Raw genomic sequence first — 288,358 nt, 5'->3', positions numbered from 1 at the left:
AAAGTTCCTTATCTCTTTGTGAAAAAAAGGGGGCTAGGAAAGTTAGAAATCTTAAAATCCATATGCCAATGCCCAGCTAATTCCATGACATCAGGTTGAGCCTGCTATATATTTTCTTTGATGTTTGATATGCACCTAGGATATTAGTCCATTTCTAAGTATCTATTAATCTTATAGCAACCCTCTTTGTGGCAACATGGAAGGTGTCGTTACTTCTATAGTGAAGATGGGGAAACGGAAACCCCAGTGCATTAACTGGTTTACCTAAAATCAGTTATTCTGTGAGAGCAGATAGGAACTTTCAGTTTTATTCACCCTTTTTATTTACTTACTCTACTGCAAAGATTCTCTGAGAGAGTCAAAGTGGGAAGAGAAACTACCAGTGTACATCTTGGAAGATCAAATCTAGATATAAAGGAAAAGGGGAATTATGTAAACTAAAAGCTGGCTTAAAACTCAGTATTCAAAAAACTAATATCATGGCATCTTGGTCCCATCATTTCATGGCAAATGGATGAGGAAAAAATGGAAATAGTGGAAGATTTTATTTTCACGGGCTCCAAAATCACTGCTGATGGTGACTGCATCCATGAAATTAAAAGATGCTTACTCCTTGGGAGAAAAGTTATGACCAACCTAGACAGCATATTAAAAAGCAGAGACATTATTTTGCCAACAAAGGTCCATATAGTCAAAACTATGGTTTGTCCATTAGTCATGTCCAAATGCGAAAGTCGGACCATAAAGAAGGCTGAACACTGAAGAATTGATGCTGTCAAACTGAGTCCCTTTGACTGCAAGGAGATCAAATGAGTCAATCCTAATCAACCCTGAATATTCATTGGATGGACTGATGCTCAAGCTCCAATGCTTTGGCCACCTGATGCAAATAGCCAGCTCATTAGAAAAAAACCCTGATGCTGGGGAAGATGGAAGGTTGGAGGACAAGGGGAAGACAGAGGACTATATGGTTGGATAGCATCACCAACTCAATGGACATGAGTTTGAGCAAACTCCAGGAGATGGTGAAGGACAGGAAAGCCTGGTGTGCTGCAGTCCCTGGGGTTGCAAAAAGTTGGACAGGACTGAGTGACTGAAGAGCAACAAAATGAAAATTATGGTGATAATTTGACCATAAAGGATTTCCTGCTTTTTCTGTACCATAACATTCCTACCTATAGATTTTCATTTCAATATTCCCGGTGCTTCAAAAATTTAGCCATATACTTGCAAGACAAATAGTGAGTTCTTAAATAAATAAGTCAAGTTAAATTCATTCAGTTGTGTCCGACTCTTTGCAACCCCATGAACTGCAGCACACGAGACCTCCCAGTCCATCATCAACTCCCGAAGTCCACCCAAAGCCATGTCCATTGAGTTGGTGATGCCATCCAACCAACTCATCCTCTGTCATCCCCTTCTGCTCCTGCCCTCAATCTTTCCCAGCATCAGGGTCTTTTCAAATGAGTCAGCTCTTCATATCCGGTGGCCAAAGTATTGGATTTTCAGCTTCAGCATCAGTCCTTCCAATGAACACCCAGCATTGATCTCCTTTAGGATGGACTGGTTGGATCTCCTTGCAGTCCAAGGGACTCTCAAGAGTCTTCTCCAACACCACAGATTGTGATAAAAGATAAACATGATTACAATAAGGCTATTCCTAGCATGCTTGGGTTGTGCATACATTAACTCAATTCATTTTTAACCATAATTTTATGTATCTGTTACCTATATATTTTTTGACTGACAGCATAGTAAATACTCAAAATATATGACTGACTTTTAGTAATTTTAAATAATAAAATATTACACTACCATCATGGATTATTAAATAGTTCTAGAAATTCTATTTCTGAGTTTTGATATTATTTGCAATGCTTATTTCTTCTATGCTCTATAGCTATCTTCCACTATATTAAATTCATTTTAACGAGAGAATATTTGTTAACCTTATTGTTTTTGCTTGAAACTATATTTGGTTATGATCCTCAAACAAAAACCATTTCAGACTAATCACTTTCTCTCTCTTTTTCAAAAACAAACTTGTCATAGTTTATTTAGAAGGTAGGTGTCATTAAAATTTAGAATGAAATTATGTAATTGCAATTTTTAAAAAAATTTTGAATGTGAATCTAACAATAAGTATAATTTAGACTATAGTTCATTCAATCGGTCTATTTCTCTATCTTTCTTTGTACTTAATTTCTTACTGAAGTGAAGTTAGAACATCTTAGATGTGATCCATATGGTAAAAGAGAAAGGATTTAAAGATGTGACTAGGTGGGAGGGGGGGTTCAGGATGGGGAACACGTGTACACTCGTGGTGGATGCATGTTGATGTATGGCAAAACCAATACAATATTGTAAAGTAAAAAAAATAATAAATAAAAAATAAATTAATAACAAATAATTTTAAAAATAAAATAAAGATATGATTATAACATATTTAATAGTTTGGGTTCTAGTTTTTAAATTTTATTTCTTTCTATATAGATATAGATCTATGAGAGAAGGGGCTGTAAGTGTGACCTTTGGGCACTTTTGCCACATCCTCTTATGAAAATAAGCAATTAATAGGTTAGTAATTTAAGCGAATGTAATAATCTAACAGTATCTTTAAAGTTGACAATGAAATTCACAAATTACTGTTTTTTTACTTGCATTGCTGAAATCACTCCATTTCTCTGAACTTAAATATTTTCTCTGAAAAATGGAGAAACAATATTGACTGTACTCACTGTTAACTAATAAAAATGATTGCTATGTTCTTAATAGATGCAAAGTGCTAGCCAAATATAAATGTTAAATGAAGCAATAAGTCTTATGGAATGTTTCTCAGCTCTGTTAAAAAGCTTGGATATTACATCTCTGTAAAAATTAGAGATGTTCTATCAATGAAACCATGGTACAGTGTGCTGATTTTTGAATGTAAAGGCTGAGTAATTCTGTGTTTAGCTACCATGTTTGAGAGACATCTATAATAGAAGTCTATTTAAAAATGCATGTCCTGAGAATGAGAGGTAAAATATTGAGCAGGTCACTTGACCAAAGAACAAATTTTGTTTTAAAAAATAATGCTTTGTATTTCTAATTCCTAAATCACCTAATACTATGAATAAAAACTTTCTCACTATATACATAGCACCTAGTGCTCCTTGGAAAATTTACCTGGTAAGAGACAGAAAAAATGTAAAAATGATTCAGTTAGTTTACCTACCCTCTGATGGTGCAAGCTTATTTAAAATAATCTAAGAATTTATAAATAAAATAGACATAATAATACATTCAATTTTAAGTGCCTAATGGAGACCAATAAACCTCACAAGGGCATCACAATGGAGTATGTATCATGATAACCATTTTACAGATGAGAAAACAAAGGCTTAGGAATGTGATTCTGCAAAGTCACATTCCTCTGGGTGAGTGACTAAAATTTCATTCTATACCTATATAACTTGCAAACCTCTTTATTTTTATGTTATCGTAACATGAATAAAGACAATGAAAGCTTATAAATAATTGAAGTTTTTTATCATGTATAACTTTCAAATAGCAGCAAATTATCATAAAGAACAGATTTAGATTTGTGATCATTAAGTTGAAGGTTGAAGTAGATTCATACACAAAAGTTTGAAAAAGTGAAAGTGTTAGTCACTCAGTTGTGTCTCACTCTTTGCAACTCCATGGACTGTAACCCACCAGGCTCCTTTATCCCTGGAATTCTCCAGGCAAGAATACTGGAGTTGGTAGCCATTCCCTTCTCAAGGGGATCATCACAACCCAGGGATTGAACCCGAGTCTCCTGCACTGCAGGTGAATTCTTTACCATCTCAGCCACAAAGGAAGCCTGTTTAGTTCAACTTGTATTTGTTGAGCAAATATTGTGCTTGGCACAGTGCTTAATGTAAATATACACACATATATAAAATTTATATTAATTAATTATATTTACTAATTTAATTCTTACAAACCTACCCTGTAAGTTATGTGTAATATAAATAAATTATGCAAATATACAAATATATATATTATGTTTCTGGGTTTTTTTTGGAGAACCTTAAAATAGGAAATATCTTTGACAAAGGAAGCAAGAATATACAACGGATTAAAGACAATCTCTTTAACAAGTGGTGCTGGGAAAACTGGTCAACCACTTGTAAAAGAATGAAACTAGAACACTTTCTAACACCATACACAAAAATAAACTCAAAATGGATTAAAGATCTCAACATAAGACCAGAAACTATAAAACTCCTAGAGGAGAACATAGGCAAAACACTCTCCGACATACATCACAGCAGGATCCTCTATGACCCACCTCCCAGAATATTGGAAATAAAAGCAAAAATAAACAAATGGGACCTAATTAAACTTAAAAGCTTCTGCACAACAAAGGAAACTATTAGCAAGGTGAAAATGCAGCCTTCAGAATGGGAGAAAATAATAGCAAATGAAGCAACTGACAAACAACTAATCTCAAAAATATACAAGCAACTCCTACAGCTCAACTCCAGAAAAATAAATGACCCAATCAAGAAATGGACCAAAGAACTAAATAGACATTTCTCCAAAGAAGACATACAGATGGCTAACAAACACATGAAAAGATGCTCAACATCACTCATTATCAGAGAAATGCAAATCAAAACCACTATGAGGTACCATTTCACGCCAATCAGAATGGCTGCGATCCAAAAGTCTACAAGCAATAAATGCTGGAGAGGGTGTGGAGAAAAGGGAACTCTCTTACACTGTTGGTGGGAATGCAAACTAGTACAGCCACTATGGAGAACAGTGTGGAGATTCCTTAAAAAACTGGAAATAGAACTGCCTTATGACACAGCAATCCCACTGCTGGGCATACACACTGAGGAACCCAGAATGGAAAGAGACACGTGTACCCCAATGTTCATCGCAGCACTGTTTATAATAGCCAGGACATGGAAGCAACCTAGATGTCCATCAGCAGATGAATGGATAAGAAAGCCGTGGTACATATACACAATGGAGTATTACTCAGCCATTAAAAAGAATACATTTGAATCAGTTCTAATGAGATGGATGAAACTGGAACCTATTATACAGAGTGAAGTAAGCCAGAAAGAAAAACACCAATACAGTATACTAATGCATATATATGGAATTTAGAAAGATGGTAACAATAACCCTGTATATGAGACAGCAAAAGAGACACTGATGTATAGATCAGTCTTATGGACTCTGTGGGAGAGGGAGAGGGTGGGGAGATTTGGGAGAATGGCATTGAAACATGTATAACATTATGTATGAAACGAGTCACCAGTCCAGGTTCAATGCATGATACTGGATGCTTGGGGCTGGTGCACTGGGACGACCCAGAGGGAGGGTGTGGGGAGGGAGGAGGGAGGAGGGTTCAGGATGGGGAACACAGGTATACCTGTGGTGGATTCATTTTGATATTTGGCAAAACTAATACAACATTGTAAAGTTTAAAAATAAAATAAAATAAATAGGAAATATAAAATGGAAATATATAAACAAATGTGTATGTATATATATATATTATATTATATTTCTGTTTCCTTTGGAGGACCTTAAATTAGGGGAAAAAAAGTTTGCTGTTATAATCAGTTCAGTTCAGTTCAGTTCAGTGTTCAGTCACTTCCAACTCTTTATAACCCCATGGACTCCTGCAGGCCAGGCCTCCCTGTCCATCACCAACTCCAACTCAACTCATGTTGAGCCTACTCAAACTCATGTCCATCACGTCAGTGATGCCATCCAACCATCTCATCCTCTGTCATCCCCTTCTCCTCCCACCTTCAATCTTTCCCAGCATCAGGGTCTTTTCAAATGAGTAGGTTCTTCACATCAGGTGGCCAAAGTATTGTAGTTTCAGCTTCGGCATCAGTCCTTCCAAAAAATATTCAGGACTGATTTCCTTTAAGATGCACTGGTTGGATCTCCTTGCTGCCCAAGGGACTCTCAAGAGTCTTCTTCAACACCGCAGTTGTAAAGCATCAATTCTTCGGTGCTCAGCTTTATTTATAGTTCAACTCTCACATCTATACATGACAACTGGAAAAACCATAACTTTGACTAGATGGGCCTTTGTTGATAAAGCAATGTTTCTGCTTTTTAATATGCTGTCTATGTTGGTCATAGCTTTTCTTCCAAGGAGTAAGAGTCTTTTAATTTCCAGCCAAGATGAATGAGTCATGGAGATTTCTGACAAAATGTGGTCCACTGGAGAAGGGAAAGGCAATCCACTTCAGTATTCTTGCCTTGAGAACCTCATGAACAGTATGAAAAGGCAAAAACGTATGACACTGACAGATGAACTCCCCAGGTCAGTAGGTGCCCAATGTGGTACTGGAGAAGAGTGGAGAAATAACTCCAGAGAGAATGAAGAGCCAAAGCAAAAACAACACCAGTTATGGACGTGACGGGTGATGGAAGTAAAGTCCGATGCTGTAAAGAGATTGCATAGGAACCTGGAATGTTAGGTCCATGAACAAAGGCAAATTGGAAGTGGCCAAACAGGAGATGGCAAGAGTGAACATTGACATTTTGGGAATCAGTGAACTAAAATGGATTGGAATGGATGAATTTAACTCAGATGACCATTATATCTACTACTGTGGGCAAGAATCCCTTAAAAGAAATGGAATAGCCATCATAGTCAATAAAAGAGTCCAAAATGCAGTACTTGGATGCAATCTCAAAAATGACAGAATGATCTCTGTTCGTTTCCAAGCCAAACCATTCAATATCACAGTAATCCAAGTCTATGCCCCAACCAGTAATGTTGAAGAAGCTGAAGTTGAACCGTTCTATGAAGGCCTTCAAGAACTTCTAGAACTAACACCGCAAAAGGGTGTCCTTTCTATTATAGGGGACTGGAATGCAAAAGTAGGATGTCAAGAGATACCTGGAGTAACAGGCAAATTTGGCCTTTGTAGTACAAAACAAAGCAGGTCAAACTCTAACAGAGTTTTGCCAAGAGAATGCACTGGTCATAGCAAACACCCTCTTCCAACAACACAAGAGAAGACTCTACACATGGACATCACCAGATGGTCAATACTGAAATCAGATTGATTATATTCTTTGCTGCTATAATAGTTGTATATAATTGATTGATATTGCCCATTAATTTAAAAACCAAATTAATTCATACTGACTTTTGAATTTTAGCTATTTTTTGTCTTTCTAGTTTTTATTTTAGCAAAAAGATAACCCAAGACTAAGACCTGGCTACCAAGAGTCTAAACTTAACCTAAAAGTTATACCCTATATTTCTTCAAAATATTATTCTACATTTTATTTCAGTATTAGAATTAAGGCTAGTTTCTAGACAAGGCTATGGTTTTTCCAGTAGTCATGTATGGATGTGAGAGTTGGACTATAAAGAAAGCTGAGCACCAAAGAACTGATGCTTTTGAACTGTGGTGTTGGAGAAGACTCTTGAGAGTCCCTTGGGCAGCAAGGAGGTCCAGCCAGTCCATTCTGAAGGAGATCAGTCCTAAATATTCATTGAAGGACTGATGCTGAAGCTGACCAATACTTTGGCCACCTGATGTGAAGAACTGACTGCTTGCAAAAGACCCTGATGCTGGGAAAGATTGAAGGTGGGAGGAGAAGGGGATGACAGAGGATGAGATGATTGGATGGCATCACTGACTCAATGAACATGAGTTTGAGCAAGATCTGGGAGTTGGTGATGAATAGGGAGATCTGGTGTGCTGTGGTCCATGGGGTCACAAAGAGTCGGACAGGACTGAGCAACTGATCTGAACTTAACTGAATTGATGTAGAATGAAAAATGACTATAAAATTCTTCCTAAAACTTGTTTTAAAAATAAATTATATAAGATCAACAGTGATATAATTTTTTTGTGATGCCACGGAAATTGTTAGATCTTATTCAAAGGACTTGAACACTATCCATTAAGAGGAAAGTTTTGTTTATAAATTATTTGAAAATCTTGTTTCTGGATCCCAGCTTAATGAAAATCAAAACCCTCGTAGTTCATCCATTTTACCGCCTATTTATTAACATTTTTTGCTTCCAGAATTACCAAAAGGAAAATTTACTTCCAATTTACTCAGTGATTGCATTTAACTCAATTCTTACTAGAACTACTTGCCAGACACTTGCCCCTTCATTGTTCTATGGTCATGCTATGAGCATATAAGCCATATACATCCTTCACAAACAGAGTTTCTTCTCTTTTAAGATACAATGGCTACTTTATTCACATTTTTCACTAGGTGACTTATCTTTGTTTGCAAATCTGTAGAACTTCTCAATTTTAACTAAACTTGTAGGAGAATACATTGACTTCTCCTATTATGAACACTGCAGAATAAAGGAGAGGGTGAGAGCTCTAGGGCAGAGGAAAAAGGTAGGGACAAAAGGGAATGACTGAACCAAGGAGACCTTGAGACCATCCACCCAGTTCTTGGTTTATTTCAATGGATCTCAGTAAGACTCAACTAAAGCTTGCTTCAAATTAAGATTTCCAGACTTCATTCCTAACAATTCAGATTCATTAGATCCCAAGGGGACCCTGAATTTTGAACTTGCAACTTGCTCCAAAGGTGAGTCAAGAACCATTCAAGAGAAAAAACTAGTCTAGTAATTCAGGTCTTTAGGTTTCCAAAGTTTTCACTTAGCTCAGTAGATTTTTTATTCATTTTACCCAGAAAATAGAGACCACAAATATTCAGTATATTTTTCCTCCAACATCTCTATTTATTTCATGTATTTCTATTTCTAACTATTTAGAGATTATTTATTAGGTTCATTGATATCAGGTATCTTATATTTTCTCAGTTTTATTTTTATCCTTGTTCTACCAGAGTTAGTTTCACTCAAATGTGACTCTTACTGCTACTGCTGCTGCAAAGTCGCTTCAGTCGTGTCCAACTCTGTGCGACCCCAGAGACGGCAACCCACCAGGCTCCCCCGTCCATGGGATTCTCCAGGCAAGAACACTGGAGTGGGTTGCCATTTCCTTCTCCAATGCATGAAAGTGAAAAGTGAAAGTGAAGTCGCTCAGTCGTGTCTGACTCAGCAACCCCATGGACTGCAGCCTACCAGGTTCCCCCATCCATGGGATTCTCCAGGCAAGAGTACTGGAGTGGGGTGCCATCTAACCAGCACATAATTTCCATGAAACCAGTTCTGCTATAATGTCACATACAAAATTCTGATATCTTTCTCATGTTCCTCTAAGCATGACCTTATTTGGGGCCTACCCTGGCTCTGGAAGCCCATTGTGGCTTCACATTCTTAGGCAGCTAACATTTATTATACGAGAGAGACCATCAGCTGTAAACAGATGAAGACTAATGGTGGCTAACTTCAGGGTCTGGATATATATGTCATGTTATTTGGTAGCTGATGATCCTCTTTCTCACAAATCTGTAAGGACAGTGTGCATTCTGTGTGACTACATAAGATAGAGGACTGGAAATTTTCATTCCCCAAGGCTGCACATTTGCCCCTTCACCTGAGACAATGGAGCTTTTAGCGTCTTGGCATCCATTCACTCAATGCATATGACATTTCCTTTGTCATCTGTTTTAATGGATGTACAGTAACCTTATGGGAGTGGAAAAGGACAACTCAAAAGGCACTCCAGCGTTGCCACTATTTCTAGTACTTTCAGAAGATGACATGATTGATGAATCAGACCTAAATGGAGCCATAGGCACTGTCAGTTACAAATACGCGGTGCATACAGTGCTCTGGTTCATATGTCAGGAGCATGGTGTATTTTTTTTTTTTCCCTTCAGAGAATAACTTAATGTTACCTTCAAAAATTTCTCCTAATGAAACAAAATAAGATTAATACTATCATAAAATTGCAATCCAAAATTACTATTGATGTTTTTGTTTCAGAGAGCCTAGAAGATTTTTTGATAGACTTCAGTAACTGTTTGAGGCACAGATAACAGAATGCATACATTTCTCAGGGATCTCTGAGACCCTTTAGGGCTGCCTAGATACTTGATTTATTCATATAAAGAAAAAGAGCCTTTTTAGAGCAGAATTAGAGCAAAAATTGATACTGTGCAAAGTTGCACTCAAATGCTGACAATGACATTGCATATCAACTTGAGATATACAATAAATACTGATTAATTAATAAAGTAATTTTAATAATTACATTAATATGATAGGTAATATACAATAATTACACCACGCCTGATGTGTATAATGTTGTTAGGCAAACTTTCAGTGCCCAATAGATTAAAAACCAAAATATATAGAAAAATTAACTAGAAAATGAGCAAGATGAAACAGGAAGAAGACCCTGAGTTCACCTCCTCCCACAGGCACACCAAAATTACAACTATTTACACAGCAACTATTGATGAAAAAAGTGGAAAACTACAGAAAAGACCATGTACAACTAAGATATAAAGAAGGGAGTGGCCACTGAAAAGAATTAAATAATGCCATTTGCAGCAACATGAATGGACCTGGGGATTGTCCCAATGAGTGAAGTAAATCAGAGGATAAAAATCACATGACATCCCTTTTATGTGGAATCTATTAAAGAAAAAAAAAAAAAAACCAAATGAACTTATTTACAAAACAAAGAGACTCACAGACTTAGAGAATGAACTTATGGTTGCCAGGGGAAACAAGAATGGGGAAGGGATAGCTAGGAAGTTTGGGATGGCCATGTACACACTGCTATATTTAAAATGGATAACCAACAAGGACCTATTGTATAGCACATGGAACTTTGCTCAATGTTATGTGGCAGTCTGGATGGATGGCAAGTTTGCGGGAGAATGGATGCATGTATATGTATGACTGAGTCCCTTTGCTGTTTACCTAAAACTATCACAACACTGTTAATTGGCTATACCTCAATACAAAAGAAGAAGTTTAAAACATAGCAACAACAAAAACATACACACACAGAAGAAACTGATGGGAAATCCTTTGCCCACAGTAACAATGGGCAAATGACAGAACCAAGACTGAAATCCAGATCTAGTGCTCTTTATCTCTTCTTAAATTAAAAGACATGAAAATGTGTCTGAATTAATCTGAGACCTTATAAACATAGATCTGGCCAAAAGAAAACAAAAGAGGAACTAAAGACAGGACAAGTAGGAGGTTAGAGACACAGTATAGTCAAGACCCATACTACTAGTGGATAACTCACAAATGACAGGATAATTATAATTGTAGAGGTCCTTCCCAGGGAGCTAGTGGCCTGAGCCCCACATTGGGCTTTGCATCCCCAGTGTAATGTACAGCACAGTAAATACTAACTCTGCTATAGGTTATTTATGAATGTTACTAAGAGAAGAAACTCTGAGTCCTCATCACAAGAAAAAAAAATTTCTGTTTCTTTAATTTTGTATCAGTATGAGAAACTTGGGCTTCCCAGGCGGTGCTAGTGGTGAAGAACCTGCCTGCCAATAGAGGAGACATGAGACGCAGGTTCCATCCCAGGGTTGGGAAGTTCCCATGGAGGAGGACATGGCAACCCACTCCAGTATTCTTGCCTGGAGAATTCCACGGAAAGAGGAGCCTGGCAGGCTATGGTCCATGGGGGTCACAAAGAGTCGACACAGCTGAAGCGACTTAGCACGCAAGCATGAGAAACTTACTGTGATAATCATTTTGTGAAATACATAAGACAAATCATTATACTATACACCTTAACTTTATACAATCCTGTATGTAAATTATATCTCAATAAAACTAGAAGAATAAAAAATAGATTTTTGCATTTCTGAAAAAAAAGTAGCTAGAGAAAATGAAAGTTATAAAAAACTCTATAGATACTCAAGAACAGAATTAAAAGATAATTTTGTTCTTAGAATTTAGAAATATATATATACATATAAATTCTCAATACAAAATATTCCTTAATATTTAGTAGAAAGAGTTCAGAATTCATGATTTTGTGAATTGGTGGTATCATTTTGGAAATAACATGAGCCATAAGTATATTCATATTTTTGACATGATAATCTCAAACATAAATAAATATAAAAAACACACTAGTAGATATCAAAATAGATATAAATATAGATATGAAGTACCTATTTATTTAAAAGACTATTTCAAATAGATTGCCTGTCACATTTTAGGAGTATAGATAGAAAAAGGAGAATATGTTTATAAGAGGAAATGCAGAAAATAAAATCTAAAACATTGTTATTTTTACAACTACTTAAGTATTAATAAGAAAACGTCTAGATGGAAAAATTATAAAAAGGGTTGTTTCATTTGACACTTTAATTTTACTTTTCAATTTACTTTTTCAAATGTTTTAATGATCATAGTATGGAGAAACAGTAAACTGGGTTTTCCCTTACCTTCTGTATGACCTTCGATTATGTCATTTAACATCTCTGAATTTCAGGTTACACATTTGCAAATTGCAGATAATGAAATCTTATTAAGGAATACTTGAAATCACAGTGGTAAATTTCCTGGACTATCGCTTCTGCCACTTCAGGAATAATCAGGAAATAGTTTACATGCATTCCTCTTTCAACCCTACTATGTTCGCTTATCCCGAATGTGAAGGAAGTAGACTGGACTGGATGCTCTCCAAAGTGTCTCCATCTATAGTTACAGGTTTTATTTCAGTGTTTTTTCTAATACGTCGAACATAATGTCCTTAAAAAGCAGAGTGTTCATGTTTTCTCTAGGATCTCTACAGTACTAAGAAATAATCTCTCAACTGTATTCCAAGGGGACTGTGAGATTTTTCTTCATAAAGTGCCAGAAATAGAAGTGATTGAAAATCCAGCTCTGCTATTTGAGGAAAGAAAGAAGAACTGGTGATTTAAATAGTTATTCATAATAAATACCATCCTCTCAAAATAACATTAAGATAATTAAATCACAAAACAGTAAAAAATAATTTCATTCATATAATAAGATAAATCAAAGAATTAATTTATTCATTTAAACAACTTCTGTAAGTTAAACACCAAGCTCATGACAAAATCAAAGATTTTCCTGAATTCAAAAGTAATGTAAATTTACAGCTCCTCAAGTGCAAATAGACTTCTGGCTTCTGAATGTCTTCACACTCTCTGCCATTCCTGCAAAGTTGTGTTCTCTCTTGCATGCTGCTGCTGCTAAGTCACTTGAGTCGTGTCCAACTCTGTGCGACCCCATAGACAGCAGCTCACCAGGCTCCACCGTCCCTGGGATTCTCCAGGCAAGAACACTGGAGTGGGTTGCAGTTTAGTGGGTGAAAGCGACAGCTCTGTTAGGACAAAGGATTCTCCCTGCCAAGCCACAGTGCTGCTTGATGATCTTTAGGAGAATGCAATTGTGAGATTATCATTCCTATGAAAAAGTGAGTGCATTTCTCATTATGGATCACTTCTGAATAATGAAATGCTAATATCACACTTTTATTCTGGTTCATCTTGTAAAAGGTGTGATGACTATCCATTTAAAGTTAATTTTGGCTATTTTTCTTAGCACTTATTTCTCCCCTCAGCCTCGGGAAACGATATATATTCCATTGGTTAATAAATTTGCAGATGACATAAATTTCCCCATGACCTGGCTGCACCACATTTTTAACAATATATAAATATGGTGAAAATATATGTAAATAAAAATGAAACTTGTCAATATTTATAAGTTTTAATACAGATTGTACTGTGAGATCTTCAGAAGAACATATCTTATAACTCTCTCTGCTCATCCACACAAAAGATTCTGTTGAAGTTATAACTTAATTGACAATTATTTTGGTATATTATGTGTCCCGTTTCTTCTTCCATACCAACCACATTAGAATTCCCGTGTATTAATTTTCTAGGCCTGACATAGCAAAATACCACAAGCTGAATGACTTGAAAAGACAGAAATTGATTTTCTCACAGCTCTGGAGGCTAGAAGTGAGAAATCAAGGTGTCAGCAGAGTTCATCCTTCTGAAAGATCTGAGTGAGAGAGTCAATTCCTACGCAGATTGATAAGAAGTCTGGGGTCCCAAAGAAGGAGAAAGGGGTCTGGGGCTCTCAAAGTGGAGGTAGGGGTCTGGAATTCTCAAGGACAAAGAAAGGACAAACTTTTTTTTTTTTTTTCTGTCTACATTCCTTAGTCGTAGTCACATAAAAATTTTTTTGTTTGTTTTTTGTTTTCTTTAAGCCCTGAACTGATGATTATACAACTCAGTTTAAACTCTGTACTAGGGATTATACAACAACAATGTATCCTGCTTGAGGACAGTTTTTCCTTCCTGAAAACCTTCCAACTAATCCTATTATCTTGGAATGTATATTATGGGAGTGTGTCTGGTAGGATCTTTCTATTGTTAAATTCTAATCCTGTTATCCTAAAATGTAAATTGTGGCAGGGGATCTGGTAAAATTTTCACAAACTTGAGACATTCTTTTGATTTATTGTAATAAATAATAAAAAAGTATATATCTCCCTTGCTAACACCAGCAAGGGGGCACTTTCTGTCCCCCTTCTGATGTCTCTGTCAGAAGCTTTCTCTGTTCCTTTTCTCACTTTAATAAAACTCTGCTTTTATTAAAAGCTTTTTAATAAAAGCTCTTGAGTGATCAAGCCTGGTCCCTGGTCCCAAAGCAATCTTCAGAGGTCACGAATCTGACATTGTTCACTGTAAGCTATCATGAACAAGGGTTGGCTCCATGCTCCTCTACTAACTTCTGGTGATAGCTGGCAATCCTTGGTGTTCTTGACTTGGACGTGCATCACTTCAATCTCTGCCGCTGTCTTCATGTGGCCTTCTCCCCTTGTGTCTTTACACCTTCTTCCTCCTGTGTGCTTCTATGTCTTCACATAGCACCTTCCTCTTTTATAGGGACTCCAGCAATGGTGGTTCAGTTGGTAAAGAATCCACCTGCAATGTGGGAGACCTGGGTTCGATCCCTGGGTCGGAAAGATGCCCTGGCGGAAGGCATGGCAACCCACTCCAGTATTCTTGTCTGGAGAATCCCAATGGACAGAGGTGCCTGGCAGGCTACAGTCCACAGGGTCGCAAAGAGTAGGACATGCCTGAGCAACTGAGCAGGGCAGGGCCATATTGGATCAAGGGCCCATTCTATTACAGTCATCTTAACTGTATTCACTTCAGTTCAGTCGCTCAGTCGTGTCTGACTCTTTGCGACCCCATGAATTGCAGCACACCAGGCCTCCCTGTCTATCACCAATTCCTGGAGTTCACTCAAACTCACGTCCATCAAGTCGGTGATGCCATCAAACCATCTCATCCTCTGTCATCCCCTTCTCCTCCTGCTCCCAATCCCTCCCAGCATCAGGGTCTTTTCCAATGAGTCTACTCTTCCAATGAGGTGGCCAAAGTACTGGAGTTCCAGCTTTAGCATCATTCCTTCAAAAGAACACCCAGGGCTGATCTCCTTCAGAATGGACTGGTTGGATCTTCTTGCAGTCCAAGGGACTTTCAAGAGTCTTCTCCAACATCAAAGTTCAAAAGCATCAATTCCTCGGCACTCAGCTTTCATCACAGTCCAACTCTCACATCCATACATGACCACTGGAAAAACCATAGCCTTGACTAGACGGACCTTTGTTGGCAAAGTAATGTCTCTGCTTTGGAATATGCTATCTAGGTTAGTCATAACTTTTCTTCCAAGGAGTAAGCGTCTTTTAATTTCATGGCTGCAGTCACCATCTGCAATGATTTTGGAGCCCCAAAAAATAAAGTCTGACACTGTTTCCACTGTTTCCCCATCTATTTTCCATGAAGTGATGGGACGAGATACCATGATCTTGGTTTTCTGAATGTTGAGCTTTAAGCCAACTTTTTCACTCTCCTATTTCACTTTCAAGAGGCTTTTGAGTTCCTCTTCACTTTCTGCCATAAGGGTGGTGTCATCTGCATATCTGAGGTTATTGATATTTCTCCCAGCAATCTTGATTCCAGCTTGTGCTTCTTCCAGCCCAGGGTTTCTCATGATGTACTCTGAATATAAGTTAAATAAGCAGGGTGACAATATACAGCCTTGACGAACTCCTTTTCCTATTTGGAACCAGTCTGTTGTTCCATGTCCAGTTCTAACTGTTGCTTCCTGACCTGCATACAGGTTTCTCAAGAGGCAGGTCAGGTGATCTGGTATTCCCATCTCTTTCAGAATTTTCCACAGTTTATTGTGATCCACACAGTCAAAGGCTTTGGCATAGTCAATAAAACAGAAACAGATGTTTTTTCTGGAACTCTCTTGCTTTTTCCAAGATCCAGAGGATGTTGGCAATTTGATCTCTGGTTCCTCTGCCTTTTCTAAAACCAGCTTGAACATCTGGAAGTTCACAGTTCATGTATTGCTGAAGCCTAGCTTGGAGAATTTTGAGCACTACTTTACTAGTGTGTGAGATGAGTGCAATTGTGTGGTAGTTTGAGCATTCTTTGGCATTGCCTTTCTTTGGAATTGGAATGAAAACTGACCTTTTCCAGTCCTATGACCACTGCTGAGTTTTCCAAATTTGCTGGCATATTGAGTGCATCACTTTCACAGCATCATCTTTCAGGATTTGAAATAGCTCAACTGGAAATCCATCACCTCCATTAGCTTTTTTCGTAGTGATGCTTTCTAAGTCCCACTTGACTTCACATTCCAGGATGTCTGGCTCTAGGTCAGTGATCACACCATCGTGATTATCTTGATAGTGAAGATATTTTTTTGTACATTTCTTCTGTGTATTCTTGCCACCTCTTCTTAATATCTTCTGCTTCTCTTAGGTCCATACCATTTCTGTCCTTTATGGAGCCCATCTTTGCATGAAATGTTCCCTTGGTATCTCTAATTTTCTTGAAGAGATCTTTAGTCTTTCCCATTCTGCTTTTTCCTCTATTTCTTTGCATTAATCGCTGAGGAAGGCTTTCTTATCTCTTCTTGCTATTCTTTGGAACTCTGCATTCAGATGCTTATAGATTTCCTTTTCTCCTTTGTTTTTCACTTCTCTTCTTTTTCACAGCTATTTGTAAGCCTCCCCAGACAGCCTTTTTGCTTTTGCATTTCTTTTCAATGGGGATGATCTTGATCCCTGTCTCCTGTACAATGTCACACACCTCCATCCATAGTTCATCAGGCACTCTATCTATCAGATCTAGTCCCTTAAATCTATTTCTCACTTCCAGTGTATAATCATAAGGGGTTTGATTTAGGTCATACCTGAATGGTCTAGTGGTTTTCCCTACTTTCTTCAATTTCAGTCTGAATTTGGCAATAAGGAGTTCATGATCTGAGCCACAGTCAGCTCCCGGTCTTGTTTTTGCTGACTGTATGGAACTTCTCCATCTTTGACTGCAAAGAATATAATCAATCTGATTTCAGTGTTGACCATCTGGTGATGTCCATGTGTAGAGTCTTCTCTTGTGTTGTTGGAAGAGGGTGTTTGCTATGACCAGTGCGTTCTCTTGGCAAAACTCTATTAGCCTTTGCCCTGCTTCATTCCATATTCCCAGGCCAAATTTGCCGGTTACTCCAGGTGTTTCTTGACTTCCTACTTTTGCATTCCAGTCCCTTATAATGAAAAGGACATCTTTTTTGGGTCTTAGTTCTAAAAGGTCTTGTAGGTCTTCATAGGACCGTTCAACTTCAGCTTCTTCAGCTGTACTGGTTGGGGCATGCTATGCTATGCTATGCTAAGTCACTTCAGTCGTGTCCGACTCTGTGCGACCCTGTAGATGGCAGCCCACCAGGCTTCCCCGTCCCTGGGATTCTCCAGGCAAGAACACTGGAGTGGGTTGCCATTTCCTTCTCCAATGCGTGAAAGTGAAAAGTGAAAGTGAAGTCGCTCAGTCGTGTACGACTCTTAGCGACACCATGGATTGCAGCCTAACAGGCTCCTCCATCCACGGGATTTTCCAAGCAAGAGTACTGGAGTGGGGTGCCATTGCCTTCTCCGGTTGGGGCATATACTTGGATTACTGTAATATTGAATGGTTTGACTTGGAAACGAACAGATACCATTCTGTCATTTTTGAGACTGCATCCAAGTACTGCATTTTGGACTCTTCTGTTGACCATGATGGCTACTCCATTTCTTTTAAGGGATTCCTGCCCACTGTAGTAGATATAATGGTCATCTGAGTTAAATTCACCCATTCCAGTCCATTTTAGTTCGCTGATTCCTAGAATGTCGACATTCACTCTTGTCATCTCCTGTTTGACCACTTCCAATTTGCCTTGATTCATGGACCTAACATTCCAGGTTCCTATGCAATATTGCTCTTTACAGCATCAAACCTTGCTTCTGTCACCAGTCACATCCACAACTGGGCATTGTTTTTGCTTTGGCTCCATCCCTTCATTCTTTTTGAAGTTATTTCTCCACTGATCTCCAGTAGCATATTGGGCACCAATGACCTGGGGAGTTCCTCTTTCAGTATCCTATCATTTTGCTTTTTCATACTGTTCATGGGGTTCTCAAGGCAAGAATACTGAAGTGGTTTGCCATTCCCCTCTCCAGTGGACCACATTCTGTCAGACCTCTCCACCATGACCCACCCATCTTGGGTGGCCCCACAGAGCATGGCTTAGTTTCACTGAGTTAGATAAGGCTGTGGTCCTAGTGTGATTAGATTGACTAGTTTTCTGTGATTATGGTTTCAGTGTGTCTGCCCTCTGATGCCCTCTTGCAACACCTACCATCTTACTTGGGTTTCTCTTATCTTGGAAGTGGGGTATCCTTTCACAGCTGCTCCAGCAAAGTGCAGCCACTGCTCCTAACCTTGGATGAGGGGTATCTCCTCACTGTCTCCCCTCCTACCTTGAACGTGGAGTAGCTCCTCTCCGCCCTCCTGTGCCGGCGCAGCCACCACCCCCTGGACGTGGGGTTACTCCTCTCAGCCGCCGCCCCTGGCCTCAGGCGAAGGGTAGCTCCTCCCGGCTGCCGCCCCTGACCTCCAACGTGGGGTAGCTCCTTTCGGCCACGCTTCTATGAGGTCCATCCGTAATTAACTGTATTAATTACATATCAAATGGACTTATTTCCAATTAAGGTCAGACTCTCATGTTCTGATGGTCAGACTTTAACGTATACTGGGGGAGGCACAACTCAACCACTAACTCTCTGTTAATACTACTAACAACATTTTAAAAGTGCTAAGTCATTTCGGTCGTGTCAGACTCTTTGTGACCCTATGGACCCTAGCCTCACAGGCTCCTCTGTGCATGGTATTCTCCAGACAAGAATACTGGAGTGGGTTGTCATTTCCTTTTCCAGGGAATCTTCCCCACCCAGGAATCAAACCTGTATCTCGAAAGTATTCTGCATTGGCAGGCAGGTTCTTTACCATGAAAGCCCCCGAGGAAACTCAGTTAAGAAACCTCCCTAAATGGCTCCTCTGAACAATGAACTAGCACCTGTCTCTTCTCAGGCTAATCACAAACCACACAGCATTACCAGTCATGTGACTGCCATTCTGAAGACTTCAAAGTCACAATATTATTACTGCTTTGTGGCATTCATTACATAGAAAATAGTTTAAACTGTTGGGTTTATTCTAATAGACCCAAGCACCATATTACCTCACATATTGATTTTATTTCCCATGTGATCAAAGACATTGCATACAGAGAGAGACTCCTAATATTTTACAAAATCATCCATCACACATCAGACTGACATCTTCTCAAATGACTAAGGGAGGCTATGAAGGTCTAATCCCTGACTAATGCCCCTATTTTAAAAATCCCCTGTAGACATCCATTAGCCAATATTTTGAGAGAAACAAGCCAGAGGAGACAGCTCTATCAGTATCAAAGGGACTGCTTTTAAAAGTGACCTTGCCTATTGAATATCCAGCATGGTAAGAGAGTAGCATTTTTATACACATATAGACTCATTCACTTCCATACACGTCCTCTGGAAAATGCTGTGCAGAAAAGAAAGCTCTAGAGAATGATAACACGTCTGTTAGCAGAAATGAAACTTGTTAAAATGCGACCTAGGACAACCTGCAATCAAATCAGTGGAGCAAAATCCTCTGTGAGCCAACAGAAAGCATAGCACCAACATCTACAAGACATCACCTGGTTATATGCCTCTGTGTGTATTTTTTATAATCCATGCTTAGAATTCTATACATTTACAGACCTCTGGTGAGAAACTTCCAACTTGATTAAGAGCTGAAAAATCTAGAATGTTAATGTAAAGCATACTGATTCCCCCTACCCCCAAAATTGATTTAATTAAAAGATAAGAATTATGTTGACAGTTAAGTAAAAGAAATAACTTCATATTGTTTCAAAATCAAATCATTTTACCAACTTAATCCTTTTAGTGTACTAAGTTTTCATGAAGTTAAAGTATGTTTTCCCAGTAGTTGTATATGGATGTGAGAGTTGGACTATAAAGAAAGCTGAGCCCTGAAGAATTGATGCTTTTGAACTATAGTGCTGGAGAAGACTCTTGAGAGTCCCTTGGACCGCAAGGACATCCAAGCAGTCCATCCTAAAGGAATTAGTCCTGAATATTCATTGGAAGGATCAACGCTGAAGCTGAAACTGCAATACTTTGGCCACCAGATGTGAAGAACTGACTCCTTGGAAAACACCCTGATGCTGGGAAAGATTGAAGGCAGGAGGAGAAGGGGACGACAGAGGATAAGATGGTTGGATGGCCTCACCGACTCGATGGACATGAGTTTGAGTAAACTCTGGGAGTTGTTGATGGACAGGGAGGCCTTGTGTGCTGCAGTCCATGGGGTCCCAAAGAGTTGGACAGGACTGAGTGACTGAACTGAACTGAACTGAAAGCATGTTTGAGAAAGTAATTACGTAAATCCTACATGAATTTGTTATCTGTGCTTAGACAATTTCATTCTGCCCATATACTGCTTGGATGAACTATTTGTAATCCGGCTGATATGGAATAATTGCTTTTTCACATTTTCAATGGATCAAAAGAACCAGTATGATCCAGTAATGAAATGCATGTAGTCTACACATTAGTTCACATAATCCATGCACATTTATGTTTACTAGCCTTGCCAACAATTCAGTTCAACCATTTTTGAACAGGGGTATATGAGACATATTCATATAACCCAGTGTCTTCTATCTATTTTATGTCTATTTATTTAGTATCTATTATGTACATAATAGTGAAGGCTATTTATTTTCCAAGATATTCTCCCTTTCAATGGAGCAACTTAACATCCTCTTTGATTTTGGGCAATTTCAAGAAAGATTGTGTTTGGGTGAATAAAGCATCAAACGTCAAAAGAATTTTAAAAATTTTTATAGATCTTCCTAATTTCTGGCTTTATAGAAAAATGCTGGATTCTTTTATCTGATCAGCATTTAATATAGAACAAAATGTTGTCGCTGTTGAAGTGTATCAAAACAAATGAAGATTCACATAGATAAATACTTTGAAAATAAAGGAACATTTACACAGAATTTTTAATAATTGTGAATATTCTTCTTTGATACTGTATCAAGATTGTACAACAATATTTTCTTAAAGTTACTTGCAGTGTAAAATCTGAAACCATGTTTAAAAAAGTTTCATACTATGTGACATGAAAATCCATTGATTTATCTTCAGCTTAAAATGGATATTTTACTCATGCATGAATTTATAACATCACTCATTTGTCACTGACATATAGATTTTCTAAAAGAAGACATTTTATTACACAATGCAAAAATTATTCATGTCATCATTAACCTCACCAGAAAAGTCTCTACATGTTGGGAAGTTGTCAAGTTCAGATAGTTAAATACAACTTTTCAAAATTGCAATTCTTGCTTCAAATTTTAAATTTTTATCAATGGCAACTGTGAGATTTTATATATATATATATATATACACACACATATACATATATATGGATCTCTACTCCTGATTCCTGACACAGATTTCCTAAAATCCTAGAAAATAGAATGTTAGAAGAATCCTTCATTCTAACATTTAATTTTTGACCTTAGTTCCAGGCATAGAGCTATAAAAACCCTTGTGATTTCCTAAGTGATAAGAGTACTAGAAGCATATTTTTTTTCCTAAATTTAATTTTTAACCCAGGTTCCTTACACAGGCCTCCTAAGTCCCTTGGAATTTCCTGAATGGTAGGAGAGTCTTTTGTTCTAACAAGGTGACTCTTGAGTGGTCACCAGAAAGACCAAACCAAGATTAGAACCTTGAAAGTGTCAACTCCACCCCTCACACATCAGAGACAGAGGAAGGGCTGGAAATATAGTTAGTAATTGATCATGAGTACATGATGATGCCTCCATAAAACTCTTAGCAGTGTGGGGTTTGGAGAGTTCCCAGGTTGGTAAACGCATATGTGTACCTACCAAGAGGGTGATGTCCCCTAAATCCGTAGGGACAGAAACTCCAGGACTCAAGATGTTCCCAGCATTTGACCATTGTATCTCATCACCTAGCTATTTTTTTATATCCTTTATTATGTAATATTATTAAATAATTATTATTAATCCTTTAATAATGATAATTAATAATAAATAATTATGATTAAATAATATTATTAAACATGTTTCCCTGAGTTCTAACACACATAAATGTGTCAGAACTGAATCCAAGGGAGGTGGTGTCATGGGAACCTCTGATAGTCAAGTTGGACAAAAATTATTAGTAACCTGGGGACCTACCCCTTTGCTACTAGTATTGTGGGTGGGGGGCATTGTTGTGGAACTAAGCTCTCAAGCTGTGGAATCTTTTGCTAACCCCAGATAGTGCCAAAATTGAGTTAAATTATAAGGGCCCAGGTGGAGTGACAGAAAACTGTTTGGTGTGGTTTAAAAACCCACATATCTGGTATCAGAGGTGTTCTGAATGTGGGAAAGTGTGAGAGTAAACGGGAAACATAGGGAAACTGAGTTTTCCCTTCTCAGCAATGAATATTGTTAGTCTTTTTCTTGAAGTAACAGGCTCATTGTGTTTGTTTACAACACTGGGGTTTGGGGTAGGCAAGCTGGAATCAAGATTGCCAGGAGAAATATCAATACCTCACATATGCAGATGACACCATCCTTATGGCAGAAAGTGAAGAGGAACTAAAAAGCCTCTTGATGAAAGTGAAAGTGGAGAGTGAAAAAGTTGGCTTAAAGCTCAACATTCAGAAAACCAAGATCATGGCATCTGGTCCCATCACTTCATGGAAAATAGATGGGGAAACAGTGGAAACAGTGTCAGACTTTATTTTGGGGGGCTCCAAAATCACTGCAGATGGTGATTACAGCCATGAAATTAAAAGATGCTTATTCCTTGGAAGGAAAGTTATGACCAACCTAGAGAGCATATTCAAAAGCAGAGACATTACTTTGCCAACAAAGGTCCGTCTAGTCAAGGCTATGGTTTTTCCTGTGGTCATGTATGGATGTGAGAGTTGGACTGTGAAGAAAGCTGAGCGCTGAAGAATTGATGCTTTTGAACTGTGGTGTTGGATAAGACTCTTGAGTCCCTTGGACTTCAAGGAGATCCAACCAGTCCATTCTGAAGGAGATCAGCCCTGGGTGTTCTTTGGAAGGACTGATGCTAAAGCTGAAAGTCCAGTACTTTGGCCACCTGATGCGAAGAGTTGACTCATTGGAAAAGACTCTGATGCTGGGAGGGATTGGGGGCAGGAGGAGAAGGGGACGACAGAAGATGAGATGGCTGGATGGCATCACTGACTTGATGGACGTTAGTCTGAGTGAACTCCAGGAGTTGGTGATGGACAGGGAGGCTTAGCGTGCTGCAATACATGGGGTTGCAAAGAGTCAGACACGACTGAGTGACTGAACTGAACTAAAGACAATTCATAAGTGAAACCAGTGTCAGTGTGTCTGCATGTATATGTGTGATTGTGTGGGTTTCTGTTTGTGCTTTGTCTGCCAGGATGCATTTTTGAAAGAATATAGCAGTAAATAGAATAGTGACTACTAGTGGATTTTAGTGCCACTGCTTTAGCATGAGCTAAGGAAACAAGTCTTATCTACTAATTGCCTGTGTACTGTTAGGGACAATATAAACATACAGATAAAGGAAAATAGCATTAGTGCAATTATCAGAATAGTTTTGATGTCATCTTGTATATCCTTTAAAGGGGCCTCAGAAGTCCCTAGAGGTCCATGGATCATACTTTGAGAATCACTGATAGGCCAGGACTCCTTAGAGAAGATAAAAGCCACATCTCTTACTTATATTTATATATTTGTAGTATTAGACTATGATGGTGTACTGTGCTGTGCTTAGTAGCTCAGTTATGTCCAACTCTTTGCAATCCCATGGACTGTAGCCCACCAGGCTCCTCTGTCCATGGGGATTCTCTAGGCAAGAATACTGGAGTGGGTTGCCATGCCCTCCTTCCCAGGGATCAAACTCAGGTCTCCCACATTTCAGGCAGATTCTTTACTATGTGAGCCACCAGGGAAGCACAAGAACATTGGAGTGGGTAGCCTATCCCTTGTCCAGAGGATCTTCCCACCCCGGGACTCAAACTGGAGTTTCCTGCATTTTTGGTGGATTCTTTACAAGTTAACAGGAAAGCCCAATATTAAACCATACTTTATATTAACTCATAATTACTATTTGTGAAATACATGTCTTGTTTAAATATATTACTTTTTGTTTCAGATAACTTTAACTGAATTATTTCCCCCATTCAATGTTTTCCAAATTCAAATAAGAAAAGGCAGAAATTAAAAATGTTTCCTAGACATTCCATGATATAAAACACTTAGAGAGTCTTTTACTTGACAAGATTCAGTTTTGTATATTCTTCTTTGCCCATTATAATGATCACTATGTACTGCTGACAATTTAAAACTTCAGCTTTTTACTCTTGGCCTTATTAACTGCAGAAATTCTCATTATGATTTTAACCCATGGAAGATCAGACACAAATTTTTCTTGACAGCTTGAACATTAATTTAAAAAAATGTATGGCCATTTTATGACCTGAATTGTCAGAAGTCTTCTTTCCAAAAATTTAAATTAAATTGAAATTTCAAGTAGATACAACCTTAGTCTTTAATGAATATTATTTCAGGAGCAAATGTAGGCACACAAAAAAGTTGATTTGTCTCCAAGAATTGAATAAATTTGAAGATAATCTTAGAAAACTATTCTTAGATGATCGTGTCAAATTATATTCACAAAAAAATTTATTTACAAAATACAAGGAATATGTACATGTAAGCATACTTATGTATGTGTATTTTATTTTTACACATATACTGCTGCTACTGCTAAGTCACTTCAGTCGTGTCTGACTCTGTGCGACCCCGTAGACGGCAGCCCACCAGGCTCCCCCATCCCTGGGATTCTCCAGGCAAGAACACTGGAGTGGGTTGCCATTTCCTTCTCCAATGCATGAAAGTGAAAAGTGAAAGTGAAGTGGCTCAGTCGTGTCTGACTTTTAATGACCCCATGGACTGCAGCCAACCAGGTTCCTTTGTCCATGGGATTTTCCAGGCAAGAGTACTGGAGTGGGGTGCCATTGCCTTCTCTGACACACACATATATATATATATATATATATATATATATATATACACACATGTATACCTGTTTATCTGCCTATATCTATATCTATCTGTCTGTCTATACTCATTCTTTATTGGCTATTCCATCCATTTCATCATTAAGGTCTGTCTTTCATTTGGCATAAACTCGTTTCTGGAACCAATTTTTAAATTAGTGTCAGTTGTAGTAAAATTTAACATCATCATAAGTTAGATTTGTATCCTTTGATTAACTCTAATTTTAGTATACTTATTAGATAAAAAATTTTATAATGATATTGTACAAACTAATAAAGTTCTGTAATTAATTCATTCAGATATGTATTTCAGACACTGTTTTTCACACTTGGAAGAAAGTATTATGATGACTGACATGGTTCCTTTCTTTCCCATCTTCCATTAAGTTAAGGGAGAAAGCAAAAGTTAGTAACTATGTAAACCCATGAACAACATATAATTTCAGAAGTATAAGTATTTTCAAGAAAATAGAACTGAGGGCTGGAAAATAAAACTGAAAGCTGAGTGAATCTAATTTAAATGGTCAAAAAAAGCATCTTGTCAATATTACAAACTGAAACTGTAATGATAAGAAGCTATCTTTATAGAGATCAAGAAGGGAGAGTTTGGGGCTGCAGTTTTTGTGATTCTTAGTAAAACCACAACAGAGAAGTGGTCATTTCATAGAACAACGTGGTCATTTTTACTCTGATGTAAGATGAATAAGCAAAATGAAAGGGCTCAGATTCCACTTAAGAAGGCTTTAGTGGAAGATCAAGTTACAAGGCTTGAGAGAAAATACAAAATCCTTTCAAGTTTACATGGGAATGGATGTAGAGAAATACGGAGCAAACTGGAGAATGTGGTATCAAAAAACTTAAGATAATTATGGTAGAGCATGTTTTATGCTTATAAGAGTTGTGGTAGACTGAAAATAGCTCCCCAAAGATGTCTACATCTGTGATGGTCAACTTTATGTGTACCTAACTGGACCGTGGGGTCCTCAGGTATTTGTTTAAATATTATTCTGGGTGTATCTGTGAGTGTATTTCTGGATGACATTAACAAGTAAAGCAGATTGCCCTCCCCATTTTGGGAGAGCCTTATCCTACTTGGTGAAGGCCAGAAGACGATGAAAGACTGATTAAGGGAAGATTCCCTCTCCCTGCCTTACTGCCTTTGAGTTGGGACACTGTTCTTCTCCTGCTTTGAGATTCATATTCAGACTGGACCTTTTATCATCTGCTGGCCTGGTTTTAGGCCTTCAGACACTGAAACTATACCATTGACTTTCCTTAGGCTCCAGCTTGCTAGACCTTGGGACTTCTCAGTCTCGATAATTCCATGAGCCAGCTCCTTTTATGTGTTGTTTTGTTCTGTCACTAAGTCCAGCCGGACTCTTTGCAACCCCTGGACTATAGCCCACCAGGCTCTTCTGTTCCTGGAATTCTCCAGGCAAGAATACTAGAGTGGGTTGTCATTTCCTCCTCCATGGGCTCTTTCCAACCCAAGGATAGAATCCATGTCTCTTATGTCTCCTGAACTGGCAGGTGAGATTTTTACCACTAGCACCACCTGTGAAGCCCAATACAACACCCTTGTTCTTGCTCAGTCCCTCAGTCATGTCCCACTCTGCAACCCCATGGACTGCAGCATGCCCAGATTTCCCTGTCCTTCACTATCACCTGGAGTTTGCTCAAACTCATATCCATTGAGTCAGTGATGCTATCCAACCATCTCATCCTCTGTCACCCACTTCTCCTCCTGCCTTCAATCTTTCCCAGCATCAGGGTCTTATTTCCAATGAGTAAGCTCTTTGCATCAGGTGGCCAAAGTATTGGAGTTTCAATTTCAGCATCTGTCCTTCCAATGAATATTCAGGGTTGATTTTCTTTAGGACTGACTCGTTTGATCTCCTTGCTGTCCAAAGGACTCTCAAGAGTCTTCTCCAGGATCACAGTTCTAAAGTATCCTTTCTTTGGTGCTCAACCTTCTTTACGGTCCATGAAACTGGAAAAACCATAGCTTTGACTATACAGACTTTTGTCAGCAATGTGATGTCTCTGCTTTCTAATATGCTGCCTAGATTTGTCATAGCTTTTCTCCCAAGGAACAAGTGTCTTTTAATTTCATGGCTGCAGTCACCGTGCTGCTGCTGCTGCTGTTAAGTCGCTTCAGTCATGTCCAACTCTGTGCGACCCCATAGACAGCAGCCCACCAGCATCCCCTGTCCCTGGGATTCTCCAGGCAAGAACACTGGAGTGGGTTGCCATTTCCTTCTCCAATGCATGAAAGTGAAAAGTGAAAAGTGAAAGTGAAGTCGCTTAGTCATGTCCGACTCCTAGGGACCCCATGGACTACAGCCTACCAGGCTTCTCTGTCCATGGGATTTTCCAGGCAAGAGTACTGGAGTGGGGTGCCATTGCCTTCTCCGGCAGTCACCCTAGAACCCTGTAAATGTGTTACTTAAATGACAAAAAGGACTTTGCCACAGTGATTAAATTACAGTTCTTGGGAGATAAATCTGGATTATCTTTGTGGGCCCAATATAATCACAGGGATCCTTGTAAGAGGGAAGGAGTCAGTACTACAGACTGAATGTGCTTCTCCACAGATTCATATATCTTGCATATATTACACTCAAATGGAGAAGGAAAATCAAGAATAGTTTACTAAACTTATGGAAAGGAGATGCTTTACAGAATAGATTTGAATCTCTGCAGTGTCTGGAAGGATAAGAAAGAAAGGAGCTAAAAAGGCCTGAAATAAGAAATTTCCATATAATTACTATCTTTATATGACTATTCTAATGTTTGTATTATAGGATTCCAGGACTACTAATCCTACAAGTCATATTCACCATTTAGTTTTTTTAAAAATATTATAGTTTGGCTTTTTTTCTAGGCATTTTCAAAACAGTTTTAGCCTTAAAGACATAATTTTATTCTTGATTTTCCTAATTTACTAGTTGAAGTAAACTTCTTTCTCCAAACTTCTTTCTAAAATAATTTGAAGCTTTATTTCATTTAGTAATTTCACATTAACTTATTGAGTGTTCACTTTGTTCCACCAGGATAAAGAGAAAAATATGAGAAAATTTAAGAGTTGAGTTATAATTCATTGTATTTATAATTTACCCTTTTGATTTGTAGCATTTTCTAATCTATAAAGGGTATCCTACTTCATAATGAAATTGCCTTGGGTCAAAAATTCAAAACCAAAGCTATTCACAATAAAGCACACAGAAATGTAGTAATTAAAATGGCATAGTAATAAAGTATCATATTGTGATGACTTCTTTTAAAGTAAAAAGACCACACATTATATTTCATCACTAATTTTACATGAAAAGATTAATAAATCCTTTCTCTTTTCTGTATGCCTGCATGTTAGAAAATAACTTGTGCCTGAATAGATATAATTCATTCAACAGCAATTTCTTTTGTTGCTATTGTTGAGGGTTTAAAAAAATGTAGTTTTTTAATTAGAAAAAGAAAACATTTGTAACAACTCATGGAATATAACTATTTATGTTATATCAGTACTCTTACCTTCTCCTCTCCTTTTCTCTCCCTCTCCATTGAAGTATGCTAAGCAATGTTAGCAGTTTGCTTTTCCCCTTTTAAACATTTTTTTAACCTTATAGAGAGACAGAGATATACGTGTTAAGCTGCTTCCATTGTGTCTGACTCTGTGACCTCTATGGACTGTAGCCCACCACACTCCTCTGCCCCTAGGATTCTCCAGGTAAGAATACTGGAATGGATTTCCATGCCCTCCTCCAGATCTTCCCCGTAGAGATACACACATATGGTTTATTTTCCTTTTTAAATATGTTTATATTTTTCAAAAACAGATTTACATGGGTGTTCAGTCACTTCAGTTGTGTCTGATTCTTTGTGACCCTATGGACTGTAGCTCACCAGGCTCCCCTGTCCATGAGGTTCTTCAGGCAAGAATACTGGAGTGGGTTGCATGTGCTCCTCCAGGGGACCTTCCCAGCTCAGGGATGGAATCTGTATCTCATGTCTCCTGCATTGGCAGGTGGGTTCTTTACCACTAGTGCCACCTGGGAAGCTCCAAATACAGAATTATTCACTGCTAAATAATGTGTTATAGATGTATTTCTAGGTCAATGTATAAATAATAAGCTAACTTATTTAACTGCTTCATTTTCTAGTTGCAAATATAGCATACCTTAATTAACAATTCTGTGTCATTTGATATTCGGGTTATTTCCACTTAGATAACATTCCTCAGTCAATATCATTATCTATCCATGTTATTGTTTGTTTTGTAGCAAGATTTACTCCTATTGAGTACTGCAATATTCTTTTCCTCAAAATTTGATCCAAAATATACTTCTACCAACAGTGCATAACTGTGTTCTTCCCTCACAAACTTAAAAGAAGTGAATGCTACCAATGTTTAAAATAGTCACTAATACAAGAGGTTTAAGGAAAAATGTAGTTTTTGCTGTTATAAATTTTCATTTCTCTAATAGCAAGGGCTTTTGACTTGCTTTCTAATATAATTTTTTGAATATTTTAAAATTTTTTGTGAGTTAACTACCAGTTTGTAAACTGTTTTGTTTTTTTTTAATTGGTATCTGTATTTTTTATAAATTTTTTAAAAATTTTCTTTATGCTTGTGAATTTAACTCCTGGCTTATTATACCTATACTTCACTTTGTTTTGTATATGAATAATTTAATTTATATAATTTTATATGACTATTTACCTTGATGTTTTCTAATATTTTATTTTCATAACTCAAGAATATACCATTTTTCTTATTTTTCTGTTTACATATAAATTTTCCCAACACTGGCTATTAAAAAAATTGTACGTCTTAAATTTAAAAATGATAATACAATGATTCCTTTTTATACAAAAGGCCTACATATATTAACTGTTAATATTTTCTGTTTTAATCTATGCATCTCTATTATATTTGCTGAGCCATTTAAAAATGTCACATAATTCTTGATACTTTATGCTGAAATACTTTACATGCATCTCCTAAAAATTAGAAAAACAGGTGGTTTCATTCAGTCAGTTCTTCCATTTCACAAAAGACATCAACATTTTTCCCCTAATGCTGTTTACTATAAATTTATATTAAATTTTCTCCTTTTACTCTGGAAATTCATAGTTAACTGCCCATCCCCTCCGCTTCTCCCCACTGAAGCATAATTCACCTGTTGGTGAAGTCAAATTTGATCACTTTATTTTTGAGAAAATTGCAATCAGACCTTTTTAAGGGAAAACCTACTTATTTTTCCCCTTTGTAATTCTCAGGTAATCTACAGAGTGGCTTTGGCACTGTTTTAATTTGTATACTCTGAAACACTTTAATTGTTGGCTTTAGCATCCATTTCTCTTCCTGTCTTTCATACTCCCTCTTACATACACACATACCACACAAAGGACTCACGGGTTTTTGTTTGTTTACTATCAATCACAGAAATGATAGTAACAAATTAGTAATGTTGTTATTTAAATATGCCAGATTGAGCCCATAAACCCATAGGATGCACTTTAGGCTTGACTTTGCTTTTTGGCATATCTTCTTTGTTAGTTTTTGAATTCTTTGTTTTCTGATTTAAGACATCCCAATGTTACCTAACACTTCTCCTTTCCTGGTCTAGGAAGTAGTCATTTCTCCAAGGAGCTCTGATTCTTTTTAGTGAGGAATGATTCTTGAAAACGAAGATATCCATCCTTCTGGTTCATTCATATTATCCTACTTCTGTTGCTGATTTTTTTCCCCCTTCACCACTAGTTCTCTAAGGGATATTTCATGTTACCAAGTGCCTTTCTTTATTCTTGTAGTGGAGCTTTTCCAACATAGCCACAACTGGTCCTTGCACTTTTCAAGTCTCTTTCTTTCAGATTTCTAGAGTCTAGGAGCCTAATTCAATGGCATTGTAAATATTTTCAGTATTTCCTACTTTGACTGATACTTTTCTTTCCTTTTGTAACTAACCCAATTTGCTGCTGGTTCTATGTGGGCACTGGAGTTAACATGGCTGGTCTCAGAAGGTCCACTTACATGAAAGATAACTTATTGAGAAATTATTATCTCCAAATTATCTGCTGTTGTGTGTTATTTGATTTTGCTTGCTCTCCTTGCCAATCTGTTGCTACTTTCATTAATTTTGATTTTATAGCTTTTTAAATTAAAAAAATTTTTATGAAATTATTTAAGGTTCTTAATTTTCCTCCAAATGAAGTTTTGGCTCTGTTGTATTCTTTTGGCTGATATCATCCTTTGTTAAATTCAAAATAGCATGTGATTTTCATTTCCATTTATTTTTTTTTAATCCAGGTTAAAATTTTAAGTGTTACTTTTATATATTTGCATATGGTTATAATATGTGGTCTATACAATCTTAAAAGAAGTTTTCAAGACTCTTTGACCATATTATTAAAAATATCTTCTTTTTAAGATATATTTAGCTTTCTTGAAATGTCAAGCCTAAAATAGATTAATTAAACTCCTCCACTCTAATTGAGATTTTAATGGTATCATTGTATTATTAGGTGTTTAAAATATATACAACGTATAGCACTGTGAACCAACATTCTCTTCTTACCTATCTAATATGTCGTTCCTATGGGTAAATATTATTTTTAAAAAAGCTTTAAGATGAGGAAACAATAGAAAATTAAAATTATGGGGCATTACAAAATAATTGTTTATTATCCTTCAAAATGTCAAGGTTGAATTTTTCAGAGAAAGTCTGAGGAACTGGTGCAGATGAAAGGAGACTAAAAACAGATGACAACTGAATGTACTGTAAGACCCTGAATTAAACCTTGGACAATGATAAGCAAAAGGTATAAAGGGCATTATTGACATCGCTGGCTTCCCTGGTGGCTCAGGGGTAAAGAATATGTGTGCCAATGCAAGAAATGCTGGTTCAATGCCTGGGTCAAGAAGGTTGCCTGGAGAAATAAAATGGCAACCCACTCCGGTATTCTTGCTCGAAAATTCCATAGACAGAGGAGCCTGGTGGCTAGAGTCCATGGGGTTGCAAAAGATTTGTCAAGACTTAGCTACTAAACAACAACAATTGGCATAGCTGCTGCTGCTGCTAAGTCGCTTCAGTTGTGGCCAACTCTGTGTGACCCCATAAAAGGCAGCCCACCAGGCTCCTCTGTCTCTGGGATTCTCCAGTCAAGAATACTGGAATGGATTGCCATTTCCTTCTCCAATGCATGCATGCATGCTAAGTCACTTCACTCGTGTCCGACTCTGTGGGACCCTATAGACAGCAGCCCACCAGAATCCTCTGACCACAGGATTCTCCAGGCAAGAATACTGGAGTGGGTTGCCATTTCCTTCTCCTTGGCATAGGTAAAGAACTTTGAATATAAATATATTGAGAGAGAGAATAATGAAGCAAAACAATGCGAAAGAAAAATGTGAACAATGATCAAATTTGGGTGGAGAATTCCTTTTACTATTTTTGCATCTTTGGTATAAATTTTGAATTACATCAAAATTAAAAATTGAAAGAATTCTTAAAAGAAAAGGTGTCAGGAAAGAATCACAAATAAATCAGGGCTTCCCTGTTAGCTCAGCTGGTAAAGAATCCACCTGCAATGCAGGATACACGGTTCAATTCTTGATTTGGGAAGGTCCCCTGGAGAACCAATAGGCTAGCCACTCCAGTATTCTTGGATTTCTTTGGTGGCTCAGACAATAGTCTGCCTGCAATGCGAGAGACCTGGGTTTGATCTCTGGGTTGAGGAGATCCCCTGGAGCAGGTCATGGCAACCCATTCCAGTATTCTTACCTGGAGAATCCCCATGGACAGAGGAGCCTGGGGAGCTACAGTTCATGGGGTCGCAAAGAGTCGGACATGACAGAGCAACTAAGTACAGCACAAATAAATCAACCATTTACATTGATGAAATTACTCATGGAGTACTCATAACAAGTAGCAAACACATCAAAGCAAAGAAATTAAAAGCAAATTTTTATTAAATGTAAATAAGATTATGATTACATACCTGATTCTATAGATTGAACCTATATAAATGAAAGATGTGTTAATCTATGTGTGCATCTTTGTCTTTAGGTATTACAAGAAGCCTTCCAGAACCAGCTGCGACCAAAAAGTCTCTTGTTCAGTAAGAAAAAATAAGATAGAAAGACAGATTGAGAGCTATAGAGACATACAAGAAAAAACAGAGATAGAACTCTCCTCACTTAAATTGTTAAGCTTGTTCTTTCCATCTGATTTGATCATTTTAGATCACATGCCTATCTCAGGATATGTCATGCATTGCTCTCCCACCTATTTAAAAAAGAAAACTATAATTCGAAAGAATAAAGAATCATTTTTGGATGAAAAATATGAAGCAGTTTTATGTGTTTAATATCATTTGCACTATAGTCACATGTAAGAAAATAATGACTCTAACAAGTATAAAAAAATTGCAAATGGAATTATGGATATAGCCAGATTGTGTTTGTGTGTGTTTGGATTTTTTATTTTTGATACAATTAAATCCAACAAGATGAAAGAGCAAGGAAATAGATCAATTGTAACTGTTGAAGGAAATTTTGATAGCATTGTAAGAAGACAAAGTATCATGTGAAGTATAAATGGAGGCTATTTTTGATTCATGAGCTGAAGGATTACATGATCTTCATGTTAGACACAGAAGATCTCTTTGTCCCATTATCTCTTTCATTTAAATAAGCCAAATTCTAAAAAGAGAACATCTGCCCCTTTCAAACTGCCAAAATTATATTCCTGAGATAATTTCCTTATGAATAAATTAGCATAAATTTTTGCTAAAGATTAAATTACTATTAAAAGCCAAATTTCTATCTATGTGAAAACATTTTCTAATTGTGGAAACCAGTGAAAAATTAGACAAATTATACCCTATATGATTCAGCAGAGTAAAGTTATCAATTCTCCCCAAATTGGCCTATACATTTAATGCAACTCCTATCAAAGTAGCAGCAAAGTTTTGTTAAGACACAGACAAGTTCATTCTAAAATTTATATGAAATTGTATAGAGCCTAGAATAGATAACACAATCTTGAAAGAGGAGAATAAAATGGGAGTAATCATCCTAAGAATTAAGTCCTACTACATAGCTAATCAAGACAAGGTAGTATTAGCAGAAGAGACCTATACATTTATAAATGGAGAAGAATGGAGAACTCCAAAATAGATCCATACAACATGCTCTGCTGATTTTTGACATAGTTACAAAAGAAATTTAATGGAGAAAGCATAGTATTTTTTAAAAAGGATGATGGAGAAATCAAATATCCATTAGGAAAACAAAATGATATAAATCTAACCTCAAGTATCATGCAAAAATTAACTTCAAATTGATCACAGCCTTAAACATAAGGCTACTGCATTTTTGGCAAATTACATAGGAGAAAATTGTCAGAATCTGGAATTGAGCAAATAGTTCTTAAACTTGTCATCAAGTGCATGATCCATGAAAAGGAAACTTTGATAAATTGGACTTTATCAAAATGAAATTAATTTGCTCTACAAAAGATCCTGATAAGAGTATTAAAAATAAAGTTAAAGACTAGGATAGTAATACTTGAAAACCACATTTCCAACAAAGGATCAGGATCTGGAATCAAGACAGTATGGTACTGGCACAAAGACAGAAATATAGATCAATGGAACGAAATAGAAAGTCCAGAGATAAATCCACGCACATATGGACACCTTATCTTTGACAAAGGAGGCAAGAATATACAATGGATTAAAGACAATTTCTTTAACAAGTGGTGCTGAGAAAACTGGTCAACCACTTGTAAAAGAATGAAACTAGAACACTTTCTAACACTATACACAAAAATAAACTCAAAATGGATTAAAGATCTAAACGTAAGACCAGAAACTATAAAACTCCTAGAGGAGAGCATAGGCAAAACACTCTCCGACATACATCACAGCAGGATCTTCTATGACCCACCTCCCAGAATACTGGAAATAAAAGCAAAAATAAACAAATGGGACCTAATTAAAATTAAAAGCTTCTGCACAACAAAGGAAACTATAAGCAAGGTGAAAAGACAGCCTTCAGAATGGGAGAAAATAATAGCAAATGAAGCAACTGACAAACAACCAATCTCAAAAATATACAAGCAACTCCTACAGCTCAATTCCAGAAAAATAAATGACCCAATCAAAAAATGGGCCAAAGTACTAAATAGACATTTCTCCAAAGAAGACATACAGATGGCTAACAAACACATGAAAAGATGCTCAACATCACTCATTATCAGAGAAATGCAAATCAAAACCACAGTGAGGTACCATTTCACGCCAGTCAGAATGGCTGTGATCCAAAAGTCTACAAGCAATAAATGCTGGAGAGGGTGTAGAGAAAAGGGAAGCCTCTTACACTGTTGGTGGGAATGCAAACTAGTACAGCCACTATGGAGAACAGTGTGGAGATTCCTTAAAAAACTGAAAATAGAACTGCCTTATGACCCAGCAATCCCACTGCTAGGCATACACACTGAGGAAACCAGAACTGAAAGAGACACGTGTACCCCAGTGTTCATTGCAGCACTGTTTATAATAGCCAGGACATGGAAGCAACCTAGATGTCCATCAGCAGATGAATGGATAAGAAAGCCGTGGTACATATACACAATGGAGTATTACTCAGCCATTAAAAAGAATACATTTGAATCAGTTCTAATGAGGTGGATGAAACTGAAGCCTATTATACAGAATGAAGTAAGCCAGAAAGAAAAACACCAATACAGTATACTAACGCATATATATGGAGTTTAGAAAGATGGCAATAATAACCCTGTATGTGAGACAGCAAAAGAGACACTGATGTATAGAACAGTCTTTTGGACTCTGTAGGAGAGGGAGAGGGTGGGGAGATTTGGGAGAATGGCATTGAAACATGTATAATATCATGTATGAAATGAGTCGCCAGTCCAGGTTGGATGCACGATACTGGATGCTTGGGGCTGGTGCACTGGGACGACCCAGAGGGATGGTATGGGGAGGGAGGAAGGAGGAGGGTTCAGGATGGGGAACATGTGTATACCTGTGGCAGATTCATGTTGATATATGGCAAAACCAATACAATATTGTAAAGTTAAAAAATAAAATAATAAAAAAAAGGATCTGGAATATATATTTTTAAACACTCAAAATTCAACCATAGAAAAATAAATCAGCATAATTAGAAAATGGGTCACAGACATACACTGAAATTTTGCTGAAGAGAATAAACATACAACAGATAAATACATGAAAAAATGTTCAGTATCATAAGCTATAATGGAAACATAAATTATAAGACAATGAGATATCACTACATATCTAGTAGAATGAATGGAAAAAAAAAAGCAGTGAGAACATCAAATACTGATGATGTAGAGAAATTTCATTACTTACCAATGTTGGTATGAATATAATATTATACAGCCACTCTGAAAAAAAGTCTAGCTGTTTCTTATAATATTAAACCTGCAATTACCACACCATCTAGAAATTGCAATCTTGAGCATTCATGCCAGAATAATGAAAAATTAGGTTTACTTAAACACTCACAGCATCTTTATTTCAAATAGCCACAATCTGGAAGCAATATAAAGTTCACTTGATAGGTGATTGGCTAAACAAAGTAAGGTATGTCCATTTCATAGAATATTACTCAACAATTATAAGTAATGAATTATTGATATACAAATAACATAGGTAAATCTCAAGGAGACTATGTTCAGTGAAAATGACAAAACCAACAGTGATATTTCTGAAAATGGCAGAGTAGAGAATTCCACAAAGCAACAAATAAGCTGAGCTGAGAACGTTCATGGTCAAATCAATAAAGCAAATATATCTATATCCACCTAAGGTTAAGAAAAGCAGTTAGAGCAAACAGTAAATTAAAAATCTTGGGAAAAAAAAGAATGAGCAGGAGATATTTGGAAGGATATGCAGGAAGTGCAAGATAAGACAGAACTGTAAACTGCTTGGATGAGGTGTGAATTAGTATCCCAGCCTAGAGACCATCTACACAGACTGGGAAAAACTTGTTATTTTGTTTTTGGCTTATTATTTTGGTTTACGTTATTTTGTTTTTTGCATCAGTTGCTTAAAGAAATCTTTGGCAAATCACTGGATGATTACCAGTGTAATAGGATATGGAAATCAACAATCACATATGACAGAGAATATAGCTTTCACAAGATAATAGCTAAAAAATTAAACTCAGCCCAGTTTTTCTTGTTCCGATCTTCCCCTTGGGAACTTCAATTTAACATGTATTAATACACATGACGTTGTTCCTCAATTTATTCTCTATTTTTTAAGTCTCTTTACTCTTTGTTTTGGATAATTTCTATTGTTATATTTTTAAGTTCAAAGCTCCTGATCATCTCATCCAAACAATACAATTTTTTAAATTCAGGCATTTTCCTCTCTAGAAGTTCAGTTTGTTTTTGGATTTGTTTTCATCTTTCTACTTAACATGTTTAATCTTTGCTCTTTTTCCTTGATATGTGGCTTCAAGTTATAATTAATGTTTCAATATGCTTTCCTGCTAACTCTATCATATATTTAATTTCTGGGTATATTTCTATTCATTTGTTTTTCTCCTTATTATGGCTTATATTTTTCTGTTTTATTATATGCCTGTTTATTATTGATATTTACAAACATCATGAATTTTACTACATTAGTAACAGGATACTTTTGTATTCTCACTCATTCATTGAGTTTTGCTCTATTGTGCACTTAGAACATATTTGAACAGTTACTTAGTGTGTTTGATCATTTTGAGATTTGCTTTTAAACTTTTAAGTATGACCAGAACAAAGTTTAGTTCTTGGGCTGATTTTATCACACTACTGAGGTAATACTCTTTTAACAATTCTACTCAATGGCCCATGAATTTATGACATTTTCAACCCTGGCTAATAGTAACATCAATTATTTTCAGCCCTAAGCAAGCTCCAGGATTATATCTGCTGCTCCATTTTCCATGGCATTGGGTAGTTAGCTTCTTTTCACACATGCACTGATAGGTACTAAGTTAAAGACCTGAAGTGGACTCTACAGATTTTTTTTTTTTTTCTTTGCAGCTGTCTCTGGTAAATTATACCTGTCTTGCCTTCCCTAGACTTCCATATGCAAATCCTCAGCACAGGGAACCTCTCAGCCTCTAACTCCATTCTTCTCTGGTCCAATGCCAGAAACATCTCTCCAATTAGCAAGTTGAGGCAATTCTAGGGGTTGCCTCATTTCTTCCTCATGTCTAAGTTGTCACTATTCTACACTGTCTTAATAGACAAACAAAAAACATTCTATTTTATATGAAGAATTGGTATTGTTTCAGGCAGGAGGTAAATTTTGTCCTTGTTGCATGAATTTTCCTGAGAGCAGAGGCCACTTGCAAAAGTCATGTTGCAGTGTTGTAATGAAGATTTGAGAGAATAAACTTCAACTAGGAAAACTGTTCAGTTAGATTTGAAATTTATATGTTAAAGGAAATAAAAAATAGTGTGACTGGAGAATATTAATAATGGATGAGAAGAGAATGGGATAAAATTAAGCAGACACTGTACAAAAAATATGGTAAGTAATGTGGGCCAGTGTATAATTAAAATTATGTTGTAGATTTCCTATGAGTAAACTCTAGAGCACTTATGACTGTCCAAAGAGAGGGTAGAGTGATTAGTTTATGGATTTTCCGGTTTGTTATTTTCAAGAATGTGCTATAATATCTTCTATCTGTAGTCTACTTGATAATGTGCCAAATGTAATTATAAATGTACCATCAATAGTTTTAATAGAAATTATGGACACATAATTTATCAGAATTTCTGTTATCATAGAGCATACACTTCTAGAAATGCTATGAAAATGTATATTTCTCATATATGCAAAAATCTTGATAGATAATTTGATGACAATTTGAAATATTTTCATGACAATATCAATTGCTATGGGCTGAATTTTGTGCCCCAAAATTCATACACTGTAGTTTAACCCTCAATGTGACTGTATTTGAACATAGGACCTTTAAAAGAAAATTGAGATTAAATGAGTTCATAAGGGTGGGCTGGTAATTCAATAGGACAGATTTTTTAATAAGAAAAGGAAGAGACACCAGAAATGTGTGCACACAGAGAAAATGCCACATGAGGACACAGCAAGAAGGCAGTCTTCTGTAAAGCAGGGAGAATCCTCCGGAGAAACCAATAACTGTATCGTGGACTTCCTTGATTCCAAAACTGTGAGAAGATAAATTTCTGTTGTTTCAGCCACCCTGTCTGGAGTATTTTGTATGACTGAACTATCAGACTAATATACTAATAGTGGGTTGTGAAGCTCAAAAATCTTCTGCAAAATCTTTTTAAAAAGACAAATATGGTCAACCTAGATAATGGAAAGACTGAATACATTTTCTATGATGGTTATAAAAAATGATAATATAAAATCTTTGTAATGTGCCTATGAAGTCAAAAAATATAGAAAAAAGTTGTTGTGGAGGTATATGAGACTGTTATTTAATTAAAATTTTATTTTTTCTGTATTTTGTAATGCTTATTATGTTTTCACAGCTTATTAAAATATGCACATTTTGCTTTTTGTTCTTATTCCAAAATATTCTCAAAATTATTATCATTTTAAATTTTGATTTATTTTTCTTAATGTTGTAAGGTTCATATTTCATATAAGCTGAATCTACCTCTGGCTTTGAAGTCAGAGTGACCTGAATCTGAATATTCAGCATTCTCTGTGTCATCAATTTTTATTCTGAATCAGCCTAGCCTGAGACAGAAATTAACCCTATCCTCTCACAAACACCTCTTCTCATATGACATCTTCCCTGATCAAAAGTCCACCTCATATACATACAGTATTAGGTAGAACTATTTAGGTCAAATTCCTATTATACAGAACTATGAGAAATGAAAAATAAGTTTCCAACCCGTGTCTTTGCTTATTTGTTTTCTCATTAAACAGAAAGTCAATTCAGTTTCTTATCTCTTATTTATGTGAAGACAGTTTGAAACACAATTTAGTTTTCTAGAATTTAATGGCAAATCTATAGCAACTTTACCACGCAATTGCTGTTACAAACTCTCTACTATGTTATTTTCCCCAATTTCACTCTATTTCTTTTACTTCTAAGAGCATTTGTAGGTCTAAAATTTTTTCTAAACTCGTTGTTTCTTGTATTTCAATCTTTTTGATGCTTCTGTCCACTTTAGGTTTTTTCTCCTTTTTTTCCCCTTCGTGGGTTCACTTTCAGTTGGCATCATTTCTCATGTTCTCTCTTTATATGTAGTTTTAGATGAATTGGAAAGTAGCAAAGGTGTAAAAGAAAATGGCATAAAAATGATTGGAAAACTAGAGAAGATAATGGAAGGAGACATTTTAAAATTAAATGCAAACAGTGGTTCAGAGAGTACAAACAAAAGCAGGTGGTAAGAGAACATTCTCCAACAACTAAAACCAGAAGGGATACTAAAAGGTCAATGCATGGAGTGTACAACCAGGCTAGCAAACATCCCTCTCTCCCTCCATCAGAGAAGTAAATAGAAAAGTCACAGGAGACTTGATCAATAAAGGAACACTAAATAAAATTGCTACTGGGAAGCCAAAAACCCAAGGTTTCCACCAAAAAATAATTTTAAGTTGAAAAATTTCTTGAAGGCACCTGAAGCTATATCCTCTAAAATTTTTGAAGAAATAAATGCTCACATTGGTCCAAGATATCACTAAGAAATCAAGCTCTCTGTCACAATATATATACATTTAACTTTTTAAAATGTTCTTTACTAGCTGTGTATGTAACCTGTTAAATTTAATTAACCTCTCTTGGCCTGTTTTCCATTAATCAGTAACAAAATATCTCTCACTAGTTCATCATACAAATTAACTACATGGAGATTGCTAAGACAAGTGAACATAGCAATGTCTTAACAAGTTGCAATTTGCATCTGATGAATCTGGATATTCAAATTGAGTCTGTTTTCATTTTTGATAAGCAAGAAGAAAGCATAATCTGAACACAGGTTTTAATTTTTATTTGCAAAGTGTGTATAATTATAGATGGACTGTCTACTGGAAACCTACATTCTTTGGTTCTTACAAGATTCAGGATTTCAAATGGGCAAAACTGAATTAGAGAAATGAACAAGTTCTGGGTAAAATCCAATCACCTGTTCATTTTGGGTGCTTCAGAATAAGAAAAGGATGGACCTGAAATATTGTTATTTTTCCTAGGGTAATTACATTCAGTCAACTCCAGTGGGCAAGAGGAATAACTCTAATTAATGAAAGAGGAAATCTGATTAATGATTAACTCTGACCAATTGCTTAGTCAGGACCTTTAGTTTTTATCAAACACTTACAGCTCATCCTCCATCAAACCTTTTATCAGAGCTTATACTAAACTGCTACATTCCAATACATCAAATTTATTTTGTCTCCTCTCTTTTGTATACTTGCCGTATAATAACAAGAGAGAGAATAGGGGTTCCTGGCTTAGATAATCTTAAATGGGACATGATGTCTCTGGATAAATGGGAGTCTTCTCTGGTTCATGGAACTTAGAGGTCTTCACATTGACATTCAGCATCATCCAGAGAGCAGAGCTCTATCCAGGTCAGACTGCAGAAAAGTTGTCTGCAAAACCAGCCTTAGATAGTACATATGTCAAGTCATTAACTTTTCTTTCACTAAACACTTAGTGAATATTTCTTTAGCAGCACCCTATTAGGTCATGAAGGATATAAAAGACATACATGATATATCACTCAAGGGATTTATGGCATCTTTGTATAGATAAGGATAACAGGAATAGAGCAAATGGAAATTACTTGAAGCTTATATTGAGAAGAATTGTGAGTGAATTGACAAAAAAAAAAAAATAGAGAAATCACATATAGGAAATTTAGTATCCAAATCAGTCCTGTAGACCAGTGGTTGTCAAACTTAAGTGTGCATCAGAATCATCTGGAAGGGTTGGTAGATGTCTGATTCTGATAATTCTAACATTTTTTGCCATATTTAGGTATGCTTTTGATGTTTGCTTTGTCTCTTCAAACTTTTTTGCTGTTTAGTATACTTTGTGATTTTTCTTTTAAAGTTGGACGAGCGCTAGTTAAAAAGAAATTTCTCAACAAGACCCTTAGTAATGGGATGGTAAGAGGGGATGGGGGAGAGTATTCTGCAGTCCCATGATTAGGTCTCAGTATTTTAGTGTGATTGTAGTCTCTGAACTGTGAACTTCACATGGGCTTCTCAATTTTCCACCACCACCAACGCCCGTAACTGGGACAGGATGGCTCGGTAAGTTGGAATTTGATAAAACATGTTACATCCTTATATCCTTACCCCACTTTTGTACATCTCTGTCTAACTTCTTACAAACCAGCCTCACACAAATAATGTAAATTACCTAAACTCATGCTGTACTTCTAGCACTTTGGCTTTTCTTGTTTCCAGCTGGATCAGTTCCAATGGGTCAAGTTAGAAGAGAGTGGAGTGAATACTAATCACTGAAATTCAGGTTTATGTAGTTCAATTCAGTTCAGTCGCTCAGTCGTGTCTGACTCTTTGTGACCCCATGCATGGCAGCACGCCAGGCCTCCCTGTCCATCACCAACTCCCGGAGTTCACTCAGACTCACGTCCATCGAGTCCGTGATACCTTCCAGCCATCTCATCCTCTGTCGTCCCCTTCTCTTCCTGCCCCCAATCCCTCCCAGCATCAGAGTCTTTTCCAATGAGTCAACTCTTCACAGGAGGTGGCCAAAGTACTGGACTTTCAGCTTTAGCATCAGTCTTTCCAAAGAACACTCAGGGCTGATCTCCTTCAGAATGGACTGGTTGGAGCTCCTTGCAGTCCAAGGGACTCTCAAGAGTCTTCTCCAACACCACAGTTCAAAAGCATCAGTTCTTCGGCACTCAGACTTCTTCACAGTCCAACTCTCCCATCCATACATGACCGCTGGAAAAACCATAGCCTTGACTAGACAGACCTTTGTTGGCAAAGTAATGTCTCTGCTTTTGAATATGCTATCTAGGTTAGTCATAACTTTCCTTTCAAGGAGTAAGCGTCTTTTAATTTCATGGCTGCAGTCACCATCTGCAGTGACTTTGGAGCCCAGAAAAATAAAGTCTGACACTGTTTCCCCATCTATTTCCCATGAAGTGATGGGACCAGATGCCATGATCTTAGTTTTCTAAATGTTGAGCTTTAAGCCAACTTTTTCACTCTCCACTTTCACCTTCATCAAGAGGCTTTTGAGTTCTTCTTCACTTTCTGCCATAAGGGTGGTGTCCTCTGCATGTCTGAGGTTATTGATATTTCTCCCGGCAATCTTGATTCCAGCTTGTGCTTCTTTCAGTCCAGCGTTTCTCATGATGTACTCTGCATATAAGTTAAATAAGCAGGGTGACAATATACAGCCTTGACGAACTCCTTTTCCTATTTGGAACCAGTCTGTTGTTCCATGTCCAGTTCTAACTGTTGCTTCCTGACCTGCACACAAATTTCTCAAGAGGCAGATCAGGTGGTCTGGTATTCCCATCTCTTTCAGAATTTTCCACAGTTTATTGTGATCCACACAGTCAAAGGCTTTGGCATAGTCAATAAAGCAGAAATAGATGTTTTTCTGGAACTCTCTTGCTTTTTCCATGATCCACTGGATCATGGAAATTTGGCAATTTGATTTCTGGTTCCTCTGCCTTTTCTAAAACCAGCTTGAACATCAGGACGTTCATGGTTCACATATTGCTGAAGCCTGGCTTGGAGAATTTTGAGCATTACTTTACTAGCGTGTGAGATGAGTGCAATTGTGCGGTAGTTAGGCTTATGTAAAGACATATGCAAAGAGAAATGAGAAAGATCCTGAGATTAAAACACCAGGTTATATTAAAAATGAGAAAGCAGAAAAGATAATTGTAAACATTTTTGAAATATTATAAACATTGAATATGTGTTCTGGTGGGGAGTTAGTGAATATTAACTCATTTATTTTTCAGATGCGGAAACTGAATTTTGGAGAGCCTACACAGATTTAATGAACATCAAAGTCTAATTAGAAATAAAATTAAGGGCAAAACATTTCTTTTTATTTTTTGTCTATCATGCACTCCTCTATATCACTCACCCTTGACATGTACAGCTAAAGTAGCTTTCCATATTTTGGACGATGTTTTAATGATTAAAAGAGAAAAATAATGGCAATAAAAGAATGAAATCCTGTCTAAACCTGTGAATGATAATAACAATTATTTCCCATATGGTATATTTCTCATGATACCTATGGCTCATGGCTACTTATCCTCCAAGGTTTACCTGAAAGATCCTCCATAAAAGTTTTCTAATCAATGCAAAAGTACGCATTTTTCCTTTCAAAATTCTGTACTTCTGCTGTTATAGCACTTAAAATTTTCTGCTATATTGTCTCTTGATTATTGTCTAACTACTACAATGTACAAAGTGGTATTTACCAAATAGTTGTAATGATTCGGGGTACCACTTTAAGACAAAATGTGCTGATTTTGGAAATGCATACATCTATGACTTTGAATGATATTAATCCAAGGGAGCTATGGAGAATAACTGGACTTGAGTTTGTTAGCTGAATTAGGCATTGCCTCTAAGATTTCCTTACTAAATATTGGATATAGCAGGCTTTAGTTTAAAGCCAAAATAAGAAAATGGGAAATTAAATATAATTCTGGATTTCTGTCTTTATATAATCCATTTGAGAGATCATTCAAGTAAAACATCATCTTTAATGTGTGGTGGGATAAAGATGTATATACAGCAAAATATAAACCCTTATAATGTCTACCATTTGTGGAATTTAAGCATATAAAACCCTAATGATGAATGTAAAATAAGATTCAACGTATACTACTCTGTGTAATACAGACTTCAAAAACTGATATAAATATTCAGAGTTAAATGGTTCGTTAAAATTTGGAGTGGTCAGAGATGAAATATATCTTACTCTAGATAGGTGGTAACATTTTAACAAGATTTTATCAATCATTCTCAACTTTCAGGCAAGGAATAATAGATTTAAGTTGTATTGAAAATAATTAATTTTTTTTCAAGGATGACAGAATCTAGAACACTCAAGTAAATAGTCTGTTGGAGTCTTTCAAAAAGTTAAAAATGAATTGTTTAGTATTTGAGGCTATTGATGTTTTTATCTATCTGGAGGAAGTTAGACCAGACTTAATACATTCCCGTAATATTCTATGATTCTGTGAATAAATTTGTATATAATTAATTAAAATTGTATGAATAATATAACTCTATATGTTAGAATGGAAGACATTACTGTGACTTCCTGCTAAAAAAAAAAAAAAAAAAAAGTATAAAGGATCTAGACAATTAGCAGGTTTTTTTTTTTTTTTTATTTTATTTTATTTTATTTTTAAACTTTACATAATTGTATTAGTTTTGCCAAATATCAAAATGAATCCATCACAGGTATACATGTGCTCCCCATCCTGAACCCTCCTCCCTCCTCCCTCCCCATACCATCCCTCTGGGTCGTCCCAGTGCACTAGCCCCAAGCATCCAGTATCGTGCATTGAACCTGGGTTAGCAGGTATTTTTTACCTTACAGAGAGCAACTGCAAAGCATGAGGCAGTAAGTACAGAATTACATTAAGTCCCAAATCCACTACTTAGAAGCCAGAAATGTTTGTAAATTTACTTAAGTCCTTGGAGTTTTATTACTTCACATATAACATGGAAATAATGATAATAACTGTTTATACTTTTTCATGGATCATAAAAAGGATCAATTATATAATGTTTTTAAAAGCATTTCATAAGTCATAGAAACATTTACATTAGCAAATTTTTATTGTTAAATGAAAATTAATTTCAATAAATCTTAAAGAACCATTTATATTTTGCTTATTGCTATATACTTAGCTTCTTTCACTCAGCCAGATATATAGTAGACTCTAGATAAAAATATAAGTAAGTTGGAAATCTTATCTGATTACATTTCTCTAAAGAAACTTGTGATGAGTAGTTTAAATTAGTGATAAAATCTGAAGAATATATTTCATGAAACTCCATTAGTGAGCTGTACTTCAGTCAAAACAAAATTATCATTTTTCCTGAAAATCCTATTTTCTGCTAGAATTTCATCTCTTTTTTAAACCTTAGTCATTGTTTGATCTCTGTATTTGAAACACAATATGCACCCACATACATGCTTAGCACAAATAGAATCAGCTTTTTTTGATTTCTCCAAATATGAAAATAATAAGGCATAACAATTAACCGTGCTATTGCTACTTCTATTAATCATTTTAAATTTACTACTTTGTTTTTAAGAGTTTGCTTTTACCTCATGTAGAAATTGTTGATCTATATGTACTTTTATTCATCTTTGTTGTAGGACAAGTCTCAATTTAGGATTTTAGGTACAGTGCTAGACAATTTGTTTTGTGATTGATCAAGGAGATACTATAATTCGCTACATGAGAAACATATCATCCTACTTTCTTAGACCATGTAAACAATGCAAAAGACCCTTCCTTATCTGAATATCAATTTTCCTCCAAAGTATTTTGGGACAGAAAGCAGTGTAGAAGAATACTTTTGAAATGCTTCTCCTATGACAATGGTGTGAACGGTAGCCAATTATGTAGCACCAGAAGTATCAGCAATAGTAATATATTATCTTACTTTTATTGATTCTGTCATTAGCACTTAGTCTATTGCCTTAGTAAGGAGCTATACATAGAAGATATTACATCATTTATTTTATGCAATTCTGAAAATTTCTTTTCAATATACATATTCATTTAATTTTTGCTTAAACCGATTTATTTTCCATATGTTCTCAATAGTTTTTCATAAAAAACTGCAAATGCAATTATCAAAGGAGATAAAATATGGATTATTTATAGTGATATTTTAAACTTGAAGGTATGAAATTCATATCAAGAATAAATATGTGTGAGGTCAGTGGGTGGCCGTGTTGCAGTGGCTTTTGTTGCATGAAGAGAATTAAACATTTAACTGAAAAAATGATATAATGGTTAAGATTTCTGAAAGGTTTCTGTCTGAGTTAGACATTCCATTCATTCCCCAGAAGTGATATGTCATTTATCTTCACAAATCTGCATCTTTCCAAAGAGCTAAAGTTCCAGCTGTAGAGGGTGAACCCACCCTGCATGTGTCACTTGACCATCATTGAAATGTTGAATGAGTTAGCCCCGTCCGTATTTAGAATCCTTATTCCTGGTACTCAGACATGATAATTTTTCTTTCCCAATGAGATAGTGTCTGGCCTTTTGACTCAACCCAGTATGATGCCAAGTCAGACTGATGCAGGACTTTTAAAGTCCAAGCGGTTAGGCCTCTTAGATTTGAGGCAAATAATCTACTGTCAGATTTATAGAAAGGGAGATCTTTAAGGCTATGTAACAAAGAGAGCACTCCCTGAAAAGTTAAAAAAATGAAACCCTTAAGTCACCTTTGTCATTCTTGTTTGAATCACAATGCAGTTCTTTGAGTCTCACAAAAATGCAGAAAAATTGCATTTATTTGAAATCTCAGATCTCAGCTTCACAAACCTCTATGATAGAATGGAGGTTGTTCCAAAAAGTCAGTATTAAATGGATTATCTATACAAAATATCTAATATAATTCCAAGTACTTTAAATTTTTCAAATTAACCATGTCTATTCAACGTGGAGATGAAGATATGTGTGTGTATGCATATATGTGCTTATGTAAATCCAAAAATCTAATAGCATATTATCAAAAAAAATTGATTACACTTAAAAAAATATAGTAGGATTCACCTTATAAAATCTCTAGTACAAAAAGAGCAAATCTACTATCCAAAAATGTGGAAGGCAAGAAAAAGAAACAAAATAGAAATGGAAAAAAGGGTTTAGATCACTGCTATTTTCTTATATTTTCTAATGATAGGAATATTGAAAGTATTCAGCAGACTTTGCCCGTGTTTCCTTATCTTGGGTGTGTATATGTATTTTCCTTTTCTCAGTTTTAAGTCACCAAGGAAAATATCTACTTAATATAAATCATAAAATACAGAAAAGGAACTATGTCAGTAAACTATTTCTATAGTCTGTCTGACCAGGAAAATTTCTGTGTGTGTGTGTGAGAGTGTGTGTGTGTGTGTGTGCACGTGCACACACACGCTTTCATGTGCACACGTAATTTGTGTACTTACATTCTGCTTAGTTTAATTCACCATTTTTGGTCAAAGAGGCTGTTAGCATATTTAATCTTTATTATCATTATTTTGCCATGAAGACCTTGTTTAATTGCTTGCTTGTTTGACACCTCTCCCTAAAACAGAAAGAGGTAAGCTGAGTCCCCAGTGTCTTCTCCAGAGCAGACTGTGCTTCAGTGCTGAGCCTCACTACTGAACGCAGAAACTGCAGATTCGTGATAGGACCAAAGTACATTTGGTAAAATGATCCTTTCTCTCCTTAGTCTACATTCAAATGCCAAGAGTTGCTGAGAGTTAAAGGGGCAATGTTAACTCAGCCAATAACAGAAAACCAGGAGGCTTTCTAGCACAGTATTCAGAAACAGTTCACTTTGCTGCAAATGAGCTAGATGCGTTATTCTCCAACATGAATACTCTGATATCCAAACTCAGATGAAGTCAGGGTGACAGGCTGAAGCTCTCTTCTAGTCAGGAATGACCACGGGAGTTGGTGTGAGGTGCGCATCCCAGGTGTCATTAGAGGTAAAGAACCTGACTGCTAATGCAGGAGACTTAAGAGAAGCAGAATCAATCCCTGGGTCAGGAAGATCTCCTGGAGGAGAGTATGGCAACCCACTCCAATATTCTTGCCTGGAGAATCCCATGGACAGAGAAGCCTGGTGGGCTACAGCCCATAGGGTCGCAAACAGTTGGACATGACTGAGGCAACCTGGCATACACATACCTGTCCTGGGTTACACACTTTTCCTGACTAGGTCCGTGTGTTGGTTTTCTTATATAAATGATCCAGAAATTTAGCAGAATTGTCTGTTATGAGGATGATGAACAGAATCTTTGAGAAAGGGAAATATAGAAGGCCATAGTCCTTCTTCCTCAACTACTCTTATTTGAACTCTTTCAAGCTTTCCTAAAATGCCTGGCCCCTATGCACACATCCAGGTCGGTCCCCTTCATATGAGAACTTTCTTAAAGTAAATTATAACCTCCACTATGGAAAATCTTTCCTTTGCGCCTTCATTCTCCTTGTAACTCAGAGCCTGCTTGTACATCACGCACTGCAGTCCGGGATCATTATGAAAAACAGAAAACACTGGTTTTCTCTATTTTCTACCCAGAGACCATCTCAATTTACTACAGTTACAAAGGAAATCTTGTAAATGCAGCTGGGGAAATAAATGAACAAAACATAATGTAATCAACCATTCTCTACTTATTGATTAAACATGTAATCAGTTCCTTGTTTTTCAAAGACCATCATTACTTTTGATTCTCAAAATTTCTCTACAAAAGAAAAAAAGATCACACAATTCCTTTGCTTTCACCTGTATAATTAAAAGATCATCAATATATGAATACAATACACAAGTTTTCTTCTCATACTTCTTGATCTGCTTATTTAATCATAATATGGATTTGTACTATTTTAAAGGCTAGGTTTAAAAACTGAAAAAAAAATCATTCTAAATTTAATTATTTTAGTAAATAGTTTAGTTTTGAAATCATAAGAAACATCTTTAAAATATTAGAGCAAATAGCTTTCAGAAAACATTGTTTTCACTACAGCCAGAAATCACTCTATACATTACAGATATTACTTAATATTGTCCTTGCTGAGCAGCAGCTAAGAGTCTCTAATCACTATTATGCTATCTATTCCAGTATGGGGTTTATAAAATAGTAAGATAGTAATAAAATTAGATGTAATTTTAATATGATCCTATCTGGTTCACATATATTCCTGGTAGTGTTACTTTCAATTACAGAAATGGCCCCTTTAAAGGCAAGAAAAGGAGGGGGAAATATATGTGTGTGTGCGTGTGTGTGTGTGTGTGTATACATATATATGTGTGTGTGTAATATATATTATATACACATAATCCATTTCAGTGTATCTTTTTCTCTACCACTGACAAAAATATATACTTAAGCAAACACATATGGCCAGATTCACTATTTTTCTTTTCTTGTTAGCTTCCCATCAGAATGTCTTTTACCTGTAAACTTAGAAAAACCTTTACATTTAGAAAAAAATAATTTTAAAGTTGCTGAAAATAAATAGGAATATAGACATATGATTCTGTCATCATTAAAAATATTTAAAAAACAATGAAAACATGTTTTAATGATTATATACATTTTTATTATTACAAACATTTAAGTTATTTTTGTAAATTTTTTTAAATGTTGTACTCTGCTCTCCATGCTGTGTCTAAGAGAATGTTAGGCTTATAAAAAGCATTCAGCAACTATTTATTGGACAAATAAATTATGAAAGATGGAAGAATAACCAAACAATGCAAGATGTGGTTAATTCTAGGGAGAAAGGGAGTGAGGTAATAATATGATGAAAAGGTACCCAGCTGACCTTTCCTCCTGTATCTATCGGTTTTATTTTAATACACACAGATTTATATTATATAATCCAAAACAATAATATTAGATGACTGGTTGTATAGTAATTTTTTATGTTTCAAATATTTATTTTAAATTTAAAAATAATTTATAATAAAATAAAATTATGCAAGTAAACAAATATTTAAAGAATAAAAAGAAATTAAAAGAGAAAACAGATTTCACTATTCTATAAAAACCTAGAACATGTTATAAATTGAAGAGGGTTGGCTTAAGAAGTAGTGAAGTTTTTATGTTTTTTAAACAGAGACTTTAATTAAAAGAGCCTGTTTGGTACCATGTAGGGAATTCCCATAAGGATAACAGCTGATCTCTCAATAGAAACTCTTCAAGCCAGGAGGGAATGGCAAGACATACTTAAAATGATGAAAGAAAATAACCTACAGCCCAGATTATTGTATCCAGCAAGGATTTCATTCAAGTATGAAGGAGAAATCAAAAGCTTCTCAGATAAGCAAAAGCTGAGAGAATTCTGCACCACCAAACCAGCTCTCCAACAAATACTAAAGGATATTCTCTAGACAGGAAACACAAAAAGGGTGTATAAATTCGAACCCCAAACAATAAAGTAAATGGCAACGGGATCATACTTATCAGTAATTACCTTAAACGTAAATGGGTTGAATGCCCCAACCAAAAGACAAAGACTGGCTGAATGGATACAAAAACAAGACCCCTACATATGTTGTCTACAGGAGACCCACCTCAAAACAGGGGACACATACAGACTGAAAGTGAAGGGCTGGAAAAAGATTTTCCATGCAAATAGGGACCAAAAGAAAGCAGGAGTAGCAATACTCATATCAGATAAAATAGACTTTAAAACAAAGGCTGTGAAAAGAGACAAAGAAGGTCACTACATAATGATCAAAGGATCAATCCAAGAAGAAGATATAACAATTATAAATATATATGCACCCAACACGGGAGCACCGCAGTATATAAGACAAATGCTAACAAGTATGAAAGGAGAAATTAACAATAACACAATAATAGTGGGAGACTTTAATACCCCACTCACACCTATGGATAGATCAACTAAACAGAAAATTAACAAGGAAACACAAACTTTAAACGATACAATAGACCAGTTAGACCTAATTGATATCTATAGGACATTTCATCCCAAAACAATGAATTTCACCTTTTTCTCAAGCACACATGGAACCTTCTCCAGGATAGATCACATCCTGGGCCATAAAAAACTAGCCTTGGTAAATTCAAAAAAATAGAAATCATTCCAAGCATCTTTTCTGACCACAATGCAGTAAGATTAGATCTCAATTACAGGAGAAAAACTATTAAAAATTCCAACATATGGAGGATGAACAACACCCTGCTGAATAACCAACAAATCACAGAAGAAATCAAAAAGAAATCAAAATTTGCATAGAAACGAATGAAAATGAAAACACAACAACCCAAAACCTGTGGGACACAGTAAAAGCAGTCCTAAGGGGAAAGTTCATAGCAATACAGGCACACCTCAAGAAACAAGAAAAAAGTCAAATAAATAACCTAACTCTACACCTAAAGCAACTAGAAAAGGAAGAAATGAAGAACCCCAGGGTTAGTAGAAGGAAAGAAATCTTAAAAATTAGAGCAGAAATAAATGCAAAAGAAACAAAAGAGACCATAGCAAAAATCAACAAAGCCAAAAGCTGGTTCTTTGAAAGGATAAATAAAATTGATAAACCATTAAAAAAAATAAATAAATAAAAGAGCCTGTTTGGTACCATGTAGGGCTTATTTGCCAGGTGATAGATGAAGGAACATATACCTATATCTTTTGCCAAGTGCATAATTCAATGAGTTTTTTCAAATCCATTTAATGTATTTTTCTGTGTGCCATTCTCCTAGAAAATGGTATAATGAGAGTTAATTAATAGGAACCAACCCCTTTGCTTAGATTTTTTTCTATACAAGAAAAATAATTCCATCATACAAAAGAAAATATTCAAATTCAAATGTCTCTAACATATACCTCTGTCTGCGTGTGTGTGTGTGTGTTCTCTCTCTTAAAAATCTTTCCTAAAACTGAGAATCCAGCCAGTGTAGACTTAGTTCATCCAACAATTTTTCTTTAGTCTAAAGCAGAATCATAGTAGTGCTCTTTTGGTAATAAAATATACTCAACTTCCTTAAGTGTCATTTAAAAATCTCCAGCAACAATAAAAACAGTTTAAAATGTTTTGTGGCATATTCTACTTCAGAGTAAAACCTTTTCTTATTTACAGCATACTTAATTTTACACAGCAACAACTTTCTTCTTAATTTTTAGATATAGTCATATTATGTATTTTTCTATTAGCTTATAATTTAGATTATGAAAAATAAGTGGGTTTGTTTGCATCTCAGAGCAAATTGGAATCAAAACAAATTACATGATCTGAGATTTCTTTTTTTAATTTTTAATTAATGTCACTGAAGTACTTGATCCTGACATTTAAGTACTTCATTTAGCTAATGATTCACTCAACATATTAACAGTAAAGACTGGAAGCACAGAATACAAGTAGAGATTTGTATTTGTTTATACATATAAAAAGCCAATAAGTAAATCAATTATTAATCTAAAAGTTCATTCAGAATTCAAAATAAAAAATCTGGTTTAATAAATAGATTGGTTTAAGAATAAAGTCATAAAATACCATGGCTAAAAGCATTTTAAAAGAGGAAACATTAGATTGCCCACTTATCTCTAGGACACTTTTGGAGTTTAGGTGTTTATATTATTTATATTTAATGTCTTTGAAGTTCTATAAAAATATCATTTATCCATACTACATCCAAGGAGGATGGGGGAAATAGCTGTTTAGTTAATTACAGGATGAATTCACAGTTTATTTCTCTCAACACTGATGAGCATCTGTTGACCATCAGATCATGTGCCAGATGCTAGAGAGACAATGAAAAAAAAAAAAAAATCTTACTCATTGGTCTTTGGTGGAACTTGATAAGACATAAAAGATAGACATTTAGAAAAATTATTTCAATGCAACATGGCAGAAGCTGTGAGAATTTATGCACATAATGCTATAAAAGTGAAGAAAAGTGTGCTTTAGACAGGGAACGTTGGATCTCAGTATGGTAATCCTTCCTGCCTAGGTGTTAACAAGAGCTTGGGTTGAAAATGAATGTGTGGTTTTGTCAGATTTCTACTCAGTTCCCACCACACAGTCAGCCAAAGCCTTAGGCAGAAGTTCACTCTTCTATTATGTATAACTTCACTGCTTATTGGTTTCTCTCTGCTAAAGAGAAAATCTTTTTATACATAAGTTCTTCATATCTCATTTGTTGTCCTGACACACTGCTCTGTTCCTATTCTTTCCTCTCTTAGAGGCCTTTTCCTCTCTTAGAGGCCTCTTCACCCCAGTGATTCATGAGTAAACTATTCCTCTGCCCCTTAACATTTCTATGGCCTTCATTAAAACGTGCACCATTTTCACTAATCTATAATGTTTCTAATCACCCTGAGCAGGAAATCGTTTTTTAACCCATTTCACCTTCTGTGCCATGAAGATATAGTCAGATATCTCAGAAATTACATTTTTGAGACATAAGTTATAATTTTATTGGTGCTTAATGTGTGACTTAGAATAAATACAATGACAAAACAGCTTTTGGAATGCTAGATCATCCACATATTTGCATGGTAATAACTACACTACACATTGCTGTCTTTCCCCCCTGTGGTTTATGGCATTTTTAATTTTGATATGTGAAAATTTAACATTATAAATGTAATCTCCTGTCATTATGAGACAATTCTTCTTTGGCACTCAGCTTTCTTTACAGTCCAACTCTCACATCTATACATGACTACTGGAAAAAACATAGCTTTGACTAGACGGACTTTGTTAGCAAAGTAATGTCTTTGCTTTTTAGTATACTGTCTAGGTAGATCATAACTTTTCTTCCAAGGAGTAAGGGTATTTTGATTTAATGACTGCAGTCACCAACTGCAGTGATTTTGGAACCCCTAAAAATAAAGTCTGTCTCTGTTTCCACTGTTTCCCCATCTATCTGCCATGAAGTGATGGGACCAGATGCCATGATCTTAGTTTTCTGAATGTTGAGTTTTAAGCAAAATTTTCACTCTCCTCTTTCACTTTCATCAATAGGCTTTTTAGTTCTTCACTTTCTGCCATAAGGGTAGTGTCATCTGCATATCTGAGGTTATTGATATTTCTCCCAGCAATCTTGATTCTAGCTTGTGTTTCATCCAGTCCAGCATTTCTCACGATGTACTCTGCATATAAATTAAATAAGCAGAGTGACAATATACAACCTTGACACACTCTTTTCCTGATTTGGAACCAGTCTGTCATTCCATGTCCAGTTCTAACTGTTGCTTCTTAACCTGTATACAGATTTCTCAGGAGGCAGGTCAAGTGGTCTGGTATTCCCATCTCTTTAAGAATTTTCCACAGTTTATTGTGATCCACACAGTCAAAGGCTTTGTCATAGTCAATAAATCAGAAGCAGATGTTTTTCTGGAACTCTCTATTGAGGTGCCTAGAAAGCCAATAAATTAGGTTGGGAGAGAGAGAGAGAGAGAGAAGTTTTAAATCCACAGGAAAATAACTGAGGAGAAGATATAGAAGAATTGATGCTTTTGAACTGTGATGTTGGAGAAAATTCCAACAGCAAAGAGATCCAAATAGTCCATCCTAAAGGAAATCTATCCTGAATATTCATTGGAAGGACTGATGCTGAAGCTGAAACTCCAATACTTTGGCCACCTGATGTGAAGAACTGACTCATTGGAAAAGACCCTGATGCTGGGAAAGATTGAAGGCAAGAGAAGAAGGGGACGACAGAGGATGAGACAATTGGATGGCATCACCAACTCAATGGACAGGAATTTGAGTAAGCTCTGGGAGTTGGTTATGGACAGGGAAGCCTGGCATGCTGCAGTCCATGGGTCACAAAGTGTCAGACATGACTGAGGTACTGAACTGAACTGAACTGAGGTCCCTCACTGGTAAAGAACTGCCTGCCAAAATAAGCAGGTTCAATCCCTGGGTCAGGAATATCCCCCCTAGAGAAGGAAATGACAACTCACTCCAGTATTCTTGCCTGGGAAATTCTAGGAACAGAGGAAGGAACTGGTTATAGTCCACTGGGTTACAAAGAATCAGACTCAGTTTAGCAACTTAACAGCATGTTTATGTTGTTGTTTAGTCACTAAGTTCATACATAGATTAGGTTGGTATATATATATCAACCTAATTTATTAATTCAGAAATGTATTAATCCAGAAATTTATTTATTCATCCAGAGTGGCACATTTGTTACAATTGATTAGCTGACATTGGTATATCATAGTCACTCCAAGTTCATAGTTTACCGTAGGGTCCCATTGCTTTTCCACTTTGCCATAATATTAATTTTCAAGTGTATGCAAAGCAAAGCCATGCAGACCTACTGTACCTTACACAGAAATTTATCTTCACTTCAATATGCTCTCAATTTTTCTAAGTCTAGACACAAATATTCAGAATGTATGTGGAGTTTAAAAACTAACACTTACCATTTAGTTTATTTTAAGCACATTATGCAAGCATAAGTATTATTGATGGATTAGTAAACTCCTAATTGTCATTTTTATGGTGTTTAGCCATAATGAATTTTCCATTACTCAATATTTCATTAACATGTCTAATTTAAATGATCTACAGACTCTAATTAGGTTCCAGGAAGACAACCATCATGCTGTTCCTAGCAACAACAAAGTAGAGTGGAATGGGTAAAAAGCCGGAGTGCATGTTAAGGAAGCTATAACGATTCATTTTAACTGAGAAGGAGGATATTACTATACTCAGGCTGCTGTAACAAAGTACAAAAGACTTAGTGGCTTCGGCAAGAGAAACTATTTTTTTCTGGAGGCTGGAAATCCAAAATCATGGTCCTTGCAGAATTGGTGTCCAGTGAGACCCCTGTCCTTGGATTGTAGATGACTGCCTTCTTGCTGTGATCTCATATGGCCTTCCTCTGTGCTTGTGTGGAGAGAAAGAGATGTCTGGTGTCTCTTCCTCCTTTTAAGGATACTGCTGCTGCTAAGTCACTTCAGTCGTGTCTGACTCTGTGCGACCCCATAGACAGAAGCCCACTAGGCTCCCCTTCCCTGGGATTCTCCAGGCAAGAACACTGGAGTGGGTTGCCATTGCCTTCTCCAATGCATGAAAGTGAAAAGTGAAAGTGAAGTCACTCAGTCTAGTTCAATTCAATTAGGGTTCCATCCTTATGACTTTATTTACCCTTAGTTACCTATCTAAAGGCACTATCATCAAAGATCATATTGGGGTTATAGGTTCAACTTACAAATATTGGAGACAGGCATAGTTTGTTCCATAACAGTGAAGCTTGGATCTCATGAGGTAATCTTGAATATTAAAGTTTTAGAAACATTTGCATTATAATTTAAAGCACAAACTTAAAAATACATTACAGATTGCACTAGACACAACTCGTCTACACATTAATGTGCTGTTAATATACCTACCTTACTATTTATAATGTATTCACTGATGCAATAATCTAATAACAAGAAACCATTGCTCTTCTATTGTCCTTTAAAGGGTTGCAACCATGATCCCTATTTAGAGGAGCCACGATTAAAGTCTATAGATTAGATGGTGAATATAATTGGAAAATGACTGAACCTCTTTAAATAACCTACTTTTATATATGTCTGCTTAAGATAATGTTGCACTATGGTGGACTCTACAAATTACAAATCTAATTACAATGTATGGGGCACTGTAATGGATAAGTAACTCATTTATTCAGTACTCCTTTTATTCAAGGAGCCATATGTCTTCCAGTCAACAGAATTCCTGTTCATTCAATGGGAATGATGTCAGCCTATTCCTTTCCTATTTCTTGCATAACCTCCTTGGCATTAACATGACCCAGATGTGGACCATCTCCATTACACTTATTTTCCATTATAAGTCACTTGTTCATGTATCAGTACCCATTCATTCCATTGCCTTCTTGAAATTCAAGTAATGATGTCAGCTGGGCTTGCTTATGTATCTGTGTTTAGCTGATTATTGTACAATCTAGTGTGACACATTTACAGGTATGCTGGCAGACTGTCACTTGAGGTCACAGGAACAATTGGGTCACCACAGCCTCTTGTTATCCAGCAGGTTAGTCAAGGCTTGTTTACATGGAAGCACAGGGCAAATCCTGAAATGCAAATACTTTCTAAGTCTCTGTATCATATTGTCTCTTGCTCATTAGCCAAATCAAATAATATGGTGCACCCTGAGTCACCATAGGAAGGGACTACCAAGATGTGGACAAAAAGAAGTATGAACAACATGGGACATTATGGCAGTAATACACCACAGCAGAGAAAATGTCAGGATCATTTTGGAGGCTTTGGTCAAAATAGAGGATACATGTTTGAGGAAGCTTAGAAAGTGGATTAAGAAATGTAAGGATTTTTATCTGATATCAACTGCAAGTTAGGGGGTTTCCACGACCACCCTGAGACTCATTAATCTGCTAGAATGATTCATAGAACTCACTGAAAGCTGTTATACCCATGGTTATAGTTTATTACTCCTAACAGACACAAATTTATATTCACCAAGGGAAGAACTGCATACAGCATAGTCCAGGAAAATTCCAGCTATGAAACATCAAGTCTCTCCCTGTGGAGCTGAGCACAGTATTACTTTCCTTTTAAGGATGGGTGTGCTGCAGGAGAAGACAGTGTATTAAAAAGCAGAGACATCACTTTGCCAACAAAGGTCAGTATAGTCAAACTATGGTCTTTCCATAGTTATGTATGAATGTGAGAGTTGGACCATAAAGCTGAGCATCAAAGTATTGATGCTTTTGAAATGTGGTTCTGGAGAAAACTCTTGAGAGTCCCTTTGACTGCAAGGAGATCAAACCACTCAATACTAAAGGAATATTCATTGCAAGTACTGGTACTGAAGCTGAAGCTCCAATACTTTAGCCACTTGATGTGAAGAGCCAACTCATTAGAAAAGACCCTGATGCTGGGAAAGATTGAAGGCAGGAAGAGAAGGAGGGAGCAGAGGATAAGATGGTTGGATGGCATCACTGATTCAATGAACATGAATTTGGACTTCATTGCATAAGCATGGTTGACTGATCACATGACTGATCTCAGATTCTAGCCCCTCAAGACTTCAAGGAGATATCACATTACCCAAAATCCCCACACTAAATCACTCTTACATTCTTATTCTCTTATCCCCAGGCAAACAGAGACACTCCACCAATTGATGTGCATTGGCTTTATTCTCTGTAGAACCCTAAATAATACAGTAACTGTAATAATTTTAAGAAGATCATTTTGGAAATAAAGTGGAGATTATTATATTAAGGTAGGCAGGATAATGGGACCCCAAAGATATTCCTGTCCTAATCTCACAAACCCATAAATATGGCAAAAAGAACTCTTCAGATATCATAAAGTTTAGGAACCTTTAAGTGAGGAGATTACCCTCGATACCTGGGTGAACCCAGTCTAGTCATATTAGATCATATTAATCTCTATTTAAAAGTAGAGAATCTTGCCTGACTGAGGAAGTAATTCAAAGTGAGTGAGATCTGATCCTTTATCACTGGCTTAGAAAACAGACAAAGAAGGACTTGAATCTGAGAATGTGGCAGCCTCTGGTATTTGGAAACAACTCGTAGTTTACAGCCAGCAAGAAAATAGGGACATTAGTCGTATAACCACAAGGAACTAGATTCTGCTAACGACCCAAATGGACAGAAAATAGATTCTTCCTTAGTCTCCAAAAAAGAAGCACAGCCCTACTAACAGTTTATTTTAGACTTTTTATACACATGTTCTACTTCTATAGACATGTTTTCTTTCTTTCTTTCTTTTAATAACATGTTGTTTTAAGTGACTAAGCTTTTGGCTATTTATTATGGAAACAATTGAAAACTTAATGAAGGAGTCAATATCCACTTTCATCTTAGAAGTCAATTTCTAAAATTAAATGTAAGTATTTTAGGCATAATAAATAAAAGAAAGGTCTTTTTTTTTTTTTTTTTTTTTACCATTTTTTGGCCCAGAGTAACTAAAACCTTTTGAATTTCCTGACAGATAGGATCATCTTTTGTTATTCATAAGAATGCTTTTCTGAACACACCTAAATTTACACTAATGAGCTAATCTATGTAGGGGTGCCTAAATTGCTTCAGGATCGGGTGGGTCTCCAGAATGACCAAGTGATTAGATGGTTGGAAATTTCAGCCCCATCAAAGGCTCTGGGAAGGAGAGGTATGGCTATAAATTAAGACTCATGAAAACTCTTGAACAAGGAGTTTGATGAACTACCATACTGGTAAATGTATCCACATGCTGGGGGCGGGGCGGGGTGCGGGTGTGCATCCAAGTTCTGTTTACTTCTCCCTATGTATAATACCTCTTTATCTTGTTATCATCTGTATTCTTCATAATACTGTTTGTTCAGTTCAGTCCCTCAGTCGTGTCCGACTCTTTGCGACCCCATGAATCGCAGCATGCCGGCCTCCCTGTCTATCACCAATTTTCGGAGTTCACTCAAACTCACATCCATCGAGTCGGTGGTGCCATCCAGCCATCTCATCCCCTGTCGTCCCCTTCTCCTCCTGACCCAATCCCTCCCAGCATCAGAGTCTTTTCCAATGAGTCAACTCTTCACAGGAGGTGGCCAAAGTACTGGAGTTTCAGCTTTAACATCAGTCCTTCCAATTCTTTCCAGGGCTGATCTCCTTCAGAATGGACTGGTTGGATCTCCTTGCAGTTCAAGGGACTCTCAAGAGTCATCTCCAACACCACAGTTGAAAAGCATCAATTCTTTGGCACTCAGCCTTCTTCACAGTCCAACTCTCACATCCATACATGACCACTGGATAAACCATAGCCTTGACTAGACGGACCTTTGTTGGCGAAGTAATGTCCCTGCTTTTCAATATGCTATCTAGGTTGGATGTAACTTTCCTTCCAAGGAGTAAGCATCTTTTAATTTCATGGCTGCAGTCACCATCTGCAGTGATTTTGGAGCTCAAAAAAATAAAGTCTGACACTGTTTCCACTGTTTCACCATCTATTTCCCATAAAGTGATGGGAACAGATGCCATGATATTCATTTTCTGAATGTTGAGCTTTAAGCCAACTTTTTCACTCTCCTCTTTCACTTTCATCAAGAGGATTTTTAGTTCTTCTTCACTTTCTGCCATAAAGGTGGTGTCATCTGCATATCTGAGGTTATTGATATTTCTCCCAGCAATCTTGATTCCAGCTTGTGCTTCTTCCAGCCCAGGATTTCTCATGATGTACTCTGCATATAAGTTAAATAAGTAGGGTGACAGTATAGAGCCTTGACAGACTCCTTTTCCTATTTGGAACCAGTCTGTTGTTCCATGTCCCGTTCTTACTATTGCTTCCTGACCTGCATATAGGTTTCTGAAGAGGCAGGTCAGGTGGTCTGGTATTCCCATCTCTTTCAGAATTTTCCACAGTTTATTGTGATCCACACAGTCAAAGGCTTTGGCATAGTCAATAAAGCAGAAATAGATGTTTTTCTGGAACTCTCTTGCTTTTTCCATGATCCAGCAGATGTTGGCAATTTGATCTCTGGTTCCTCTGCCTTTTCTAAAACCAGCTTGAACATCAGGAAGTTCACGGTTCACATATCGCTGAAGCCTGGCTTGGAGAATTTTCAGCATTACTTTACTAGCATGTGAGATGAGTGCAATTGTGCGGTAGTTTGGCAATTAATTGGCATTGCCTTTCTTTGGGATTGGAATGAAAACTGACCTTTTCCAGTCCTGTGACCACTGCTGAGTTTTCCAAATGTGCTTGCATATTGAATGCAGCACTTTCACAACATCATCTTTCAGTGTTTGAAATAGCTCAGCTGGAATTCCATCACCTCCACTAGCTTTGTTTGTAGTGATGCTTTCTAAGGCCCACTTGACTTCACATTCCAGGATGTCTGGCTATAGGTGAGTGATCACACCATCGTTATTATCTTAGTCGTGAAGATCTTTTTTGTACAGTTCTTCTGTGTATTCCTGCCACCTCTTCTTAATATCTTCTGCTTCTGTTAGATCCATACCATTTCTGTCCTTAATTGAGGCAATCTTTGCATGAAATGTTCCCTTGGTATCTCTAATTTTCTTGAAGAGATCTCTAGTCTTTCCCATTATGTTGTTTTTCTCTATTTCTTTGCATTGATCACTGAGGAAGGCTTTCTTATTTCTTCTTGCTATTCTTTGCAACTCTGCATTCAGATGTTTATATCTTTCCTTTTCTCCTTTCCTTTTCACTTCTCTTCTTTTCACAGCTATTTGTAAGGCCTCCCCAGATAGCCATTTTGCTTTTTTGCATTTCTTTTCCATGGGGATGGTCTTGATCCCTGTCTCCTGTACAATGTGACAAACCTCAGTCCATAGTTAAACAGGCACTCTATCAGGTCTAGTCCCTTAAATCTATTTCTCACTTCCACTGTATAATCATAAGGGATTTGACTTAGGTTAAATGGCAACCCACTCCAGTGTTCTTGCCTGGAGAATCCCAGGGACGGGGGAGCCTGGTGGGCTGCCATCTATGGGGTCGCACAGAGTCAGACACGACTGAAGCAACTTAGCAGCAGCAGCAGCATACCTGAACGGTCTAGTGGTTTTCCCTACTTTCTTCAACTTAAGTCTGAATTTGGCAATAAAAAGCTCATGATCTGAGCCACAGTCAGCTCCTGGTCTTGTTTTTGCTGACTGTATAGAGCTTCTCCATCTTTGGCTGCAAAGAATATAATCAATCTGATTTCAGTGTTTGCCATCTGGTGATGTCCATGTGTAGAGTCTTCTCTTGTGTTGTTGGAAGAGGGTGTTTGCTATGACCAGTGTGTTCTCTTGGCAAAACTCTATTAGCCTTTGCCCTGCTTCATTCCATATTCCCAGGCCAAATTTGCCTGTTACTCCAGGTGTTTCTTGACTTCCTACTTTTGCATTCCAGTCCCCTATAATGAAAAGGACATCTTTTTTGGGTGTTAGTTCTAAAAGGTCTTGTAGGTCTTCATAGAACCATTCAACTTCAGCTTTTTCATCGTTAATGGTTGGGCATAGACTTGGATTACTGTGATATTGAATGTTTTGCCTTGGAAAGCATATACTCTTTGTATAAACAGGTAAATGTAAGTAGTGTTTCTCTGAGTTCTAATTGCACCCAAGAAGGGATCACAGAGATTTCTGATTTATAGCCAGTTGTTCAGAAGCGTATATGACACTATGGACTTGTGATTGATGACACAAATAGTGAGTGGGATTGGAGTAATCTTTGGGGTTGTGCCCTTAATCTGTGGGCTCTGATGATAACTCTTGGATAGATAGTGTCAGAATTGAGTTCGCTTATAGTATGCATTATCTCCTGAGATTGGATAATTGCTTAGAGTGTGTTGAAAAACACATCGGAATATTGAATTTCATAGATATTTATAAGTGGCACACCTGGAGACCTTCTCTGGGGGCTGAGACATCCACTCTCCCCCAATAATCTCCATTCACTCAGATTGCATCTTACTCCACATCCTACTCTAGAGCCAAATGCTGATGCATCTTCTAATCCAGCTGCATAAACCCATTCATTTGTCCCTGTGATTGTTTCAGGGATGGCACAAACCTAGAATTAATCTAATCTCTCTGTGCATTTCTCCATCTAAAGGGGTTGGTTCCCAGGTGGATCCAACTTGGAACATTAATCTTGATGTCCAGGCTTTATATCTGATCGTTCAAGTAAGATAAGCTCTTTGTTCCTCTAGACAGTTTGTTGTACAAATGTGTTGATTGGAGCAGGTGAAATCATTTTACTGCCCCAGGAAAAACTACCTGAGTCTGAAACATTTATATTAAAAAAAGGCAGCAGAGAGGACACAGAGTACAGAGAGAACTAAACAAAGCAATGCATAAACAAAAATTCTTAAGAATGCATGATAGTCTGAAATTGCTTCCTTTTATTATTCAAGCTGGTTTCATTGAGTTTTCAATTATTCCTAACAGCCAACAATTAAACTTTCTTATTAGCTACTTCACAAAACTTTAAGATTACTATTTAAGAGCTGGATTTAACACATTAGAAATTTACAAATGACAAGAATTCATTGTAAAATGGTAGTCATATAAATAATTAGGAAAATGATAGAGTTAATTCTAGTAATTAAAAGTCTACCCATTTTGTATTCTATGCTTTTCCTCAAGTACCATCTCATCCAGGAAACTGTTTCTGACTTTTTAGGCTACACTGGAGTCTCGTCCTGCACTTTCTTAGTAACCTGTGTGTATTTACATCATGTAATGTAAAGTAAATTGGAAATCTCTTTTGATATAGCAACCTCTTGCTTTTGAATAAGCTGAACTACATTAAGATATCAAGCACCTATTAGTGTCTAACACGTAGAAGGTATTTAACAAATATTGGTTGAACTGAACTAGTACAAAAAGGTGAGTATAATCCATTTTCTACTTGTTGTATTAAGCTAATGATCTCATATATAGATCTATAGAACCAAATCTATAAGGCATTCTGCCAAGTCCCTGCAGCTTGCCTTGGCTCTCCTGAGTTGGAAAGACCCTAAGATATTTATCTATGGGTCTGTTAAGGTTTATTTTAAGAGACTGTTAATGTGGCTGCTTTCACATTGAGAATTTTACCACTATTCAAGATTCTTTTAATTCAGCCAGATTATTTATAGCGTGTCATCAAGAGACCTCAAAGGCATCATTGCCCAACATACTTACAGATACTTTCCACTTGGAAGAGAAACTCTAATTCCACTTCAGTTCTATTTTACTTATTCAAAAAAGGCCACAGCTACAATGGTTTTTTATTAAAGAAGAATTAGATAAAAGGACAAGGAAATTGTGTATCAAGTGACCTAAATCTAGACAATAGAATGGCTTTTTCTTAGAGTTCATTTTGCTTTTATTCTATTATCACTATCACTTCATCTTTTATTTCAAACAAATTAGCAAACTGACAAGTGAAAAGTCCAGATTATTAGTGAAAGGAGGACCATTCAAATAGAGAAAGGGAGAGTTATATTTAATACTTATTTCAGCCTAAAATGTCAGGCATTCCAAGTTTGCAGTTCAAATGAGATATAATAGTTCTCTACAGCAAAACATTAACAGCTAATATCTTAGTTTGTTAAAATGACATTATCACTTAAGGCTATGCTAAACTAGTAAGGAGATGTAGAAAACCTGAATAATACAGAGCTAGGATTTCAGAATTTTGTAATCAAACTAAGACTTCAGAAGTCCAGAACAAGATAGAAAATGGAAATGGTTAGAAATCCAGTTTATATTTAATAAAATTTATAAAATACATTTTGAAATTTTTCCAAAAAAACCCCTCTTAGATTACGTACATATTATTAGTGCGTTTTATTCTTCTTTGTATACTTTTTGTTGTTTAGTCTCTAAGTTGTGTCTAACACTTTGTGACCCATGAACTGCAGCATGACAGTCTTTCCTGTCCTTTATCATCTCCTGGAGTTTGCTCAAACTCATTGAGTTGTTGCCATCCAACCATCTCATTCTCTGTCTTCCCATGTTTTAGTTTTTATAACTTCTTGGGGGTTTTTTGTAATAGGAGAATGAACTATTATATCCTGTTTTGTTTATATTGAGGAATTATATTTGCATTGGGTTTATTTATATATTTTATAAAATTCAATAACCTATCTGGCTAATACATAATGGGTTATTTCCATTCATATATAAAACTATTTTTAATTGTGAAAGTAAAACTTAAAAGCAAAATAAAATACAGTCACCAAGTTAAATATTTTGAGTTCAAGCATGAAAAAGAAAGAAAGAACATCCCTAAACAAATTCATTTAGCTCTATTTACCTTAATTATGCCTCTATAACTATTTTAATATTTCCTGTTTTCTGAAGTAAATTTCCTCATGTTTAAACAAAGGCTTACATTTCCCAAAGGCAGCTTTCTCTCTCCTTTCTGCTATCTGTAAAAATGTAATGCCAAAGGGATGATATATAATGTACAATATGAAACATGCCAGTGATAAAGCTGGAAGTTAGACACAAAGGTCTGACATAGAGAGTAAGATTTTAAATGGCATGAAATGGCATGGAGTAACTCAATGCATCTTTATCAAATCTTGATTAAAATCACTACAATAAATGTTGAGCCAAAATATTGCAACCAACATTTAATTTTAAAAAATTACCTTCATTTTTATTTTTGTACTTTAGCATCTTTAATGGAATATAAATCCAGCACTATTTGTTAATGAGCAAATCTGTGTTAATTAAATTTGTTTACTTTGTCACAAGGGTATACATAAAACTACTTTTTAGGAAAACTGTTTTCCAAATTAAGCAAAAACAATACCCAGCTGTGGATGTGACTGGTGATAGAAGCAAGGTCCGATGCTGTAAAGAGCAATACTGCATAGGAACCTGGAATGTCAGGTCCATGAATCACGGCAAATTGGAAGTGGTCAAACAAGAGATGGCAAGAGTAAATGTCGACATTCTAGGAGTCAGTGAACTAAAATGGACTGGAATGGGTGAATTTAACTCAGATGACAATTATATCTACTACTGCAGGCAGGAATCCCTCAGAAGAAATGGAGTAGCCATCATGGTCAACAAAAGAGTCCGTAATACAGTACTTGGATGCAATCTAAAAAATGACAGAATGATCTCTGTTTGTTTCCAAGGCAAATCATTCGTTATCACAGTAATCCAAGTCTATGCCCCAACCAGTAATGCTGATGAAGCTGAAGTTGAACGGTTCTATGAAAACCTATAAGACCGTTTAGAACTAGCAACCAAAAAAGATGTCCTTTTCATTATAAGGGACTGGAACGCAAAAGTAGGAAGTCAAGAAACACCTGGAGTAACAGACAAATTTGGCCTTGGAATACGGAATGAAGCAGGGCAAAGACTAATAAAGTTTTGCCAAGAAAATGCACTGGTCATAGCAAACACCCTCTTCCAACAACACAAGAGAAGACTCTACACATGGACATCACCAGATGGTCAACACTGAAATCAGAATGATTATGTTCTTTGCAGCCAAAGATGGAGAAGCTCTATACAGTCAACAAAAACAAGACCAGGAGCTGACTGTGGCTCAGATCATGAACTCCTTATTACCAAATTCAGACTTAAATTGAAGAAAGTAGGGAAAATCACTAGACCATTCAAGTATATGAGCTAAATCAAATCCCTTATGACTATACAGTGGAAGTGAGAAATAGATTTAAGGACCTAGATCTGATAGATAGAGTGCCTGATGAACTATGGAATGAGGTTTGTGACATTGTACAGTAGACAGGGATCAAGATCATCCCCATGGAAAAGAAATGCAAAAAAGCAAAATGGCTGTCTGGGGAGGTCTTACAAATAGCTGTGAAAAGAAGAGAAGCGAAAAGCAAAGGAGAAAAGGAAAGACATAAGCATCTGAATACAGAGTTCCAAGAATAGCAAGAAGAGGTAAGAAAGACTTCCTCAGCAATCAATGCAAAGAAATAGAGGAAAACAACAGAATGGGAAAGACTAGAGATCTCTTCAAGAAAATTAGAGATACCAAGGGAACATTTCATGGAAAGATGAGCTCGATAAAGGACAGAAATGGTATGGACCTAACAGAAGCACAAGATATTAAGAAGAGGTGGCCAGAATACACAGAAGACCTGTACAAAAAAGATCTTCACGACCCAGATAATCACAATGGTGTGATCACTCACCTATAGCCAGACATCCTGGAATGTGAAGTCAAGTGGGCCTTAGAAAGCATCACTACAAACAAAGCTAGTGGAGGTGATGGAATTCCAGTTGAGCTATTTCAAATCCTGAAACTGATGTTGTGAAAGTGCTGCATTCAATATGCAAGCACATTTGGAAAACTCAGCAGTGGTCACAGGACTGGAAAAGGTCAGTTTTCATTCCAATCCCAAAGAAAGGCAATGCCAAAGAATGCTCGAACTACCGCACAATTGCACTCATCTCACACGCTAGTAAAGTAATGCTCAAAATTCTCCAAGCCAGGCTTCAGCAATACGTGAACCGTGAACTTCCTGATGTTCAAGCTGGTTTTAGAAAAGGTAGAGGAACCAGAGATCAAATTGCCAACATCTGCTGGATCATGGATAAAGCAAGAGAGTTCCAGAAAAACATCTATTTCTGCTTTATTGACTATGCCAAAGCCTTTGACTGTGTGGATCACAATAAACTGTGGAAAATTCTGAAAGAGATGGGAATACCAGAACACCTGATCTGCCTCTTGAGAAATCTGTATGCAGGTCAGGAAGCAACAGTTAGAATTGGACATGGAACAACAGACTGGTTCCAAATAGGAAAAGGAGTACATCAAGGCTGTATATTGTCACCCTGCTTATTTAACTTATATGCAGAGCACATCATGAGAAATGCTGGACTGGAAGAAACACAAGCTGGAATGAAGATTGCTGGGAGAAATATCAATAACCTCAGATATGCAGATGACACCACCCTTTTGACAGAAAGTGAAGAGGAACTAAAAGCCTCTTGATGTAAGTGAAAGTGGAGAGTGAAAAAGTTGGCTTAAAGCTCAACATTCAGAAAACTAAGATCATGGCATCCGGTCCCATCACTTCATGGGAAATAGATGGGGAAACAGTGGAAACAGTGTCAGACTTTACTTTTTGGGGCTCCAAAATCACTGCAGATGGTGACCTCAGCCATGAAATTAAAAGATGCTTACTCCTTGGAAGGAAAGTTATGACCAACCTAGATAACATATTCCAAAGCAGAGACATTACTTTGCCAACAAAGGTTCATCTAGTCAAGGCTATGGTTTTTCCTGTGGTCATGTATGGATGTGAGAGTTGGACTGTGAAGAAGGCTGAGTGCCGAAGAATTGATGCTTTTGAACTTTGATGTTGGAGAAGACTCTTGAGAGTCCCTTGAACTGCAAGGAGATCCAACCAGTCCATTCTGAAGGAGATCAGCCCTGGGATTTCTCTGGAAGGAATGATGCTGAAGTTGAAACTCCAGTACTTTGGCCATCTTATGCGAAGAGCTGACTCATTGGAAAAGACTCTGATGCTGGGAGGGATTGAGGGCAGGAGGAGAAGGGGACGACAGAGGATGAGATGGCTGGATGGCATCACTGACTCGATGGACGTGAGTCTGAGTGAACTCCGGGAGTTGATGATGGACAGGGAGGCCTGGCGTGCTGTGATTCATGGGGTTGCAAAGAGTCAGACAAGACTAAGCGACTGAACTGAACTGAACTGATACTCACTATTGGATCAATCAGATTCTACTATAAGTTTTTAAAATTATTTCACTCCTTTGCTTGTATCTGACCTGACCAATCTAAACAAAATATCCTCTAACTTAACTTGGCCAAATTTTAGTCAGTCTTTTTTTCTCCCAATAGGTCCTTAGACCTTGGCTCATCCTTGAATTTAAGAAAGTACTGCAATTGGAAACAGTTCCTCCTTAAAGGGGGTCTCCTGAGAACTGACTGCCCTCAGGGAAAAACATTATTGGGTCAACAGTCAGATCCTGTCATCTGTTCATCCCTCTCTCCAACACCCATTTCTTTCAAGCCTAATTTACTCCTCTCTGGACAAGAGTCCTTTCTGCCTAGCCTTTGAGACAAAGGTAGATAGACCTTAGCCTCAGAGTGTTCTCCCTGTTGCGAAACTCTATTTGAGTAAAATCTCTCTTTACCCACATCCAGATTTCTTTTTCACTTGAGTCTCCAAGGTATTTCTTCATCAGTTCCGTGTCACAGTCCAGAAATGAGGCATTGGCTTCCTGGAATAACAAATGAACATGTCAGCATCTTTTTTTTTTTTTTTTAAAGAGTACTTTGTGCCATATTCTTAAACATAAACTGTTTAATAGGATTATCTTAGCTTTAAGATGTATCCGTCTTTATTAGCCCTTTTTTATACATGAGAAAACTGATGAGTTTAGCATTCAGTTAGATGGGAGTTCTAACATCTTGTGCTTAGCCATTACACCATACTTTCTCATGATTTTCCCCCAAATAATCTATTCATTCTTTCTCTTGCTTCCAGCTGTGCTATGCAGAAGAGAAATACTGTCATGTTATCCCTCAAAACACTATTACACTTCTTCTAAAATTCTGTTTTAATTTTGGATTTGAAAATTGAACTTTTAATTCAGTTTTTAAAGTAATAGCATTTTAGTTTACCTTATATACTTGATGTTAAACTGCTTTAAAATAGTTTGCAAATCAAGCAAATCTATATGTATATTCATGCAAAATAAAATGCAAATATGTCTACCCAGTGTTTTCATAAAAATCTGGTAGCTTTAAGATAGAAATGATGATATTAACATCCTGCTCATTTATTATGGTTTATGTGTGGGTCTAATGTTGAGAAACATTAACCTAATAATATTAAGTTTGAAGTTATCAATATAATTTTTCCTTCTCCTATAAAATTTTCTTAGATTAAAAAAAAAAGTCAATAAAGTAACTAAATAATATAACAATTTAGATACCAGATGATAATATTAGAATTACTAACATATATTTTTAGTAGTTCAGACTTTTATTCAAATGAACTTATTTATTAATACAAAAAAAGTATAGTTACAAATATATAAAGCAAACTTATGGTTATGGGGAAATAGGAGAGAAGAGATAAATCAGGAGAATTGGAATTGACACATACACACTGTCTCTGCATGGTCAGTTGCTCAGTGGTGTCCAACTCTTTGCAACACTGTGGACTGTAGCATGCCAGACTCCTTTGTCCATGCAATTATCCCAGCAAGAATACTGGAATGTATTTCCAGTATTTCCAATACATTCCACTGGAATGTATTTCCAGTGATTTCCTCCTCCAGGGCACATTTCGGGCTCAGAGACTAAACCCTCATCCTGTACTGACAGGTAAATTCTTTACCACTGAGTCACCTGGGAATAGATAACTAATAATGACCTATAGAGTAGCACAGGGAATTCTACCCAATATCTGTAATGGCCTATATGGGGAAAGAATCTAAAAAAGGGTTAGATACTTGTATATGTATAACTGATTTACTTTGCTGTACACCTGAAACTCATACAACACTGTAATGAGTGTTGTAAATCAACTATACTCCAATGAAAATTTTAAAAAAAATGTTCATATATTTTTAAAAAATAGAATGTTATAGGTAAATGAGAGGTCTTCGTTTCTCTCCTCAGCCCACTTCCCCTTCATCCAGACTGAGTTTATTTTCATAAAATTCGTTTTTCTAATCAATTAAAAAAAAAAAGACTTTATGCATGTCATTTTTTGTACACTTGGAAAATTATATCTAAGCTCTCTTACTGTAACTTGCCTTTTTCCACTCAACATTGTGTTTTGGCAATTTGCCTTGAAACATAAACTTGATAATATTGAATGCTGTGTGTATGGTGCAAATAGCTTGAGAACCCCATGAACAGTATGAAAAGGCAAAAAGATATAACGCTGAAAGATGAACTCTCCAGGCCGGTAGGTGTCCAATATGCTACTAGAGAAGAGTGGAGAAATAACTCCAGAAAGAATGAAAGGTGGAGCCAAAGAGAAAAACAATGCTCAGTTGTGGTTGTGACTGGTGATAGAAGTAAAGTCTATAAGGAGCAATATTGTATAGGAACCTGGAATGTTAGGTCCATGAATCAAGGTAAATTGGAAGTGGTCAAACAGGAGATGGTAAGAGTGAACATCAACGTTTTAGGAATCAGTGAACTAAAATGGACTGGAATGGGTGAATTTAATTCAGATGAACATTATATCTACTACTGTGGGCAAGAATCCCTTCAAAGAAATGGAGTAGTCCTCATAGTCAACAAAAGAGTCCAAAATGCAGTACTTGGGTGCAATCTCAAAAATGACAGAATGATCTCTGATCATTTCCAAGGAAACCCATTCAATATCACAGTAATCCAAGACTATGCCCCAATGAGTAATGCTGAAAAAGCTGAAATTGAATGGCTCTTTGAAGAACTACAAGACCTTCTAGAACTAACATGAAAAAAGGATATCCTTTTCATCATAGGGGACTGGAATGCAAAAGTAGGAAGTCAAGAAATACCTGGAGCAACAGGCAAATTTGGCCTTGTTGTACAAAATTAAGCAGGGCAAAGGCTAACAGAGTTGTGCCAAGAGAACTCAATGGGCATAGCAAACACCTTCTTCCAACAACACAAGAGAAGACTTTACACATGGACATCATCAGATGGTCGATACTGAAATCAGATTGATTATATTCTTTACAACTGAAGATGGAGAAGCTCTATACAGTCAGCAAAAACAAACTGCAAGCTGACTGTTGCTCATATCATGATCCCCTTATTGCCAAATTCAGACTTAAAGTAAAGAAAGTAGGAAAAACCACTAGAACATTCAGGTATGACCTAAGTCAAATCCCTTACTATTTTACAGTAGAAGTGACACACAGATTCAAGGGATTAAGTCTGATAGACAGACTGCCTGAAGAACTATGGACAGAAGTTCATGACATTGTACAGGAAGCAGTGATCAATACCGCCCCCAAGAAAAAGAAATGTAAAAAGGCAAAATGGTTGTCTGAGGAGGCCTTACAAATAGTTGAGAAAAAAGAAGCTAAAGGCAAAGGAGAAAAGGAAAGATATACCCATTTGAATGAAGAGTCTCAAATAATAGCAAGGAGAGATAAAGAAAGACTTACTCAGTGATCAGTGCAAAGAAACAGAGGAAAACAATGGAATGGAAATGACTAGAGATCTCTTCAAGAGTATTAGAGGCACCAAGGGAACATTTCATGCAATGATGGGCACAATAAAGGACAGAAATGGTATGGACTTAATAGAAGCAGAAGATATTAAGAAGAGGTGCCAAGAATACACAAAAAAAGTATATAAAAAAGATCTTCATGACCTAGATAACCATTATGGTGTGATCACTCACCTAGAGCCAGACATCCAAGAATGTGAAGTCAAGTGGGCCTTAGGAAGCATCACTATGAACAAAGCTAGTGGAGGCGATGGGATTCCAGTTGAGCTATTTCAAATCTTAAAAGATGATGCTATGAAAGTGTTGTACTCAATATGCCAGCAAATCTGGAAAACTCAGCAGTGGCCATAGGACTGGAAAAAGTCAGTTTTCACTTCAATCCCAAAGAAGGGCAATGACAAAGAATGTTCAAACTACCACAGGATTGATCTCATCTCACACGGCAGCAAAGTAATGCTCAAATTTCTCCAAGCTAGGCTTCAACAATACGTGAACCATGAACTTCCAGATGCTCAAGCTGGTTTTAGAAAAGGCAGAGAATCCAGAGATCAAATTGCCAATACCCGTTGGATCATCGAAAAAGCAAGAGAGTTCCAGAAAAACGTCTACTTCTGCTGTATTGACTACACTAAAGCCATTGACTGTGTCAATCGCAACGAACTGTGGAAAAATTCTTTAAGAGATGGGAATACCAGAACTCCTTACCTGCCTCCTGAGAAATCTATATGCAGGTCAAGAAGCAACAGTTAGAACTGGATGTGGAAAAACAGACAGCTTCCAAATTGGGAAAGGAGTACTTCAAGATTGTCTATTATCACCCTGCTTATTTAACTTATAACCATAGTACATCATGCAAAATGCTGGTCTGTATGAAGCACAAGCTATAATCAAAATTGCCTGGTGAAATATCAATAACCTCAGAAACGCAGATGACACCACTCTTGTGGCAGAAAGTGAAGAGGAACTAAAGAGCCTCTTGATGAAAGTGAAAGAGGAGAACGAAAAAGTTGGCTTAAATCTCAACATTCAAAAATTGAAGATCATGGCATCTGGTCCCATCACTCCATGGCAAATAGATGGAGGAACGAAGGAAACAGTGACAGACTTTATTTTCTTAGGACTCCAAAATCACTGCAGATGGTGATTACAGCCATGAAAAAAAAAAAAGAAACTGGTCCTTGGAAGAAAATCTATGACTAGCCTAGACAGCATATTAAAACGCCGAGACATTACTTCGCTGACAAAGGTCCATCTAGTCAAAGCTATGGTTTTTCCGGTGGTCATATATGGCTGTGAGATTTGGACTATAAAGCAAACTGAGTGCTGAAGAATTGATGCTTTTCAACTGTGGTGTTGGAGAAGACTCTTGAGAGTCCCTTGGACTTCAAGGAGATCTAACCAGTCAGTCCTAAAGGAAATCAATCCTGAATATTCATTGGAAGGACTGATGCTGAAGCAGAAGCTCCAATACTTTGAGCACCTGATACGAAAAACTGACTCATCTGAAGACCCTGATGCTGGGAAAGATTGAAGGTAGGAGAAGAAGGGGATTACAGAGGATGAGGTGGTTGAATGGCATCACTGATTTGATGGATATGAGTTTGAGCAAGCTCTGGGGGTTGGTGATGCACAGGGAAGTCTGGTGTGCTGCAGTCCATGAGATCGCAGAGTCAGACATGACTGAGTGAGTGAAACTGAAATACCTATTACCATATTGGTGAATATTTTCCCTCAATAGTTTGCTATTGAAAGCAATGTAGTAATGAATTCCATTAAACCTATATTCTGTTAAAATTATGCAAAGCTTTTTCTAGTATATTCCTAAGATAAAATTTCCATTATAGGGTATTAATGGGTTTAATAGTGTCCCTCTAATATTCTATGTTTACTTCCAAAATCCAAGTGTACCTTTGAATGTGATCTTATTTGGATACTGCATCTTCAGAGGGAAATAAAATTAAGAGAAGGTCATTAGTGTACACTCTAATCCAAAATAACTGATGTTCTTATGAAAAGGGGAAATCTAGATATAGATACAGACACATGCATACAAGTATTGACTGCATGCAAAGATGAAAGCAGAGATAGGGTTGAGGCTTCTATAAGTGAACTTGCTACTTGTTAGTCGCTCAGTTGTGTCTGACTCTTTGGGATCCCATGGACTGTAGCCCACCAGGCTCCTATGTCCATGGAATTCTCCAGGCAAGAATACTGGAGAGGGCCATTCCCTTCCCCAGGAGAACTTTCCAACCCAGGGACTGAATCTGGCTCTCTGACTTTGCAAGCAGATTCTTTACCACCTGAGCCACCAGGAATACCCCCAAATTGTCAGCAAACCACTAGAAGCTAGGTAAGAGGCATGGAACAGAGAACAAAGAGCCAGTAAATTTCTATTTAAGCCACCCGGTTTGCAGTGCTTAATTATGGCAGCCTTAACTAATAGACAAGGTATGTGGTTTTTTTCAACTTTATTTAGACACTGGTGTTGGAGAAGACTCTTGAGAGTCCCTTGGACTGCAAGGAGATCCAACCAGTCCATTCTGAAGGAGATCAGCCCTGGGATTTCTTTGGAAGGAATGATGCTAAAGCTGAAACTCCAGTACTTTGGCCACCTCATGCGAAGAGTTGACTTATTGGAAAAGACTCTGATGCTGGGAGGGATTGGGGGCAGGAGGAGAAGGGGACAACAGAGGATGAGATGGCTGGATGGCATCACTGACTCGATGGATGTGAGTCTCAGTGAACTCCGGGAGTTGATGATGGACAGGGAGGCCTGGCGTGCTGCAATTCATGGGGTCGCAAAGGGTCGGACAGGACTGAGCGACTGATCTGATCTGAAATATCCTTTAAATTGATTTTTACTTCTGCAAGAAGTGTTCTCTTTTTTCAATATAGATTTGGGACAACTTAAAAAAATAAAGAAATCACTAGACCTAGAAAATCTCACCTAATAGATAATTTTAAATAATAAATTTGGTAATGAATGGGTGTTTTTTTTTTTTTTTTCCCGTTCTCTTTAGTACTGTATATATCAAGCAGATGGAAGAATCATTATTTTATCCCTTATTCCAGTCACTGTCTTCCTTTCCTCTGAGCAAGGATTCTGGTGACATTTTCCTTTCTTGCACGTGTGCGTGCTAAGGTTCTTCAGTCATGTCCGGTTCTGCAACCCTATGGACTGCAGCATGCCAGGCTCCTCTGCCCAAGGGTTTCCAGGCAAGAATACTGGAGTGGGTTGCTGCGCCGTCCTCCAGGGGATCTTCTAGACCCAGGAATCAAACCTGCATCTCTTAGGTCTCCTGCATTGGCAGGCAGGTTCTTCACCACTAAGACCACTTGGGAAGTCCCATACATGATCTTAAGTTTGGAGGCATGCCTTGTCAGACAAGGCTGTCCATATCCTAATCTCCAGAACATATGAATATGTTAGGTTACTATGCAAGTGATGAATTAACACTACAATTGGTATTAGGTATACTAATCATTTGACCCTCAAATAGATTAGTTTGGATTATTTTGGCCCATTGTAATCACAAGATTTTTAAAAGTGAAAGAGGGAGGCAGAAGAAAAGTCAGTGGGAGATGTGACCATAGAAGAAAGTCACAGAAAGATGGAATGCTGCTGATTTTTGAAGATAGAGGAAAGAGGGCACAAATGAAGGAATGAGTATGTCCTCCAGGAATTGGAAAAGATAAGGGAATATATTCTTCCTTAGAGCATCCAAAAGAGAACATAGCCTTGTTGGACCCTGATTTTAGCGAAGTGAGAACTTTGTCAGACTTCTGACCATCAGAACTGTTAACATAATAAATTTGTGTTGCTTTATACTACTTTCAGAGAAGGCAATGGTGCCCCACTCCAGTACTTTTGCCTGGAAAATCCCATGGACGGAGGAGCCTGGTAGGCTGCAGTCCATGGGGTCGCTAGAGTCGGACACGACTGAGCAACTTCATTTTCACTTTTCACTTTCATGCATTGGAGAAGGAAATGGCAACCCACTCCAGTGTTCTTGCCTGGAGAATCCCAGGGATGGGGAAGCCTGGTGGGCTGCTGTCTATGGAGTCGCACAGAGTCAAACATGACTGAAGTGACTTAGAAGCAGCAGCAGCAGCAGCATACTACTTTTGGAAGCAAAGCTATGACAAATCTAGACAGAGTATTAAAAAGCAGAGACACCACTTTGCCAGCAAAGGTCTGTATAATTCAACGCTATGGTTTTTCCAGTAGTCATGTATGGATGTGAGACTTGGACCAAAAAGAAGGCTGAGCACTGAAGTATTGATGCTTTTGAATTGTGGTGGTGGAGAAGACTCTTGAGAGTTTGTTGGACTGCAAGGAGATCAAATTAGTCAATCCTAAAGGAAATCAACTCTGAATATTCATTGGAAGGACTGATGCTGAAACTCCAAATCTTTGGCCACCTGATGGGAAAAGCCAACTCACTGAAAAAGACCCTGATGCTGGGAAAGATTGAAGGCAAGAGGAGAGGGGGGTGGGATGAGATGGTTAGATAGTATTCCTGATTCAGTTCACACAAATGAGCAAACTCCTGGAGATAGTGGAGAACAGAGGAGCCTGGAGTGCTGCGGTACATAGTGTCACAAATAGTTGGACACAACTAAGTGACTGAAAAACAGCAACAACATGCCACTATTTGCAATAATTTACTTCAAACTTAATAAATTGAAAATACAGTACTCAACACTATTTCTTTTCATTTGTAAATGACAGAAATACATTTCTGCCTAGCTTAAGTGAAAAATAATTTATTACCCCACATCAAGTTTAGAAAAGTGTTTGTGGCATAGCTGGACGGTAGACCAAAATGCCTTAGGCTCTCTCCATCTCTGTCTTGTTTCTCTGTGTATCAGCTTCCTTTTCTTCCCCCACATACATTTAAGCAGATTCAGGTGGCGCTAGTGGTAAAGAATCTGCCTGCCAACGCAGGAGATTCAAGAGCCTTGGGTTCTCTTCCTGAATCAGGAAGACCCTCTGGAGTCAGAAATGGCAACCCAATCCAGTATTCTTGTCTGGGAAATACCCTGGACACAGGAGGCTGGCAGGCTACAGTCCATGGGGATGCAAAGACTTGGACATGATTGAGTGACTGAGCACCAGTGCACCACTCCATAACCCAGCGAACAAGGTCAGAGGCATAAGGTGTTGGACTGGCTGACATTTGTTACATAGCCATCTGTCTTAAAGCAAACAAGGGCAAAAGGGCTAGGTGGTGCTAACATCTTGACTCTTTGGGAAACCATGTACATTAATTAAAGAAAGCTATAATATGCAGTTTGAAAGATTTTTAACGTGTTTCTCTATTAAAGTGTTTTTTGCAATTACATACTTTCAGACTGAGATTCACAGAAAATGCCCATTCTTCTTTGGCATAAAAAGACTAATGTAGATTTAAAATGGTAAAAGGAATTATATGAGCATAGAGATAGGTTCCACAAGACTCTTGAATTTTCATGCTGAAGTAACCTCTGAGAAAAGGATAATTGCCAACCAAAAGAATGCAGACTCCCCTAGAGCAAAGAAAACTCACTTCCTAGCCAAAATCTGATGTAATCCACAGAGAAAAAGAGTGCCATGGAGAAAATGGGATGCTTTTTTAGGAAATAAACAATTGTCCTACTTTGTCATTTTCAATAAATGAATAGATCAAATCTGTTTAAACATAATGTGGTTCCAGTCTTCTAGACAATAGCATACGGAACATTTAATAATAAGATGATATAAATAAGGCAAAGTGCTTCTCAGTTGGCCATATGGTTTTGTTTTCTGTGAAAGCATAATTTTTCTCAGAGCTATGTTATTCCTTTTAGATTTCATTAAACTTTATTTCATTTGTTAATGCTATTTAACACTTCTCCAGAATATTTATATAATTGGAAAGGCATTCCAATGATTTTATTAAAACATTCTGATAATAAATATATCAATGGGAATTAAGAAGATGTCAAGAGACTGAAAACATGTGGGTGTGTTTATTCAAAGTTCCTGTGAAGCTGAGTTAATGTAAGTGAAGAGTAGCTACATAAGAAAGATGATCATTGCAGATGCCTGAAAGTTGTACAAAGGAGACACACACAGCTTGCCAGTTCATTCTGAGTCAAAAGATGGTCTCTTCCCTCTCCACCCCCTGAAAATGTTCAAAGTCTGTTCAAAGGATACACAAGTGTGTAGAAAAAAGGCCTTTAATCAGTGTTTTCAGCAATGGTTTTATGGACTCCAATATAAAAACTGAGATATAACTGACATATCACACTGTATAAGTTTAAGCTGTATAATGTGCTGATTTGATATGTTTCAACCCTCATCCCAGTGATAATAAGGGCCACCTGCTCTTTGACATTAATGTATTTATTTTTGACTGCGCTGGGTCTTTGCTGTTTTGCATGGGCTTTCTCTAGTTGCAGCAAGCAGGGGCTGCTCTTCCTTGTGGTGCCCAGACTTCTCATTACAGTGGCTTCTCTTGTCATGGAGCGTGAGCTCTAGTGAGCGCAGGCTTCAGTAGTCTCAGCACACAGGCTCAGCAGTTGTGCCACACAGGCTTAGTTGATCCACAGCATGTGAGCTGTTTCCAGAACAGGGATTGAACCCATGTCCCCTATATCGGCAGGCAGATTCTTCTCCACTATGCCACCAGAGGAGTCTGCTCTTTGATATTTTTCACTTTCAAGTGATACATACTCTTTACTAGGGTGGTAAATGTGCTATTTTTACTAGGTGCCTATGAAAGGATTTACTTTAAAGAAAATCATTGGCACATGGGGTTGAAAGAAAAGAATGACTTTCTTTTCTGGAAAGCGAATAATTTTCAATCTTGTGGTGACATTAAATTCTCATTCAATAGATTCAGAAGTTATGAAAAATGGAAATATGGGAAAAAACCTCGATAAGTTATTAATTTTAAAAAATCAATGTTGTACAGAAAATGCTATTAATTGTGCAGGAAAAAATAAAAGCTTCTAAAAGTAAGGAAATTTATGGAAGCTTACATAATAATTTGTGTCACTCAGGGTCCAAACAAGAAACAGATGGCATACTCAAATTAAGGTAATTTGAAGAAGGTTTATTTACAAAGAAATTAATTACAAGCAAGTGGATGGTTACAGAAAGCTGAAAGAAAAGGACTCCATGGCACTCTTCTCTGTGGATTACATCAGATTTTGGCTAGGAAGTGAGTTTTCTTTGCTCTAGGGGAGTCTGCATTCTTTTCGTTGACTGTTTGCCACAGGAATGTTATCATCTCCAGGTTGAAGGGATAAGGGGAAAAAGAGGCTTCCAAATGCCAAAATGAGGAAGAATCTTCTAGAACATGCTGCCTTTTTAAGGACATAGGCAATCTAAGTTGTTCTCACTGAGAGATAGCAAGTTGAATAAGGACCTTGGCTTCACTCTTTTTTATCCCTTCTCCAACAGGGCCCAACACACCTACCCCAACAAAACCAGTCCTTAAAGCCTGAGAGGAAGGAGGAGGTAGAAAGCGGGTCTGGAGAAACATGGAAGAAATCTACTACAGGACTACCAACTTTGCTTCACTAATTGTCTCATAGCGTGAATAGCTTTTCCCTCTACCATTGTATTTCTTGGTCACTTACTAAAACTTGCCCATAACAAATGTTTGCCTATAAAGAATTACCCGCACCAACAGAGTAAACAATTTCTTTTAGAAAGCACTTCAGTTTGTCTTCCTTGAAATTAGTTTTTCATTAATGAGAAGTCTGGAATTGCAGCAAATAGCACATTTTAATTTTCTGAGGATATACATGTTCAAAATGATTTAAAAGTATTGACACATTCACATTATCTTCAGGGAAAGCAGAGTAATTGCTCTTGTTAAGAAAATCAAACTGGCTTGCCAATCTATTGCATTTGTGGCAACGGTTCCCTTAGAAGTAGTCAATATAGTGGTTATCTAATTGGTTATCCCCAGTTATAGAAAAATGCTTCTTGTGTGCTAAATTGTCAAAGCAGAATCTCAACCTAGTTCTGCGGATAATACCAGACTATCAAGATATTTAAAAGAGGTACATTTGATTTCAAATCTCACCTCTGTCACTTTAATTTTGGCAAGTCACTTAACAACTCTAAACCTAATTTTAAAAATAGAGATTACAATTAAACTGCTGCTGCTGCTAAGTCACTTCAGTCGTGTCCGACTCTGTGCGACCCCATAGACCGCAGCCCACCAGGCTCCCCCGTCCCTGGGATTCTCCAGGCAAGAACACTGGAGTAGGTTGACATTTCCTTCTCTAATGCATGAAAGTGAAAAGTGAAGTTGCTCAGTCATGTCCCACTCTTTGCGACCCTATGGACTGCAGCCCACCAGGCTCCTCCACCCATGGGATTTTTCAGGCAAGAGTACTGGAGTGGGTTGCCATTGCCTTCTCCAATTAAACTACTTTCTCACAAAGGTTTAAGTGAAAATACAGTAGTATAGTATCTGAGAAAGTAAGCGATGGGAGTACATCTTATTTCATGAGAAATGCAGTTTTAGTTCCTGTCCATCTGTCTGTCTGTCTTTCTCAAATACACATAGACCTGTGTGAATTTTCACAGCCTAATCTTACAGTTGTTGTTTGGTATATTTTACCTTCTGCCAGAGTAGAAACTGACTCTACTGGTCTTCCTTATGAAGCACAGAAAGTGCAATGCTTTGTGAGGCATTGCAGCCTGCAGTAGTTTTGTTCGTTGAATTGGACTTCTGAAAATATTTCAGCAATTGCCACGAAAAATTTGGAAATCAAATACTTTGTTTCCTTGAATAATGTCTGAGACATCATTTTTTCCTCTTTCTCATTGTAATGTTTCCTTGCCTTTCTTCTGTTCTGCAGAAAATAGGGCTCTGAGCTGCCTTTTTTTTTTTTTTTTTTGGTGGTGGAGGCGTGGCTGGGGAGGAGGAGTGCTGCTAGGCACTCAGCTTTCCAGGTGGCACTATTGGTAAAGAACCCCACTTGTCACTGCAGGAGTGTAAGGGATGCGGGTTCCATCCCTGGGTCAAGAAGATCCCTTGGAGAAGAACATGGCAATCCACTCCAGTATTCTTGCCTAGAGAATCCCATGGACAGAGGAGCCTGGTGCCCTACAGTCCACAGGGTTGCAAAAAGTAGGACATGACTGAAGCTACTTAGCACACATGCACTCTAGGCACATGGGATCTTAGTTCCTTAACCAGGAATAGAGCTCATGCACCCTGCAGTGGAAGTGAGCCAGGGAAGTCCCAAGCTGCCTTTTCTTAAGAGGCATTTCTGGCAGGAAGGAAAAGCAGTGGTCTGCATGACATTCGTCTTACTTGGTATTTGTTTCCTAAAACCAAAGTCCACTGAAGCGATCAGTCTAGGTTCCCTAGAGGAAGAAGACATAAAGAATCATGAACAGAAAGAAAGGATTTCTTTCAGGATAAAGGCAAAATCAGGAGGTTAGAGAAAGCCAGTTAGGTTGTAGTTCTATGGTGAGGATCAATGAGGACCCTTAACCTGATGTATAGAGATTTTCCAAGAAAATATCAAGAATTCCTAGTGGAAAAGTGGTGCAGTTCGAGCCTGGGCAAAGGTGTATGAGTTAGAGAAGCAGTGGGAAATCTTGTGAAATGAACCTGCAGTTTTTTTAGAGGGAAGCAGTGTGCTCTGATGGCCAAGAAGTACAGGAGATATCCCAGGATTTTTTTTGCTGCTGCCTATGTCCAAATTCTCCTCTTCCACTTTCATCAAGAGGCTCTTTATTTCTTCTTCACTTTCTGCCATAAGGGTGGTGTCATCTGCATATCTGAGGTTATTGATATTTCTCCCTGCAATCTGGATTCTAGCTTGTGCTTCTTCCAGCCCAGCGTTTCTCATGATGTACTCTGAATATAAGTTAAACAAGCAGGGTGACAATATACAGCTTTGATGTACTCCTTTTCCTATTTGGAACCAGATTTTTGTTTCATGTCCAGTTCTAACTGTTGCTTCTTGAGCTGCATATAGATTTCTGAAGAGACAGGTCAGGTGGTCTGGTACTCCCATCTCTTCCAGAATTTTCCACAGTTTATTGTGATCCACACAGTCAAAGGCTTTGGCATAGCCAATAAAACAGAAATAGATACTTTTCTGGAACTCTCTTGCTTTTTCCATGATCCAGCGGATGTTGGCAATTTGATCTCTGGTTCCTCTGCCTTTTCTAAAACCAGCTTCAACATCTGGAAGTTCATGGTTCACGTATTGTTGAAGCCTGGCTTGGAGAATTTTGAGCATTACTTTACTAGTGTGTGAGATGAGTGCAATTGTGTGGTAGTTTGAACATTCTTTGGCATTGCCTTTCTTTGGGATTGGAATGAAAACTGACCTTTTCCAGTCCTGTGGCCACTGCTGAGTTTTCCAAATTTGCTGGCATGTTGAGTGCAGCACTTTCACAGCATCATCTTTCAGGATTTGAAATAGCTCAACTGGAATTCTATCACCTCCACTAGTTTTGTTCGTAGTGATGCTTCTTAAGGTCCACCTGACTTCACATTCCAGGATGACTTGATGAAAGTGAAACAGGAGAGTGAAAAAGTTGAGTTAAAGCTCAACATTCAGAAAATTAAGATCATGGCACCCAGTCCCATCACTTTATGGCAAACAGATGGGAAAACAGTGGAAACAGTGGCTGACTTTATTTTCTTGGGCTCCAAAATCACTGCAGATGGTGACTGCAGCCATGAAATTAAAAGACACTCCTTGGAAGGAAAGTTATGACCAACCTAGATAGCATATTCAAAAGCAGAGACATTACTTTGCCAACAAAGGTCCATCTAGTCAAGGCTATGGTTTTTCCAGTGGTAATGTATGGATGTGAGAGTTGGACTATAAAGAAAGCTGAGTGCCAGAGAATTGATGCTTTAGTACTGTGGTGTTGGAGAAGACTCTTGAGAGTCCCTTGAACTGCAAGGAGATCCAACCAGTCCATCCTAGAGGAGATCGGTGCTCGGTGTTCATTGGAAAGACTGATTTTGAAGCTGAAACTCCAATACTCTGGCCACCTGATGTGAAGAGCTGACTCATTGGAAAAGACCCTGATGCTGGGAAAGATTGAGGGCAGGAGGAGAAGGGGATGACAAAGGATGAGATGGTTGGATGGCATCACCGAGACACTGGACATGAGTTTGGGTGGACTGCAGGAGTTGGTGATGGACAGGGAGGTCTGGCATGCTGTGGTTCATGGGGTCACAAAGAGTCAGACACGACTGAGCAAATTAACTGAACTGAACTGATACCATTTTCCATAGGGGCTGTGTCAATCTACATTCCCACCAACAGTTCAATAGCATTCCCTTTCTCTATGCCCTCTCCATCATTTATTATGTCTAGAATTTTTGATGATGGCCATTCTGACTGGTATGAGTTGATATCTCATTGTAGTTTTGATTTGTATTTCTCTAATGAGCTATGCTGAGCATCTTTTCATGCATTTGTTAGCCATCTGTATGTCTTCTATGGAGAAATGTCTGTTTATGTCTTTTTTACACTTTTTGGTAGGTTTTTTTTTTTTTTTCTGGCATTGAGTTTTATGAGCTGCTTGTATATTTTGGAAGTTAATCCTTTGTCGGTTGTTTTAATTGCTATTATTTGCTCCCATTCTGAGGTTGTCTTTTCACCTTGCTTGTAGTTTCCTTTGCTGTGCTAAAGCTTTTAAGTTTAATCAGGTCCTACTTGTTTACTTTTGTTTTTATTTCCATTATTCTAGGAGTTGGGTCACAGAGGACCTTGCTTTGTATTATGTCATCATGTTTTCTGCCTATGTTTCCCTCTAGAAGTTTAATAGTTTCCAGTCTTACATTTAGGTATTTAATCCATTTTAAGAGTATCTTTGTGTATGGTGTTAGAAAGTGTTATAATTTCATTCTTTTACATGTAGCTGTCCAGTTTTCCAAGAACCATTTGTTGAAGAGGCTGTCTTTGCCCCATTGTATATTCTTGCCTCTTTTGTTAAAACTACAGTACCCATAGGTGCAGAGTTTATTTCTGGGCTTTCTATCTTGTTTCATTCGTCTGTATTTCTGATTTTGTGCCAGTATCATACTGTCTTGATGATTGTAGCTTTGCAGTATAATCTGAAGTCAGGAAGGTTGATTCCCCCAGGTCCATTCTTCTTTCTCAAGACAGCATTTGTTATCCTGGGTCTTTTGTGTTTCCTTATGAATCATGAATTTTTTTGTTCTAGTTCTGTGAAAAATGCCATTGGTAATTTAATAGGTGTCACATTTAATCTGTAAATTGCATTTGGTAGTGTAGTCATTTTCACAACATTGACTCTTCCTGACCAGAAACATGGAATATCTCTCCATCTCTTTATATCATCTTTGATTTCTTTCATTAGTGTCTTATAATTATCTATGTACAGTTCTTTTGTCTCCTTTTCAGTTCAGTCACTCAGTCATGTCCAATTCTTTGTGACCCCATGAAGCACAGAACATCAGTCCTCCCTGTCCATCACCAACACCTAGAGTCCACCCAAACCCATGTCCATTGAGTCGGTTATGCCATCCAACAGTCTCATCCTCTGTCATCCCCTTCTCCTCCTACCCTCAATCTTTCGCAGCATCAGGGTCTTTTCCAGTGAGTCAGCTCTTCACATCAGGTGGCCAAAGTATTGGAGTTTCAGCTTCAACATCAGTCTTTTCAATGAACACCCACTGATCTCCTTTAGGATGGACTGGTTGGATCTCCTTGCAGTTCAAAGGACTCTCAAGAGTCTTCTCCAACACCACAGTTCAAAAGCATCAGTTCTTCAGTGCTCAGCTTTCCTTATAGTTCAGTTCTCACATCCATACATGACTACTGGAAAAACCATAGCCTTGACTAGATGGACCTTTGTTGGCAAAGTAATGTCTCTGCTTTTGAATATGCTATCTAGGTTGGTCAAAACTTTCCTTCCAAGAAGTAAGCATCTTTTAATTTCATGGCTGCAGTCACCATCTGCAGTGATTTTGGATCCCCCCAAAAATAAAGTCTGACACTGTTTTCCACTGTTTCCCCATTTATTTGCCAGGAAGTAATGGGACTGGATGCCTTGATCTCAGGTTTCTGAATGTTGAGTTTTAAGCCAACTTTTTCACTCTCCTCTTTCATTTTCATCAAGAGACCCTTTAGTTCTTCTTCACTTTCTGTCATAAGGGTGGTGTCATCTGCATATCTGAGGTTATTGATATTTCTCCCAACAATCTTGATTCCAGCATGTGCTTCCCCCAGCCCAGCGTTTTTCATGATGTACTCTGCATATAAGTTAAATAAGCTGGGTGACAGTATATAGCCTCGACATACTCCTTTTCCTATTTGGAACCAGTCTCTTGTTTGTCTCTTTAGGTAAGTTTATTCCTAGATATTTAATTGTTTTTGTTTCCATCGTGAATGGAATTGATTCCTTAATTTCTCTTTCTTATTTTTCATTGTTACTATATAGAAATGGAAGTGATTTCTGTGTATTGATTTCATATCCTGAAATTTTGCTAAATTCACTGATTAGCTCTAGTAATTTTCTCATACTATCTTTAGGATTTTCTATGTACAGTATCATGTCATCTGCAAACAGTGAGAGCTTTACTTCTTCTTTTCTGATCTGGATTCCTTTTATTTTGTTTCCTTCTCTGGTTGCTATAGCTAGGACTTCCAGAACTATGTTGAATGAAAATGGTGAAAATGGACACCCTTGTCTTGCTCCTGATCTTAGGGGAAATGCTTCCAGTTTTTCACCATTGAGAATAATGTTTGCAGTATGCCTATCATATATGGGCTTCATTATGTTAAGGTAGGTTTCTTCTATGTTTTGAAGAGTTTTAATCATAAATGGGTGCTAAATTTTGTCAAAGGCTTTTTCTACATCTATTGAAATAATCATATGGTTTTTATCTTTCAATTTGTTAATATAGTGTATCACATTGATTGATTTTTGTATATTGAAGAATGCTTGCCTTCCTGGTATAAACCCAACTTGATTATGGTGTATTAGCTTTTTGTTATGTTGCTGAATTCTGCTTGTTAAAATTTTGTTGTGGAGATTTGCATCTATATTCATCAGTGATATTGGCCCGTAGTTTTCTTTTTTGTGTGTATTGTCTTTTGTGTGTGTGTGTGTGTGAATTTTTTTTTTTATTTATTTTTAAACTTTACAATATTGTATTAGTTTTGCCAAATATCAAAATGAATCCACCACAGGTATACCCACTTTCCCCATCCTGAACCCTCCTCCCTCCTCCCTCCCCTATCCTCCCTCTGGGTCGTCCCAGTGCACCAGCCCCAAGCATCCAGTACCCTGCATCAGACCTGGACTGGCGACTTGTTTCATACATGATATTATACATGTTTCAATGCTATTCTCCCAAATCTCCCCACCCTCTCCTTCTCCCACAGAGTCCATAAGACTGATCTATACATCAGTGTCTCTTTTGCTGTCTCGTACACAGGGTTATTGTTACCACCTTTCTAAATTCCATATATATGCGTTAGTATACTGTATTGGTGTTTTTCCTTCTGTGTGTTGTCTTTGTCTGGTTTTGGTATCAGGGTTATGGTAGCCTCATAGAATGAGTTTGAAAGTGTTCCTTCCTTTGCAATTTTTTGAAATAATTTTAGAAGGATAGGCATTAGCTATTTTCTAAATATTTGATAGAATTCTCCAGTGAAGCCATCTGGCCCTGGGCTTTTGTTTTTGCAGGAGATTTTTTATCACAGCTTCAATTTCAGTGCTTGTAATTGAGTTGTTTGTAATTTCTATTTCTCCCTAGTTCAGTCTTGGAAGATTGAACTTTTCTAAGAATCTGTCCATTTCTTCCACGTTATCCATTTTATTGCCTTACAGTTGTTCATAATAGTGTCTTATAATCCTTTGTATTTCTGCATTATCTGTTGTAACCTCTCCTTTTTCATTTCTATTTTTTTTTTTTTTTTGGTTTGATTCTTCTCTCCTTTTTTCTTGATGATTCTGGATAAAAGCTTGTCAGTTTTATCTTCTCAAAGAACCAGCTTTTAGTTTTATTAATCTTTAGTATTGTTTCTCTCACTTCTTTTTCATTTATTTCTGCTTGGATCTTTCTTTCTTTCCTTCTACTAATTTTGGTTTTGTTGTTGTTGTTCTTTTTCCAGTTGTTTTAGGTATAAAGTTAGGTTGTCTATTAAATGTTTTTCTTGTTTCTTGAGGTAGGATTGTATTGCTATAAACTTCCCTCTGAGAATTGCTTTTGCTGCATCCCATAGATTTTGAGTTCTCGTGTTTTCCTTGTCATTTATTTCTAGAAATGTTTTGATGTCCCTTTTGATTTCTTCAGTAACCTGTTGGTTATTTAGAAACTTGTTATATAATCTCCATGTGTTTGTGTTTCTTACATTTTTTTTTCCTTGCAATTGATACCTAGTTTCATAGCGTATGGTCAGAGAAGATGCTTGATGTGATTTCAATTTTTTAAAATTTACTCAGGTTTGATTTGTGAGCCAAGATGTGGTCTGTCTTGGAGAATGAATGTTCCATGTGCATTTAAGAAGATGGTGTATTCTTGTGCATTTGAATGGAATGTCTGAAGATATCAATGAGATCCACCTAATCTAATGCATCATTTAAGACTTGTGTTTCCTTATTAATTTTCTGTTTTGATGATCTGTCCATTGGTGTGAGTAGGGTGTTAAAGTCTCCTACTATTAATGTGTTACTGTCGATTTCTCCTTTTATATCTGTTTTTTATGTCTCCTTTTTTGTCTTATGTATTGAGGTGCTCCTATGTTGGGTTCACAGATTTTTTACAATTGTTATGTCTTCCTTTTGAATTAATCCCTTGATCATTATGTAGTGTCCTTCCTTATCTCTTGTAATCTTTTTATTTTAAGGTCTATTTTGTCTGATACGAGGATTGCTACTCCAACATTTTTTGCTTCCCATTTGCATGGAATATATTTTTCAATCCTCTCACTTTCAGTCTATATGTGTCTTTAGGTATGAAGTGGGTTTCTTGTAGACAGCATATATATGGGTCTTGTTTTTGAATCCATTCAGCCAGTCTGTATCTTTTGACTGGAGCATTTAATCCATTTACACTTAAATTATTGATATAAATTTTCCTATTCCCAATTTCTTAATTGTTTGGGGTTATTTTGTAGATCTTTTTTCTTCTCTTGTATTTCTTGACTATATGAGTCCCTTTAATATTCGTTGTAAAGCTGGTTTTGTGGTACTGAATTCTCTTAATTTTTGCTTGTCTGGAAAGCTTTTGATTTCTCCATCAATTTTGAATGAGATGCTTGCCGCTAATCTTGGTTGTAGATTTTTCCCTCTTAATACTTTAAATACATCCTGCAATTCCCTTCTGCCTGCAGAGTTTCTGCTCAAAGATCAACCATTAAGCCTATTGGGTTTCCCTTGTATGTTACTTGTTGCTTCTCCCTCGCTGCTTTTAATATTCTTTCTTTGTGTTTAGTCCTTATTAGTTTGGTTAGTATGTGTCTTGATGTGTTTCTCGTCAAATTTATCCTGTGTGGGACTCTTTGTGCCTCTTGGGCTTGATTGACTATTTCATTTTCCATGTTGAGGAGATTTTCAACTATAATCTCTTCAAAATTTTTCTCATACCCTTTCTTTTACTCTTCTTCTACTGGGACCCTTATAATTTGAATGTTGATGCATTTGATATTGTCCCAGAGGTCTCTGAGACTATCCTCAGTTTTTTTTCATTCTTTTTACTTTATTCTGTTCTTCAGAAGTTATTTCCACCATTTTCTCTTCCAGCTCACTGATTTGTTTTTCTGCCTCAGATATTCTGCTATTGAATCCTTCTAGAGTATTTTTAATTTCAGTAACTGTGTTGTTTGTCTCTGTATGTTTATTTAATTTTTCTAGGTCTTTGTGAATTAATTCTTGCATTTTCTCCACTTTGTTTTCAAGGTTTTTGATCATCTTTACTATCATTTTTCTGAATTCGTTTTTGGGTAGTTTGCCTATTTCCTCTTAATTTATTTGGACTTCTGTGTTTCTAACTTGTTCCTTCATTTGTGTAGTATTTCTCTGCCTTTTCAATCTTTTTTTTTTTTTTAACTTATTGTGTTTGAGGTCTCCTTTTCCCTGGCTTCAAGGTTGAATTCTTTCTTCCTTTTGATTTCTGCCCTTCTAAGGTTGGTCCAGTGGTTTTGTAAGCTTCATATAGGGTAAGATTTGTGCTGAGTTTTTGTTTGATTGTTTGTTTTTCCTCTGATGAGCAAAACTGAGTGAGGTAGTAATCCTGCCTGCTGACCAGCTTAGGTCCAATCTACCAAGAGGAATTTCACCTGAAATGAAAGGGCCTTGACTTGAGTTCCAAACTCCAGTGCATAAGAACACAATGGAGATCTCCAACTCAGCAGAAACTCTTCCTTGCTTTAGTTGCAGCAGATGTTGGTCCTCTTCTGCTTTGATCTGTCCTTGGTTTCTGTGGCAGCTTCCCAGCAGAGGCCATCTGATGCCACTTTGTTCATTACCTGGATGAAAGAGTGTCTCCCTCTCAGAGGAGCCTCCTACACATATCGGAAGATTTCCTGGGGAGGCAGGGATAGGCAATGGCTCACCAGGGGGCAGAGTCCTAGAAGCTGGAGGTAGAGGCCTTAAGGAATAAGGCCATCAGTTGATTTTTCAGCAGAAAATTTTAGGTACAATAGTTAAGGAAGCAATCTCTGAGGAGGTAATGATGCATAAGAAATCCATCAGAATGGTTGAATTCGCATTTTCCTTCAGTGTCACCACCTCCCTGCAAGTCCTGAGGAGACTAGACTCCTGTCAGCATGAACCCCACAGTGTCCCAAAGCTGATGCCCCAATGGGCCCTAAGGAGACCAGATACCTGACAGGAGCCATGCAGAGCCAGGTTCTTGACCCCCAAATACTCTTTTGATGTATGAGTTGTACTTTCATTCTTACTAGTGTTTCTCAAAGAGGATACATTTTAAATTTGATGGATTATTTATGAGTATATTCTTTGCAGATCATGAAACAGGAAACCAACAAGACAAAATTCAGCCAAAAGCTGCTTCATTGAGATCAAAGACTCTCTGACTGTGATCCCAGTTCTAAGACCTGGAAACAGTTCTGTACCTTTGAAGATGAAGCTACAATCTTGTTTGACTTTGGTTCTGTCACCAGCACCATGCACAAAGGGGCCTGGGAGGAGTCATACCCACCCGTACCTTGGGCAATAGACATACAAACCTCAGTCACTCTCATAAACACTGAAGTGTTACTCCTTTTCGAGTGCAAATGAATAAAGTTCTTTTTTTCCCTTTTTTTAAAAAACAATTACGGCATAAATGATTTGATTAATGAATGCCATGTTTGTCACACTATGATATTAGATGTACAAATTATACCAGAGGTTTTGAGTCATGGATTTCATGATTTCCATCTTTTTTCTACTGTATTTGTTTAACTGTGTATAACTCTGAGATGTAATTGTACAAAGTGGGACTTGTATTGTATATATAAACATCTTTCCTTGATGAGAGAGATGTTCTACAAATTACTGGTCCCTTTTTTTGGAATGAATTAATTATACTGCTCATGATACGTTATCCTTATTGGTCCATTCGAATTTCCTCTCTTTTGCTCTGACCTCCTTGTCACTCTCCTCTCATTAGTCCCTTTCTTCCTCCTTGCATCTCTCCTTCCCTCTTTCCCTCCTTACCTTCATCCCTTCTTTGCTGTCTTCCTTTATTTCCTGGACATTTTTCTCCATTCCTCCCCACAGGTAAAATTTCTAATATGTTTATTGTGCATCTTTGTTTAGTGTGTTTTTTTTTAAATATATATTGATTATGTCATTTAAAAATGTATATAAGTGATATTGTGGTTTGTAACTCATTTATGTATGTGTGTACTTAATTCAGAGCTATATTTGTAAGATCCAACCATGCTCTGTTATGTGTGTATTCCTTCTTCTGCAGTATGATGGGCATCCACTCCATTACTTCCATCTGCTTTTCAAGTGATGGGGACTTCAATTGCCTGTAATTCTTCATTATCACTCATGGCATAGTATTATACATCCTACTAAATGACTCTTTCTGAAGGCATGTAAGCAGTTCTACATTATGAATTCCTAGGAGCAGAACTGCTAGGATAAAATATATGCATTAGAGCAATTTGATAGTGTCCTGGCAGGTTGCTGTGTAGAATAGATATCATAATATACAGAGTCACCACCCATGTTTGAGAGTTGTTATATTTTAACAGTCACCCACATACTTAGAATAGTTCAATTTTTAAAGTTTTGCCAGAGAAACAGGTATAAGCTGATATCTCATTGTTACTTGCCTTTGCAAAGATATTGTGCATCTCTTCATATCGTATTAGTACTTTAGTATTTCTCTTCTGTAAACTGCAGTTTACAACCCCTCGTATGTTCCTTGGAACTGCTGTATAATTATTTTTCATTGACAAGATCTGCTTAATTTTGCAGGAAGAGATATTCAATAACTGAATTTTGGAGATGGGAGTATTGTCTCCCATTTTGGCACTCTTCTATTAAGTTTGTCTATGGTATTATTCACTGGCAAAAGTTACTGGTGATGTGATTCAATGAATCTTTATAAAAAGCTTTATTGGTGAGAATTTTTTCATAAGAATTCCTCTCCCTAGGGAAGAAATAGTTTTCACACTTTCTTCTACTAACTTCATAGTTTTCTCTTTCACTTTTAGATAATTAATTCAATAGGACCTACTTGGTGTCATGTAAAGATAGAGTTTTAATGGTTTTCCTTCATATTGTGAGCCAGTTCTTGTATACTGAACAACTTGCCCTCACCCCTGTAATTTGCAGCAACATATTTATGTTATTTTATGCTTCCTATGGTTCACATGGTAAAGAATCTATGGAAGACCCAGGTTCGAACCCTGGGTCAGGAAGATCCCCTGGAAGAGGGCATGGCACCCACTTCAGTATTCTTGCCTGAAGAATTCCATGGACAGAGGAACCTGGTGGGCTATAGTCCATAGGTCACAAAGAGTCAGACATGACTTAATAACTAACACTTTCACTTTCACAGGCCCTTGTACCTATGATTCTGTCTCTAAGTCCTTTAATCAATGCCCCCAACCAAACAACACTCTTTATTAATAGAGCCTTATATTATGTCTTAGTTGTTTATCTCTGATACAGAAAAATGCTATTAATTTTCATAGTTTGATCTAATATGCCTTAGTCTTCCTTATATATTTTCCAACTCTATCATTTCCTTAAGTTATCTGAAAATTCTTCAATCTGAGATTCTAATCCACTAATTTCTTCCTTACTGTATCCTACCTATTATGAGATTTGTCTATGTTGTTTATATTTCAATCATTACATTTTATATATATATAATATCTCAAATTATTTATTTTTACTGCCAGTATCTTTGTTTTCTTTAAAAATGTTTACATCTCTTTTAATAATTTTACTTTTTACTTTCTGTGGGCCAATTGCTTTCATGGTGTTTGTCTTCTTCAGATATCTAGTTTCTGGTTCTGTGGATTTAAGTTACCCTCAGGTTGTCAGATATGGTCTGCAGATATGGACTGAATAAGGCTTCCAAGTCAGATTTCCCTTTTTTGGTGATAATTTTAGCCAGTTTAATTATTCCCATTTTCTATCAGGCCATGAAGAAAATCTTATGGTCAGATTGAAACAATAATGCCCAAGGGGTACTATATTTTCACCTGTTTTTGGTTAACTCCAGGCTTTTCAATGCATAGAAATAACCCGAGGAAATTACTGCATATGACTTAGGCAATAGTTGTGGAGTTTTGTTCTAAAGAAATAAGACTATCAGGGGCTAAGATGGGAACAAAACCTAAAACATTTCTTAGCTATCTTCTCCCTTCAGGCTTCAACTGTCTTTTTTCCCAGACTGCAGTCACACATGCTTAAACAGCCCAGTCTAAGACAATACTCAGTCATTTTATGATTGTTTTAACTGTGTTGTTGTTTGGTTGAAAGAAAGTGAAAGATCTGGTCTCTCAGTGGAGTCTAACTCTTTGCGACTCCATGGACCATAGCCCACCAGGCTCATCTGTCCATGGGATTCTCCAGGCAAGAATACTGGATTGGGTTGCCATTTACTTCACCAGGGGATCTTCCTGACTCAGTGATTGAAACCTGAGTGAGTGAAAGTCGTTTAGTTCTGTCTGACTCTTTGCGACTCCATGGACTATACAGTCCAGGAAATTCTCTATGCCAGAATACTGGAGTGGGTAGTCAGAATACTGGAGTGGGTAGTCAGAATACTGGAGTGGGTAGTGATTCTTTTCTCCACGGGATCTTCCCAACCCAGAGATTGAATCCAGGTCTTCCACATTGCAGGTGGATTCTTTACCAGATGAGCCACAAGGGAAGCCTAAGAATACTGGAGTGGGTAGCCTATCCCTTCTCCAGGGGATCTTCCTGACCCAAGAATAAAACTGAGGTCTCCTGCATTGCAGGCAGATTCTTTACCAACTGAGATATTCCAGATCTACCCTATTGCAGGCAGATTCTTTACTGTCTGAGTAACCAACCATATTGGTTGGTTATTCATATTTTATTGTTACTGTTTGTTTGATCAACTGGTTCTTAAAGGCCATGTTCCCCTCCTGTCTTTAATTTTCCAAGAGTTGAGTTTTGAGGAGGGAGTCATAAACTTCTTTGTGCCCTCTGTGCAAGAAACTGGAACTTCCTCCTTAATCATTTTTATGATGCTCATGCCAACTAGCCAATGCAGAAAAAATAGCTTATTTTACCATATATTCATAAAATTTCAACACATTTGAATTAACTTTTACTTCATTTTGAGGTTATTTTTTAATTCCCAATTATGCTTTTTTTCTTGCTTTCAAATAGTATTTTATCCTCAGGTGTTCTCATAGTACCTGGCATACCATATAAAAATTAAGGCACCTCTTTAACAACAATACCAATAATAATTGTAATCAACATTTTTCCTCAAGAATTATTTCATTTAGTCCTCATATCAACTTATTAGTTTAGGTGTTATTTTCACCATTTCTTCCAGTAGAGAAATTATTACAGAAATAAAGTTTCCTGGATACTAGAACTTGATTTGGAAAAGACTCTGAATTGCCCCAGAATCTGAGCTTGTAATAAGAACTACAGTCTTATTTTCTGACACTAAGTAAATGCTGACAAATATTTACTGGTAAAAATAAGAACATATTTTTAAAAAAAAATAAGCTAAGAGAGGAAAAAAAGAACAAGGAAGGAAAGTTATTTTTTTCTACCACAGTTTGCCATAGATCATAGTCCAAAACTTTTCTAAGCTCTCTTTATCTATAGAATTAATCCACTTTTGCCTTATTAACTTTACTCCATCTCATGCTATCTGCTGGGCCAACACCAAAGGCGTAGGAAAACAGACCCGTCCTACCAATCTTGACGACAATGAAGTCTTCATACTAAGACCAAAACCAGTTAATCACATCAGGAGTATCCTGGTGTTCCTGTATATGTTTATAGAGTATTTCATGCTGATGGGAACCACTGTTCTACTGTTGACTGTCATATACATTATTCATAACACATGGAAGTAAAACTGAATAATTAATACTTCAATATCACTGATAATTCACCCTCTTCCTCCACATGCCAATATAAAATTTGGAAATTCTTTTTGATGCATCCCCAAAGCACATATCATACTGTGCAAGAATTCTGCATTCTGAAAGATATATGCATACACTATAAATCTGCAACATAGCTATTGTGAGTCTTATAACAAGAATTATTTTTTTCTGAGGTGTCATAAATATAAGTGAAAAAGTTTACCTATATACTTTTTTGAAATTAGACCATTGGTGCAAGTCTAGTTAACCATACATTTTAAAAGAATGGTTATTGAACTTAATGCTACCACTTAAATGTATGTGCAGAAATTTACCCTCTTAACAGTGCAATTTAAAAGCAGATTTGTTACAAAATTAAACTGGTAAAAATTGTAGGAAGGGATTTTTCACTAAGGGATAGATTTTAATTTTTAGATGACTCTCTGTGTCTGAGAATAAACATACTTTTTTAAAAGGATTTGGTTAGGGAGGACTTTTTCCCTCCTCTAGAAGATAATAGTAGCCTATTAATTATTATTATGTTACAATATAAAATTTAAGTTAAAAGATATGATCTGCTCACTTTTAGCAATTATCATCTTTTACCATTCATTAATATCTTTATTACCATCAATTAATATTCACTGAATACCTAAAGCATTGATACCACTCTAGGAAGAGATCTGATCCTTCCAGAATACTGACTTTTGATCTATAGTCAAATAAGCTACTATTGTAGTCATGAGATCACAATTAATTACAGGAATGATATGAATTATATAATTGTAGGAAATCATCTCCATTTCCTGAATTCCGATAATGTATAAGGCAAACCCCAGTATAACTATTATTCTCATATCTAATTCAGATTACAATTGAAATTAAAAAGACAGAAAACACAAAGGCATAGAGAGGGACTAGAAATGGAAACCCAAAATAGCACCCTTGTCAAAATGACCTTAAATTATGGTGACAGGCAAAAAATATAAAAATAGATATATGGAAATAGCCAAGTTGATTAAAAAATGGCTTTCTGAATTAGCTCCATTTGGAAGTTAGTGTCAAATTCTGACTCTGTTCTGACATATTAGGAAATGTGTCATATTTGCACCCCAGGCCATTTAAATATCCTTTATCTAATGGTAGCCAGGTTTTCCAGGGAGGCATCTTCATTCCTCTTGAGAGCCCAAAAACCTACAGCATACAGACCCAAACTACCTCTTAATAGAAACTCATCCCCAATATAACCAAGACATTATTCTTTTAACCAGTATGTACAGAGAGCTCCCTGCTGTTCTCACCATTGTAAATGTCATTGTTGTTCACTCTCCCTGAAGTTGTAGAGTTATTTTTTTCCATTAACAAGAGAACATTTCAATTCAGTTGGTGTTCCTTTAGTCACTGAGGGGACATTATCACTAGCGTTAGCACTTTGAAATGGTTACAGACAAGTTTTAGATCACAATCCTCATACCATTACTGAGGGGTAATGGTTTTCAAACAATACAACTGTGCAAGAGAGGCTGGGACTTGCCTGGGAAAGGAGAGGTGGGAAAGTAGCTCTATTGAAAGGTAAGAATCTCCTGTGACTGAAAAATCGCCTTTACGCATTGATTGAACCCCAAAATGGACCTTTCCTATTGACAAGCCAAAGGTATTTCTGAGAACAGAGTAGTCAAGTAACAAAAACTCATTTCCTCAAAATTGAAGTGAATTGCTAAAGCTGCTGCTTGAAAGAATGACCTCTTCAGAAGACAGGGCAGAAGAATTTAGCTGTGTTCCTCCTCCAACTTTGTACAGTTAGCAGAACTGTCAGCCATTCCTGGCATCACTGGCAGTAGCCCCTTTGAGCAAAAAAGTGTTAAGAAGTTCAGTACTACTGTGTGAGTCTGTGGAGAAAAATCGTTAAATACTTATTATTGCTCTCTTGGTCATTCAGCTTCATCATTTCCCAAGTAATTTAGGCCTTTATAAGGAATATTCAGATACTTGCATGAGTTTAACATTTTATCTTTCACATAAGTGCAAAAATATAAAGTGTCAGTGCCTCAGGTGAGTCCCCATGGGACTCTGTTTACCAGATACTTGTACTATGCCATAGACTGATGGACAGTGTCTCTAGGTTGACATTTCTTCCTGCTCTTTTGCATGGGTTGGCTCAGAAAGGTTAAAAAAGTGACAGTTAAACATTTCAGCATTTCTTGATCCAACTTAAAGCAATGTTTAGAATTTGACTCACATTTTTTTCCAATTTATGAATATGGATTTTCAATATTAACTATGGCTTTCCATTATTATCCAATACACTACACCTGTTTTTCTTAAAAAGAAAAAAAAAAATTCACATAAAGCCATATAAGAACAATAACCAGTATCTCATACATAAATCCCACCAGAATGACAGCAGTATCCATATCTAATTTTTTGCATTTGCCTGGTTTTGCAATGAAGAGGTTTGTCTTGATATATTTGATTATATTTTCCAAATTTTATCATTATTTCCTAGACATTAGAGAAGACAAGTACTCTTAGACTAAAAAATAGCATAAAGCTATTTCACCAAAATATTTAGGAAAGATAAAAATATCAGTCACCTAAAAAATGTTGGTAAGTCAACAAATGCTTATATGCATGAAGCATTTTCGTATAGATTGGCTGTATACATTAGTCTACACAGACCTGAACTATGAACAGTTTTAAGTACAAAACAGAATAGAATTTTAAGATTATTCATGACTAACATTCTGGATTTTAAAATTGTATTTCTCTTTTTGCTTACTGTATTATTTAAATAGGTTGAGTACTATTCTCAAATTCTAGTTAAGTAACTTTCCCATTCAGAGCATTCTATGAATTTGTATTCCTAACCAAATGGTTCCATGTTAGTCATGAAATGACACAAGGATTTTTACCTATTGTTTTGGTGAGATCCTTTCTGAACTTAAATTTCTAAGCAGGGCAAGGATATGTATCAGCAAAAGTAAATGGAAAGTGATATTAAGCATGCTGATTTGTTCTAGCTACTACACCTTCATTGTGAAGGTCACCTGTATGTGTGTGCATGCTCAGTTGCTTCAGTCGTCTCTGACTCTTTGCAAACCCATGGACTGTACCTACCAGGTTCCTCTGTCCATGGGATTCTCCAGGCAAGAATACTGCAGTGAGTTGCCATGCCCTTCTCCAGGGGATCTTCCTCACCCAGGGATTGAATCACTGTCACTGTGGAGCCTGCGTTGCAGGAAAACTCTTTACCACTGAGCCATGGGGGAAGCCCAAAGATCACCTCAATGACATTTAAAGTGGAAATGAAAAGTTAAGTTTGGGGTGAGGACACATCAGCATCAATGGAGAGAACCAGGGCTCCTGAGGAAATCTCTCATCAGAATGGAATATAAATAAGTCAGTCTTATCCAAGAGTTTTTTTTTTCCAGAGGTGAAATGAGGTACTCACTTATGATTGTTAGTACCCTGTGAGTTTGATCTTGAGCTCTATTGACATGATTTTTGAGAAAAATTATCAGTAAAGTAGTATGGTCAGGAGAAAGGCATCAAGGAGAACAGGGAGGGCTAATTTAATTGCCTTTGTTCCTCAGTGACACAGCTTAAATTGAACTTGCATTTCTGAGAGCACAGGGATATTTGCATGCTTGGATTTTCAAAAATGGAAAATGAACTCAAAGCACTTGGCCTACAGGTAATGTATCACTTTATAGTTGAAGGACAAAAAATACAAGAGGGTTTGAAGGGAATCTGAAAATTCCTCTTTTTTTGTCTCATTTTCTGCTGGGGTTTTTTTTTGACGGGGGGGACGGTATTGAGGTTTAGTTTAAATGTAAAATAAAATGTAATGAATATAATACAAAGCTGAAAAATGGGAAATCAAAATATACACCCTAAACCTTTGTTCTTGAGGAAGAGCAATAAATAGTGACATTAAGGTAAAGCAAATCATTTAACTTCCTGAAGATTCTTTTATTAATGAATTAAAAACATTAAAGATCCTTTGAAACTGGTACCCAGATAAATTCTGACCCTAAAATATTATGCAGAAGACACTTCATCTATATGACTGAAACACCAGGAAAATGATTCTAAGCTGTTCTAAGAAAATAAGGAAAAATTAGAAAATTTCCAATAACATTCAACGATTAAAAACTTGGAAATCTTTTCACTAAAAATCTGGTACTACTGTGTTCCTGGAAGTGGACCTAGTTAGAACACATAAAAAAGCAATTTATATTTCTGTCTTACAAATCCTCCGGTCAATTTAGGTTTTATTTGAGTTGATTTCTTCTGCATTTTCCATAGCTTGTTTTCACTTCAGTTTCCTATCTATGATCATTGTTTAAGATTTTATTAGAATTCAATTTCATCTAACTAATGAAAAGTTAATAAAGCTATTATAAATATAATGAAAACTATAACTTTACTATAGAGGTAAATAATTAAGTGTTTGTGAAACTGAATCATAATTCAGTGGAGTTTATGAGCCATATAAATTAATAAAATTCAAATAAATGAAACATCAATAAATGTTGCAATTTGAGGAGAGAACAATAAACAGCATCCTTGTTTTTTTCTGCTCAACTTGGAATCAATTGAGAGACTCAGGGATTAGACAGATGGAGATCAAAAGAGCACACAGAATACTGATAAAGTTTAAATTGGAGAAATTGTCTTTCGGTCTGTTGGCTATGTGGGCTTGTTCAGACTACATCCTGAAATTGAACTTGCCCAGTCAGTTTCAACTGGGGCGGGGGACTTACAAGACTTTTCCATGGAGTCCTGCCCCTGTAAAATTTTAAGGAAAGTGAGTCAGGGAGCATGTGTTTTCCTCCAGCAGGTGTACCAGAGAGAGAGAATAGGGCTGCATCACACTTGTTAATTCTCTCCTCTCAATCTCATCCAAGCAAAGAGTGACTCTTCCTCTTGTGGTCAAAAGTGACTCTGAGGACAAAGGGAGGTCTGTATTTTACTATACTGGAAGAATTTTCTTACTGGAATTAAAAATAATAGTAATAACAATAACTTCTCGCGTTTTTTTTTTAACATATCCATATTTGGACTAAAGTAGATGAACTATCTGAATATTTTTGTTTGTTACCACTGAGTGTCGGTGTGACTACTAGAGGAAATTGCAACAGAATAATAGCTGCTTCATATCACTTGCTTGTACGAAAATTCCTTTCATTGTATTACAAAAGGAGACAGCAATTAATGCATGTTTTAGCCATTGTTATTAAATGTTTAACAGCAATTATATAGCCCTTTGACTGCTGTGCTAGGTATATGCCAAGAGGAAGGACTGATATACGTGACATAGATGGTACATTTGAAAATTGTCACTGTAGTTTGTCCCCACGGGCCTCTGTTTCTATGTTTGATAGGTTGAAGAATGGAGAGACAAAGGAGTTGAAGGCAATGAGGAAAGTCTATGCTGTTTCACCAAGGAAACTGTAATAAAACTCCATTATTTCAATAGAGACAACAATGTAAAGTATAAAACAGAAAACTAAATTGAATTATTTAAGGTTTATTAAACTTGTGGTTGTCATATGATATTAAAAGAGCATGGTGATATAGAAACCATCTTTTATGTTGTATGTAAAGCTCATTAGAGCTTAACAGGTGTGACATATTCATGTTGCTTGGGTGGGCTATCGGTGCAAAACCAGATACTGATGAGCAATACATATACAAGACAATTGTTAAGCCAAGTAGTAGACAATACATTGATGAAAAGTGATGTTGCTTTTCAGGATGGGGAACACATGTATACTAATTAAATAATTAAAAAAAAAAACAACATTCAAAAAACTAAGATCATGGCATGCAGTCCCACCACTTTGTGGCAAATAGATGGGGAAACAATGGAAACAGTGAGAGACTTAAAAAAAAAAAAAAAAAAAAACTTTTCAAGTGCATTCATCTGATTGTTTTCCAGAATATCTATGTTTTGTTATATAATAAATATTTTCAAACAAAAAAAAAAAAAGAAAAGTGATGTTGCTGTATCACAGACTGAGATGGCCAGATATTTGAGGTGAAATCCTAGCTCTTATTGCATTGAATTAAGACACTGTTTCATGTCTCTGTAAAAAGTCACTTATTTTCATGTTCTTGATCATGTATCAATCATTCCAAGATAGTATTTATGCAGTATTAATGTAGACAAAGGTAAGTATTAATGTGGGCAAAGATTTCAAAAGAATGAAATTTATGATATAGAATCATTAAGAGTTGAAGAGGCCACAGAACTCCACTCTATTAGTATGACCATATATTCTATGTTCAGTTCAGTTCAATTCAGTCACTCAGTCGTGTCCGACTCTTTGCGACCCTATGAATCACAGCACGCCAGCCTCCCTGTCCATCACCAACTCCCGGAGTTCACTCAGACTCACATCCATCAAGTCAGTGATGCCATCCAGCCATCTCATCCTCTGTCATCCCCTTCTCCTCCTGCCCCCAATCCCTCCCAGCATCAGAGTCTTTTCCAATGAGTCAACGCTTCGCATGAGGTGGCCAAAATACTAGAGTTTCAGCTTTAGCATCATTCCTTCCAAAGAAATCCCAGGGCTGATCTCCTTCAGAATGGACTGGTTGGATCTCCTTGCAGTTCAAGGGACTCTCAAGAGTCTTCTCCAACACCACAGTTCAAAAGCATCAATTCTTCGGCGCTCAGCTTTCTTCACAGTCCAACTCTCACATCCATACATGACCACTGGAAAAACCATAGCCTTGACTAGATGGACCATTTTTGGCAAAGTAATGTCTCTGCTTTTCAATATGCTATCTAGATTGGTCATAACTTTTCTTCCAAGGAGTAAGCGTCTTTTAATTTCATGGCTGCAATCACCATCTGCGGTGATTTTGGAGCCCAAAAAAATAAAGTCTGACACTGTTTCCACTGTTTCCACTGTTTCCCCATCTATTTCCCATGAAGTGACGGGACCAGATGCTATGATCTTCATTTTCTGAATGTTGAGTTTTAAGCCAACTTTTTCACAAATAGAATATGTTTTTTTCAACATTTATTCTATTCTGGGGGTTACTAAGCAGAACCACTTAACTCCAACATTAACTGACTTTTTCTGGCTTAGTCTTTATCAGCTGATGAGATGACATTTGTCTTACATCTTCTTTTCCTTTGTTTTAGATGCCAATTTAAAACACTTATTTACTGGAAAGCATCAGAGACTCCACTGTTTTTTATGTATATGCATTTATCTTTTAATAAACCGCTTTCAATACCAAAATAGCACTCATGAATACATATAAACAAGTACATACTTACGAACATGCACTTTTTATAGGTTTCAAAAATAACTTCAAAACCTGAAAGTCTGTATATTTTGAATAATTTCTTATTTGGAAAAGATTTAGCATTGCCTTTTTCTCCTAATCAATAAAATGGGATTTAAGCATAATGAAATCTCACAGACAAAATTAATGACCCAGGAGTAGAATATGATTATTTTATTATTTCATCCAACTTAACCTATGCCAAATTGTGGTATATTATTAATAAAACTAATGAATTATTTGCATAAAATTTTAATCTTAATAAAATTTATTTTTAATTGGAGGATAATTGCTTTACAATATTGTGTTGGCTTATGCAAATCAGCCACAAATATACACGTGTCTCCTCCCTCTTGAAACTCCCCACCAACCCACAGCCTGTCCCACCCCATCTGGTTGTCACAAAGCACTGCATTGAGCTCCTTGTGCTATACAACAACTTCCCATTAGCCATTCATTTTATACATGGTAATGTACATGTTTCAATGCTACTCTCTCAATTCATCCCGTCTTCTCCTTCCCACATTGGATCCAAAGTCTGTTTATTTGTATCTCTCTATTCCTGCTCTGCAAACAGGCTAATCAGTACCACTTTTCTAGATCCCATATATATGTGTTAATATATGAAATTTGTTTTTTGCTTTCTGACTCACTTCACTCTATATAATAGACTCTAGGTTCATTTATGTTCATTCACTTCACTAGAACTGATTCAAATGTGTCCCTTTTTATGGTTTATGGCTTTTATGGTTTTATTTCATTGTATATATGTACTGAAACTTCTTTACAGTCGCTATGGAGAACAGTATGGGGATTTCTTAAAAACCTAGGACTAAAACTATCATATGACCTAGCAATTCTGCTACTGAGCATATCCCCTGGAAAAAAATCATAATTGAAAAAGACATATGTACCCCAATGTTAATGGCAATATTATTTACGATAGCTAGGACATGGAAGCAACTTAGATGTCCACTGACAGATAAATTGTTATCTTTGTATTTTTATAACTTATTAATATATGTTTGTTGCAATTTTGACTAGTAGTTAATCTAATTGTTTAAAAAGAAGAGGCTTATGTATTTAGTTTTGTGTGCTTAGCTTTCAGCCTTGGGCTTCCCTGGTGGCTCAGATGGTAAAGAATCCACCTGCAATGCGGGAGACATGAGCTTGATCTCTGGGTTGGGAAGATCCCCTGGAGAAAGGAACAGCTACCCACTTCAGTATTCTCAGTTCAGCTCAATTCAGTCGCTCAGTCATGTCCGACTCTTTGCAACCCCGGGGACTGCAGCATGTCAGGCTTCCCTGTCTATCACCAATTTCCAGAGCTTTCTCTAACTCATGTCCATCAGAACAGTAATGCCATCTAACCATCTCATTCTCTGTCGTTCCCTTCTCCTGCCTTCAATCTTTCCTAGCATCAGGTGTTTTTCCAGTGAGTCCAATATTCTGTCCTGGAGAATTCCATGGACAGAGGAGCCTGGCAGGCTACAATACATGAGGTCACAGTCAGACATGCTTGAGTGACTTTCACTTCACTACTTCAGCTTTCAGTCTGCCTGTCATATATTTCTTTGGTATCTCCCTTTTTTTTTTTTGCTGTTTTTAGGATTTATTCAAATTGACTCTATCACATTCATTTTGATAATTTTAGTAACCTCAGCTGATAATTGAAAAGAAACTGTCATCTTTAATCTGACCTTTCCATATTGATATCAGATAGGAACCATATGCCTGGTATGATGTGTATACCCATGGCGGATGCATGTTGATGTATGGCAAAACCAATACAATATGGTAAAGTAAAAAAATAAACAAATAAAATAACAGTAATAAAAAATATATATATAATGTAGGTATCTCCCATTTTTAACTCCCAGATTGCATTATAAGCAGAATACAAAAATACAACTTATGGCCTTCTCCTCATGTTCTACTTCTGGAAGAAAAATGTTATTCTTTCAGTTTCTTAAGGCTACTCTGTTCTTGGCCCTTGTCCTCGGGTCCTTTACTTAGCTTATTAACATCAGCTCAGTCTTGTTGAGTATTGATTTTTGAGGCAGCTCAACTTCATCCGGCATTAGTGTCCAACATCACCATGTCCAAGTGCAAAAGCAGTTTGAGATAAGCCTAAAATGTCATTGAAATCTCTAGGGCAATATCATGAAGTGATGGGCCACTCCTCTCCCATATCCTTACCTGAACAAAATAGTACAGAAATGGAAGGATTGCCACTGAACAGTGACTAAAATGCTGAGGGAATTATCTACATGTCTGTGTCTTACATAATACAAATTGCTGCAGCCAAAAGTTTAACAGAAAGTGACCCAAAACCGGAGTCATGTTCAAACCCTGAGGCTATTCCAGTTATTAATATGATCCCTGGCAATTATTTAAATTATTTCAGACTAAGTCGCTTCATTTAAACATAGAGGAGGGGTGAGCTGTTTATAACATGTACTGAGTACTGACTGTCTAGACTTCTCTATATTATTTGTATCTATCATATCATTTAATTTTACTGATAATTGGGTCAGAGCTGTATTAGTGTTTTCCATTTACATTTGAAGAAATTGAGTCCTAGGAAGGTAAACTGTTCTCATGGGTATATAGCTAATAAATGGTGGTGATGGCAGAACACAATCTTAGGTCTGTCTGTCTTCAAGGTGGGATAAAGCTCTAGTTGGTGTTAACAATTTTTGATTACTGGTTATTTGGGTTCTGTGTGATGTCTATGGGAAGTAATAAAATGTCTTGCCATGAGGCATGATTTAGAATCTCTCACATTACTTATATAGTTTAAGGTATGAGGAGTAGTATTTTTCTTAATAGGCTATCAGATAGATGCTTCTTACCTGTAGCCTTTCTTTTAGATTGGAAGCTTATTGCAGTCTTATTTCTGGAATAAATATGGTACAGGACTTAGTATATTACTGTGCCTGAATATAATTTGGGAATAATTGAAAAAGGCAAGGAAATGATCCCTGATTAAATTTGTAAATGGTTGTCTGGAGAACCATTATAATTTACAAGGATTTGTTGCTCAGAGAGTAAATAATACCAGTGACAGCATTTCCTCAGAGAACAGAAGATCAAATCTGTTGCAAGGTAAGTGCCAATATTTCCTCTCAAAAACACAGTGGAAGAGACAGAGGTAATAAATGATGTTGCATTTATCTCAATGCTTATGACCCTCCTGGCTGCTTAAGAGCAAAGGGACAGCATTTAACTCTTCCCAGAGTGGTAGAACTACTTACTTCTGCTGCCTACAGCAGCCTCAAATTCTCAGAGCATAACTGAATGAGGTAAGAGTCTACCTAAGTGAACCCCATACAATCACATCTGGCATTTTTGGCATATAGAGAAATGTTTACCACTTTCATGTAATAAGCTTTTTATCTGCCTTGTAGTAATAATGATGATAACAATGTTCATGGTATAAGTTATAGCAATACTGTGTTTATGTCATTTAGAATAATGAGAGGTACTTTTCAATTAGCATTTGCGAGTGTCTGCTAATGCAGCTTGCTTGTTGAAAATTATAATTTGCGGTCCTTTATTGCAGAGTTAAACACCCCCCCTCATACAAGGTGCAGATTCTAGCTGATTTAATTCCACCTTTAGCTCTCCTACAGCATATAAATTGAAAGCTATGCAGCTTGTCATTCAAATGAGTTATTAAAAATTGAGACCCTCGATCTCACCACTTTAAAATCTGGTAGTGTCAGCACATATTAAGAATAATTTATGAAATAAGAACAGCCATTGGTCAAATGTTAGTCTCATATACTGGTGCTGTCATTTTAATTAATCCATGTCCTTTTTTAAATGGGCATTTGTTATATCCAGTAAATTATTCTTCTATTCATTTAGCAATATCTGGCCCTTCTTAGTATCTTATTACATAGCCTTAATAATCACTTGACATTTAGCATTTCCTAGCTAACAATGAAATGCAATGATTCATATCTCTCAAATGGATTATAAACTCCTAGAGGGAAGTCATTATGTTCTACATTCATTTTATTAGTTGATTAATTAATCTGATGCAAAGTTAGGATGTAGTAGAATTTGTAAATACCAGAAGATTGATAAACCAAAGCTCACTTAGTAAGCATAGCTGTATATATTTGTTAGTTGTATTTTTTTGTGTTAAATTTGACATGAAATTAAATAATATATGTAAAACACACAAAACAGTGCCTGTAATAAAAATAGATGTCATAATATATATGATTTCCTTTTATTCCCATCCTTACCTTTGTGTTCTCATATAGTGTGAGTATGGAAAACATACACAATTTTCTGTCTCGGCAAGAGGTTTGCTTTTGTGTAGGCACAACAGACATAACAAGATGGCTTCATTACAGGTAGTAGTTATAATAAACCTTGTGTATGCTCAAATCTGTCTGTAATAGCCAACTTTGAAACTCATATAAGCAGGCTAAGAAAGAATAATCATCTCCATGTATTTTTTTTTTGCGGGGGGGAAAGCATCACAATGATCTGCTTCCTTAGGAGATAATGTAACACAGGTTCAGCTTCAGGAAAAAAAAAAAAAAAGCCTGTTGGCTCCTCATTTTGCATTTTACATCAATTTGTCCAAATTTTGTTTGGTTGATTGCACTGAATTGTCTTGTTTTTGAAAAACAGCAACAGATTAAAAGAAAGCTCTCTGCAGGAGAAAAAATATGCTTCAGGGAAGAAGAAGAGCAGAAAAGGAGTGAAGTCATTATTAATATGGCTAGTTATATGGATATTCTCTTTACAAGTCGTTTTTTTAGTGCCCAGCGGCACCTTTTGAACTCAATTTGTTGATCACACACTTAATGGATTACTGAGTAATCAAAGCAGTCTTTATCACAAAAAAGTAGAACACATTCACCACAAGGAAGCAAACTAACAAACAAATAAACATATACACAGAGGTCAGCAATAGTTGAGAATTAATTCCACTTCCTCAGATGCTATGTGTGCAATAATTCAAAGTAAATGATAATATATTATACTCTAAGTCCATAACCTTAGAAAATAAAATCCTAGTTGGTGCTTGACTTACATGAGCCAAACAAGCTTACAGTGCCTGGGTCTGTGTTGTTTGGCAAGTAGTCAATAAAAGTGTACCTTATGACTTTCTCTCCTAAAGGTTCTAATCAAAACAATTTATTTCAGGCATGTAAACCCTGCTTTTCAGACTATAGCTATTGTCAGCATGTGCAGCAGCAACAGCAACAGCAGATGCAATTTTGGGATTGAGAGTCTCAGAGCTCCCCCATCTGTCTCAGGAATGGTTGGATTTTGTACTAGATCAATACAGAGTCAACTAGAGTGCAAGGATTTTTCCCCTTAACCTTTATAATAGCAATTTCACTGCATTCTTGCCTAGCATAAAAGCAAAATCCGAGGATATAATGCAAAAGATCTGGAACTAATAGAGCTAGGAGGATATTAGCCACCAAGACACTAATTGCTAGAGGCCAAGCATTCAGACATTACAGACCATTTGATGTTTTAAATCTCAGCCACAAAAAAAGAGACCGTCTTTTCTTGCTAGATATTAACTTGCTTGCTTCTGTGAGCACAGGACAGTGGGTAAAGACAGGAAAGGGATCTGTAAACAAAGCCACGGTTTATTTTTGGGTGAGAATAATCTGGCTGTTCTGGTTGGTTTTCTGAATGTATTTCTTCTCCCTCGTCAGCAGTGAGAGAGGAGAATTGAATGTGATGTGTTTGTCTTAGTAAAAGGTATAACTAGATCCTGGGGGGAGATAAAGTGTTTTGCTTTGTTTCTGCTCCAGTTCTCTACTGAGAGATAAAACCAAGAGGATTCAATTCTTTTCCTTGCAATGGACTTGGAGCTGCCATGACTCACTGCTCAGAGTCACAATGAGCTGATCGCTGTGTATCACTGCCCCTTAGTGGTTGGCCACTAGCAAACTTTTTTAACAGCTACTGAACATCACGAGCTTATAGGTAAATAGAGCATGCAGGCTCTCTTCTCTGCTTCTTAGAGCAGAAAATAGAGACTTTATGTGCACAACTATCGCTTTCTAAGGCAATGTTTTGTTCCTCCCTGTTGGATAATGCAGAGGAAAGGACAAGAACTCTGGGGTCTGAGGCCTGACATTATATCTCCCTGCTGTGTGATCTTGGGGAAGTCGTTTAATCTTTCTCAGCTTCTTTATTTTCTCCCTCCAAAATGGAATTAGCAACTGTCTAGCTAAACTGATGCTGCAGTATTAATTGAGATAATGCAGGAGAATAACTAGCAAAATATCAGACATGGCTTGGCCTCCATGATGATTAATTATTGTAATAAAAATGTATAAAGCACATAATCCTCCCACTACTTTGTACAACCTAGAAAATATGAGTATGTCATGTAAACATCACTGTAGTCCCCATGAAATTACTAAGAGCCTGTTTTGATGGGTAACTCTAGGAACAATATAACATGATGTTTTCTGCTTTCAGTCCAAATTACACGTTGTAGAGGAACAAAATTTGCCACCCTAAAATGTGGCTCTTAGGCATGAGGGTTGTTTTGGGCTGGTTATTCTGAGAACAGAAGTCCTCCATAACTTTATAAAATAATTTGGATAAAGAGACTGTGCCAAGAAGAAGCTATTAATATTATCAAAGATGACTTCTTTTTTACATCAGAAAGACTCTTCTGCATGGCATGGCATGGAAAATATGTGTATATCAAACATTTGTTCTGTGAATTCTCTTCCTTTGAAGTCCCACACCCTGATCTGCTTCTTGACTTATCTCAGGATAGCATATAAGCCTCAATCACCTGCCTCTAGGTCACATATTTTTATGGGGTCTGTGTATGTATATAATCAATTTTTTTCCCATTAACCTGCTTTATGTTAATTTGTTTATTAGATCAGACAAAGAACTAAGAAGGGTAGAGGAAATTTTTTTTTTTTTCTCTCTTACAATATCATTTTAGCTGTTGGAGTTTGTGGATTAGATTACTGTTCCTCTGAAATAGGATTTTAATTAAATTCTTCACATATTTATTGACTATACTATATTGTATAGTCATTGTGCATAAAGAAGTAATATCAATGGTTTCAATAAGCAGCTCCTAAGTTAATGGAAGAGACAGATATGTAAACTTATCTAGATAAAAATTTGACTCTACTGTGGCTGCTGCTACTAAGTCACTTCAGTCATGTCCAACTCTGTGTGACCCCATAGATGCCAGCCCACCAAGCTCCCCTGTCTCTGGGATTCTCCAGGCAAGAACACTGGAGTAGGTTGTCATTTTCTTCTCCAATTCTTGAAAATGAAAAGTGAAAGAAGTCGCTCAGTCTTGTCTGACTCTTAGCGACCCCATGGACTGCAGCCCACCAGGCTCCTCAGTCCATGGGATTTTCCAGGCAAGAGTACTGGAGTGGAGTGCCATTGCCTTCTCCACTGACTTTGCTAAAGTAAACATATACAGTAAATGCTATCAGATTGTAAAAGAGAAAGTCATTGGCAACCTCAAAGTAGTTCTCACAGGAAGGTGATATTTGTAGTGATACTTAATACTTTTAGAGTTTGATAAGCAAAAGGGAAATATTCAAGCAGGGTTAATAGCAAAGGTAGGTATTTTCAACAAAAGAGTTTATCATTCAAAGAATAATTACAAATTAAGTGGAAGACAAAAGCACAGACCATGTGTTAGGAATAAGGTGCACAACATAGATTTTGAAGAGCCTCAAATATTTGCTGAGATTTTGCATCCTATATCATAAGCAGTAAGAAATCACAGGGATCATACTTTATGTCTTAGGATATGTTATTTATTTTGGTTTAAGGTGGAAATATTTAAAAAGTGTTTTCCAGTGGCATCTTTTATGTGAAAGCTAAATACTTTGTATGCATTTTCAAGGTCATGCATCATTATATTACAAAGTCTACTTATCTTCTTTATAAATTTGGCCAACTTTAGTGCTTACTCTTTCATTCCTTTTCAACAACCCAATCTTTCACTGGTCTGTAATTTGATTATTCTATTGTTAAAGTTAACGTTCTCCATTCCCAAACAACGATATTCCATCCAGACAATAACTGGTCTCTGAAGACCCATTGAACTGAACACCTTACTCTGATCATTCTGTATGTGAAATGAAATCTTTGTCTACATATTAAAGATACAGAAATTATAAAGTATAATGGAAAGATGAATGCTAGTCATCAAAGAGCCATAGGAAAATATGGCAGCAATAGCTGCAAATATCTGTCTATTGCTATTAATAACACTTAGGCCTAAGACACTATCATTTCTCATCTGGACTACTATGCTGGTGGTAATATTTTAAAGCCAACCACCTGAACTTCCTTGTTTAAAACGGTCTTTAATTCTTAATTTCATTGAAAATAAATCAGAAACTTTTATTCATGTCTCATAAGGTTTTTTACAACATCCTCAAACATCCCCATACTTCTATGTAGTCATTCTTCTTCAACAAACTTTTCCTTGTTCTGACAGCTAAACTCTTTTCTATCACAGCACTTTTCTCTCTTTTTCCTGTTTGTTTCAATGATCTTCTGTTTATTTCAATGTCCCACCCCTTCACTTCATCAAAGTTTTTATTCAAATTCTTCTGTTCTTGACCATAAACTGTAAGGATAATACTTTCTTCACTCACTATTTTTTAGTCTCCATCACTTCATGCCATTTTATTTGCTTATTGGCATTTATTGCATGCATAAATTATCATAATTTTCATTGATTTACTTTTTATAGTCTATCATATCAGTGACAGCAGTCTCTTATTTCCCTTCTGCTTCTCTGCTGCTGCTGCTAAGTCGCTTCAGTCGTGTCCAACTCTGTGCGACCCCATAAACGGCCACCCACCAGGCTCCCCTCTCCCTGGGATTCTCCAGGCAAGAACACTGGAGTGGGTTGCCATTTCCTTCTCCAATGCATGAAAGTGAAAGTGAAGTCGCTCAGTCATGTCTGACTCTTAACGACCCTATGGACTGCAGCCCACCAGGCTCCTCTGTCCATGGGATTTTCCAGGCAAGAGTACTGGAGTGGGGTGCCATTGCCTTCTCCAATGCTATATAAAGTATAGGCATGTGTATTTTATTAAATATTTGTTTCATGAATGAATGAATGGTTTGCTAAAGCCAGACATGTCAGAATAAAAGTGAAATAGAAAACTACAATGCTAAATTCAAAAGGAGAAAAAAAAGGCAAGGAGATAACCAAGTGAAGAAAACAAAAGCATTGCATATACTAACAATGCAAGACAGCAGGAAAAAGGAGTCATAGCTAGTGTCCAAATGGCCATGTTACAGTCAGAAGACATGAAGTTGAGAGAGTCATTTCCTAGGCAGGTTGATAAGGAGTCTAGGGGTCCCCAAGGAGAGAGGGGTCTGGAATTCTCAAGGAGGAAGAAAGGACATACTTTTTTTTCTTTCTCTACATTCCTTAGGATTATATAACAATAATGTATCCTGCCTGAGGACAGTCTCTGGATTAAGGACTGTCTTTGGATTAAACCTTCTGGCTAATTCTGTCATCTTAAAATGTAAATTATGGGAGTAGGTCTGATGAGGTCTTTACAACCTCCAGACATTCTTTGGATTCATTGGAGAGTATATAACTTCATTGTTAACACTAGCAAGCGGGTACTCTTTCTGCCCCCTTCTGATGCCTATGTCAGAAGCTTTCTCTATCTCCTTTATACTTTAATAAAACTTTATTACACAGAAGCTCTGAGCGATCAAGCCTCATCTCTGGCCCCGGATTGAATTCTTCTCCTCCGGGGGCCAAGAATCCCAGTGTCTTTGCATGATTCAACAACAATCTTTCATCTTGGGGGCTTGTCCAGGATCCTTCAGGACAAGGTAAGGATACTTGGAGCTTTAGTTCTTTGTTCTCTTAGCGAACACGTTTTCTGCTGTGCTTTACTAACTCTACGGTGTGCTTGTGTGAATGAATGACATGCCCTGCGTGAAGCAAGTAAGGAGCCCTGCTCTGCAGTTCCACGGTGATCTCATACGGCTCATGGCAGAAACCTGTCAGGGCGTTATATTGACCTGCCAATGCCAAGAGGCACCCAATGTCTCTGGTCGGGAACTGACCAGAAATGGGCAAAGTGTGTGGACCAAACTCTCCTTTCTCGGTCAAACTTTTCCGTCTCTTTGACCATTTCATAACTTTGGGAATTAGAAGTACTAACCTAATCTATTGGATCATAGACTTTCAAGGGACTTGTGATCTATACTGTTATTGTATACTGTGGCTTAGGTCCCAAACTTGGATTGGTAGCCAAGAAAGCGCCTAGCCTCGCTAGGAATCGAAAGTTGGGAAGCTAGATGGAGCTCTAGCTACCAGAACATCTCTGAGGTTAAAGGTTACTCAGATAGGGACTGCAATGGGTTTTTTTCTTTGGTAACGCTGGCTGTTAGTGGATCAGAGGAGGCTATTATACTGGTGTGGTGATGCTTGGAAAGAACATCTCAGTTTTATGTTCGTGTTGGTCTTATAGTAGTCAGGAAATACTCAGGGTCGTGCACAGGCACTCAGGTGACAAATGGTCTTAGCTTGGGAGGCATTCTGGAAGGTTACTCTGATTCACCATGGGTGACATCAGAGGCAGGCAAGGTTAAAGGTGAAGAGCTGGATGTCAAGTAGGGATGCTATCAAGTCTACCCCTGGTACATCCCCACCCCATCTCGGTGGTAGAACCGAGAGGGATGTGGACTGCGCCTGTGTCGGTAAGGGACAGACTAAGTCTGACCAGGAAGGAAAAGCTTTTGGTGTAACGTCTGTCTACATCCCCACCTAGAGCAGGGAGGGACACCTCCGGTAGAAAAAATGGCCTTGGTCACTTTTTTTCTCTCTTACAGATGGGAGCTAACAATTCCAGCCTCACTCCTTTGAAATTTATCCTGAAAAACTGGGATAGATTTGATCCCCAGGGCTTAAAGAAGACACACCTGGTCTTCCTATGTGATACTGCATGGCCGTGGTATCCATTGGAGGACGGCGAACGGTGGCCAGTTGGAGGGTCTCTTAAGTACAATACTGTTCTACAATTAAACCGGTTCTGTAAGGAACAAGGGAAATGGGTAGAAGTAGCATATGTGTTGCCCTTTTTCCCTCTGCGAAATATGCCAGACTTATGTCCTAAGGGTATAGATTTGGGTGTGAAACCTTCAGCTCCCTCCTGTCCTCTTATTTTGCCCCCATACCTGGAAATCCAAACTGAGATTCAAACTGCCCACATGGAGGTCCAAACAACTCCTGTCTCAGTACGACCTCAGACTACTCTGGTTTCAGTAGAAACTCAGACCATCGAAGTAAGAGATGAGATGGAGGACAGGAGACAAATAGAAGAGGAAAAACAGGTTTCTCCAATCTATCCCTGGGATCATATGCACAGAGCAGCCAGAGAGACTGAGGAACAGCCACACAAGCTGTTGCCTCTTTATGAAACACCCACCAGGAGAAATAATCAGTCTGTGAGAGTTAATAAGCCTTTCTCTTATCAAGAAATGCAAAGAATCAAGGAGGATCTGGGAGACTATTTAGAGGACCCAGAAAAATATATTAGAGCTTTTAAAGGTGTTAATCTGCTTTATGACCTCACTTGGAAGGATGTGATGTATATCTTGGGACAAGCACCAACTCCCGAGTCAAAGACTCGAGTTTTGGGAAAAGTGGTTGCTTATGGAGATGAATGGCTTGGTAATGAATCAGTAGGGAAGAGGGAGAACGAGACAGTGGCCCTCTCCACTGGGAATCAGGCGGTCCCAACTGTAGAACCAGACTGGGACTACAACACAGCTAAAGGAAGATTGGATCAGAGTTATTTTGTTAGATATATTTTTGAAGGACTTAGGCAGGCGCATTCTAAGCCTTTAAACTATGGCAAATTGGCAGACATAGAACAGGAGGAGAAGGAAGCTCCTGGTAAATTCCTAGATAGACTGAGAGAAGCCCTTCACAGATTCACTGAGATTGATCCCAAAAGTGAAGAGGGAAAAGTGATCTTAAAGGATAGATTTCTCACTTAGTCGGCTCCAGATATCCGCTGTAAGCTATTAAAACGGGCGTATGGACCAAATCAGTCTTTAGATACTCTGTTACAACTGGCTCAGACAGTCTATTATGGTAGGGAATATGAGGAAAAGAAAGAAAGGCTAAGGAAAAGGCGGAAGCCTTCGCCATGGCTATGAAAAACGTTCTTAAACAGCCTGAGAAAAATGCCCAGAGGGGCCCAAGTGAAAAGGGATAGGCTTGCTATTACTGTGGAAAGGAGGGGCACCTCAAGCGTGATTGCCCTCAGGCATCTAAGCCGCCCCCACCCGGCTCCATGTCCATCTGCAAAGGACCACACTGGAAGAGAGACTGCCCCCAGAGGCGTAGGTCTCCAGGGTCGGACTCTCAAGACAATCAGGACTGAAGGTGCCCGGGGGTCCCCACACAAGCTCCAGTCCTAATTACACCTGAGGAACCCCGGGTATTAATAATTGTAAGGGGCCAATCCATTGATTTCCTTTTAGATACTGGGACAACTTATTCTGTGCTTACTGAAGCCCCTGACCCACTTTCTTCCCGATCTGCTTCCGTAATGGGACTGTCTGGATGAGCCAAAAGGTATTATTTCAGTTATTCTTTATCTTGCAAATGGGATTCTGTGCTGTTTTCACACGCGTTTCTGATCATGCCAGAATCTCCCTCACCCCTTTTGGGAAGGGATATACTGAGCAAGGTCCATGCCTCTGTTTTCATGAGTATGGAACCCTTCCTATCTCTCCCTTTAGTTGAACAAAATTTAAATCCTAGAGTATGGGCTGATGGAAAATCTGTGGGTCGAGCACAAAATGCTATTCCTGTAGCTGTTAAGCTCAAAGACCCACACGTATTTCCACATAAGAAGCAGTATCCACTGAAACCTGAAGTTAAGGAAGGGTTAAAACCCACCATCGAAAATTTAAAGGAGCAGGGACTATTAATTCCTTGTAACAGTCCTTGCAACACTCCTATTTTGGGTATAAAGAAATCGAATGGTAAATGGAGACTAGTTCAAGATTTATGAATAATAAATGAGGCTGTAGTTCCTTTACACCCCTTGGTGCCTAATCCTTATATTCTATTGTCTGAAATTCCTGAACCGGCCAAATATTTCTCAGTAATTGATTTAAAGGATGCCTTCTATTCAGTGCCTTTGGCGGAAGAAAGTCAATTTCTATTTGCCTTTGAAGACCCTACGTAGCCAGCTTCTCAGTTAACCTGGACAGTTTTGCCCCAGGGATTTCATGACAGTCCTCACTTATTTGGACAAAGTTTGTCATGGGATCTACAAAATTTTAATAGTTCTGAAGCGGTGGTGTTACAATATGTAGATGATATTTTGCTCTGTGCTGAGACAGAGGAAGCTTGTTTGAAAGCTTCAGAAGATTTCTTAAACTTTCTGGCAGGCTGTGGTTACAAGGCATCAAGAGAAAAGGCTCAGTTAGATATCTGGGCCTAATCATATCAGAAGGGACTAGAGCCATAGGCCCTGAGAGAATTAAACCTATACTAAATCATCCCCTACCTATGATTTTAAGACAACTGAGAGGATTTTTGGGAATCACAGGTTACTGTCACATTTGGATTGTGGGTTATGGGGAACTTGCCTGGCCTTTATATAAACTTATAGCTGAAACTCAGCAGGCCCAAACCGACAAACTGGTTTGGTCTCCAGAAACTCAAAAGGCTTTTAAGGTTCTTCAGACTGCTCTTCTGCAAGCTCCAGCTCTGGGCTTGCCCACAGGGTCAGAATTTAATTTGTTTGTCACTGAAAGAAAAGGTGTGGCATTGAGAGTTTTGACACAACCCCGAAGGCCTCACCAGCAACCTATTGCTTATCTAAGCAGAGAATTAGATGTAATTTCACGTGTGTGGCCCCACTGCCTAAGAGTAATTGGGGCAGCAGTTTTATTAGCACCTGAAACTTTAAAAATAATTAATGGATGAAAACTTACTGTACTGACTTCTCACGATGTGAGTGGAATCTTAAATTCTAAGGTTAATATTTGGATGACAGACAGTAGGCTTCTTAACTATCAGTCATTGTTAGAAGGACCAGTAACTAAGCTTAAAGTTTGTGGAAATTTAAATCCTGCTGCTTTCCTTCCTGAGAAGGAAAATGAAACACCTGATCTTGATTGTTCCCAATTCCTAACTTTAAACTATGCAGCTCGGGAGGATCTAAAGGATACCCCGTTAGACAATTCTGACATGGAAATATTTACAGATGGCAGTTCTTTTGTTTGGGATGGAAAGCGTAAAGCAGGTTACGCTGTGGTGACTGCTGAACAGGTTTTGGAAGCCAAATCTCTCCCCCAGGGAACCAGTGCTCAGTTAGGGGAGCTTGTGGCTCTGACCCGAGCTCTAGAGTTAAGCAAAGGGCAGCGGATGGGCCTGATAATCTGTGTGAGTCTACTTCTGCTGACTCCAAAAATCCTGAGTCTGCCGTTTGAGCCTCAAGACAATGCCTTCCTGTCCTGGGCTCACTCCTACGCTGCATTCCACAATCGGTCTAACTGCTGGGTCTGTGGAGCACGCCCCTCTTCATCAGTGGAAGGCTTCCGGAGGTGGACATCTCCACTTCAAGGAAAAGACTTTCTCCAAGTCTGTGAATAACGTTGACAACAATCACATGCGATACCTCTTCTTCATCTGATGACAGTCCATCTAAAATGGACTGGTGCAACACGTTGCACTTTAACTATGGACATAATGTGACTTTTAATTTCGATTTTAACTTATTTTAATGACTATGTTGCCTGTATCTGTAACTGTATAACTGGATTTGTTTCTAGCCGCATGAAAGCTTTTAAGTTACAAATGGTTGCTCAAACTCCTGCTACTGCTGCAGCTTCCTCCAACTACTATTTGGGGCCCCTGGATCAGATATCCTTAATATGAGGATTAGGAGAATATGTTTCTCACCAATTTAGGGACAATGCCACTTGTCAGCTCGGAAGCAGTTATGGAACGAGAACGATGCCCCTTTTCCCTAGGCAGCATAATTCTCCTAAAAGAAAAAGGGGGAATGAGAGAGTCATTTCCTAGGCAGGTTGATAAGGAGTCTAGGGGTCCCCAAGGAGAGAGGGGTCTGGAATTCTCAAGGAGGAAGAAAGGACATACTTTTTTTTCTTTCTCTACATTCCTTAGGATTATATAACAATAATGTATCCTGCCTGAGGACAGTCTCTGGATTAAGGATTGTCTTTGGATTAAACCTTCTGGCTAATTCTGTCATCTTAAAATGTAAATTATGGGAGTAGGTCTGATGAGGTCTTTACAACCTCCAGACATTCTTTGGATTCATTGGAGAGTATATAACTTCATTGTTAACACTAGCAAGCGGGTACTCTTTCTGCCCCCTTCTGATGCCTATGTCAGAAGCTTTCTCTATCTCCTTTATACTTTAATAAAACTTTATTACACAAAAGCTCTGAGTGATCAAGCCTCGTCTCTGGCCCCGGATTGAATTCTTCTCCTCCGGGGGCCAAGAATCCCAGTGTCCTTGCGTGATTCAACAACAACCTTTCAAAGTGAAAGTGTTAGTTGCTCAATCGTGTCAGATTCTACAGCTCAATGAACTGTAGCCCACCAGGCTCCTCTGTCTGTATGACTTCTCAGGCAAGAATACTGGAGTGTGTTGCCATTTCCTTTTCCAAGGAATCTTCCTGACCTAGGGACTGAACTTGGATCTTTTGCATTTCAGGCAGATTCTTTGCCATCTAAAGGCCATTTACATTTATTATGTCAATGGATAAGTAGGAGCACTTGGAATTAATCTTCCTCTCTGTGACTGCACAAGTCTGGAGGACCTGAAGAAGGAAATGTGAGAGGGCCATGTAAGCAGCCTAGACATGAACTCTGGGGTGGTTGGAGGAAGAGGCAACGTGTGCTTACGTAGAACAGCAGCAGAGGTTGGAATGTCACTGCCACATCACTGGATCTCCCTACAGATCTTACTGTAGAACTCTGGAGAACACAGGAGCAGGAATTCAGTTCATTCACTGAGTCGTGTCCAACTCTTTGCAACCCCATGGACTGCAGCATGCCAGGCTTTCCTGTCCATCACCAACTCCCAGAGCTTGCTCAGACTCATGTCCATCGAGTAGGTGATGCCATCCAACAATCTCATCCTCTGTCATCCCCTTCTCCTCCTGCCTTCAATCTTTCTCAGCATCAGAGTATTTTCCAAGGAGTCAGTTCTTTGCATCAGGGAGCCAAAGTGTTGGAGTTTCAACTTCAGATCAGTCCCTCCAATGAATATTCAGGACTGATTTCCTTTAGGATGGATTGGTTGGATGTCCTTGCAGTCCAAGGGACTCTCAAGAGTCTTCTCCAACACCACAGTTCAAAAGCATCAATTCTAAAGTGCTCAGGTTTCTTTATAGTCCAACTCTCACATCCATACATGGCTACTAGAAAAACCATAGCTTTGACTAGACAGACCTTTTTCAGCAAAGTTATTTATAAGAAACCCAGCCAACCGGAGATATGGTCCTAATTTTAACAAGCTGGGTTTTATATCTGCTTCCTGACAGAGGAAAGAGAGAAGGGAGACAATGAGGTGAGAACCAAAGTATTAGAAAAAAAGAAAAAGATAACCATGTATGTTGCTACTTTGAAAATTTGTCAGCTGGGTAATGCCAAAACTGATAAAATTATAAAGGAGGAAGTGAAAGTATTAGTGACTCAGTCACTTTGAGACCCCATGCACTGTAGCCTACCAGGCTCCTCTGTCCACGGAATTCCCCAGGCAAGAACACTGAAGTGTGTAACCATTTCCTTTTCCAGGGGCTCTTCCTGACCCAGGGATCAAACCCAGATCTTCTGCATTGCAGGCAGACTCTTTAGCATCTGAGCCACCAGGGAAACCCAGAAATGAAGAAACAAAGAATTAGACCAGTAGGTATTTAAGGTGTGTTCAGACTACTGGTTTAAGTATCTCTCTAAACCCCCTACTTAAGGCAGATAGATGTTAATGCTGAAGCTGTCTCTCTGGGTTTGAAAACAAGTGCCTTCAACTGAGAAGAGAAGCTCGATTCAGACGGTTCAGGTAAAATGGTAGCAAATACTTGCATTCTAGTTTGATTTTTTTCTGTTTTTGTTGTTGTTGTTGTTCCTGAAGCAAATAATAATATTATTGCAAATGATTAATATATATAAATATATATAATTAGCTCTGTTATTCATCACACAAACTTTCCTACAGATACTCTCTCTCATTCGGCTGAGCTACCTGTAGGAAGAACTGCCAGCTGGTTAAATGGATCTGTGTGGCCCAGAATGCTAATATAAATGCTGATCTTCTGAATCTGTGAGAACCATAAGGAATGAAAAGTAACATAGGGTATTGCAGGTTTTATGCAAGAAAAAAAATGCCTGTGATTAAAGATAAGTTGAGGAGGAATAAAAGACTGGGGAGGCAGAATTACAGACTTAGCACAGGAAAAGAGATTAAGGTTTAGAAAAACTAAGATAAAAAGAGATTTGGCAAGATGCTGAAATGCTTTTAAATCCATGCAAATAACTGACAAGGGGAAAGGAATAAGTGAAAGGATAAAACAATGCATTTTAGAGCAAGACAAAAGATCAGCTACAGAACAAAACATAAAAAAAAAAAAAACTGCTTCTATTCTGATGTACAAGTTAGCTAAGAGTACAAAATTTCTTGAAAATGTTCTCTAAAAGGTACACTAAAGACAATAAACCAAGCAAAGAACATTAATTGATCAAACAAACAAACAAAAAAAATCAGAGTGGCCTAGATTAGTGATATTATGCAAGTGAAATGGAGAGACTGTACTTAAAAAATTCATTATAAATCATGAATGGAGCTCTTGGGAAGATTTTTAGTTTATTCAATTTAAAGTGTGCATGAGACAGGTACTGATCAAATCCTTATGCATCACACTGAGAAACAGGGTGACAATCTTCAATTCTGGGAGCCTTGCTGCTGAGACCTCTAGACTGAAACACCAGACACTCCTTAGCTTGTCCCCAAGTAGCTAGCTAGAATGTTATTAATCTAGAGTTTCTATGCATGTATTTTGTATATGGCAAAGTTAAAGATTGATGAATAACTTAAAATCATAAACAAACTAAAGGGGAATAGGGCCTATTGCTGTCCTCATTTTTTTTTAAAAAGTCCTCAACTCTAGGGCTGAATGATTACCAAATGATGATATAAACACTTTGTAATGTTTTTAGATCATAACATTTATAGACTACATACATGGCATAACATATAAGGATCACATAAATATGTGTGTATGAATGTATATGTAGTTATTTTATATTATCTATATATTATTAATAATCATTAGTTTATGTTTTTACATCTTCATTTGGTCATCATTCATACATATACAATAACTTGTGGAATTTAGAATAAAATGGTGAATCCTTAGTGAACTGTGGATTGTTTTGGAAACTACATACTTAATGCAATAAGGAGTCATCAATAAAAGTACTCAGTGGATAGATAACTATCTCCAAAAGCACATTGAAATAATTATTTCCATTCTTCTCTCAAACATTCCTAAATATATGTGATGGTTGTATCTAATACAACCAGTTTAACTATTTTGCTCAAATTACAATTTGTTTGTATTAATGAAAGGCAACAATTTCATCATTCACTCAGTCACTCTTTCAATAGTTTGAGATTAAATTATTCAGTGTTTTTACATATATTTTATATATAATTTATGTTACTATTTTGCAGATTCTCTTTTCTTTGTAATGGCCAGAGATAATTTTCATCTGGAAAAATCTTGTCTCTCTAAGGGCATAAAATCTCATACAGAAAAATGAAGGTCTTGATTCCAGCTGTCTATAAAACCATAAGGCTAATTAAATCAAACTGCTATTGTGTTGCAAGGGCATGGTAATTAATCATGGGATAAGGCTAAAAGCCTAGGCCAGAGAAGCTTTCTGTTCTTAGTGCAATCAAAATGGGTGAAGTGGGCATGGTGTTCATTAAAAACTTGAATCACTGGCATTCACTAATTTTTAAATCAAATACTGGACTTAGAAGGTGGGTAATAAATTTAAACAAATGTGATGTAAACACACTTGCTTGGAATTATGAAAGCTGGAACAAACATTTTTAAGATTGGATCCTTGCCTTATTTCAGTTACAAAATAAATATCTTCATATCCTCTGCATTGTAGAGAAAATGTATGGGAAATTTTCTGGAGCCTACTGTATATAAATTGAGATTTTGCTAATATTCTGTCACCCAAGTATGAATTTGGGTACACTTCCACAGATTATCTCATGTTAACATTCTCCCTTACAAAACATCTTTTTGTTTTTAAACTTAAAATTTTGTTTTATGTACAGGTCTCTCAATATTCAATCAGTGCTTAAATAAGAACAATTTGTATTTGCCTCCCTTAAATTTATTTCCTGTTATAAAACATTTTTAACAAAAGGATATGAGAGAAAATTATCAAGTTACATTTCAACTATACTTTGTAGAGTGTCATATTTACATATGGAAAATTGAAAAGCTGTGGATTCCAATAATTGGAAAGTGTATTTTGCTTATTGTGGGCTTAAGAGATGCATCTGGCAAACTGCACCATATCTGAGGCTTTCTCTGCCATATTGTTCTTATCTGGGCACGATTTCATTATGTCTGTATTTAGCCCTCGTTTTTGTCTATTATAATAAAATAAGTCCCAAAGAAGCTGAGAAAGTATTGAAGGAAATTGTATAGAAGGAAGTCAAGCAGATGAAAAAAGTCCATGTCTCTGCATATAAGACAACTGTTAATAATTGTATCTGGATTTTAGATACCAAGTAGCAAAATTTAAAGCAATTTGCATTTTTACCCAATAGTTTCATACTTCTTTTCTGGCACTTTACAGAATTTATATACACTTGTGTATGGTGTTTGCACATTTTAAATATACATGTGGCACTTTATAATGTGTCTCATTTAAAACTAATGAAAAACTGAGTTGTTGTTAGGATTTTAGGTCAGAAAATCTCACCTTCAGTAAAGGATTATAACTTTAAGTGGGTGATGCTTGATTTGGGTTCTTCCAATGCTCTGAATGGGTGCTTTTCTTTGGAATCTGGAATCACTTTTAGGCAGATTTCAGACTCCTCAAGGTTGCTATTGCTGTCCCAAGATAAGGGACAATATTACCTCTTAGGAGACAGAGCCAGCAGCTGCACCATAGTACGATAGTAAACAGAGTTTGGACAAAGTTGAAAGGAAGATCTCTGAACATGGAAATTAGTTTAATAATTAACCACTTCTGTACAGGTGCTCAGATGTTCAGTCTTGTGTGACTCTTTGTGACCCCATGGGCTGTAGCCCGCCAAACTCCTCTGTCCATGGGATTTTCCAGGCAAGAATACTGGAGTAGGTTGCCATTTTCTTCTCCAGGGGATCTTCCCCACCCAGGGATCAAACCTGCATCTCTTACATCTCATGCACTGGCAGGCAGATTCTTTACCACTAGCGCCACCTGGGAAGACAAGCTTCCACTAATATTGACCAAGACAATGGCTTCTTTTACCCATGAGACTTTGTAAATTTAGATAAGACATTTATTCACAGAGAAGTTGTGTCATTTGGAAAGCAAGGGCAGGTATATTTGGAAATGCTTAGGTAAAAATCTATGAAAATATACACATAAACTATTTATGAGAGGTGAACAATTTAACTTCAGATTATTTTTTAAAACATGATTGAATAAATGGCAAAATTAATAATGACAAAATTAAAATGCTTACTTTTAGCAAAAATGGATATTTTAGATTTGAAAAGAAGCTTTTATTTTAAATGTCAAATGAATATAGACATAGATTTCCTGAACTTGGCATTCCCTACAGTGAGTGACTTTCCATAAATGTCTGTACTTGTGAAAGAGAGTGAAAGTCGATTGGTCGAATCCAACTCTTGACGACCCCATGGACTAAACAGTCCATGGAATTCTCCAGGCCAGAATACTGGCAGGGGTAGACTTTCCCTTCTCCAGGGGATCTTCCCAACCCAGGGATCGAACCCAGATCTCCTGTGTTGCAGGCAGATTCTTTACTATCTGAGTCACAAAGGAAGCCCAAGAATACTGGAGTGGGTTGCCTACCCCCTGTCCATCAGATCTCCCCCACTCAGGAATCTAACTGGGGTCTCCTGCATTGCAGGCAGATTCTTTACCAACTGATCTATCAGGGAAGCCCCAATACTTATCTTATGTCTGTACTTATTAAAGTACATATCTTTATTATGGACAGTGGCTTTCAGAAGGAGGAAAGAATATTCTATTTCTCAGTTATGCAAATAATGACATTATATTCTTTTCAATAATGGTCCAAAATCAAGCAATAAAGTATACTTGCTTAAAACCTGGGGGGAAAAAAATCATTGTATTGACACCATTGTGAAATAAGGATATTAATGACTCATATTCTACTCAAATTCTATACCCTTTTCATAGGCTGTTCTTCAAGTTTGACTTTCTTTCCTTTCCTTCTTCCCTTCCCCTCTTCTGCCTTCCTGCTTTTTTTTTCTCACTCTCATTCTTACTTTTGTCCCCCCGCCCCTCATAATTCTCTGGCTTAGAAACAGATTCCTGTCCCCACCATGAAAAGTAAATTTCTAACCATCTGGAGCATCATGGCTATCAAAACGAGGATCTTTTTTAAATGCAAATATTTAAATAAAATTGGGCTTCCCTTATGGCTCAGCTAGTAAGCATATGCCCTCCATGCGGGAGATCTGAGTTCAATCCCTGAGTTGGGAAGATCCCCTGGAGAAAGAAAAGGCTACCCATTCTAGTATTCCAGCCTAAAGAATTCCATGGACTGTATAGTCCATGGGGTCGCAAAGAATCAGACACGACTGAGTTATTTTCACTTTCACTTTAAATAAAATTAGCTTCAGTATTTGAATTGCCATTGGGTGTGTGTGGGTATCGGAGAAGGCAATGGCACCCCACTCCAGTACTCTTGCCTGGAAAATCCCATGGATGGAGGAGCCTGGTGGGCTGCAGTCCATGGGGTCACTAGGAGTCAGACACGACTGAGCGACTTCATTTTCACTTTTCACTTTCAAGCATTGGAGAAGGAAATGGCAACCCACTCCAGTATTCTTGCCTGGAGAATCCCAGGGACGCGGGAGCCTGGTGGGCTGCCGTCTATGGGGTCGCACAGAGTTGGACACCACTGAAGCGACTTAGCAGCAGCAGCAGCAGCAGCAGCAGTGTGTGTGGGTATGTGTGCGGGCGCGCGCGCGTTAGTCGCTCAGTCATTTCGGACTCTTTGTCATTACCATTGGTAAATGAACTTTTATAAATATTTTGTCATGAAGAGCATTTTCATCCAAATTAGGACTCTAAGCTTTAATATCCACTCTATTTGACTGTCAATCAGTTTCCTGTTGGAAAACTTTTTAAGGGCATTTGATACATGACTTAGTTTAGTTACACTAGATGCGTTAGCTAGTCAGGAATATTAAGTTCATGTTTTCTGCATCCATAATTTCCATTCTGTTTTCTTCAATTCTTACTCAGATGAGTCATTCTCAAAATTATTCACTGCCAGTTTGAGGTCACAGTGGTCTTTGCGAAACACAGATATCCAGGGAAAGGCACCTTTAAATTCCAAACACACAGTGCTGTGGCATATAAGATATGGCACATGCATATGTATTGATGATCTAAGACAAGAGTTGATAATCTGAGACAAATATATTAGAAATGAAGACATAAAATTTTAAAAATGTATATATCCACTAGGTGCTTTTTTCTACAAATTGGGAAAAGACTCATTATTCAATTATAGCAGCAGAACACCTTGATCCTGGTAATGGAACATGTTCTGCACAATAATTATTTAAAAACCATCTCCCTACATTAAAAGACAGAAAAAAGACCAAGCAAGTAAATAGCATGTACATGACTTATAATCAACATGAAAATCTGGTGGATATTTAAATAAATAAAACTTACACTACACTGAATGATGTATGATCTGAACAGATTGTTTTAAGCAAATATAAGTTCATTACCTTAAAACTGTTCCTTATTATTAATATCATCTGCATATTTAGACATTCCTTCGTCAATAACTTATATAATAAGCAGTAGTCCTATAATTTTATCTTTCTGCAGTAAGATAAAATACAATGAAAAACAAATCTAACAAACATGCACAAACTCATTAAATAGCTGAAGCATATTTTTAGATGGCTTTGTTAAAATACTACAAAGAATGCAAAGAAGATACATTCATATAGAGTGCTATTTTGTGAACTGATTACTGGTGCAAGACATTCTCATATCATCATAATCATAGAAGAATTATCTGGCAAAAATCCACAGTCTATTTCTTCTAGAAAAGATTGGTAAATTTAGGAGAATTTATTTAAAGTTGAGTTTTTTCTTTATCAGTCATCTGCACTAGGTTTAACTTCTCAAGATGGTGATCAAATAATTAAAAATGCAGTTCTTATTCACATGAGAATTAGAGAGATTAGGTACACAAAAAACTGAGAAAAATATTAAGATACACACACACATATATATATATATATATACATACTTTACTACTATGAACTGGTTAATTGATACATTATCAAATATGAATAGAATATTAAAAAATAGAATTGCAGTTATTTGACCTGAAAATTCTAATAAAGTAATTTAATTTTACAAATGATGCAAATATACACTAATAAATAAATATAAAATATAGTATATAAATATATACAGTATTTATGTAAACAATACACTAAAATGAAAGTAACTAACATATACTTCATGCCCGACTCTTTGCAACCCCATGGTCTGTAGCCTGCCAGGCTCCTCTGTCCATGAGATTCTCCAGGCAAGAATACTAGAATGGGTTGCCATTCCCTTCTCCAGGGATCTTCCTGACCTAGGGATCAAACCCTGGTCTCCCACATTGCAGGCAGATTCTTTACCATCTGAGCCACCAGGGAAATCGTAACATATACTTCTTGCTGTGTACAAGACAGGACACTGCTCCAAGCGTTTTATGTATTTTAACTCACTTATTTTCTACATCAACCATGTGAAGTAGGTATTTTTATTACCTTTGACTGTTTACAGATGAGGAAATTGAGACCCAGAGAGATGATGTAAAACTGTCCAGGATCACTAAGCTAGCAAGTGGTAGACACAACATTTGAAATCAAAGTGCCTCTGAAGACCATGCTATGTGGAACTCCCTCCTTGTGGATAACAAAAATCTTTAGATTCAATTCAGCTCTCTGAGATGGATCATGAATTATACCCAGAAATAGGTTTTTTCAGCCAGACATACCCACTGAAAAACAGCCAGATTAACTTAGCCTTCCATTATGCTCTTCCTCCCAGGCTCTCTTTGATGCTAGAGGAGGGAGTAAGATGCAAAAATGAGCACAAAACAACCTTTGCTCTTAACAAACTTACGGTAGAAATAGATCCATTCCAAATGAGTACATAAAATTTAGTTTAAAATGTCTTTACTTTCCAAGAAATGAAAACAGAAAACTCTGCTTTTAAAATACATGTCAGGTGGAAATGAAGTGAAATGAAAGTTGCTCAGTCATCTCTGACTTTTTGCCACCCCATGGACTATACAGTCCATGGAATTCTCCAGGCCAGAATACTGGAGTGGTAGCTGTTCCCTTCTCCAAGGTATCTTCCCAGCCCCAGGGATCGAACCCAGGTCTCCCGCATTGCAGGTGGATTCTTCACCAGGTGGAAATACACTATATATAAAATAAAATAAAAATATAGTGTGTTTGATTCAAGTTTGAGTTTTAAAATTTGAATCTATACCCATTTACTCCTCTCCTTGGCCCTTTAAGACAATTTATGCAACACCTCTGAGGAAACCTTAAGCTCCCCAAGTTTCAGTTTGAAAACTCTAAATTATGAGAGATTCAGAGAGAAATAGGAAAATAAAGATTTATTGAGCTTTCTAGGAAAACAGAGAGCACTGAGTTAAGGTTAGTCCAAAAGTAATCTTTAAGGAGAATGAGATTTGATTTAAGCCTTAACAGATGCAGATGGGTCATGGTGATGAAATAGGAAGAGGATTATTATGACCACAAATGCATAAACAGTGTTTAGGAGACAGTGGATGATCTAGTTTTGTTAGAACATATGAGGCACCATCACTACAGATGGTGACTGTAGCCATGAAATTAAAAGACGCTTAATCCTTGGAAGGAAAGTTATGACCAACCTAGATAGCATATTCAAAAGCAGAGACATTACTTTGCCAACAAAGGTTTGTCTAGTCAAGGCTATGGTTTTTCCAGTGGTCATGTATGGATGTGAGAGTTGGACTATGAAGAAGGCTGAGCGCCGAAGACTTGATGCTTTTGAACTGTGGTGTTGGAGAAGACTCTTGAGAATCCCTTGGACTGCAAGGAGATCCAACCAGTCCATTCTAAAGGAGATCAGCCCTGGTATTTCTTTGGAAGGAATGATGCTAAAGCTGAAAGTCCAGTACTTTGGCCACCTCATGTGAAGAGTTGACTCATTGGAAAAGACTCTGATGCTGGGAGGGATTGGGGGCAGGAGGAGAAGGGGACGACAGAGGATGAGATGGCTGGATGGCATCACTGACTTGATGGACGTGAGTCTGAGTGAACTCGGGGAGTTGGTGATGGACAGGGAGGCCTGGCGTGCTGTGATTCATGGGGTTGCAAAGAGTCGGACACGACTGAGTGACTGATCTGATCTGATCTGATGAGGCACTGGAAGTTATAGACCAATGGACCCTAGGCTTAAGCTTGAAAGTAACAATAAATCATTAAGTTTGTTAACTAGAAAGCGAAATTAGTAGAACTATGATTGGTGATTTAGTATTTAATTGTGTGTGTGTGTGTGTGTGTGCACGCGCGCTTGCCTTGTGTGTTGCAGTGGTTTCCAGTGGTGGCAGCAAGGAGAAACAAAAATCAGCTAGAAGTCTGTCTCAGAATACTGCTAATTAGATTCAGTTAAATGTGACATAAAGGAGAAATGTTTGCTGGATTAATAAAGGGATGAAAATATTAATGAAGGAATGAATAAATGCATGATGTAGTTAGGCAGCAGAATTCATATAGTTGAATCAGTTTTTACAGGAGAGAAAATCAGATGTTAATGTCAAGGGTTTATTTAAACTTTTGAAGATATCTAGGGTAATGCTTGTATAGTTAATGGAAATCAAGGAGATGAAAAAAGATGTGAAGATTTTGAGGTAGAAATGATATAGTTGTTTGAAATACTCAGATAAGATTACATTGGGACATCTTTGTGCTGATGTCAAAACGTTGAAATTGTAAGTCTAAATAAACATCAAGAGAAATTTCAGATTATAAAATCTGACAATATTTGTGCAGAGAAAATCAACTAAACTGTAGAAACATATTCAGAATATTAGCAAAAGGAATTAAAAAGAGAGAAGTTCTGAAAAATCAGTACATCTAGACTGAGGATAAAATTACAAAAAATATCAGAGTAGCTTTATAGGAGACATGACTGAGATTTGCAATGAGTCTAGAAGCCAGAAAAGAGAAATTAAGGAATTTATTTGCAAAATAAGTTTGAAAAGAGCATCAAATACTGCCTCAGTTAAGGCTTTTATACAATAAGTGATCAACTCTACTAAATAAAGAACATCATTTGGACTGTATAAAACCTTTGTCAAAGCACCATTAGCAATACCATATTGGGAAACAGAAGAATCCCTCTAGCTAGTTTTGAGATGCTTAGGCTTTGAAAATCTAACTTCATGATTAACCAAACTGCATAATTTCGTCATTGAGTTTATGTTAAGTCATATGAAACAAGCCTAAAGGTTTAGAATTATTCTGCAGTTTAAAAAAATTAACATGAATATTTTTAGGAAGATATGCTTATACAAATATCTCATCTTCTGAAGATATTGAAGAACAGTGTTGAGATTTTATTTCACACGTATGAGATCTTCCAGTTACTCAAATAGAACAGATGTCCAGCGATTATTTCTCAATACCATCCTAAATATGATGATAACCAGTGGCTGTTATGTTGAGACGCTGCATCATTCTACTTGCTATTGAAATAGCAATAATATGGTAAGTATTTTCTATTATATTTGGATATTGTGCTTCATACTATTCAAACCATGCTTAAAGATCACAAAGAAATATAAACTAAAAATAACCCACTATGCAAATTTTCTAGGGCAAAAGGAAGAAAAAACAAATTTCTCTCTCTCATTCTCTCTCTCTCTCTCACACACACACACACACACACACACAAACACACATACAAAAACATAGATAAGATTTTTAAATTTTGTTTTAGAGCCTAATTTTAGCAGTGTGCAGATAAACCCAATTTTCCAAGTCTATTATGAGGGATGAGTTAATATATACAAACATGATTTACAAGTTATAAAACAGTCTAAAACCATTGTTTTATTAATCTTATTAAAATTTACATAAAGCAAGGGGAGAATATTTCTTAATCCAGCATAGTAGATCATGAAATGGAAAGTAGTACTAACAATGATTTGTTTTTATAATCTTTATAGTTCTACTCATTTTGTCTAGTTGGTGCTCACATTCATCCCACAAAGAAGGAAAAATTAAACTCTACTATTTTTCTAATTGTCTAAATGGCAACACTAATAACTACATAGTCATTTTCAAGCATCACATAATTATAAAGATGGAAAATAGAAAAAATATGCAGGATTGTGTGTCAATATATTGTGCCCCCAAAGTAACTTTTTCAAGATCAAAAATCAAGTGATAGGAATTGTTCCTTGATGTTTTACCATCCACCACATATTTCTTGAATTTATATGTATATCAGGATTTTTTTCTGACAAAATCATTATTTTTTTCAAAACAAAATTATTAAAACTGATTTTCTGACATTTGGATTAGTTCAGTAAAGATTTACTGAAAGCTTAGTATCTTCAAGGTAGATGTTTAAGACACTGTGATTAGTTACAAATCAATCATGTATACTTCCCACTGCTATCTCCCTTCCTCTAAATATCACAGTTTCTTAAGTTAAAAAATGAGATAAGTATTTATAAATTGTTAATAATATAAATCATGGTTGTATAAATTATGTAATAAATATTCAGATAAAGTGCTATAGGACTGTGGGGGATAAAGATGAGACATTTTTCCTGATGAAAGTGATGTGGGAAGGAATCTAGAATTAGGTAGAATTTGGTAATAGCATGAAAGGGAAGTCAATGCAGACAGGAAGATAAAGGACAGAAGGTGTGAATGGTATTCTTCAAAGACCAGACCCAAGTGAAAACTTCAGAGATTTGAGATTAGACTCAGAAAATTCACAACATCTATCTATAGAATTGCCTACATTGTGTTGAGCAAAGAACAACCAGAGAGAACTACTTTGAACACTCACTATAGACACATGTATGTGGGGCAGTCACATCAAATAAGTGGAGGGTACTTTTGAAAAGAAAAAAAAAATCAAATTATATAGAGATGGTATCAATTGATAGCACTGATTGTGTAACAGAATATTATGCAAACTAATATAAACAGTTATGTAATGGATTTGACACTTAAACTTAATAAATTCTTTACCTGAGATCTGCCTCTTTTCTGCTAAAAATGAAAGGAGACTTTTATCTGACATCATTGAAGACTAATTTTAATAGGTGTCCTTGGAAAATATGTATTCATCTATCTTTTCTTAACCATGAGGCAAAAATGCATCTTTTTGAAAAATTGAGCATAAATCAGAAAATATTGGGCAGCTGCATTCATGACAATTTAGAGAATTTGGAAGCACTTCAGGACCTTAGATGACTATGTTCCAGTTTTCTGATTTATCTTTGAAGATTTATTAATCAGAGGTATATTCTATTTTATGCAGATTTTATAGTCTTTGTCAAATTTCAGTCATCCTCATAGAATTGTAGTTTTACAAAAGACAGATGCAGAAATTAGAATTTAATACCTAAGAATAAGAAAATTGTGTGCCTTATAAATGTTATAATATGTGCTCTGCATAAATAACAAATGGTTCCATGGTATTTGGATGTCTTATGCTGATATTTCCCAGCTCTTTTCTTATTTTACTTGAAAACCAATGATTGCTTTTCCAGAAGTTCCCTTGTATCAGGTGGCTTCTCTGTCCAGTAATTAGTTTGGCACTCCCTTGCCCAACCATTTTGAACCTTCTTTCTGATGCTCAAAATCATGTAAAATATGGTTACATGTTTCCAAAATATTTTTTCCCTCCTTCAAGTCTTTATCATTCTAGTGAAGTTGCTCAGTTGTGTCCAACTCTTTGCAATCCCATGGACTATAGCCTACCAGTTCCTCCATCCATGGGATTTTCCAGGCAAGGGTACTGGAGTGAGTTGCCATTTCCTTCCCCAGGGGATCTTCCCAGCCCAGTTATCAAACCCAGGTCTCCTGCTTTATCATTCGCATGATTTCAAATCTGATGATTTTCCACACCATTTTCAGTATATGTCAAACCTACTTATGTATTTGTCCATCACGAACATCTATTCAACTAATCTCTACTATCTGAACTTTTTCTATTATTCAAGACCTACTTCTGTTTAGGTGGCTCAGTGTTAAAGAATCCACTTGAAAATGCAGGAGACACAGGAAATGCAGCTTTGTTCTCTGGGTGGGGAAGATCCCCCTGGAGACTGAATTGGCAATCCACTCCAATATTCTTGCCTGGAAAACCTGATGGAGAGAGGAGCCTGCTGGGCTAAAGTCCATGGGGTCCCAAAAGAGTTGGACACGGCTGACCACGCACACATGACAGGACCTCTGCTTCACTAGGCTGTAAGAGATTACTAACTGACTGCTATATTAAAGGCAGAATGCACCTAAATGTTATCCTTGCCTTTACAAATCTTAGAGTTTAATCAGAACAAATCAAAAGAATGCATCAGTAAGTTTGCTGATACTTAGACTTTTGTGAAAAAGGAATTCTGTGGCATAGAGTGAGGGCAAAACCAAACAGTGTGTGTAGGAGGGACCATATTCCAGGAGGCAAAGGCTCTATTTTCAGGCAGGATGTTGGGCACATGAGCACTGAGCGACTTCCCCAACCCTATCCCTAATAGAATGAACTGTGCTTGTGACACAGCTATAAAAAAGTTATTTATTTGAAACACAAATTCAACTGGTATCCTGAATTTTTTTATTTTCTAAATCTGGCAACCCTATTGATAACTGAGTGACATTATATCAGAAATGAAAATATTGACTTTTCCTTCACACTCTATTTGGATCATGGTATCTCACATTTAATGTTATTGACATTTGGGACCAGACAATTCTTTGTCGGGGGTTGATCTATGCATAGTACAGCAAAAAGCAGTATTCTTGGCCATCTCTACCCTTGAGATGCCAAAAGCATCCACCCAGTTGTGATAGTCAAAAAAATGTCTCCAAATATTGCCTAGTTTCCCCTAAGGGCAAAACAACCCCCATTTATACAGACATAGAGTTAAAGATACACTGATTTAATGATCAGGCTTATTCAGGCCAAATCTTTCTCTTTCAATTAGATAATGGCACCACACAAAAAAATTACACACTGTGGAGCTGTTTAAATTAGTTGCACTTTATTCAGTGTGTAATGTAAATTTCTAGCTAATCTATTTGCTGATACATTTGACTGTTAAGAGCAGACCATGAAAAGCCTTCTGTTGCATGATCCTTCTGGAAAAATTACTAACTCAGTTCACAGCACCAAACTAGTTAGGTGTCAAAATATTTAGTCTGACAGGTAAGATACTTGCAGATCATGACATGCACGCCCTACACACTTCTACATGTGCATATGGTCAACTGAGACTGAAATACTCTTCCATGGCTCATTGGTCTTTGATGCAGTCATGATGAAAGTTTCATAGTGAGCCAGGGTGCAGTTTAAGATGATTAAAATAACAAGAATACCTGCTGAGGTCTGTTCTAATACAGCAAGAAAAACAGCCATGGGATAAGGATGAGTGAGAGAAGCAAGGGATGATGGAGCTTGTTCAAATTTATGTTACTATCAACGAGGGTATAAACTCTAGGGTGGATACTTCATCTGTTTCCATCTTTGTTACATCTTCTGAAAGAACCTAGAACAGTATATGGCCCATAGAAGGTGCTCAATAATATATTTACTATTAGCAAAAGAATGGATGATTACTTATTTCATTATTTATTATGACTTTTCATTATTTATTATGAATGAAATGCAATAGACAGAGATGACACAGTCACATATGATATTGTTAATTCAGCACCCTGTCCAATGAGAGACAGTACTTTGCTTGGCAGATAGCATTACCTTGCCTATACAGTTGTCTTGATTAAAAGAGAAATAAAACTTTTAACATGTCTATGCTTAATAAGAGACTCTGCTCTTATCAGAATTAATATTATCATTCATTAAGACAGATTGCAGGGCTCTAATTTCAACCAGACACACTAAGTTTGCTAAGTGGTATTTTGTAACTCTTAGAATTTAGGTGTAGAGATAGATAAAACATAAATCATTGCATGCATTTACTCTGAAACAATTGAGCAACTTCTAGATTAAAATGTGTATGAGTATGTGAGAGAGAGAGAGAAAACAAGAACTTGAGAAAGAAGTTATTTCATTATTTGCGGGGAAAATTTATGTGCTTCATATTAAATATTACAAAAAGAAATGAGCAAATTTTGCCTTAAAAATGCTGGGACAGTGTTCTGGGTGTACTGCTCACTTATTCTAAAGCTGGTAAGATTTTAGTAGTGCCTCACAATTTTGCATAATACAATTAGCTGTGCTCTAGTCTTAGATGCATTAAAGGCAAGTAATTTCTCAAATATTAATGTTAATGAGGTTGATTAAACCAGTTTTATCACTTTAAAAACATCTGTTGGGCATGACTAGTTGGAAAAAGAATAGTGATCAGAATTTCTGAAACAACCCTTTCATATTTTATTATAAAGAAGCAATTACCCTATAGAAGTATAAAATGAATATAGAACACAATTATGGGTTTTTTTATTATTCAGATTTCAATGCAAATATTCAAAGACAAAAAAATTAAATTTATACCAGTGGTTTATAAATCCTGTTTGCTACTCCGTTTCCCCTTCATATCTAAGTTAGAATAGACATTGCATATTTTCAAGAGCAGAAGAGAGAATGTTTTCTTCCACAGGCACTAAATTTGTGCTTTCATTTTCAGCCCTGCACTGAAAGATATTACCAAACCGGCAGCATAGTGTGAAATAGGGCAAATATCCTAGTGGAACCAGCTTGTGATAGTCTCAAACTCTTGTGTGCCTCAGTTTTCTTAACTGTAAAGTGGAAATAATAGTAACTCGTAGGCTCAAGTGTAATGATGTTTACAAACTGTTTAGGACCATGTTTCAGTTCAGTTCAGTTCAGTTGCTCAGTCATGTCTAACTCTTTGTGACCCCATGGACTGCAGCACACCAGGCTTACCTGTCCCTCACCAACTCCCGGAGCTTACTCAAACTCAAGTCCATCAAGTCAGTGATGCCATTCAACCATCTCATCCTCTGTCATCCCCTGCTCCTCCCATCAATCTTTCCCAGCATCAGGGTCTTTTCTAATGAGTCGGCCTTTCGCATCAGGTGGCAAAGTATTGGTTTCAGCTTCAGTAATTGTCCTTCCAATGAATATTCAGGACTGATTTCCTTTAGGATTGACTGGTTTGATCTCCATGCAGTCCAAGGGACTCTCAAGAGTCTTCTCCAACACCATAGTTCAAAAGCATCAATTCTTCGGCAGTCAGCTTTATGGTCCAACTCTCATATCTATTCATGTTTACTGGAAAAACCATAGCTTTGACTATCGACCTTTGTTGGAAAAGTTTGGCAAATAGTTTGGCCATGTTTGGCAAATAGTAATTGACAGAAAGCTACTGCTATGTGGTTTTCAAAAAAGTTTAATCCAGGGCTTCCCTGATGGTTCAGTGGCTAAGACTCCAAGCTCCCTGGGTTTGATTCCTGGTGAGGGAACTAGATCCCACATATTGCAGCTAAATATCCCATGTGCTGCAACTAAGACCCACAGCAGCCAAATAAATAAATAAAAATAAATATTAAAAATATCTCAATCTGGATACAAAAATAATCTTTTGATTTTAAGTAAATACTTTCAGCTATTATATAAGTATTTTATGGTCTAATATATTAAAGTGTTCCTATTTTGATTATATGGGAAAACAAATACAGTGACTTCCTGGGTGGCTCAGTGGTAAAGAATCCATCTGCCAATGCAGGAGACATGGGTTTGATCCCTGGGTCAGGAAGATCCCTTGGAGAAGAAAATGGCAGCCCACTCCAGTATTCTTGTGTGGAAACTCCCATGGACAGAGGAGCCTGGTGGTCTACAGTCCATGGGGTTGCAAAAGGGTCAGACATGACTTAGCGACTAGACAACAACAATAATGCAAATATAAACTCAAATATATATGAGGTATTGATATTGCCATTTGTTGTGTTCTAAATAAGTTCAAGTCAATACATTTAGCTCAAGACAACTAAGATTTATGGAGCAAGTATCAAATGACAGAATTTATGCCCAGCACTGTATAGATAAAAATCATCAGAATTCCATTGAAGTCACAGCTTTGGTTGTGAAATAGAAGCAATCATTTTACTTTAATATGCACAGCAAAATGTACCTAATTTTTCTAAATTCTAGACTATAAAACCTAGACTCTGGTGTTTACCATCTCTATATTGGAAAGGTCATTTGAGTGTGTGCCTGTGTGTGCACATGTGTGTGTACTTTGTTTTGTTTCTTTGATGATGGAAACTGCATTTCCAAAGATTAATGTTATCTTGATTCCTAGAGCAGCTAATGAAAACAGAGGCAGCTTTTAAACCATCAGTTCTTTTCCATCAACTATGTATCAGCAGATACATTCATTTAATCACCAAGTATTTATTGAATACCTATTTGACATTCTGATAAAAGCTGAGAGATACAAATATACAAAGAAGTAAACCAGAAAAGACTCCACTCTTCCAGGGTTCAGACTCTATGGGACCTACAAATATACACCATATAAACACACTTATTAAACACAAATATTCATATGTATGTGTCTGTGTGTGTGTATACATGTAGATAGCAGGTGCTTCCTCTATCTCACAAATTAAAATTTTACCAAAAGAAGAAAAATAAAATGTTTGTGTACATTCAGGATATCTGTACCTTCTCATGAGAAAGCATCCATTCATTTGTGTAATAAATATTTATGTGCAGCCAGACACTTTGCTGAGTACTGGTTACAAAGAGACAAAAAAAAAATCTTGTCCTTGGCTCAAGTTGATCTCAGGATTTCACTCTAGTGACAAACAATGAATAAACAACATTAAATCTTGGAGTTTGACACCCCTCCTCCATGTCTGTCACCACCCACTAACATAGATATTCTTATATAATTCAACTCTTGAGAGTCACTGATCTTAAAGTGGGAGATAGACAATGAAAGTAAATAAATGCAATAAATGCTAGAGGTATTATGGTAGAAACATTTACAAAGTTCAGTAGCCTCACAAGTGTTGGTTTGAATGATTTAATCTTGCAAAAGGAAGGTGTTTGACATACAAGAAATAAATGAGTGGACTTTTGAAATAAAATTTTAAAGGTAAGTAAAATAGTCTAACCTGATTTCCTAAGCTATTGATGGTGGAGAAGAGGTAGGCATTTAGAAAGCAGGAGTTATGCTGTCTGAGGTTAACATAAAGCATAGATGAGACGAACTTCAAGTGGTGTGGTGTGAGTAGAAAGTAATTTTTAAAGAAAGTGGAGAAACAGAGCCTAATTTTACACAAGCACACACACACGTTTATACCATGTACTGAATAATGTGGGCTTTTCCTAGTGCGTGACATTGAATTATTTTAAATTGGCAATAAAACAATTAAGCTAGTTATTTTGAAAGACTTCCGTGGCAGCAACATGGAAGCTGCGTTACAGGAATGTAAAATTTCAAATCAAAATTGCTACATGATGATTTCAACAAACTTGTTGAGTTAGACTATAAGAAAAAGGAAAGCTCGAGCATCCAAAAATTCAATTAGTTTTGATCATAGGCAAATGAGATACAGACATAAAAATATTTTGCTCTCCTAGATGGAAAAGTATACTTGATAGTCTTCTTCAAAAGATTTTACAATCAGTTGTTAAGGGACTGGCACATGGAACATTTGGGAACCAGTTCTTTGACTTCTTCCTTTGCCAATGTAAAGACAGAATGTAAAACCTTTGATGAACATTCCTGTGAAACAAACTTAACCTGTTAAACATCTCAACTGAAAAAATATCTTGTTATGCTATATTCTTATTCACAGCTTTCTAAACAAAAGGTCAAATATTTTATTTTCAGGTTGTCATATAAGAGCTGCAAGAATTTTAAAATAACTGGCAATTTGTGCATAAAAAGTTGACTTAAAGATATCTGCTTATACAAAAGCTAATAAATATGTAAATTTTGTCTGAATGTGAATTTTGCTTACTTACCAAGATTCTTGGACTGTTAGTTTAATTCATAGGGTAGTAGAATTCTCTAGACTATTTTTCTTGCTATATTAAGCATGTTCCTGAGACAAATACTAATTCAGCATAAAGATAGCAATTTCAAGGAATAAGTCCCAGAGAAAAAGAAGCTTGAATGGAAGATAAAACCTGTTAAATTTCTAGTGAATGTGGAGAACATCTTAAAAGTCTAACAATGTTTGGTAATGTTTAAGGTTATAAATTATAGAATCAGTCTTCAAAAGTGACTAGTTGAAAATTCATTCTGCTTCAATGATTATTAGATATTTAAAAACTATACCTAATTTGGCATCAGTGACTTGTAATCTATACATAGAATTTAATTTTTTTTTCAAAGAGTACCTTTGAGTACACCCATGGAGCTCATGGGAAACACATGTATACCCGTAGCAGATTCATTCTGATATATGGCAAAACCAATACAATATTGTAAAGTTAAATAAAATAAAATTTAAAAAAATAATGATAATAATAAAAGAGTAATGTAAGTTTGTATGAGATAGCAGTATAGAAGTAGTAGTAATCATTTTTCCCCTAGCTACTATGGTCAGTTGTTAATCCATAAACACCTTAATTTTTCTTTCATATTTCAATATCACTTCCTAATCTCTCTTAACCATCTCTTTCACCAACATTGGAATTTACTTTTTCTTAGTCTCCCTTTCCTTTTTTTTTCCCTTTTTTCACACTTTAAAAATACACAGTTACATTACTTTCATAGATGTATTTCCTGGTCAACATTGCTAATTCAGTTCACAGAATCAGAAGTTTTCATCCAGTTTTAGAATAGTAGAATTGTACAATTCAACTGAATTATGTAGTTGATGCCAAAACACACAGAAGTCTTTGAATATTTTTTGGTCTCTAATGACAGTGAACTCAGGGTTTCTCTCGAAACTGTCAATTCCACTTTAGAATACTATCTTAGAGAGTTTTGCTTATATAGAGAGATGGTTGTGTTTCCTAAATCTTAAAAACTGTATTAGCTTACTTGGGCTGCCATAATGCAGTACTACATACTGAATGGCTTCAACACAGAAATATACTTCTCACATTTTTAAAGGCTGGAAGCACAAAATCAAGTTACCAGCAAGGAAAGTTTCATTCTCAGGCATCTGCTTTTGTCTTGTAGGTGGCCACCATCTCACTGTGAGTTCCCATGACCTCTTTGTGTGTGCATGGGGAGAGAAAGAAAAAAAGAAAAATAAAGAAGGGAGAGTGAGCTCTGTGGTGATTCTTCTAATAAAGATCCCAATCCTATGAAATCAAGTGAAAATGATTTCACTCAGTTGTGTCCGACTCTTTGCAACCCCATAGACTATGGCCCACCAGGCACCTTTGTCCATGGATTCTCCAGGCAAGAATACTGGAGTGGGTATCCATTCCTGTCTCCAGGAGATCTTCCTGATTCAGGGATCAAACCCAGGTCTCCAGCATTGCAGGCAAATTCTTTACTATCTGAGCCACCAGGGAAGCCCATGAGATCAAGGTTCCATCTTTATGACCTCATTTAACCTTAATTACTTCCTTACTCCAAATATAGCAACAATGAAGATTAAAGTATCAGCATGTGTATTTGGGGGTACACAAATACTTAGTCCATGAAATATACAAGTAAGACCCCTTGAAACTGTATGGAAAAGTCTATTTTTCATACCCTATAACTGCTATAATTATTTGAAACATGAGATGTTCTTTTGTTTTCATACATCTCCCAGTAGCTACAAATATTCTTCCTAGAACATTTCATTGGTACATTTCCTACAGCATTAGTTATTAATTCACATGTTTCTTCTCCGTTTGAGGAGCTATGGAAAGTTCTGAACACTGCTTTCCTAATCTACTATACCCATATCCAAGAAAAAGTAAGTATAGCAGAAAACAGTTCAGTGAATTTTCCACAGACAATGGTTCACAAAAAAATAAAAATTTTTATGGAAACTAATCTAAAAGGAGTCTCCCCGTGTGCTGCATAAAATATTAGGTTGCCATGTTTTGTGAATATTGATGAGAAAAGGAGGAAAATGTTCACTCTGAGAAGCTGTTTTCTTCCATACCAAAGTTGATAGCTGGCAGTCTGGCATCTTTGTTTACATCCTGGACATTAAACCTGAGCTATAAATATACCTAATGGGGTTTTCAATAGTTTTGTTTATCTCCCTGAGGACAGAAGAAACCTGATGCTTAGAAATGTCAGATCTTAAACCTTGTTTCCGTGAGCTGTTTTTATTTATGTTTCATCTCGTGTTTCTCTGACACACACACAAAAGTCAACTTCAAAAGCTATTTGTCATATTTGAAATTCTTAAGTATTTAAGATTTAGTTTGAAGAATCACCTGGAAAAATGTAGACAGGCAGCAAGCACATCTAGCACATTAAACCCAGACTATGACTAACATTTTTTACACCACAGTTTTGTATTCCAAAACACCAAGCAGACTTGCCATTATATAACATCATAAATACAGTGTTATATTGTATAACATTATAAAACATTACTTTCTTCATGTTCTACTGTGAAGGAATTTTGTTTGTGCATACCATTGTAATATTTTTAATAACTTCAAAGATTCTATGACATAATTAACAATTTTCCATATGCAAAAGTTCTGGGTGATGAATAAATTTCATCCTGAGTTTCAAGCATAACAAATATGTTTTGTTCATACATTATCAAAGTCAGGGTTTTTAGACATATTGTCTATGTCAATAGACACTGAATGTTTATTCAAACTATCATTTATATCACTGATTTATCCTCAGTGATAGATCAGAGTTGCTGAGCTTAGACATAGAGTACTAGAATGTTGTAGTTATAAGCACCTTGGGGTAAATTTTCAAATCATTGATTTTGCAGAAGTATTTTAGAAGTGAAGTCATGAAGCTAGTGAGTAGCATAGCAAAGGAATTAAGCTAGCATTTCTATAGGTTAATACAGTAACCTGCCTTGGACTCTTTCTAATCAGCCTTATAGTAAGGCTATTTTCTTATAATTTTTCAGAATCACCTATTGGTTTCTAATAAACTATGAAATTATTTATTCATTGCTTATCGTGTGTTCCATTTTCCCTTATATATTGTAAGTACAATAAGGCAGGATTTTTTTATGTGTCTTATTTACTGATATATCCTTAAGTGGTTAGCAAGTGATCAATAAATATTTACTTAAAGAATGAATGAGCTAATTGTTGTTGTTAAGTTGCTAAGTTGTTTCTGACTCTGGGACCCCATGAACTGCAGCATGCCAGGCTCCTCTGTCCTCCACTATCACCTGGAGTTTGCTCAGTCATGTTCACTGAGTCAGTGAGGCTAACTATCTAGTCCTCTGCCACCCCCTTCTCCTTTTGCCTTCAATCTTTCCCAAAATCAGGGTCTTTTCCAGTGAATCAGTTCTTTCCAGCAAATTATTGGAGCCTCAGCTTCAGCGTCAGTCCTTCCAATGAATATTCAGGTCAATGTTGATTTCCTTTAAGATTGACTGATTTGATCTCCCTGCAGTCCAATTGACTCTAAGAGTTCTCTCCAACATCACAATTCAAAAGTGCCTGAAATATATGTAAACTTGTAGAAATCATTTTTATCTTATTTCACATATATTTATTTGGTGCCTACTTATTCCAAAGACTGTCAAGATATTAAAACTGTAACAGCCTCTTCAGTCATGGTGCTTAAAAATGCATTGAGAAGGCTGAATATTACACAAGTAATCATGATTAATAATTGACATTTTAAAGCCAAATCAGTTGTCATTTATGTCAGTTCACATACTGTTCATACTGTGATATTGCTTAGATTATTAAATAATACTTCTTATTACAGAAAGCCAAATGGTTTATTGAGTTGGTAGAAATAGCACATTTAAGACTTTTGTGCAATTATCTTTGTTTATCCAGTCATGGCCTTGATGTCAAACTCCACCATGATTGAATTTTCATATCAACCCTATTTCCATCTATATAACACAACTCTGGTACCCTGAATGCACTCTCATCGGTTAAATGTCAATCAGAGGTTAAGGGAGGATTCCTTTAGTTCTAAGGGAGGATTCATTTAGTTCCACCAATGCAGTATTTTACCTGAGAATCTCATCTTAGATATCTGGATACCAACAATCCAGTCCAACTTCTCTTTCAATGAGTATTAAAAAGTTACATAAGAGGAAATTCTAAAGTCATTAAATCTATTTCAAGAAAATATTCAGACTTGTGAAAGGCTTGCTTTTTAAATATCCTTTTAATATTTACTTAAATTATTTCACAGAAATTCTCTCTTTTCCTCTATCTCCCTCTTATCTTTAATTTTTATCAATCAGTTACTCTGAAAATGACATTGTTAATATCTCAATTAGAAACTTATTACGTTATTGCAACGAAATTCTGATTTTGGACCATGGATTTTAAATCTTTATAAATAGGCTCAAAAACATCTGTATTAATAAAAATAGAAACCATTACAATCAACATATTTTTGCCAACGAGAAATAAGTTTGCTTATTCCTGTGGCATAACAATCCATGCATCCAGTTTTATAAACTCTTGGAAAGCATTTTCTGCTTCCTGCTGGTTGTGGAAGTGTTTTTCCTACAAAAGTTATCAATTAGCTTGAAGAAGTAGTAGTCGGTTGTTGAGAGGGCATGTGAATATGGTGGATGAGGCAAAACTTCAAAGCCCAATTCATTCAACTTTTGAAGTTCTGGTTGTGTAATGTGCAGTCAGACATTGTCGTGGAGAAGAATTGGGGTCTTTCTGTTCACCAATGCCAGCTACAGTCATTGCAATTTTGGTGCATCCCATTGATTTGCTGAGCACACTTCTAAGATGTAATGGTTTCTCAGGGATTCAGAAAGCTATAGTGGATCAGACTGGCAGCAGACCACCAAAGGGTGACCACAACCATTTTTGGTACAAGTTTGGCTTTGGGAAGTGCTTTGGAGCTTCTTCTTGATCCAACCATTGAGGTGGTTTGCTGTTGGTTGTCGTATACAATCCACTTTTCATTGCATGTCACAATCTGATCAAGAAATGGTTTGTTGATGCTTTGCAGTTGTTGCATAAACAACTTAAGAGAAGATGACACTTAAAATTGATGATTATTTTTTATTTCTTCTCAGCCCATGAGGCACCCACTTATCAAGCTTTTTCACCTTTCAAGCTTGCTTCAAATGCCGAAGAACCACAGGATGTTTGAAGTTAAGTTCTTTCTTTGACAACTTTTTGGGAAGTTCTAAGAGGATCAGTTTCCATAATCCTTTCAATTTGCCATTGTCACTTCCAATGGCTGGCCAATGTTCTCCTCTTCAAAGTTTTCATCTACTTTGCAAAACTTCTTGAACCACCATTGCACTGTATGTTTGTTAGCAGTTCCTGGGCCAAATGCATCATTGACATTGTGAGTTGTCTCCACAGCTTTATGATCCATTTTGAACTCAAGTAAGAAAGTTGCTCAAATTTGCTTTTGTCTAACAGCATTTCCATAGTCTAAAATAAATATAAAGTAAACAGCAGGTAATAAGTTATTAGCAAAAAAACATAAAGTGAGAAATTCACATCAAAATAATATATAACATAACCACATTCATTTAAATTGTATTCCAATATCAAATGACAAATTTCAAAAATGCAAAAACATTATTTTTGCATCTGGACAGGGAGGCATGGTGTGCTGCAATTCTTGGGGTCGCAAAGAGTTGGACACGACTGAGTGACTGAACTGAACTGAACTGAATAATAAGCCAATAACGCTTGTATTTTCAAGTAAGGAACTGACTTGAGTTCTCATAACATTGGGAAGAATCGAATAGTATTTGGAGTTGACTAAATGAACTATTGAAAGTTTTCAATCATTTGATTATGAACACAGAATTTAATGTTGTACACAATATGGTCATAATTACTGAAATTTTTCTTTTTTAAAGCAGAAAATGTGGAATAATTCTAAACTCAATATTATGAGAAATGAATGTCTTCACTAGATATTTTGTAGGTGATGCTATCTATATAATTCTAAGAAGAAGTAAAGATAAATAATTTGCCTGTAATTTAACATTAATAGTCAATCCATGTTCTCTAACTATTCAGGCCAAATTTATAATATGTTTGCAAATTATAAGGGTTATAAGCCTTCATTGTTCACAGATGTAAAGATGTTGGGGAAAATATTGTTCATTAAGGAATTTGTAAGCAACTCAGACTTGTTATATAATTTTTAGACAAAGCTAAAATCATTTGTGAAAATCATTTGTGAGTAAATTGAGTCTTTTTAGTTTAGAAAATAGTAAAAATTATACATTTCCTCAGAAAGCATTCAGCATGAAAATAAATATAATGTTCTCTGTTTCCACACACACACACATACATACATATATACAATCATAAAGATACATTAAAAGTAATATATAGCATTGAACATAATTTAGAGTATTGTCATCAGTGGAATTTGAAATAAATTACCTTAAGTCAACTGCCAAATTTATAACTGGTAGACATATATTTAGATATCTAGATGAATTATTTTATGCATTGTATTATATAGCTAATTTATACATATATGATATGGGCTTCCCATATGGCTGAACAGTAAAGAATCTGCCTGCAATATAGGAGACATGGGTTCAATACCTGGATCAGAAAAAACTCCTGGAGGAGGAAATGGCAACCTACTCCAATATTCTTGCCTGGAAAATCCCATGGACAGTGGAGCCTGGAGGGTTACAGTCCATGGGGTTGCAAAGAGTCACGTATGACTGAGAGACTGAACACATGCACATACACATTCATATGTAACACACTACACTAAAACTTTGCAAACTGAAGATCTGAATAAATCTAAAGCTTATATTAATGTATTTGCAGATATTTATAGCTTAAATATATGTAGGAAATGGTTAATATGTTGATGTATTTGTATCCTCACTTGTTATTTCTTGGAGTTTAATTGTCATCATTGCATAAATGTCATCTTGAATTAATCACTTTGGCTTTGGAAGATAAGATGTGACATAAACTGGCAGTTAAATTCTTAGATAATAGTCCTAGCTCATGCAGCTCTACTGCCCAAAACATTTTAATTCTGAATTGCTAAGTACTACAACATACAAAAATTAATGACCAAAATGTCTGACTGCATGTGTGCACACTAAGTCACCTTCAATTTAGTTCAGTTCAGTTCAGTTCAGTCGCTCAGTCGTGTCCGACTCTTTGCCCCATGAATTGCAGCACACCAGGCCTCTCTGTCCATCACCAACTCTCGGAGTTCACTCAGACTCACATCCATCGAGTCGGTTGCCATCCAGTCATCTCATCCTCTGTCATCCCCTTCTCCTCCTGCCCCCAATCCCGCCCAGCATCAGAGTCTTTTCCAATGAGTCAACTCTTTGCATGAGGTAGCCAAAGTACTGGAGTTTCACCCAGGACTGATCTCCTTTAGAATGGACTGCTTGGATCTCGTTGCATTCAACTCTTTGTGACGCTATGGACTATAGGTCACCAGGAGACAAGAATACTGGAGTGGGTTGTCATGCATTCCTCCAGGGGAATCTTCTTTACCCAAGAATCGAATCTATGTCTCTTATGTCTTTTGCATTGGCAGGTGGCTTCTTTACCATTAGTGCCATATGGGAAGCCCATATGTGTCTCACTACCATTTAATTTAAATTTTAAAAACTAAATTTGAGAAATAAAGACTTATGTTGTAATTTTCAGGTCAAATGAGTTCTGGCTCTGGCAGATTAACATAAACTCACTTAAATTTCATATTATGCATTGATTAATTCTATGTCGTTATTTTCTCATTCCCACCACTTACCAAGTATAGCATGACATATAATAAAAATAAAAAAAGACTAAGTCCCATTATGACATAGCTTAATAGTAAGAATATTTTTCTATTGTTTTCATTTAAAACCATCTTTTTAAAATGTGTGAAATACTGCATTATTGGAATAGCACAGAGGGCCTAAAAAATGTGACTCTGATTGATAGTATTACTGGGAAGTAAATATTCACCTTCCCCATGCAGGGTCTGGGTTTGTGACTTGCTTTGAGTAAGTGATGTATAAGTAGGCATGACATACATCATGTGGGCTCTTGCTCAGTATTACTTAGACTCTTGGCTACTCTCATCTGCAGTAAGAAAACTACACTCCATGAAGTAGTGCCCTTTCTGCCTGGGTGGGTGAATGAGGACGTGTCAACAGACCTGGAACAGAGTATCTATAGTTTATCCACAGGACTAAGGATGAAAGATGAATGTGTGTTGTTGTAAACCACTGAGACTTTGGCAGTATTATCTAAGCAAAAATTAATGAAAGAGTGTCCCACAATAGCAACAATAACAAAACAAAATAGAAAAACCATAACACCCTTTCGAATGTCACAGAACATGGATTATGCTAGGACTTCCCTGGTGTCTCAGATAGTAAAGAATCTGCCTGCAATGCAGGAGACTGGGGTTCAATCCCTGCATTGGGAAGATCCCCTGAGGAAGGAAATGGCGACCCACTCTAGGATTATTGCCTGGGAAATCCCATGGATGGAAGAGCCTGGCAGGCTACAGTCCATGGGATCAGAAAGAGCCAGAAACAACTGAAGCAACTAACACTTACCTACTTGTGGATTATGCTATAAAATAATATTTAAAGTTGTATGGCCTAAAGGTTTATAATGGGGATATGTGAAAACTAAAATAAGTTATTTGACTTAAAATGTATAATTGAACTCCTTTTTTTGTAGGTTATCTGTCCAATCAGCTTATATTTATTTAAAGCACAGCTGCAAAGAAAAGTTAATCCATTTATTCAATGCTAATTCAATAAATATTTGTTGTGACTACTGCAGTTTAGTTTCTGATGCGCTTAAACAAAAATAGAGATTTTAATAAAAACAAACTATAATCTGTAAACATAATGATTGCTGTTTTCCATTCCAGATGACAAATGTTTGCCTATGTTCTTGTAATTAGATCTATTTGAACATAGATGGATATATTAGACATCTAAATGAAACTATAAGAATATTTTGTTAGAGTCAATACTGATTTATTTTATAAATATCCAATAGTTTAGAGTAGTTGCATTAATAATAATGAAAATAATAAGCACTTGTATTTATTTATCTCATTTAGTATTCACAACTCAGGCACTGTTGCTATATGCATTTTCTAATTTCACATGCATTTACTGAGTTTTGATTGATTTCCCCAAACAAAACCTGTAGGATTGTGATGAAGTTTCAGTTTGAACAAATGTCCTTTGATTCTCCAGTTGTTTCGATGACTCACAGAAGATTTTTTTCCCTTGACTTAGTGGCAGCAAGTGAACTGTCCTGCATAGCTAGTAAATATCTGAAGAATAACCAACTGTGATATTAATTCAACTTCATAAGATCTCTTTATCTGCATAAATATGCCCTAATTTCTACATGGTAGTTTGCTGCTGCTAAGTCACTTCAGTCATGTCTGACTCTGTGCGACCCCATAGACAGAAGCCCACCAGGCTCCCCCGTCCCTGGGATTATCCAGGCAAGAGTACTGGAGTAGGTTGCCATTTCCTTCTCCAGTGCATGGAAGTAAAAAGTGAAAGTGAAGTCGCTCAGTCGTGTCCGACTGTTCGCGACCCCATGGACTGCAGCCTACCAGGCTCCTCCGTCCATGGGATTTTCCAGGCAAGAGTACTAGAGTGGGTTGCCATTGCCTTCTCCTACATGGTAGTTTACAGCACTCAAAATTCAAATTTCAACAAACTGACCTTTTATTTTCTTTTCCACTCAAAAGCTATGACTTTTGCCCTCATGCAGTTTTCTTGACATTCCGCCTGTGAGGGCAGAGTCAGTGCTTACATTTTTAATCTAATTAAGAGCATTTTTAAGACTTCTACAGCATTTTGAGGCTTAGAATGAATCAAATTTCATTTCCTCATTTTATGGAAATAAAATACAAGTCTTATGACTTCACAGAGTATTGTTTTGTTTTGTTTTGTTTTAACACATCCATCAGAGAATTTTTTAAAATTTTTGTGTTCACTTTAGGGAAAACAATTTATGTATTTCCCAGTTTTATTTTGTGTAGATTTAGTTGCTTTAATTCCAATCGTATTATGAAAGGTCCCTTAGAAAATAGCATGAACATGGAGTTAAGTGAAAACAGGAGAATAGTGGAAAACTATTTGAACTCACAACCAAGTATAACTGCATCCAAAAAGTTGCCATTAGACTTCGGCTTCTGGTAACACATATTTCAATGAGTTTTAATATTTAGTTCATTCTTACTTTGAACCAAAACCTGGATCCCTGAAATATCTGCTTCTGATCATTTATTTTCCAATCAGAAATCAAAGCAAACGATTCCTCTGTACAATGCCACTTCATTGATTTTAAATCGCTGAGAATACTTCTAACCTAAGTCCCTTAAATTCCTCTACTGCATCTCATTATAACTTATATCCTGTCCTTGATGATTAAACTGCTAGAGTTTTTTAAGTTTGTCAAAGTTATCCATGATATAGGATGCTCTTTACCAAATAAGCGCTGAGAATATAGTTGGGAGTATAATGTAGAGTTGTACAGCCTTGAATTACATAAACACTAATTCAAAATCAGCATGCAGCTTTTTTAACCCCTCACAAGAAAAGCTATTAAGTAATTTGCCCATAGAACTGAAAAAAAAATTAATACAGTAAATGAAAAGGTAAAAAGTATAACAATATAATTTTTCATATTCAATTACTACTCTGTTTTCTCTTGAGTCACAAAACTTAAAATTGTATATATATAAAAGGAAAGACCACTCAGACATGTAAGATCATGGTTTTGACATTAGTTACAGAAACCCAGATTTATTTAGTACAGGATAACTCTAACTCAACCTGACACAAGGTCTTTGAATTTTCAGCTGCCAAAAATGAGTCTGGTTTTTTGTTGTTGTTGTTTGTTTGTTTTTAATTTGGGCTTAGTAAAATGATTAAGTCAAGCTTACACAGCTAGATAGTCAGAAGGCCATATGTGCTTTTATATCCTGCCATGTTTTTGGCTACAGTTTGGTATTTCTAGTTGGCAATCACCTGCTCCTCTCTAAGACAACGAATCCTATGGCTGACTCCAATACTGACAATAGTGTCTATGATCCCAGGTATCTGATCAACAGAGATGGTGAAATTAATCAGATCTCTGGAGAGTAAGCATGGTGAATAGCAGTGGATTAACTCTGTAACTCCAATGATATCTCAAGTCTGAACAAATTTTAACAACCTTCTGAGTCTCAGTCACCACAACCACCTTGTCCTCCAAGACAAAAACACATGGAAGAAATTTCTCCTCATCCCTTCTGAGACAATGCTGGGAAGTTAATAGAGTTCCTTATAGAGTTAAGAACTGCTTGTTATAGACAGTTTTCTCATTATTGTAAAGCATGTTAGTTTGGTTTTCCTGTAAGTTCTCAATCTTCTCTTGGTATTAGTTACTGGGGTACCTGATAATTCACCTCAAATATGTCCCTTGTCAGGTATTTACCAAGCTTTTTAGACATTAAGCCCTTTTTTCTAAATCTAGTTACAAATCTGATTTACCTATGACTCGGGATGGAGTAGATAAACAGAATAAGACATTATTTTAGTACTTCTTTATGAGCTTCTGTTTTATATTTTAATATTTAATGCTTCTCTTCAGCTTGCTCTTTTCTTAGATATATGTTGTTTTCATTTTTCTTCAGGGACTCTATTTTTCCTAAGAGTTAATCATTTTTATGGCTTTCATTATTGACTAAAAGGCAGAACACATAAGCACAATATGTCTTGTACTTAACATCTGACAAAAATGCAATGTTTGATGACTACCATAATGCTACCAACTCAAGTGTTATTTCTCTGGGAAAACTAATATTTCAAGGACAATGTAAGGGACCGATAAGAATATGAAACACTGGCTAATTCAGCCAGTTTTCACACTCACTGAATCTCCTAACTATAGGAGATGTTATTGATAGTGGCTAAAGTATACGTGACATATAAGATCAATTACTCTCTAAGTACTCACTGTACTTAGTGGTTCTTCAGTTCATTTGGAAGTCTCAGGTTAGGAGAGTCATGATTCTTAATGAAGTCAATTTTTGCTGGATAGCTCTGTATGTTAGAGGTTCATTTTAGTGTTATCTCTTTGCAATCTCACTTTTTACTCCTAATATACCCCTTTGTGTCACACAGAGGAGAAAAGTCTAATTCTCATATCTCCTGATTAGATATCATTTTATCACTGAGTCTTCATATAACCTAATCTAAAAGTTATCTTTCCTTCATTCTTATAATATATAACAAATAAAAGAACATAGCTTAGGTTTAAGAGGTCATACTCTGGACCTAATATCTGGGAGCTTCACCATTTATAAACTATGTGAATTTGGGTAAATTATTTAATCTTTCTGTCTCAATTTTATCTCCTGTAAAATGTGAATAATAGGATAATTACAATAATATATTTCTTATTAGATTGGCAAGGAGAATTGAATTATTGTGTCCAATAAAAGGCAAAAATATTATTTCAAAATGCACATAAAATAAAACATGTTTCAAACAATTTTTAAGAAAATGGAAACCATTAGGCTATGATCTCTGACATTAGAATATTTAGCCAAAAAAAACAATAATAAATATATAATTTGAAAATTATTTGATAAATGATTGGAAATCAAGTAATACATTGCTAAATAACCCATGAGTCAAACAGTTTATAATTATACTGAATGCTTAGTCATAGCTGAAATTAGAAGTATTTTGAGCTGATATATAATAAAAATATAATTTTGGAAAAGCATTAAGGTCATGAAGAGAAAAGATATTTACCTTCAAATACATATATATATATTTTTAAAGGAAGACAAATTATCTAATCATCCATTGCAAGAAGGTAGTAAAATAACAGCAAATTATTTTGAAAGAAAGATAAGGAAAACAATGAAAAATAGCATAAATTATTAAAAAGGTAGACTCTCCAAACCAAAGTTTGATTGGTTTAAAAAATTAGTGAAATGATCCCTGTCAAAACTGAGAATAATTGTGTAGGCAAAAGGAAGTATAATGATTGGGTGTGGGATATAAATTGAGCAAGTAAAGTAAGAATATTGGGAGGAATGATAGGTGTATTTCCTCCTGACCTACCTACTGCTCTTGCAAATTGATCCAATATACACTGCTTTATGTCCTAGTCCCAAACCAAAGAGCTAGGAAGTTTATGTCTACTCTTCCGTTCTCCCATTGATAATCCCAAATTATTTAACAAAGATCACAGGAATCTACCAATATATGAAGTTCTTTCTCTTTATCTTCAATGATTTCATTAGTGGTTTACAATTTTGACTAACTCAAGCATTAAGCACTTGAATAAACATACTGATATTTCTCATAGTCATTCTGGAATCACAATTCTTTTTTCTATTCTTTTTTTTTTTTTTTTGCAAAATATATATATATATTTTTTTATTTTATTTTATTTTTAAACTTTACATAATTGTATTAGTTTTGCCAAATCTCTCTCTCTTTCCCCTTTGTTCTTCAATTCTTTCCACCACTTCCCTTGCTACTTTTCATCACTCTTTGTTTTTTTCTTCCTCTCTTTACTTCCTTCCATAAAGATTTAAGAAGCATGCAGCATCTGACAGGACCCTAGGGATTTCAAGTTGAACAGAGGAGTCCCTGCCATCAAGAACCTACAGCCAGTGAAGATAACACAAGTAGAAGCATGAAAGACAGATACAGCATTTCTTTTAGCATCAGCTCTCTGAATGTATCATCACATTTTATCATCATAGTAACCCTCTGGTACTAATATCACTTCCACTTTACAAATGAAAATAAAGTGAAGAAGATAAAGAATTGACCTATGATTTTGCTGAAAATGAGTACTGAAACAGGGATTAAGCCTAGACAATCTGCAAATATTACTACTGTAGGCAAGCTTCCAAATTTAAGATCATGTACAGGACTTCCCAAGTGGCCCTAATGGTAAAGAACCTGCCTCTCAATGCAGGAGATATAAGAGACACAGATTTGATCCCTGGGTCCAGAAGATCTCCTGGAGGAGGGCACGGCAACCCATTCCAGTATTCTTTCCTGGAGAATCCCATGGACAGAGGAGGCTGTCCTCTGTCCATAGCCTGTAGTCCATAGCCAGTCCATAGCCTGTAGTCCATGGCAGGCTACAGTCCTTGGGGTTGCAAAGAGTCAGACACAACTGAAGCGACTTAGCATGCACACATGATCTTTTCATTTTTACTGAATTCCATCTCATTTCTTTCATGGCTCTCTCATGCCCAACAACATGTGGGACACGTGACAATCTGTCCCACAAAATGCACTACCATCAGAATCACAAGTTTTGAAAGACTGCTGATATATCATGTTCACAAGGCCAAGGTTTAAGTTATATGCTTGCCATTTCTCTTTTCTTTCTGGACCTCAGTACTTCCCTGGTAGCTCAGATGGTAAAGCGTCTGCCTACAATGAGGAAGACCCAGGTTCAATCCCTGGGTCAGGAAGATGTCCTGAAGAAGGAAATGGCAACCGACTCGAGTATTCTTGTCTGGAAAATCCCAGGAATGGAGGATCCTGGTAGGCTATGGTCCATGGGGTCGCAAAGAGTCAGACATGACTGAGCAACTTCACTTTCACTTTCTTATTCTAAGACAGAGAACTTTATTTTTTTGAGATGAACTGATTTTTTCCCTATATTTTCATCTTTGAATTTCCCTGATATGCAAATGTGTAAAATATTTATTTACTTACAAGTTTGGACTCATATGCTATAACATTGGAAATATATATTGTATAATGTTTTTCTATTTAACTTATCTCTTTCCCTGAGACATGGAGGGAAGATGTGGTGGAAAAGTTGAATGCTGGGAAAAGTTGCATAAGTTAAATATGAGAAGCAAACAACAACAACAAAAAAAAAATTAAGAAGGTATCTAAAGTGATGTTGAAGTTAGTAAAAACCACAGAAATTTAAGAAACAAATATATGAAAGCCATGGAACACTGATATTAAAATAGCTTTGGAAATATAAAACCAAGAAAATAAACCCTGGATAACAGTATGATTAGGTGGTTGTAAATAAATTAGTGGATTATATTTTAAGATTTGTGATTGTCTGTGTCACTTTACTTTCACATGTGTGTAACAAAGCAAACCACACCGAAGCCAAAAACACTCATGTAATTTATCCTTTCTGGGGTTGATAAATTGAAGTCGGCTTAGGTGGAAGGTGCTAACCTGCATCAAGCTCAGCTGAGTTCAGTTGCACTACTCAAGCATCAGTTTAGCCTGCAGCCAGTTTGGCTGGAGGCTGGTTCATTTATGTTCACCATAGGCAGTTTCTCTTCCTTTAGTCGGCTATCTTAGTCTTGTTTACATACCCCTGCCAAAAATCTACATGTGGTTTTTTAGTCCCCATCATAGGCAATTATAAAGACATTGCCTGATGAGCCTGAGGGAAAAGGTGCCCTTCAAGCACCAGACTTGGGTTACAGCCAGTGCTTTGTAGCTTTTGAAGTGAGTTGTGGTCAAGGGCACAGGCCCCACGATGCTCTTGAATTTATCTGCATTTCTAGCCCTGGTGCCTCCATTCAGAGGCCTCTTTATCTAAAGGCAGAAGCCAAGATCTTTGGCAAGACCTCTATGTAGAGCAAGACAGGAAAAATACACTTTGAAGACATGTTTCCACTTTGACTCAGTACTTAACACTTTTGTCTGTCTCCTCTGTGTCCCTTCCACCTCCACCACTTGCTTGAACTCCAGGTCCACAAAACTACAAGAAACTTTTGGTTGGGGCTCTAGCAGTGAGGTGACCCCTTAGATCTGTGTTGATCCATCTGGCCCTCGGCCCTCAAGGAAAAAGGAAAAGTCCAAGCCTTTTTAAGTTTAGCCTCTTCCTTACATTATTTCAGGAAGCAATTAAAGATTTGACTGCCCTCTTATTCTGACTTGTCTTAATCGGTTAGTCCCACACCTGGCAGCTCAGCTCAGTTCAGTTCTTTGCAGCTCAGCTCAGTTCAATTCTTTGCAGCTCAGCTGAGCTCTAGACAGGACTTCAAAGTGCAGGAATGAAATCGAGACCCAGATTTCCAGCTCAAATGATGTTGCCTTCTCAGTTTGGTCAAGTCAGTCACCCTGGATTAAAGAAAAAGAGACCCACATAATGGAGGAACTATAATGAATAGTAGACATTACACATTCTACAATGACATTCTGGACACTGTAGTTTTATGGCACAATTCAGAGCTCTATCATCTGCTCTTTCCTATTTGTTATTTCTTGTTCGTCAGTTGTATTATTCATCTGTTCAAATATATTCGTAACTAAAAGTATGACTACAGTGTAGAATTTTAATTCTGGGACCAGAAAAGTAAAGTCACAGAATCTCCAGATAGAAAGGAGAAGTAAAACTGAGGGCTCAAATTCATAGCTAAAAAACTGGGAGTGATACTTTCAAGAGGAAAAAATTAGTTTTAAGATTGTCAGGTGAGTGTATTCTCCTTGGTTCTGTCTCATCTTAACAAAAATTTGAAGCGACGGACCTTAGAGAGTTCAGCGTGTCATAGTTCTTGGACAGACCATCTTACAGCTCTCAGGTCTCGAACAGACCATGTTATAGCTCTTAGACAGATCAGTGTTACAGCTCCATGTTACAGCTCTATTTTATTTAGAAAACAGCAGGAAAATCCATCCTCACGCAAGGCATGAGGGTATGCTGACCCAAAGATGCGAAGAGAAGAGAGTGGGGAAGAGTGCCAGCGTGCGGGGGTGGGGGGTGGGGGGGCGGAGAGAGAGACCCCTGGCCCTTTGGCTCCTCTTTTTATATGTTTTTTCCTCCCCCTGGACCTGCCCTATGTAAGTTGGGATAGCAAGGAGTGCTGTGTGTTCTACCTGACATCCTCACTCCAGTCCTTGGAGCTTCCTTTGTTCTATTTTCGAGGGCTTTTCCTTTCCTTGTCTCTTAGCCACCACCATTCTGGACTCCTGTTTCCTATTCTAACTACCTAACAAGGTAATAGTCATAGAAGAAGGCATAATATTGTTTTATATTATCCCAAAGGGAAGAATTATATAAAATGTACAAACTAAGAAATCAAGATTTAAATTTTTAATATGGAAGACATTTGTAACAATTACAACCTTCTGAAAATAGAATAGAGTGACTTGCAAAAAACTGATGGAGATGTAGAGTGACTGAAATATCAGAGATATTAAAATGAGAAAACTTTTAATATCTTTTACAATCTGCTTCTTTGGTTTTATGTCCTGTCCTTTTATTTTTTAAATCTACTTTTTCATTAAGCTTTTCTTATTCCATCAAAACAAATTAAAATATATAAATATAAGTAAATGAATTGTTTTTAGAGGAAATGAATAGAAAATTAAATTATGTTTCACATACATGTTAATTATTTAGAGATGCACTCACCAGGTTTATGTGTGCATGCAAGTATGTGAGTGTTAAAGTATACATTGGAAGGAACTGGAAAGTGGAATATTTGTTCTCATTACATGTAGCCTGCATTCCTTTTTAAAAAGGATATGATTTTGCCATTGATATAAAGCTATACCTTTATCAAGGTAGATGTATTTGGTATTAAGGTAGCACTTGACTTCAGAATAAGGTGCAATATTTTTGTGCAGTTTTAGGAATTCTTTCAATTTCTGAGGAGCATATTTTACTAACTAAAAATTATGTTAGCATTAACTCAAATGAAATTAACCTTTTGACTTTTGGCATTACTATATGTGTAAATGTGAGCACACTACACTTTAGCTTCTTCATTAGTAAAGTGAGGATAATAAGATTAACACTATTTTAAGATTTTTCTGTTTTCATTGACAAAATATGCAAAAAAAGTGCATTTTGCATTATAGCTTACAGAAAATAAATGATCAATAAATGTTATTTGCTTATAACTATGGTCATCATTATAGTTACCATTACTTTAATTATAAAATTATATGATATAATAATGCAAAGTACAGACTTTGGAATCCATCATTCTGGGTTCAAATCTGAGTTCAATCACTGAATAGCTGGTGACTGTAGATAATTTAAGTCATCTATATTTCAGTTTTCTCATCTGTAAGAGAAGAATCATATTACCAAGTTATTATAATTGTGTGAGTATTCAACTGATTGATGTAAAATTCTTAGAATTATGACAGTGGTCATGTATAAATGTGAGAGTTGGACTGTGAAGAAAGCTGAGGGCCAAAGAATTGATTCTTTTGAACTGTGGTGTTGGAGAAGACTCTTGAGAGTCCCTTGGACTGCAAGGAGATCCAACCAGTCCATCCTAAAGGTGATCGGTGCTAGGTGTTCATTGGAAGGACTGATGTTGAAGCTGAAACTCCAATACTTTGGCCACCTGATGCGAAGAGCTGACTCATTGGGAAAAACTCTGATGTTGGTAAAGATTGGGAACAGGAGGAGAAGGGGACGACAGAGGATGAGATGGTTAGATGGCATCACCAACTCAAAGGACATGGGTTTGGGTGGACTCCAGGAGTTGGTGATGGACAGGGAGGCCTGGTGTGCTGCGGTTTATGGGGTCACAAAGAGTCAGACATGACTGAGCGACTGACTGAACTGAACTGAACCAAACTGATGGCAGAACCATAGCAAATACTCCAAAAGGTAAATAACTATTATTAGACTTACTATGATGGAATTTGCTTTTTATCATCATTGCATCAGAAGAGGTAATTTCTTGAAGAAACGGTAATCAAGACTGCAGTCATGAGTTTTTTTGTTGTTGTTGTTAGTTTTCTTCATAAAAGGCATCTAAATATTCCTATAATTTATAATTTATTGATCCACATGCTATGTAACAAATAATACAACACATGGAAATAAATGAACCAAAAATTATAAAGCACAATTATATACTTGTGTTGGTTAGAGCTTTTAATCAGTAATATTCTGTTAAATATTAGATACTTTAGCTTCTTTCTTTTTTCAATATTTGTTTGTCAAAAATGTGTGAGAATCAAGGTTATAGCAGGAACTATAATTTCCTGATCTATTTTCTCTTTGAGCTTACAGTCTAACAAAATAGTAAAATATTAAAATCATTTAAAAAAATATATGTTGGTGTCTAGTTTTAATTATCCTGGAGATGTTGATGTAGTAATAAAAAAATGAAAAGATCTAATTTAGATTTAAAGTGAAAAAGAAAAAAAAACCTAGAATATCTTTATACTTCCTCATCTTAATTTTCTCCTTGAATCAATCACTTATGAAACTTTTCCACAATATAGCTTCCAATTCTGTCGTCACAACATTCACATTTTATTGAGAGCCCTTACCCATTCTTCAAAACAGAATCTTTTTCTAATTGTTTATAAGTCTCACTCTCTCTAGATCATATTTTCAATGAGGGCAGTGGCCCATGGAATTAGTTTCATGGAATTATCAATTGTAACATGGACTTAAAGAAAGTAAATGGTTTAATTAAGTGGAATTATAGAGATACCATTATTCATCCATGACTTAGGACCTGAAATACAACAATAATTTCTATGTTGAAAGAGTAAGCAATTTCTAGTTAAGAAATAAAACTTAAATTATGTTCACAAAATAAAGTCACATTCTCTGCTGTTAAAAAAGAGAGGTCATAGGTTATTCAATAAGCCAATTGGCTTATAATTTGCATGTAATCTGATTATATGAAATACAATCTTCACTTTTTTTTCATAAATAAATTGTACTACTGTATTGGCCTGTTTTAATTTCCCTAGTTCTAGAAACAGGCATGAGACATGGAGGGAATGCTTTATGATCTTTGAAAAGCCAGTATATATTATTTCAAAAGTGTTTAGAATAGAAAAAAGAAAAGGAAAAAATAAAAAATTCCCTTAGGTAACATTTTTTTTTTCCAAATACTAGTGTGGTAATAGCTAGACCCACATTATTAAAAGGGTTTATTGATTTTTTTTTTAGAGAAGTAACCTAACAATTTCATTCACAACATTTTAAAGTATAGGAGTTTATTTCACTTGCATCATGATCCTGTGAGAGTTTTAGAGATTTCCCAAAGGCTGTGACATAAGTCAGGAAATCAAAACAATCTTCCTGAGATTTTCTAAACATTATCCATTACTCCCATTGTTCATTATACACTCTGCTGCTGCTAAGTCGCTTCAGTCGTGTCAGACTCTGTGCGACCCCATAGACGGCAGCCCACTAGGCTCCCCTGTCCCTGGGATTCTGCAGGCAAGAACACTGGAGTGGGTTGCATTTCCTTCTCCAATGCATGAAAGTGAAAAGTGAAAGTGAAGTCTCTCAGTCATGTCCGACTCCTAGAGACCCCATGGACTGCAGCCCATCAGGCCCCTCAGTCCATGGGATTTGCCAGGCAAGAGTACTGGAGTGGGTTGCCATTGCCTTCTCCGATTATACACTCTACTATAACTCTTACTTTGATTTCGTTTCTCAATTACCTTAAAAATGATTTAAGAATGAGTCTTATATATAAAAACAAAATACCCTCTACTCTTTTTATCAGTAGAGTGTGTCTAGTTCTATAGATGTATCACTTTTGATGTTTCTAATGGTAACTTTTTTTGAGAATGCACAGCAAAACCATACAAGCCACACCAATAGTTTATCTTCTAGTATCTACCAATGATTAGAGTTTTGAATCAGAAATAAAATGAAATAACTTTTTAAATTAATAGGCTGCACAAAGGGATTACACATTTCTGTCAGCATATATATAATATAAATATATAGTGGGTGTAATTACTTTCTCAATAAATGAAAAATACACACCATATCAAATACTCTGAGTGGAATAAATTAAACCATTCCTAAATTTGCAAATGTTTCTATTCCATTTTTAGTTACTTATTATTATTATTTGCTTAATGCTTATCCTAATATATTCAAATTGGAGTAATCATAAGACAAACCCATGTAATCATCATTTGGTTCTGGAATATTCTCTGTCAATATTTCTGCCAACTGACTGATAAACTACTTCCCGAATACAGCATTTTTTAAAATTTATTTGAATTAAAATATATTTTATAGAGCCAATCTGAGTGTCTATAATTTTATCCAGTAGTCAAATTAATTTGCCTATGTTTTGATTTATTTATTCATTTAAAATAAAATGATTGATTACCAAATTCTAGTATTATAAATGATGAGCAAGACAGACTGGGTTTCCATTCCCCTGAAGATTTAAGTCTAGTGAGAGTATTGATCAAATAATTCACAAAATAATGAGAAATTACAAGTATGATAAATACTTGAAGAAATGGTTTAGATTCCAGGGCAATCTTTTTTTTTTTTTTTTTTTTTGGCAATCTTTACTGGTTGAAGAGAAGTTAATGGAGTGAAGGGGGAAAGGAGAAGTCAATGTGAAGAATTGGTATTTATAAAGGCCCTTTTGGAATACAAGAGAGCAGAGCACAGATTGGAGAGACATTTATAAGGTGAAATATGCGTATGGGTAGGTCATGAGGAGGAGTCAAAGATTAAACTCAAGTCTGTGTACAGTGGAACAGAATGGATAGTGGTGGTAGCATAAAATAAATACAATAAATACAAAAGTTTAATGAAAACTAATAAAGAATAAAATAAGATACCAATAAAATGTGAAATTTTAAGTAGCACAAAAATAAGTAATCAAGACAAAAGTTGATTTTGGGTGGCAAGACTGAAAATGGTGAACAAACCTCTAAAATACCAACCAGGAAAAAAAGAAAAGAATTCACAAGTCAGTAACATTATACATAAAAAGGACATCTTAACTATAGTGTGGCCTAACCTGGAAAATGGCCGAGCAGAAGTATGTGCGCTCCTCTTTCCTGAGAGATCTCTAAAACCGCAACTTGCTGCTGAGCAAGCGTCGACTAGAGAATGTTGGATCCCACCAAAAAAAGATACTCCATGTACAAGGACAAAGGAAAAGCCCCAGCAAGATGGTAGGAGGGGTGAAGTCATGTTTAGAATGAAACCTCTTACCCGCCAGAGACACTCAGAGGGCTCAAACAAGCCTTGTGCGCACCAGGATCCAGAGACCCCACAGAGACGGAGCCCGAACTGTGTTTGAGTATCTCCTATGACGGTCTGGGTCAGCAGTGGCCTGCCACACTCATAGTAAACAAAAGAGTCCAAAATGCAGTACCTGGATGCAATCTCAAAAACAACAGAATGATCTCTGTTTCCAAACATGCAGTATCACAGTAATCCAGGTCTGTGCTCCAGCCAACAATGCTGAAGAAGCTACAATTGAATGGTTCTATGAAGACTTGCAAGAACTTCTAAAACTCACATCAAAAAAAAAGATGTTCTTTTCAAGATAGGGGACTGGAATGCAAAAGTAGGAAGTCAAGGGATACTTGGAATAATAGGCAAATTTGGCCTTGGAGTACAAAACAAAGCTGGTCAAAGGCTAACAGAGATGTGCCAAGAGAACACACTGGTCCCAGCAAACACCCTCTTCAGAAAACACAAGAGAAAACTCTACACATGGACATCACCATATGGTCAATACCAAAATCAAATTGATTATATTCTTTGTAGCCAAAGATGGTCAGCACAGTCAAAAAGCACAAGACCGTGAGCTGACTATGGCTCAGATCATGAATTCCTTATTGCCAAATTCACTCTTAAATTGAAGAAAATAGGGAAGACCACTAAATCAAATCCCTTAAGATTATACAGTGGAAGTGACAAATAGATTCAAGGGATTAGATCTGATAGAGTTCCTGAAGAACTATAGACAGAGGTTTATGACATTGTACAAGAGGTAGCGATCGAGACCATTCCCAAGGAAGAGAAATGAAAAAGGCAAAATGGCTGTCTGAGGAGGCATTACAAACAGCTGAGAAAATAAGAGAATCAAAAGGCAAAGGAGAAAAGGAAATATATGTCCATTTGAATGCAGAGTTCCAAAGAATACCAAAGAGAGATAAGTAAGCCTCCCTCAGTGATCAGTGCAAAGAAATAGAGGAAAACAATAGAATGGGAAAGGCTAGAGATCTCTTCAAGAAAATTAGAGATACCAAGGGAATATTTCATGCAAAGATGGGCTCAACAAAGGACAGAAATTTTATGGGCCTAACAGAAGCAGAAGATATTAAGAAAAGGTGGCAAGAATACACAGAACTATAAAAAAAAAATCTTCAGGACCCAGACAATCACGATGGTGTGATCACCGACCTAGAGTCAGACATCCTGGAATGTAAAGTCAAGTGAGCCTTAGTAAGCATCACTATGAACAAAGCTAGTGGAGATGGCGGAATTCAGTTGACCTATTTCAAATCCTAAAAGAAGATGCTATGAAAGTGCTGCACTCAATATGCCAGCAAATTAGGAAAACACAGCAATGGCCACAGGACTGGAAAAGGTCAGTTTTCATTCCAATCCCAAAGAAAAGCAATGACAAAAATATTCAAACTACTGCACAATTGTACTCATCTCACATGCTAGTAAAATAATGCTAAAAATTCTCCAAGCCAGGCTTCAACAGTACATGAACAGTGAACTTCCAGATGTTCAAGCTGGAGGTATAAAAGTCAGAGGAGTCAGAGATCAAATTGCCAACATCTGTTGGATCATCAAAAAAGCAAGAAAATTTCAGAAAAACATCTACTTCTGCTTTATTAACTACACCAGAGCCTTTGACTGTGTGGATCACAAAAAAAAAAAAAAAAAAAAAAACTGTGAAAAATTCTTAAAGAGATGGGAATACCAGACCACCTTACCTGCCTCCTGAGAAATCTGTCCACAGGTGAAGAAGCAACAGTTAGAACTGGACATGGAACAACAGACTGGTTCCAAATTCGGAAAGGAGCATATCAAGGCTGTATATTGTCACCCCACTTATTTAACTTATATGCAGAGTACATCATGAGAAATGCTGGGCTGGATGAAGCACAAGCTGGAATCAAGATTGTTAGGAGAAAAATCAATAACCTCAGATATGCAGAAGACACCACCCTTATGGCAGAAATTGAAGAAGAACTAAAGAGCCTCTTGATGAAAGTGAAAGAGGAGAGTGAAAATGTTGGTTTAAACGGCATTCAGAAAACTAAGATTATGGCATCCGGTCCCATCACTTCATGGCAAATAGATGGAGAAACAAAGGAAACAGTCACAGAACTTATTTTCATGGGCTTCAAAATCACTGCAGATGGTGACTACAGCCATGAAATTAAAAGACACTTGCTCCTTGGAAGAAACACTATGACCAACCTAGACAGCATATTAGAAAGCAGAACATTACTTTGCAAACAAATGTCCATCTAGTCAAAGCTATGACTTTTCCAGTAGTCATATATGGATGTGAGATTTGGACTATAAAGAAAGCTGAACCATGAAGATATGATGCTTTTGAATTGTGGTGTTGGAGAAGATTCTTGAGCATCCCTTGGACTGCAAGGATATCCAATCAGTCCTTCCTAAAGGAAATCATTCCTGAATATTCATTGGAAGGACTGATACCGAAGCTGAAACTCCAAAACTTCAGTCACCTGATGCAAAGGGCTGACTCCTTTGAAAAGACCCTGATGCTGGGAAAGATTGATGGTGGGAGGAGAAGGGGACGATAGAGGATGAGATGGTTGGATGGCATCACTGAGTCCATGGACATAAATTTGAGTAAGCTCTGGGAGTTGGTGATGACAAGGAAGCCTGGCATGCTGCAGTTCATTGTGTTGCAAAGAGTTGGACACAACTGAGCAACTAAAAGACATCGGGAGAAATATCAATAACTTCAGATATGCAGATTCACCACCCTTATGGCAGAAAGTGAAGAAGAACTAAAGAACCTCTTAATGAAAGTAAAAGAGGAGAGTGAAAAAGTTGGCTTAAAGCTCAACATTCAGAAAACGAAGATCATGGCATCTGGTCCCATCACTTCATGGGAAATAGATGGGGAAACAGTGTCAGACTATTTTTTTGGGCTCCAAAATCACTGCAGATGGTGACTGCAGCCATGAAATTAAAAGACGCTTACTCCTTGGAAGGACAGTTATGACCAACCTAGATAGCATATTCAAAAGCAGAGATATTACTTTGCCAACAAAGGTCCGCCTAGTCAAGGCTATGGTTTTTCCAGTGGTCATGTATGGATGTGAGAGTAGGACTATAAAGAAAGCTGAACGCCAAAGAATTGATTCTTTTGAACTGTGGTGGAGAAGACTCTTGAGAGTCCCTTGGACTTCAAGGAGATCCAACCAGTCCATCCTAAAGGAGATCAGTTCTGGGTACTCATTGGAAGGACTGATGCTGAAGCTGAAACTCCAATACTCGGGGCACCTGATGTGAAGAGCTGACTCATTTGAAAAGACTGTGATGCTGGAAAAGATTGAGGGCAGGAGGAGCAGGGGACAACAGAGGATGAGATGGTTAGACAGCGTCACCGACTCGATGGACATGGATTTGGGTGGATTCTGGGAGTTTGTGATGGACAGGGAGGCCTGGCCTGCTGCGGTTCATGGGATTGCAGAGTCGCACACGACTGAGCGACTGAACTGAACGACTAAACTGAACTGAACTACAGTGTACCAGGCATTATAAGGCTAATTTAAAATACTATCAAAGTTTATGGTGATATATTTGATAAGATAGTTATAACAAAATCTAACTTGTTAGATAACATCCAATCTGTCTTCAGATGAATTTGAGAGCCTGATAATATTGTTATATTTATTAAAGTTTTTGAAGTCATATTTTAACATCTTTTCTACAAAGAAAGGCCAGGCTTTAAAGCATATATGTCCCAAATTTTCCAGGTTCATATCAATAATGTTTTTCTGAAAAAGACTGAATACTCTGCATCTCATTCTGTGGGGCTAATATAACCTTGATTATCAATACTAGAAAAATAATGTGAGAAATGATACTTATAGGCTTACTTGATACATGAATATAGATGCAGATCTCCTAAACAAATTCAGGAAAATTTCCAATATCACAAATTAGAAAACAAGTCAATTGGTAAGTTAATGTCATCATACAGTGAGCTCTTTTAGTCTGGAATAAAAGTAGGTTAAAAATGTAGTTTAGCAAAGAAAAGGAAGAGTAGGGAATGGTCTTCTAGAGAAGTGATGTGAAATCTTATTTTGAGGATCAGGGGTGTAGAGATAAGTCCTTGTGTTTAACATTTTCCCAGGTCAATAACTCTTGACTGGGCCACTAATATTTGCTTTAATGAATCAGAATGATTCTGAAATCTGCAATATTGTCCTAGAAGTCCTGCATGCATGCATGCTCAGACACACCACAAACACATTTGTTCCTTATCATAAAAGAATTATCATACAGTATCTGTTAATTTGGACTTGCATTGAAATGATGCAGGAAAATCCTTCTGTGACTCTCTCCCAGATCTACTGAGGTCATTTTCTTGATCTCATTGTATCAGCAAGTCAAATTTTGCGATGTATTTTTAAAAAGCCAACACTTCTGAACTATGCTTTTCTTAGCTATGCAAGAATTTTTAAATATTTTACTTTTAAATGTTATTAACTCCATTAAGAGATTGAAGGAAGTAAACGTGATCAAGTCAGTAGATAGAGAAAAAGGTTCTTATAAAATTCTATATGTATTCATAATTAGGAAAAACAAAACAAATCAACAAAGAAACTGTGAACTAGGTCTTCTGGGATGTAAGTTTCAGGTGGACAAGGCATTTGGCCTATTCTGTTTATTGGTATATCATCTCAATATACTGAAACTGCTCCTTTCTCATTGAATACAACATGTTAACTGTTGATTGAAATAAAAGAAAATAATGAAAGAGAAAACTTGTACCATGCAGCATGCAGGATCTTAGTTCCCTGGCCAGGGATAGAAACTGCCTGAGCCTCCTGCAGTGAAAACATGAAGCCCTAACCATTGGACCGCAACGGAATTCCCAAAGAAAACTTTTATAATTTGGTAAGTGCTACACATTCAACTTAAAATATTGATTAGCAACAACTTAAATGAGCACACATTAGAAGCATTTCTTCTAAAGTTGAGAAGTATACCTTCTATTTCCTCTTGTATTTAGTTTTGCACTGGAGGCTTTATACAGTCCAGTAAGAAAATAAAATTAGATAAATACACTGGAAACAAAAAATAGGAAAATAAAACTTATTATTTGTCATCAATGATTTTCTACATGGAAACACAAAGAGATATGCAGTTCATTATAAATAATTGAGAAGATCTGAAGGCTCACTGGATATGATTTAAAAAGCCAATTTTATTTCTGAATATCAGCAACAAATATTTGAAAAACAGATTATATGATATAATTTACAATAGCAATAAAACTATTTCTCTTGGGAATAAATTTAGCAACTAATGCACAAGAATTTTTTTATAATGAATAATAAAATAATGTACTGAAAGGCATCAAAGAATACTTCAGAAACTGAAGAAATATCTCATGTTTAGAAGGCTTAATATTATACAGCATCATTTTCCCCAACTGATCAAAGAACACCATTCATGACCAACAAAACATTTCTGATAAATATCCAAGCAGGGATTTTTGTGACACTTAACAAGATGAACACATTTTACAAGAAAAAGTATACAACTAGGATAGCCTGGAAAAGACCAACAAAAGTGGAGATGCAGCATCAGTTTTTCAGGTTGCCTCTTAAGTAACATAACGTGTTATAGTTAGTCCCCTACATAAGAATGAGTTCTGTTCAGAGAGTGCGTTTGTAAGTTCAATTCATTTATAAGTTCAACAAATTTAGCCTAGGTACCCAACTAACGCAATCAGCTATATAGTACTGTACTGTAATAGGTTTCATATAAATAATGCATATATAAAAAACAAATACAAAAAATAGGTGTTTTTGATATTACAGTATAGAAGCCTGAAAAGTCTAGTAGTACAGTACAACAGCTGGCATACAAGGGCTGGCAATGAGTAAACGGGCAAGAATCATTGACTGGAGGAGGGAGAGGAAGTGGGAGACGGTAGAGGTGAAGGACTGTCAGCAATAAGAGACAGAAGGAAAGCTGCAATTTCACTCATGTCTCATGTTGATTTCACAGGTTCTGGTTCCTTGTTGGATTCAATTCTGTCTGCCTCTTGAACGAAATGATCTAGGTCTTCCCTCATCATAGATGACAGGGTAGCACTGGAATGCATTCTGAACGGCTGCTGCAGTCTTTGTGTACTGTTCCGCATCCAGGTCCTGGGCCTCAAACACTAACAGTGCCTCCTCAAATAAAGAAAATCCCCTAGGCACTTCCTGCATCACGAATCTCTTCGGTTTTTCAGTTACTTTTTCCTCTTGTCTCTCTTCATCCTTTCTCTGTGCCTGCAATTCCATCAGGTCTTCATTAGTAAGCTCCTCCTGTTGCACGGCAAGGAGTTCAGTATTATAAAAACAAGCTATGACTACCATCTTTTTACCTCGCTCCACTCTCCTATTTATTTTCACTTTTTTCCATCATTATCAGTTGGTGCTTCCTAGCAGTACCAGCTACATCAGTGCTTTTTTATGCTTGCTTCTGGACATCCTGGGCTTGAAATAAAATTACTGTACTACTGTACTCTATACAGTCCTATACTATAAAGCACACCCACTTGTAAAGAATTCTCATGCCTGACAAGGTACACCAGATACCTGAACTAACTTAAGTGATTGGACATGTTTGCATCTTTCAAAGTTTGCAACTTGAAGGTTTGTATGTAGAGGTAAAAAAAAACAGAACTGACCAACAAAACAGAAAGAAGAGACAGACCCATACATGTATAGAAATCTGATAGATGCCTAGTAGTATGACATATGATTAGGGAAAGTACATGCACATGTACTCAATGAAGAGGGTTTTAATCAGTATTTATTTGGAGGGGGAAAGTTAAATTGGGAGCCTGACACACATTATAAATAAAATTTTCATATGTTGGTTAGTTTCTGGGTTCCCCTTTGTGTTCCACTGGTCTATACTTTTGCTAAACTTACACTCCTGTTTGAATATTTTTGTTTTGATATCATGTCTCATAGACCTCATTCAGTTTGTTTGTATCCCTTTTATTATTTTGTTAATCAGATCAGTCTGCAAGAGTGGAAAAAACACTTTTCAAGACAGTACATTCCATTAGAATAGCATTAAATTTCTGTTTGAATTGCAGAAGGAAATAAAATAATGGGAGATTAATAAGCTTGGGTTCAGGAATTCAGTGGATCATAAATAGGAATATGTGAACCTTTTCAAATTGGGTGACACTTCAGTTTTATATGATTAAGGATATTTTTAAGGGGGGCATAATGAATTTTGGGGCTTCCTTGGTGGCCCAGATGGTAAAGAATCCACCTGCAAAGCAGGAGACACAGGTTCAATCTCTGGTTTGGGAAGAGCCCCTGGATAAGGGAATGGCTACTCACTCCAGTATTCTTGCCTGGAGAATTCCATGTACAGAGGAGCCTGGGAAACTACTGCCTATGGGGTCACAAAGAGTCAGACACGACTGAGTGACTAATCCTTTCACTTTCAATGTGTATATTTAGTGTATATTTGACCTATTTACTTGAATTTTATCCATTCTGCATTAGAAAATTTTAAGGCAAACACTCTTGTCTTCAGTCTTTGAAGACAAGAGCATATAAATGCTATTGCATTTATATATATTTAAATTTTAATATTTTTTTAATCAAGTAACATAGTTGTTTGAACCAGGAAATTTTAAGACAGTTGAATCCAGCAAAGTAAAATTTATTCTATTAGGATAGTCACTATGAAGAAATTCCTTAGTAAGTGAAGTTGAATTCCATTCAAGTTTGAACTAGACTGAACACTGGTCTAAACCAAAACTTTCCCTTTAGTGTTTAGAAGCCCTAAAGATTTTCGCACAGATTTAAAAAAGGGGGAAAAAAAAAAAAAGGAACTGCTGATGCATTTACATTTTAATGAAAACAACATTTTATTTCAGCACCATGCAAAACAGTTTCTCAGAAGGTTTAATGCCCCTCTTTTCGGAGATAAAAAGGTAATATGGTGGTCTCAACATCTTTGTTCCTAAAATGAGAGGTGAACAAATATTTTTCTAGCTTTATTTTCAGCTCTAATATTTGGCTTCTTTACTATATATTCATTCATTATTACAAGACTATTTGAATATGCCTTAATACAGTGATTCTTGTTAAGATCAGTAATATACATCATTTATATGCATACATAATTTTAAAAAGGTGAAATGTGTATCTTAGTAGCTCTTCCATTGCCTAATGATTCCTTAAGAGGAAATAAGACCAATAGAGCTGATAATAAATATTCCCCTGTGATGACTTTATTGCAGTTTAGAAAGCTACAGAGCTGACACTAGGTTTCATGCAAAAAAATAAATTTCACCATAATCATAAAATATGTATTCTCTGTGACATGCTCATAGAAGCATGACACTTTTATAAAGTTTCTTAGACTCTTCAAATCCTATGAAATGAGAGGAAATATCAATACTGTATCCAAAGAAGGTTATGCTTATTAATAAAAGTTTGTGAACTTTGAAAATTGTGGAAGATAGTGATATCTAGATTATTAAAATAATTTCACAGACCCAAATTTAATTAACTTCTTCTGAAATAAATGTGTCTTTCTACAGTTAATCTATTTCCATAAAGGGCCTGGGAGGTAAGTAAAACTTTAATCTCTGTTAGTTATTAAAAATAAACAATGATAAGCTTTGGAGTACTGTTTCCATAAAATATGAGCTGTTTGTTTCCAGATTGCTTAGATGTCAGCTTCAGAGTCTATGGAATTGTCTGAGAGTTGGCAGGTAATTTCAAATGTTGTGACATTCCTATTATATTTGAGAATGAAACAGCATAATCACCTGCAGCCCTGAAGGTAATAATCTCTTTAAGGACCAATTAGTGCTTTAACTGCTGAATCAAACCTCTTGAAGAAGGGAATCCTTGATGACATTTTGCAGATCTCCTATTTCAAAAGAGGCCCCGCCCTTTGTGATCTTTTTAGCATGATGATTTAACCCAAAGCAAGCCTATATAAAGGAACATGTGCAAACTCTATCCAAAATTTTATGACATATCAGATATTGAAGCAAATGGGAAACTTGCAACATAGATTGCTTTACCAGTGCAGGAGGAAAATCATTCTTCCACTTGGATTGGATTGTATAACATAAGCTTTTATACCTCATACTTTACATTTGTATTAAATAAAAAATGTTTATTTTTTTCTAGGTTTTGAAGATGCATAGATATGAAAAAAAAAAGTTTAAAGCTCTGGGCTCCAGTACAATTTTCATGTGAGTTAAAGACCACCGAATTCAGTGTTAAAGTGAGATGGAAATATTCCATTTGTGAAGTAAATGGTAGTTTATCATTGACTTTGTCATAGCCTCACAAAGTGCAAGGCTACTTAGAAACTATTCTAGAATCATTCATTCAACATTTTCATTTTAAAGATGAAGAAAGATTATACTCATGGAGCTTCACTTTCTTTCCTCCTTGTATCATTCTATGTCCTATAGATGATGACATGCAAGGTATGTCTGATAGAGTCTTCCTAGATCACACACTCTGATCTATTTCTTCACTGATCTATCAAAATTAACCCTCTGTAAGTAATTATCTCAACTCTCTGCTCTAAGCCAACAACTAAATAAACCATCTAATGCATTATGCCTCCTGGTATAAGTTGGTCCTAAAAAATGGTATAGTTTTATTGTAGCTCTCATCCTATAGACACTAGTAAGGATGTGTTTCTGACATTCTGGAATAAGAGGATTTAAACTGAAATTCAAAGTTGTACCACATAAACATATATTATTTTAGTTGTTTAATCACTAGGTCATGTTCAACTCTTTGTAACCTCATGGACTACAGTGCTCGAGGCCTTCCTGTCCTTCACTATCTTCTGGAGTTTCCTCAAACTCATGTCCATTAAGCCAATGAGGCCTTACAACCATCTCATCCTCTGCTGCTCCCTTCTCCTCCTGCCCTCAATCTTTCTCAGCATCAGGATTTTTTCCAATGAGTTGGCTCTTCGTATCAGGTGGCCAAAGTATTGGAGCTTCAGTTTCAGCATTATTCTTTCCAATGAATATTCAGGGTTTATTTTCCTTTAGGATTGACGGGTTTGATCTCCATCCAGTACAAGGGACTCTTGAGTCTCCTCCAGCACCACAATTCAAAAGCATCAATTCTTTGGCATTCAGCCTTCTTAATGGTCCAACTCTCACATCTGTACGTGACTACTGGAAAAATCACAGCTTTGACTAGACAGACCTTTGTTGGTAAAATCTGCTTTTTAATATGTTGTCTAGGTTTGGCATAGCTTTATAAAATCTGTCACTGTTTCCACTCTTTTCCTTCTATTTGCCATAAAGTGATGGGATCAGATGTCATGATCCTAGTTCTTTTTGTGTGTATGTGTTTGTAATGTTGAGTTCTAAGCCAGATTTTTAAGTCTCCTCTTTCACTCTCATCAAGAGACATTTAATTCCTCTTCTGTTTCTGCCATTAGAGTGGTATCATCTGTATATTTGAGGTTATTGATATTTCTGCTGGTAATCTTGATTCCAGCTTGTGATTCATCCAGTCTGGCATTTTGCATGATATACTCTGCATAGAAGTTAAATAAGCAGGGTGACAATCAATATACAGCCTTGTGGTATTTCTTTCCCATTTTGGATCCAGTCAGTTGTTCCATGCCCAGTGCTTCTTGACCTACATATAGATTTCTCAGGAGACAAGTAAGGTGGTCTGGTATTCCCATATTTTTAAGAATTTTTCCACATTTTTTTTTGTGATCCACACAGTCTAAGGCTTTTGAGAGTCAATAAAGCAGACATAGATATTTTTCTGGAACTCCCTTGCTTTCTCCATGACCCACTGAATGTTGTCAATTTGATTTCTGGCTCCTCTGCCCCTTCAAAACCCAACTTGTACATATGGAATTTTTTGGTTCACATACTGTTGAAGCCTAGCTTCAAGGGTTTTGAGCATAACCTTGCTAGCATGTGAAATAAGCCCAAATGTACTATAGTTTTAACATTCTTTGGCATTACCTTTCTTTGGAAGTGGAATGAAATCTCACACTTTCCAGTCCTCTGGCCACTGTTGTTTTCCAAATTTGCTGGCATATTGAGTGCAGCACCTTAACAGCAGCATCTTTTAGGATTTGAAATAGCTCAGCTAGAATTCCATAACCTCCACTAGCTTTGTTTGTAGTAATGCTTCCTAAGGCCCAGTTGACTTCACACTCCAGAATATGTCACTCTAGCTGAGTGACCACCCATTGTGGTTATTCAGGTCATTAAGACCTGTTTTGTATAGTTCTTCCATGTATTCTTGCCACCTATTCTGCTTCTGTTAGGTCCTTACCATTTCTGTCCTTTATCATGCCCATCCTTGCATGAAATATTCCTTTGATACCTCCAATTTTCTTTAAGACATCTTTAGTCTTTCTCATTGTATTGTTTCCTTCTATTTATGTATATATTTTCACAATAGAAAATTAGATGCCTGATAATTAGAAAGCAGAATGATGAACAGACAACAAGCTTCGTAACAATTAAATGCAGGCATACCTCAGACAGAGTATTGGTTCAGTTCTACAACACCTTAATAAAATGAATATTGCAATCAAGCCAGTCATTCATTCCCCACCTCACAGAGCATATTATGTTTACACTACACTGTAGTATATTAAGTGTAATAATAACACTATGGTTCAAAAAAAATCAACGTATGCACCTTAATTTAAAAATACTTTATTGCTAAGAAGTACTAAGCATATCTGAGCCTTCAGTGGGTCATAATCCTTTTGCTGGTGGAGGGTCTTGACTCTATGTTGATGGCTTCTGATTGAGTAGGATAGTGATTGTAAGAGTGGATGACTGTGGAAATTTCTTAAAACAACAAGGAAGTTGGCCACATTAATTCCTTCTTTTATGAACTATTTCTCAAGGCTGTTTAATGGCACTTTAACTACAATAGAACTTCTTTCAAAATTTCAATCAATCCTCTCAAATCCTATTTAATCAAGTAAGTTTATATCATAGTCTTAATCTTTTGTTGTCACCTCAACAATCTTCATAGCCTCTTCACCAAGAGTAGCCTCCATCTCAAGAAAGCACTTCTTTTGTTCATTAGTAATAAGCCACTCCTCAACTGCTGAAGTTTGATCACAGGATTGCAGGAATTCATTCTCATCCTCAGGCTCCCCTTCTTATTTCAGTTCTGTTGCTATTTCCACCACATCTGCATTCCTTCCTCCACTGAATTATTGAATGCCCAAAGTTTGCAGGAAAACATCTTCCAAGGCACTGCTGGTGTTGGCACCTTGACTACCTCCCAAGAATCAAAAATGTTTTTATGCTATTTAGAATGCTGAATCCTTGCCAGAAATTTTTATTTGACTTTGTCCAAGTCCATCAGTGGAATCATACCTATGGCAATATGAAACATAAGTGGTAAAAAGACTTGAAAGTTAAAATTAGTCCTTGACTTGTGGGCTGCAGAATGGATGTTTTGTTAGCAGGCATGAAGACAACATCTATCTCCTTGTGTCTCTCCATCAGAGCTCCTGGGTAACCAGATGCATTGTCAGTAAGTAGTAATATTTTGAAAGGAATCTCTTTGAAAGGGGAGTAGGTCTCAGCAGTGGGCTTAAAATATTCAGGAGACCATGTTGGCAACAGATGTTCTGTCATCTAGGCTTTATTGTTCCATTTATAGAGCACAGACAGAATATATTTAGCATAATTCTTAAAAACTCTAGGATTTTCAGAATAGTAATTGTGCACTGGCTTCAACTTCAAGTCATCAGCTGCATTAGCTCTTATGAAGAGAGTCAGCCAGTCCTTTGAAGCTCTGAGGCCAGAAAATGGCTTCTTTCTAGCTATGAATATCCTAGGTGGCATCTTCTTCCAACCGAAGTCTGTTTCATCCACATTGCAGCCATCTTAATTAATTATCTTAGCTAGATCTTCTGGATAACAGGTCACAGCTTCTACTTTAGCACTTGCTGCTTCATCTTGCAGTTTTATGTTATGGAGATAGCTTTTTTCCTCAAATCTCATAAACCAAGCTCTGCTAACTTCCAACTATTCTTTTCCAGCTCCTTCACCTCTCTCAGCCTTTGCAGAGTTGAAGAGAGTTAGGGCCTTGATCTGGACTAGGCTTTGACTTAAGGGAATGTTATGGCCTGTTTGTTTGTCTATCCAGACCACTAAACTTTCTCCATAGCTTCAGTAAGGCTGTTTCACTTTATCCCTCATGTGTTAACTAAACTAGCACTTTTAATTGCCTTCAAGAAATTTTTATTTTATTTAGAACTTGGCTAACTGATATAAGAGGTCAATTGCCCAGTAGCTTGGCTTTTGCCAAGCCTTCCTCACTAAGCACAATCATTTCTAGCTTTTGATATAAAGTGAGAGACATGAGATTCTTCCTTTCACTTGAACACTTAGAGGCCATTGCAGAGTTATTAACTTCAATAGATTAGTGTTTCTGGAAATAATAAGGAACCTAAGGGGAGAGAAAAATAAGGTAACAGCCTGTTGGTGACACACAGAACACACACAACATCTATCTAAATTTGCATCTTACATGGGTACAGTTCATGGGCACCCCAAAACAGTTACAATGGTAGTATCAGAGATCATTGACCACAGATCATTATAACACATATAAAAATAATGGAAAAATTGAAGTACTGTGAGAATTACTAAAATATGACACAGAGACATGATGTGAGGTAATTTTGAAAAAAATGGTGCACATAGACTTACTCAGTACAGAGTTTCACAAAACTCCAATTTGAAAAAAATAAAATATCTATGAAACAAGAGAAGAAGAACAACAACAACAAAACAAGTTATGCCTGTATGTGTATCAGGTAGAAACATCAAATTCAAAATTAAAACAGAGTTGGAATTTAGCAGCAATATCAGGATATCAGGAAAACTATTAGAAATGGAGTAAGTTCTGCTTAACTTTTGTCTCAATGGCAAGGACAGATTATCATGGTATTACTCTAGTTTGTAAATATGTGGATGCCTTTTGAAGGAAAAATAGTGCTATTATGTGGGAATTAATTGTAAATACTAGGTAATTCATGTGTGTGTGTGCTCAATTGTTCATTCATTTCCAGCTCTTTGCTACTCTATGTACTGCAGCCCGCCAGACTCCTCTGCCCATGAGATTCTCCAGGCAAGAACACTAGAGTAGGTTGCTATTTCCTCCTTCTGGGGATCTTCCCAACCCAGGGATTGAATTATGGGTCTCCTATGTCTTCTTTATTGGTAGGCAGATATTTTACCAGTGAGCCACCAGGGAAGTCCAGGTAATCCATAGATCTTGGTAAATAATGAAAATATCGATTAGTAGAAGCTTTTATAAGTCAGGTTTTCAAAGTACTTAAGTTTAACATAAAATAAGTCCAGTTGATTGTGATTGTGTCTCTCATCTTAATTTCATACTAGTTTTATTAATCAAAAGGATTTTGTATTATTACAGTGGATTAAACCCATTGCTAAGAACTAGTCACACTCATTTTTTTTTCTATGTGACTTTGTTTAAAAAATATCAGAAAGAAGCTGTTGATTGATATAAAGTTGCTGAGGAAAAAGAAATGCAATACAATTTTATTTAGACATTGAAATATTATAGGGAATACCACCAATGGAGTAAAATCAAAGCATTCTGTATTGAAGTTATTGAAAGTCTTTTCTGCTGTATTAGAGATCTTTACCATGTTCACTTTTTGTCAGACTCGATTTTGTCTGCTAGGAAAAATCAGCAGGCTTCTGACAGAATGGTTGTTGTTTAGTCATTAAGTCATGCCTGACTCTTGAAATGCCATGGACTGTAGCCTGTTATGCTTCTCTGTCCATGGGATTTTCCTAGCAAGAATACTGGCGTGGGTTGCCATTGCCTTCTCCAGGAGATCTTCCCTACTCAGAGATCAAACATCTCCTGCGTTGGCAGGCAGATTCTTTACCCTAAGCCACCAGAAAAGCCCTCTGAGAGGATAGTAATCCTTTAAAAATGATTACAAGACTCAGTCTAACCTCCAACAAGTAGTTTGCTAGATAAAAATGAAGGCTGACACCAAAGTATTTGCTAAATTAACTATGAAGGTTATATCTTTAAACTTATAAAGCTATATCTTAGATATTCTGGTTCTCCCTTTCTTACTCTCTGATACAAACACAGTCATAAATGTGAAAAGATACTGTACTCTGGTAAGGATCTCTATGAATTAATTTTCTTTTTTCTCCCTTAATTTTCCCCATAAATTTCATAAATATTAGAATTCATAAGGAGTAGTTACAGAGAAAATTAAAACAAAATAAAATGGAAATAAAAATAACAAAATGGAAGATTAACAAGAAAACACAGGCAGATATATAATCTCATGACATTAAAATAATTATTATTATAGGAAGTTATAAGAAAAAGTGAGAAAGTTTGAGTAGATACACATTACAAATATATAGACCTTAAGAATATAAAATCAACTGTCAAATGGCAAGTTGGAAAACAATTTGCTCTATATATCACTCAAAAAATTAAGTTCTTAATAAAAAACGAAATAGACAATGAGCAAATTACCAATTGGTACAACTCTAAAACCAGGCAAGCAATCTCCAAAACTACAAATAGTTAATGAACACAGTAAAATACTCAATATGACTTACAATTAGAGAAATGCAATTTTAATATCCTGCTTGTGGGAATACAAATATATGGAAACTTTCTGTAGGGCAATGTGGCAACATTTACCCAAATCATCAAAACACCAATACTCTTTGACCCAATGATTCCATTTTAAGAATACACCCTAAGGAAATAATCAGAGATGTACACAATGAATTATGCATAAGAATGTTTATTGCAACATTATTTATGTCAGCAAAACCTTGAGATAAGGCACAGCATCCAATACTAAAGAAATAAGGTGACTAAATTACTACAAAATAAGAGAACCCAATAATATACTGCAATGGTATGATATCATCACAATAAATTTTCACAAACTAAAAATGTTATAAAATACATAAAAATGAAAATGTGCTGGGCTTCCCTGGTGGCTTAGACAGTAAAGAATCTGCCTGCAATGTTGGAGACCCAGGTTTGATCCCTGGGTTGGGAAGCTCCCCTGGAGAAGGAAATGGCAATCCACTCCAGTATTCTTGCCTGGAGAATCCCCATGGACAGAAGAGCCTGGAGGGCTGCAGTCCATGGGGTTGCAAAGAATCGGACATGACTGAGTAATTAACAATGCTATGCTAAGTAGCTTAAGTCACCTCCGAATCTTTGCGACCCTATTGGACTAGCCTGCCAGGCTCCTATGTCCATGGGGATTCTCCAGGGAAGTATACTAGAGTGGATTGCCATGCCCTCCTCCAGGGGGATCTTCACGATGCAGAGATGGAGCATTTGTCTCTTAAGTCTCCTGCAATGGCATATGTGTTCTTTACCACTAGCGCCACCAGGGAAATCCCAAAATACATAATAGAAACTGTCAAATGCATGTTTTAATTTTCTTTAATTTTATATCTATACTCTGAGACAAAATAGGCACAGAGATTCCTAGAAGGAAATACCCTAAAATTTAATATTTTATATTAACTTGTGCTGTGATTATGGACAATTCCTATCTTTTCCTTTGCTTTATTTCACCATTTTACAAAAACTGTGCATTAAACTAATTCTATTAGGAAAGATACTACTTGTTAAAGACATGTCTGTATATTTTCACTTACTGAATAAGTTAGGCAAAAAGAATTATCACTCTGAAACAAATTAAATGTGAATATGATATTAATATAGTACAAAGTGAAACAACATATTTTTATTGCTATTATATTGAAGAAAGTACAAATTACAAACTGATTACTCACTTACAAATAATTACATAAAGTAAAAATTTTAGAACTGTAGATGAAATTGCAAAAATTACAATTGAAATATGATCAGTTAATTTAAAATTTTAAAATTTATTTGATCACGTAATAGTAAGAGGGTCATGCTTGTAAAAGGATAACCAGAGTAGTGTTCACATCCTACACTGATTTATATACTTAAAAATACAACAATTCAAGTAACCATAAAACATTTTTCAGTATTTGTTAAATGTATTTAATCTTAATACTTTATTTGAAAAAAGATGTATTTGTAAGGTTTAAATTCCCTGATAGTGATGTACTAAAAGTATATCATATTTTTAAATGCATTTAAAACTCACCACTTGAGAATTTAAATATATGTTCCAAACCAATTATTACTTCAAAAATGGAATCAAATATTTTTAGTAAAATAATTAAAATAAATACAAGATTTAAAAATTCAATAATATGAAGAGAACAGTTTTATCTATATCAATGCTACTCAGTGGTATGTCTCTGAAAACCACTTTATCGGTCAATATTTTTTTAAATTAAAATATGTTTTTATTCAGAGTGAGGAATTTTCACCATACATACATGCAACATTCAATATGTGCTAGAGTTTGTTCCAGGCAGTCAGTAAAGAACACTGAAGTACAGTGAGGGAAGAGATAGAGACTCGGAAGGTGTCAGGACACCTGTGATAAGACGGTTGGCCAGAGACATAAAAAGTGAAAAAGACCTATGTGGGGAAAGGATGATGCTTTCTATGCAGATACAAAGAGGCATGTGTGGGTAAACCCACAAAAACAAGGAGAGAGTGGAAAGATACATGTTCAAAAAACTAGCAAGCAGCCAGATAATTTAGGATATTATAGTTAGTTAAGGACTTAGATTTTTATCTGAACAATGGAAAGTTGTTTAGATGTTTGACATGAATACCAAAAACTAAATTTCACCTAATTAAATTTCAGAAGGATAACTCTATTGGGTGGCCAATAGACTATATAATGACAATCCATGCATTGGATTTTATAATTTAGGCAATATATGATGGTTACCGGGGTCCAGCCCCGGTTGGATCCAGGGATTCCCTCCGGAGGACTGAGTTGGCGATTAGAATAGCAAAGCTGAGAGATATTAGAGGCTCATTATAACTGGTTTAAAGCTAGTAAAGTAATGCTCAAAATTTTCCAAGCCAGGCTTCAGCAATATGTGAACCGTGAAATTCCTGATGTTCAAGCTGGTTTTAGAAAAGGCAGAGGAGCCAGAGATCAAATTGCCAACATCCACTGGATCATGGAAAAAGCAAGAGAGTTCCAGAAAAACATCTATTTCTGCTTTATTGACTATGCCAAAGCCTTTGACTGTGTGGATCACAATAAACTGTGGAAAATTCTGAAAGAGATGGGAATACCAGACCACCTGACCTGCCTCTTGAGAAATCTGTATGCAGGTCAGGAAGCAACAGTTAGAACTAGACATGGAACAACAGACTGGTTCCAAATAGGAAAAGCAGTACGTCAAGGCTGTATATTCTCACCCTGTTTATTTAACTTATATGCAGAGTACATCATGAGAAACGCTGGGCTGGAAGAAGCACAAGCTGGAATCAAGATTGCCGGGAGAAATATCAATAACCTCAGATATGCAGATGACACCACCCTTATGGCAGAAAGTAAAGAGGAACTCAAAAGCCTCTTGATGAAAGTGAAAGTGGAGAGTGAAAAAGTTGGCTTAAAGCTCAACATTCAGAAAACAAAGATCATGGCATCCGGTCGCATCACTTGATGGGAAATAGATGGAGAAACAGTGGAAACAGTGTCAGACTTTATTTTTGGGGGCTCCAAAATCACTGCAGATGTTGACTACAGCCATGAAATTAAAAGATGCTTACTCTTGGAAGGAAAGTTATGACCAACCTAGACAGCATATTCAAAAGCAGAGACATTACTTTGCCAACAAAGGTTCGTCTAGTCAAGGTTATGGTTTTTCCTGTGGTCATGTATGGATGTGAGAGTTGGACTGTGAAGAAGGCTGAGCACCTAAGAATTGATGCTTTTGAACTGTGGTGTTGGAGAAGACTCTTGAGAGTCCCTTGGACTGCAAGGAGATCCAACCAGTCCATTCTGAAGGAAATCAGCCCTGGGATTTCTTTGGAAGGAATGATGCTAAAGCTGAAACTCCAGTACTTTGGCCACCTCATGCGAAGGGTTGACTCATTGGAAAAGACTCTGATGCTGGGAGGGATTGGGGGCAAGAGGGGAAGGGGACAACAGAGGATGAGATGGCTGGTTGGCATCACTGACTCGATGGACGTGAGTCTCAGTGAACTCCAGGAGTTGGTGATGGACAGGGAGGCCTGGCGTGCTGCAATTCATGGGGTCACAAAGAGTTGGACACGACTGAGAGACTGATCTGATCTGATCTGATAACTGGTTTACTCGGAAAGTCAATAAAACCCGTGACATCAGGTTTGCTCTGACCAAGGAGGCCACAGGCGCCCTCTCAAATCGCTGAAGGTGCTCCACCTTAGACACCTTTTCCAGTGGTTCTTAGAAGCCCAGGCAAGTAAGTGGTCCCAGAGGATCCCCGCACTCCATTTAAATGTCCTGAAGGAAGAACAGAAAAGAAAAGGAGAGAAAAAGAAACAAGAAAGAACGACACGGGGAGACCAAACTTTGAGCAAGGCCCGTAGCTTTATTTTCAAAGGGAGCTTATATACCTTAAGTTGTGCATAGAGGATACTACTACTACTACTACTAAGTCCCTTCAGTCGTGTCCGACTCTGTGCGACCCCATAGACGGGAGCCCACTAGGCTCCCCCGTCCCTGGGATTCTCCAGGCAAGAACACTGGAGTGGGTTGCCATTTCCTTCTCCAATGTGTGAAAGTAAAAAGTGAAAGTGAAGTCGCTCAGTCGTGTCCGACTCTTAGTGACCCCATGGACTGCAGCCCACTGCAGCCCTTGCAAGCTCCTCCATCTATGGGATTTTCCAGGCAAGAGTACTGGAGTGGGGTACCATTGCCTTCTCCGATAGAGGATAATAGGGGGTGTGAAATTATGCAAAGTCAGCAGTCTTTGATCCTTATAGAGACCAGGCTTTCTTTTCTGCAAACTTATCGTATACAAATGGTTTAGGTGATTTACATCATCTTCTGGCCAGAAGGCCTGTTAACATTTTATGACTCTGATAAAGGTTTGTCAACCATAAGACTAATTTTCTGTAAGAGTAATTATTTTAAAGTTTGGCGCCATCCTCCGAAGGTGTTAGATAAAGTTGCTTTCCTATAGGGCAAAGGTGCAGTGGGCTTACAAAAAAGGAAAGAATTTATTATCTTAAGGGTCTAAAGTTGTTAACACCAAGGCCACTATTTATTTTTTCTATATACCAACTATATTAATTAATACACTTCCAAGGATACAATACACTTCCAAGGCCCCGAGCAGGTGGACAAGGTGGGCAGGTGGCTGCTGGAGAAGGAGGTGCTGGAGCGGGCCGACATGGTGGAGCTGCTCGGGCCGCAGCCATTCGCCTAGAAAATCACCTACGAGGAGCTTGTGGAGGGCACGGGCGGCCTGGAGGAGGATACGGCCCTTCCCGAGGGTCTGCAGGGCTGGCGTGGGGGCCCCGCTGCAGGAGAGCCCAGCCTAGCGCCTCCACCTGGAGAGCAGCCTCTGGGACCCCCAGGAAGCAAATTAAAGCATATGTAACCTGAAGCAATGGCACCCAACTCCAGTACTCTTGCCTGGAAAATCCCACAGATGGAGGAGCCTGGTGGGCTGCAGTCCATGGGGTCACTAAGAGTCAGACACGACTGAGCGACTTCACTTTCACTTTTTACTTTCACACATTGGAGAAGGAAATGGCAACCCACTCCAGTGTTCTTGCCTGGAGAATCCCAGGGACGGGGGAGCCTAGTGGGCTCCCGTCTATGGGGTCTCAAAGAGTCGGACACGACTGAAGTGACTTAGCAGTAGCAGCAGCAAGGATACAATACAGGGGATGTGGAAACTTGGCAGCAAGCATTGGCTCAACTATGAAATCTTCTACTAGTTCTATTCTAACAATTTCTAACTCTCTGAGAAGCTCTATACTATTTGAATATCTTAAGCTTCCTGAGCCTCTTGCGGTTGGGAGACTGTAAACAATCCTATGTGTAGCTGTAGGAATCCAGGTAAACCTGTCAGGCAAGTTAGAGAGCCATCTGAGGGGTTTGGATTTAAACACTCCTATTATGCCCAGGAGGCTTATTAGCTAGAGCTTTAAGTTGATTTCCTTCAGAGAAAGGTGGTTGGGGATAGCCCCCCATTAATGTCAGAGGAGTTGGTGAAAGTTGTAAAATAGTAAAACAGACAAGTTCTGGTTTTGGGGTAGATGTTCAGGCAGGTCCGGGGGTGGGGGGTGGGGGGGCTCAAGTCCTGACTAGCCTCTGCATATCAGGCCTCTCTACATGACTTTTGTCATGGGTGGGAACTCCTGTGCTGGCTCCCAGCAGATGGTTGCTTGGACAACGGTGATAGTAGTAGAAGAGTTGACAATGCTCAGTTCAGTTCATTTCAGTCACTCAGTCATGTCCGACTCTTTGTGACCCTATGAATCGCAGCACGCCAGGCCTCCCTGCCCATCACCAACTCCCAGAGTTCACCCAAACTCACATCCTTCGAGTCAGTGATGCCATCCAGCCATCTCATCCTCTGTCGTCCCCTTCTCCTCCTGCCCCCAATCCCTCCCAGCATCAGAAGCTTTTCCAATGTGTCAACTCTTCTCATGAAGTGGCCAAAGTACTGGACTTTCAGCTTTAGCATCATTCCTTCCAAAGAACACCCAGGGCTGATCTCCTTCAGAATGGACTTGTTGGATCTCCTTGCAGTCCAAGGGACTCTCAAGAGTCTTCTCCAACACCACAGTTCAAAAGCATCAGTTCTTCGGTGCTCAGCTTTCTTCACAGTCCAACTCTCACATCCATACATGACCACTGGAAAAACCATAGCCTTGACTAGATGAACCTTTGTTGGCAAAGTAATGTCTCTGCTTTACAATATGCTATTTAGGTTGGTCATAACTTTTCTTCCAAGGAGTAAGCATCTTTTACTTTCATGGCTGCAGTCACCATCTGCAGTGATTTTGGAGCCCCAAAAAATAAAGTCCGACACTGTTTCCCCATCTATTTCCCATGAAGTGATGAGACCAGATGCCATGATCTTCGTTTTCTGAATGCTGAGCTTTAAGCCAACTTTTTCACTCTTCTCTTTCATTTTCATCAAGAGGCTTTTGAGTTCCTCTTCACTTTCTGCCATAAGGGTGGTGTCATCTGCATATCTAAGGTTATTGATATTTCTCCCGGTAATCTTGATTCCAGTTTGTGCTTTTTCCAGCCCAGCGTTTCTCATGATATACACTGCATATAAGCAGGGTGAGAGTATACAGCCTTGACGTACTGCTTTTCCTATTTGGAACCAGTGATTGTTCCATGTCCAGTTCTAACTGTTGCCTCTTGACCTGCATATAGTGGACCTATTTCAAAGGCAGCCTCAATAGGTTTAATTGGTTGATTCAAAGTGGAGCATATGAGAAAAAAATGATAAAGTATACCGAGTTATATGGAGTCACTCTACATTAAAATATAGTAAAATTGAAGCTGAAGCTCCAATACATTGGCCACCTGATGTGAAGAGCCGACTCATTAGAAAAGACCCTTATGCTGGGAAAGATTGAAGGCAATAGGAGAAGGGGATGACAGAGGATGAGATGGTTGGGTGACATCACTGTCTCAATGGACATGAGTTTGAGCAAGCTCCAGGAGATGGTAAAGAGCCGGGAAGCCTGGCATGCTGCAGTCCATGGGGGTGCAAAGAGTCGGATATGACTGAGCAACTGAATAACAACAATACATTAAAATGCTGAAGACTATGGATGAAACAGATCCAATACAGTGAACTTTGTTATCACTCCTCTTGAGAGGTGGGATGTAAGTCTCCTCCCTTGAATTTGGGTAAGTCTTTGTGATTTGATTGAACATTAAATGTTGAGGAAAGTGGTGTTTGGTAATTCCAAAGTTAGATGAAAAGAAGTCTTTCAGCTTCCATCTGAGCCTGTTGGGACAGTAATCCTAGGACTTTCCAGTCATCATGGTCCTAATACAGAGAAATCTCTCTAATGTGAGAAAGTGATATAGAGAGGACACATGTAGACAGAGAAGGCAAAGAGCCCATAGATGTCCCAACTCAGGTTTGAATGAAAACTTTCAAAGGGCTTCTCCCCATCTTTCTGCAACTCCACAAAAATTTCTGAATGAAAACACTTAGCTGATTCTAGTTGATTCAAAAAGCCATGGAATATAATAATAATAACAATGTGTTGTTTAAATCTGTAAGCATTGTCATGACTTGGCAGTAAAAGAAACAGGGTTAGAGGGAAATTAAGCTTTATTTTTCACATGTTAAGTTCCAGGTGAACATTAATCATCCAAATGAAAATGTTAACTAGGTTAACAATCTCTGGAATTCACAGATATTTCATTTGGATCACTGGTCAATGAAGGCATTTATGTTTAACGCCCTTATGGGAAACGTTGAATTGTTATATCAATGGTGGATAACTCTTATTTCATGTGAGAGCTCCTACTTTTTCATTATTAATAATGAGGTTTACTATGGATTTCTGATCAATAGAAAATTTATGCAGTTTTTTTCTATTATTGGCTGAGATCTTTTCTTTTATGAGGGAATATTAATATTTGTCAAATGTGTTTTCTATATCTAGTGATATAATCAGTTTTATTTACATGTTGAATTTTCTGTTGTGAATAAAGTATCACCATCATCTCATTCTATTAAGGTTGGTGCAAAAGTAATTACAGCTGTTGAAATTTGTTGTTTGATATTGGAATACATTCTTAAATAAGTGTGGTTATGTTATATATCCTTTTAATGCATATTTCTCACTCTATGCCTTTTTTTTTTTTTTTTTCTAATGATGCTGTTTATTTTATATTTATTTTAGACTAGGAAAATGATGTTACACAAAAAGTAAATTCAAGTGATATTATTATTCAAGTTCAAAACGGGTCGTAAAGCAACAGAGACAACTCATAACATCAGCAATGCATTTGGCCAAGGAACTGCTAATTAAAGTACGTGCAGTGGTGGTTCAAGCCATTTCACAAAGGAAATGAGAGCCTTGAGGATGAAGAGCATAGTGGCTGTCTATTGGAAGCTGACAATGACCAACTGAGAGGATCATTGAAGCTGTCCTCTTACAACTACAGACAAACTGCTGAAGAACTTAACATCATCTATGCTATGGTCATTTGGCATTTGAAGAAAATTGGAAAGGTGAAAAAGCTTGATAAGTGGGTGCCTCATGAGCTGACTGTAAATTAAAAAAAAAAAAATCGTTTGAAGCATCATCTTCTCTTATTCTATGCAACAACAATGAACATTTCTCAATTGGATTGTGACCTGTTATGAAAAGTAGAAGTTACATGGCAACTGAAGATGATCAGCTCAGTGGTTGGACTGAGAAGAAGCTCCAAAGCACTTCCCAAAGCCAAACTTACACCAAAAATTGGTCATGGTCACTGTTTGGTGGTCTGCTGTTTGTCTGATCCACTACAGCTTTCTGAATCTCGGCAAAACCATTACATCCGAGAAGTATGCTCAGCAAATTGATAAGATGCACCCAAAACCTGCTGCAGGCATTAGTCAACAGAAAGGGCCCATTTCTTCTCCACAATGATGCCTGACCACACGTCACACAAACAATGCTTTAAACATTGAAAAACTTAGGCTACAACGTTTTGCCTCATCCACCATATTAATTTTGACCTCTTGCCAACTGACTACCACTTCTTCAAGTGTCTTGACAACTTTTTTCAGGGAAAATGCTTCAACAGCCAGCAAGAGGCAGAAAATGCTTTCCATATCAGATCAGATCAGTCACTCAGTCGTGTCCGACTCTTTGCAACCCCATGAATTGCAGCACGCCAGGCCTCCCTGTCCATCACCAACTCCCAGAGTTCACTCAGACTCACGTCCATCGAGTCAGTGATGCCATCCAGCCATCTCATTCTCTGTTGTCCCCTTCCCCTCCTGCCCCAATCCTCCCAGCATCAGAGTCTTTTCCAATGAGTCAACTCTTCACATGAGGTGGCCAAAGTACTGGAGTTTCAGCTTTAGCATCATTCCTTCCAAAGAAATCCCAGGGCTGATCTCCTTCAGAATGGACTGGTTGGATCTCCTTGCAGTCCAAGGGACTCTCAAGAGTCTTCTCAACACCACAGTTCAAAAGCATCAATTCTTCGGTGCTCAGCCTTCTTCACAGTCCAACTCTCACATCCATACATGACCACAGGAAAAACCATAACCTTGACTAGACGAACCTTTGTTGGCAAAGTAATGTCTCTGCTTTTGAATATGCTGTCTAGGTTGGTCATAACTTTCCTTCCAAGGAGTAAGCATCTTTTAATTTCATGGCTGTAGTCAACCTCTGCAGTGATTTTGGAGCCCTAAAAATAAAGTCTGACACTATTTCCACTGTTTCCCCATCTATTTCCCATGAAGTGATGGGACCAGATGCCATGATCTTTGTTTTCTGAATGTTGAGCTTTAAGCCAACTTTTTCACTCTCCACTTTCACTTTCATCAAGAGGCTTTTGAGTTCCTCTTTACTTTCTGCCATAAGGGTGGTGTCATCTGCATATCTGAGGTTATTGATATTTCTCCCCGCAATCTTGATTCCAGCTTGTGTTTCTTCCAGCCCAGCATTTCTCATGACGTACTCTGCATATAAGTTAAATAAACAGGGTGAGAATATACAGCCTTGACGTACTGCTTTTCCTATTTGGAACCAGTCTGTTGTTCCATGTCCATTTCTAACTGTTGCTTCCTGACTTGCATACAAATTTCTCAAGAGGCAGATCAGTGGTCTGGTATTCCCGTCTCTTTCAGAATTTTCCACAGTTTATTGTGATCCACACAGTCAAAGGCTTTGGCATAGTCAATAAAGCAGAAATAGATGTTTTTCTGGAACTCTCTTGTTTTTTCCATGATCCAGTGGATGTTGGCAGTTTGATCTCTGGTTCCTCTGCCTTTTCTAAAACCAGCTTGAACATCAGGATGTTCATGGTTCACATATTGCTGAAGCCTGGCTTGGAGAATTTTGAGCTAGCCTGTGAGATGACTGCAATTGTGCAGTAGTTTGAGCATTCTTTGGCATTGCCTTTCTTTGGGATTGGAATGAAAACTGACCTTTTCCAGTCCTGTGGTCACTGCTGAGTTTTCCAAATTTGCTGGCATATTGAGTGCAGCACTTTCACAGCATCATCTTTCAGGATTTGGAATAGCTCAACTGGAATTCCACCACCTCCACTAGCTTTGTTTGTAGTGATGCTTTCTAATGCCCACTTGACTTCACATTCCAGGATGTCTGGCTCTAGGTCAGTGATCACACCATCGTGATTATCTAGGTCATGAAGATCTTTTTTGTACAGTTCTTCTGTGTATTCTTCTTAATATCTTCTGCTTCTGTTAGGTCCATACCATTTCTGTCCTTTATCGAGCCTATCTTTACATGAAATGTTCCTTTGATATCTCTGATTTTTTGAAAAGATCCCTAGTCTTTCCCATTCTGTTGTTTTCCTCTATTTCTTTGCACTTCCTCAAATCCTGAAGCACACATTTTTTATGCTACAGGAATAAACAAAGCTATTTCTTGTTGCAAAAATCTATTGATTGCAATGGTTCCTATTTTGATTAATAAAGATGTGTTTGAGCCTAGTTATAATAATTTAAAATTCATGGTCTGAAACCACAATTATGTCTGCACCACCATAATAAGCTCTCTTCTGTCTTACAAAAGAGGAGCTAGAAAATATTATTTTCTGAATTGTCTCACCTAACTTGTTATAGATTAAAGACTGAGAATTAAAGGATTTTATAGAAGCTTTTGAAGACATAAAGGAGAAACCATTATTTTGAGTATCTGCAGACAGACACATCCTCATATAGTGTTTGCACTAGTTTCCAGGTGGGATTCCTGAGAATTACTCTGCTAATGCATCTTAAGTTAAGTAGAAGATCCTCCCAATGGTTCTTTAGATTTGTCACAGTAGGTCATCAGCAAACTCTTGAAAACCACTTGATTCAATAATATTAGTGGACTTTTGGTGCCACCTTCTCTGACCTTTATTACATCAACACTTTCAATAACTGTGCAAGCTTCTAATTCCCAATATTAAGGCATTTTATATTTGAAATGCAGAGAGGGCTCTGTGTTCCATACAGAATCCTGACTGACATACTGATAGATTTTTACACAGATAAATCATCTTCACATTTCTGAGATAAATCTTACTTTGAACTTGGACTGCAGCCTATGCTGCAGCCTATGCTCTGTATATTTACTCCACATCTAAGATGGAGAGATCAGCCACAACCACTGTTAATGGTGGTTTATGTTTGCCTTAGAAGTGACATTTCTCATCTGCTCACAATATATTGGCTAGAGTAAGTCCCATGGTCACACCTAATTAGAAGACCCTGACATCAGAAGGCTCTGATGTCTTCATCAGAGCCTGGAAGGATGTTGATGGACATTCTATATTAGTGAAACACTTGGTAAAACTGTCACCTTAATGAGCTTATATCTTGAGGGAAGATGTTGCAGAATAGAATGTTGAAAGTATTTAATGTTTAAGGTAGACGCTATGTTCAGAGAAGGCAATGGCACCCCACTCCAGTACTCTTGCCTGGAAAATCCCATGGATGGAGGAGCCTGGTAGGCTGCAGTCCATGGAGTCGCTAAGAGTCAGACACGACTGAGCAACTTCACTTTCACTTTCCACTTTCATGCATTGGAGAAGGAAATGGCAACCCACTCCAGTGTTCTTGCCTGGAGAATCCCAGGGATGGGGGAGCCTGGTGGGCTGCCATCTATGGGGTTGCACAGAGTCGGACACGACTAAAGTGACTTAGCAGCAGATGCTATATTGCAAGTATTATTAGAAACTGAGCTCAGAAAAAAAGTTAGTTGTTTTGAAGCAAGAAAGGAAGTGTAGTTCATGAAGTTAGGGACCTTTCATGTTGGAAAGGCAACTGTTTCTTTATCTCAAATAGTAAGACATAAAATTAATTAGGTTTTTGGTATCTCAGTCAGTAAAGAATCTGTCTGCAGTGCAGGACACCCAGGTTCCATCGCTAGTTTGGAAAGATCCCCTGGAGAAGGAAATGGCAAACCACTCCAGTATCCTTGCCTGGAAAATCCCATGAATAGAGGAGCCTGGTGGGATGCAGTCCATGGAATCACAAAGAGTCAGGCATGACTGAGCAACTAACACTTTGACATCAAAAGCAAATTCAAATTGATTTTCTAGCAAGGATTAAATACAAAGTATGACTTTTACAACCATGGATAAAACCTTTAATGAATTGTTGGCATCCAAGAGATCTTCCTAGACAAAACAACTCAGGAAAGGCAAACTAAAATGTGATTGCTTTCCTACCTATGGGCTTCCCTGGTGGCTCAGATGCTAAAGAATCTGCCTGCAATGGCAGGAGACCTGGGTTTGATCCCAGGATCAGGAAGATTCCCTGGGGAAGGAAATGGTTACCCACTCCAATATTCTTTCTGGAAAATTCCATGGACAGAGGAGCCTAACATGTTAGAGCCCATGGGGTCACAAAGAATCAGACACGATTGAGTGACTAACACTTTCACTTTTTCACTCCTACGTAAGTGACCCAAGTTTCCTTTATTTCAATTTGGACAGAAGAGAAGTCTGAGGGCAAAGAAATACAGAAATGTTTCAAATCTTGGAAGAATGTCTTGAAAAGCACTGAAGATATAGATATTTCCATGTGAGGCTGACAGGAATTAATTACACCAAAGTTGATTAAATTTGTAAGAGGTTTGTACATAAGGAAGCCATAATAATTCTAAGCACAAAAGGTTAGTGAGAATGAATCTAAAACAGCTCACTGTGTAAGAATGAAAATGAACCCTCGGGCCCCCAAATTTTGCCTTAATCAAATATTTACATGAATTGGACAATGAATACAGAAAAATTTGCCAGAAGGTGGAGCAACAAGTTAAAGATATCAATGTGATGGATGACTCTTTCAAAAGGTAGAATCAGGGACTTCTCAAGCATCTGCATTTCCTGTGTGACGGGACTTTTGCAACTTCCACCCATGATATTTGAGTTTCTGTGAACTGTGTCTCAACTGTTTTGTTTTCAAAATGGCAGCATGTATTTTGCAGGTATCCTGTTTTGGGGATTGTAAAATACTGTAAACTCTCAACAAGAACCTGGCTGCTCCTTAGTAAAATTTAGTATGTGCAATTCTATGATCTAAAAGTTCTGCCTCTGGGGGCATACCCTTAATTTAAAAAAAAGTTTTAGTCAGTTCAGTTCAGTTGCTCAGTCATGTTCGGCTCTTTGTGATCCCATGAACTGCAGCACACCAGGCCTCCCTATCCATCACCAACTCCTGAAATTCACCCAAACTCATGTCCATTGAGTTGGTGATGCCATCCAGCCATCTCATCCTCTGTCATCCCCTTCTCCTCCTGCCCCCAATCCCTCCCAGCATCAGAGTCTTTTCCAGTGAGTCAACTCTTCACATGAGGTGGCCAAAGTATTGGAGTTTCAGCTTCAGCATCAGTCCTTCCAAAGAACAGCCAGGACTGATCTCCTTTAGAATGGATTGGTTGGATCTCCTTGCAGTCCAAGGGACTCTCAAGAGTCTGCTCCAACACCACAGCTCAAAAGTGTCAATTCTTTGGCGCTCAGATTTCTTCACAGTCCAGCTCTCACATCCATACATGACCACTGGAAAAACCATAGCCTTGACTAGATGGACCTTTGTTGGCAAAGTAATGCCTCTGCTTTTGAATGTGCTATCTAGGTTGGTCATAACTTTCCTTCCAAGGAGTAAGCGTCTTTTAATTTCTTGGCTGCAGTCACCATCTGCAGTGATTTTGGAGCCCCAGAAAATAAAGTCTGACACTGTTTCCACTCTTTCCTCATCTATTTCCCATGAAGTGATAATCTAATTGCAGCATCACTGTCCATAGAAGAGAATCAGAGGCAATCTGCTTGTGTCACAAGCAATGATGAATAATAACTGTGAAGAAGGGAGTGATACTTGGTGAAATCACAACATGGATTTCTATGCAACAATTGGAAGAAAAAAAAATTGTGTATATGATCTAAATGCATGGATCTTAAATATAATTTGATTAGTGAAAAATGTAATATATGAAATCTGTTATATATAAAATAATTAATTTATATATTATATATTGACACAAAGCAATACATATATATTTGTAATGACACAAATACATCAAACAATTGAATGATTGTGGGGAAGGAGGATGAAAAAAAATGGGGTAGTTTAAAGGGAATACATAAATAAAGATGCATGATGTTGTATGACTGAATGATGTTAATGTACCAAGAAGTTAGGAAGATGATGACTTGAGTGATGGGCACCTCCTTGTCTAAAATAAAACTGCACAAAATTTAAAAACAAACCAGCTGGCTTTCACAGAGATTATAGGAGATTAAAAATCAATTTATCCTCAATCAGTGACAGGAAATGAAGTGAAAAGTCCTGGGAATTGGAACCCTCAAGGTCAGCATTTCAATGTGTATATAAGTTTGGTTTAATGAGATATGGGGGTAAAGGGCAAACTCATGCCTGAACAGGAGATAAACCTCTTTTTCTACTGGTAAAGAATATTTCTTTAGAATCACCAGGTCTGTTTTCAGGATTTTCCACCTCGATTACCTGGTGAGTGATTTTGGGCAAATGCCTTAGCTTTTGTAATCATTTGTAAGTAAAATATGTGGTACACAGTCATTGTATGGAGTTAACTAAAATACAGATAAAATGCTGAGCATCTCTGATATGACAGGCAATTTACTATAATCTCTGGTAACACATTGCTACTAATCTAGTAGAGAAGACATACAATTAGAAGGCACATAAATGCTTCAGTAGATTATGAATAGTGCTATTGTAGGGCTCACAAAGGATCCAACCCAGTCTTAGATAGGAAACAGAAGCTTTCTAAAAAGAAGTGTTCCAAGTTCACATCTGCAGAATGAGTACAAGTTAAACAACTGGGGACATGATATGTGTGTGTGTGTGTGTGTGTGTGTAACAGAGACCTACACAGAGAGTTAATTTAAAAGAAGAAATCAAGTAGGAATGTTTTGCAAGTATAAATTTAAATTAAAGCTTTAATAACTCATTAACAATATTGAAAGTTGAAGCAGCAAGAGTTAGGAATTAGCAGCAAGACCAAGGAGGGTTTTTATACCATCTGTTTCTAGAAAGTCACATTGCTATTTTCCTCTTAGATTCTAATGGTTAGAAAGCATCCTGCTTTTGCATCTTTGTTTAATTCATGGCTCAGTTTTTATGTCTTCCAATTGTCTTGATTTGTCCCCCTAGTCAAAGAAAATAACTATTTTGAGTTTAAACTGAAATGAGTTAACCTTTGAAAATAAAACAGAATGTGAGACTTGCAAAAAAGGTCTACTATGAATGCATATCATGTTTGTGTTGTTTGTGCATGTGTGTGCACTTATTTGTGTCTGTATGTGTGTGTGCATTCTTTTTCTTATCCTAAGAGAGAATCTTCACCAGGAAATTATCTGGCTCAACATATCTTTTCGTTCCAGCTCCTTGGATGTTTCTCAGTGGAGAAATTAAAATCTGCAGACATATACATTTTACTAAACATCAAACTGCCATGTAATTTCTTATTTCTGTCATGAGAGACACTATTGTAAACCAGGGACAACAATGCAAATATATGTTATAACTTTTATAAATTTTAGACTAGCATTCATATTTTGTTATGGTGCTTTAAATATCAGAGGATATAAGAAATTATATTGTAAAATAACATGTAATAAAATAACAAAATGCCTTATGTGGAGTGTTTTATTATAATAGGATCTATAAAGCAGATTAATATGTGTCACATTAAAATTTAAAATTCAAAAAATAAAGTATATAGAATATTGTTTTAATAAACTATTGATTTAAGATTATTCTTCAAAATGATACATTTTAAGAGCAGAACCACTTTAATAAACTTGAATTATGTATCTGTACCCTGTACAAAATGTATTTGTGCTTTTAAAACCTAGCTAACCCTGAGCTTTTTGTTTGATTTTATCTTTATTTTTTCCCATAGGATGCTAAAACTGATCACAGAACCATTCCAAACTCATTTCCATCCACCACTTTTCTATTTTTTCTAAACAAATAAAGCTCTGTTTACTATAACTGCTAAGTGAAGAATGTAGTAGAATTGCTAAAAAAACAGAGGTGTTTGGCAGAAATTTAAGGCACTAAAAATATTTTGAGTATGGCATTACTGAACCATCATGACCAGACATTTCAGTCACTGTAGAAATAACTCTAATGTTTCTAGACTTTTCGAAGCATGTTACCTAAGCACTTGCATCAAAATTACCTGAAATCATCGTTAAAATTTCAAATTTTAAGAACCCATTTAGATTCACTAAGTCAATATTTCTGGTGGTTGAATAAAAGAGTCTGCTACTTAATAAATTCCCTTCATGATTCTTATGCATGGAGAAGTTTGGGGAAATACTGCTCTGGAAATATGGTATCATGTTCTGCTCTGCTTCATTTCTTCTTTCTCCTCAACCTTCCCCTTGAATGCACATCCTGGGAAAAAGATCTAGCATGTGTGCAAGTGCTATTTATTTAGTAAACAATTCCTCATTTTGAAGAATCTGTATGATAGTAAATTTGTAAGAAGGTAAGCATGGAGTTCAGTGTTTTGTTTTACTCTATTTTTACTTCAGTTATTTCACTTTGAAAGGTCTACTGGAAAATAGAGATGTTTAGATGCCAATAATTCAAACATTTTATTTTTAATATAAATTTATTTATTTTAATCAGAGGCTAATTACTTTACAATATTGTATTGGTTTTGCCATACATTGACATGAATCCACCACGGGTGTACATGTGTTCCCCATCCTGAACCCCCCTCCCACCTCCCTCTCCATACCCTCCCTCTGGGTCATCCCAGTTCACCAGCTCCGAGCATCCTGTATCATGCATTGAACCTGGACCGGTAATTCGTTTTACATATATGTACGTGTTTCAATGCAGTTCTCCAAAATCATCCCACACTTACCCTCTCCCACAGAGTCCAAAAGACTGTTTTATATATCTCTATCTCTTTTGCTGCCTCGCATACAGGATTATCATTACCATCTTTCTAAATTCCATATATATGCGTTAGTATAGTGTATTGGTGTTTTTCTTTCTGGCTTACTTCACTCTGTATAATAGGCTCCAGTTTCATCCACCTCATTAGAACTGATTCAAATGTATTCTTTTTAATGGCTGAGTAATACTCCATCGTGTATATGTACCACAGCTTTCTTATCCATTCATCTGCTGATGGACATCTAGGTTGCTTCCATGTCCTGGCTATTATAAACAGTGCTGCGATGAACATTGGGGTACACGTGTCTCTTTCAGTTCTGGTTTCCTTGGTGTGTATGCTCAGCAGTGGGATTGCTGGGTCATATGGCAGTTCTATTTCCAGTTTTTTAAGGAATCTCCACACTGTTCTCCATAGTGGCTGTACTAGTTTGCATTCCCACCAACAGTGTAAGAGGGTTCCCTTTTCTCCACACCCTCTTCAGCATTTACTGCTTGTAGACTTTTGGATAGCAGCCATTCTGACTGGTGTGAAATGGTACCTCATAGTGGTTTTGATTTGCATTTCTCTGATAATGAATGATGTTGAGCATCTTTTCATGTGTTTGTTAGCTATCTGTATGTCTTTTTGCAGAAATGTCTGTTTAGTCCTTTGGCCCATTTTTTGATTGGGTCATTTATTTTTCTGGAAATTAAGGAAACAATTCCATTCACCATTGCAACAAAAAGAATAAAATACTTAGGAATATATCTACCTAAAGAAACAAAAGATCTATATATAAAAAACTACAAAACACTGGTGAAAGAAATCAAAGAAGACACTAATAGATGGAGAAATATACCATGTTCATGCATTGGAAGAATCAATATAGTGAAAATGAGTATACTACCCAAAACAATCTATAGATTCAATGCAATCCCTATCAAGCTACTAATGGTGTTTTTCACAGAGCTAAAACAAATAATTTCACAATTTGTATGGAAATATAAAAAACCTCAAATAGCCAAAGCAATCTTGAGAAAGAAGAATTGAACTGGAGGAATCAACCTGCCTGACTTCAGGCTCTACTACAAAGCCACAGTCATCAAGACAATATGGTACTGGCACAAAGACAGAAATGTAGATCAATGGAACAAAATAGAAAGCCCAGAGATAAATCCACGTACCTATGGACACCTTATCTTTGACAAAGGAGGCAAGAATATACAATGGACAAAAGACAATCTCTTTAACAAGTGGTGCTGGGAAAACTGGTCAGCCACTTGTAAAAGAATAAGACTAGAACACTTTCTAACACCATACACAAACATTTCAAAATGGCACTTATCAAAATCTTTCTAAAAGTCTCTGGGCTAGTTTTGCAAAGTTGGGCCTAATTAAGCAATCTTCCCCAGGCTGCCCAGATGATAAACAGCAGCATTGTATGTCAAATCCAAGTCTTCAACCTACAGTAAAGTATACTTTATTCCAGTGGTAAGAAAACAAATATAGAAGGCCTTCCTCCAGGACTGCAGCATGAGAAGCTCCTTGAAAGTAACTCCATAGCAAAAGAAAGAAAACTTGAATAGTTTCAAGATTCTGGGATTTGTGATAAGGGCCTAAAGCAAATGAAGAAAAATTTATTCAAGAAAATCTAGTATGTTAAGGAAACCATGAGTCTTTGGCATTTGACCAATATCAACTTTTACTTTCCTTACCTCCAGCTCAACTTGAATTAAGCTCCACTCCAGGAGAGTAAAGACATAAATATTGGGCTTCATCTTCCCTCAGCTTCCAATCAAGGGTTATCTTATCTCACCAGGACAGGGTGGCCATCAGCATTTGTCATTCTCTCAAACTTAGAATTGAACAGGCCAAATTCCTCTTGAGTACAGGTAAGAGATCAAAGACTTCCTTCCTTATCTGAGCTCCACATAGATGATGAGAGGATCTCCCTCAGTCACAGCTGGCTGAGAATACTTTAGTGCCAATAGATTTCATCTCAAGTTATACATAAGGTATGTGTCTCATATCTGGTTGGACAAGCCATTTAGACCATGGGCCTTACCCAGTGCCCAGAGTAGTGACTCAGGGGTTTTTCTCAGGAGGTGAGACATACTAATAGCATTTTTTCATAATAAAGTCCTACTCTACAGAAAACATTTTGTACGAACTTTATTTGAGCAGAGGGAAGCACTCTCTTCATTTCAGTCCCCTGTACCTTTTGCATAGTGATGAGAGCTACTGCAGACAGTGACTGCAGCCATGAAATTAAAAGACACTCCTTGAAGGGTAAGCTATGACAAATATAGTCTGTGTATTAAAAAGCAAAAACATCACTTTGCCAACAAAGATCCAGATGCATATAGTAAAAGCTATGATTTTTCCAGGAGTCATATATGGATGTGAGAGTTGGACCATAAAGAAGGCTGAGAGCCAAAGAATTAATGCTTTTAAATTTTAGTGCTGAAGAAGACTTTTGAGAGTCCCTAGGACAAGCAAGGAGATCAAATCAGTGAATCCGAAAGAAAATCAATCCTGAATTTTCATTGTAAGAACTGATGCTGAACCTGAAGCTCTAATACTTTAGGTACCTGATGAGAAGAGCCAACCCACCGGAAAAGACCCTGATTCTGAGAAAGTTTGAGGGCAAGAGGAGAAGGGGATAACAGAGGATCAGATGGTTGGATGGCATCACTGCCTCAGTGGACATGAGTCTGAGCAAACTCTGGGAAATAGTGAAGGATAGAAATGCTAGTGTAACAGACTACAATTTCTGTTACAAAGTTAGTGTAACAGAAATGTTGTAATAATCAATGAATTTAAAATAATTATGATTAATAAATTAAAAGATCTAAAGATAGAAGTAGACAACACACAAAAATGTAAAATGTAAACTGGAAGGTAAAAATTCTAAGAAAGAATAAAAAGGAAACGTTAGAAATCAAAAATACCAATAGAGAAATAAAGGCTGCTTTTGATGTGCTCATTATGAGACCAAACATGGCTGAAGGAAGAACTGACAAGCTAGAAGAGAGATCAATACACAATTCTAAAACAAAAGCCAAAAAGAAAAAAAACAGAGCATCTGAAAACTATGGCACAATTTTAAGTTTTATCATATATCATTGGTATACAAGATTCAGAATAAAGGGAGAACAGAGCAGAAGAAATATTTAAAATTATAGTTACTGAGAAAATTCCTAAACTGATAGGCATTCAACCAATGGGGGAAAAATAAAAATTATGTCAAACTTCTTATCAAAAAATATGGAAGAAGAGAGTGAAATACTTAGAGTGTTGAAAAAAGAATTCACCAAACTAGAATTTATTCTCAGCAAAATTATCTTTCAAATGTGAAGGAGAAATACAGATTTTATTAAACAAAGAACAACAAGAGAAATTTATTACTGGCAAACATGCCCTGCCAGAAATGTTTAAAATTCTTCATGGAGAAGGAAAATAGTGTAAGTTAGAAATTTCTGCATAAAGAAAGGAAGAGCATCAAAGGAGGAATTGAAGGAAAGCATATTATGTTACCTAAAAATATGTCTCTTTGACATAAAAATTATTCTGAGCTCAATGCAATTAAGAAGTAAAAAATTGAGGAAAATGTCTAGCAATCTTCCTTAGCTACCTAAAGGTAAGATATAAACTTTCCTTTAACCAGAGACATACTTTTTTCAACCCATAGACAGCATGAGAATCTACCAAAAAAACAAACAAACAAAACCCAAAAAAACCCACCTTACTCAATTAGTTTCCTCCTGAATATCCTGAATATCTACCTTCCCATGGTTTGCTATCCTTGGAAACCTATAACTGTTTTCCTTTGTCCAGGCATCTCTCTACAAATTTAATGTTCTTTGTTGAAGGCACAACACAAGATGAAATTCTAAGCCACCACTTTGTTATAGTTATAACTGTATACTGCAAACTCTGGAACAATCACTGATTTTGTTTTTCAAAATACAATTGTTGTGGGAGAAGATAAATTGGAGTCATATATAATATTAAACTAAAATTGGGAAAGAAAGAAAAGTTAAAAAAGAGAAATAAAAAAATATCTGCAATGAGTAAAATCAAGTCTTCCAGGCTCCTCTGTCCATGGGATTTTCCAGGCAAGAATACTAGAGTGGGTTGCCATGACCTTCTTCAGGGGATCTTCCTGACCCAGGGACTGAACCCACATCTCTTATGTCTCCTGCCTTGGCAGGCAGGTTCTTTACCACTAGTGCCATCTGAGAAGCTTCCAATTAGAAACATAGCACATTTAATTCAACTATATGAATAATCATTCCAAATGAGAATCATCTAAATACACCAAATAAAAGACAAATATTTAGAGTGACTTTAAAAACAGATCCTAACTATTGATTGAATCAATCAATCCACTTTACTAATAAAGATTCAGATTGGTTAAATGAAATGGAATGGAGAAAATTACACAGTGCTAACTAAAACAAAGCTGCAGCAGATATATTGATTTCAAAGCAGAACTTGGAATAAGAATATTATCAGGAGTAACAAGTAGTAACATAATAACAAAAACTAATATACAGGGACCAATTATCCAGGAAGACATAACAATTCTTGATGAATATACACATAAAAATAGAATGTCAATATACCGGAGCAAAATCTGTAGAAATACAAAGAAAAATCACTAATATACCACTATAATAGTAGATAAATACTCTTTTTCAATAATTGATGAATTATTCAGGCAGATAATTAGTAAAAATTATAACTGATCTGAATAAAACTACTGATTCACTTGATCTATAATTTATATTCTATATATTCTAATTTATATTTTATAAATTAACATTTATAGAATATTCCATACCATCTCAGCAGAGTCCATATTTGTGTCTCAGTTTCACATGGAATGTTCACTGAAATAAATTATGTTCAAGCTATAAAATATATTATCAAATTAAAAAAAAAAAAAACATGCAAAGTTTGTTTCAGACTTAAATGAGAGCTGAAAATCTCCACATGTTTATAAAGTATATAGGACACATTTAAATAATTCATTAGCCAAAAAAGTCTCAAGACCAATTAAAAATATTTCTAACTAAATAAGAAAAAAATTACAACTAATCAAATTTATTGATGCAATGAAATATGTTTACTTGGAAATTAATAGCATTAAATGCAAATGTTAGAAAAGAAGAAAAATCTAAATTCAATAATTTAATATGCCTACTTGGCATCAAGAAAAATAATAGTTGAAACTTAAAAGCAAGTTGTAGAAAAAGAAATAATAAAAATCAGACTACAAATTCAGGAAATTGGAAAACAAAGAGCAACTCAATGAAATCTAAAACTTTTCTTTGAAAGATATAAAATTGATAAACTTATAATTGGGTAATCCAGAATTAAAAGGGAGAATACACAAATTGCAACTATTAGAAATGAAAGAGTAGACCATGGTCATTAGTCCTACAGAAATTAAACTATTAATATGAGAATACTATGAATAAATCTATGCTCATAAATTTCATAAATGAGATGAAAGGTAGCAATTTTTTAAGAGATACAGCTACCAAAATACACACAAATTTCAATAGATAATCAATAAAAGATTTTAGTATCTACTAAAGAAATTGAGTCAGTAATGAATAGCATTTCCAAAGAGAAGGCACCAGACCAGTTAAAATCTGGGCAAATAATCTGAACAGATACACAGATGGCAAGTAAGTACATAAAAAGATATTTAACATTGTCTGTGTTTAGAAAAATGCAAATTGAGATAGCTATTAGATTAGAATGAGTGAAATCCAAAACTGACAATAGCAATTTCTGGAGGTGGTACAGAGCAATCAGAACTCATATTGTTTGCAAGTTGTTGTTATCTTTGTTCAGTCATTAAGTCTTGTTCAACTCTTTGTGACCCCATGAAGCATGCCAGGCTTCCCTGTCCTTTACTATCTCCTTCACTAAACTCCCAGAATTTGCTCAAACTCATATCCATTGAGTACATCGTACCATCCAACCATCAACCTCTGTCACCCACTTCTCCTACTGGCCTCAATCTTTCCCGACATCAGAGCATTTTTCAATGAGTTGGCTCTTTGCATCAGATGGCCAAAGTACTGGAGCTTCAACTTCATCATCAGTCCTTACAATGAATATCCAGGGTTGATTTTCTTTAGGATTGACTAGTTTGATCTCCTTGCTGTCCAAGGTACTCTCAAGAGTGTTCTCTAGCACCACAATTTGAAAGCATCAATTCTTTGGTGCTCAGCCTTCTTTATGGTCCAGTTTTCACATCTGTACATGACTACGGGAGAAACCATAGCTTTGACTATATGGACCTTTGTTGATTGCAGGTAGAAATACAAAAGGGAACGTGCACTTTAAAAAACAGTGTAGCAGTTTCTTAAAAAGCAAAACTCTTTCATCCAACATTGTGCTCCTAGATATTTACCCAATGATTTGAAAATTTATGTCCACACTAAAAGCTACCTGCAAATATTTATAGCACTACTCATAATTTCCAAAATATTGAAGCAACCAAAATGTCCTTCAATAGGTGAATGGATAAAAAACACTGGCACATCCATAAATAAAACATTATTCACTGATAAAAGCATAGCACTACTGAAATAATCAAGGCCTAAATAATATATGAATACATTTATATAAATTTCAAAATTAAAGAAAAATTTCAAAATTAGAGAAAAGTATCCTATGGTGTCAGAAGCTAGTGTTTGTCTTTCAAGTGGAGAGGAGTAGAAACTGCAAAGACAGAATGGGATTACAGGAGTTCTTGTCAGATTATTCCTCTTGTCTTCCTTGCTTGTCTTGTCTTGCTTCTGAGTGCGTTCATTTGCAACAACTGATTTAGCTATATGCTTAGGATTTTCTCATTTTTTTACTCATTAGCTTTGTTTCCTTGGGAAAGTTGTTTAACCTCTGTGAGTCTAGATTTGTTTGATATGTAAAATTGTTATGAAAATATAGAGTTTTTGAGGATTAGTTAAATATGAAGTATCTGGCACAAGCATTAGCAAATACAAAAATGTTAAATAAATAGCAGCTACAATTTAAAACCTAAAAGGTTATTCTAGCTATGAACATTTTTAAAACCTTAAATCTAATAGTTTAGATTCAAATGAAATATGTCACTCTTTTGAGAATTGTGTAGTCAAGAAACAAACATTTATTTCACAAATAGTTACTAAGGAAAAATACAATGTGGACAGAATTATTTTAGATACTTGTATATATCAGTTCCCAAACCAAGTGAAAATCCCTGTCTCTTTGGACAGGGATTCAAGTGGGAAGGACAAATACTACAGGTAAGAAATAGATACATTATAGATACATTTTTAAAAGATTTTTTGATGTGGACCATTTTTAAAGTATCTATTGAATTCGTTACAATATTGCTTCTGTTTTATGTTTTCGTTTTTTAGCTGCAAGGCACATGGGATCTTAGCTCCCTGACCAGGGTCAAAACCACAACCCCTGCATTGGAAAGAAAAGTCTTAACCACTGGACCTCCAGGGAAGTTCCTACATTATATTTTACAAGGTACAAGCTACAAAAGGAAAATAACAGGATAAGGTACATTCATTATTTGAAAGTAAAAATGAGTTGTGATTTTAATAGAAGAGGTAAGCATCATGAGAGAGAGAGGTAGAGAGAGGGAGAAATTTTGCAAAATCTTGAATGAAGTAAGAACTAAGTAGGGGGAAAGCAATGTGCTCTAAGAGAACGGGGCTTCTTACTAGCTCAGCTGGTAAAGACCTGAAGTGCAGGAGACCCCAGTTCCATTCCTGGATTGGGAAGTTCCCCTGGAAAAGGGATAGGCTACCCACTCCTGTATTCTCGGGCTTCCCTTGTGGATCAGCTGGTAAAGAATCCACCTGCAACGCGAGAGTCCTGGGTTTGATTTCTGGGTCGGGAAGATCCCCTGGAAGAGCACATGGCAACCCACTCCAGTTTTCTTGCCTGGAGAATCCCCATGGACAGAGGAGCCTGGCAGGCTCCAGTCCATGGGGTCGAAAAGATTTGGACACAACTGGGCCACTAAGCACACACATACCACACACACCAAGAAGCCAATCACAAAAGCCCAAAACTCGTAGTATTATTAACAGATTAGATATGTGGTAGGGAATAAAAAGAGGAATCATGGATGCCACTGAAGGTTTTGGCCTGAGAAACTGTTAAAAATGCAATTGCTATTAATTGAGATGGAAAAAGGTGGTGAAAAGTTCATCTATTATTATAGCACTCAAATTCAAACAAAATCTTGGGTATGGCAGACATTGCTAGGCTCACCAATTTCTCATTTTTCTTTTAAGGGAAGGACTGGATTTACATTTCCTGGACACTACTATTTTAAAAGCAAGTTAAAGAAATGGAATGGTATGGAAAGGATGATCATGGAGTTATCAACCTTTATCAGGTAAGCTCTTTTTATTCCTATTTTACAGTATGGTATTCACAATGTTACATATTGCATTTCCCAATGTAGGGATATATGTGTGTTGTGCATGTTCAGTCACTTCAGCTGTGTCTGACTCTTTGTGATCTCATGGACTGTAGCCTGAGTTGGGAAGATTCCCTGGAGGAAGACACCACAACCCACTCCAGTACCCTTGCCTGAAGAGTCCCATGGACAGAGGAGCTTGATTGGCTACAGTCCATACTGTCACACAGAGTTGGAAACTGAAGCAATTTAGCACACGTGCATGATTAGATTCAGTGGAATGAGATTCTTTCTTTCTTAGAGTATCTTATATGATGTTGTTTGTCCCAGTTTCAGTGATTCTAGCTGTTTGGTGTTCGGTTCATGTGGTGGTCCACACATTTCTCAATGCTGGTATTATTCTTTTTCTTTTGAAATTAAGTAGCTTGTGAGGATGTATTTTGAAATTATGTAATCACCGTGTTCCTGATCAAACACACCCTCTAGGTTTTGTATCCACTGGTGATTTATCACTCCTGGAATTCAGCTCTAAGAGATACTATTTATTGATTTGTTTACATACATGGACACATAGCTTATTATTTTAATCAACACTGGATTAATAATCTGCCCCTTTTATTACTGACCTTGATGCTCCAATAGTTCCAAAAATAGCTAAAAGTGAGATTGTCAAACAGGCATGTCTCATTTTGAGATATTCCATGATTCTTTGAGTTCTTGTTGTGCAATGCAATAGATTGTTGTAGACTTGTATTGCTCTTACTCAGTTCTGGAAATAATAACTGTTTCTCTAATAAGCCCTGGGTCCTTTTAATGGGGGCTAGGAGAAGGCAATGGCACCCCACTCCAGTACTCTTGCCTGGAAAATCCCATGGGCAGAGGAGCCTGGTAGGCTGCAGTCCACGGGGTCACGAAGAGTCAGACACGACTGAGCAACTTCACTTTCACTTTTCACTTTCATGCATTGGAGAAGGAAATGGCAATCCACTCCAGTGTTCTTGCCTGGAGAATCCTGGGGACGGGGGAGCCTGGTGGGCTGCCGTCTATGGGGTCGCATAGAGTCGGACAGGGCTGAAGCGACTTAGCAGCAGCAGCAGCAGCAGCAGTATTCAGAAATCAAAATCTGGAAAGTGTGTTCTATCTTCTTTTTCTTTCTTAGTCTCTATTTTCACTCTTGTTCTCACATTCTTCTTTCTCAATCTCTCTCATTTTTTTCCTGCACCCACATATATATCTGTAATATGAATACATATTGATACTTTCAATGTCCATCTAAAATTATTTGGTACATAGTAGTTTTCTACTTTCCCAAATTTGAAATTCTGTAAACAGTGAGAAACATGGGTTCCTTTATCCTCAATGTATTAACAAAGCTTACTATTTGTTTACTTCTTTTATAGGATAAAATTGACATATAATGATAATCACAAACTGAGAGCTGCTATTTAATGTTTTAACAAGGGGATATGTCCATTTAATGAATATGATAACAAGATAAAGAAAATTCCCCTCACACTAAGGGGTTCTTCGTGTGAGGGAAAATTTCCCTCACACTAAGAGGTTCTTCTGGCTTCCCTGATAGTTCAGTTGGTAAAGAATCTGCCTGCAATGCAGGAGACCTTGGTGTGATTCCTGGGTTGGGAAGATCCTCTGGAGAAGGGACAGGCTACCCACTCCAGTATTCTTGGGCTTCCCTTGTGGCTCACCTGGTAAAGAATCCACCTGCAATGTGGGAGACCTGGGTTCGATCCCTGGGTTGGGAATATCCCCTGGAGAAGGGAAAGGCTACCCACATCAGTATTCTGGCTTTGAGAATTCCATGGACTATATGGTCCATTGGGCCTCAAAAAGTCGGACATGACTGAGCAACTTTCACTTTCACAGGCTTATTCATATTCCTTAGCAGTTAATCACAATCCTCTATATATTTCAGCCAAGAAAAAATAGCAGACTACTCTTTCAACATAGATTAGTTTCACTAACTTTAAAAGTTTATAAAAGAGAAATCTTGCCACATGTACTTTTCAACTATTCATTGAAATATCTCTGAGATTTATACATGTTATTAAAGAAATCAGTTTATTCCTTTTTACAGTTGAGAAGTACTTCACTAATGAATATAGAGAACAATGTGTATCCATTCTTTTGTTGATAGAATTTCATGTTATTTCAATTTTGAGATTTTTATAAATAAATCTCATGTAAACATTTATAAATAGAGCAACAGAGGATGAGATAGTTGGATAGCACATGAGCTTGAGCAAACTCCAGGAAAGAGTGAAAGACAAAGAAGCCTGTCACGCTGCAATCCATGGGGTCACAAAGAGTCGGACATGATTTAGCAACTAAACAACACCAACAGCGTTAAAAATATTTTTAATGTTGACAGCTTGACTTGCTTCTTTTCAGTCTTTTTCTTTCCTTTTTTGCTTTCTTGCACCAGCTAGTACATCCAAGGCAGTGTTGAATGGAAGTTGTGAAAGGTGACATCCATGCAGTTCTCTTAATCTGGAGGGATAGCATTGTCTTTCACAATTGAATATAATGTTATTTGTAGGATTTGTCATAGATGTTCTTTATTAGATCGAGGAAGTACTACTCTATATGTATTTAGCTTATATAAATTTTATCACAAATGGATAATCATTGAGTTATTTTTATGATTTACTCCTTTATTCTGTTAATATACCTGGTCTAAATGTTACATTAACATTAAATTCTTGAGATATATTGCTAACTTAAATTTATAATGTTTGTATTTATGAGGAATTGAAGTTTATCATTTTCTTTCTTTTTTTTTCAATATCTTTGTTGTATTGAAAAATCAGGGAAATACTGGCCTTACTAAGCAAACTGGTAAGTGTTTCCTCCTCCTTCTATACCTACATTTCAGAAGAATTAATATCCTCATGATGTCAGTTACTCTCACACATGAAAACAGATTCTCCATTGCTTTTAGGTGTTATACATTTTAATAAAACTTTATTGCATTTTTGATAAAGTCTAACATACCTTTGGTTGGACTTATTCTTAATTACTTGATATTCTCTGATATTACTTTAAACAGTCACTTAAAAATTATGTTCAGTATTATATTGCTGATATAAAGAAAGTCACTTGAATTTTTTATATTACCAAAATGTTCTGCTATCTAGATAAACTCTGTAACTGTGTATAACAATGAATTCATTTTTTTCTAAGTGAATGGTCATATACAAGCAATAATAGTTTCATCCTTTCCTTTCTAATCTTCAGGTATTTAATTCATTCTTACCATATCATTAACAAGCTAGGGTCATCAAAGCATTTGTGATCAAAAGTTGTAAAAATATATTTCACATGTATTTAATTTTAAACAGGAAGCTCTTTACATTGACTCATTTAGAATAATACTTGTTAACAAAGATATTCATTACATTAAGTATATTCCTTCTTATTTCAAATATACTGATCATTTTATCATAAACATATGAGAATATGTACCAAATATGATTTTGCAGTCAAACAAATAATCATGTGGTGTTTTTTAATTTGATAATGTGAGAATATTTAATTCATAGATTTTTAAGTATGAAAGCTTCCTTGTATTTCTCAGTTTAGTTCAGTTGTTCAGTCATGTCCGACTTTTTGTGACCCCATGGACTACAGCATGCCAGGCTCCCCTGTGCATCACCAACTCCCGGAGCTCACTCAAACTCATGTCCATGACTTATTTCATCGTGTCCATGGAGTCAGTGATGACATCCAACCATCTTATCCTCTGTCATCCCCTTCTCTTCCTGCCTTCAATCTTTCCCAGCATCAGGGTCTTTTCAAATTAGTCAGTACTTCGCATCAGGTGGCCAAAGTATTGGAGCTTCAGCTTCAACATCAGTCCTTCCAATGAATATTCAGGACTCATTTCCTTTAGGATGACTGGTTGGATCTCCTTGCAGTCCAAAGGACTCTCAAGAGTCTTCTCCAACACCACAGTTCAAAAGCATCAATTCAGTGCTGTTTTCTTTATAGTCCACCTCTCACATTCATACACGACCACTGGAAAAACCATAGCTTTGCCTAGATGGATTTTTACTCCCAGCAATGTAATGTGTCTGCTTTTTAATATGCTGTCTAGGTTGGTCATAGCTTTTCTTCTGGGTCTAAGTTTTTCTTTTTTCTCCTCTCTAGCACACCATGTGCCATTCAAATCTTTCAACTGTATTTCTAGTAAGTATACCTCCTTTATGTCTCCTAATGTTTCCCCCACTCTTTTGCATAAGTTTTTTATGGATGATTTTAAATTTAGTTACATTTGTAACAAAATATTTAATTTTAAATGTTTAATATTTTTTGAGCCTTCATGGGGAGAAATCTAGTATTTAATGAAATATATATTCCAAGACCTTTATACCATGCATTTTCTTTGATTATTGGGTATTGGTTAGATCTGATGTGATAACTGTGTATTTTAAAACATCTATGCTCAAGCTACTTTAAAAATCTGGTTTAATTATCAATTACTAAGAGTTACTCATCCTCCAGTGTATTTATTTATTTGTCACTTTATTTTTGTAACAATTTTATATACATATGTTTAGTATATTTCATTTGAATATGTGTGTATCTACCTGGTACATTTTGCATGTAAAATAGATAGCATTTGATTTAATATTGCATTTTACTTTTTACTCTATGATATAAATTATTGGAGCAACTCTTTCATGTAGTACTTGCTATGTCACAAACATTCTGATTAAGAGTCTTAATTTATAAAGGTGAAAGCCATGTTCTATGTCTTACAGGAGTCGAGTTTAATAAAATGATACACAAAAATTAATTTGCACATTTGGGCTGCATATGATATTTGAAAGACTGAACAAGAAAATAAATGAGATGATAGATATATGCCATCTGCCATCTAGCAACATCATGTAATGGGGGTCATAAAGACCATTAGCATACACTGCCATGTGGTTATCATTTTCTTTTATGTGGGATATATGACAGTGTATTTCAGTAATACAGCACTACTGAATTCCACATCAAGATTCCAAAATATAAATTGATATGGAAATCCATCCTGGTTAGTTTAACAGACATAGATTTTAAGTATTCAGTCTTCTGTGCATATACAAAACATGAAAAGATTCATTCTATTAGATTTTTAATACTTTAATCTTGGGTGTATTATCCCTTCTTTGATTTTCTGAAGTGTCCAAATCTTGCTTACTGTGTGGAAATATAAATATGTGGTCTTGTACATACACATGCATAATAATATACAGCTTTTCTCATCTCAGTGGATGCACACAAGGTCATAAAAATAAAATTATTTATGTGTTGTTTTTATTTATCAGATAATCTGAAAAAGAAATCCTTCAAATCAGTAGACAGGAATATTGATAAAAGAAAAATCAACTTCTCAGAGCTCTCATTACAAATAATATAAGATCTCATACATATTTTACCTTTTTTTTGGACTGATAGGGCCATATAGGGATCTATTATGAAAAAGAGAGCTCACTAGTTACTTATATACTCAAGGTAAAACAGAAGTCCTGTCTATTACTATAGGTCAAAACTACATTGAAAGTTAGTGCCTTTTTAATAATAATTAGATATTAAACAAGGCTCCATCCTGAGCTCACATATTCATTAAGAAATATCCTTTTTATGAAGAATTTGTTGAAATGTATTATTTATGAAATACCATGATATGCAACTGCATTCTAAAACAGCAAGTGAAAGACTCAGTGATTGTCCAAAAATTCTTATATGAGGTTATTGAAAAAAAAAATCATTAAGACAAGCTCATTAAAATAGATACATTCTAAACATTGATATGGAGAAAGAAATGGCAGCCCACTCTCGTGTTCTTGCCTGGAGAATCCCAGGGACGGGGGAGCCTGGTGGGCTGCCGTCTATGGGATTGCACAGAGTCAGACACGACTGAAGCAACTTAGCAGTAGCAAACATTGATAAATTCCAAATAATCCCGCTATCTCTTCCTTTTCTGTTCTTTAGTCCAACAAGTAAAAAAAAAAAAAATAGGCACTTAGAGGACAGAAAACAATTTGAGGTACTAATGGTAAACTGCTTTATTCTTTAGTGTGTTAGATCAAGCATGCCAAACATATATTTCTCTATATTCACATATACATTATATTGGATATCCAATAAGACTTTCTCATATGGCCCACCAAAATTATCAATAAAAATATGACTTTTTAAAATAAATGAGAAAAAGGTGAAATTCATTGTTTTGGGATGAAATGTCCTATAGATATCAATTAGGTCTAACTGGTCTATTGTATCGTTTAAAGTTTGTGTTTCCTTGTTAATTTTCTGTTTAGTTGATCTATCCATAGGTGTGAGTGGGGTATTAAAGTCTCCCACTATTATTGTGTTATTGTTAATTTCTCCTTTCATACTTGTTAGCATTTGTCTTACATACTGCGGTGCTCCCGTGTTGGGTGCATATATATTTATAATTGTTATATCTTCTTCTTGGACTGATCCTTTGATCATTATGTAGTTACCTTCTTTGTCTCTTTTCACAGCCTTTGTTTTAAAGTCTATTTTATCTGATATGAGTATTGCTACTCCTGCTTTCTTTTGGTCCCTATTTGCATGGAAAATCTTTTTCCAGCCCTTCACTTTCAGTCTGTATGTGTCCCTTGTTTTGAGGTGGGTCTCCTGTAGACAACATATGTAGGGGTCTTGTTTTTGTATCCATTCAGCCAGTCTTTGTCTTTTGGTTGGGGCATTCAACCCATTTACATTTAAGGTAATTACTGATAAGTATGATCCCGTTGCCATTTACTTTATTGTTTGGGGTTCGAATTTATACACCATTTTTGTGTTTCCTGTCTAGAGAATATCCTTTAGTATTTGTTGGAGAGCTGGTTTGGTGGTGCAGAATTCTCTCAGCTTTTGCTTGTCTGAGAAGCTTTTGATTTCTCCTTCATACTTGAATGAGATCCTTGCTGGGTACAATAATCTGGGCTGTAGGTTATTTTCTTTCATCATTTTAAGTATGTCCTGCCATTCCCTCCTGGCTTGAAGAGTTTCTATTGAAAGATCACCTGTTATCCTTATGGGAATTCCCTTGTGTTTATTTGTTGTTTTTCCCATGCTGCTTTTAATATTTGTTCTTTGTGTTTGATCTTTGTTAATTTGATTAATATGTGTCTTGGGGTGTTTTGCCTTGGGTTTATCCTGTTTGGGATTCTCTGGGTTTCTTGGACTTGGGTGATTATTTCCTTCCCAAGTTTAGGGAAGTTTTCAACTATTATCTCCTCAAGTATTTTCTTATGGTCTTTCTTTTTTTGTCTTCTTCTTCTGGAACCCCTATGATTCAAATGTTGTAGCATTTAATATTGTCCTGGAGGTCTCTGAGATTGTCCTCATTTTCTTTTAATTCGTTTTTCTTTTATTCTCTCTGATTCATTTATTTCTACCATTCTATCTTCTAATTCACTAATCCTATCTTCTGCCTCTGTTATTCTACTATTTGTTGCCTCCAGAGTGTTTTTAATTTCATTTATTGCATTATTCATTATATATTGACTCTTTTTTATTTCTTCTAGGTCCTTGGAACATAGGTCTAGGAACCTTCTACAGGATAGATCACATCCTGGGCCATAAAGCTAGCCTTGGTAAATTCAAAAAAATAGAAATCATTCCAAGCATCTTTTCTGACCACAATGCAGTAAGATTAGATCTCAATTACAGGAGAAAAACTATTAAAAATTCCAACATATGGAGGCTGAACAACACGCTGCTGAATAACCAACAAATCACAGAAGAAATCAAAAAAGAAATCAAAATTTGCATAGAAATGAATGAAAATGAAAACACAACAACCCCAAACCTGTGGGACACAGTAAAAGCAGTCCTAAGGGGAAAGTTCATAGCAATACAGGCACACCTCAAGAAACAAGAAAAAAGTCAAATAAATAACCTAACTCTACACCTAAAGCAACTAGAAAAGGAAGAAATGAAGAACCCCAGGGTTAGTAGAAGGAAAGAAATCTTAAAAATTAGAGCAGAAATAAATGCAAAAGAAACAAAAGAGACCATAGCAAAAATCAACAAAGCCAAAAGCTGGTTCTTTGAAAGGATAAATAAAATTGACAAACCATTAGCCAGACTCATCAAGAAACGAAGGGAGAAAAATCAAATCAATAAAATTAGAAACGAAAATGGAGAGATCACAACAGACAACACAGAAATACAAAGGATCATAAGAGACTACTATCAACAATTATATGCCAATAAAATGGACAACGAGGAAGAAATGGACAAATTCTTAGAAAAGTACAACTTTCCAAAACTCGACCAGGAAGAAATAGAAAACCTTAACAGACCTATCACAAGCACGGAAATTGAAACTGTAATCAAAAATCTTCCAGCAAACAAAAGCCCAGGTCCAGACAGCTTCACAGCTGAATTCTACCAAAAATTTAGAGAAGAGCTAACACCTATCCTGCTCAAACTCTTCCAGAAAATTGCAGAGGAAGGTAAACTTCCAAACTCATTCTATGAGGCCACCATCACCCTAATACCAAAACCTGACAAAGATCCCACAAAAAAAGAAAACTACAGGCCAATATCACTGATGAACATAGATGCAAAAATCCTTAACAAAATTCTAGCAATCAGAATCCAACAACACATTAAAAAGATCATACACCATGACCAAGTGGGCTTTATCCCAGGGATGCAAGGATTCTTCAATATCCACAAGTCAATCAATGTAACACACCACATTAACAAATTGAAAAATAAAACCCATATGATTATCTCAATAGATGCAGAGAAAGCCTTTGACAAAATTCAACACCCATTTATGATAAAAACTCTCCAGAAAGCAGGAATAGAAGGAACATACCTCAACATAATAAAAGCTATATATGACAAACCCACAGCAAACATTATCCTCAATGGTGAAAAATTGAAAGCATTTCCTCTAAAGTCAGGAACAAGACAAGGGTGCCCACTTTCACCATTACTATTCAACATAGTTTTGGAAGTTTTGGCCACAGCAATCAGAGTAGAAAAAGAAATAAAAGGAATCCAAATTGGAAAAAAATAAAATAAAATAAATGAAAAGCAAGAATATGTAGATAATAAGCTCCTCTCAATTAGGCAATGACGTACTAATTATTTATTTGGCCAATTATAATATTTCCCCTAATAGTATTATAATTTTAATATATACCTATTTTAATAATGTTTTTTCTTGACCTAGTTCTTCTTCAAAATATATGATAGTAATTTTTCTTACCATTTAAGTGTTTATTTTATTGCTTGGTGTAGAACTTACCTTTTTTTCTATCTTTCATTAACTAACTCATTCACCTCTATATCCAGTTTAAATTCAGCCTATTCCACAAACTACGTGTTTTTTTGTGTGCCTGACTCTTATCTTTCTTATAAGCTAAAAGTAAATTTTTATTTCTTTGATTTTCTTAAAAACTATTCTGTCATAGTTCTTACAAGCCTTATCCAAGATCTGGTGTTGACCTTTCAGATTTACTAAGCAGACTGAAAGTTCCTTGATAGCAAGCACAGGTCTGATTTACCATTAAATTCACAGTTAGACAGGAACTAAAAGCTCAAACTGGGCCATTAGCAGACCTCAAAATGATCAGTGATTTGTGTCACAAAGGGAAAGGTAGATGGCAGCATCCTGTAAGTGACATCAGTAATTCACATAGTCTTATTGTTCAGAAATGTATGCCTCTCATTCACAGGGAGCTAGCAGTCAAATTTATTCAGTTGCTGTTGCTAGAAAATCTTCAAATTATTATTAATAGCCAAGTTCTACCAAATACAATTTCTTTCCAAGAATTATATTATTTTCTTCTCCAAACTTTTCTCATGACAGAACAAAAGGGAATACAACTCTGAAAGCCTGATTGCAAAAGGATAATCATTTTAGTTGAGAAAGAAAACTGCATGATGTGAAAGTTTAACCTAATAGTATTTTTGAGATTTTAAGATCCAATACACATATACATGTACACACATGGATTCTTCCTAGCCTTTCTTTATTACAAATTTAGGATTATGGTTAATAATAAACTAAATCTTTAGGACTCTAGACATGTAGTTCTAAGAATACTACAGTTAACTATTATAAACCTTTCTCCCTAATTACCAGAAACTGTTATCCTGAGGGATAAAATAATGTGAATTTCCATTTTTAACACATTACCAAAATTTCATAGCATAGGTAACTCACACATCAATAAAGATGGTCAACTCCTCATTTCAAAGCTCAGCAATGCTATTCTTTTTGTGATAAAATTTGCAATATTTTTTCAATCAGTGCTTCAAAGTATATTAACCCATAACTGCTAATCATTGAATTTATTTTTAGGTATATATATTCTTTCTTTAGATAATGAATAACCTTTATGTGATGACAATCTCTATTCTTATTGTTTTCAACACAGTACTGTTTATTTTTATTTTAAAACCAAGCATTTACATTTGATGAATACAAAATAAATAGCCAGAAAGCCAGCCTAATGCATACCTTCATGAGTTACCAGAAGAAAAAATCCTTTCCTTTCACCAGTTTCAGAGACTAATGGCAACATATGGTTTAGAAAAAAGTATCATATGCAAAGGAAAAGTTAAATTTTAAAACTGATACAAAAGCTTTATAAAATTCTGAATTCTGATCAGATCAGATCAGTCGCTCAGTCGTGTCCAACTCTTTGCGACCCCATGAATCTCAGCACGCCAGGCCACCAACTCTCGGAGTTCACTGAGACTCACATCCGTCTAGTCACTGATGCCATCCAGCCATCTCATCCTCTGTCATGCCCTTCTCCTCCTGCCCCCAATCCCTCCCAGCATCAGAGTCTTTTCCAATGAGTCAACTCTTCGCATGAGGTGGCCAAAGTACTGGAGTTTCAGCTTTAGCATCATTCCTTCCAAAGAAATCCCAGGGCTGATCTCCTTCAGAATGGACGGGTTGGATCTCCTTGCAGTCCAAGGGACTCTCAAGAGTCTTCTCCAACACCACAGTTCAAAAGCATCAATTCTTCGGCGCTCAGCCTTCTTCACAGTCCAACTCTCACATCCATACATGACCACTGGAAAAACCATAGCCTTGACTAGACGAACCTTTGTTGGCAAAGTAATGTCTCTGATTTTCAATATGCTATCTAGGTTGGTCATAACTTTCCTTCCAAGGAGTAAGCGTCTTTTAATTTCATGGCTGCAGTCACCATCTGAAGTGATTCTGGAGCCCAGAAAAATAAAGTCTGACACTGTTTCCACTGTTTCCCCATCTATTTCCCATGAAGTGGTGGGATCGAATGCCATGATCTTCGTTTTCTGAATGTTGAGCTTTAAGCCATCTTTTTCACTCTCCGCTTTCACTTTCATCAAGAGGCTTTTGAGTTCCTCTTCACTTTCTGCCATATCTGATAGTCATGCCAAATCATCAGGTTATACCTTACTTATTTCCTTTGCATTATTGTTAACTAAATATTAATCACAGTTATTCATTCTGTACAATGTCTCAGAAGATTCAAAAATAAAATGTCAGCTTACTTATTAAAGAGTTTGATTAAGAAGAAAATATTTTATTGAAATATAAAAAAAGAGATTCAAAATCAATTAATAGTATCTTGTTCTTGGGAAGTTTGGAAATAATAGCTCATTCAAGTTTGCAACACTTTGCAAATAGCTTCAAACTAATCCGGGGTGCACTAGAAAACAATAGCTATACTTTCAAAATTTAAACAATACATAGTGGAGAAATTGATACTAAAAAATAGTCATTTCTAATCCATCTCTAAACTAAACTTTCAAATTTAAAATATTCAACTGAATGAACTCAAACTATAATTTTCAAGCTAAGATAAACTTTACATAAACAATTATCTATTTCATATAATCTAAGAATAAGTAATTTTAACATAAGGAAATGTTTTAATTTCCTGTTGATAAACTGTACAAAGAATTCTTACAATGAAATTTGGATACTATAATTTGTAACTTGTGTCATGTAACTTCATAAAGATTAATTTGCTAATATTATGTGTATTTGTTTCATATTCAAAATAGCTGAGATTGCTGATTGGCAAGATTCAAAATAATGAATTTAGTCACCTTTAAATCTTCCTTTAAAATCTCCTAAAAGAATTTTCAAATATTTTTTGTTTCATTGCAATTTTAAAAATAATTTCTGAGACATAATTTTTAAAATAAGTAAATAAATTAGGTATGGCTTTTTAAATATTTATGTATCTTCAGTATATTTAATGTCAGTTTTTATGCTTTGCTTTCTGAGGAATAATATCTAGTTTCCTTCCCTCTTCCCTGCCTGCCTCCCTCCCCACCTCCCACCCTTCCTTCCTCCCTGTCTCCCTCCTTCCTTCCTTCTTTCATTTCTAGTAAGGCCAAATGAAAAAACTGACTTTGTTAAATAACACTTGTCATCAGGTCTCATAATTCGGAAAATCTCAGTACAGATCAAAATACACAGCTCCTAACATCAAGCTTCAGCATCATTAGAAATATATTTGAGTGATGAAGTTCCACTGTGGGTTTGTATTGTCTTGTTAATGATGCTCTGTTATACCCAAATTCTCAGGTATATCTGTATTAGAAAGAGTTCATGTGGAAGTGGAGTATCTAGAAGTTTATTTTTCTAAACTAGTGGTTATAGAGGGGAAACAATTCTATCTCCCTATCAGGGGACATTTGGAGATACAGAGAGAGATTTTTGGGTGTCACAGTTTGAGGAACAGTGTTACTGGAGTGAGTAAATACCAGAAACTTGCTAAATAACCAATGTACAAGACCATCCTTTTCAACACGGACTAATGCAGCCCCCAATGTCAATAGGACTGAAAAAAAAAAAGCCGTGTTCTAGACCAATCTTTGCCCTTAAGAAGTTTTCATGTATACTCAGAGTCTATAAATCCCATTTTGAAGACTTTGCTGGGGCCATTCTACTATTTTTATTTTCAACAGTTCATTGACTTCTATTTGGGAGTCAAGGACAAACACTTGAATTGTCAAACACCATTTCTTCAGATGGAAAAGGCAGAATGCTACAGAATGGGAAAAGTTTTACACCAAGCATGCACACCTACCCATATACTCACAAATATACCAAATACCATACATATTTGGAGGAATCATGTTTTGCCTGAATGGGAGATATTAAAGTAGCAGTTCTTCATTGCCCAAATATAATTGCAATGTCTCACTTGGATTGAACTTTTCCCAAACCTGTGCTTTTCCTTCCTGTGCTTTCATCTTCATGAGACAACCTTTCTTGTTCTCATATCACAATGCAATTTTTAAAATCCCATTGTCTGGGGGGAGTTTAATTTTTACTTCTCAATTTTTGTGAATCAGTTCAGTTCAGTCATTCAGTCGTGTCCAACTCATTGTAACCCCATGGACTGCAGCACGCCAGGCTTCCCTGTCCATCATCAACTCCCAGAGTTTACTCAAATGCATGTCCATTGAGTCAGTGATGCCATCCAACCACCTCATTCTCTGTCGTCCCCTTCTCCTCTCGCCTGCAATCTTTCCCGGCATCAGAGTCTTTTCAAATGAGTCATTTCTTTGCATCAGGTGGTCAAAGTATTGGAGTTTCAGTTTCAACATCAGTCCTTGCAATGAACATTCAGAACTGAATATATGTCTATATATACATATTTTATGAATACATGTCTATAAAACACATAACATTTTATATGCATATAACAGATTAAATAATGACAACATTTCACATTAATGTTACATTAAAGGAGACTTCTAGAGGCACAATGCTGTGATAAAAAAGAGATTTTAATGAAAAGAATTTCAGCTTATATAGTAGACCAGTGGAGAACATAAACTTGTACAAAAGGCACTTCCATGTCCCATCAGTAAAAATTTGTCTCTGACACGAAAAGTATATCAGATGACTCTAATGAAAAAAAGAGTTACTTACATCTTTAAAGTAAAAACAGTTTGCTCAACTTTCCCAAAAGTTAAAGTGGACTATAACATCTAAGTCCCAAGTCTGTTCAAAGCTATTTACATGACTTCTATAATGAGATAAATTGGAGAGAAAATAAATTATTAACATGGTTCTTGGTATTCCTTAAAGAAAATTATTCAGTTCTAACTTTAGGTCCTTAGGAAGACACAGACATACACACACAAATAGAAATCCTTACTTTTACCTTTTAATAAAGAGTCTAAGGGAAATTTAAATTTTAAATTTAATTTTAATTCTAAATTTAATTTTAAATTATATTTTAAATTAAATATTAACATGGGTAATTTAATAATTTAACATGGTTACATTATTAACATGGTATTTGGTATTCTTTAAAGAAAATGATTCAGTTCTAACTTTAAGTCTTAAGAACAGACACATGCACAGACACACACACAAACACACACACAAACACAAATTCTTACTTTTACCTTCTAATAAAGAGTCTAAGGGAAAGCTTTACTCAGACGTCCTGGAATGTGAAGTCAAGTGGGCCGAAGGAAGCATCACTACAAACAAAGCTAGTGGAGGTGATGGCATTCCAGTTGAGCTATTTCAACTCCTAAAAGATGATGCTGTGAAAGTGCTGCACTCAATATGCCAGCAAATTTGGAAAACTCAGCAGTGGCCACAGGACTGGAAAAGGTCAGTTTTCGTTCCAATCCCAAAGAAAGGCAATGCCAAAGAATGCTCAAACTACTGCACAATTGCACTCATCTCACACGCTAGCAAATTAATGCTCAAAATTCTCCAAGCCAGGTTTCAACAGTATGTGAACTGTGAACTTCCAAATGTTCAAGCAGAATTTAGAAAAGGCATAGTAACCACAGATCAAATTGCCATCATCCATTGGATCATCGGAAAAGCAAGAGAGTTCCAGAAAAACACCTGCTTCTGCTCTATTGACTACGCCAGAGCCTTTGACTCTGGCTTTGACTTTGTCTGTGACTCTCTCTTTGACCTTGTGTGGATCACAATGATCTGTGGAAAATTCTTAAAGAGATGGGAATACCAGACAACCTGACCTGCCTCCTGAGAAATCTGTATGCAGGTCAAAAAGCAACAGTTAGAACTGGAAATGGAAAAACAGACTGGTTACAAATCAAGAATGGAATACGTCAAGGCTGATTATTGTCACCCTGCTTATTTAACTGATATGCAGAGTACATTATGCGAAATGCCAGGCTGGATGAAACACAAGCTGGAATCAAGATTGTGGGAGAAATATCAATAACCTTAGATATGCAGATGACATCACCCTTATGGCAGAAAGTGAAGAACTAAAAAGTCTCTTGATGAAAGTGAATGAGGAGAGTGAAAAAGTTGGCTTAAAACTCAATATTCAGAAAACCAAGATCATGGCATCTGGTCCCATCACTTCATGGCAAATAGATGGGGAAACAATGGAAACACTGAAAGACTTTATCTTGGGAGGGCAAAAATCACTGCAGATGGTGACTGCAACCATAAAATTAAAAGACACTTGTTCCTTGGAAGAAAAGCTATGACTGACCTAAACAGGATATTAAAAAGAGGAAACATTACTTTGCCAACAATGGTTCATCTAGTTAAGGCTATGGTTTTTACTGTAGTTATGTATGGATGTGAGAGTTGGACTATAAAGAAAGCTGAACACCAAAGAATTGATGCTTTTGAACTGTGGTGTTGGAGAAGACTCTTGAGAGTCCCTTGGAGAGCAAGGAGATCCAACCAGTCCATCCTAAAGGAAATCAGTCCTGAATATTCATTGTAAGTCCTGATGCTGAAGCTGAAGCTCCAATACTTTGGCCACCTGATGGGAAGAACTGACTCTTTGGAAAAGACCCTGATGCTGGGAAAGATTGAAGGCAGGAGAAGAAGGGGATGACAGAGGATGAGTTGGTTGGATGGCATCATCGAGTTGATAGACATGAGTTTGAGCAAGCTCTGGGAGTTGGTGATAGACAGGGAAGCCTGGCGTGCTGCAGCCCATGGGTTCACAAAGAGTTGGACATAACTGAATGACTGAACTGAACTGAATGTTTTAAAAAATCTACATTGCAAATATAACTCACATTAAGATTAACAGGGATTATGCATTTATTAACTTCAAGAAGATACTATGTGCTAACATATCTCATTTTTTATGAAACATATCTCACTTGCCATTCATGTGAATATCTTGGAAGCTCCATGCATGCATGCCTGCTTGCTGTGTCGCTTTAGTTCTGTCCGACTCTTTGCTACCCTATAGACTGTAGCCAGCCAGGTTCCTCTGTCCATGTGATTCTCCAGGCAAGAATACTGGAGTGGGTCACCATGCCCTCTTCCAGGGGATCTTCCTGACCCAAGGATCGCACCTACGTCTCCTGCCGCTCCTGCATTGCAGGCAGATACTTTACCACTGAGCCACCAGGGAAGCCCTGGAAGCTCCATATATATATATACCAAAAAGATAAGTGTCCGTCATGAATGTCATTTATTTTTATATACCAACACAAACTCTGTATGAAGTACTAATAAAATGCTTTGTAAAGAGTCTTAATCATAAGCAGAAGGAAAATAAAAGAGAAATTTTATAGTGACATAAGAAGCTAGTACTATGCAATTCTGCATCCTAATAATTCTTTTCTATTTATTTTAAATTTGGCACTATTCAGTTATTAGAGGGCCTTATGAAGATTAAAGGAAAGATAGCAAAGAAACTCTCCTAACTTCTTGAATATTCTTCTTTTAAAAACCGAATCCAGTGACAGTGTTTGAAGAATTGTCTGAGCTCTAGTTGTGTTGCAGATGATTCATATTCCAAAGGGTTGACTCCAGTCTCATACTTAGATGATTTAAGTGGCTGATATGGCATCAAAGTGGTAAATATATGAAGGAGGAGAGCTTCATATTTTCACCCAAATTAATAAAACTCCATTTCAATTTCCATAAGTTAACAAAAATAAATCAGGTTTTAAATTATTATTTGATCTGATAACATTCTTTGTTACCGTTCTCATTTACAAGAATACAGAACTATACCTATTAAATATTCAGAAATCTAATATATATCTATAGAATCCACAAAGTCATATAAGACGTAATTATAGTCTCTCCTCTGATTTACACTATTTTTGTATTCTAATGCAACTAGAATAAGAGACAGAACTCTGAGCATTGACTTTGAAGCCCTGCATGGAGTGGTTCCTGGCTAACCTCCAGTCTCAAAGCTCAAAAATCCTCGGTGATCTCATATAATCCAGCCACACTCGTCATGGTCTCCCCTCTGAGCCCCTCTAATTCTTGCCCTTGATAACCTTTCATCAACCAAACCAGCTTCCATGATCAGCCTGTGTTCACCTACATTTAAATGCTCAATAAAGTACTCCAATCACTCTAAATCCCTTGGCCCTCTACATTTTCTTCATGGCTCCTATAATTACTTACAAATACTTGCTCTATTTTATCTTTATCTATTCATTTCTTTATTGTCTGTTCTCCCACTAGGTTTTTTAAGCTCTCAGGTAATTTAATAGCGTGGGCATTTCCTTGGTTGTTTGTTGTTGAGTCACCAAGTCGTGTCCGACTCTTTTGCAACCTCGTGGACTGTAGCCTGCCAGGCTCCTCTGTCCATGAGATTTTCAGGCAAGAATACTGGAGTGGGTTGCCATTTCCTTCTCCAAGGGATCTTCCCAACCCAGGGATCAAACTCGTGGCTCCTGCTGCGTCTCCTGCATTGCAGGCAGATTGTTTACCACTGAGCTACCGGGAAGTTGGCTATTCTCTTACCTGATTTGGGTCCTGGTTCCTTTTAAAATCCCTACCAAAGAGAAATTGTGCAGTTGAAGGCAACCAATATTTAAATAGACCTTTCCATGAGTTTATGTTCCAGAATATTTATTTGACACAGTGATTCTACTTATAACTATCCACTCAATTCTTTCTCCATGAATGTGAGAACAGTAGAGCATTTTCATTCTTTGCTTCGGTTTGTGTGAGTAAACAAAAAGCAAACTTGTTTTGCTTTTTTTATTTTTTTAAAGAAAGGCAAGAGGTAGAGTTTTGGGTTTCTTGCTCACAGCTGTATTCTTGGCACCTATACAAGTATAGGCACATTAGGAACTCAGTGAATACTTACAGAAGAAAATGAATGAATCAATCTGGTAGGCAATTTGGTATATTAACTTATATGTGAAATACTGGGTGACAGCTTTTGCTTGTTTGTTTTTATTGTTATTGCTATGTATTTGTGATTTCCTGTGTGTTTGTGTGCATGTGTGTGTGTGACCTTGTAAAGAGATTGAGAGCAGTTAAAAATCAATCCATCATACTGTGAATCTGGGAAATGACTACAAAGAATACTGTTTTAATCAGAAGGGAAAATAAAATGACTTTAGACATAAGTACTGAAAATATCACTGTTTCTGTGCATCAAATCTGCTGGCAAACTCCACTCAATATTTTTCTGTCTTTGTTTCAAACACATCAAAATTTTTTCCATGATACCTAGTCCCTTCAAGCCATTCCACTAGCTTCCTTGTTTTTGTTTCTTTTAACAACCAAGATTTTTGAAAGAAATTTTTACAGTGGTTTCCTATCCCCAGTGTGATTTCCTTTTACTTTTTCTCTTCTTCTAGTATATATTTTTTTCTTTTCTAATAGTCTCATTATTTTTTCTTATGTTTCAAATTATTTGGAGATAATAATTATAGTAAATGTTCAAGACCTGTTGCTTCTGGTCTTCAAATAACTATTATATTTTCCTTTCTATTTGTATCACATCTCCAATAACTTTTTTTCTGGACATATCAACAATCCCTTGTTTTTCGACATCTAGTCCTTATGTGAAATAAGCAGTTTCTAATAATACACAGTTTTAAACCAGTATATTAGACTTTTGTGTATATTAGTATATTAGACTATATTATATTAGTATTACATATGATATATAGTATACTAGTATTATATCAGTATATACAATATGCTACCTGAACCGTGAACTTCCTGATGTTCAAGCTAGTTTTAGAGAAGTCAGAGGAACCAGAGATCAAATTGCCAACATCCGCTGGATCATGGAAAAAGCAAGAGATTTCCAAAAAATCTATTTCTGCTTTATTGACTATGCCAAAGCCTTTGACTGTGTGGATCACAATAAACTGTGGAAAATTCTGAAAGAGATGGGAATACCAGACCACCTGACCTGCCTCTCGAGAAATCTGTATGCAGGTCAGGAAGCAACAGTTAGAACTGGACATGGAACAACAGACTGGTTCCAAATAGGAAAAGGCATACGTCAAGGCTGTATATTGTCACCCTGCTGATTTAACTTTTATGCAGAGTACATCATGAGAAACCCTAGGCTGGAAGAAACACAAGCTGGAATCAGGATTGCCAGGAGAAATATCAATAACCTCAGATATGCAGATGACAACACCCTTATGGCAGAAAGTGAAGAGGAACTAAAAAGCCTCTTGATGAAAGTGAAAGAGGAGAGTGAAAAAGTTGGCTTAAAGTTCAACATTCAGAAAACGAAGATCAGGGCATCCGGTCCCACCACTTCATGGGAAATAGATGGGGAAACAGTGGAAACAGTGTCAGACTTTATTTTTTAGGGCTCCAAAATCACTGCAGATGGTGACTGCAGTCATGAAATTAAAAGATGCTTAGTCCTTGGAAGGAAAGTTATGACCAACCTAGATAGCATATTCAAAAGCAGAGACATTACTTTGCCAACAAAAGTTCGTCTAGTCAAGGCTATGGTTTTCCCTGTGGTCATGTGTGGATGTGAGAGTCGGACTATGAAGAAAGCTGAATGCCAAAGAATTGATGCTTTTGAACTGTAGTGTTGGAGAAGACTCTTGAGAGTCCCTTGGACTGCAAGGAGATGCAACCAGTCCATTCTGAAGGAGATCAGCCCTGGGATTTCTTTGGAAGGAATGATGCTAAAGCTGAAACTCCAGTACTTTGGCCACCTCATATGAAGAATTGACTCATTGGAAAAGACTTTGATGCTGGGAGGGATTGGGGGCAAAAGGAAAAGGGGATGACAGAGGATGAGATGGCTGGATGGCATCACTAATTCGATGGACGTGAGTCTGAATGAACTCCGGGAGTTGGTGATGGACAGGGAGGCCTGGTGTGCTGCGATTCATGGGGTCACAAAGAGTCGGACACGACTGAGCAACTGAACTGAACTGAACTGAATACTATAATATATAGTATTATATTAGTATATATATAATACAATATATTAGTATTTTATTAGCATATTAGACTATGGTGTTACACTGGGGGAAATGTTTGTTAGCTGGTTTTACTGGTCTCCTGATTTTTTTTCAGTTTATTTCACCTTATTACTCTATTTCACTATTTTACTGTGATAAGAACTCTTAATATTATATCTACTCTCTTACTAAATTTTCATGAGTATAATACTTCCCTGGTGCCTCACACAGTAAAGAATCTGCCTGCAATGTGGGAGACCTGGGTTCAGTCCTTGGGTTGGGAAGATCCCCTGGAGGAGGGCATGGCAACCCACTCCAGTATTCTTGCCTGGATAAGCCCATGGACAGAGGAGCCTGACGGCCACATGGGGTCACAAAGAGCTGGACATGACTGAGCGACTAAGCACAGCACAATTGACTGTAGGAACACTGTTGAGCAGGGTATCCATAAAGTTTACTCATTTTGCTTAGCTGAAAGTTTATACTTGCGAATTAGTAACTCTCCATTTCCTCACTTCCACAACTCTTGGAAATCACTACTCCATTATAAATCTCATTATTATAGACACTTTGAGCAGTATTTGTGTTTCTGTGACTGACATTTCATTTAGTATAATGGCTATAAGTTTCATTTACACTGTAAATTGAAAATTTTCCTTTTTTTAAAGAATTGAAATGTAGTCCATTGTGTGTCTATATTTACCTATCAATATATACAAATATACGTATTATATTTTATTTATTCATTAACCTGTCAATAAACATTTAGGTTGTTTCTATATCTTAGCTGTTGGGAATAGTATTGCAATGAACACGGGAGTGCTAAAACTCTCTGAAATTCTGGTATTTAGTCTTTTGGATAAATACTCTGAAGAGGGATTTCTGGATCGTATGGTTGTTCTACTTTTAGTTTTCTGAAGAGTTTAAACAGTGTGCACCATTTCTAAATCCCATTAACAGTGTGTAGGGATTCCAGTTTGGAAAGCGTGTGATCTACATGTGTTTATCAATACTTAGTGACTCCTCTTTTACAGTCATATTCCTGATGAATATGAGTTGAAATATTATTGTGGTTTTTATTTCTAGTTCCCTGATTATGGAGCTGCACATTTTTCATATACCAATTGGCTATTAGTATGTCTTATTTGGGGAATAACTGTTCACGTGTTTATCCAATTTTTGATTGTGATATTAGATTTTTGCTAACAAGCTGTAGGAATTCTTAATATTTTGAGGATTAACTCCTTATCAGATGTATGATTCATCAATATTTTCTCCCATCTGTAGACTGCCTTTTCACTTTGCTGACTGTATCATTTGCTGTGCAGAAGCTTTTAGTTTGATGTAGTCTTCTTATTTATTTATTTATGTTGCACTTTTGGTGTCATAGCCACAAAATCATTGCCAAGGTCAGTTGACCATACTCTCATGTATTATTTCTGGACTCTATTCCATTCCATCAGTCTCTAAGTTTGTCTGTGTGCCAATACAATATGTTTTTGATTATTACAGTTTTATAGTACAGCTTGATATCAGGACATATGTCTCCAGCTTTGTTCTTGCTCCCCATTGCTTTGGCTATTTCTGGACTTTTGTGGTTTCATATGAAATGTGAATTTTCTATTTCTGGAAAAAAAATGCCAATGGGAGTTTGATAGACATTGCAATGAATCTGTGGATTATTTTGGGTGAACTGTGTACATTTTAGCAATATTGCATTTTCCAATCCATGACTATGACATTTCTTTTCATTCATTTGGGTATTCTTTCCCTTTTTTCACCAAGGTTTCATAGTTTTCAGAACACAGTTTGATAATTTTTATCTCCGTAGTGAAGTTCATCCCTCAATAGTTTATTCTTTTGGGTGATGTTATAAATGGCATTGTTTTCCTGATCTTCCTTTCAAGTGGTTTGTTGTTAGTATACAGCAACACAACCGATTTTGTATGCTGATATTTTATTCTGCAGCTTTCCTGTATTAATTGATTAGTTCTAACAGTTTTCTCTATGCAGTTGCTAGGATTTTCTCGGTATAAGATAATGTCATCTGGAATGTTACTAAGAGACTACGATGAGCACATAGAATTGACATCAGGGTTCTAAAGGATCTATCCTTTGGTATCATTCTTATGGTCATCAGTTCAGTTCAGTCACTCAGTAGTGTCCAACTCTTGGTGACCCCATGAACCACAGCATGCCAGGCCTCCCTGTCCATTACCAACTCCTGGAGTCCACCCAAACCCATCTCCGTTGAGTCAATGATGCCATCCAACAATCTCATCCTCTGTCGTCCTCTTCTCCTCCTGCCCTCAATCTCTCCCAGCATCAGGGTCTTTTCAAATGAATCAGCTCTTCGCATCAGGGCGCCAAAGTACTGGAGTTTCAGCTTCAACATAAGTCCTTCCAATGAACACTCAGGACTGATCTCCTTTAGGATGGACTGCTTGGAGCTCCTTGCAGTCCAAGGGACTCTCAAGAGTCTTCTCCAGCAGGCCGCTGCCGCCACTTTGTCGAGTCGCCGCTGCCACTGGGGAGATGGAGGGGCCGGGACTGGGCTCGCAGTGCAGGAATCACAGCCATGGCCCCTACCCTCATAAGAAGAAAAAAAAAAAAAAAAGAGTCTTCTCCAACACCACAGTTCAAAAGCATAAATTCTTCGGTCCTTGGCTTTCTTTATAGTCTAACTCTCACATCCATACATGACCACTGGAAAAACCATAGCCTTGACTAGATGGACCTTTGTTGGCAAAGTAATGTCTCTGCTTTTTGATATGCTGTCTAGGTTGGTCATAAGCTTCTTTCCAAGGAGTACGCATCTTTTAATTTAATGGCTGCAGTCGCCATCTGCAGTGATTTTGGAGCCCACAAAAATAAAGTCTGACACTGTTTCCACTGTTTGCCCATCTATATGCCATGAAGTGATGGGACCGGATGCCATGATCTTAGTTTTCTGAATGTTGAGCTTTATGCCAACTTTTTCACTCTCCTCTTTCACTTTCATCAAGAAGCTCTTTAGTTCTTCACTTTCTGCCATAAGGGTGGTGTCATCTGCATACCTGAGGTTATTGATATTTCTCCCGGCAATCTTGATTCCAGCTTGTGCTTCCTCCAGCCCAGCATTTCTTATGATGTACTCTGAATATAAATTAAATAAGCAGGGTGACAATATATAGCCTTGATATATGCCTTTTTCTATTTAGAACCAGTCTGTTGTTCCATGTCCAGTTCTAACTGTTGCTTCCTGACCTGCATATAGGTTTCTGAAGAGGCAGGTCAGGTGGTCTGGTATGCCCAATTCTTTTAGAATTTTCCACAGTTTATTGTGATCCACAGTCAAAGGCTTTGGCATAGTCAATAAAGCAGAAATAGATGTTTTTCTGGAACTCTCTTGCTTTTCCAATGATCCAGCAAATGTCCACCATTTGATCTCTGTTTCCTCTGCCTTTTCTAAATCCAGCTTGAACATCTGGAAGTTCATGGTTCACCCATTGCTGAAGCCTGGCTTGGAGAATATTAAGCATTGCTTTACTAGCGTGTGAGATGAGTGCAATTGTGCAGTAGTTTGAGCATTCTTTGGCATTGCCTTTCTTTGGGATTGGAATGAAAACTGACCTTTCCCAGTCCTGTGGCCATGGTCATGAAGGCCATTTTTGTGGATTTGTGTGGATTAAAACCCAACTGGGGAGGGCTTGTTTGTGTTAGTCATTCAGTCCTTTCCAACTCTTTGGGACCCTATGCATTGTAGCTCACCAGGCAATCTGTCCATAGGATTGTCTAGGCAAGAATACTGAAGTGTGTTGCTATGCCCTCCTCCAGGGGATCTGCCTGATCCGGGGATTGAATCTGCATGTCCTGCATTTCCTGCACTGATGGCATATTCTTTACCACTAGCACCACCTGGGAACTCAGGGAAGGGCTAATGGTCAGACAAATATTGCAAAGAATAACTCTTCCAGAAGTGAAACGTGAGATGGATATCTTTTCTTATTTTAAGATGGTTGTTCTTGCTAATTATTTTTCAAAATATTATACTAATATATATGATTATTACTTGTGAAAGTGAAAACGAAGTCGCTCAGTTGTGTCTGACTCTTTGCGACCCCATGGACTGTTGCCTACCACGCTCCTCCATCTATGGGATTTTCCAGGCAAGAGTACTGGAGTGGGTTGCCATTTCCTTCTCCAGAGGATCTTCCTGATCCAGGGATCAAACCCAGATCTCCCACATTGTAGGCAGACGCTTTACCGTCTGAGCCACCAGGTATATTAGGCAATATTTGTATTTATTATATCAGTAAGTCAGTGTAAAAGAGCATCTTTACATATCCCAAAGAATCTTTGATGGTGTTTAATACATATTTTGTAATTTGCAAGTCTGTGCAGTAAACTGTTCTAGGAAACTGCTAGAGCATATGAGTTGTGCACAGATTAATATCTAAATACATAGGTTTTAATTAGAAATCCCAATATCTTGCTGTAAGCCAGCCAAGTGATATTTGAGTTCATGTAAGAAAAATTTTCTAATGGAATTGTCAAGAAAATTATAAAGGTGAAGAGTAAGAAGCATAGATTTATATTTTCTGTATATAAAACTTTATTACATTGTGAAAAATACATAAGTTGATTTTTAAACAGAATGAGAAGCTTCTTAAAAGATTCCATGTGTGACAGTGTGTGCATGTGTGTGTATATCTCTGTTTCTATTTTTTTTATCTGTACACAAAATCATGATGTCTCAAAATTGTGTGAAAAGGCAGAACACTGACCAAATTATATATGAACACATGATTTATTTTATTAAATAAATTAAATAAAATTTTACCTTTTAGAAATAAATATTTTAAATGTAAAAAAACAATATCATAATTGGAAAATTAGCCAAAAATATAGATATGCATTTATCTTATATGATCAGGGAGACATTTCACATGATACTTAAAATTTTGCAATATATGATCACATCAATATTTTAATGTGCACCTTAAACTACAGTTCATATGAAGATAGAAGGTAAGAGCAAGCATAAACTGAGCATTTTCTTCATGTATACATATCATGCTCAATATAAGTCAAAAATTATTATAGAGAATTATAAATCAAAAAGACAAAGAAATCAGTATTTCCAGGCAATTTCTAAAATAGATGTATAGATGTCAAGAGGTATTTCCCTAACACAATTTGCAAGAATGAAAACAATTATTAATTCCAATAATAGCAGGTGGAAGAAGAAATCAACAGTTCCCTACACTACGGCTGCAAGTGCAGAATGGTATAATAGTTTTGGATTCCCTGGAATAAACTTGGCAGTTTATATCAAGCACAATTAAAAATAAGATTCTTTGTCCCAGGTTTACTACATTTAGGAATTTTCTCTTTTATGGTTACCATAAATATACAAACAATTAATACAAAGTTATTTTAGATATACATGTATGAGGTACAATTTAAACCTTGGCAATAGAAAATTCCTAAAATAAAATAGGCTCGTTTATAAGGTAAGTTGTTAAATATAAATGTAAAATGCAGGGGATTTCTGATCATGAACATGAACATGAAAAAAAAATCTATAATATGTTGGTAAATTTGACAATTTCTAACTTGCATTCCATGATGCTGAAACTGAAACTCCAATACTTTGGCCACCTGATGCGAAGAACTGACTCATTGGAAAAGACCCTGATGCTGGGAAAGACTGACGGCAGAAGGAGAAGAGGACCGCAGAGGATTAGATGGTTGGATGGCATCACCGACTCAATGGATATGAGTTTTAGCAAGATCCAGGAGTTGGTGATGGACAGGGAAGCCTGGCATGCTGCAGTCCATTGGATCGCAGAGTCAGACACCACTGAGTGACTGAAATGAACTGAACTGAACTTACATTAATATTCATGTTCACATGTACATACCAAAGACAAACCTCATGTTTGAATTAAAGGCTGATTTTTTTTAATTTAAAGGCTGAATTTAATTAATTTAATTTTAATTATTCTGTGAGGTTTTTCTGCATTATTTTAATTTTATCATGAATATATAATAATTATATGATCAGAAAATAGTCCACTTAAAATTTTTAAATTAATGATAATTTTAAGAGATAACCCACTTTTCTTCTCTCAGTAAGCAAATCTGACCTTTCATTACTTTTTTTTTTTTCATTACTGTGTATGAAATTATTTCAGTGTTCATTCACACCTGTATGTATGTGTATATATATATATATATATATTTTCAGGCAAACTGCTACTGAAGGCAAGAACTGTCCTTCATAATCAATGTCTACCTTCCACTGGGAATCAATCTATAGTCTGCAAACCAGAAAGAAAGTCCTAATGACAGATATTCTCTGAGTTCTTTTAATAAACCTCTTAAGTTATTACATTTTTAAAGCTATATCACTTTAGGTTTACATTTTTCTTTTTTTATTATTATCATTTTTTTTTTTACTTTACAATATTGTATTGGTTTTACCATGGAAATTGAGAACATGTGACATTGGACCTTCTCTTCTTTTAGAGAGTAAAAGCAACACGTAATCCATATTTCATGATTTACCTCTGTATTGCCAAATTCCTTGGCAAAGAACAAATCACTATGAATCCCATGACTGTATTTACATGTGATCAGTTTCAAAATGTTTTAAGACTTAATTACATACAAATCTCCTTCTTTCAGTCTCCCTATTTCTTCTCGCTCTCTCCTTCTCTCTCTCCCTCTCTCTCCAGAAAGCTGGAACTTATAAAATTTGATGACTTTTCAAGAGTCAATTTAGCTTTTTTTCAGGAAAAATCTCTAGAAATTGGTTCTTTGCTTATCTTGAATTACCTATACAAGAGATAATGTAGTTGTACCTAGAAAAAAAAAAAAAGGACTTGGACATCTGACACTAATTTTTTTTTTTTAAATAGAAAAAAAAAAGAATGGAAAGTAAACAAAAGATCTTATGGAACAACAACAACAGAACAGAAATAAAATTTATTCTAAGTGTTGTCAAATAAAGTCAAATTAACTCATGTAGAAATTCAAAATAATAGTGTTAAAAAGACCAAAATTAATGGATTTGTTATGAATATAAAGAGAGTTTTATCACTCTTATCACCCAGAAATTTCCAACGTTTTTAGGAGTTTTTGGCCAAAAACTAAAAGTATAAATAAACCTGTTTACTATAAATCACAATATCACAACCATGTTAATGGATAGAAAGGCTCAGTACTGTCAAGATGTCAGTTCTTTCCAATATGATTTATAAATTCAATGTAATTCTAATAAAAGTCCCAGCAAGTTTAAAAAAAAGAAAGAGAAAATAACTGGTAAAACAGTATTAATACTGAAAATAGAAAATATTCTCAAATGTCATAAAACAGTTTTAAGGACTATGTGCAGAGTAGTTATTATTACTTGATATTTTCCATTATCTGATTTATTTGAACATTTTTCTATTCTCCCTCATTAGTATGGAAATTATGAGTCCGCAAACTTGCAAAACTTTCAGTGATTAGTAAAGTTATATTTTATGACATCATTTTCATATATGCATTCTAAATTACTTTATTTTCAGTGCAAATTATTTTTGTAAGTTTTATTCTTAGACAGTTTTAAATTGTTTTTTAAGACCCTTTCATGAGAAATCTGTATGTAGGTCAAGAAGCAGCAGTTAGAATTGGATATGGAACAAAAGACTGGTTAAAAATAGAGAAAGGAGTACATCAAGGTTGTCACCCTGCTTATTTAACTTACATGCAGAGTATATCATACAAAATGCTAGGTTGGATGTAGCACAAGCTGGAATCAAGATTGCTGGGAGAAATATTAATAACCTTAGATATGCAGATGACCACCCTTATGGCAGAAAGCAAGGAAGAACCAAAGAGCCTCTTGATGAAAGTGAAAGAGGAGAGTGAAAAAGTTGGCTTAAAACTCAACATTCAGAAAACTAAGATCATGGCATCTGGTCCCTTCACTTCATGCAAATAGATGGGGAAACAATGGAAACACTGAAAGACTTTTACTTTGGGGAACTCCAAAATCACTGCAGCCATGAGATTGAAACACGCTTGCTTCTTGGAAGACAAGCCATGACCAACCTAGACAGCATTTTAAGAAGCAGAGACATTACTTTTCTAACAAAGGTCCATCTAGTCAAGGCTCTGGTTTTTCCAGTAGTCATGTATGGATGTGAGAGTTGGACTATAAAGAAAGCTGAGCGCTGAAGAATTGATGCTTTTGAACTGTGGTGTTAAAGACTCTTGAGAGTCCCTTGGACTGCAAAGCGATCAAACCAGACAGTCCTAAAGGAAATCAGTCCTGAATATTCATTGCAAGTACTGAAGCTGAAGCTGAAACTCCAGTATTTTGGCCATCTAATGAAAAGAACTGACTCATTTGAAAAGACCCTGATGCTGGGAAAGATTGAAGGCAGGAGGAAAAGGGAACGACAGAGGATGAGATGGTTGAATGGCATCACCGACCCAATGGACATGAGTTTTGAGAAAGCTCTGGGAGTTGGTGATGGACAGGAAGTCTGGTGTGCTGCAGTCCATGGGGTTGCAAAGAATCAGACAAGACTGAGCAATAGAATCGAACTGAAGACCCTCTCACATTAGCTTGCAAATTCTTACAAAAGATCTCTTTTTCCATGTATTAATTGCTTGTTCATAGACATGAAATGGCCTGGGTAAACTTTTCAAAGTATGGTTTGTTGTCAATTCAAACTTTTAATAAATTCAAAAAGATATTAATTGCTTGTTCATAGTGAAATTGTCACTTATTCAAACACTTTAATATACTAATTAATTATAAGAGTATTAAAAAAAAAAAGTAGTCACTCAGTCGTGTCTGACTTTTTGCAACCCCATGGACTGTAGCCCGCCAGGCTCCTCTGTCCATGGGATTCTCTAGGCAAAAATACTGGAGTGGGTTGCCATTTCCTCCTCCAGGGGACCTTCCCAACTGTACATAAAGGAGACTTCATTAATGTGCATTAGAGGATACCCCAGGTTATATGCAAACTCTTTGTAGGACTGCAGATTCTATGGCAGAGATTCTCAAAATTTTTCTGTGGCCTTCCCATGTACTTCAAAGGAACATATGTGTGCTGGATGCTGTCACTTCAGCCCTAGCTGCATCCAGGCACAGCTGCACTACTGTGGTAATGTAATAAAAATGTCTTGTCATTTTTACCTGAATCGAAACTATTAGGCAGCACTGATCAATGACATTCTACTACCCTCATTAAGAAATGAGATGAGGTTTATCTGGCCTAGGTTGTTCTTACATATTCCAAAGTGTTACCTTTTGATCACTTTTAAAGCAATTAGTCCCACAAATTATGTCTTTAACAAATGGATTCTCAGGCTTCTAGCATTGGTTGTGATATTGTAAGTCAGTCCAAGGCTCTATGAGAAGCCATAAGAAACCTCAAAATGTGTCTGGTGGACAAGCAAGCGAGGCCAAAAACTATATGCAAACAGAAGAAAGAGACATTGTTAGAAGGCAGGAAGGAAATTAAAAATAAGATCAGGAAGGAATCTGATTTCTGAGTAAACATTAGGCTGGGCTAATTTCTTAGATTGGAGTCTTTCTATTCTGGTAGGTACATACCAGTAGGTTAGTTCTGATTTTCCTCACCTTTCTTCCAGGAATATACTCAGAAGGATAAGAAGAATGCGATCTCTAGAGCTAAATCTAGAAACAGTGTAAAGTTCACCTCTAAATTGCATGTTGGCTTCCCAGGTGGTGCAGTGGTAAAGAATCCTCATGCCAATGCACGAGATGCAAGAGATGTGGGCTTGATCCTTGGGTCCAGAAAATCCCCTGGAGCAGGAAATGGCAACCCACTCCGGTATTCTTGCCTAGAAAATTTCATGGACAGAGCCTAGAGGGCTATAGTCCATGGGATCGCAAAGAGTTGGACATGACTGAGCAACTGAGCACACATACACAAACTGCATGTACTTGTGATCAAAACCAGCTAAGGCAGAAATGAAGCCTGAAGAGGTGATAGAGAAGCCGTAAGTAAGAGGGGGACGAAGTGCTCAATAAAGGCAGAGATCAGAAGTGTCTGGACTTGATCACTCTCTCAGAAAGAGAGTGTTCTTTCCAAGGCCCAGGAAAGAGCAGACAAGATTCCTCAAGTTCCATTTTGCTAGTGGACAAATTTTATTTTATTTTTTTCTGTTTCATCCTTTGACTGAAAGGATGGAATCTTAGTCTGACTTAATAACACGTATCAGCTCCAACTCGCTTGTATGGCTGAAAATTTTGTCCCCCCTCCTTTCGTGTTCAGTTTATTACCATTTATGTTCAATTTGTGTTTTATTCTAGTAGGCTTTCACATTCCTGAATTCTCAGGTTTTTATTTTAAAATATCATCATTATATTTAATTTCATGTATCTAATTTTCTTGCCTCAGTATATTTTAAAGAATTGAATGGGTTCTCATGGTTCAAAGATCATAGATTCCATATAATTCAGTATGAGAGAATAATCTGGGCAAAATCCAGAGCAGAATGCTTGACAAATAAATGGCTTAAAAAGAAGGGCAGGAAATTTTTCAAAGAAGAAAAGCAAACAGTTCCGGCAAACAATACTGTACATATCTGTGGTGGAGAAGGAAAGTATTCAACTAGAAAAAAAGGTACAGTTGTCTAAAAAAATCAGCTCAACCTTCTTGAAAGTATAAAGGAATGCCAGAAAAAAATTAAATAGCAGAATTAAATCATGTTAGTATATGTGTGTGTATATACATACATATATACATATATATGTGTATAAATATATATTTATACACATATATATATATAGTTTAATGTATATATACATAGAGCATAAATAAATGCCTCTCACAATCTAGAACCTTTAATATCTGAGGGGTGACAATCAATGTTTGGAGGGTAAATAGCAAATACCAACATATCTTCACCAGGCCAGTAGTGTCACAGTGTTCAGGATCATCAGTAATAGATTAAGTTTAGAAATCTGTCCAGGACAATTCTCCACTTGGAAAAAAAAAGGAGATGGTATTCTCCCAGGAGATGGGTTTCACAGGCCTAAGCAATTCTATAGTAGGATTAGACAGAAGAAATAAATATGTCCTGGGAGTAAAAATGCATATTTACAAGGAGTAGTGGTGGCTATGTCATTAAAATTGCCTATTTTAAATAACTGTAGAAGAAAAACAACAAAAAGGAAAACAACAACAGCAACTATCTGTTATACACTTTAGATATAAATCTATATATATAGATAGATAGATTCATATCTATATATATATAAAAAGAGAGAGATACATATATATCTATCATATTTGATCCTCACAATAACCTGATAAGTAGATGATATTACTAATCTATTGGAAGAATAAGAAAGTGAGTTACACAGAGGTTAAATAGCATGCCCTAGATCATAGCTAGTGAATAATAGAATTGGTTTGCAATGCCATACACATACAGTATGACTCCAGAATTAAATCCTTAATGTAATATATGAAGTGATAAGCTATTAAGTCAACTATTGAGTGTGTATTTATATGAATCTATTTAGCTCCTTAAGGTTCAATATAGTTACTTTAGTTGATTTAGATCAGTTCTCTACACTGATCTTGACCTTCTTGTCTGACTCCATAGATGTACTTAAAATAAAATCATACAGAATGAACTAGGCTTCCAGTAAATGTAAAGGCACTTCACAGACAATGCATGATTAGTGTCAACTGCTCTTAATGCTGTTTACAAATAGCCAATTACTTGCAGACAAGCAATGTGATGTTTCAAAATGGACTTGTGACAAGTGATTTAAAAAATATATATATATAAGTTCAAATCCCTCTCAGTCTCATACTTGCTCTTGAGTCAGCTCTGAGTGAGTTTTACAGAAAGCAAATGAAAGGCCAGTTCTCTGTCACTGCATCACTCTATCAGTTTATCAGTGAACATTGCTTTGTGAATGTTCTTCACTTTCACCTACTTCTTCTAGGTTCCCTGGAATAATACAGCTAACTGTGTGTGTTAGTCACTTAGTTGTGTCCGATTTTGCAATCCCCATGTAGTGTAGCCCACCAGGCTCCTCTTTTCATGGAATTCTCCAGGCAAGAATACTGGAGTGCCATTTCCTTCTCCAGGGGACATCCCCATGCAGGGGTCATACCTGGGCCTCCTGCATTGCAGGCAGATTCTCTACTGTCTGAGCTACCAGGGAAGCCCTAATATACCTACTAGCAAACAAAAAATTAAATGTAGAACTTCATTCAGTTAATGCACTAAACTTCCATTTGTTTCATTAAACTTTATCATTCTTATTCTGCAACCTGAAACTTCTTCAATGCCTCTCTTTCCCCAGTAAAGTTTAAACTCCATAGCCTCAGAGACATGTCTCTGTTTTTCAATTGTTTTCTCTAACAACACCAAGTACATAGTAGGAGATCAATAAATATTTATCAAATGAAAGAATACATTGACTCAGGAGCACAATTAATATTTGCAGAGTGAACTCACAAATATTAAGATAGAAAAGTGTTCCACTGCAAATCAGAAAGATTTCAAATACTTTATAAAACATTTTCTATTAATCATGAATTTACCTAAAATATCACAATAAGTCTTCATCATTATCAGTGTCTCTGGCCATTTTCCCAACATATCAAGTTCTTGTTAAAGATGGTCTAATTTCCTCATCCTCACCTTGGGTGAACTGCTCTTTCCCACTTGCATTGTGACTCAGCACTTGAACACTTGTTTAGAATGGGCATTTGCAGATTTTGGTATCTGAGGGGAAGCCTGGAATCAATCCCCCAGGGCATTGGCCTTGTCCTTGTTTTTGAGGCTAATCACAATGTCTTGAATTTGTTATGGTTATTGCAATAATAAGCAATCCAGTACACAAATATTTTAAAAATCTAGAGTGATCCTTTTGGTGTTACATATAGCGAAGGAGCAATGTAAACTTTCCGCTATACTTTGTTTTAAAGTGAAATAAGATAATGCAAAGGAATTTTCTACATAAACTGTATTATAAGTGAATGTGTAAAAATGAATAAATAATTAATCAATAATGGATTATCTCCCAGTACAAAACATTTGGTTGTAATCAAATACTCTGCCCCACACTGTTTTATAACTTTACAGACCTCAGTTTTTAGAGTTTTCCATTAAAGGAAAGTCACAGAAAGTCAGAGGAAAGGATTAAAATAGAGAAGTACATAAATGAAATTGCAATCTGCATAGATTTCTGACTAGAAATATATATTTAATATCATGTTAAATGAATATTAGATCATATAGACATATTCTTTCAAGAAATTGAGTACATTAGTTTTCCCATCTCAGTCTTCTCATCCTTAAAATGAGAACTATAATAAATATTTTAAATTTTGAGGGAGAGAAAATATATACTAGAATTATACAATCTACCTCCCTCAAATTTTCAGCAGATTTCTGTGAATAGTTTGAATTTGCCATTCTATTTTTTCTTCTATTTAAAACCATTCTAATCTGTTTTGTTATGTCAATTGTAACTATTTTTCTATTCTTCATTTCATTGATTTCTACTTAAATCTTGATTAATTTCTATATTCTGCTGCTTCAGAGTGACTTTTTCTTTTTCTCCCAGTGAATTAAGGTGAAAACTTATTATTTAAGATGATTCCACACATTTAACATAGCACTTAAAGCTATAAATTTTCCTTTTAAGTACTGTCTTTTGTTTTCATTCATCCCAAAGTAGTTCCTAATTTCCTTAGCAATTTCTTCTTTGACTCATTATTTATGTGTGAGTTGTTAATTTCCACATATTTGTTCATTTCCAATATTTCTGTATTGATTTCTAATTCTATTTTCATTATGTATGAAGGACTTACTTAGTATGATTTTAATAATTTTGAAAAGCCTTGTCTTTTCAATAAAGTTTCATGGCCTTGTCTATGATCTATTCTGGAGAATGATTCATGCACAGATTTCTCTTGGTATCCCTGGGGGATTCCAGGATGCCCCTCAGATACCAAATTCTAAAAATGCTCAAAAATGGTGTAGCATCTGCATACAACCTATCCACATCCTTTAGTATACTTTAAATTATCTCTAGATTACTTATAATACCTAATACAATGTCATTGCTTATTAAGTATTTGTAAATACAATATAAATCATGTGTAAATAGTTGCTGTCACACAGCAAATTCAACTTTTGCTTTTGGGAATTTCCTGAAATCTTTTTCCAAATATTTTTCATAGGTGGTTTGTTGAATTTGCAAATGCCAATCCAAGAAAACAGTTGGCCAACAAAAGTACACTTGAAAGAATGTATAAATGCCATTGTTGGGTGAGGTGCTCTATATATCTGTTAGAATAATTGTTTTATAGTGTCATTCAATTTTCTTTCTTTGTTATCATTTTCCTATTTGTCTACTCATCATTGAAAGTGTAATACTGAAATCTCTATTACTGTTGAATTTCTGATTTCTTTATTTTTTATTTCAGCTTTGCTTTATATACTTTGGAACTGTGTTGTTAGGTGGTATGTGTTTATAACCATCATAGATCTCTGATCAACTGATGTTTTATCATTATAAACTATCTCTCTTCATCTCTAGCAACACTGGCTTCTTTAAAGTTTATGTTTTAAATTAGTATTGCCACTTCAGCTTCCAAATGGCTGCTACTTCATGATATATCTTTTTTCATCTTTTTATTCTGAACCTATTCATTTCTTTAACTCTGAAGTGTGTTTCCTGAAGACAGTATATGATTGAAATATTTTTTTAAATCCAGAATGATGAATTTTCCCTGGTTCTTTTCAAGATTTCTTTTTGTTTTTCAACATTTTTACAATTGTGTGTCTGGAGGCAGATCACTTTGTATTTATCCTATTTGGATTTTAAGTTTCTTGGGCTAGAGATCAATATTTTTAATCAAATTTTGGATATTTTCAGCTATTACTTCTTTGAATATTTTTCTGTCACTTTGGTAGACAGAATGATACCCTTCTCCTAAATATGCTGAAGTCCTAATCTACAGAATTTGTGAATAGTTACCTTAACATGGCAAAAGAGGCTTTGCAGACATGATTGAATTAAAAGTTCTGGCATGGATAAATTATTCTGGATTATCTGAGTAATGTCAATGCAATCCTGGAGATTCTCATAAGAGAAAGGTGAGACATACTGATAGGAGAATTTGATTAAAAAAGATTAATAACCATTCTATGAAGATATTTATCATGAACGTTATAAAGTTGTTTTTTTTTTCTTTTAAGTCAAACACCAGTGTAACAGGCCAGTTCTGTTGCCTGCTTATTTTTCTGTGAATGAGTCACATTTTCTTGTTTCTTTGCCTGTCTTGCTATTGTTAATAAACTACTATTTTAGATAACATACTATTTCAACTTGGGATTAATGACCCACTGCCCCTTCCTGGGATTCTTATTGTTGTTCTTTGCCTGTTTCTTTCTTTATCAATTAGGCTGGACTAGATTAGTTTCAGAGACGGCAATGGCACCCCACTCCAGTACTCTTGCCTGGCAAATCCCATGGATGGAGGAGACTGGAAGGCTGCAGTCCATGGGGTCGCTGAGGGTCGGACACGACTGAGCGACTTCACTTTCACTTTTCACTTTCATGCATTAGAGAAGGAAATGGCACCCCATTCCAGTACTCTTGCCTGGCAAATCCCATGGATGGAGGAGCCTGGTGGGCTGCCGTCTCTGGGGTCGCACAGAGTCGGACACGACTGAAGCAACTTAGCAGCAGCAGCAGTTCAGTTTAGTAAAATATATTTCTCATGCAATGTGAATTCTCTACCTTTATTCCTCAGAGGATGTAGCCTGAGGCATCCCCATCACTGTGGGATGACAATGGTTTCAGCAGGGCTCTTTTTACTCTTTCTCTAATCTCTCTCTTGAGATGTCTATCTCACTGGATATTAAGCCCAGCTGTTAGCCTCCAGTATTTTCCTGTTGATTGCTCTGTTCCTTTCAATTTCTTGGGACTTAAATTCATCCATGCTGCCAAGTCGCTTCAGTAGTGTCCAACTCTGTGTGACCCCATGGACAGCAGCCCATCAGGCTCCCCCCATTCCTGGGATTCTCCAGGCAAGAACACTGGAGGGGGTTACTATTTCCTTCTCCAATGCATGAAAGTGAAAAGTGAAAGTGAAGTCGTTCAGTCATGTCCGACCTTTCGCAACCCCATGGACTGCAGCCTACCAGGCTCCTCCATCCTCCATGGGATTTTCCATGCAAGACTACTGGAGTAGTCCATAGTCCATAGTCCAATTCTAATCTTTTCCTTTTCTGCAGTAGTTACTTTTGAGGACAGGCTTTGTAGTTTGTTAGCACCTAGGAAAGGCTTTTCCAGCCTGTCTCTTTTCCTGGTTTTCTCTGGTAAACCAGGAAGCCTATGACTTTGTTTATCATTGTTACTGAACTACTGCTGCTTCTGCTGCTGCTAAGTCACTTCAGTCGTGTCCAACTCTGTGCGACCCCATAGATGGCAGCCCACCAGGCTCCCCCGTCCCTGGGATTCTCCAGGCAAGAATTCTGGAGTGGGTTGCCATTTCCTCCTCTAATGCATGAAAGTGAAAAGTGAAAGTGAAGTTGCCCAGTCTTGTAGTGACCCCATGGACTGTAGCCCACCAGGTTCCTACGTCCATGGGATTCTCCAGGCAAGAGTACTGGAGTGGGGTGCCACTGCCTTCTCTGACTGAACTACTAGCCTCATCTTAATAGTTCACCACCCAAATATCCACTGATTTTTGCAACTCCATTACTCTTGAGTTTCTGCACATTCTGTTCCAAATAAATTCAGTTTCCATGGAGACAGCTCCAGAGATCTCTATTCTTGTGGCCTCTCTCTTTCCCTTGACAGATCTCTGAGCCTTTTCTTAGGAGCTGAGACTGGCTTACCTATTTCAGAGTGACACCTGCTTTATGAGCAGAGCACTGGACAAGAGCACTCGTCTCTGGTCTTGGATTTTCTCTTCCTGTGTGGCCCATTCTCTCTATGAGTGAGTGTGATGAAGGCAATAGGGTTCCCAGTGTTCTTTGCTTGTCATCCCTGAAATAAATCCTCTATACTGTGACTGTAGACCTGGCAAAAGAGGGAGGTTCTGATATCTTGAATATTTACCTGACATTTAGTTTCTGTTATATAGAAATTGGGTTGGGGGGTGAAAAATGCTGATGACTCCCCATCTCTGGAGTTAGAGAAAGAGAAATTCTATCTTATTGGTTATACCTACCCCAAGGGAAGTCTCCATTATGCTGAGCTGGGGAGGAGGGAGGAAAATAAGGGAGTGAGTTGTAGTTCAAATGCCATAGACTTTCACTGTGCTTATTGAGATTTAGTAGTTTTTTTTAAAAATTAATGTTTATTTCCTGTACGTTTTAGAATAAGATTCAGAAACTTTAAATGGTTGCTGCTAAATAACTATTTAAAGTTATTTTTGCTTATTGGGGAAAGCTTTATCCTACCATTCTATAAGTAAATCCTCAAAAGGTTATTTTTAAGTTCCACTGAAAGTTGGATTTGCTTAAAATTTCACTTATGTTAAGAAAGTATCATTATCTGGTGAGCAATTTAATTAATAAATGATTTACTTTCTCTTATTCTTACATATTTAATATGTTTGAAAATTAAAGATTTCCTTTTACTTTATATAACTCCTAAAAATAAATGGTTTTATTAAAACATATTCCCTATTTATCCATTTTGTATTTTAATAAATAGTACATTATATTTAATGTTTTCACAAGTATAAAAATATGGAGACTAAAATCATGCTACTTATGAAGAACTTACTCTTCTTAAAAGCAGATGTATAATACTTATTTTCAAAGTGTTTGTTAAAGAACTGTAGTACACAGCTACAAACAATATCAATTTGAAAAATTGAGTATGAGAAGTCAATTATTTTTACAGACCCATAACATGTGTTTGGGCTTCCCAGGAGGCTCCAAGGTAAAGAATCCTCCTGCCAATTTCCAGAGGTATAAGAGACACTAGTTTGATCCCTGAGTCGGGAAGATCCCCTGGAGGAGGAAATGGCAACCCACTCCAGTATTGTTGCCTAGAAAATTCCATGGACAGAGGAGCCTAGTGAGCTACAGTCAATGGATTACAAACAGTTGGACACACACACACACGAACATGTGTTTGCCTCTATATGCCAGTGCTTTTTAAAATATACTTTCCAATATTTTATTATTTCAGCCGATTTAGGTCTAAGAAGTATTTTACTGGTAAATTATAAACAGAAAAAAGAATAGAAATTATAGTTGATAAGATAATTGATTCCTTGAAAGAAAAATAATGTTTTTTATATTGTATACCAGCACAATCATTTAGTATATAAATTATTAATAGTAGCATTTTTCATCTATTTTAAAATCTCATTTTATTTCCTAATGCTTTTCAATAGTTACTTTAGAAGAAATGTTTTAAAAATTTAATGGAATTAATTATAGATCTTTTTTTGAGAAATGTGAGCTAAAACATTATTTTGCTTGAAGTTCACTTTTTAATAAAAAATGCTCAAAGTATATTCAGGTTAAAATGTTAAAACACAGAAAAATCAACCTAGTATCATTTCTTATTTTAAAAGAGTTAGAAGTTTATGAGGATTTCTAGTATTGCCACTAATGAGTGATGGACTTTCTGTTTCATAGTTAAACAAAATATTGATTATGGCTGTTGCTTTTAAAATAATTATTCCAGGCAGAGAAACAAAAGTATGTGAGTGCAGGCTTCCCCAAATTTCATATCTTTAAATTATGCACCAGAGAGAAATTGGCTCAATTGTCTCTTGGACCCTAAGCTCTAAGATACCAAGGAAGTTTCCCTTGGCAATATTTACTAAAAACCAGACCATAGAACATGAACATATAGCATGCACTTAAGGATAAAAAATTGTTTTATCTATTTGTCCCCAATTTTCAATCCAGCCTGCTGTGGATTTGTGAGAGATTATCCAATGGCAGAAAATCTCCCATTGTCTTAAGCATGGGACTTTACATTAGAAGCTCTGGCCCACGCACGGATTTGACCCAGATAAAAGCAGGCAATAAGAGTATAATGCGAGGACGAGGTACTCAAGTGAGCACTTAGTGGCAAAAGAATAGAAGTGAACCTTCTGAATAAAAGAATAACTTGTCCTTCAATCCTTGTCTTGATGTACATTTCTTATAATTTTGTAAACAAAGTCAACTAAAAATTTTAATGTTCTAGTTTTATAATTGGTTTTGTGCACCCTCATCAACATTTTCTAAAATGTTGTTAACACAACTGTGACCCTGGGGCACATTGATAGGCACTGAATTTGGTGGGAGTTTGGTATATGAATGTGTGTGTGATTTTGTGTATGTGATAGAATAAAGACAGGTGAATGGGAATATATACTAATATAAGTCAATAATTTGAAACCTGGAAAACTAAAAAATAGTCACATCACAATTGTATCACTCACAGTGAAGATCGCTCAGTCGTGTCCGACTCTTTGCAACCCCATGGACTGTAGCCTACCAGGCTCCTCTGTCCATGGTATTTTCCAGGCAATAGTACTGGAGTGGATTGCCATTTCCTTCTCCAGGGAACTTCCTGACCCAGGGATTGAACCCAGGTCTCCCACATTGTAGACAGACGCTTAACCGTCTGAGCCACCAGGGAAGTCGTATGCATCACAGATGCATACCAACTCTTTGCTTTCCTCTTATTATCAATGTAAAATTACCTTATCAACTATTGTTGTCAGAGAAAAATGTATTGTACTGATTTTGGAATACCGGGTTCTCAATCTTTTTAATATATGGTAATATGTAGTAAATCTTCTTCTTTCTTAGAAAATAATTAAAAAATTAAACTTTATAATGATTATGCTTTTGTGCCTGTTAATTGGGAAAATATCCCTTGATTAAAAGCTTTATAAGTAAATATTTTCATTAAACATAATATCACTTACAATCATTTGAAAAATATATTCACTTTATATATGAATATACATATATATATACACACACACACAGAAACACAGAAACACACACATATATGTGGCAGTGGAGATGTTAATGAACTAAATGGGAGGAATCCTTTCACTATCTATGTGTATATCAAATGATCATGATGCATCCTTTACATATCTTACAATTTTTAAAGCATATGTCAATAAAGATGAAAAGTATATCACACATGTGTGGAGCACATGCTTTTTAGGTAATCTCCAATGTCCACATGGATTTAACACTTCTAGAAATAAATTCTTGTTCTTGGGTGTCCTAGTTCATAGAATGGGGACGAGTGGTTTTAAGGTAATTTTGGTGCATGAACATTTCTTCAATGGAAATTCTCACTTGAGAGCTCAATGTGCTCAATAAATAGAGTGAAGTTGTTCTGCCAGGATTTTTGGATTTCTGTACAGTTCACCTTCCTCTTTTCCTCATGTACCATGTCTCCTCTTTCCTCCCTTGAGTTCCTCCTTACACATAAGGAAAGAGCACTGAACCAATTTCAGTGATTTATAAGAATATTTATCCATGTAGGCAAAATCAGATCAAAGGACTCTTTCTAAAGCATAAATGTTTAAATGACTAGATATGTAGTTACAGCTTTAAACATAAAGTTCAAAGAACTTGTACTTCTCTCTTAAATCCTACTTGGAATTGTTTTTTCCATTTTTTTTTTTTTTTGGAGTACAACTGACCTATACCATGGCAGTTCCAGGTGCACAGGATAGTGATTTGATATTTCCATAATCACAGAATGATCACCATGATAAGTACAGTTACCATCTGCCACCACACAAAGTTATTACAATATTATTGACTATATTCCCCATGTTGTAGAATTCATCTCTCTGATTCATTTATTTTGTAACTGGTAGTCTGTACTGCTTACTACTTGAAATTCTTAAATCAGAATTTTGCTTGGCAGTAACTGCAGGATTAGAAATTTATGGAAAAGAATTGTTGTATGTTTTGTTGAGCTAAATGTCATGGTAGAATGCACTGCAGTTAGTTATCTGACCTAGACTGGTGAACTTTGAGTTATTTTCAGTTTTATTCCATTATCCATTTTGTAACTAAGATGGATAGTTAGGGTTTCTAACAACATTGGCTCTTCTCTTTATTCACTTTTCTCCAAGTCTAAATTGTAAGGAGTTATATATTTGTTTTTCCTTAGGTTAAAAATTGGATTCAGGAAGTTTATGTTTTTCATCCTGTTGAAAGCATAATTATGATTATTTATAAACATCATTGACTTATTGACTATTTACCACCAAGTTTTCTTGTTTTGAGACAACTTAATACTGTGCTCTGTGCTTCACAGACATTATCTCATTCAGAACTTTCAATAATCCTAGAAATTAGACATTATTATAATAGGCATTTTTAGATGAGAAACTAAAATTCAGCAGGAAAAATAATTTACCCAAAGTCTCAGAGTGTTTGAAGTGAGAAGCCAAGTTCAAACTCAGACCTCACATCAGAGCTCTGATTCTTATTCATTTATCAAAATGTCTAACAAACATTTTTTTAATCTGCATTTCTCCTAAGAGGATATAAAGTTTGAATAGATTTAATGCACATTTTCCATAAAAGAATAATGAATACTTATTATAACATAAAAATACAAAACAACAGAAAAAGAAACTAAGTCATCCATTTTAATAATGCCTACCTTAAAACAAGGTTGCACATTGTTATTTTTTCCTAATCTCATATAATATTTGCATAATTATGAATATATTAGCTCTGGAACTTCATATGCTTCCTTTTTAATTTACATGATAATTTTTCATATTATTATGTCATTAAAAATAATATTAAAAATTCATAATATTTTATTAAAGCAGTAAGTATTTAAGAAGTTAGGCATTTAGGTTATTATAACATGTTCTCTATCATAAATCTGTTCATAATAGAACAGGTTTTATATATCAAAATTGTAATTATTTTCTAGAAAAATTTATAAAACTGAAGTCAGCATTTCAGGTTCCTTTAAACACAGTTAAGTTTCTTTTTCATAATGCCAATACTTTTTCCAAGGCTTCTGCTTCTTCAAGTTAACTATTCCAAAAGAAATGCATGAATATGTACATTTTACTGCATATGATAAGTCTGCATATTATATCATTCCATAAAGCAAAAAACTATGTGGAAGGTGCTATAGATGAAAGCTACATCTAATACCACCCACCTCTCCCCCTTTTAAAAATATTAATGAAACAAAGGGGGAAGGAAATGGATCCATATCTTTAAAGACTTAAGGAGAATATCAAAGCACTTATGACAGTGAAAGAAAGTACACAATGTTCCCCCCAATCATCTCCTTTGAATGATTTCAAATGATTCATTGATGCCAAATCCATCCCGAAAATAACATATCTATATCAATACCTGTATCTATATCTGTTATTGGTTCCTAATTTTCCTAATCTCATACAATATTTGCATAATTGTGAATATATTACCTGTGGAACTTTATATGCTTCCTTCTTAATTTACATGAGAATTTTTCATATTATTATGCCATCTTTTAAAAAATCATATTAAAACTTCATAATTTTTTAAAAACAGTATTAGAGAACTCTTAATTATCCACAAATATCTATGTTCATCATTTTCTCTCCTTACTTCCTGAATTATGTTTTTATTACTCCTTCTCTCTTTATTATTTTTGTGGTTTAGAGAATCCAACAATATCCTTCACTTATCAACATTTACCATAAATTAATACCTTGAATATTTTCTTTTAAAACACTTTTACTCTATTTCCTTGTACTTTAATGCAACAGTTGCTGGATATTTACTTCTATATATGTTATACATCTACAAACATTATTATTGCCTTTTTAATTCAGTCAGTATTATCTTTGAAAGTGAAAGTGAAGTCGCTCAGTCGTGTCTGACTCTTTGCGACCCCGTGGACTGTAGCCCACCAAGCTGCTCTGTCTATGGGATTTTCCAGGCAAGAGTACTGGAGTGGGTTGCCATTTCCTTCTCCAGAGGATCTTCCCCACCCAGGGATCGAACCCAGGTCTCCCGCATTGTAAGCAAGATGCTTTACCTTCTGAGCTACCAGGGAAGTCCTAGTACTGGAAGTCCAGTAATTATCTTTGAGTCCATACCAGTAATTATCTTTGAGTCCATATAAATAATTTTGTATTTCCTTTCCTTCCATTTTGTTTTTTTTTTTATTTCTATTTCTCTGACCATCCAGCTGGGATTACTTGCTTTCTCATAAAATGAAAATATTTACTATTTTTATTTTTAGTGATGGTAACAATCCCCTCTTTTTTCTAAAGTGTTTTAATTGTGCCATGGCAACTCACTTCAGTATTCTTGCCTAAAGAATCCCATGGACAGAGGAGCCTGGTGGGTTACAGTCACACTAGGGTCACAAAGAGTCAGACATGACTGAAGTGACTAAACAACAATAAATCTGTGCTCTGTGTGTATACATATATATATGAAAGTGAAAGTGAAGTCGCTCAGTCGTGTCCGACTCTTTGCGACCCCTTGGACTGTAGCCTACTAGGCTCCCCCATCTATGGGATTTTCCAGGCAAGAATACTGGAGTGGGTTGCCATTTCCTTCTCCAGGAGATCGTCCCAACCCAGAGATTGAACCCGGGTCTCCCACATTGTAGGCAGATGCTTTATCCTCTGAGCCACCAGGGAAGTCACTATATACATATATATATATACACACACACACACTCATGTATATATAGTTATCTTTTGAAACTTTATTGTCTTCTGCATTTTAAAACACAAATATTTTATAGACATGTTAGACAAAATTTGAAGGAGTTCATCAAATATATACATGTATGTATGAATCAGGCAGGACTTCCCTGATGGCTCAGACAGTAAAGAACCTGCCTGCAATGCAGGAAACCTAGGTTTGATTCCTGGGTCAGAAAGATCACCTGGATAAAGACATGGCAATCCACTCCAATATTCTTGCCTGGAGAATCCCGTGGATAGAGGAGCCTGACAGGCTACAGTCCATGGGCTCGCAAAGACACAACTGAGTGACTAACATTTTTACTTTTCATATAAATCACAGAACCCCTTAATTTCAAAACTGAGCAAAGAACTTGAACTTTATTTTCTAGCAAATTGCTAAATTTTTGCACTAAGTGAAATGATATTAAGAAGATTAAATTCTATTGTCAGAGTTATTTTTAAAAAGTATATTTACAATTGACACCTCACTATTTTACGAGGTCACAATTTACTTATTTCACCCCTCTAAAAATATTCAGTGATTGCCTATTTCTGTTTAATAAATTCTATGCTATATTACAATATGGGAAATAATTCAAAATGTGTTTCAGAGATTAGATCTTCCTTTATATCTTCATAAATGATTTGAACAACTGGTAGATACTGAAATTATGATTGTCACTTCTATTATGGGGCAAATAAATTAGATATACATATCCAACAGCAGTCTCAGTTTCCACCCTCTTTTTAATTACCCTATTTTTAGGGCTGGACTAGGCATGAAGTCACAGAGGCCTGAAGGACCATGGTACTTGGGGCCAAGGAGGTAATGGGATGTAATCTTTTAGAATCAAAAACTAAACAGATGATCCAAAGGATGTACCATTATGAATGGTTAGACAGAAGAATAGAAATAATGACAAAAGAAACCAGAGAAATGAAGTTAAAGTTGAAGTTCAGTTTAAGTGATGTATTGAGAACTGGTCAGGCACTGACCTAGCCCTTTCCCAAGAAAAAGAGAAAAAAAAAACACACGAAAATAATACTAATGTACTTTCCCAGCTCAGAAAATTGAACACCTCCAGAGTGACTTGCCAGCCCTCAAATTCAACAAATGTTATTTTACCATCATGATTTTTCCAGCTGATCTTGACCTAGAATGCTTTTTCTCTTTCAACTGTGTACAATAGCCATTATTAAAGAGATAGTTTAACTTTCACACTTAACAGATATCTTCCCTATTTCAATTACTCTTCCTAAAAAAGATTCTGTATCTTTCTGTTAACTCAACACTTTGATTTTATTTCTTTTATCATTAAAAGACTTTCTAACCATTATTCTTGAGGTTATACCTATGGTTATATCATTGTAAGTATATTTGGTTTTAAATAATCTGGGATGAATTTGCTACTTTATAAATTTTTCACCTGCCTTTTTGTCTGCTAAGTAATATTCTCTGAATACTGAAGACTATGATTAATATGCCTTTGATTTTATCAGAGAACAATGTCAAATAATATTAACTAAATACACATGCTGAAAATTATAAGAATTTTTCTAGATTTTTTAAAAATGTATATTTTCTGAAATATGTGTATATGACTGAAATACACGTAAATGACTGAAAAATGTCAGTTACCACATTGGGTAAATAAAAATAGTTATAACTATAATTTGTTTGAATGGATTAAATTATAAAATTTTCAAATATTTATTTATTTTGACATTTAAATTCTTATCTTGCAATAAGAATAAGGCCTTGCAGTATTTCTGCGAAACACTCACATAAAATCAAGACTAAAACTTCAGGCATACATGGTAATTTAAAATGATCCCATCAATTATTTTTAAATGATTTGCTATGCACAGAACATTATCAGAGACACTGTGAGAAATATAAAAGTACTATGCAAATATCCTACTTTCAACAAAACAAATCTAACTGAGGTGGGAATAGGAATTCATGGGTGAAACAACATAAAAATAACACACAAACTTAATTGTTAAGCTTTTTGGTTTGATTCTATAAATAGTGAAAGTGAGGAAGTTCACCATGATATCCACGTGAAACCTTTGCAACTAGATTTAAATAATTTGCATAAGAAAATAATAATAACAAAGTTTTGTTTCAGCAATGTCAATGCCACTTTTCACATTTATGTCAGTACTTTCTATTACAAAATTACCACCCTATATACAGATATCAGAAGTTAAACCAAATTTATATTTGTTTTGAAGCTTAAAAAATAAATAAGAACAGTTTTCACCTTATGTACTAAAGGCTCCAACACGTTACAGCAGAATTTAAAAAATTTACAATTTCCTAACTGATGAAAAGATTCTTTTTTTTCACTGTGATTTATTAAATTGTTCTTTATTCAAAGAAACATAAATGAACATTATCGTCCACAGCAATGTACTTAAAGTTCTGTTCTATATAACAAGTTTGAATGTGAAGAAAAATTCATAAGCATCTCACTCACCCAACATGAAGTTGATTTCAGGCTGTCCTAACCACTTTGCTTTGTGGTAAACTATAGGTTTATACATACTAAGGAACACCTCCACAAAATAGAGTACTTGGAGAATACTAAAAAGTAGAGTGGCAGAAGGGAAATATAAAAGAAATAAAAATGTATAACACCTATGTACATAACTCAAAATATGGCTCAAAATATTTTCCCTTAATGATAGCCAAGTTTGGTAGAACATGTGACTAACCATTTATTAGAATCACTTAGAGAACTTAAAAATATAAGAATACTGACTTTGCTCAAGTTAACTACATTTATTGTGTGCTTAACATACAGCTACTTTTTCAAAAACTAAGTAATTCAATCCTCTTAATATCTTTTTGAAGTAGTTTATATTTTATACATGAGAAATAAGTCTCAATAGGATTAAATACTCATATAACTCATAGAAATGAATTTCCATTGTCTTTACTGAAATATCTTCCTTTTCTTTTTTTTATATTATTTTATTTTACTTTACAATATTGTATTGGTTTTGCCATATTTATCTTTAAATTTTGAAGGGATTTAAGCTTGTTTCTATCTGTACCACTATCATTTATGTGACCTCATCAATCTACACAGACTTTAATACCATATACCAGCTGGACAGTCTTATATGTACATTTCTGGAAAAATCACACAAAACTCTACAAATATCTCTATGGCCCCACTTTGATAAGACAGATGGGTAGCTTTTACAAACCAGCTACTATTCCTTAGTCAAAAATATACTACCAGTCAATCTATCATCTAGGCAATAGAGATAACAAATCAAAAGACCTCTCAGCTCATAGCCCCTATTATGTTTTGATAAAGATGATATATCCATAAGATGAGTGTCTTTCCCACAGTTTCAGGATCCATTTGGTTCACTGACATGGATGTTCTCTATTAAATATCTATTCAAAACATTGTCCATCTTAGTAGTGTGGCTTTAATATTACTTCCCTCAGAGACGTGGTATAATTATATTGAAAGCCAAAGGTATTAACATATGTTATGCTTTCTGGAATATGTTTTCATGCATTTTGAAGAATCCTAAATCATCTGAAGTACTCTCTTGAAATCAAGTGCTTGAACTATTTCTGAATAGAATTCTCTGGATCATATACAATTCTTTTTTTTTTTTTTTTTATCTCTTTGATGGTATGTATACATTTGCTAATGAATCCACATTGCCAGGTAAGTTTATTCTTTTGTATTTAAAATCTACTCAAATCACCCTGTTGAAATAATCACGCCTTTTCTATTTATAACCACCCCAATATTTGATTTTGTATGTCTGCATTCTGCAAATGTCCTTGTCTATCTAGTCAGTGCCATTTTGAAGGTGGAACATAACCTACTTTGCTTGATCTTCTCCCATTTATTTTTTTTTAAATAAGATAAAAAGTGTACCCATGAAATCTGTGTACACAGAACTTCATTGTACTTGGGGAGAAGCTGGAGGAAGGTAAGTTTATATCACAGTAAAGCAGCTTAAAATATTCAGAAACTTTCTCTTTATAAAGTCATTTGCCAACCTGTCACAGGAGATTTCTTTCTTGACCGTGCCCTCCCACCACTCTAGTCTCCAAAATCCAGTCTTATTCTATGGCTTCCATTTGTTCAAACCAGTTTTATTCCCTCCTTTCTCCATACCCTCCAACTTGAAATTCATAGTCCTTAGGCTAACTTTTTATTTTACTTTATTTTATTTTACTCTTTCTTTCCAAATAATATCTTCTGAATCTCAAGGTCTAGATTCAAAATGGTTTGTCAAGACATTTTATATAATAAAAAAGACTATCTCTTATCTAAGTATTCTGACACTGGTGAGACAATATATTTTTACCTTGTTAAGATTATTTATTTGAGCTTCTCTCTTAAGTCCTTTGTCAGGGATGACCAATGATTTCTTAACTGTAAGATTTGCTCTTTATATATCATTCAATGGATAGCACACATTTATGTATATATATGTGTGTGTGTGTGTGTGTGTGTGTATGCATACATACATACTCAGTCACTCAGTTGTGTCCAACTCCTTGCAACCTGATGGACTGTAGCCTGCCAGGCTCCTCTGTCCATAGAATTAAAATGGGTTTCCATACCCTCCTCCAGTGGATCTTCCCAACCCAGTGATTGAACTGGGTCTCCTGTATAGAAGAATTCTTTATCCTCTGAGCCACCAGAGAAGCCTCTGTGTATGTGTGTGTGTATGTGTGTGAATATGAATATACGCATGTATATGAATATATGTGTGAACACATATAACTATATTTTGTTTCTTGACTTCCATCTTTAAAAAAAAACCCTCCCTAATTCAAGCTGACTGTAACTTTTTAGAATAAAAACTATCATTAAACACAGCCAACTATGTTTTATTGCCACACAGGTTATGCTTTATAGATTACACTTGTCCTGATAGCAGGCAAATGCCCAGCAGCATTTGGGATTAACAACCTGTGTTTAGGAAGTCAAGTAAAAATAGATTAAGTGGCAAATTAAAAATGCATTAGTAAAAATTACCGTTATCAGTAACTAAATCTGAGAAATTATAGGAAAATAAAACTAAGGAAATAACAGTGAAGTAGAAATTTAAAAAGTAGAAATTTAAAGTGATTTGAGGATGCTTTTGAGTCTCAATCGGGTGATGGCTGAATAGATATAAAGATATATTTTGGTGCATAGAACTCCGTTTAATATCAGTCCCAACTTACATAACTCTATGAAAAAGACACTTTGTATGATTTACTTATTTTTACTATGATTTACTTATATTTCTAATAAATAGAACAGATTTTTATATTGACATGCATAATAAATGAATGAGATAATTGAAAAATCAAGACCAGAATTCATAAGGAAAGCCAAATGTGTTTCTAGTTGAGGTTAATGTTTCATTTGACTCTAAGACTTCTAAGACTCCTGGAGACTAAGATCAAAATAGGAAAAAACCTCTGTTATGTACTTACTGGAGGCTACTGAATATGCCAGTAGTTTTCAAGAGACAAATCTAACAAATTTGCTGCCACCAGTCTCTGAACTTGTTTTCTCACTCACATGATGAACATCATAAAAATACTTCCCAGGAGTTCCCTGGTGGTCCAGTGGTTAGGACTCCATGCTTCCACTTCAGGGAGCACAGGTTTGATCCCTAGTTGAGGAACTAACATTCTTCATGCTGTGCAACATGGCCCCCCAAAAATAAAAAAATCAAAGTAAAATTTTTTTAAGATGAGTGGATATATGTATAACTGATTTACTTTGCTGTACACTTAAACTAACACAACATTGTAAATCAACTATATGCCAATCATTTTTTTTTAAAAAGCATATAATAAACTTATTGCAAAAAAACCCCAGAAATTCCCAATCACTTTCAAGACTCTTAGAAATTGTCAATGATACTGATTAAGCCAGTTGGGTTGTGACCTTCTCATGGTAACTCTTTCACCCACCCAACTTACAGATTTGTGTCATACCAGGGAGGAAGAAAAATTTTTCCACCCTTATAGGTTCTTATGGTTGCTTTAAGAATTAAATTGACATGAAACCGATCAACAAGAGAAAATCAAAGTTTCAGTTCAGTTCATTAGTTCAGTTCAGTTCAGTCGCTCAGTATTGTCTGACTCTTTGCGACCCCATGGACTGCAGCATGCCAGGCCCCTGTGTCCATCACCAACTCCTGGAGTTTACCCAAACTCATGTCCATTGAGTCGGTGATGCCATCCAACCATCTCATCCTCTATCATCCCCTTCTCCTCCTGCCTTCTATCTTTCCCAGCATCCGGGTCTTTTCAAATGAGTCAGCTCTTTGCATCAAGTGGCCAAAGTATTGGAGATTCAGCTTCAGCATCAGTCTTTCTAATGAACACTCAAGGACTGATTTCCTTTATTAAACAAAGTTTAATGACATGGATACATGGGAGAGACCGATAACATTGAGCAACTCATCAAAATGGGCAAAACTGTCACCTTCAAAACCATCTTCAGCTAAAGACAAAAGAAGTTGAGAGTAATGGTTTGGGACTTCAAAGGGGAGGAAGGCAATTCAAATGAAGATGGAAAAGCAAATGTTTCATAGATAAATGTTTTCTGGGCCAAGCACTGACAATAGGACCCAGAGTGGAACCTGATTGCTACTGAGTTTTTTCCACCACACCTCACCAATATTCTTTGCAGACATCTCTGGTGACAGCTCGATTCTAATAACAAGGCCTCTCTCTATTAAATTTGTATAGGCAGTTACAGGGAAGGTCAATGTTTCTTCCTGAGGTTTTGGTCCTTGACTTTTCAGTTCCAAATGTCTGCATTCCAAAGAGACATTTCAGGTGGCAAATTTTACTCTCCTACAGTCCCCAATAACTAGTGTACATTAAAATTTTTATACCTGGATCACATATACCCCATTTGAATATTCATTATTGAGTATGTAAAATTTGGACTGGGAAACAGCAAAAACTGGGGATCACTAGAACTGAGTTATATTTATGGAAGCTGCCTGAAGAGGTCAACAGACATCTTCAAAATTGTTCAGTTCTTTCTTCACTTCTCGGAGTTACTCCATCTCCTTCTTATGGATTAAATCTGTTAGTGGACCTTAACAAATATAGGAATACCAATTAGTCATAAAGTAAGATTTGGTATAGTGCGGAAAATGATATAAATATAAGCCTTTCTTTTTCTCATTAGTAGTAGATCAAGTAAGGTTCTCAACATATTCAGCAAAGTATTAGCTGATTTAATTTCCTTATAATATTTTTGAGATATCTCTTCTTTCAGTGTAGTTGAATATGCACTAGGGATTCTAAATAAACAGAGCTTCTAAAGAAAATGTATTTAATTACCAGTGTGTACAGAGCCATAGCAGTTCCATGGACATAATAAATTTGGTAACCATGAGAGAAAATCAGCATTAATGAAGAGTAATATTGAAAATCTTATCAGCTGGAGCATTTAAAACAAAACTATTAAGAGGCTTTCATTTCATTAGGCAACCACAATTGCTCTTAATATCATTTTAGAGCTTTAAAGAAAGGAGTTCTCTCTTTAACCTCAATTTAAATGAAAAGCTATAAATGATCTGACAGTGTTAATAGTTTTAAACTATAATTTCACTCAGGGGAGTCTATGCTAAGAAATTGAACTCAACTGGGGAAAAAAGATTTATCCTTAATAATATTAATCACAGCATGATTTATTGACTGAAAAAAGGGGTAAATCTCTAATGTTAAAGGTAGAATGATGTAATAATGCAATAGGTAAATTATGATAACCACAATCTGCCATGAAATGACCTGCCATGAAAACTTTAAAATTATAGTGTCATGATATGGAGAAACACTAGTGAAAAAAATATTGAACAAAAAAAGCTTTTATAAATGTTTATAAATAGTTCTACAAGTTTCTAGCAGTTTAAAATTTAATTAGCATAGAAAAATTAAGAGATTTCCTACCAAATTCAGGACCTTGTTTGATCAACAAATTACTGCTATTGATACTGACAGAACTGCCTAAAGTTTCAGTTCTTTTGTTCCATCCTGTGAGTTAACTAGTCTCCTTCAAAAAACTGTTGAAAATCTTAAATTTAAAAGATCAAATTGCAGGAAAAAAAAAAAACAAAAAACAAAAAAACAAAACAAGGCTTAATCCAATGAGTAAAAATTCTAAATCTATGTATATACAGTATAGGCAAGATAACGAATATAGTAAGAAATGGAAAAATTCACAGCAAGCCACATCCTACTAATTTGGAGAAGGAGAATACAGAAAGGAGCTGGGATTTTCCAAGTTTTACTTTATACACAATTTTAAAACTTGAGTATTTTGTAATACAACTAAAGAAAATACAAATAACAACAAAAAATAAAATAGGAAATCATAGCAAAATTTATGTCTATTTTCAAAAGCATATAACTATTTTTTTTTCCAACTACAATTTTATTTTATTTTTAAATTTTACAAAATTGTATTAGTTTTGCCAAATATCAAAATGAATCCGCCACAGGTATACATGTGTTCCCCATCCTGAACCTTCCACCCTCCTCCCTCCCCATACCATCCCTCTGGGTCGTCCCAGTGCACCAGCCCCAAGCATCCAGTATCGTGCATTGAACCTGGACTGGCAACTCATTTCATACATGATATTTTACATGTTTCAATGCCATTCTCCCAAATCTTCCCACCCTCTCCCTTTCCCACAGAGTCCATAAGACTATTCTATACATCAGTGTCTCTTTTGCTGTCTCGTACACAGGGTTATTGTTACCATCTTTCTAAATTCCATATATATGCGTTAGTATACTGTATTGGTGTTTTTCTTTCTGGCTTACTTCACTCTGTATAATAGGCTCCAGTTTCATCCACCTCATTAGAACTGATTCAAATGTATTCTTTTTAATGGCTGAGTAATACTCCATTGTGTGTATGTACCATAGCTTTCTTATCCATTCATCTGCTGATGGACATCTAGGTTGCTTCTATGTCTTGGCTATTATAAACAGTGCTGCGATGAACATTGGGGCACATGTATCTCTTTCCCTTCTGGTTTCCTCAGTGTGTATGCCCAGCAGTGGGATTGCTGGATCATATATAATTTTCCTTTTATTTCTGTATATGGCTGTGTGTGTGTTTAAAGATACAACATATTTTGTTTCCTATAGGAACTGTCAACTTTTATGTTATTTTTACTCTCAAAAGGCCAAAGGATGCTTGAAAATGCATTTGAATTGCTGCAAAGTGCTGAGTACTATAGTTGAATTTTAGGTTTAATTTATGTCTTAATAACACTCACCAGAGTTATCTGTTGAGTATCAAAATATCACTGAAAAACTCTTCAATAAACTACTGCAGCATGTAGCTTTCTAGCCTTTTGACTGGCCTGCAATTCTCAGCAACTTCATCTGTGTTTTTCGTAAGATATATGCACAAGCTGAGATTTGAAGTATTCTACTTTGTTTATTCAGGCCCTGGGAAGTAATCCCAACTGGAATTTTATCAAAGATATCTGCATGGCAATAATGATAATCCTTCAGAATCTAGATTAGTTCACTATTTTATTCCACTAATGAATACTCTGGAGAAATATGTGTAATTTTACAGAACAAATTAACCCTAGAGCAGAACTACTTACAATGTTCATTTTACTGGACACCTACAAAGCAGAATAAATTTAAATACAGTTTAATCGATCCTTCCAGGCCTGGTTGAGATCAAATAGCTAGGACATAAATATAATGGAAATTAACATAAATTGATGCTAAGATTTTTTTTTTTTTTACATAAGTACTTCAAATGTCACAACTGGTATTCTAATTTCAAGCCAATAGAGAGACTACAAGACTGAGACAATAGCATTATACTATGTATCACTTGAGTCACAGTGGTTCAGAGGTGGCTTTTGCTGGCAAGGAAATCTGATTTTTAATTACTGTGTTGTTTCCAGCATATAATGGCCATGACTTGTTTAACACGAATACCGCTGTATGAGCTGCAGTTTGTTTCCCATCTGCCTTCATTTCATTGCACAATTGAAAAAATGTAACTATCTATCCTACTAATAGGGCAGCATGAAAACTAATTGGTATTCTCCGTTTTCAAATATTTATATCCTCAAGCCTCTCGGCCTAAAAAAGCCTGACAGAGTCTCTTCATTATCTCATTATGCTATAATTATTGCGTACTCAATTGCCAGGGCCTGAGAGTAATTCATTTATGCTCTGCATCAATATAAACTTGTGCCTCTAGAACTAGATTTAACCAACTTAAAAAAATTATAATTTAGATTCACAAAATTATCTGTCTCCTGGTGATTCAAGACATGAATCATCTTATCTTTCCATTAAAAGAAGAAAAGTCTAAATCAATATGCTAACTATTCTAGCTTTCAAAGCCTTGTTGATAATGGCCCTTTTCTTACACCATACTCAAAAAGGACAAGAAGCACCTTTTGATGATTTTATGCATTCCTGATCACCACTGGCTGGCATTATGTTCTCATTGACAAACTCTTCTGAAATTTACACATCTTTCCTCCTGTTTGTGGTATAATGATGATCATATTATAGTGGTATAGTGATGATCATGATTAGGTATTTCTTATTCTCCAATTGTACTCAAATTCAATGCACTCAATTAAAAAAATAATAATCTTCTATTTCATAATCCCAAGCAGAATGATTTGTAAAAGGTACATATTAAATATATATTTACAGAATTGGTTTTTTCAATGAGTAAAGAATCTGTTCCCCTTTTCATCTATGAGTAGCTTTATATTCCTTTCATTTTCAATTCCATCACTTATTTTTCCAGTACACATAGGTAATCAATGGAACAGTTTTATCATCTTTCAAATAGATAAAACTATTTTAAAAACTAGAAATCTGACATTTCCATTAGAGAATCAATGTATTTTCCTGGCATCACACAAACCCATTTCCTTTTCTGTCTTTATTGTACTCCCCAACCTTTCAAATCTTCGGTTTTATTGTGCCCAATGTAGTTCTATCCAATTTTATACATTTTTAAATTTTGTCAGGCATTAGATCCTGTAGCAGACAGGAAGAATAAAAGAAAAGCAGGCCCCGGCAAGGGCCGCAAAAGAAATTTATAATTATTAATAAACCGGATGCTATAAGGCATGAGACTCTTGGAACAAGTCCAGAGGGGACTGTTCATAATCTTGCAAACAAGATATGATCCTGGGGTCGGAAAACCGACCCCAGACTGTTTCTCAACTGGCGTCTCAGAGTCATATGTTTTATGTATCTGGTGGAAAATCTATAGATAAGAATATTAGTCTTAGATACTGATTTGTTATTGATTCAGTTCAGTTCAGTTCAGTTCAGTTGCTCAGTCGTGTCCGACTCTTTGTGACCCCATGAATTGCAGCACGCCAGGCCTCCCTGTCCATCACCAACTAACGGAGTTCACCCAAACTCATGTCCATCGAGTCAGTGATGCCATCCAGCCATCTCATCCTCTGTCGTCCCTTTCTCCTTCTGCCCCCAATCCCTCCCAGCCTCAGAGCCTTTTCAAATGAGTCAACTCTTTGCATGAGGTGGCCAAAGTATTGGAGTTTCAGCTTTAGCATCAGTCCTTCCAAAGAACATCCAGGACTGATCTCCATTAGAATGGACTGGTTGGATCTCCTTGCAGTCCAAGGGACTCTCAAGAGTCTTCTCCAACACCACAGTTCAAAAACATCAGTTCTTCGGTGCTCAGCTTTCTTCACAGTCCAACTCTCACATCCATACATGACCACTGGAAAAACCATAGCCTTGACTAGATGGACCTTTGTTGGATAAGTAATGCCTCTGCTTTTGAATATGCTATCTAGGTTGGTCATAACTTCCAAGGAATAAGCGTCTTTTAATTTCATGGCTGCAGTCACCATCCGCAGTGATTTTGGAGCCCAGAAAAATAAAGTCTGACACTGTTTCCACTATTTCCCCATCTATTTCCCATGAAGCGATGGGACCAGATGCCATGATTTTAGTTTTCTGAATGTTGAGCTTTAAGCCAACTTTTTCACTCTCCACTTTCACTTTCATCAAGAGGCTTTTTAGTTCCTCTTCACTTTCTGCCATGAGGGTTGTGTCATCTGCATATCTGAGGTTATTGATATTTCTCCCGGCAATCTTGATTCCAGCTTGTGCTTCCCCCAGCCCAGCGTTTCTCATGATGTACTCTGCATAGAAGTTAAATAAGCAGGTAACAGTATACAGCCTTGATATACTCCTTTTCCTATTTGAAACCAGTCTGTTGTTCCATGTCCAGTTCTAACTCTTGCTTCCTGACCTGCATATAGGTTTCTCAAGAGGCAGGTCGGTGATCTGGTATTCCCATCTCTTTCAGAATTTTCCACAGTTTATTGTGATCCACACAGTCAAAGGCTTTGGCATAGTCAATAAAGCAGAAAAAGATGTTTTTCTGGAACTCTCTTGCTTTTTTCATGATCCAGCGGATGTTGGCAATTTGGTCTCTGGTTCCTCTGCCTTTTATAAAACCAGCTTGAACATCTGGAAGTCCATGGTTCACATATTGCTGAAGCCTGGCTTGGAGAATTTTGAGCATTACTTTACTAGCGTGTGAGACGAGTGCAATTGTGCAGTAGTTTGAGCATTCTTTGGCATTGCCTTTCTTTGGAATTGGAATGAAAACTGACCTTTTCCAGTCCTGTGGCCACTGCTGAGTTTTCCAAATGTGCTGGCATATTGAGTGCAGCACTTTTACAGCATCATCTTTCAGGATTTGAAATAGCTCAACTGGAATTCCATCACCTCCGCTAGCTTTGTTCGTAGGGATGCTTTCTAAGGCCCACTTGACTTTACATTCCAGAATGTCTGGCTCTAGGTGAGTGATCACACCATCATGATTATCTTGGTCGTGAAGATCTTTTTTAGTTTCCTAATTACTCAGTGGTTAATGATCATTTTGTTCTTTGGCCCTGAAGGCCAGATGAGTTATAGTTTAACTCCCCGTTTATTCCTTCATTCACGGCTGGATAAAGCTGGCTTGGATTCAGTTTCGGCACTTTCAACTTGGAGCGGTGCTGGTCCCCTGATCCTCGCTTTTCTCTGAATTCTTGTGTCTCATTTCTCATTCTCTTGCTCTATCGTGCTTTCAGAAACCCTGCATTTCGAGCTGGTCTCGACAAGATCCAAGTAACTGGTATCCAGGAAAGTATCCAGAAGTATCCAATTCCATAGAGGTATCCAGAAAGAAAAATTCCACAAATAAATAAAATTAAAAAAAAAAACAATAATCAGAAATAAGAAAAAAAAAAAAAAACATTAAAAGAGGTCTGCCACAAGAAAATCAAGCCAGTCTCAGATGTCTCATAAAACTTTTTTCCATTTCTCTTATTACCATCTTAGTCCCAAATACCATCCTTTCTTAGTGGCTTCTCTGCTTCTAATGTGCCGCCTAAAACATTGTCCAAATGTAATAATCTTTTTTTCTAAAGATTTTTTTGATGTGGACCATTTTTAAAGTCTTTATTGAATTTTTTACAATATTGCTTATGTTTTATGTTTGCGTTTTTTGGCCATGAGACATGTAGGAGCTTAGCTTCCTGACCAGGGATCCAACCCATACCCTCCACATTTGAAGGTGAAGTCTCAACCACTAGATTTCCAGGAAAGTCCCCACACAATAATCTTTTAAAATATAAATCAGATCTTGATACCATCTTACTCAAAACATTCTAATAGTTTTCCATCATATTAGCATACAATTTTAACTCTTCATCCTGGCATTTGAAGCCAGTATCCAGTACCCGCCTACTTCTAGAGCTGTATAACCCACCAGTTTCCTCCTTGTCCAGTGAACTGCAGCAATGTTGGCCTTACTCCTGTTATTTTAATGGGAGTTAAAATGTTCCAGCAATCTCTTTAATTCTGAATTGGATTTATTACTGGCTAATATTTTATGTACTTACATTTTTATTATCTTTGTTAACTCACTCAATTTAAACTTGTCTGACACTGTTATCTCCCAAAATGCCTAGAAAATCTCTAGGCAATCTATAAACAGTTGCTTAATGAACAAATGAATGGCTGATTGGTATACTGGTACTATATTCTAACTGACAAAGGATTAATAAAAATAAAATGAAAACTTACTTAATTTCAAGACAGTAAATATAAATATAGAATGACATTATCCACATTGAGGAAACAAACATGGCTGCAAGTATAGTGGAAATTCCTTCTAGAATCAGGAAGCACAGCATTTGGCTCTGTGTCCCAGTTCTGCTATTAATAAGGTGTTTAATTTTTTATAAGTAACATATATTTCCTGAGCTTTATTTCTTTAAACAACATACATAATACTGTAACATGAGGAATAAATTATTTCAAATATAGTTCTCAATGTTATGTAGCACAGTATGGCAGAAACTCTTTTTAAGTTCCTCCAATCCCCTCCACTCACCTCAATAATTTACCATTTTATAAGAAAGGACATACTTATAACAGTCTCTTAAAAAGACCTGCTTTACATCTCTGACCATGTCTCCAAATACCCTAGCTCACTCCTATCTGCTCACCTTCACCTTATCATGCTCACTGAAGATCACTGGGCACAATAATTACCATAGATAATCCTGCCTCAGAATTATGATTTACCATTTCCTTTAACTGAAACACTCCTAAGTCAGAAACCCAAATAGCTTCATCTTCCAATGCTTTTAAGTCTCCATCCAGATGCTCTTTTATTACTGAGGTCTGCTATCACCATACTCTTTACAGTCGCATTCTTCCTCTTGGTCGTTTCAATCCCATGTTTAACTACTTTACATGTTTCCTTAATAGCCTATGTCATAGAACTACAATATAAGCTTTAAAAAGACAAGGTTCATTTTGTGCCTTAAACACAGTAGGCCCTGCCTACATAAGTAAGAATGAATTAATACAAAGAATTGCCCAATCGCTTTCTCCTTTACTTTCTTCTATCAGAGGAACTAGAAAATGAATACTCACTTCTCCATGCTCTCTTCCAGTGAGATGTGGTCTAGTCTGTTTCTGGGCAGTGAGACAGGAATGGATGTTTGATGACAAGGGAATACTTTGGAAATAAAAGATGAACCTTCTCAGAAAAACAGCTTTTGAAATTTCTGATTTTTTCCTTGCCTGGAATGAGAAAGTAAAATGTGAAGGCTAAGCAGTCACCTAACAAATTCAGGGATAAAAGTTGCATGTCAAAGGTTGAGAAAAAGTAACATCAGTTCAGTTCAGTTCAGTTCAGTCACTCAGTCGTGTCTGACTCTTTGCGACCCCATGAATTGCAGCACGCCAGGCCTCCCTGTCCATCACCAACTCTCGGAGTTCACTCAGACTAACGTCCATCGAGTCAGTGATGCCATCCAGCCATCTCATCCTCTGTCGTCCCCTTCTCCTCCTGCCCCCAATCCCTCCCAGCATCAGAGTCTTTTCCAATGAGTCAACTCTTTGTATGAGGTGGCCAAAGTACTGGAATTTCAGCTTTAGCATCATTCCTTCCAAAGGAATCCCAGGGCTGATCTCCTTCAGAATGGACTGGTTGGATCTCTTTGCAGTCCAAGGGACTCTCAAGAGTCTTCTCCAACACCACAGTTCAAAAGCATCAATTCTTCGGCGCTAAGCTTTCTTCATAGTCCAACTCTCACATCCATACATGACTACTGGAAAAACCATAGCCTTGACTAGACAGACTTTTGTTGGCAAAGTAACGCCTCTGCTTTTGAATGTGCTATCTAGATTGGTCATAACTTTCCTTCCAAGGAGTAAGCGTCTTTTAATTTCATGGCTGCAGTCACCATCTGCAGTGATTTTGGAGCCCAGAAAAATAAAGTCTGACACTGTTTCCACTGTTCCCCATCTATTTCCCATGAAGTGGTGGGACCGGATGCCATGATCTTCATTTTCTGAATGTTGAGCGTTAAGCCAATTTTTTCACTCTCCTCTTTCACCTTCATCAAGAGGCTTTTTAGTTCGTCTTGACTTTCTGCCCTAAGGGTGGTGTCGAAAAAGTAACATACACAGAGTCAAATGGCATAAAATGTTTGATGATATCTCTGAATTCATAAAAGTGAATTATGACAAATTATTATTAAATCCTTCAAATCCAACCTCATGGACATGTGTATTTTAAGGGGAAAATACTTTAATAGTCAGGGATTGATATGCAGTGGTGGCAGTGAAAGCTTATGGAATCAGTGAAGATATTTTCTATACGATTGTTACTGGAATTAGACTGAAATATATGACCAGGGATTCTCTATTCTCAGGTGAATAGTCACTATTTTCATGCCCTTGGAATAGGAGGTTACCTGGTCTTCTGAACTGAGAAAAGTACACCCCTATAGCAGTACCTTCTAAGGCAAGGTATTAGGAAGAGTTGAAATTTTGTAATAATCAATCGTATGGGAAATTAGAGATGCTAGTAGAGAGAGAGGACACGATCTGCTGATAAGGAAGAAGAAAAGCTCATTTCTAGCTTCTTTATACATATGATATATTCAAAGAAATAAGGCATGTGTATTGAAACTATGTAAAAACTAAGGATAAATATAATTTTGTGCTCACCAAGGAAAAACTTGTTAACCATGTAGTTGTAACTTAAGTATTTTTTTGCAAATAATATTGGAAAAATCACAGTAAAGAACAAGAACAGTGGTAAAAGACAAAACACATATAGGCAGTGGAAGGAAAATATTCTGTAAGAAAAATCATATATGAAAGTAAAACAACAACACTGACAGTTGAAAATATCCCCTTCTCAATTTCCACCAGTCAGTGCTGCTAATGAACAGAATTTTTCTTAGGATGGTAAAATGGACAGAGCTTGGTCTTTGAAATCAAACAGACATGATCCAAATCTCTCCTTCTCTTCAAATTAGTTGTGATTTTAGACATGCTCCTCTATGTGTCTCTAGTTTAGCAGCGAAAATCTGGGCATTATCATACCCATCTCATGTATAGGGTTGTGTGATTACTAACTGAAAAAATGCATGTGTATTTTCTATAACATTGTTGTTCTTTCCAACCAATTATTAGGATATTAGGGTTCAAGGAAACCAGTCCATTGTTCTCCATGACTATTTATACTGAGAAAAATGACCTAAAGCTTAGTGTGGTGCCATGAGGCTTTGGGAGTCCTCAAGACCCTTTCAGAGTCCAAAAGGTTTTGTATTTCTAATTGATTTATCTGTGTGAAGTCAGATTTTCTCCAACAAATTTCAACCAAGTGTACTGCAGAGGACATACACTGTAGATTGAATGGAGATGTATATATGAGAGTCCAGATATCTTTTATCAAGGCACAGATCAAAATGATTTGCAAAAATGTAAAAGAATGTCACTGTTACTATTAATTTAACTTGTTTCTGTTTTGGTAATATATTTCCAGAAAAATATGTTAAAGGTATTAGTACATGTTTATCATCATTTTGAGATAAATAAATGAATGTTTAAATGTTCTCAGTTTTAGTTCTAACCCCCAAATATGAATAGCTTTAACATGCATGAAAAAAGCCACTCTTGCCATGTTCAAAAAATTTTAGGAGTGATAAAGGTCTTGAGCCAAAAAGCACTGAAACCTAAATAGATTATCCATTGGCATTAACCACAATCATCATTTTAGTTCAGTTGCTCAGTAGTGTCCGACTCTTTGTAACCCCATGGACCACAGCACGCCAGGCGCCCCTATCCATCACTAACTCCCGGAGTTTGCTCAAATGCATCTCCATTGAGTCAGTGATGCCATCAAACCATTTCATCCTCTGTCGTTCCCTTCTCCTCCTGCCTTCAATCTTTCCCAGCATCAGGGTCTTTTCAAATGAGTCAGCTCTTTGCATCAGGTGGCCAAAGTATTGGAGCTTCAGCTTCAGCATCAGGACTTACAATGAATATTCAGGACTGATTTCCTTTAGGATGGACTGGTTGGATCTCCTTGCAGTCCAAGGGAGTCTCAAGAGTCTTCTCCAACACCACAGTTCAAAAGCATAAATTCTTCAGCACTCAGCTTTCTTTGTAGTCCAGATCTCACATCCATACATGACTACTGGAAAAACCATAGCCTTGACCAGACAGACCTTTGTTGGAAAAGTAATGTATCTGCCTTTAATATGCTATCTAGGTTGGTCATAACTTTCCTTCGAAAAAGTAAGTGTCTTTTAATTTCATGGCTGCAGTCACCATCTGCAGTGATTTTGGAGCCCCCCAAAAAAAGTCAGCCACTGTTTCCCCATCTACTTGCCATGAAGTGATGGGACTGGATGCCATGATCTTAGTTTTCTGAATATTGTTTAAAGCCAACATTTCCCTCTCCTCTTTCACTTTCATCAAGAGGCTCTTTACTTCTTCTTCACTTTCTGCCATAAGGGTGGTGTCATCTACATATCTGAGGTTATTGATATTTTTCTCGGCAATCTTGATTCTAGCTTGTGCTTCACCCAGCTCAGCGTTTCTCATGACGTACTCTGCATATAAGTAAAATAAGCAGGGTGACAATATACAGCCTTGATGTACTCCTTTTCCTGTTTGGAACCAGTCTGTTGTTCCATGGCCAGTTAAAACTGTTGCTTCCTGACCTGCATACAGATTTTTCAGGAGGCAGGTCAGGTGGTCTGGTATTCCCATGTCTTTCAGAATTTTCCATAGTTTCTTGTGATCCACACAGTCAAAGGCTTTGGCATAGTCAATAAAGCAAAAATAGATGCTTTTCTGGAACTCTCTTGCTTTTTCAATGATCCAGCAGATGTTGGCAATATTATCTCTGATTCCTCTGCCTTTTCTAAAATCAAATTGAACATCTGGAAGTTCATGGTTCACGTATTGTTGAAGCCTGGCTTGCAGAATTTTGAGCATTACTTTACTAGCGTGTGAGATGAGTGCAGTTGTGCGGTAGCTTGAGCATTTTTCGGCATTGTCTTTCTTTGGGATTGGAATGAATACTGACCTTTTCCAGTGTGGCCACTGCTGAGTTTTCCAAATTTGCTGGCATATTGAGTGAAGCACTTTCACAGCATCATCTTTCAGGATTTGAAATAGCTCAACTGGAATTCCATCACCTCCACTAGCTTTATTCTTAGTGATGCTTTCTAAGGCCCACTTGACTTCACATTCCAGGATGTCTGGCTCTAGGTGTGTGATCACACCATCGTGATTATCTGGGTCGTGAAGATTATTTTTGTACAGTTCTTCTGTGTATTCTTACCACCTCTTCTTAATATCATCTGTTTCTGTTAGGTCCATACCATTTTTGTCCTTTATTGAGCCCATCTTTGCATGAAATATTCCCTTGAAAAGTGAAAGTGAAATTGAAGTCGCTCAGTTGTGTCCAACTCTTGCTACCCAATGGACTGTAGCCTACCAGGCTTCTCAGTCCATGGAATTTTCCAGGCAAGAGTCCTGGAGTGGGTTGCCATTTCCTTTCTCCAGGGGATGTTCCCAACCCAGGGATTGAACCCAGGTCTCCCATACTGCAGGCAGACGCTTTACCGTCTGAGCCACCAGGGAAGCAATGTTCCCTTGGTATCTCTGATTTTCTTGAAGAGATCTCTAGTCTTTCCCATTCTATGGTTTCCTCTATTTCTTTGCACTGATCCCTAAGGAAAGCTTTCTTACCTCTCCTTGCTATTCTTTGGAACTCTGCATTCAAATGGGTATATTTTTCCTTTTCTCTTTTGCGTTTCACTTCATTTATTTTTACACACTCATAAGCTTAGGCTATCATTTCTTTTCTTATAAAATAAAATTCAGATTGACTATATTTATACATATTCAAATATATCTATTATATGATAAATCACTAATTTATTGGGATAACAGTATTTCCTTAATTTAATTTCATGTTTTTATGATCTAAAATTAGCCTTGCCATGGAATCAAAAGAAAAAATTATGTGAATTTGATGATCTTATAGTACATCCCCAGGTTGCACTAGTGGTGAAAAATCCACCTGCCAATGCAGGAAATGCAAAAGGTGAGATTCCATCCCTGGGTCAGGAACATTCCTTGGAGTAGGAAATGGCAACCCACTCCAGTATTCTTGCCTGGAAAATCCCATGGATAGAGGAGCCTGGTGGGCTACAGTCCATGGGATTGCAAAGAGTCAGACATGACTGAGCACACACAGGGAATGGGGAATAGTACTATTAGAATTGTGCAAGATAACCACAAAAATGTGTCAGTATTTGCTATGTGCTGCCTTTCTGTTCTGGTCCTAAACATTGATAGTCCTGAGCCTTAATCAATAATGAAAATTCTTGCCGGCATGAATGATAAAGGGCAAAACTGCACAAAATTATAGCATAAGCATCTGTAATATGTATCACCCTGTTAAAACCAAAAGACCTGGAAAGTATATGCTTATAAACATAAGGGAAACATAAACACTCAAAGAGAGTGGCCTGCCAAGGTAATATTGAAAATATGTTTAAAATCTTAATATAGAAAATAACTGAATTCCATTTGCAAATACTTTTAGTTTACCGGGAAATAAAAATATTCCTGCATTATTTTTAGTCACACAAGCTGTCATACAAATTGTAGCATACACATATAGGTATGTTTTCTTCCTATTCACATTTATTGATTATACAAATTCTATTTTAAGTAGAGACATAACTGAATTCATTTAATATAATATAAAGGTACCTTAAAATTACAAAATTGCCCAGAAGGTGGTTGGGCTGACTTAACTCCCTTTGCACATCACATGCTTTCTCCGAGCTCCCATCTACACCTTGCTCTAGGCTACAGGGTGTTGACTTCCACAGACTGCATCATTCCCAGTATCCCAAGTCCTCCATCCTCAGTTTTGATTTGGCCATAGAGGCAGCAGCAGAGAATTGGTGTGCTGGAGAGACAGAAAAGAAGAAAGAGAGGAAGAGGGAGAGAGGAAGAGAGAGAGACAGAATTTAATCTTTTCTTTCTTTCTTGCCACCCAGTAGTTTTTATGGTGACTGGTTTCCTCTGTCTTGGGCATGAAATTCCCACAACTGCCACTCTAACCAGGCCCTAGATTCCCCTCATTCCCGGATATCACATTGCTCCTTTGGGCAAACAGGTAGTAAACGTGTCCAGCACCTTCTGGGGCCTGGATGCTTCACCATTCTTTGTTCAATCCTTTCATCCTACCCCTGTCTCACTGGAAATAGATCTTAAATTAAACTTTTATCTGACTTTCTTGAATTAACATTTTGGATATGTTCTGCTGATTGATACTGCAGTTGTTTCAGAATCTTCCTTAGTCCAGCATGATTTTCAGATACCACCGGAGCAGGTTGTCCATCTTTTAGGTTGCTATTTGGTAAACCAAACTGTTACTGAAAGCTCATTAAAGGACTAACTAATTCCCAATATAAGGAATCAGGTGTAGTATTTGCTATAGTCACCAATAAAACTAGACTATTTCATGTAGTTTAACCTACAGTACACAAAGGGCAAAACCTTTGTTGAGTTTTAAGCTTTACTATATTCCAAGCAAATTAAATATGCCCAATGTTTAAACTACCACGAGGAAATTAGTTATTAAAAAGTGAAGGCTAACTCATTTAATATATATTTTTACCAAACAGAGAAGTGAAATGACAAGACACATGAGTTTCTTGATGGTGCAAGTGTCATATCTAAAAAATTGAAGAGGGATAGTGTCAAGTACTATAGTTCTTTAAAAACTAACAACAATCATAATACTTTATATAAATGCTTTATATATATTAAATCATTTTAACCTCTTAAAAATTCTATGAGATAAGTTCTATTCTTCCTTCATTTTATAGGCAAGGGCTTGGTCACAGAAATTAATTACTTGCCCCAAATCACACAGTAGAGGCTGATCTAGAAAAATAACATAAGTATTAAAGTAATTAAATTGGCCTTTGAAGGTGTCATTTTCTTTACTTCTTTTAGTAAAAGTAATAATCGAACTTCCAAAGAGATTAAGAAGTTGACCTTTGGAGGTAAAACTAAAATTCTATGACCTATATAAGTAAATTTTATTTTACATTTACTCAATTATATTTTAGTTGAAGCAATTTTTTACTAGAATATTATCTTAAGCTTCTCTCTTATTGTTTGGTTTTATTTTATGAGAAAAGAAAAATGATGCCAATGTAACTGTACCAGAAAGATAAGTCAAAGAATAAATGAAGACCTCAGGACAGGACACACAAAAACTGGCACTCCTAATTCACCCTTTTTCTATTTCTGCCAGTGCCAACTCATCAAGTATTTATAAAATGACTGGGGTGTATGTGGTGCTGTCCCTGTGCTGGGAAAACACACAAGCTCTCCTTGGCTCTCATGGGCATATCATCAGGGAATAAATATGTGAATAAAATAATTACATCTGTGATCATTATTATGAAATAGACCTGAAGGAAGACAAGGTCTTGTCTAGGCAGGAATGGGGTTGGTGAAAAGAAAATATTCTGAGGAGGACAGCATAAACTTGCAGAAAGTAAAGCCTGGAAGGAAAGGGAGTTCAGATTTTTCTGAGAGGTAAAATTCATCGTTTCTGAAATTCTGAATATTCTAGCTATTAAGGCCTAGATCTTACGTTTTAGAAAGAAAATAGATTATTTTCTACATTCAGCTTAGAAGACAGAGTTTTAAGAAACTCTCTTTCAAATTTCTAATACCTACCTATGTAAAGTCACTGACTGCCTTTTTCATAGTCTCCCATCCTGGAGGGAGATTGAGGAAAGCGAAGTAACTGAGTGAAGTTAGTAACCAGGCAATTTACCTTGAAAACCGTCTATGAAGGAAGTGTCTCAATAATTGCTCCTAAGGTATTTGATTTATGGAACAACTGAGAAACAAATAGAAACAGAGTATATTTTAACATGAAATTAGAGTTATGAGAGCTATAACTGAATTAGTAATTGTTAGGTATTTAATATATATTATATGTAATCCAACTGAACTGAACTGAACTGAATCCTTATAGAACATAACAGTACTGGTACTTTTAGCCACATTTTATAGAAAATAAAATTGAGATTTGACTCAGTTAACATTTAACATATCTCGTGATAGGTAGATATGTAATGGTACATATGTAAAAGATACAAGATTATGACTTGTATCTACATGATAGTGTGTTTTACATCTTTACATGACAATGGAATTATAAACATGGCTAGTCTGACTCCAAAGTCCTTGCTCTTTCTATTCTACCTCTCTGAGATGAAAAATTTGTCTTCTTAATGCTAAGTTCAAGAAAAGAACTAAGGGAAAGAAAGAACTAAGGGAACTGAGTCAAGAAAGAACTCAGGATGGGAGTTGATGAAATGTTGAAGATATATGGAAACATTGCATTTTAAATAACTCTAAATTCTTCTCTTGTTCATTGGATTTTTTTTTTTTTTTAAGATTTACTGTTTTGAGATGTTTCTCATAAAACTAAAAAAAATGTTTTCAATATTTGTCTATAATAGGTTTGCAAGGAGGGTTCATGCAATAGAGAAAAAAAGAATACACATCTACTGACTTTTGGTTTCAGAGAATGAATGTCCCTTGAAAGCTGATTCTACATAGCTTTGACCATCTGCTTTGTAAGAATATTTTTGACTCATTTTTGAGTTCAGTAAGTTGGACTCAATTTTAAAGCTGGTTCTACATGTGAAGCAATGCTTATGTACTGTACAGTTCAGTCACAATTCAAATTTAATACTGTTGAAAACCTGAAAACAGCCATTATAGTCTGCCTGTTATAAATAGGGAATTTGAGACTTAGCAACATTATACAATTTTCACTTAAGAATCCACGAAGAACCTTTGTGTGTGGTCACTACCTATCAGGAGATATGTTAAATGGTTTACATTTGTTATCTCAGTAAACCCAACACTACTGATAGAGGTGATGAGGATAATAGTGATAATGATGATGATAATGATGAGGACTATGATAATATTCATTTTACAGGTGAAGACCTTGGGTAAACAGTGCCATCCACTGCATGTTGCATAATAAACTAAAATTTTGAGGAATCACTTAAAACTCAATTCCTGGAATATTCCCTCAGGAAATTGTAAATTTACCACTTTTTAACATGAGAATATTCTTTTTTGCTCCATTCTGATGACCACTCAAAGAATATAAAAAATGTTAAATTCATATTCAGGGTTTGAAAGACTACTTCAAGTACCAGGACTCTGAGACCTGATTACCATCCATCTGTGGCAATTAAACTAATGGCCTCCATTCTAAGAAAGACTATTGCTTTGGCATCTCATTTATTTCATTACTCAAGTTCACTTTTCCAGCTGTGATCATATGCTGATTGGGATATGCACAAATGAAAATCAGAGTGTTCTAAATACCATAATATATGTAGTGGCTTAAAATTCAACACCTTGGAGACTTCATGAGAAATTACTTCTTGTTTAGAAATATTTTAATAACTTTGGCTCTGAAATATTCTTAGATGGCCAATTCAAGCAAAAGCTGATGGCATTAAAAGAGATAGCAAAAAATTAGTTGGTTTTGAGCATGAAAAGGAATAATTATAAATTTATAAATGGAATCTTAAATTTGGGGGATGCTAAACCAAAATATAATACAGAAAGAGAGTCTAGAACCCCTATGATATTTCAATTTTTATTTGATCTTTATGTTTCATTTGATCCAATCAAACTGTATTTATCTCTTCCTCTCTCCCATTCTCTATGTCACATGTATGTAAATAGCATGGGCTCACTTTTCCACATGCCTGTTTACAACAGAAAACACTGTAGATAATACTTTTGCTCCCCTCCATCAGTCCACTGTTTTCCCTTTACCACTCAGTTAATATTGTAATTTTTAAAAACATAAACTATGATGAAGTTAATATAATTAAATTGATTGTATACACAGATAAAGTGATTACATTAATAAAAAGCTATACTGATAAAACGTATACATGTGCTGTGTGCTATGCCATGGTCAGTAGCTTCAGTCGTGCTCGACTTTTGCAACCCTATGAACTGTAGCCTGCCAAGCTCCTCTGTCCGTGGGATTCTCCAGGCAAGAATACTGGAGTGGGTTGCTATGACCCCCTCCAGGGTATATTCCTGACCCAGGAATTGAACCAATATCTCTAGTGTCTCCTGCACTGCAGGCAGGTTTTTATCCACTGATCCACCTGGGAAATCCAACATATGTACATATATGTCAACAAATATGAACAGAATCAGTAAGAAGAAAAAACGATTCATTTCAGAAAAGAAAATGATTGATTTTTTTCCTTGTTTTCCACTCCTAACGATTAAAATGAGTTTATGATTAAAATTTATGAATTTAACAAATGTATCTGAAGGCCATCAATTAGTTATTATGCATATAGGAAGCTGGTTCAACCAAAACTTGTAAAGATAGTATCTTACATTATAAATTATATAAAATTACAATTAGTTCTGTATTTGAGGATGGATAAATTAGGAGCATGTTAATTTTTCTATTATTTAACATATCAGAATAGCTATTCTCAATAAGGAACATGTGCCCTCAAGGATTTATCAAAAAATTATCACCTGTAAAGAATTCAAATGTGCTCCTCCCTGGCCATCCTTTATTGGAGATTACTACTACTGTTGGGAGCACCCCATGAGTTTACAAGGCCCTACTTGGGGAAGTGAGGGGATTAAATGTAGAATTACTCAACCTAAATCACATCTGAAAGAAAGAAACATTGTCAGCATCTTTCACAGTATTTTGGGAATATTAGTGAACAAAATACTGTGCAACTGAAATGTAATGATATACATAAGCAGTAATAAAGATTCCCGCAACATCCTCACTCCCATAGAGGGCCAGATTATTGAATCCAATTACCATCCTAAAGGATGTATTTCAGTTTTGAAGTAAACAAAAATGTTATGAAATCCACTGAGGAAAAGGGAAGTTGATTTTTAAATGAACTTCTGTTTAGTATTTATGGGAATTCTACTGCTATACAGGTTATTTTTCAATTATTTAAATTATAATGTAACAAGTGCTGGTTGCAAAATATTTAAAAATAAGAAAGATTATTCTAAAAATCCCCCTTTCCCATATTATACCTACTTTGAGAGCAATTTTCTATTTGTACATATTCATGAGAAAGGAAGTGAATAACATTAGACAACAAATATGTATGTGCATATGAAAGTATATATATGTATATGCTCATGAATTTTTAATATAATATCATGCTATAGAATTTGTTCTGCAATTTTTTAAACTTATCAACATGACAAGGAAGTCTCTTTGTATCTATTTACATGAAGTTACCTTATACTTTTTAATTTCAAAATAAATATTTTTCTCTTATATTCATATACAGAGAGTTGCGGTATTGTTACCAGGAAGAGTTAATTTTGAATTTCTGCTGTTCTGTGACTTTAACCCTCATCCTGCCACTTTTTGTTGTTGTAGGCATACATAATGGCCTGCCTCAAGGAGATAACCTGAGCTACCCACCTGTGAAGGACTGTAAGGAAGTAAAACTAATACATTCCCCTGCCTGAAGCTTGCCATTCTAGGGGACATTTGCAAGGATTGAATAGTCTTTTTACTTCATTTCCTCACCTCCCCTCCATCTCTGATCCATGAAAGAACTGGGCAACCAGGCACCTACAAGTTGGTTATTTTGAGGTGCTAGTCTGCCATCTTCTTGGTCAGGTAGCTCCCAAATAAAGTCCCTTCCTAGTCCCAACACCTCATCTCATTGTCTCATTGACTTATCCTGAGGCTAGCAGAGCCAGCTTGGACTCAGTAACAGTATGGGAATACATAATTGTTGATTCTAGAAGTAGTATTTTTCTATTCTAATTCAGACTCAGTCACTTACTATTAATATTAATGTAAACACTTTAAAGCTCTTTGTGACTATACTTCCTTATCTGCAAAATGGCAAAATAATAACATATCTTAATAACAAAATAATAATTTATTCAACTTATTCAACAAATATTCACTAAGCTCCTTCTAGATGCCAGAGAGATCAAGGCACCTTTCATTCTTCACTGAATAAAGCTGACAAGGATTATTTTTTTAATCCCTCATGAAGCTTAAATTCTAGAAAAGGACTACAAAAGTTTACAAATAATAATAAAATAAATCCATGAATTACATAGCATTTTATAATGAGCTAAACTGAACTGAACTGATGCATAATAGAAAAAGTAGAACAAGGAGGGCAGTTGGCCAGAACACAGTGAGTGAATGATAAAACTGAAGATTAGGCTGTAGAATTAAGGAGGGCAAGGAAGAAGGGTAAAGCAAGTATTTGCTGAACTTTGAGAGAATTTGGGAACCACTGTGGGGGAGGAGTCAGACTGGAGGTGTGAGGTCCTCAGATTTACAAGATTCCTTTGACTGCTTTCTGCATAATAGCATGTAGGTGTGGAACAAGCATAGAAACATAAAGCCAATTAGGAAGCTACTGCAATAAAATTGAGATTAGAATTGATGGTGACTCAAGCAGGATATTGCCAGTGGAAGTAGTTGAAAGTCACTGAATTTGGACATAACTTAAAGGTCAAGAAAACAGGATGTGCTGATGAATTGAATTTGAGATACTGGAGAAAGCAAACATTCAGTGATGACTTCAATTATTTAGCAGTTACCTGGAAGGATGAAATTATCATCAAATGGAAATGGGGAAACTCCGGAAGAAGTAAGCTTAGCAGAGAAAACCAGGAGTTAAATTTAGGTCACATTACATTTGCAATCTCGTAATATCCAAATGGAGATACTGAGAAGTCAGTTGTTAAATAACATAATTCACATCTAGAAATAGCTCTCAGAGATACTCTGATGTAAGCTAAATTTGCTGGATTATAACAACAGGTTAGTAAAGAAGATGATTATGATCTTTCATTCATAGTGAATACCAGGTTGGTGGATGTAAAATTTGATACCAGGGTTTTAGCTTTGTTAGGTAGTTAGAATAGGAAATAGGAGTCCAAATTAGCAGCAGCTAAAAGACAAAGAAAGCAAAAAACCTGTGAAAATGGAACAAAGGGAGGTCTGAGGACCAGAGTGAGAACCTCAGGTGAAAAAAGAGTCCTCCTGGCTAGCCCAATTTACATACAGCAGGCTGGGAAAAGGGGGGCAGAAAAAAACGTATAAAAGGAGGAGCCAAAATTGATCTCTCTTCTTTAGGGTCAAGGCCTCAGGCCTCAAGGATATGTTTTCCTTTGCTTGCCAAATAAAACTGAGCTGTAACCAAGCTGTAACACTGGTGGCAAATTTTTGCTGCAGTGAGACAGAACCAAGGAATTACACATTCCCCCCAACAGCTTCAAGCTCCATGTGCATGACTTAAACACTGATAAACAGGTGACTGAGTGTTGGCAGTTGTAATATGTATCCACACAAATGCCGTATGCTGCTTTATTAAATGCAGTCATATCCGTTAGATTCCTAACATGTCCAAGTGCTAGGTCTAGCTCACCAGAAAAATAAAACACAGAAGGAATCATGCCCTCCACTCCCTCAGATTCTGATAGACCTTCTATGTTTTGATGGAATCCACACTGATCAAGAAAAAGAATCAGGTTGAGCCAGTAATAGCAAAGACCTCTCTCTGAGTTTAGTGACCTTGATGGGACAAAATTATAATCCTGCAGTGTCTGTAAAAAGGTGTTCTAGAAAAGAAAAGCAATTCTTATATTGACCCTTCCCCTTTTGAAGAGACTTTCAATCTCACTACTCCTTGTAAGGTGACCAGAGATTTTGTGTTGTTTAATAAGATGGTCATAACTTATTTTACACATTTCTTGACTTGACAGCATTATTTGGCACAGTTGATTTTTTTATGCTTGAACTATTTTTCTCATTTGGCATCTGGAACCTCATTCTCTCTTGGTTGCTGTTCCTTTGTAATATCCAGCCATACCTCCATCACGGCCAAATTGCTCTGTCCTCAATTTCTCCCAAAGTGACGGCAACCTTCGAAATTTCTCCACCCAAAGCGCTCGGCACTTATTTCTCCCTTATATGATTTAATCAATTCATAAACATATACTTTTATTTAAATACATTCAGAATCAGATCCCTTTGCAATACTTCCACTCAACTAGCAGCTTTTGCTTAGGTTTTAGAATTTCTAAAGATTTTTATTCTAGTGTCTTTACTCTGCTTCCTAACAGTTGATCCTTAACATAGCACCAGAGTTCATTTTCCAAAGATTTCTTTCCTTTGCTCAAAATCTGTCAGCAGTTTTTCATTTAATTAATGAAAGGTCCTACATAAACTGACATTATCTCCTATTGCTTTAAGACTTGTTATTCAGCTTTATCCACACTGGTTTATTATTATTTCTGAAATACCCTAAAGCGTCATCACATCTTAACTGCCTCAGAACGTTTGACCTGCTGTTTTCTCTACCAGGAATGCTCTTCCTGACAGTTCTGTGACTCACTTTCCCTTCCTCCAATTATCTGGTTGTCTAGTCTCTTCTCAGTGATTCCTTCTTTAAGACCCAACAAAAGATGGCAATCCCTATTTTCCTCAGTACCACTTTTCTCCATGACAAATATCATGTATGCAAAATCTTGTAGCTTGTCATGTTCCTCCAACTAGAATGTAACCTCTATGGATGCTATAATTTTGTTCCCCCAAAATAATTGTTAAGCCAACTAGTAAATTCTTATATGAAATGGTGCCTGTGTTTAATTATTGAACAGGGAATTTTCTCTCCTAATTTTCTCTTTAGAAAAACATTCCTAGGGCTATTTTTATTAGATCAACTCTCCAGATGCCAGGTAAGCTATCTTACCTGATTTTTTTGTCTCCTCTGCCTACCTGCATTATACTCAATGCAGTGTCACATTTGAGATTTCTTGGAGACTCTATATTTTCTTCTTGATTAGTGAAAAGTTGAAAATTATATATAGTATGAAAAATGTCTGGTACTGTTTTGAATTATTAAAACCCAGCAGACTGAAGCAACTTAGCAGCAGTAGTATCATCTAAAATATGCCTCCATTTCATTTGCCTTTTCACCTGCTTCCACGCTTTGCAAAACACACAGGTGCCAGGTCAATAAGCCCTACTTAAATATCTAGCAGCAATGCCAGGAAACACCTAAGATACAATTTCAAAAGGTATTCACTATGAAAAAATGAAATGCATCATCAGTATTCCACAAACAGCATAAGACTGAAGCTTCTACTAATGAAAGCAACCCATTATAATATACAAGGTTAAGTCTCTCTTGCAAGAGGAAATAGTAACTCACCTTGTTCAATTTGCAGAACAGAAATGATGATTGCTACTGCTGCTAAGTTGCTTCAGTCGTGTCTGGCTCTGTGAGACCCCATAGACGGCAACGCACCAGGCTCCCCCGTCCCTGGGATTCTCCAGGCAAGAACATTTCCTTCTCCAATGCATGAAAGTGAAAAGTGAAAGTGAAGTCGCTCAGTCATGTCTGACTCGTAGCGACCCCATGGACTGCAGCCTACCAGGCTCCTCCATCCATGGGATTTTCCAGGCAAGAGTACTGGAGCGGGGTGCCATTGCCTTCTCTGGAAATGATGATTAGGTCAACGTTATTCTTACAGACCCTCTTTCAAGAAATTAGTCATTGCCTAAGGACAAAACCAAATGGGAATAAGAAAATCAACAGAAAAAATGTACTCAAGATATTTTCCCATCTGTCCATAGAAATCTATTATTATTATATTTGAATACATCATCCTTTTGATAAAAAGTGGAGTTTACAAGACTTAATAGACTAAAGCTACTTTTATTTGTTCCAAATTTGGTATTTGTCTGGGTCTGTTCAACTTAAAAAAATAAGTGTCTGAACTATCTTAAAAATATTTTAAGCCTTCTCCTCTACTGAAAATTTCAAGTTCCTCCAGTTTGGACAAACAAAAGTCAAATGTCTTAATTTCACTGACATTCATCAAATCTACTCACTTTCTGAAATAGTAGTTTCAGTTTCCTAGAGACATCTGTGTGATCTGATGATTTAGCATCTTGATGCTTTGTGTGTGGTTGAGACTAGGTGAAGGTGAAAGTGAAGTCGCTCAGTCATGTCTGACTCTTTGCGACCCCATGGACTGTAGCCTACCAGGCTTCTCCGTCCATGGGATTCTCCAGGCAAGAATACTGGAGTGGGTTGCCATCTCCTTCTCCAGTTGAGACTAGAGGTGGACTTTAATCCCATCATAACACAAAGCCACAATTTGGTCACAATGAGCACCAAATTCCTCTAAGAGAAAGGTTGTGATAGTTTTGTGTGTAATGTCACAGTGATCATAGGTAAGGTTTAGTGACACCAGCTCATATCACAGGTGAGAGCAGGAAGCCTCAGGAACTTAGAGTCTCAGTCCTGCAAGTTAGGAATTTGATTTTGTTGGTATTCATCTTTCAGGGGTATGTCATTTTAACAAAACTCATAAGACTGAAAAAAAAATCAGGAATCTCAATTTATGAAATTAGAGACAAAATCAAAATATCAAATGACATGGACATTTGCACCAATCTAATCAGTATATTTTCTCTGTGCAAAGAAAGAATGTAGGGATCCAAATTATCAAGCGTATTGATTAACTGACCACAGGAGTTGATTCTATGATTCAAATGTCAGAATGCTAAATTCTTATAGCCTGATGCAGCCTTCTCACTCAACAAACCTGGTTTGTGGCCAAACAGTCACGCCAACCCAACAAACAGTACACCACTCAGCTTAGCACTTCCATCTTTGGTATTTGGAATTGCATTTTTTTTTATTTTACCTGGCCTGACTACTGTCTTGTTTTTACAGTCTTTCTCCTAGCAAGATGAACATAACATCTGATCAAATTACAGTGTCATCAGCTCCTTCAATACTTAGACTATTCCTGAGTCATCTTAGTTGGAACTCTGGGATTCTGTAGCGCTTTTGTCCTATTGCTATTTGGTTGTACAATTAATGATCATTTGTTTAGCATCCTTTCATTCAAGAAGTATTTACTGAGAATTTATTATGTCAAAATATCTATTTTAGTCCCTATGAGGATAATGTTATCCCAAGGTTATATAGAAACAGTCTTTGTCTTCATAAACCTCAAAATCTAAAAGGGAAAATATATTTGAAGCACATCATTAAAATAAAGTACACTGACTAGTATGATTAGGAAAGTTCCCAGCATTATTAAAAAAAATCAGGAAAGTTCTTTCAAAAGAAATTATGTTTACACTCACACTGAGAAATAGGATAAATTCTTATTTTTCTATTACAGATGATCTGCTCACTTATTATGTCTGGACTTTATTGGTTTAGTTTTTTAGGATTTTTTATTTCTCTTATTCATAAATTCATTATGATATGTTGTAGTTGCATTGCACTGGACTGAACAAAATTAAGTCAACTATGACCATCTATATTATAAAAATAAAAGATAAATTTTTGAAGCACCCACACATCATCTAGCAAAAACGACCTCTCAGGAAGTCAATAGTATTGATGTTCAGTTGTTTAAAAATGAAAATAATTACACAGTACAGGATCTAGCTTGCCCTAAATTCTGTACAGAAAACAACAACAACAAAAAATCCTCAATGTCCTCTCTCCATTTAAACCCTCATCATTTCAGTCCCTGAAGAATAACTCTAAGGACAGCTTTCCAATCCAAATCATTGATATCAAACTGTATTTCTATTTTTAAGAGGGGAGGTCAGGGAATCTCCTGAAAGCTTCAATACACAGATGCTTTGAACTTAGCCCAAGTCTTTAACATAATCAGAAGTTTTCCTTGAATTATATTAATATTAAAAGCTTCTAAGGCAAAAAGTTCAAATCAGTGACAATACTAGTACTATTAAACCAAGCAAACCTGAGGAGAAAAAGGGCAGATCTAGGATGAGTTTACATTCACATTCAGTCCCAGCAGCTGCCTCGTGATTCTAGTTTGTGTTGCCAACTCCTCCCATTGCTAGTCATGCATCACTGCCACTCCTCCAACCACTGTGTAAGCTGCATGCACTTCCAGGAACCTGGGCCTTAAAAGCTGGCTTCTTTATAATTTGATATTTATCACAACTATCAGGCAACATGAAAACTATGAATACAGTTGTCAACATGAGAATTAAAGAGCAAGAATATGAGCTAGCATTTAAAATCTGATCAATATACCTAATTCATAAATTTTTGTAATAATTCAGTCTGACCCTAAATTTATAATTATGACAGAACTCCAAGTTCTTCCCACAGTCTTCATGACTTTTAAGACCCTCTATTTTCTGATTGTAGTCTTTCTAAGATGTCATCACTTCTTGATTTTCATGAAGACATATTTGGAGGTCTTTGTATTAATACAATTTCCTGAGCTACATATTCTCTTTCAGAGCTCATTTTGCCTAGTGGCATATGAATGGATTATATTACACCTTTAAGTCTTTTTAAATTGCACTAATATTTTCTAAATTGATGAGAAAATTTTAACCCAGCTGAGGCCTTTTCTTAAAATACCTGCACTAATTACTGTTTCTCCGTGTCAGCGTTCACAGAGGTTTTGATCCCTTCTAATATTATAGCCTTCATAAAATTTGTCTTTCAGATTTATTTTTAAAAATGTAATTAACAAGGAAACACAAACTTTAAATGATACAATAGACCAGTTAGACCTAATTGATATCTATAGGACATATCATCCCAAAACAATGAATTTCACCTTTTTCTCAAGTGCACATGGAACCTTCTCCAGGATAGATCACATCCTGGGCCATAAAGCTAGCCTTGGTAAATTCAAAAAAATAGAAATCATTCCAAGCATCTTTTCTGACCACAATGCAGTAAGATTAGATCTAAATTACAGGAGAAAAACTATTAAAAATTCCAACATATGGAGGCTGAACAACACGCTGCTGAATAACCAACAAATCACAGAAGAAATCAAAAAAGAAATCAAAATTTGCATAGAAATGAATGAAAACGAAAACACAACAACCCAAAACCTGTGGGACATGGTAAAAACACTCCTAAGGGGAAAGTTCATAGCAATACAGGCATACTTCAAGAAACAAGAAAAAAGTCAAATAAATAACCTAACTCTACACCTAAAGCAACTAGAAAAGGAAGAAATGAAGAACCCCAGGGTTAGTAGAAGGAAAGAAATCTTAAAAATTAGAGCAGAAATAAATGCAAAAGAAACAAAAGAGACCATAGCAAAAATCAACAAAACCAAAAGCTGGTTCTTTGAAAAGATAAATAAAATTGACAAACCATTAGCCAGACTCATCAAGAAACAAAGGGAGAAAAGTCAAATCAACAAAATTAGAAACGAAAATGGAGAGATCACAACAGACAACACAGAAATACAAAGGATCATAAAAGACTATTATCAACAATTATATGCCAATAAAATGGACAACATGGAAGAAATGGACAAATTCTTAGAAAAGTACAACTTTCCAAAACTCGACCAGGAAGAAATAGAAAATCTTAACAGACCCATCACAAGCACGGAAATTGAAACTGTAATCAAAAATCTTCCAGCAAACAAAAGCCCAGGTCCAGACGGCTTCACAGCTAAATTCTACCAAAAATTTAGAGAAAAGCTAACACCTATCATGCTCAAACTCTTCCAAAAAATTGCAGAGGAAGGTAAACTTCCAAACTCATTCTATGAGGCCACCATCACCCTAATACCAAAACCTGACAAAGATCCCACAAAAAAAGAAAACTACAGGCCAATATCACTGATGAACATAGATGCAAAAATCCTTAACAAAATTCTAGCAATCAGAATCCAACAACACATTAAAAAGATCATACACCATGACCAAGTGGGCTTTATCCCAGGGATGCAAGGATTCTTCAATATCCGCAAATCAATCAATGTAATACACCACATTAACAAATTGAAAAATAAAAACCGTATGATTAGCTCAATAGATGCAGAGAAAGCCTTTGACAAAATTCAACATCCATTTATGATAAAAACTCTCCAGAAAGCAGGAATAGAAGGAACATACCTCAACATAATAAAAGCTATATATGACAAACCCACAGCAAATATTATCCTCAATGGTGAAAAATTGAAAGCATTTCCTCTAAAGTCAGGAACAAGACAAGGGTGCCCACTTTCACCATTACTATTCAACATAGTTTTGGAAGTTTTGGCCACAGCAATCAGAGCAGAAAAAGAAATAAAAGGGATCCAAATTGGAAAAGAAGAAGTAAAACTCTCACTATTTGCAGATGACATGATCCTCTACATAGAAAACCCTAAAGACACCACCAGAAAATTACTAGAAATAATCAATGACTATAGTAAAGTTGCAGGATATAAAATCAACAAGCAGAAATCCCTTGCATTCCTATACACTAATAATGAGAAAACAGAAAGAGAAATTAAGGAAACAATTCCATTCACCATTGCAACGGAAAGAATAAAATACTTAGGAATATATCTACCTAAAGAAACTAAAGACCTATATATAGAAAACTATAAAACACTGGTGAAAGAAATCAAAGAGGACATTAATAGATGGAGAAATATACCATGTTCATGGATTGGAAGAATCAATATAGTGAAAATGAGTATACTACCCAAAGCAATTTATAGATTCAATGCAATCCCTATCAAGCTACCAACAGTATTCTTCACAGAGCTAGAACAAATAATTTCACAATTTGCATGGAAATACAAAAAACCTCGAATAGCCAAAGCGATCCTGAGAAAGAAGAATGGAACTGGAGGAATCAACCTACCTGACTTCAGGCTCTACTACAAAGCCACAGTTATCAAGACAGTATGGTACTGGCACAAAGACAGAAATATAGATCAATGGAACAAAATAGAAAGCCCAGAGATAAATCCATGCACATATGGACACCTTATCTTTGATAAAGGAGACAAGAATATACAATGGATTAAAGACAATCTCTTTAACAAGTGGTACTGGGAATTCTGGTCAACCACTTGTAAAAGAATGAAACTAGACCACTTTCTAACACCATACACAAAAATAAACTCAAAATGGATTAAAGATCTAAACATAAGACCAGAAACTATAAAACTCTTAGAGGAGAACATAGGCAAAACACTCTCTGACATACATCACAGCAGGATCCTCTATGACCCACCTCCCAGAATATTGGAAATAAAAGCAAAAATAAACAAATGGGATCTAATTAACCTTAAAAGCTTCTGCACATCAAAGGAAACTATTAGCAAGGTGAAAAGACAGCCTTCAGAATGGGAGAAAATAATAGCAAATGAAGCAACTGACATACAACTAATCTCAAAAATATACAAGCAACTCCTACAGCTCAACTCCAGAAAAATAAATGACCCAATCAAAAAATGGGCCAAAGAACTAAATAGACATTTCTCCAAAGACATACAGATGGCTAACAAACACATGAAAAGATGCTCAACATCACTCATTATCAGAGAAATGCAAATCAAAACCACTATGAGGTACCATTTCACACCAGTCAGAATGGCTGCGATCCAAAAGTCTACAAATAATAAATGCTGGAGAGGGTGTGGAGAAAAGGGAACCCTCTTACACTGTTGGTGGGAATGCAAACTAGTACAGCCACTATGGAGAACAGTGTGGAGATTCCTTAAAAAACTGGAAATAGAACTGCCTTATGATCCAGCAATCCCACTGCTGGGCATACACACTGAGGAAACCAGAAGGGAAAGAGACACGTGTACCCCAATGTTCATCGCAGCACTGTTTATAATAGCCAGGACGTGGAAGCAACCTAGATGTCCATCAGCAGATGAATGGATAAGAAAGCCATGGTACATATACACAATGGAGTATTACTCAGCCATTAAAAAGAATACATTTGAATCAGTTCTAATGAGGTGGATGAAACTGGAGCCTATTATAAAGAGTGAAGTAAGCCAGAAGGAAAAACATCAATACAGTATACTAACACATATATATGAAATTTATAAAGATGGTAACAATAACCCGGTGTACGAGACAGCAGAAGAGACACTGATGTGTTGGGGGCCAGAGTGAGGTACTCCGCCCATGACAAAGGTCATGAGGAAGGAGGCTCGACATACGCAAAGGCGGGATCGAGCCTCAGGAGTCCCCCTGGAACTCCTCGAGCATCTACCCCCATTACCAGAGCCTGCCTACTTTACTACTTTGTGCTCTCACCTACATCTCTGACTTTACGGGGGGCTGTCCCCCACCACCTCTTTCGGAGAAGGAGTTAACCTAGAGCTCCAGTCAATAAAAACTCTTGGGTGTGACAAGAGTGTTTTAATCTACAAACTCCTCTGAAGGTTCTCTAGCCTGCCTGACAGGCTCGTCCGGCCACATGTGATTGCTCACAGCCTCCCAACCGTGAGAGGCACAAGATGCTTTAAACCCTCTAAAACAGGTTCTTTAGAGAAGTTAGAAAACTATTAGTATAAATATAATGGGCTAATTAGAAATTGTGTTGGTGAAGGGTTTTTCATTTGTTGAGCCAATGTTTGTTGCTAAGTCTCCACATCCCCTGCCCTTACACACATTAATGAATATATAGAAGAAATAAGTATTAACCTTTGATATTAATCACGTTAGACCTTAGGCTAAGTAAATTCTTTCCTTAGCTAAAACCCACTACACCCTCACCCTGTAGGAATGTAACTATATTTGGGTGGCGTCTGTTTTGAGAATAATCAGCCCTGGAGAAATAAGTGTCCTGATTGACTGACCGCTGTCACAAGGAGAGGGTCAGAAATTGTCAGCAGGCCCCCTGGCCAGAAGATGATGTAACACCCTAAGACCTCTGTATACATTTGTGTGAAGCACCTGACTTTAATAAAAGTCAGGACTGCTGACCCCACGTGACTTTTGCATAACATCTCAGTGTATAAAAACAGACTCTGGAAAATAAAGAATTGGGATCAGTTTCTCGAAATACTGGTCTCCCCATGTCGCTCTCTCTCTCACTCTGGTTGAGTCTCCATCTGGAGCCTTGGAACCCACCATGCTTACTAATTATGCCTGGGCTTCTAAGATCCGACCGGGAGGCCTCAGTGTCTCCTCTCCTTCGGGAGAACGGAAGGACGCCTGCGGCCTCGTAAGTGGTGCAAACTTCTTGTCTTGAAGTTTTATTGGTCTCCAGCGTAAAACCAAGCTACTCAGCCTCTTTTCTCCACTGAATTTTCCTACTGAGCTATCCTCATCCTATTACTCTTTATATCTTTGATAAAATACTTAAATAAATAGGTCGCCGACGCCGTCGTCCCGCTCAATACCTGGATCAGCCGGGGCAGGACCCCGGCAGGTCTGATGTATAGAACAGTCTTATGGACTCTGTGGGAGAGGAGAGGGTGGGAAGATTTGGGAGAATGACATTGAAACATGTAAAATATCATGTAAGAAATGAGTTGCCAGTCCAGGTTCGATGCACGATACTGGATGCTTGGGGCTAGTGCACTGGGACGACCCAGAGGGATGGTATGGGGAGGGAGGAGGGAGGAGGGTTCAGGATGGGGAACACATGTATACCTGTGGTGGATTCATTTTGATATTTGGCAAAACTAATACAATTATGTAAAGTTTAAAAATAAAATAAAATTTTTTAAAAAAATATAAATTTTGCGTTAAACATCACTCTCTTAGACATCTTTAAACATTCATTTCCATTATTACCTTATGTTTTGTTCTGATTTGTGAGTGCATTTATTTCTCTGGTTTATTTTGTACAAGGATACCAATAACATTCCTATTTTCTTTGGGAGAATGGCATTGAAACATGTATAATATCATGTATGAAATGAGTTGCCAGTCCAGTTTCGATGCACGATACTGGATGCTTGGGGCTAGTGCACTGGGACGACCCAGAGCGATGGTATGGGGAGGGAGGAGGGAGGAGGGTTCAGGATGGGGAACACATGTATACCTGTGGCGGATTCATTTTGATATTTGGCAAAACTAATACAATTTGTAAAGTTTAAAAATAAAATAAAATTTTAAAAATAAAAAATTAAATTAAAAAAAAGTCACATCATATTTAGTGAGAATTTAAATCACAAAATAGTGAGACTTGTGGCTAAAAATGTTTAAAATTATCAGTTTGTTTGAGGGTTCTTCAGACAGATAAGCCAACTCTTATTCTGTCCCAGGAATCATTTCACCTCTCCTCATTCCAGTTTGTACTGTCTAGGTTTGACAAGAGCCTCTTGCATCCATTTTGCCTGAAACAAAGTAGACAGGGGTAGCAGATGCAGTGAAGACTTTACCTTACTGGATACTCAATACCTGCTAAGAGGGAGATATATGAGTGTTTGCTAAATCACCTCAGCCATGTCCAATTTTTTGCGACCCCATGGACTGGAGCCTGCCAGGCTCTTCTGTCCATGAGATTCTCCAGGCAAAAATACTCTAGTGAGTTGCCATGCCCTCTTCCAGAAGAGGGAGATATGAAGATGCTATTAGGTTTAGAATTTTATTTTCAGAAATGAAAAGCTTCCTGCAATAAATAAATAAGAGATTGTTTTCCCCTTTAAAGCTCAGTGTAAACTGAGAAGTAATCAAAGTTTCACTAGTGAGCTTTTGCTCACAGGATTCAATTGACAAACTGAATTTTTCAGTTGAAATGTACAAATGTTGTAAAAGAGAAGTGATACATTTCTATAATAATGTATAATGTGCTTAACACAAATATATAAAATTTATTTGTCAATTTATTAGAGATACATATATTTGTAATACATAATATTTTATATATAATATTTTATTTAAAAATCATTAAACTTGAAACTCACTATGAGCAGTCTTATACCTTAACAGCCTGAGTCTTCAAATAATGAAGATAAATCAATAATATAGTAACTAAACTGCTTAATAATAAAAGAATCCAGAAAATAAAGTTTATCATATAGACACTTCAGTGATTTAATCTTACCATGACAATCTTGCCATAGTAGTATAGAAAAGAGGACATTTCTCTCCATGTTTTCCCACTGTTTAATAACTTACTATTTCCCATGATGCTACAGTCCATGGGGTAGTAAAGAGTTGGACTTGATTGAGCAACTGAACTGAACTGATTTCCCATAGAATGAACCTCCTCAGCACTAGCAGAAAAATACGCAATTTGATTCCAACTATCTCCCAGCTTCAATTACCTGACTTCACTTAAACCACTCTAAATCACAGACAGGCTCTATCCATGTGACCATAATCTCTCTGTTCAGTGACAATGCTACGCATTACAATATTTATAAACTCCATTTATCAGGTTATCTCTGCCATCACAGCTTGTATAAAATAACAAAGTAATAATATGATTCTATTAAATCTCCCTGAACATAAAACCATAATTAACTTTATCAATATTATGTTATTTTAAAAATACTTTTTAAAGTAAAAATGTTTTAGATATTAAAAATCAACTATTTTAGTAAAGTGTAACTCATTTTAGCCTTGTTTCTTAAAGAAATATAGCATTTTAGATAAGTCTGTGGGGTCTGCATTTAACAATTTTTTCAAGTCTGACTAGCTTTCAAAATCATCACTATAACATTTCAGTAGTTTTAGGGAAAAAAGGACTCCTTATTTTAAAGACAGTATGATTTTAATTATAAGTTCATTTAGACATTTTGAAATAGGATACAAGTAAAAAGTGGAATGCTCATTACTACTTAATTATCCTAATTACCTGAATATTCTTTTGGTGAAGCTCTGTCAATACAATTATTGAAAATCTCCATTTACTGTTCCTGTCACTCCATTTCTGTGTGCTCATGTGAAGGTTCTTATTAAAACTAATTTGTTTTATGCACTGACAGTCATGTTTAAAAGTCAGCAGGAAATATAAATCATCCAATTATTCCTATTGAGGAAACAGCATTGAAATGTGGATAGATTTAGAATGATAATTTGCACAGCTTTGCATCACTGTGTGATGTGAGGGGCTTTGACAATTTGATCCAGATTTGAATCTGTTGTTAATCCCTTTGTTCTGTGGAAGATTACTTATTCCTGCACACTCTGGAATGCATGGGTTGATGGGTAGAGAATACAGGAGAAAAGAGGAGAAAAAATGAAGATAAATTATTGTGTGGGCCTTCCTGTAGAAAGGCATATGTTGTTGAAAGAGATGAAGTTTATCAATCTGGAGTAATCACCAAAGTCTTTTAAACATCAATGTCAACTAAGCCACCTTCTGTGTCAGAACTTCTCCTAACCAAATTTATTAGCCATGTTAGAGTACACAAAATAATGATGATCTCCTTAATTGAAACAATCAGAAACCACAAACCATACCTCTCCACCCTCTGACACAGACATCAGGGGACAAACTGCTCATTAAAAATCTGGAGAAGTGGATAAAAATTAGTGTCATTCTCCAAAAAGTTGAAAACTCAATGTGGTATACAACTTGGAAACTTTTAATAAAGCACTGTTGAAGACAGAGCAGCTGTTGCTTTGAAATGCAACATTATTTTCTTTGTTGTCTTAATGTTAGTCTTTGATAATGAATAAAGAAAACAGCCAATTTAAAACTCAGGGATGTCCTTCGAGAACAGAGAAAGCTGAATGGCACACTGAGAGCAAATCTGAGAAAAGTAAATGTCACCGTAACACTCCAGATGGTTTAGAGAACTTTCTCAATAAAGTTGTGCGGTCCCCACTGGGAACAGGAACTAAGCTGGCCCAAAATTCCACCGAAGGAGGTGGGCACCAACACATTTACTTCTTTAAAAAACACTATACTCTATGTTCTAGTTTTGTTCAAAGCTCTTGTATAGAAGAGAAGAAAGATTCTATTCACTGACTAAATTCTGTTCTTAGGGAAGCAGAGACAAACACCAGTGTAGGTCTTTCTTAAACACTGGCAAACAGACACAGGCTACACATAGACTAAGATAAGAAAACTTCCCTCTAGGAGACTTTCAGAAGAATTCAGTCTAGACCTATTCTAGTCAAGATCTGTTCCACTACAAAGCTGAGCCCAACATGGAGCCAAGAGGCCACGTGCACTCAGAGCCTGCAAGTCTTCATTTATTTTCCCAGATATCCAGGACCTTGCAGGTCCTGCCTAAAAGCCTTAAACTTTCTTCCAGTGATCCTGTGGACATCCCCCATAGCTCCATCCTTTCAAAGGCACAGCATATATCTGGTGGCTGTTTCCCATATATCTGGTGGACATTGTGGTGAAGTGTGGGTGTGTGAGAAGGAGTATCCACATGGGTGCAAACAACACCCTACACAGTGCATGAACTCAGAAGAGTAAGAGAAGAGAGGCAGGATCTCAAGTCAGAAGACAGGGGCCAGCTCTCTGCATGACCATTTCTGTGTAGAAACCTGTCTAAACTTGCACTGGGTATTGAGATTGTTTTTGACATATATTTGTCATGTAAGATGAAACGTATGTTTTAATAGCTGACAGAAATGGCATGGACCTAACAGAAGCAGAAGATGTAAAGAAGAGGTGGCAAGAACACACAAAAGAACTGTACAAAAAAAGATCTTCATGACCCAGATAATCACGATGGTGTGGTTACTTACCTAGAGCCAGACATCCTGGAATCTGAAGTCAAGTGGGCATTAGGAAGCATCACTACAAACAAAGGTATTGGAGGTGATGGAATTTCAGTTGAGCTATTTCAAATCCTAAAAGATGATGCTGTGAAAGTGCTGCACTCAATATGTGAGCAAATTTGGAAAACTCAGCATTGGCCATAACTGGAAAAGGTTATTTTTCATTCCAATCCCAAAGA

This window comes from Bos mutus, chromosome 6 (assembly GCF_027580195.1).
Source record: "Bos mutus isolate GX-2022 chromosome 6, NWIPB_WYAK_1.1, whole genome shotgun sequence".
In the NCBI taxonomy this organism is placed as follows: domain Eukaryota; kingdom Metazoa; phylum Chordata; class Mammalia; order Artiodactyla; family Bovidae; genus Bos; species Bos mutus.
Note: the sequence above shows the minus strand (reverse complement) of the source record.